At 44.7% G+C, this 288,358-nt stretch overlaps 2 protein-coding genes and 1 long non-coding RNA gene across 12 annotated transcripts in view; 2 read left to right on the top strand and 1 right to left on the bottom strand.

The window, feature by feature from the left end:
• FLI1 (Fli-1 proto-oncogene, ETS transcription factor) overlaps positions 1-60,705 on the bottom strand; it is a 122,394-nt gene extending 61,689 nt beyond the window's left edge. Inside the window, exons 1-2 of one of the 5 annotated variants that reach the window (XM_046686007.1) lie at positions 60,450-60,705; positions 59,172-59,252 (exon numbers count right to left, since the gene is read on the bottom strand). In XM_046686007.1, coding sequence (XP_046541963.1) covers positions 59,172-59,210 — 39 coding nt within the window. In that variant the 5' untranslated portion in view covers positions 59,211-59,252; positions 60,450-60,705. Of the gene's footprint in view, positions 1-50,999; positions 51,441-51,525; positions 51,866-51,953; positions 52,983-53,023; positions 53,139-59,171; positions 59,253-60,449 lie in introns of those variants that run through there. The other 4 variants (XM_046686010.1, XM_046686008.1, XM_046686009.1 and 1 more) reach the window with 4 other exon arrangements.
• Positions 60,706-74,193: 13,488 nt separating this feature from the next.
• On the top strand, positions 74,194-93,802 carry LOC124252122 (uncharacterized). Its single transcript, XR_006891917.1, has 5 exons — positions 74,194-74,349; positions 84,297-84,454; positions 84,559-84,637; positions 84,985-85,177; positions 93,531-93,802. It is a non-coding gene; the product is annotated as an uncharacterized LOC124252122 (long non-coding RNA).
• Positions 93,803-98,213: 4,411 nt separating this feature from the next.
• ETS1 (ETS proto-oncogene 1, transcription factor) lies at positions 98,214-274,136 on the top strand. Of its 6 annotated transcripts, none has more exons than XM_046685277.1 (10): positions 98,214-98,232; positions 162,583-162,664; positions 176,688-176,832; positions 241,637-241,756; positions 243,372-243,572; positions 246,347-246,424; positions 247,408-247,656; positions 251,991-252,251; positions 269,268-269,386; positions 270,330-274,136. In XM_046685277.1, the coding sequence occupies exons 2-10, from the start codon at positions 162,596-162,598 to the stop codon at positions 270,543-270,545; spliced, it is 1,458 nt and encodes a 485-aa protein (XP_046541233.1). In that variant the 5' UTR covers positions 98,214-98,232; positions 162,583-162,595; the 3' UTR covers positions 270,546-274,136. The 6 variants fall into 6 exon arrangements, with proteins under 6 accessions (XP_046541233.1, XP_046541236.1, XP_046541231.1 ...); XM_046685275.1 differs by lacking the exon at positions 98,214-98,232 and adding an exon at positions 149,211-149,286; XM_046685276.1 differs by lacking the exon at positions 98,214-98,232 and adding an exon at positions 149,281-149,295.
• The last annotated feature ends 14,222 nt before the right edge of the window (positions 274,137-288,358 follow it).

Here is a 288,358-nt window from a genome sequence, read left to right as displayed (position 1 = left end):
ACAGTGGGGATAGCAAAACGGTCAACAATGATCTATTGTGTAGGATTCGTTACATTTAACAATCTGTGCCCGAAGGGACAGGGCAGAATGAGGATGGGATGCTGAGGCTCGCTCGCTATGGTTAGGAAGCATCCATGTTCTCTTCTGTGAAATCAAGCCCATATTCTTCAGCCAGTTCTGAGGGCTGGAAGAGTTAAATAAAGCCCTCGCTGGTGTGAAAGGTGATATGGAAACTGTCAGCCATCAAATCAAAACCACAGATGCCATGGGGAAGGTCCCGTCCTGGAAGGTCACCCAGATACTCCAGCAGAAGCAGTTTCCTATTTATTTCACTGCTCATCACTTGCATTGGGACTGTATTCTGCCTGATTTCATCGGGGTGGCTGTACCAGTTATCAAAAATACTGGAGTACTCCCATATGGGTGGCTGGATTGCTCCTTCTCTGAGCCCCTCCTTTCCCTTCTTGGCCTGGGGAAAAGTAAAGGGTCAATGATTGGCACAGCAGGTCCTCTGGGACCCTGCTCCAAGAGAAGGAGTTGGTGCCCTGGCACCCATGCCATATGGGTGGTTATATATTGGAGTGATTTCCCTGACCTGGAGAGCAGTTTTCTGACGGCAGACTTGGTGGCACATCACTGAAGATCTGCGCTGGGAGCAGCCTCTTTCCCACAGAGGGTCCCTGAGCATGAGTGCAGCAGAAGGGGTCAAAAGGTGAAGGGCAAAGGAAGCAAACCACTTCATTGCTCTCTTCACTCGATAGGGTGCTGTTTTGAAATCTGTTCCAATAAAACGCGCTGGCTACCAGCTGGGGCAATGCCGAGTTTTATTGGCTGTGTGACTTTGGGCAAATTATCTAACCTCTTGGTTCCTGGAAAATTTTAACTGTCTTCTACTGAATGTTTAATCCTCTTTGACGATGATGAATGGCCACACTGCCCTGACTACAGAGAGTGGAAAACTTGGAAGAATCATCCTCCATGGGGAGTGGCTGCAGTGTTTCCTCATAGAGTCTGTATGTCACCCACTGCAGGGGTGACAGATGGAACAGCCTGGGAGCCAGGATAAAGTTCCTGTGCTTTCTGATTGCTTGAGAGTAGGGGCTCTAAGAATTTCCTTTGGGGCTTGGTCTTTATGGGTCTGGCCTCATAGCTGGACCAAGAGGATCTCAACTGGTCTGTGGTGACAAGAGAGGACTCTGAGTGACCAAGGGAAGTGGGGGAGTGAAGCAGTTCTGATCTGAAACAATGGATTCCCCCAGGGGGCAGACACTGTCCACCAGGGGTGGAGATGACACCTTCTGCAATTTTTTGTAGGCCTTGGAGAGAGGAGGAAGTGTAGGTGGCCTGTGCCCTTAGGTACTTCTTTGACTCCTGAGGTCATGGGAACGTTCCCATCCTTTTTCTCAAAGATGAGTTCTGCTGCGAGAGGCACCCCAAAGAGAAGAACCACGTCAATCTTCTTCATTGTTTTCATCCCCAGTTGCTTGCACAGTTCCTGGCACCTGGTAGATGTGCAATAACTGTTTTAATGGATAAAAAACCCAGAGCATGACGGAAACACAGACCCTCCCTCCTCCGCCAGTGCCTCTACCAACAGCCAGACTTCCTGTTGTATCTCTCAGCTATGAGCAACTTCCATTAAGCCTTGCACCCCATTAAGGATTGTCCTTTTTTTTTTTAAAGATTGGCACCTGGGCTAACAACTGCTGCCAATCTTTTTTTTTTTTTTTCTGCTTTATCTCCCCAAACCCCCCCTGTACATAGCTGTATATCTTAGTTGCAGGTCCTTCTATTTGTGGGATGTGGGACGCCACCTCAATGTAGCCTGACGAGCGGTGCCATGTCTGCGCCCAGGATCTGAACCCTGGGCCACTGCAGTGGAGCGCGCGAACTTAACCACTGGGCCACGGAGCCGGCCCCTTATCCATTTTTTTTTAACCAGACACACCCAGTGACTATTTCTTGTTCAAATTTAAAAACGAAGCCACTGATGGCTCCCCCTCAACAACCACTTGAGGTCCTATTCCTAGAAGCTATGATCTTATCCGACAATATCCTCATGTGACAGTTTCCACGGCAACCAGTGCCCTCAAAATAACAGGAAGCCCACGAGGAAACATGCACACAGGGGTGCCCTTTGCTCTCTTCTTTCCGCCTATACCCAAGGAGCTCCCTGGCAGGAGGACGAAAGCAAAACCAGCCTCAACAGCAGGTGTCCCATCTCATGTGCACAAATTGGGAAATGTCTGAGCCCCGGCTGGCACCAGCCAGGGAGAATGCCATTTCAGCTCGATGGACAGACAAAGCATAGCATGAAACTCCATTTTATTTCATTTCCTCACAGGGCACTGGGGAAAGAGGAGCCCCTGAACATACTTCCTGGTTCTTAATGGCTGTTTCCTTTCCATGATTCATGCCTGAGGAGCAACACTTGGTGACCTCATGCCCATCTAGTCCTGAGTGTGCAGGATTTCCAACTTTCACATCTGGATGAACCATTCTATCCAAGGTGTTTAGTTCTTTTGTGGCCCCAGGGCATATGGTTACCATATTGTTACAGTGACAGGTGGCAAAAATTTTGAGGATCAGAGTAATGGAAGGAGGTGGGTGCCAGCCATTTTCTGGGCTGGCTCAGTAGCCAGCCCCATCTCTGCCTAACTGTTGTGCTTATTTTATTCTGCTCCTCCATTCCTTTTGCACCCTTCGTTCATTTTTCCCTTCTGCCTTCTTCACTTATTCCTGCATCCTGCTCCCATTCCCTCTCTCTCTCTTACTCCTTCTCCTGCATGTTAATGCTTTTTTTTAAATAGTTTCTCTTCTTGTCATATGAGACCTCCCACCCCTTTCTTACCAGCACTCTTAACCTTTAGACATCTATTTAATACACTTTTCTTGATTGCTCTTTGGGTGTCTGCAAATACCTATGTGAAAATCAGCTTTGTTTTCCCTTTGCTCAATCAAGCTGTCTCTGCATAGAACTGCCTTTCTCATCTCCTCTGCCACATCAAATCTCATTTATTCACCAGACGCTTATGGAGGACCTACTACGTGTCTGGCATTAGGCTCGGCAGAGGGGATATAGGGCAGAGGAAGGCCTCCTGGAAGAGGTGGGGCCGGAAATGGGTGGAAGGGCACCTTCCAGAACACCTCAAGTTCCATGACCTCCTCAGGGGAGGTTCCCTGCCCCCTTCAGCCCACCACAGTCACCTCTCATTCTGCTAAAGTCTGTAGCACTTTCTATCTCCCCCATGGATCCGGCACTTTATTCTAGACTGCCTTGTCACCTTGCTTTTATTTTTATTTGACTCCCGCCTTGTATTGTAGTTTTTCATAGGTTTATGTTCTGTCTCTCCAACTGGATCATAAATCCCTCAAGGATGGATTTTCTTTGTGGTTTGCTGTAGACTTTATTAACACTTCCTAACGGAGCGCCTTGGTTCTCTCATCCGTAAAATGGGCACAACGACGGAACCTACTTCAAAGGGTTAGTGTGAGGACTGAGTGACCATTTGTGAAGAGCCCTCCACTGTGTCCCTGCTCTCAGAGTGTCGTCACCACTGAGATGTTGCTCCTGGAGTCAGACTGCCAGGATCTGAATTTGGTGTTTACCACTCATTTGTTCTGTGACCTTAGGCAAGTTCTTTAATCTCTCTGTGCCATAGTTTCCTTTTCAGTAAAATAGTGATAATAATAGTATTCTAACTCATGTCTGTCACATGGTAAGCCCTCTCTGAGTTTAATCTTCTTACTATAATTCACAAGTTCTAATATAAGAAAAGCACTTCATTTCTCTAGGCCTGTGTCTTTACCTATAACATAAAAGGACTGAACGAGATGACCTGCAAGATCCCTTCCAGTGCTTCAGTCCTAAAATCTGTTAGTGGAGTGATCCTACAGCCCCATTTGCCTGGGACAGTCCCAGTTTATGCCTATTGTTCTAGAAAATGCTTAATTGTGCCTCCTTTCACTCTTAACATTATCCCGGTTTGGAGCATGTATTACATGGTTGCCCTGTCTGTGAGTAAGCGCGGATATCTCAGTGTGCCTAAGGCCCATCAGTTGTCATCCTTGCTCTGCCTTCCAGGAAGAAGTAAGGGGAACCAAGGACAGCCTGGTCTATACACAAGAAGCCAAGCATCGGCTCATCTTGGAGCTCAAACTCCATCTCCGGTACACAGCTGGTCTTTCGGTTGGCAGCCACCCTCAAAGCAGTCGCCCACTGGGTTGGCCTTCATCCTTGTTTGACTTGAATGCCAAACCTAGGCAGTCTGGCACTGAGCCTCCTGTCTCTCGGCATTCATCTATAGGAAAAGCAGATACTTTGTGAACAAGTCCTGCCATGGCCTTCCAATGAAAACACCTCAGTGGGATTACATGGAGATATTTTCTTTGTCAATCTCAGTAAAACTATTTGAACAGAAAACCCAGCTGAAACGCACCGACAGTTCCTAGGGACTTGGGACTGATTTAGTTACTCTAAAAAGGGTACTTAGTGTTCTACTCTTGGAAGCTTCTGGAAGTACCAGCTTTGCCCAGTGGGAGCCACGCCTGTCTGTCTGTCTCAAGGACATGTGCCATGGTGGCAGTGAGGCTTAATCCTTGACATTCCAAAAACTCATGGGAAATGGGAAACTAGTCTCCCAGGTGGGATGTCTTGAGGAGATATCCAAAAACCTCATCAAAAAGCTTGTCAGCTCCTTTTTCCTGCTTAGTTCCCTTTCCTTCAGGATCCACTGTGAAAGGTTGTCAAGTTCTTGTACTGCTGCTTGTGTTTGGGTCTCTGCATGATTGGCACCTCCAGGGTTCATTATGGGCTTGGTGATTTTCATGAGAAGGCCCAAGTCGATGATGTCAAGCTTCCCAACTCTACCCTTCTCGGGAAACTGTGGGGAGCAGTTTGCCCCTGGGGGAACCTTGTGGTCACCTTGCTTCTTCTAATCCTGAACCAAGAAAGGTTTCAGGTCTAACAGCCTGCATGATTTTTAAAAAGTGTTGAGGACTCTGGAAAAGAATAACAAAAGCATTCTCTTCAACATTGTCTTATAATAAAATCAGAATTAAGAAACAAAAGTTTATCTAAACCTATTATTCTTTTACATGGAAAGAAATTGAACTCTTTAATTTGGTTCTCTAGACTACTGCTGTCCAACAGAAATTTCTGTGATAGGAAATGTTCTCAAATCTGCACTGTGCAATGCAGAAGCCACTAGCCACGTGTGGCTATTTAGTGTTTGAAATGTAGCTAGCGTGACTAAAGAACTCAATTTTTCAAATTTAATTTTAGCTAATTTAAACTTAAACAGCCACGTTACTAGTGGTGACCATACTGACCAGTATAAGTTCTAGACACTTGTGCTTGATGGCAAGACTACGTGCTACTCAAACCATGCAAAGGTCACTTTGGATTTCTTTAACCTGCCCTGTCTCATTATGAGATCGTGAAACATATTTGTCACAGAACAAGCATCCATTCATTGATGCATTCATTCATTTAACAATATTTATTGGACATGTGCTATGTACAAGGCACTGTGACAAAAGTCAGGGATATGTCAATGGAAAAATGACCCTACAGAGTTTTAATGGCATTTGCGGATTGTGAATAGGAGGGCACCTCCCAGACAAGCCAGCAGCAGCTCCAGATCTGCTGTGTAATCAGGGCTTCTGCTCGCAGGTTGGAAGGTAATGGAAGGAGAGGGGGGAAGGGAGGAAGAGCCGGAATTCAATACGTTGGGAGTTACGGTACATTGTGAGGATTAAATGAAATGAGAACAAGGTCTGCAAAAGAACTCTGGAAAGTGTAAGACATTGCATTGTTAATATTATTGTGAGCTCATGAAACAATCTGAGGCGATGGCTTCCCCAGCCACCCAGTGTAGCATCTCCTAAAGCAATAAAGCGGCTGACCTATTGCCTCATGAGGAGGTGGCAGGACGTGAAGTAAAGAGAGATGGCACAACCAACTGCCAAGGCAGGGGGATTTCAGACGAGAGGGGAAGGCAGTGAACTGAGCAGGAATGTGGCTGAGGGGCAGGGCGTCAACACTTCATTGACTGTCAACAAATGTACTGCGAGGGACTTTCCTGGTCATAAATAGCCAGCTAGGACCTCAGGTAAACATTTCATCCCATTCTCCAAAGAGCAAACAGCAGGGAGAAGGGGCATCGGCTCACCACCACCACCACTCTCGAAGGCTGATTCCTATGGGATTTGCAAGGGCACTGTCTCTATTCAGTAAAACCTTGTGGCTCCCACTGCAGGTCCTAAAACACTCCTGAGCCTTGAGGGGTCTGGAAAAGCAGCAGTAAGATCCTGCAGTAAGATGCCCCGTATCCTGACTGCCTGGAACTCAAACTGCTTGCTCAGGCCCCAGAGCCCAGGTCTGAGTGGGCAGGGTGACAGCAGTTCAAACCAGAGCTCACAGATCGTGCGTTCTTGGCCCTGTAACACGTCACCGGTGCTTTTCAAACATCCAGCCCTCAGAAGAGGAGCAACTCTGACTCGCACGCACAGCCTGCTGGCTCTGGCGTGCCAACTCCGCCTGGTAGCCCTTCCCTTTTTCCCTCTGGCTTAACAACAACATTTGCATGAAAACAGGATCTTTGCTGCTGCACATTTTCTCCCTCTCTCCGCCTCCCATTCTGTTCACCTTGTCCCGATCCCTCCCAGGCAGTGGCCCAAACATCGTCTAAGCAATCACCCACCAGCCCAACTCTAAGAAGTGGCTAAGAAGTGGCCGTGACCATTAGGACGCTTCAGACTCCCTTACCCCTCTGAAGAGAGGACTATACAATACTAGCCCACTCCAGGCCCCAGCTGTCAACGTTTGATGGTATCATCTAACTGATAAGAATTGGTCTAAAACGCTTACTCTTATAACCCAAAGGGATTACCCACCTGTAGTTTTAGAGGGGTTTCCCCTTCCCTCCCAGCAGGCTAATCTTCCTAATTATTTTTAATTTAGGCTAAGGTTAAAAAATTTGCATTCTCTAAGCACACAGAAAACTAACTGAGGCAAGGAGGGCAGAGGAGGGGGTAAAAGACAGTGGAACCCTGTCAGCCAGCCGAGGAGAACCCCAGTGAACCACATTGATGGGGTCTTGGTCTTTCACAACCCAACATTGTTCAAGGATTTCTCGGACTTAATTTCAGGACTCCTAGTGGGCCATACTCCTGTAAGCACCAAATGTAGATCCAAGGGGAAAAGTGAATAGATGCAAAAGATGTTGTCTTAGATGCCGTAATTTGTTGTGATAACAGGTTTATTCTTTCAGGCCTATGTGGATCCCTCGAGAGCTTTATGGAGCACCCCCTTTCAGTCTGGAGATAATCTGATCACTTTCCCTCCATGTTGTGTGCAGACACATTTTCCAATACTTATTTCAATACACACCTTCTCTTCCAACCCCCACTCTGGGTCAGAGGGTTTCTGGGGAGATTACTCTCTGCACTTATGGAGCACAGACATGCACAGAAGTTGACGGCAAGGAGGCATCTATTTCCTTCTAATATCAGTGCATATGACTCAAGGCCCGTGTATCCCTCACACGTGGGGACAAGAGGCCCAGCCAGAGGGTCTGGCCAGACCTGATGCAGCTCAGACGTGGCCCTTTGCTCCTGCAGCCAGAGGAAAATCCTGTCAAAATGGCTTAACGATCTTCTAATATTTCCATGCAATTAAGGCCACATCTGTCTCCCAGGCCCCCGCACTCTTTGCTAGTGCACAGACATGAACCAAACAGTCTGTCTTGTCGATCTGGAAGGTAACAAAGAGCTCCATTCATGACTCTAGGCACTTTCACCGGTTTTTTTTTTCAAAGTAAAATAGAGTTTTCACTTTGAGAATAACCTGTGTGGCAAGCAAGCGAAGGATTTTTCCCCCCTAATAAATCAAATTCAACAGCCTAATAAAATGCCGGCTCCCCCTCTCTCCCTCCCACCACACTCCCTCCCACTGTCCCACTCTGCCAACAATCTAATAGAGAGTAGTGGGCACACCCAAAGGAGGTAGGGGAAGGTGAGCTGGGAGCAGATGAAGGGAGTGAAAACATCTTTTGAAGCTGCCATGGGCTTGTTTGGCAGATTGAGGACTGGGACGGGTGGAGGTCGGCGGGGGGCGGTGTGCAGTAGGTAGGTGGGTTGTCTGTCTTCCCTTCCCCTACTGTACCTCCTTTCTCAGCCTTTCTGGGCTTGTTTCAAAATACTCCTTTTCTTCTGCTGCTCCCTCTACCCACTACCCATCCCCAAATATTGGGTAAACCTTCTGCTTCCTTCTTTTGCACAGGGAGGAACAAGAGAGCCATATTCCGAAGGATGGAGCAAGGGCTCTTGGGCCACACCTGCAGCTGAAGCCCTGCAGGAGCTTGCCTCTCCTCAGAACCAGGCTGAGAGATCTCCCCCGTCTTTGAAGCCTCCAGAGAGTGAGTTTGCAGGAGATAAGTGCTGATAAAGATCGGGTTTGGTGCTTATCCGCAGCGAACACAATCTTTTGAGGTTCTCTCTGCACTCACAGGCTGTAGAAGCTCTAATCAGAAAACAGAAGGGAAAAATGCAAAACCAAGCAGGATTTGCTGCTGCTTTTTCTTCTTCTTTTTTGTTTTGTTTTGTTTCGGTCTACACACTGGAAAGCCCAACATAGATACTGTGACACACGGGACTCCAGAGCAGAGATGCAACCCTGGGTCTTTGTTTTGTTCAACTTCTTTGTTCTGACATCAATGGAGGAGATATTCTCAGTCCTGGACATAAGAGGATGAGCCAAACATTGATAACAATGACAATCTGCCTATAGCATTTTCTTTTCCAAAGTGATTTTACAGGCATTGCATTATTTAGTCCTCAAGATTACCTTCTAAGGTAGGACAGATGGTTTACAAGTGAAGAAACCGAGCCTGAGTTAGGCTATGTAATTTGTCCAATGTCACACAGCTTGAAGTGGGGGTGCCAGGAGTAAAAGCCAGATTTGCTGCCCATAAAGCTGGGTTCTGCTTGTTCTATCCCATGCAGAGGCTCAGCTGGGAGATACCCAGAAATAAGAATGGGCTTGAACCTGGGTATCCCACCTGGAAGCGTTTGGAAAGCTTGGTGGCAGTGGCTGAATTGGGGTAGCGGGGGGCTCTGAGCTTTGCAGCATGTGAATAATAGAAGAAAGGCAGAGCCTTGGCGGCCCTATATTTCAATGCATTGTTTTCTTAGTATGATATTAGCAAGGTATTATCTTAGTGGATATTAGCAAGAAGCACATGCCGAAGATGTAGCGAGAGTAGAAAGAGCACCGGAACAGGAGATCCAGAGCTGTGTCTGCTCCACCATGACTAGCTCTGAGGTCTTAAGCAAGGATTACTTCTCTGAGTTTCCCTTCTGTAAAATGAGGAGTGAGACAAGATGGCACCTAAGGCAGAAGGGTGGGGAAGAGGAGGGTAGCATGGAGAGTATTTGCTCCTCCACGAACACATTCTCTAAAAATGGTACAACCACAAGGACAGTTTTGGGTAAAATGTTGACATGACTTGTTAAGACTAAGATGAAAAGCACAATGGTAGAACCTGGCTACGCGTATCCCTCCCAGCTCTGAAGTTCTGCGGTGCTGATATGGGAGTCTTCAGCTCAGGGAACTATTGATGGCTATTCATGTCCATAAAGATAATGAGTTATTTCCACACAAATTTTTACTAAGCAATTCTGCTCCTGATTGCCAAGTCCGCAATATTATGGATCATAAAAAGCCTCAAGTGACCATCTGCAGTTGAATAGAAAGGAAACCATCCATAAAAAACCGCACAATTAACAGTACAGCAAAAGTAACTGGAACTCAGCCTAAAAGAGAGTTTCCTGTGGGAAAAGGTGATCTATTGTTCAAATGATCTATCTTAGGAACCTCAATGGTCACTTCTAGGATGGGAAGTGTGAGGCAAGGGGCTCTAACTTTACCTCTATTTGAATTTTTCATAAGAATGTAATGGTGTTATTATTTCATTGAAAATCAATTTTAAAAGATCGGTAAAAAAAGGAACATCTTGTTCATGGCCGAGTTCATGGTTTAGAGACCAGGGTCTGGACGAGATTCACGCCAAGGGTTCATTTGAGTTGCAGAACTTGCTGACCTTGGAGGGAAGCCCCATGCTGCAGACAGCCAGTGCTCAGGGGTGGCGAAGCCATGTGGAGAGATGGTAAACATGCCCCATTTGTGTCTATCATGCAGGTATCTTTCAGGAATACCTTACTTCGTGCTTCGTATTCTGTTGCTTTAGCTCCCATTTAGTGTGGCCCTGAAGATAACCCTGGGAGGTGGGTCAGAGAGGGTACCTTCATTTTATAGCTGAGGGGATGGAGCTGTCCAGCCCCCAGGCCTCCTTTCCTTCTGTCTGTTCTTTAGCAGAAGGCCTTTCTTGGGCTCCCACTGAGGACCCACACCATCATTGCTACATCATCCAGTAGGTAGCCGGATTCAACAAATTCAGTTTGAAAAGGGTCTTCAGAGGTCCCTGTTCATTTAAGAGCCAAACTACTGGAGAAATACGCCCCTTGAACACAGAAAGATAACTACACTCTTTCACATACACTTACAGATCCTTTAGAAAATATTTGCTTGGCATACGGGCAGGAAGGTTCAGAACTATAATCAGGTTGGTATCGTCATTTAGGACACAGACTCGGGGCTGGACTGGTCTGGGTGCTGAGTCAGGCCCTGTTCCCAATGACAAGAGGTCTTAGTCTTTTTCATGGTCCCCCACACACACCTGCACACACACAGATACCCACAAATTACAATGCATTTTGAAAACCACTAAATATTGCACTATAAATATTTCACTTATGCAAATAGAATATAGCAGAAAGTATGCATGTAGACAGTGATAGTTATCTATCTTTTCTAGAATCAGAAAAATAACTGTTTCTTCTACTTTTCTTTTGGACATATATACAGTATTTGCTGAACATTTGCTTTGGAAAGACAGTAAACAACACAGTTTATTGGTATACGATTAGCCATAGGCTTCTGTTTTTAGGTGTTTTAGTAATAGTGGAGATTTTTATCTGTACCTGGCATGTTTTGGGTGTGTCTGAGATGGGTGTGTCTCAAGAAACCTCTCCAGGTTCCTAAATTCTCAATCAAAGTTACTCGAGTGAAGAACAGATTCGGGATATCAAACCAACAATTAGGATTTCAAGTGTGCCAAGCCTGCTACAAGTACATATCTTAAGATTTCAGAAGCCAGAGGGCTAATCCCACCATCAAAAGCTGTAGAGTACTAATTCATATTACCCCTTTCCTTGGACTTTTCCTGAGTGTAAGAATTATTACCAAGTCTTCTTTTTCTAACCGATTGCCCTGCATATATTAAATAGATGTGTACAGCTCATCAGAATGGAAAGCAAAGAACAATGTACTTATGCTGGGTGGAGCGGGGGCTGGGTACCTGGGGGGTGGTTGCACGTTCAGCTCAAGTAGCTTGCATTTCCTGTTTGGTGGGGTTGGGTGAGGGTTTAAGGAGGAAAGTCTCAATGCTAAACCAGATAGGTAGCCTCATTGGTGATGCCTGAGGAACTGAGATTTGTCTTCTGGATACCAGATGGAGGTTTTAGTATTAGGAAACTTAAGGATCAACCACTCCCCAATTCCAGCTGCTTGCTTCCATTGTCCTTTGTCCTATCCCTTCCAAGGTCCCTTTAAAATTGGATTAAACAATTTCTCAGACCAGCACATGAGACGCTTGAAGGAAAATTTAAAAAACATCTTATTCTTAATACTATTTTCTGTTTGCAAGAATCATATGAATTTTCAAGGGGACCTGGCAGATGGGAGCGGGGAAGGCTCAGAAAGGCCTATGAAGTTCATAAGCACTTTACAATCTATTCTCCAAATGCAGCCAAACTCAGACTCTTGATTCACTCCACTACCTAGGAAATCACAATCATACAGATATCATAAAGTTACCTTTTATTTGTCTATTTATCTACAGGCCTAATAAAACTGATAATCACTATGATTATTTCTTTATCATCAAACTGATCTCTCAAGGAATTATACCAACTCCACAGTCACAATATTCTCCTAAATTGGAGGTCAGCCCCCTGAATATTAAAACCAAATGGTACCTTAGGAAGTACGTTATTTTCTCGGATTTCTCCAAATCTTAGAAATGATAAGGTTACCTTAAATCTTTCAATACAAATGATAACCACGATTACCTTTAACTTCTTGTAGAGGAATACAAGCATACAGCGAGGGGCCAGAACAAAGTCCTGAGCTGGTCTAATTCCTGTACTCAGCTCCCTTTCCCCCTGTCTCTTTTTAATGGAAATGGCAGAAGATGCATTTTCTAGACTGATTTTCCTCCAGACTGTTTTTATAGCCATCATAATAACTGAGAGTTTTAGACTGTTTTATAGTTTAAGACATTTATCTTAATAGGAGCCTTCCCACACCTATAATCTTATTTAACCACCACAATAAACTGGACAAGTAGGTAGTATTATTCCCCTCTCCCATTTTGCTGATGGAAAATGGAAGGTTCTGAAAGGCTAAGACCTCATTCCTGGTCACAAAGCTGGTAAGTAGAAGAACAGAGTCTAGCCCTCTGGACTCCAGATACCCGCACTTTCCACGGGGCCACCCTTTCTCTGATGCATTCTATGCCCCCAAACACTGTGGCAGTAAGTACATTTATCTTTTCAGATCGATGCCATTTTTCTTTCCCGTTTGATCTTGCCCCTTGGTTAGATTATAGGCAGTTTTAAGGCGAGATCTTTCTCTGTTAGTTACCACCTTAACTTGCAGTTTGGGATCCAGAGACACTTGCTGATGGATGGCATGCACTGGACATGAGGCTGCTGGCTTTGACATTTTAAAACTGCACACTTCCTTCAGTGACACAGCGTGCCCAAGCAACAGGCCTCACTGCCATTTGCTCAAAACCAGGAAGCGAAACTGGCCACCAAGAGCAAATGACCACCAGCCAGAACATTAGTGCAAACCAAGCAAAACACGCCAAGAGACAGAGCATATGGGTCAGAAGGACAAACACAATCAGCCTGCAGTTATCTGTGAAGAAATGTAACACAGTTCTTCCTCTCACCCCGGTTTGAGTCACAATCATCCCCAACTTTTAAACAGCTTAAATTGTGTACCTATAGATGTGTTCTTCCACAAAAGCCATCCTTAGACCTGCCTTTTGCTAAGATCTTGGTCTCCACACATGCACAAGTACTGCCTTCTCTAAACTGTTTGGTTGAATGTTCTGAGAAGGACAAGGCAGGCTCTTTAATGTGCAGAACACGATTTTTTCTCACATTTTCCTTTCTATACCTCCTCCCTCCCACCTCCTGTCTTTCTTTTAACCAAGTCAAATCTCTGGCAAATGGTATTAAGTTTTTTAGTGTGCGACTGCAAAGGGGTTTTCTGCCTGGGGTGGAGCTGCTTGGAGCTCTGGGAGCCTGCTGTGGCATAGGTAATAGTAATCTGAATTCTTGCATCTTAGCAGCAAGCCCGGTCACGATCATGTGCTCTGTCCCCGCTCTCCTCACTATGCTGATTGCAACCCAGATAGGAGGAGCTTGTGGGAGCTGATGCTGCTCTGAAAAGAGCCAGTTTCTTCAGCCTTTTTCATTCTGATAGGCCATGACAAGAGGGAGAGAAAACAAAAGACACAAACTTCTTTGCACATGAATGCATCAAGATGTGTCTTTCTGCATACCTTTGTTCCATCTGAAAGGAAGGGAGGTAGCCAAAGAGACATGGCCAATTAGACAAAGACAGATGGGCACATCAGAAAAAATTCTGCTGGATCCTATATTTGCACAGCTTCAGGAATTTTCAATGCACAGTATCTTATACCCCACATGATGTTCCTGTCAACTGAGTTCAAATGACAAATGTGGTCTTTGTAGCTCAACATGTGACACCCAACAGATTCTAGACCAAGGTCAGCTTTGCTGTCTATAACTCACTTTGCATATTATTATTATTATTATCATCATCATCACCATCTATGCTGGCCCAATAACTTGGCTGTGCTCACTCAGTATAAGCCAGGTTGGAAGGAATAAGGAGAAGCCAAGAAAACGTGAACGATGGAAATGTGTAGAGCTACTGAGATACCCCTAGGGACACTAGTCCTACTTGTTTTCCTCAAAGTTCCTGGGCTTGCTGCATCAAAATCACTTGAGGTGTTGTAAACACGAAGCTTCCAGGGACCATTACAGGTCTAGTGAGGTTGACTTTCAGGAGCCAGAGCCCATGAGTCAACACTTTTCACACTCCCCGAGTGCGTCTGAGGAGGACAAAGGTTACAGAAGCTATGTTAGATGCTCAGTGAAAAAAATTGTTCCACCATCACATTTGTTGGAAAATGCTACAGGCTATACTGCCCCTGACTTCCCTTGGAGATTCCCGATGTGTATTAGCACGTGCTGGGTTCTGATCAATCCTGAGGCAAAGAGGCCTCTGTAGTCTGTGTAACACAGTGCTTCCCGCACTGATTTGAACACAGAATCCTGTTTACATAAAGCACCTTTGAACCTCCCTCAGACACATTTTGGAAGCAATGAAATGCCCTAATAGAACCTCTATCACAAGTCATTGGAGGACCCAACTCCCTACATCTCACTTTTCTTCTCTTTTCCTGCCATAAACCACCCAAACCATTGTGAGAAGGAGGCGTGGTTCCCTAGGCACAGACAAATGCACACAAGCACAAGAGAGTAACTACACTTTTTGTGTAATTGGTTGCTTCTTATAATCATAACTTGCTTTGGTTATGCCCCGGAAGCAATGTTACGTATTCCTTCCTCCCATCTTCATCATTTACGTGTAAATATCATAGCTTCAGAGGGGCTTTCCTTGAATCCTACAATGGAAACTGTATACAGCCTTAAGCTTTCTCAGAGCACTCTTAACCTTTTCTTCATTCGTACATACCACATTTATAATTATATATTCCTTTGTGCAAATGTGTGACTAATGTTTCTCCCCACTAGACTGAACTCTATGAGGGCAGGGGCTCTGGTCCAGCTTGTTCTCCTGGGGACTCAGGACTTAGCACAGTGCTTGGCAGACTGTAAGCACTCAACAAATATCTGTTGCTTGAGTGAATTACAGAGTTTTAATTTAGCAATTCATGTAGAACATGAGAGTTGACACGATTTAAACTTAGAGTGGTTCTGTCTGCACATCAGGATTTCCTGAAAAGCTTTTTAAAAACGCAAGGTTCTACCCAAGATCTCCTACCTGAGAAGGAGGAGAGGCACGTGTAGGAATAATATGGCAGTCACTGGCTTACTGGATGGAAAAAGGAGGGTACTCGTCCATTTTATTCTAGTCTCTTCTCCCAACTTGCTGTAGGTTTTGGGCAAGTCTCTGCATGTTTTGGTGCCTTAATTTCACTGTTCAGTAAAGTGGGAGTCCCACTTGCCACTCCAAAATTACACCATGAGATGTCTACCTAAGCATTTTGAAATCCTAAAATGAGAGGCGATTCTGAAGTTCGTATCGTGGTTACCATATCTAGCATGGCGGGTTTCTAGCACATGGCTGCAACTCTCGGGCTCTGCCAAATGATTTTTAATATAACTTCAGTAGGGAAGTTTTTTTACTGACACTGCCCCTTTAACAGAAAAAGGACTGCTCAACTTGTTAACCACTCTTTCTTACTTGACCTCTTGTTTTGTGGTGCAAAAGTTACACAAGCAGACCGTTAGACACAGACACGCATGCTGGCCCGTTGGTGTTTTTTGCAGCGACATCTATCTCCAGCTAGGCAACCTGTGCCCAGAGCAGATGAGAGCATGCCTCGCCGACACCCTCAGGCAGGCCTCAGGGGCTCCCTGCCTGGGGCAGCTGCCGCAGCCGTGCTGAACTGGTCCAGCCCAGGTTGTCAGCAGTACAGGAAGCAGAGGGCACGACTAATGTACATGTCACCGTGTGGCTTATGGTCACAGCCTCACCCTACCTTCGAGCCTGCACAAGCTGCAAGAGCAACAGGAAATGGCCAAGGGTATATATAGCCACATTGTGTTTATCCAAAGGTGCTGTTTTGCACAGATTATTATGAACTTTTTCACTGGGAGAGGACATGGCATCTGCCTTTTCCGCAGGGCCTCCTGAGCTGCTTGTAAAATTAATCACTCCACCTGAGAAGGAAGAGGGACATTACGCCTTTTTGGTATCTTCATTTTCAAGGTGAACAGACCAGTGCACTTTCTTTTCCAAAGGATTTCCGGATCCATTCAACCAAGGCTCAGAAAGGATGGGAAACAGCAATGGGAAAATGCAGGATTTCCATGAGCCTCTACATACAATCCATCTGGGAAAATCATTCATTCTGTAGATTGAGTTTCCCTTGAAACTCATTAATTAGGCTTTGCTTCCCCCCATTACATTCTCCTGGCAAATAAATATGTACATCCTTTCATGGCGTATCCGTCCCACAGCCCTGGTCTAGCTCCCCCAAATCCTACCAGAGGCAGAGCCAACAGAAAAGTTATGGGTGTCAATGCTTGCGGGGCCCAGCACCACAGGCCACCTTTGTTCTCAAAGGGGAACAGTCCAGAGCAAAGGAAAAAGGTCTCTCGTTGCAGATCCCCACCTAAGGCAGAGCCCTTCCTCACTGCTTTGAAAGTACTTCCTCGGGGTGCCAGTTTATTTATCAACGTTCTAGACTAAAACACACCTTCCTGAGCGGGGCCATGGCTTTAGCACTTCTGATGGGCCCTTTACCTCGCTCCTCTCCCCTGCTGAAAAACAGGGGAATGAGTATTAGGAACAGCGGAGCTACTGAAATCCTGGTCTCACAAAGGTAGATGTAAACGCTTGGGTCTAATGTGCACACCTGGGTGAGCTTGGGCAAATTAGGAAAGTTCTTTGAGATTCAGGTTTTCATCTGTAAAATGAGGATAATGAGGTTGTGAGGCTTAGATGACAGAATACAAGTAAAGTTTTTAGCACAGAGGCCACACAATCCAACACAATACTTGGTAGAAGTAGTTGGGGTGGTAAGAATATGAAGTTGAAGTGGGACTTTAGAGCAGAAAGAATCCTATGGAGAGTTGACCCTGATTTCAAGATTTTCAACTTTTCTACGTCCTGTAACTTTTTCTACAAACTCAGTTGGCTGGCTCACTCAGCATGGATAAAGTCTATATTCTGAGATAGGACTGCTTAGAAGGCAGGTGTTGGTTCAGTAGAGTTCCTCAGAGCCCTCTCTAATGGAGTGCCACTTAATGAATGTTCTTGGTTATTCCTATTCTGAAAAGACATTAAAGTTATAGATGCATTTTGAAAAAATAGGCGTCCCTTTAGTGCAAACATTCTGAAGAACAATTTAAAAGTTTTCCCAACTTCACAGTCCCACCAGCCAATGCTGGGACATGTTCCTCCAGGCCGGTTCAGAAGAACCCAGCTCAAGAAGCAAGAGGTGACTGCTTCTGGTTTCCATCCTTTGAAAAAAGGTGGCAGATATATGCATCTATTTTGTTTACTTTCTGCTAGGCACAAGGAGGTCAGAGGGAGCAAGGGGACCCAGGTTGTACCGAACCTTGTCTTGGTTCAGGAGCCCACTCAGCAGACCTGCATTTCCCATGGAAAGCCGACATACCTCATGGCTGATCCTTTTCTTTTCCCATCTCTTTAATTGTACTGAATCCCAAACCATTGTTCAGTCTCATTACTGAAAGTTGAGCACAGAGGCCAAAGCCTGCGGCTGTGTGTGCCTGAGATTAAGACTTTTATCTGATCTTTGACAACTTGCAGAGGAAATCCTGTTCCAAAACTCAGAGCCCCCAGCGAAAGGTTGCCAGCAGTTCTTCCCTCCCACCTGTGAGATAAATCAGGACACCTGAAATGCTAACACGGGCTCATTGTTTATAAATATAATAAATTCACTTCCTGTCACTCTATTGATCCCTTCCTACTTTTTTTCTTTTAAACACAGAGCATAACAAAGTCTCTTGGCAGAGCCCGGCTGGGTGTCCTTAGTGTCCTCCTCCACAGCAGGTCACAAAGCAGAGGTGCCTGCCTATCAGAGGACTCTCCCTGCAGGTGAAACTCAAATTGCTGTCCGGGTTCAGGATTAGGAGTCACATGGGAGCCCGGCCAGCGCTGCGTGAACTGCGTCAGGCGAGGGCAGCCCTGTCATCACAATGGAGGCCTGATGCGGTTGGATCAGAGAACACCAGGTAGAAGGGCTGTGCTCTGGCGGTTGGAGCAGAGGCCGTGGAGGGTTGTAGGTTCCTTTCAGTTCCCCCGCCCCACCCGCTAGCCAGGGGGCTAATTGCCTGTGGTTTGTTTTGCCGGGTTTGTGATATCCCGCAGCATGCTGTAGGGCATGCAGGCTCACTTGGTATTCAGGTAAAGGTGGCGATGTCCACGAGGGTGGCGGGGAGTGGAAACCAGATACTCCCTGTAGCTGAAGGAAGGCATCCCAAGACAGAACGTGCTGCCCTGATTCTGCTCCTTTCCCCACCGCTGCTCCTGCTATCACTTCCTTTACCGCAAAACAGGAGCAGATCTCTTTATCAGCTAATCCACAAGGGCTGGGCCAGGTGCCTGCCAGGAATACACGAGAAAGAGAAGGCATAGCACTTGCCTGAGGGAGCTGATCCTCACAGGGGCCGCAGGAGTTACGGAAGAAGTGATGTGAGAAAGATGTGAGAGCGCAGGCAGGTACAGGAGCACCGCCAGCGCAGGCCAGAGGGGAGGTCTCCTCGGGGATCTGCCACAGCCCAGGGGTGTGCTTCAGTACGCCCGCCGCACAGCAAGGGGGCGCACAGACAATTCCTAAGGCCTTTTGGGCTCTGGCATTCCGTTTCTGTGACAGCCCCTGCCAGATAATTCTTAAGGATGAATCCGGACCCTGCCGCCTCCTAAGGGAGACTGGAAGGGCCTGGCCTCATCAGCTCCCTTGTGCCAGGCGCAGCCACTCCGCTTGTGGGGAGACCGAGAGGCGGGCAGCGTTAGCTCCCTGGAAGGAGAGTGGTGGCATCTGGGGCTGCACTGTCAGATTCCTCTCAGAGGAGAGAGCTGCTTTTTGTTTTGTTTTGTTTCAGCCTGTGAGGAAAATGAACTTGCTAGTCAGTATGGAACTGCCCTGAGGGGAAGTGGGTCCTGGAAGGGAACCTTCACTTCTGCCCGGGGCAGGCCAGAGAAGAGAGCAGGGATGGTGCTCTCTCCACGCCTTCAACTCCTTACCGCTCTACTTAAACCAACGAGAAGCAAAACTAGGCCAGGCATGGAAGACAATGCCCATTCTGCTCTGAGATGGCCATGGCCGGCGCCTGTGACAGGGGCTGCTGGATGCAGTGGCATGCTGGAATGGGCTCATCTAGGTTTGTGAGAGCTGACTGCCACGTTCTTCCCTACTCCACAATGAGTGACATCACCTCAGTAGCTTGCAAACGGCCACGTGGGAGTATTTACACCGTGGAAATAGGTGAACGCTACACAAACCTGGAGAGCTGGTTGTTAAACAATCATCAGCACACATGGTTGGATGGACCTTCTTCTTAATCAAATGGGGACTTAAATCCAGATACGGGGCCCTCAGGCTGCAGCAGGCCAGCTTCTGAAGCCCACGTATCAGCTCTCTTCACAGCCACCACCGTATACCTAGCACTTGGATTCACCCAAATCTCGGCTGACTTCATCACACCAAAGGTTGGAACCAGGGCCTGTCCTGCTGAGATTAGCATGCAGGCATCCGAATTCCTTCTACTCTTCCCCTTGGGGACCTAAAGCAGTTTCCTGTGGCTGCTTTTCTAATCTATAAGCTGTAAAATATCTAATATTAGCCACTATCCATTTAGGAGCTACTCATTGCCAGGTACAGAACGAAGCACTTCGTGTGAGTTATCTCATCTAATTTCATTCTCACCATAGCCTTATGAAATAATCTCCTCCTTTTATGGTTTAAAAAGGCGAGGCTTGGGATGTTACCCAGCTTATAAGTGGCAGAGCTAAGAACTGAATTCAGATCTGTCTGATTCCAGTGTGCTCCTTCCAAAGTCCATGCTCTTTCTACTACACAACATGCCTATGGTTAATAACATTATTCTTCCTTCTTGAAAATATATCCAAGTGATATTAACTCTAGATAGGACCTTCAAGTATGGCAGAGTGCCTAGGGCCACGATGCAATCAGTATTACCCTTCCCAAAGATGAGCCACCCTCCCCCACAGAACACACTTCCTCTTCCCCCTGCTCTAACCCAGCCGTTGTCCCTCCCCTCCTTCAACCTCTACTCAGAAGTTACTTCCTCCTTGAAGCTTTCTCTCATTAACCCCACCCAGTTGTGATCACTTCACCAACTTTGCTTCTTCTCAAATACTTACACTTAAATTTACACTAGATTTCTTTTGCCTCATTTTTACAACTGGAGTTCCTTTGGGTCTTCTTCATTAAGCAGTAGTTTATCTCTCTCTTTTGTCCTTCCCACAGGGCCTGGCAATGAATGTTGTCCACAGGGGCCTCTTGGGGTTGGCCTCCTTTGCCTTTGTCTGTGGGTCTATGAATGGCCTGTTCTTCCCATCCACAGCAGGGTGCAACGGCATTCTCCTGATGATCTGGCCAAATGAGTATCCTCCTTGTTCTGACCAAAGACACCATTGGTATGGAGCTTGGGCAGGAGGTCAGGAGAAAAAGCCCAGGCCACTTCTGTGTCACTCAGGGACTCTCCTTTCCAGCCTTAACATTCAATGAAACTTCTGAGAGGACTTCTTTTGTCCAGTCTTGGGCCAGACAAGGACTTGATTCTTTCTAAGAGGGTCTTAAGCTTTCCCATCACGTCCTTCCTACTTCCTGCTCCCTTAGATTGACTTGAAGGTTGAAACTAGCAATGGAGTAGGAGTTTAGGGCTGGGTTTGAGGAGATATCTTTCTCTTTAATCAATGCTGTTCTGAAAGGTGTGAATACATAGGTGACTATGAGTGGGTGTTAGCTGGGCAGGATGGGGCTGAGACAGGAGTTGGGACACAGTTGCACATATTACTAGGTGTTTCGAAAGCTTTCAAGTAGACTTAGAGTAGAGGCTGGACCTTTGGTCTTCTGGAAGAAGATACTAGTAACGTGGTAGAAGCAGCTGGTCTGATTTGCATTTGGGAAGCCAGAGTGTTTCAGACAGCTCAGCTGATGCAGAGAGTCATTCCTAAGAGGGCTTCCCTGGCTGGTTAGGACTTCTCCCTCCTCCCAAACTCCTCTCTGGCCTTGTCCCCTAATCCCCTGTGCCCTGGACGTGCTATACTTCCTCTCCACTATAAAGGCCCAGCTGTGGTCCTCAGACTCCCTGCTTCTGCCCTTCTGATGCGTTAACAGGCTTTCCTCCCGCCTGGCCTACCACTTTTAGACTGGCACACACGGTTTTCACAAGACGGGTTTTTGTGGTTTGGGTTTTTTTCCTTCATAAGTTTGCAGCTGCTAGTTTTGAAACCACCAGCCCTGAGGCAACTCAGTCAAAAAGAGAGCAAGAGAGAAAGAAAAGGAGAGAGAATAAAAGAAAGGGATGACAAGAGGTCTTTCTGTAAATCATGTATTACATTCAAAGGCCTGTGCGGCAGTCTCGCCCTTGCTTTGCCTTCTCTGGAGGCTCCAGTTAGTGCAAGGCTCCCACAAACCGTTAAGGTCGCTGGGCATTTGCCTCAGGTGGATGTGATGAGGTGTGCTCCGAATTCCGGAGCCCCTGGCTGCTGTGCTCACAGGTGAGTTGTGAGGGTTGAGACTTTTGGTTATGATCTGAGGGGGACCTCCAGCTTCCTATACTGCTTGAAGGTGTGTACATGTGTGGATGTACCAACACGTGCATGCTGAGGACAGGGAAGAGGGGAGGGGGAGACACAGGAAGACCCTGATTGCATTGTCAAGTATTATGTAGGGATTGTGTTCAGGCCCATCTATGGGACAATTTTCATATGCAAACACAAGTATTTGGCTGAACACAGACTCGTAACAAGAAGAGGAGCCAGAAACAAACAAATCCAGAAAAAACTCTTCACATTCAGGTGTTCCCTTCCCCCTCCCACATTCACTTGCATTTGTGGCAGCTAATTATAGTTTTTATCTAAACCAAGAGAAGACCTAGCGTCACAGCCTAGAGTCATACCACTGGGCAGAGCACTGAGGCTTGTCAGGAAGGCGAGATGTCAAGTTTATTTTGGGTGGCTTTTGCGTGTCATCTATTTGCTGGCATTCCAACTTGAACCCCAGTTCTCTGTGGGCCTCACAAAAGCACTTTTGCTGGTGGAAGAGGGAGAATCGTGGAAAGAAAATGAGAACTGGTTGGTCCTCCACGTCAGGCCTGCTTTGACCAGAGAGGGCAGGGATCAGTCTGGGCTGTGGGGAATTTCACAGGAATACGAACAAAGGAAAGTTAACTTCTGTTTGTGCCCCTCCTAGAACAATGAACCCATTGCGATCTAATATCAAAGTGATTTGTGGGCATGTTTGCCCTCACCCTTTCTCTCTACTTGCTCCTCCCCAAATTTATTGGGGGTCCCTTGAGCGCTTGAGATATGTTTTCTTTGCATGACCTGTAGAACTACCCAGCACAGTGAGTGCTCTGCATGTAGTAGGTGCTGTATAAATGCTTAGTTAATGCAACTGAACGGAACACTGGTTGTCATACTCTAACAAAAATGTGTACTGATTTTCCTGTCATCTACAACACAAAATCCAAATTCTCTCCAGGCTGGCATAGAGGTTTCTGAGGGTCAGGCCCCAGCCGTTTTCCAGCTCCGCGCCTGCTGTCCCATGCTTGCGGCTCTCTTCCTACCCCGGCACGCCCTTTCCCACGGTCACGCTCTGCCATGCTCTTCGCTCTCCCTGGAGGGAAAATTTGTCAGGCAAATTCCAAGTCACTTTAAAAATTAGCTCCATTGGTACCTGCGCTCCGTGAAGCCATCCCCGACTCCCAGCCCTTTCCAGCACACCGAGTTGTCCCTTCAGTTGGTCTCTTGTGACACTTTGTACAGACTATTGTGAAAGCACTTGCTCTTCTTGAGTGTGAATATTCACTTATGCCTGCTTCCTTCAGGGGACTCTGAATTAATCAAAGCCAGGGTCCAAGTCTTATGCGTAATTGCATCCTCAATGCTGCACACTGCCCAGAACTAGTAGGCGCTCAATGAATGTTTGATGCTTAAATCATGAAAAAAACAATGCGCTCCATTCGTCCATTCCTTAAAGTCTGAGGCAGAGTCTTCCTGTACCTGTCCTCCTTCTTTCCTTCTCTTTCCCACACGTGGCCACCTCCGGGAGCTTAGCACAAACGTGGTGCCAGGAATGCAGTTCTTTTATTTCCATTTCTGGAATGTCTATATTCTTGTGCACAAGTTCCATAAAATGACCCACAGCCACTGCTGCCCACCACGTTTCTAGGTCTCCAACATTTGTAAAGACATTGACTTAGGCCCTTTATCACCCAAAGATTTAGACACCCATGAAGATGAGCTTTCCTAGGTCACAGTGTGCCTCCTCCATGAAGCCTTCCCACACTAGCACAAACCCACAGGGATTTTTCTTCTCATCTCAATTTTTTCGGTGTATCCAGCTTATACTGCCTGATCTCCCACTTGCTCCCTGTTGTCTTTAATTGCTCCACTGCTGTTTTGGACATGTATACAGTTGTCATGGATATTTTTCCTCCTGATTCTTTGGAGACTTCCCCACCCCACGGTTCACAATACTTGATATGTGGTCAGAATGCAAGATGAATGACTGTGTTAGCTGTCCCTGCGCTGACTTTCTGCGCTCTGCGTCACTCCCCAGACTGCGTTTTCCCAAGGGAACTTTACCTCCTCTGACTAGCTCCTGAGCAGGCAATATTAATTAGCAACATCTCAATGACTAGAATTCCTGTTATGGAATAAATCTCCAATAATTTACATGTTTTCCACCCACGTAGTTGCACTTTACTGTGAAAGCCATACTACTTAGGCCCTCGGTTCAAATATTGATAAAGATTGTAAAATTGAGGCCAACGTAGCTAAGTAGGCCAGGTGGTTTTTTGGTGTTTACAATCACCAAATTGGTGTCTCTAGCCTGCTCTTCTCCCCGTCTGAACATCCTCATCCTGCACTCCTGTGGGGGTGCCCTCCCTTCTCTGGGTTGGGCCTCTCTGAGAAGCATCCCTTGACAGCTTCTCCTTTGCCTTCTCGCCTTCCCCTCCCCCACACCCTGTCAAAACTTGACAGGTTTGCCATATGCACAGGACCTTGCTAAGCTAAGCTCTTATAGTAAATGCAGTCACTCAAGTCATCTCGCTGGGTAACTTGCATTTTGACATGAGTCTCCCAGAAGCACAAAGGAATAAGCTCATGGTGACCATTTCAGGCAGATGGGATACTGGTGATGGAGACTTCTGGGGAATGAACCTTTCAGAGCCTCCCACCACGGCTATCTGGGATGTCTACATCTTGGGATGCCTACATCTAAGGTCAGCTGTGGACAGGGGAGCGGTCCCCCATCCCCTCCCTGCTCCAGGATGGTCACAGGGTCTCTGACTCTAAAGCCACTTGGTGGGGAAGGAATGGAGGTCTCCTCAATAAATACCTGGCCTGAGTTATCTGACTTGGAATTCAGGGTGTGGAAAGTCATCCAAATGCCTTCATTCCCCAAACCGAACTTCTAGAGAGTCTGGAGCCGGCAAGTTTCAGATTCATTTGCGTCAACATGTTGTTTGGTTAATGCAGCTGAGCATCTAGGCCCATTTTCTTAGAAACAGGAAATCCCAGTGTGCCAAGAGTAAACAGATCCCAGCCCCCAAAGGTTTGAGTTCATTTAGGAACTCCCTGACCACAAGGGTCTGTGAAGCTGTGTGCTTGAGCCAGGCATGCTCTCCTGCCCATAATTGATTTCGCACAAAGGGATGGTCTTTCTGCAGCTCAGCAGCTGGAAGAGCTGTGAGCCTGAACCATGATCTAGGGAGGCTGGGGATAGGCTAAGGACAGGATCCCAATGTCAGACATAAGATAGAGGAGTATCAGGGGTCTTTTATAACTCAGCAGGCATTTCCCCTGAAATCCCCACCACAGACTCTTCAATTTTGGGTGCTTCCTTTTTCATTCTTTATATCTACCATAAGAGCAGGGATTTTGTCTGTTTTATCCTCCATTCCATCCCCACCATCTACTACAGTGCCTGGAATAGGAGGCATTAAATACATATTAGTAGAATGAATGAATGATTAAGTGGCACCATGTGAGTCAAAGCATTAATGAAGGGCTTGACCATCCCAGTTCTGGGAGACATCATGCAGATGTTGCTGGTCCTGAGGGGCTCACAGAGAATTCTTGCTCACAAACTGGTCAGCACCCACTTGGGAAGGACAGACTCTACTGAAGCTGCCGGGAGGTTCCAACTTCTCAACATTTCGTTTGTTGAGCAGCTAGGTTAGTCGGGGCTGGAGAAGAAGAGATGGTTGGCTGGGTGGAGGGGGAAGTGCAGGGGGTGGCCAGATGGGCTCCTGCTGCAGAGAAGTCCCGCTCCCTGGCCAGACAAAGAGCCCTCAGAAAGCTACCTTCCCAACCTCCGCCACACACGCAGAAGGCGGAGAGGGCCTGGCCTCGTTCTGACGAGGAGCCTGGCTGACCGTGTTGCTGTGAGGGGCAGAGGAGTGGCAGGCAGCTGCCAGACGCGGGAGTCTCTGAGCAGTAACTGCAGAGCCTGACAACGGAAGAAAAGAGGTAACTCTTCTATTATTAGTAGTTGCTTTCCACGTATGTGTAAGCCAAACAGCTTATGAAAGAAGAGGCCTCACGGTAGCAGGAAATTCAGAGTTGTGGGTGTCTCTCTGCTATCAGATCAGGTCCCGGGTTTGCCTGCAATCAATCCAGTGTCGGCTGGGCTTCCCAAGGAGGTGAGCCAAGGCCGCCCCGCCTCCCCGTGCCTCCGGCCTATGGGCCTGACGACTCCAGGGGGACTCTGTGACTTCCTTCACATCTACATCTTGACATTTCACATGGGTTCATTTCTAAAACCTATAAAGATGATTTTATTAAAATAACAAAGAAAGAAGTCTAGGCTTGTTACAAAATGCTATTCCAGGTCCAGAAGTTGGGGAGAACCAAGATGATACAAACTATTCAAAAGCCCAGCATTTACCATTCATTTAATGGTTTACTGTACATCCTTTAGGAGTACAATAACATTTCATGATACAGGAAAATATCCATAATTTAACAGTACGAAAATAAAAGGAGTTCACAAAACAATATGGTTATGGTTATATAAAAATAAGACATCTGTATCTATATATTTTCACTAGGAATACTGGAAGGAAACACACCAAAATATTAAAAGGTTGTTTTCTGGGTTGTGAGCCTATGGGTGCTTTTGCATTTTTCTTTTGTGATTTTTCTGTATTTTCCAAATTTTGTACAAGAGTGACATATTACTTCAGAAATCTTTATTTAAAAAAATACTTAAAAAATAGATAATACACTTAACGAGTAAAAGAAAAATTTAAGCCAAAAAACAGAGAAGGAAAGAAGTAGCAGTATATTTAGCATAGGCTGGCCAAGGAGGCCGATTCTCCCAGCGCTGGATGGATTTGGACATACCTTTCCTTCCCGTCCCTGACTCGCCCTCTCCCCTCCTTTCTCACCCTGACACAGCCCTGCTCATTCAACCGACGACTGTGCAGTGCTCCAGTCGCACCTCGCTTTCCTACAGCACCTGCCTGCCCGGCATTCCTTCCTAGCTTGTCCCAGGAAAGCAAGGGAGGCCCAGGAAGCAAAAGAGATGTGCACAAAGGCGAGGGTAAAGTCTCGGCTTGTCACTCAAAACCACCCGAGTTCTCTCCAGTTCCACAGAGCTCATCCTGTCTGCATCCAGACCCCTCACTGCCTTTGTGTAAAGCATCCTTTGACAGTTAAGTAGGGAGATTCCAGTGACTTCCAAATGCCACAGCTATCTGAAATTGGGTGCCTTAGGCTCCCAGGGGAGTCTACTAATTCAAGGTAAAAATAAATAAATTATAGTACACATACGTACACTCACATACATTTTGTACACATCGATATGTATGCATGTGTGTGCATATATATACACATACACATCATGCACGTATATGTACGAGAAAGGAGGGGAGAGATCAAGTGCACACACACTCCTCCCCCATTTGCCCTCACAACATTATGAAATGGTATATTTTCTTCATCTAACTGATGAGGAAACTAAGAATCTAAGAGGTTAAGTGGCATGGCCGGAAGTGGCAGAGCTAGAATTTGAACACAGTCCCGCCTGTCTCTACAGTCTGGGCTCTTTAGCAGAGAGCCTCTCTCCTTCCAGTGTTGCCATCCCGGCAGCCTGCTGTGATCGCAGTGAGTCCCGAGACTCCATAATTACTGGGTTCGACTTGGCCTCCAGAATAACCATGACAAAATTTGTGGAAATGTTCACAACAGCTCTTTACTTCCAGGTTCTGAGATCAGAAACGGAAGTTTCAAAATACCGAAAGTTCGTTTATGTTGAACATACTGCTTAGGCTAAAAGCAGGAAGTCCAAGAAAGCCTGATCTCATGAGGTTTTTCAGCCCAATTTGGATCCACATCTGCACTTCTGGATTTTCCACTGAGTCCAGCCTCAGCTGCTCAGCAGCTCCTCCCATTTCACTGACTCTCCGCCTCCAGCATGGGGTGCTGATAAATAAGAAAATCTGCTGCTATTAACTAAGATTTACCCCGCGATTGGCCAGTTGCAAGGTGGTGAGCTGAGATAGGCTGTGGGGGGAACAACTGAAATTCGAAAAATATGCAGGTTTCTTTTTGTAAAGCTGAACAAAACCCCAAGCCCAAACAAACAAAAGCTCTAAACAATAAGTCATCCAAACAGCGGCCTCTGTTCTTGTCTCCAGGTGCAGGAAACAAGTGGAAAGGAATCTTGCCACCTACTCCTTCCCTCCTCAGACCTGGTCTCCTATTGGTCAGACTCCAGCCGGGCTGGGAAAGGAAGGGAAGGTGACGGCGCTCAGTGGCCTGCCTTAGAATGCCAGTGTTGGGGGAGCCAAAGAAGGTTGGAGAGAATCATCTCCATATCCTGACTCCCACAGTGTGAGGAATTTTGGAGAGCAAGTCCCTCATGTTGTGGATGAGGAAACTGAGTCTAGCAGAAGTTACAGGATTTGCTTAGGGTCGCACATCTGGTTGACGGCAGGTGCTGGCATTGGAACCCGAGTCTACCGCATCGTGTTGCTTCTGTTTTCAGTTAGAATAGCTGCCCCTCCTATGTCTCAGCAGTCAAATGAGTCAATAGACATGATAGAGGTTTTAAGCGACAAAGTATAAAGTGAATGTTAGCTGGTACAGTTTTACCTATTCCGGTTGGTGGGGTAGACAGTACAGCTGATGCTATCTTTAATTTGAGTCCCTTTCCATTCCAAACATTGGATTATCTGGGGATGCCATTTTCTATGAGGCTTCTCTGCGAGAAGGGTTCAGAGGCTTCCAGGAACACCTCCCCTCCGCCACCATCCCTGGCACCACCTTAGATGTCCCTTTGGGAACAGCTGGAGGACTTTGGATAATAAGAATCCACAATGCATTGCGGTTTGGGCTTCTTTACTCATGGTCTGGAGCATATTCTCTTGAAGCATAATTTTGAATCAGCCACACCCAACTGAAACAACCCAGGAGAGGTAACAGACCGCATCGTAGGGCCCCCCCTTTTCAGTTTGAGGAGCTCAGGCACCCATGGGTTACTGTCTCGCCTTGTAACCCTGCTCAAACTGGGTGCAAAGAGGCCCAGCATGACACGGTTAGTGGCTGTGTGACCTTGAGCCAATTATTTAATCTCGCTGGGCCTCAGTTTCCTCATCATAAAACGGTACTTGCCACGTATACCTCATGGGTTGGGGTGGGAACTAAAAGAGATGTTTATCAAGTGCCCCGTGCACACGTGGATGTGGGCTCCCCCCACCTCCCCTGCAGTCCAACACCACCCCTTAGGGTAAAGCCAAGGACCCAAATGTCTTGGAAGAAGCAGCTCTGAGCCCCAGAAGAACTGCCAGAATCTGGAAGAACAAGTTTTCAAATTTGCAGTACACTTTTTTCTTCCTTCGGAGGAATTTCTTACACTTAGCAATCATTAAATAAATACCACCTTATAGCAAAACCTTAATGAGTCTGCTTTCCTATTAGAGAGGGCCTTCTGGGATTTTCCTCTCTCCTTACACAGGTCCTGTACTGTTTCCTTAGCCACATCACAGGTGCACATTCTTCGCTGGGTACTCTGGCTTGGGGTGCACTTGGAGCAGGGGTGAAGAGGGCAATCTCCCCCATCCCTCGAAGTTGCAGTGGGAGGAAACAGGGCCTTTCATGTGGCGGGGTCAGGCATCCTCCCCAGAGCAGTACGTTCCCCGGAAGCCAAGCCGGTGGGCAGAGGCCGAGGCCGCCGCCGTTTCCTCCCCACCTTGGAAAATTACACAGAGTGCCGCTTTGCCCACTGGCTGCCAGGCAGATGGCCTGCTGCTTTCTGAAACTGTCCTACCTCCTTGGGATGAAAAACAACAATGTGCCATGCCCACAGTAACGAGCTTGCCCTTTCCTCTTCCTCCTCCCTGCACTGGAAAAAGCACAGGATCTGTAAACAAGTCATTAGATTCGAGATCCTGCCCAATTTAGACTCTTTGTCTCAGTTTTCTCCAGAGTAAACTTGTGGACACACCCACCCAAACCAAGCAAAGCCCAGAAGGAATGCAGAGCCCTGTGGCCAAGCTAACCACAGCTGACCCCACGGTGCCCAGGGCTCGGCGCACTCCCTGGGCCGGGAGGGAGAGCAAGGAGCCCAGAGAGCATCAGCTCCATCAGGAGAAGAGCAGTGCGCCCAGACTGGCGACCAGCCAGGACCTCAGTCTCGGGGTTCAATTCCCCAGCACAGTTTTAATTTTGGAAATGCCTCCCCAAAGTATCAAAAATCAAAAGTCCACCTCCTTTGAAGTCTGGCAAGAAAACCCCCAAGATCAGCTTCTCTTTTATTCCTGTACTTCCGGTACAGGCAGGCTTCTAGAAAACAGAGGTTGGAGAAAATGAAAGTCAATGCCAAATACTAACCAGACAGAAGAGTAACTGCTTTTCCCCACGGCCCCCCACCCCCAGCTCTGGCATTATGGGCTGGGGAAGTGGGCCCCTCTCCTGCTGCTGAAGATCTGTTTATTCTGCACTCCATAAAGGGAAACCAGGCCCTTTTCTGACATTTTGGCTTGGAGGGGGTGGGGAGAGAAGGAGGTCTAGAATTTAAACTCAAAACCAGATCAACTTCTCTAAATCTCCTGGTGCTTTTTCTGTGATTCCTCAATGGGCCACATTGTGAGAATCAGGCTTTCAACTCTCCCAACCCGCGTGCCTCCATCTCTAACAGTCTGGCTCCTAACCCCTACGAATGCCATAAACTGCAATGACCCCTTCTTGACTTCCAACCGTGCCAGTACTCCCAAGATGGAATTAGGGACAGATGCGCTCACAAGCAGCTGGGCGGCTCCCCGGTCCCACTGCACCAGCAGGCTCCCTCTGCCTCTCTGGCCCGCCAGCAGGGAATTCTCTGCCTATGCCCGAAACCTTGCTCTCCTGAGTGGACGGTGGCTTCCTTTAAACAATGAAACACGGAATTTCCTCTGTTCTGGAAGTGTTCCGCTTGTCATCCATGTTATCCTTATCAGCAGACCACAATGCAGTGAGGGGAGGCCCCAGTGTGCTCAGGACCCATGGGGTATCATTGCAAAATGTTTTCTTCGCTTTTTCCTCTGCCTTGAATTCAAAGCATGACCTTTCCGAGTGGAATTCAATCAGGTCATCTCTCAGATTCCCCAGTGGGGAAATAGAAGTAGCACAGCAAAGTCTATTGTTTCCATTTCGAGAAGGTAGAAACTCTGTTTTCTCTCTATAGCATCCAACTAAATGAGGTGGGATGAGGGATAGTGGAGGTAATAAAAAGGCCCTTAAGAATTGTTTAAGATCTTGGTAATAAAACACAGCCTGGATCTTGGCATTCCCTCTCTACTTACGTAGCCGGTTCTCAGCAAACGTGATCGACGCCTCAACTTCTTCAATCGCTCAACACGACTTTCACTAGTTTGGATGCAATTCATTTTCTTTTTGGACAAGTTGGAAATAGATTTTTTTTTCCACTTTGAACAACAGGAGAGCAATACAGTTAGGAAAAGGGGAGGCATGTGGGAATACCAGAAGACCAAAGGAACTGCAAAAATAAACTTCTGTTAATGTTAACACTCTTGTATTCCAGGGCAGGAATAATTAACTGTATATGTTTAGTTACTTAGCAACCCCGAGCTCTTATTCTGAAAAGCTCAAAATATTTCACGTATGTAGTGAGTACAGTCTTTGGGATCAGGACAGCTACATAACTTTTGGCAAGTCTCTTGAGTTTTGTCTGCCTCAGTCCCTTTCACTGGTAAGTGTGTCTAATAATGACAGGTTCCATGGGCTGTGGTGGGAATGAGGTGCTAAAATGTATTTAAGTGCTCAGGACAGTGCCTGGCTCATTGGTAACTACTCAGTAAATATTATTATTATTATTATTATTGACATTACTGATACCTCCTGCCAAAGTTGTTGTAAAATAATAATGAAGGAAAGGGCACAGAAATTCCAGAGAAGATCTTGAAAGCCAGTCCCCGTTCTTAACCTCTCTAGAGTCTCAGATCAGAGAACTTTCTCTGAAATTTTGGCAAACACCAGATATAGATAGCATGCCTCTTGTAGGCGTTTTTGTTGATCTTGCAAAATGCTTTTACGGCCATCTTTATTACGTCACTTCAAGGTAACATTATCATTGGCAGAATCTCCTTGTTCTGCAGTGGAGGAAACCAAAGCATGGAGACCCAGGCCTGTGCTTAAGGACAGACAGCACTTCCCCTCAAAGCCAGCAAGCACAGCTCCCAGAGCTCTATTTGGCAAGAGCTGCCTTGCTTTGCCAGTGAGGAGTTATACCAACGGAGACCACGTGATTCCACAGGCTAGGATTTTGAAAGGCAGAAGTAAGCCTTCTAGAACCTTCTTGCCCTTGAAATTTCTGGATGCACTGCACATGAAAAGCATATAAACCAATATATATGTACTGTATGATCTCAGTAAAACACTAGTCTGATAATATCTTCAAAGATAATTGTCCTCTCACAATTACACTTTACTTGCCTTTACTGAAGAAGAGAGAGGCTAAGAAAATGGCTTATGGACCCACCGATAATGCCTGGAGAGACTATGGACAGAATGACTAAGCATGTGACGGTTAATTTAGCAATGCTACGGAACAGCCATGCAGGAAGGCAGCCTTTTCAATCATTCACTCATTCACCAAAGACGTATCAAAGACCTATCCTCTTTCATGCTTATGCCTGTTTATCATTCGGGGGTCAGCCTAAATGTCACTTCCTTAGGGAAGCCTTTGACCTCCGAGCCTAGGTTAGGTCCCCATATTAGACTCCTGTGAAGCACCCTGGACTTCCCTTTTCACAGAGTTCTGCACTTATAATAACTGGCAAAATATCTGTTTTCCCTGCTTGACTATAATTTCTCTCAAAGCAGGAGCCTTGCCCATCTTTTTATACTACTATATCTTAGCCCCTGGCATACAGAAGGTACTCAATAAATACATGAATGTGTGCCAGGTGCTGAGGTCTCAAAGACAAACTGCAGAGTGTCTGACCTCAAGAGCTTACAGCAAACATTAAAAACCCACACTGAATAGACCATTCATATGACCCAGCCATCCCACTACTGGGTATCTACCCAAACAATTTGAAATCAACAATCTAAAGTAACATATGCACCCCTATGTTCATTGCAGCACTATTCACAATAGCCAAGACATGGAAGCAATCCAAGCGCCCATCGACAGATTGGATAAAGAAGATGTGAGATATATATATACAAGGGAGTACTACTCAGCCAGAAAAAAGACAAATTCATCCCATTTGCCATAACATGGAAGGACCTAGAAGGAATTATACTAAGTGAAATAAGCCAGTCTGAGAAAGACAAACATCAGATGATTTCACTCATATGTGGAATATAAACAAGTACTAGGACAAAGAAAATAGTTCAGTGGTATCCAGGGGAAGGTGGATGGGGGGTGGGAACAGGGGGTGAAGGGGAGCACTTATGTGGTGACAGCCAAGAAATAATGTATAACTGAAATCTCACATTGATGTAAACTAATATGAACTCAATAAAAAAAAAACCACACTAAGATGCTTAAGATGATGTCACAGGAGTCACTAAATTACCGTGGTCACAGAACTGTATTCTACACACACTCCCTCGCCTCATTCCACATACAATCTGAAAAGAACGAAGGTGGAAGATTTCAAACTGAAGAGAGATTTTTCTGAAAAATGCGTGGGCCACAGAAATATCAAACTAAAGATGGACTCTACACGTAATCAAGATGGGACTATTAAAAACTCTAACTGGGCATTTCTAGGGCCTGTGGGTTGCTCTGGATTTTACCTTTCTGGAGGGCGAGTGTGAGTGAGAAGCAGGACCATGATGCTTCATCACCCCTAAAACCATTATGGAGAGTTAGACTGCAGGAATCTTTGCCTTATTTTCTCCGTGGCATCCATCCAGCCTGGTCTTAAACAATTCAACTCAGAAATCTATGCCACAGATTCAGTGACAGACACAGGACTGACCTTCACAGTAATATCAACCTGAAGACTTCCGAAATGAAAACCCCCATAGTCTGCTCATTAGAGAGGCCTGGTAACGAGGTCAGACCTCCCTTTGAGAAGGACTAGGGGGTGTATTCCTCACAGTAATTCCAAAGCCACAGCAGGTACAGCTTGTCATATGTTCCTATTATCCATGGGCAATGGCCACTAAGGAAAGAGAGAAATTGCATCATGTCTTGGAGACAACAAACACGTGGACCTGTGTGACAAAATGTACCACAGGACAGTACCAACTGAGGGACCACTCACTGGAGGAAAATTAGGGTTCAAAGACCACCACTCTAGCTAGTTATTTGCTAAATTAAGTTGCTTTGTTCACATTTATACTTAAGGAGAAATCACCCTACAATGAGTTATATGAATCTGGGAACTAGAAAAGCCAACTATCTATTAATATGATGGAGCCCTATGATATAGGAAATAATATTCATGGTGGCATAAGGCATTAGAGCTGAAAATGACCTTACAAAGAACTTAGCATAATGCCAGTATTTTAAAAATGGAGAACCTTAAATCATTACGTTGTATAGGATTCTCTTTGGCCAAGGTCATTTTTCCATGAAAAGGTATCCAGAAAAAGCTCACACCTTTCTTTGACAGTGCAATATAACTTAATCATAATCTGTGAATATCTTTGTGATAAATTCCACATGCCTCCACTTTATAGAAGGGAAAAGAAAGCATTATATTCTTAAACGTCAGTATAGAATTGATAATGAAGCTGGGAGACTAGATGGTAGCCTTAGTTCCAGCTCCAGGCCAACACTGGCCGTACCTGGGTAATGCTGGACATTCACTATCCATTTTGTTTTGCTGTAATGTTAGTCCTAAGAGTAAATGGAAACGTTGGTCTTCATGCAGACAACACATTGCTGACTCAGATAAGAATAATCCGTGTGAATATATCCTCCAACTGAATTCAGATTTTGAGACATTTTTGCCCTGAATTACATAGACTTACACTGTCTGATGTAGGAGCCACTTGCCACATGTGGCTGTTTAAAGTTAGATGAACTAAAATCAAATGAAATAAAATTCCATCTTTGCAGAAAGCCCTGATAAAGATGGTCTTCTACTTTCTTTTGCCTTTAAGATAAGATTAAGAAAGTTGAGAAGTACTTACGAGGTTTCCCAAATCTCTTATCCCAAAAATCATGGAAGAGCCATGTCTCTCATGAAGCTTCCTACTCATCAACGCTTTCAAAAGAGAGATGTTTGAGCCTTCTACAGCCCAAGAAAACATTGTTCCCTTCTACCTAAATCAAATCTAAAACCAGAAATTTAGAATTACTTGAAAAAGATTAGAAAGTGTTACACTGGCTAATTCCAAGTCTGTAAATGTTTAAGCAAGACATAGGGCAGAGTGAAGGCGGAGGGATGCTGAGTTTGTCCAGAACCTTTGTACAACCCAACCTCACAAAGAGACACCACGGTCAAACAAAAAGAGTTTCCTGCAAGGCTGCATGTGCTTCTGTTATGTGAGGCGGTCTTCATAACTTGAAATATATATATTTGAGATGCTAATCTCTTTACCCTCACTCCATGGTTTTGGTGTAGAAAAACACAGAATGCTCCTTTGATGCACCATCAAGATCTTGGTAGTCGTTTGATTTCATGGGGAAAAAAGCAGTAAGCCTGCTCTTAGCCAGGTTGTGGCTCCTAAATTACACAGGTTAGTATCTGAGTAGCTCAATATCCAGCCCCGTGGACTTTAAAATCCCAATTCTGTTGGCTAGGCATAAAACTCTAATCCATAATTCAACACGTTCAGGAAAAAAGACCTAAGGAGAAGCTCTTAATCTCAATCCTAAATGTGTGGATGAGCAATTTAAAATGAAAAGGGTCACTTTATTTTCCTTTCTTTATCTCTTCGTTACTTAGCTACTTCAGTGTGGGTAGAATATGGACAAATGCTCTTCCTCTTCGCTTCACTTCTGGTCACATAATCATATTTGGTTGTGTAGTGCAGCATGGACTACAGATGCAACCTTTCCTAAAATATTGATGATGCATAATGACAACAAAGACTAAACCCGCCTTGTGTAGTCTCATTACATGGGAGAAGAGCTGCCGACTTCAACACTAGCAGAAGACCATCTTCAAGTCAAATTACTTTCTGTTGCCCCTTCACTCACACTGAAGTCAGTTAAACCTGAGAGTAGCTTCAACACAAGACAGACCATCACAGCCCAAACTCACTTACAGTCTTTGATCATGGGAGTTCAGTTCTACAGTCCCTCTTAAGTTGGAAAACTCTTCTTTCTGGAAGGCGATGGTGAAGCAGAGCTTATAGAAGAACTGAAAACTCTATTATCCAGCTTCAGGCCTGGCCCTGTATTCCCTTAACCTATTGCCGCCAGGACACTGAGAAGATAACAGAGGAGATGGCACAGGCGAATGTAGGGGGAGTCAGTGGGCGTTTAGGTGTTAGATAGGTATTTTAAAACTATTCAAAAGGCAATTTTGCAGAAGATATGTGTTTTGTATTCTAGGAGGGCTCTTGACTCTTTAAAAGCAGAGATAATCCTAAAAAAAAACTGAGTAGCTTACATTGGACAGGAGAATTTTGTTTCTCTGGTGTTTTCAATTTCACACAACTCTCTTTATCAGCAGCACAAGCCTGGCATTCCTGAAGCTGCACTCATATCCTGCCATCGGTTTTTACGTAAAACCCCCATTGATTGGGGTGGGAGTTTCATGAGTAGAACAATGGCCGGATATGAGGGAGGGAAAGGAAGAATAGGTGATGTTTGGTCTGTCCTGGTGCACTGGGAGGGGAGAGTGTCTATATGGGCAGAGATGTGAATACACAGCTAATTGACGAATTTAGCCAAATGCCAGTAAGTCTTTGGAATCATTAAAGCCAGAAAAAAGCAACCCAATGAATTCAATTTAAGCAGCATTTATTATCCGTTATGTTCAAACACTGACCTGGATGAGAATAATAACTAAGATAATAATAACTAGCATTTACTCGGCACTTTATAGTTACAAAGTGCTTTCACACCCACACTTCTTTTGATTTTTCTAATTAGTCAGTAAGGCAGGTAAAAAACTTAATATTTCTTATTATTACTATCATTTCTATTCTTATTTTATAGATAGGAAAGGAGAAGATTAGAGAAGTTAATATCTGGCTCAAGATCACACAGCAGGTTTAAACCCAGATTTTCACACTTCGGATTGCACATGGCTTTCATGGAACCAATCTGCCACCATCACGATGACTTGCAAAACACTCCAGCCTTTCACTGCTAGCTTTAGTACGATGTTTGGGTCCCCTGTCTCAGGCAAGAAGCGCCACACAGTACACAGCATTCCCACTTTACATTGTGTGCACACAAAGTTAACACTTTGTAACTCCAGCTGACTGAATATTGCTAACCAGCTCCCAACAATGAAGAGACGAGGGTGATCTCTCCTCAGAAAAAGTCCAAGTGAGGCCCAGAAATGGAAATGTTGCTTGATTTACAGTTGACAACAAGAACAACTGTGTAATGAGCCACCCAATAGTTAGTCATATTGCAATAATTAATTAAAGCTTTTCTCCAAGAAGTTCAAACAACTCTTCATTCCAGACTTTTACCAAATCCATGGGAGAAGAAGACTGTCCTTCCATTAGTCTTAGTCATTTTGGGTGGATGGAGAAGCAGATGTTAAGAAAGGGAGAGTAACTTTCCCAGTGTCACCCAGCTAGCCTAAGAAACCAGGAGCACAACTCAGATTGCCCAAACCCCGTGCCACTTTAGCACTTTAGAGGGACTTATACAGACACAGAATGGGTCCTGTCCCAGGGGAGCATAGGTCTGCTTTGTCAGTGTCTTCTGCATTTAGTGCAGAAGTGTACCCAGGTAGGTTCATCATCAAAGCTTTTTCATGACTATGAGGAAGCAGATGGAGGATGAGGCTTGCCATAACTGCAGACAACTAGCTCCCTCCAGTCAGAGGGGAGGTGAAGGTAGTGTTAGTATCTGTAAAAGGTCATGCCACCGGTTCCATCTCCAATGAGACTGACCGCTCAACTGACAGCTCATTGATGCTGACTGGCTGCATTATGAAGGACACTTATGCTCCATGTAACACTCCCCTGACCCTTCCAGAGGACCTGAGCTCAGAGCCACCCTTCTCTCCTGGTGATGGACACACGAAGGTGCCCACCTTCAGTGATGCCTGATTTTTCCACAGGAGTTCACCTTCACTGAGGCATCCATCTCTTCCTTTCCCCTTGTAAATGTGCTTGTTTTGTGCACACTGGTAAAACATTCTCTCCTGTTTCAAATTATTTTTAACAATTAAGCATGCAAATGTCTACGCAACATTTATTAAACTTCTGTGGACATTTAGGAGTAAAAAGGATGAACCAACAAGAATCCGAATCATCAAAGAGCTCTTACAAAACCAGCATTTTGAGCCTTTAATTGGAAGTGAATCAGAAACAGGCATGTGAAATTTCCCATGAAATACACACAGGGTTTAAAAATCAAAAGAAGGGTGCTCTGGGCAGAGAAGAGTCTGGGTCATACCTCGTCTGAACTCATGGAAGACATGACTGATTCTGATGAGTTCCAAACCCAGCACGTTGCTTGATGGTAGCTTGTCTATAATACCGTCTGGGGGCAACCTCTGGGAAGGCAGGGAGGGATCACCATAGTGTTCCTTTACCACACTACATACCCAGTAAGGATACAGAGATCCACAAATCTCCAGAAGGAAGAGCTTAGAGGCCCTAGTGTTCGGAGCAGCAGATCCTAGGCACCCTGGGAAAATGCTCCACATGCCAGTTTCCTGAAAAGACATTTACAGGAAAGTAGTCTGCTTTCTCCTTTCTCTTTCTAGAAAAGTGCAGAATGTACAGGTACCCCTGAAATCCTTGACCTCTAGGGAAGTCCTATGTTGCACCAAAGACCCTACTTGAGCAAGATTACTTGTGCCTTTGACCCAATATGCTCTTTTTGTGGAGAAGGCGAAGATCACAATATGGTTCTCTACAGACAGCATTATCAGGGCAGGGGGAGTTGTGTGAGGTAACACTTGGATCTCTGCTCTAGGATTCCTGACTAAGCATGGGTGGGTACAGGACTGGTGGCAGAGTACAGTGCCAGGAAAAGCAAGATCTCACGCTCATACATATAAATGTGGTCATGCTAACCTTCTCCCTTGGCATCGCCAGAGCAGGTTCTGTGGGGCTGAGCACCCTAGTCATGCCCACGCCCACCCTCACACACTCCTCTCATGTCATAGTTTCTGAGTTAACTTCTTTGAGAATATCCTTTCAACCTATTTCATTTGGGAGAAATCAGTATGAATTACCCATGATGAATTAGCCCTCTTGTCTTAAAAATACGTCTCTTGTCAGGGGAGCTACATTTCAGCCTCAATTGTTTTCCATTCCGAATCAGTGATCCTTGTAAAGAGAAAAAGCTCCTTTCATAACATTTGGGTGGCTGCATGACTGCTTAGCTGTCTAAGTGGTTCCTATGGAAAATTCCATCTTCGCTTCCCCAGGAGTATTATGACAATGGTCAAGAAATAAGATCAATGCACAAAGAAATCATGAGTACCTGTGGATTTAATAAGTCTTGATATCTTTGCTCCTGGAAACATCCTCATTGTGGATTGTGTTGTCTGGGCATATGAATACCTGAGTTCTGCTTCTAGGGTCTCTTGCCCAGTTCTCTCCTTTAGACATATCACATCTTGAAGCCTCAGTTGTCTCTTCTGTGCAATGGCGTGTTATGTTCTAAGAGTACTGGGAGGAGGGGGGTACTATAAGTTGGCAACTGTGATATTTGCCTTGGGAGATATGACAGATACAAGCAGCTGTCTTAGCAGTGCCCCCTTGTTACCCTGGATTATGCCTAAAGGTCTTTCAGAAATAACGTGTAGGGTGGGTGGTGAGGCCAAGTGGTGATGAGTGATATGGCATACTCCTGACAAAAGAGGAAACCAACACCTTCATCCCAATTTCTGGAATTTCTTCTTCAACTGACATCGATAACACTTTGGATATACTTTGAAGCTTCTTTTCTTACATGTGTGTTTCTAGAGCTACAACCTCAAACACAGATAGGTTGAAATCTCTAAATAAGAGGGTTTCTTTCCTGGCCTGTTATATCGAATTAGGATAACAGAGGAGTAAACCCTACACGGAGAGGTGTTCCAGGTATCTCTTGAAGATGCATGTGGGTATGGCATGGGGGGTGTTCATGTAGTGTTAGTGAGGAGAATGGGTTAATTTTCCCTCTTTGAATGAAATCAAGCTACAAGTAGGATGAGTTCAAGTGGCTCATTGACCCCTGATAATTGCACATGGGGCCCATCATGATGCTGTATAGAATGCTGTGAAAACTGCAAAGGCGGACACTCAGCCCTACGCATTGAGAATGAAAATTTTAAAATAATACGTTCTTCAATACTAAATTATGTTTGCTCCCAAGGATCCTTGGAGCTATGGTTTTCTTTGTTCTGCCAAAGGAAAAAGGAAATACATCAGGAAGCTGGGCCAGTCCACAGGAAGTCTCACTTGGGCTGATAAAAGGAACTAATGTGAGGTGGCTGTGGATGCAGTTATAAGTCAATCAGCCTTGAAATAACAAGAAGTGCTATTCAGGAGAAACGGGAGCCTGAAGTTAGCCTTTCTCGATGATTTCCTTTTAACCTTGCAAAACATTCCCTTCTTTGTGTTTTTTAATAACCCCCCCAACCTGTTTTTATTTTTTTTAACAATGTGTTTAGTTTGTGTGTGTACATGAGTGAAAGAGAATAAAAAAGGGAACAAGAGAGCAAGAGAGAGGGAAAGGTAGGAGAGTAGAGGAGGAAGCATGTCAAGTCAAAGAATACGCTATTCTCTGCTGAGCTGCAAACCGTTTTCTCTTTGTCATCTCATTAGCTCCTTAAAGTAAAACAGAACCTGTTGGTTCCAGCCTTGCTTGCCTGCTCTCCAGTATACCTGCAAACAAAGCTAGGCAGCCTCTCTCACCTAGGAAATACAGCGCTTAGATCCCCCTGCATAAAGGGTGGCAGAGAATTGAGCAACACCATGAATCTGACCAGGGCAGCCTGTGGGTGGGGGTCACTTAGACTAGAGGGAAAAACAAACAACAACAAACCCTAGGTGGTCCTCAATCGATGGGTTAGGTATGAAGCCTAAACTTTATGGATGCGCGTGTCAATCTGGCAAGGTATCACAGTGGCTAAGCTCTATGAACTTGGGAGGCAAACAGGATTAGGTTCAAATCGTTGCTGTTCCACTTTCTACCTGTATGACCTTGGGTAAGTCGCTTCACCTCTCCAAAATGAAAATACCTACATCTTAGCATTGTTATGAGGACCAAACGTGAGTATGTCTATAAAGGTTAAAACAGATACTAGCACATAGTAAGAGCTAGACAAATAACTTACTCTTTTTCTTCTTATAATTGCTCCTTCTCATTGTTACTCCTCCTCAGATGGAAGGTGAATTTCTTGCTCTTAGGTGAGGAGTAGGGAAAGAAAGGCCTTAGCAAGGGCCATTGGGGCTCATGCAAAATGGTGGGCGATAGTTTCAAACTGAATTGGGGCCTTTCAGGGTTGACTGTGCCCATAGCACAGCACCACCACTTCCTGTTTGAAGAAGAAGAAAAAAAGCCTTCCAGAAAACTCATTAAGAGGCTCAAAATTCTTCTTGGACATCAAATAAGTCCTCAAAATATTGTTTTTTTAAGAGTTAAGTGTAAATGAATCAAAACCAGACGAATTCAATTTCCCTTCAATTAAACAGGATTTTTTAAAAGTCCAGGGGAAAGGCGCTTGGGGCCATATGCGTTTTGGGTTTTAAATGAGACCAAATTTTGGAAAAGAGTGTAAGACCCCAAAGCAGAGTCAGGCCCTATTCTTAGTTTGTATTAATGTGAAGGGATTAGCACAGCTCCAGTGTCACTCGGTAATAAAAACAAGCAGCTCACAGAAATTCACAAAGCACCTCCTAAGAGCCCCAGCCTTCAACTGGCCTCAAAGATCACTCCATAACTTGGCCCTGGGATTTCGGGAGAAGAGCCACGTGGGCCCAGATAGAATGTCTATGAGAGGTTCTGTCATCCACACCCTTAAGTAAGAAATGTTTTTAAAACCTACCCAGGATCAGAGTCTTAAGAACATGGGAGCTCAAAGGAAATTTTGAAATCATACCTTCATTTTATACATGAGAAAAAACTTTTCTGTTTTTTAAAGGTTGGCATCTGAGCTAACAACTGTTACCAATCTTCTTTTTTCGTTTCTGCTTTCTCTCCCCAAATCCCCCCAGTATATAGATGTATATTCTAGTTGTGGGTCCTTCTAGTTGTGGCATGTGGGACGCCGCCTCGGTGTGGCCTGACGAGCAGTGCCATGTCCACACCCAGGATCTGAACTAGCGAAACCCTGGGCCGCTGAAGCGGAGCGCGCGAATTTAACCACTTGGCCACGGGGCCGGCCCGAGGAAAACCTTTAACGCAAGAAATTTTACGTAAATATTGAAGGAGTGAAGTGACTTGCCTAAGATCCCATAGCTCATCTGAGGTAGAGCTGGGGCTAGAATTCAGGTCCCCAGATGCTAGGCTGGACTATTTCTCTTTGTACTGACTACAAAACAGGGTCCAAAAGTATCGGAGATCAACTCATTTGGGGTACAATGATGTTGCCCAGCCCAAGTTTTTATAAGTCATCCCTCTTTAATTTTTACATCAGTTTTTTAAATTATAAAAGTAAATATATCTTAGTGATTTAAAAAATCAAATAGTACATAAGTTTGTATGTGAGTGTGAAAAGTAAGAGTCTACTTCTCCCTGCCCAGAGGCAAGCGCTGTTCATATTTTCTTGTATATCCCTCCGGAAACCGTCCATGCATAAATAACCACACGTATGTGTATGTTTTCAGTTTTTTACAGAAATGTAACCACGCATTTTGGAACTTGCTTTTTTCCATGTAATAACATACCTTGGAGATGAGAACTTTCTAAATCAGGGTAAAAAGACAACTGATTTTATTCCATTTAACAGTTGCATTGTCTTTTCTTACGTGAATCTTCCACAATTTATTTATCTAGTCCCCTAGTGATGGATGCTTACACTATTTCCAATTTTTGACATTACAAACAACGCAACAAGAAACATCTTGTACATATATCTTTGGTATCTCAGTGAAGATGTCTGTAGGATAGCTTTTTAGAATTGGAATTATTATGAAATTTGTATAAATATTTAGCATCTCAATAGATGTTTCCAAATTGCCCTTCAGAATGATTGTATCAAGTTATACTCCCACCAGTATAGTAAGAGAGTGACACGCGCCCTTACTCTTTCTAACATGAGGTATTATTATGAAGCTGTTTTAATCCTCGCCATCCTCATAGGTGATATGTTGGAATTTCATTATTTTCATTTGAATATCTTTATGTGTGTGCTTGAGGTTCTTTTCATATATCTATTGGCCATTTACATTTCTTTTTCTAGAATTATCTATTCATAGCATTTTAATCTATTTTCCTGCTAAGTTGTCTATCTTCTTCTTATTGATTGATAAGTAGTCTTTGTTTATTAGGACATTTGCCCTTTGTTTCATGTATGAGAAATACTCTTTCTCAGTTTCTTATCTATGTTTTCACTTTATTGATGCTTTTTCTCCATGTTAATATATAAATAAATAGAAGAAGTAAAGCTGAGAAAGGGAGAGTAAGAAGGAGTCTTCTTGGCTGAAGCCCTGTTTTCCAAAAGTGTCCATACAATGGACTAGTACCACCATGAGTGAAGGGGCCATGGAAACTATAAGCTCGTTGTTACCCTTGGGAAAACGTGCCTAACTTTCCTTAGAATGAAAAGCCACAAATAAAGATTTCCCCAGTGAGTACTGCTTCTTTTGGAATCACCAATAGTCAGAGCTTAAAATCAATCAGAAGACAGAGAAACCTCTACTCTCTAGAGGTCTGGAAGAAATAGGATAGGCATCTTGTTCTTGTTCATCTCTGAGGAGTTCTGCTGAGCACTGTGCCCAGCAGTATCATTCAACTTTGGGCTGAATGAATAGATGAATGCGTATGAATTGAGATAAATGAGTACGGACAAAATGACTCTGCAGGCATGGGAATTTCAATCGAAATGGATGAATTTATATGCAGCAGCACTAACTTAAAGACAACTCGGTAAGATGAATAATTTTATAATACTAACCTGTTTGTTTTCACATTTCTGCTACATGAACAACAGTGCAAAATCATTCACTCTCAGACCCCTTCACACATAAAGTCAATAAATACTCATAGATTCAGACCTCACAACTATGCTACTGGAATGTTAGATTCCAGTAGACATGTGAATCCCACCCATGTCTAGAAACTCAATTACAGGTGCTCCCACGGCCCCTGTAATTCTGACCCCTTGCATGTGTGCACTGAGATGAGATGGGACATAAGGTCTCTCTTTACCTTGGACACAGCACTGTCTGAGTAGTGGGCCTTGCTGTTGGGAAAGCATTTCAGTTTTCAAGCCCACATTCTCTTGGAGTGGCTTGAAAAATTACATACTCTGAGATTTGGACCATGAACTAAATGGCAGGCACATTGCTCCCCCAAGATGGGAACTATCTTCAATATTTCAGGATTTTGGTTCAATTTTGTAGATACAAGCAATTTTGAAGCTGCTGTAAAGTTGATCTGAATTATCTGAAAATGCATCTGGACACTTAATGTCTGATCCTACTTGGAATGATGGTGATAACTGGTAGGTTTTGGTTTATTTGGGTGAAATGTTGGCATTTCTAAGTGAGGTGATGGGCACAGCCAACCTATGAAAGTATGTCAGACCTGTCTGAATTTCCATAGAAATTTGATTTGAATCTCAGGGAAACAACCTTTCCTTTTGTCTCTTCTCAGTTACTCTCTGCTGACTCATTCTCAAAAGGAACTAAAGTTGTAGCCCAGGATAGCTGGCCCAATTGAAAAAACAGCTTGTGGTGAAATCTCCAGAACACTGCGAAAGAAGACACATTTAAAGGAGTGAAAGGATAATCATATTTTTATGAGATCTGGTGAAATAGAGTTTCTTCTCCCTCCCCTGACTCCATGTTTAGTAAACAGGTATCTTTAAAGACAGCCGAAAGCACGGGCAGTTGCCTGAACCTATCCCTGGATGTCTAATCCTGACTGCTACTCACTTCTTTTGGCCTCTGATAAGTGATGGAGCCACTCCCATCTCCACTTCCTAAAGAGCAGGATGAGAATAGGAAGGATCAGTTCCTAGGAGATTTGCACAGCTATGTAGGTCATCCCTCTATTAAAAATGTTGCGGTTCTTCTTTCTATATATTTTATAAAACCCAAATTCTTTGTATGATATTTAAGGTCCTCCAGAATCTAATTCCAACCAATCTCTCCACTCCTACCTTCTCCTTCATATGCATTCCGCCACTAAAGTATTCTACTTTCCTAGAAAGCCCTTACACCGTATCTTCCTGTGTGAGTCCTACCCGTCCCTCAAAGCCAAGGTCCAGCCCACCTACGCCGAGAGGCAGGGAGGCTGGTGTGTGTAGAAAAAGCAAGCATTCTGGAGTCAGAAACACTGGGCTTGAAACTCAATTCTGTCATCTATTAGATGCCATCTTAGGCAAGTTACCTAACCTCTCTGAACTTTGACTTCTCCGATTTAAAACGGAGATGTGATGGTGTTGCCTTGCACAGGGCTGTGGGGAGGATTAAACGCAAGAGTGTATGTGAAAGTGCTTTGTAACCAGAAGGGACTACATAAATGTTATTACTAGGTCTTCTCTGTCTCTCCAGTTGAAACTGCTCCTTCCTCCCTCAAGGCTAGCATGACACTCACTGTGCACACATACACACACATACACACACACACACACACGCGCGCACACAGGCACGCACGCTCGCGCGTGGCTTATCCTCCTGCTCAGTCTCCAGGGCAGCAGCCTTTTTGCCACTGGCATTGTATCTTAACAGCACTTAGTCACCCAGTTCAGTCCCTGCATAACAGTCATGCAAAAGACCTTAGATTTGCATGGTTACTGACTTGCATTCATAAGGCTGGCATCAGTTTATGATGCCAATGGGGCTAAGGGTACAGATTCCCAGAAGGCCAGCTTTTCACAGAAAAGGGTTATTCTATGGATTGTCTAATTCTGTCAAACTTCCAAGGTACTGGCCCTGGGAACGATAATGCAGGGATAGACAAACCCTATTCATTGCCTCTGAGGAAACATCTCTGTACACAGGCTGCTGATGTTGGGTCTGCCAGGTGAGTAGAAGAATTAGAGTGACATCACTTAGTAATACCATGCCACTGGTAAATTAATACATGAATGGGATGAACACTATAGATATAAATCATTGAAGCAACAGAAAATGAAACAGGGTGTAGTCTTCTGCAGAGGAAAAGACACCTGCACAGCTCTGAGATTACTAAAAAAGCTATCACTACTGGCTGAAGATTTTGTGCAATTGTGTGTGTGTGTGTGTGTGTGTACATAGTGACCAATGTCCTTTAGTCTTCTCAATTTGTCACAAAACAACAAGCAAAAGATAGACTTAGAAAGACTGTTTTAAGCACAGGCCAAAAAAAGAAGTCATGTTTTTCAAAACAAAACAAAAACATTATTCTATACCTACATAATGCAGCTGGTTGTCTAAAATGAATGAAAATAGGAGATTTCCCATTCTAATCCTAGATGGTTGGTTCTTAATCTGCAAATCTGTTTATCAAGCTTCAGACAGAATGAGACTTCTCCTAGAGAAGGCTAAGACTTTGCTGATAGCCTGAGTGTTGACTTACAACTTGGGGATGTTTTCTGAAGTTTGAAGTAGGATAAACGCCTCAGTCCATTAGAAATACTGCTCGGTGCTTTGTCATCATAAAAATTTTCCCAACATTTTTTGTCGCTAGGGCAACTCAGTACTAGCGTTAGACTAATGTTCCGTTTCTAGAAAATAGCCTTGGTTTAAATCAATCACTTTCTAAAACCAAAGCCAACTGGTTGACCCCAAACAGAAGGAGATATTGAAATCCTAAATCTTATTCAAGACCTGCTTTCCACAGAGTCTGGAAGGTTGGTCCATAAGATATGTTCTAATGTATTGAATATATTTTATTTAAATAGTCAAATATTCAATTATTAAAAAAATTGAAATAAGAATTCACCCACCTGTCCTGGTCTGTAGAGGGGCCTATTAGCTATTTAAGTAAAATATTGTATTTTTTGTTGCCTCCTGGCAATAAAGACCTTACTTGTCTACAGGAAAAGAAGGATTTATTTTGGAAAACAGTTATGTAAAAATCCTATTCAAAAATTTGGAATTTTTTTAAAGTATGGAAACAATTTAAGATGGTAGTAATACATTTTTCATTAAATAACAGAAGTGTCTTTAGTCCGAAGTACCAGATTCTTCATGATTTTTTGTTTAAAGCCTTCTCGGTCTGTTTCTGTTTCTTTCTCTCTCTCTCTTTCACACACACACACGCACACACATACACGCTGCCTCCAGGATTCTATAATTCATAATAACGTAATGAGAGCAACTAAAATCTTCATGGTATAGTGGAAAGAACACTAGCTTGAGGGCTAGAAGCCTTGAATCTTCACTCTAGCTCTGTCCGTAGCTGGTGTGTGATCTTGGATAATTCACTAAGCAAATCTGGGCCTCAGTGTCCTCAATCATAAAATGAGAATATCAGCTAAATAATCTCTAAAGCACTAAAGTTGCAAACCTGTAAACTTAAATTTGAACAGCAGCAGAAGTGGAAGGCAGCTTTTTTGCAGAAATTATTCACAAACAAACCAGGATTCACCATTTGGTTATTACCTGAGGGGAGCAATTCTATATGGTCAGGGGGACAGATAAACTGATGAGTCTGTCTTGTCTGGAGTTCTCACGAACCGAGGTGATGTGAAGGTTAAAGGTCGGGAGGAAGGGCTGCACTGTTCAAAGTGAAGGCAGCATCCCTTTTTGAGGACAGAAGTCAAGTCTTTGTCCCAAGTATTCCTCACTCTCCTGCTGAGTCCTGGGATACCATCCTAGAGTTTCTGGATGGGACAAGCATGCCCACTCAGTGATAGCCTGTGCTCCTGGCCTATCTGACACACGGCCTGGGCTCTCTGCTGGTTTCCAGAGCCCGGATGTAGCTCAACCGCTCTTTCCCGTTTTGCTCTCCCATCATTTGCTGCTTGGACGGTGCTGCCCTTTTCTGAGGTAAAGGATGAAAACTGATGGTAGTTTTGCTCAGTTGTGACTCTGTTCAAGGTACCCTCCCTGACCATCCTGGCTGATGCAGCTCCACCACTTTCCGCCCCCTAACCTGCTTTACTGTTCTTTGGAAGACGTATCACACCCCGGACATAGAGTCATGTATTTACGTGTCCATCACCTCCACTGGAGTGTAAATTCCAGCAGAATTTTGATCTCTGTTTTATCCTTAAAACATAAAGCAAAGCCTTGGAACATAATAGACACATAATTAATATTTGTTGTATTGATGAAATATGTATTATGGCAAATCCAGACCATGATTTGATTTTTTGACCAATTGATCCCCATAAGCCCTATTCCCAAGGAGAAATTCAATCAATGCGCGTTCAACTAAAGTACCAGACTTTATTTGATCCTTACTGTGACTTAGGGCAAGAAGGTACTTTGGCCTCATTTTATAGATAAGGAAACAGAGACTCAAGGAGCTAAGTGCCTGGCTGCAGAGTATGCAACAACTAAGTAGAAAGCTGAGAATGAACCCAGGTTTTCTGACTCCCAGTCCGCTGTTTATTTTCCTGTTTCCCTATTTCATTCACCATGTCTGCACCCTCTCTGACTGTTTCCCCATCTTTAATGGCACCATGTGTACTGAATCAAGCTCCCATCGATGAAATAATTAGATGCAATTGAAACCCGCCTACAACTAAGACGCAGTTTTTGAAACCAGGTCGTTTCTTAGAGCAACAACCAGTACCACGTGCTTTTCAACACTGATAATATCACTTTTCACTGCTGATAATATCACTGTGGGGTGCAGGGGCAGGGTGGGGCGTAAATATCGCAAGTTAACTTGTCTGTAGCAAAAGAAGAGTGGAATGGCTCCCAGAAACTTTGGTCCTCCCAACGTGATGCTCAGAGGAGACATTCTTGGACAGGAGAAGCAAATGTGATACGGAAGTACTTATCATAACAGGGGCAACGAGATTGAGATTTTGTAGTCACAGAGTTGTGCAAGTTATGCATAAAATAAAGGGCTTCTGCAAAGAAATCCAGACTTGCCTGACATCCTGGACAAAATACCTCCTCAGTGCTGAGACCCATAGGTATTTGGAAATATGGACACGCCTTATATTTGAGGAAGAAATACACAGGTGCACAAAAATCACATCCCAGAATTACTCAAAGATGATTTGTCAAGGCCATTCAAACTGGGAACACACATTCTGGATTTGTGTCTAGAAATTAGATATGGTATACAGTGTCTTCAGATCTCTATCAGTATAGACAGGACTTTGTGGACCTGTAGGTACATGTTCGTGTAAGAGCATATGAGCATGATATTTTAGGAACAAAGAGGATTGGAAAGATACATTGTAGAGGTAATTTAGTCCCCCTGTTTCATTTGTACAACGATTTTGAAGCTTAAACAGGCTTAATGGACTATGCATTCCCACATGGAGACCAGGAGTCAGCTGGCCTCTCCTTGTCCACTGGCCTCTCCTAGCACAGAGGGAGTGGGGTCTGGGAACCCCGAGATCCAAAGGAAACTATAGCTTTCACACAATTTAAATATCAAAGTATACACTAAAGACACACTCCTTCAGAGCTTTGGAGACTGAAGATAGCTTGAAAACCACTGCTCTGAGGCTGAGTCTGCACAGCCAGCTAAGCTGGATGAGAGACAAGGGTGCTCCTGGGGAGAGTCTGGAGGGCCTCACAGGCTCCCGCCACCCAGAGGAGAAAGAAGACCTTTACTCCCATCCTTGGCATGAGGCGCCAGGGGCCTGGTCTAAGCCTGTTCTCACTGCCTCCCATGCCAATCCCTATGTTGTGTATCTAAAGAAGTTAGCACATCCTGGGTACACAGACCACAGCTTCCTCCCTTTGCTGAGGGCCTGTGCTTAGAGGTCTGAGCATCGTGGAGATATTGCTTCACTTCTCCTTAGGGTGTCCACATCAAGACCCTGGAGCCATCTTACCACCCTTCCTGATCAGAGGGGGGCCTTCTAGGTAGGTGGTATGTCCTTACGAGGGGGAGTTTTCTAGAGTGCAGCATCTTATTACTAAGGGAAGAAGACAGAGACATTTGCATGCACGCATCAACACGAAGAGAAACAGGCATAAAATGACCAGTGACCACCCACCCTCACTACAGGAGTCCTCTCTCACCCACTCCTCACCCACACACTCTAAAGTGGAGGAACCCAGACTCACACAGGCTCCGCTCAACCCATTACAATCACTTATCTCATCTCCAGATTTTCAAGTTCCTTTTGCTGGTGCCTTTCACCTAAGTCAGCATATTTCAAACTTTCAGAGAGAGAGAGAGAAAAAACCTTAGAAAATAAAAACCACTACCCCACCCAAATGATAAAAATCTCTTGATTCTCCAAGCCCAACATCTTAGCCCTCTCTTACTCAGCCCAGGGTAAGGCGTCGGTTTCTTTGGGTTCTGGGGAATGGTTGGCTCTGCCGGTCCCCACATCACCAGCCTAATAGTTTTTCCAGACCCACGGTTGCTTGGTGGTGTGCGACAGCCTCGGAGCCCGCTTCTGGCCCCATTCATTCCTCTCAGTCCTCTAAGGCCAGTCACATTAGGGGGTGTCCCTCTTCTCTGCTCCTGGCCCCACTTCCCCCTTCCAGAGGAGTAGGCAGTCAACCCTCCTGAAGTCTGACATGAAACCCAGACCCTCACCCGTCTCTCTGCGCTGCAATTTGCAAACCAGACCCAGGCGTGAGAGCCCATCGGGGGTTGGGGAGTAGGATTTGGCAGGGCAGTCCCGGGGTCTCCGACTCAGAGCCAGCCACCTTAGAAGCGGCTCGGAAGGGCGCGGGACCCTCTTTGAGAAGACCCCGGGAGCCCTTGCCCTGGAGCCAGAGCCCGCCCGGGCGCGCAGTGCGGGAGCCGGGCGCAGAGGAGCGGCGCGGACCGAGGCTGTGGAAGGATATTTCTGCCGGAGAAGCGGCGAGGCCGGCCCGTTAGTCCCGGGGAGCCGGCAGCTCCCGAGCGCCGAAGACCCGGCAACAGAAGTACCAAGAGGAAGGGAAACCAGCCCGCGCTGACATGTAAACAGGGGCTTCCATCTGGAGGAGCAGGCTCACACAGACCCCCAGACATACTCACTTGCACCCCGATCCGCCTGCAACCAATCCACTCGCCCGCCCGGGGGCCCACCAGGCGGGGACCCGAGCTGGCGGCGGCTGTAGCTCTCGCCCCCGCCGCCTTCGGCCTCGGGTGGGAGGAAGCCGGCCGCCAGGCGAATGCCCAGCGCCGGGGCCAGGGCGCCCTGCTTGCCGGGTGGAGGGGTGGACCCGGAGGTCTCCGGCCCCTGGCTTCGATCCACGCCGGGGGTCCCCAGGCTTCACGCCGCCCCCACCCGCAGCCCCGCCGGCAGCGCGGTGGGAGGGGGCCGGGCTCAGCTTTGGGGCAAGAGGGGCGAGGGAGATCGCCTTCGGCGGGGAGCCGGGCGGATCGCCCCCGCGAGTGAGACTCGCCACCGAACGCGGGAGGAGACGGCGCGAAGCCGGGGCGCGGAAGGAAGGGAGAGTGGCCACGTCTTCCGGGACCCCGGCGCCCCGCGCCCAGTCAGCCTGCCTCCTCGCCTCCCTGGCCGGCCCCGCCGCTGCGCGCCCACTGCCCCGTCGCTTACCTTAATAGTCCCGTCCATTTGTCCAAGTCTGCAGCCGAGCCCCCCAATATTCCACACATTGACCCGGTTACAGCCTGACCTCGCAGCCCCTTCGGATTAGCCCGGCGCGGCCTCGCTGGCGCCCTGGGCCCTCCCTGCGTGCCCCCCGCGAGCGCCCTGCCCTCGCTCCCCTGTGCACGTTTGTTGTTGTAGCGGAGCGAAAAAGAGACAGTTAACCGGATGAAACTTTTTTTCAGCTAATTTTGGGAAGTGACTTCACTTTGCGAATCGGGGAGGAAGTCCTATCTCTCTCTCTCTCTCTCTCTTTCTCTCTCTCTCTCTCTGTCTCGCGCTCTCCTCTCTTCTCTCCCCTCTGCTCTCTCTGGTCTTCCCTCCCCCAACACCCCCTCTTCCTCCCCTCGGCTGGTCCTGCTTTTCGCATCACTCACAGTATATAAATATACGTGGAGATGCCCAGATACATTCATGCGGTGCGCACACAGGATGCTTGCTGCTGGGAGATAAGAGCGAGCTGGGAACAATGCCGGGGTCTACGCCCGGCGCCCGCGCCCTGATTCCCGCAGTCTGCACCCCTGGCACCCCCAACACCTTCCCCCCGAAACTCCAAAACCCAACGTCTTTGGCCTCCTTCCTTTTCCCGGGACTGTTGGCTGAAGGTGGCCCTCCTGACTCATTCACTTTCCGTTTCTTCCCACAGATAGGTTCATTAATGCTTTTTCCAGCCGGAGTCAAACTTTTTTGGGGGTTGGAGGGCGGGAGAGATTGCTCGCGCTGGGGATAACCTGGAGCCCGCTGTCCGGGAAGATCCCGACGCAGACCGAAGCAAACCAACCATTAAAGAATGCATCCAATGGGAACTTTTCCACTCAGGCCCACGGCTGCCGAGAGGCGGCCGACTCCCGGAGCGGCTCACTTATCCACGCGGACTCGGGGCGGTTTCGGACGGACTCCGGCCGTCGGGGGCGCAGACTCGGTTCCCAGCGCATTGTTAGCAGAAGGGTGCCCTCGGGGCGGCGCGCCTGGGCCCCTGCTCCTGGAGAGCTCCCGGCGCCCACCGAGGGTGGGGACTGGCGGTACCCTCGGCCACCTATCCCCACCTTCTGGGTCAAACCCCTCGCGCCTACCCGGACCCCACGGCCCAAACCCCGGCACTCAGGCCAGAGCCGCCTATGCAATGCCACCCCTGGCTCCAAGAAGCCTACACTCCAAGCCTGTCAGCAGGTCTCAGGAGCGCAGCATGCAACATCGCGGCACAGACTCGGACTTCTCACCGGGCGAGACCCGGGACCCCTGCTCCGGACCATCACCCCCACCCAGCCGTGAGGCCGTCCTCCCCTCGGCCCGCCTAGCCGGCCCCGCCGCCCGGAGCCGTCCCCGGTGCCCCTGCAGTGCTGCCGCACGCTCCAGTTGAGGCAGCTACAGGAGTCCCGGCGCAGCGAGGCGACTCCCCGGGCGCGCTCAGCCTAACTCCCTTCTCCCCGACTCCCAAACAGGTTACCTTGTCCACGCTCTCCAGACCACGCTTTGGACTTTCTCACTTTTATTTAAGAGTCGACCCGGGGAAGGAGGAAAAAAAATCCACAGGAGATCCGAGTCAATTGGAAAGAAAAAATTTCAAAAGGGTGTCCACGGCGGCGAAAAAGGTGACATTAATTCTTTATTTCTTCAGGAGCAATTGAGCCCAAGAGCTCGCTCGCTTGGCTCCCTCCCTCCCTCCCCCCACCCGCCTCTCGAAATTAGTCTCATCAATTCAGCTCCAATTTTGGGTTTGAATACAGACACGGGTCTGAACGTGACCAGACCTGGAGTGGCGGGTGCAGCCTGCCAGCAATTGAGACTTGGTGTGTGTACGGAGGAGTGGAGTGGGGGTGGGAGAGGGAGGGGGTGGGGTGGGGTGGGGGCCGGGCCGACCCCCCCCCCCCCATCTCCTGTCTGCTTCTCAATCCAGGGGTCTGCTCCGGGGCTCCCCTGGGACCGCCACATCTGGTTACCGCTAGCGGGGTCAGTCCCCCCCTTTGCCTGGGGCCACCAGTTCTGGAGTTCAATTAAAAGAAATCAGGCTTAACCCCTTCCTCCCCTCGGCCCGGCAGCCCGCCTTCTCACTCTTCCCTTCAGCGTTTCCACATGCTTTCCAGAGAGGAAAGAGGTTAAAGGGAAAGGAAGAATGAATTACATCCTTTCAAACCCCAAATTGTTTCCTTTTCAGCCCAGACTCTGCCGACCTTCAAACGACAACAGGGCTTTCAGGAGGGTGCGGGGAGACAGCTTCGCACCCGGACCTGGCCAGAAACCCGGAACCCGCAGCCGCTCTGCCCCTCTTTCAGGCAGAGGGGACTCCGACTTCATCACCGGGAGGCCCCCCGGGTTGCTGGGCAAATCCTGAGCGCGGTGATGGCCACCCCACGCCAGCTGCAGCTCCCCTGTCTGCACACACTCCTCCCAGGGCTTCAGGAGGCACATCTGCGCTGAAACCGTTGGCTGAGTTTCTCTTCCTAACTCCTGTTGCGCCTGGCAAATGCCATTGTCTTCACTGCGTGGATCAGTACAGTCACCCCGACATCCCTAGCACCCCCAACTCCTTTTAGCAGGAGATGCCTCTCCCATTGGGAGTGCTCAATATGAACTAAAATGAGGACCTGTCCTCCTCTTTTAGCTGAGGAACTCAATAGCACTTTCTGTTTCTGCCTGTAAAACCAAAGCTATGCCAATTTCGTAATTTTGAAGATGGTGATGGTGGGGAGGGGCTGGCATAGGCATAACTGTCACCCCCTTGTGACTCACCAGCTGGCAGTGGTGCCATGCCTTTTGCTATTCACCAGCCCCGCCATGAGAAGCTTCTGTCCATTCACAAGGTCCTCTGCCCAGAAAGAAGAACCCCGAAACTCTGAATAGCTCTCTGAGGGAGTATAAGATTGCCTCCATCCGGTGTAGACATGCTGGGGGGCAAGTTTGCCCACTTACGTAACACTGGGTTTAATGCTCAACTCTATGGCTGCTGCTGCTTTTTTTAAATCCCGAAGGGGGAAAAAGCCCTAACCAAACACAACAGTAAACAAGTTTGCCCTGTTTAATGTGGTTACCACCAGACATCTGGAAAGATGGTTTGATCCTGGCAGCTCACATTGTTTTCACGAGCAGCCAAAGAGAATATTTTGAATGTTTGCATTGAGACAAATTGATAGAGAGCTTGTGGTGAGGCCGCTACAAATGAAAACTTTCTTGGAGTTGGTGTGTGTGTGTGCGGGGAGGGTTTCTCCTTCTCTCTCCTCACATTTCTCCCCTTCCTCCCTTTCTCTCTCTCCTCTCCCCTCCTCCCTTCTCCTCTGGCCTAGCTAGGGACTGGTGCCCTGGGCCCACACACTTGCACACACCCTCTTTCCTGGCTCATCAGAGACTGTGCTGCCTCTCCCTTTCCCAGACTGGGCAGGGCTGGTGACCAGGAGCGGGTGCTGGGTACCATCCCTGCCACCAGCCCCACCTGGCTTTCAAGTCAGGGGAAGCTCACAGCCAAGGAAGCTTGCCAGCATTTAAAACAAAAGTTACCCACTGGGAAGTCGAGGAGTGCGGAGCGGGGGCTGGGGCGGGGGGGGGAGGGGGGGGGGAGAGCAACAAAACAGCCCACCTCACATTTCTAAGTCTAGGGTCACTTATGGGAAGCATGCACAAAGGGGCGAATATTCAGCAAACATTTGGATTCGGAGCACTTTCATTGGAACTTTGATGGGATGTCTTGCCTTGCACCATCCGCGCTTGACAATATTTTCAAAGATGCGGAAGTCCTGCTTCCCCCGGGAGTCGAGCGGCGGGGTGAAACGTGTCTTGGCTCGCTCAATGTCAGCCCTTTTGACCCGGTCAAGACTTTCCAGACACGGCTTCCCGGGCTTCTTCGGTCCCAGCCTGGGTTGGGGGTGGGAAAACGCGACAACTGTTGCCCGATCCCTGGGGTGCCTCAGGACCTCGAGACGGTCCTATTGCTTGAAACCCTGAAAGATGCCAGGCCTGGCAGAGCGTCTCGGGTGGATCCTTCCCCCTCGGTCCTCCCTCGTCCCCCGCCCCTCCGGTCCAGCGCGGGCTCGGCGGGTATTCGAGCTGGCAACTGGCGGGTGGGGGGATGGGGGGGGGGGTGAAGGCGGGGGAGAGGCGGGGGCACGGGGGAGGGATGGGCCAGCCAGCGCCAAAACTCCAGACTGCACAACTGCAGCTTCAAGTGTCTGGCCCCTCGCTCGAGGCCATAATTAATTTGAGATTTATTTTTATTGGAGAACTCGAGTCTCGTCTGACCTTAGCCAAACAAGGCAGCTCGAGCCGCCCCTGGATGCGCTTGAATGCCGGGGAATATTTCTGCAGGAAGGCTCTGCAGGCGCGCCTGCTTTGAATTTGTTTCTCAGACTTCATCTACTCACAGATTGAAGGAAGATTTAGAGCCTCTGCTCGCCCTGCCCGCTCCCCACGCTCGTTCTTGCCTTAGCGCCAAGCGGGTTCAAAACGCAACGTGGGAGGCCGCTGCGGCGGGAGGGCCGGGGCCCGGCAGGCTCGGGAGGGGGGCGTCTCCACCCTTCCAGCCCCGGGCGCTCCCGGGCTGGTCCCTAGACCACGCGGCGTCGATGAGGAAACCCCAAGGGAGTCCGAGGCTGACCAGAGAGCGCAGGCTGACAAGAGGTGGAGACCAGCCAGGTGCCAGGACCCTCACCCAGTGGTGGCGCCTAGATGGGGGCCCTGGGGGGAAGGGAGAATTCCAGGCTCTCCGGTCTCCCTCCGGCCTGCCTCCCAGCCATCCGAAACAGCATTCATTCTAAGTACAGACCTATGTCCTTGAAACGCCGCTTAAGGACCTGCCAGCCAGATGCTGGCCCTGGGTCGCATTGCCGTGAACAAGCCCGGGCTACCAGCCTCCTTTCGTCGGGTGGGGGTGTCACCCTCAAATGCAGCATGGGCGGAATCCGCAGGCTGGTTGGTGGGGGAGCAGCGGATGCGGGAGACTCGCAAAGAGGGAAAGTGGAGGACCCTGCCAGCCTCGCGTGGGGCGGGCAGCGGCCTGAAGGGATGTGCTCTGCGCGCTGGGGCTGAAAGTGCTTTGCATGGTGCAGGCACCGCGCAAGTACGTGGTCGGGATTACTCCATTGGGTCTCCTGCGCCCTCCACCTTATATCTGCAAGTGGAGCGTGCTGGTTGACCGTTCCCACTGGGGGACCTGGCGGCTTGGGTTTGAATTCTTGCTCTACACCTAGCAGCTCTGTGGCCTTGGACAAGTCCGTTAACCTCTCTGTGCCTCAGTGTCCTCATCTGTACATTGGCGTTATAATACGACGCACCTCAAAGGACTGTCGTAAAGATGAAATGAACCTTTAGCACTTGCCTGGCAGTCAGTACAACTTTGCCCTTATGATTTGTATCTTGGCCCTGCCCCTTGCAAGCTGCGTTACATTATTCCCTCAATGCCTCACTTCCTCATCTGCAAAATGGACTACCTCCTACGGTTCTTATTAATATTAAAGTCAGTACAAATACAATGCTTAGAACAGGGCCTGGCAAAGGTAAGCATCTTTACGTTACCACCATTGCTCACCTACTGCGTGTCAGTGTCTTAAAGTTGCCGGTGATCCCCCTTTGCCTGTCCCTTGCTCCTTCCAGCCTCACATCCTTCCTGAGCGCTCCCCTCCGTCCCTCCCGCAGCTCTTTGCCGGTCTCAGAACCCAGATCGCTGCCGGGTGGAGGGGGCACCCCTGGCTCCTGAGGACCTGGCTCGGCCGGCTCCTGGGGCCCGGGCGCCTAGGCCCGCGGTGTTTGTCAACAACCTCGGAGCGGGTGCCTGACGCAGAGTGGCAGGGGCTTGGCAGGCGGGGACTGTTTGTGCCCCTCTGGCAAATGGTCGGCGTAGAGAGCCGGCGGAACAGACCCAAGATTGTCCCTGCCACGCAGACCTTTCGCCGTCATCAATGCACCCCTTTGTGCAACAATACAAACTTTGTGGCTGCTGAAAAATCCATTTTTTTCCCCTTGAAAAGAGCTCCTGCGGTGAGTGGCTCCTCTGGAGGCCCACAGCTCCCAGACTGCCGCCTCTCCCCCTCCCCCGCCAGGGCCGGGTCTGCTTTCTCTCTGACCCTTGACCTGGGTCAGGCTTCTGGGCTCCCACTTGCCTCTCTAGGGTTCGTCATCCCCGAGGTTTTGGGTCTCTAGGTGTGTGCAGACCCGGGGGTCCGTGTGGTGGGAGAGAGACTGCAGTTCCCCGCTCCGAGGCCGTCTGCAGCCCCTGGGACAGAGCTATTCGGCTCGGCTCGGAGAGAGTGGGGGTGGGAGGCGTTACAGCTTCCTCAACCTCAACCGGACACAGCGAACCCGAGCGCGCTGCAGTCTGACTGTGTATGCTCTGCCTGGCCCTGGGAGCCATCTGTCCATCCATCCACTCACTGATTATCGTCACATTGATTCACTCATTTTTCATTCATTCATCGCTGATTAAACGCCCTTCCCGGCCGAGACTCCAGGACCTGGCTTCCCCAAAGTGACTAAAGACTCCTTCAGACCTCAGGCGGGGGTAGGGAGGGCGGGAAGATGCTACCATGTGTCAACAAATTTCCCGTTAGAGAAATAGGAGAGAGTTGGAAGCCTAATTGGCGCTCCCTGGATCACATTCGAGAGTCCCCATCCCATCGAGGCGCCCGCGCGCCGGCAGACGGCCCTCCTGGCCCTCGCCTTCGCGGACGCTGGCAGGAGCGGGGCTGGGGCGCGCGGGAGCGATGGGGGCCCACTCGGGGGAGGGGTTTCAGGAAGGAGAGGGCGGGGCCGGGACCTGCGGAAGGTACGGGTAGGTTTGCCGAACCGCCGGGGCCTCCCTCCCCCTGAAACGGGGAAGGTTCAGACAGTCCCCGGCGCTGGGCCGATGCCCGGCCGGAGAGAGGCAGCGCCTGGGCGGCGTGAGGACCTCGCTGACGTCCCTACTCCGGGCAGGGCCGCCAGGTCAGCACCCTCGGCCCCGCCCCGCTGGCGGATTTTCATTAAACGTGTAACCCAGATGTCCTGGCCTTGGTTTGTTTACATTCTTGGGAACTGTTCTGGAAAAAAAAAAAAAAAACCCTTCGATATGATGTCAAACATGGCGATCTGCGCTTTCGAGGCGCGGGTGGGGCCAAGGAAGTTGGGCTTGAGGACGAAGGGGTGTAGAACCAGTAGGAGAAGCGCATCCCCTTCGCACACCCGCTCACACACGCCCACAGGCATACATGCACACACGCGCACATTCGCACTCTCACACGCCCGGACACACAGACCCTTAACTCAGCGAACTTGCTGTGCGCCAGCGGCCGGCGCACGGCCCACCAGGACCCGACGCAGGCTCACGGGTCCAGGGGCTGGCGTCTCGGCTGCCCGGCACAGCCTACACCAGGCTCACTCACGTCCATGCTCCCAAACAGAAGCGGCCAAGAGCGTTACTACTCCACCAAGGGTTCCCGCGGGTCTGCGCCACCCTCTTCTGCTCGGGAGCGCCCCTAGCCTCGGCCCCGTCGGCGGAGCAAGCGGCCTGCCACCCTCCCGCCCCGCTCGTTTCCCGGGGAAAGGGGAAGGCACCGTAGGCGGAGGGGTGGGGCCACGACGACGACAGGGGAACTGGGGGTCATTACCTGTTTAAAGATGCTGTCATGTCTTACCTTGACGTAAGACGGTGTGTCAGGGACTGTCTGAAACATCTTGGTTTGGTGAGGAGGGGTCGGGAAGGCCCAAGAACCAACCTGGATAGGAGAAATCTCAGTCACCCTCGAGTGGAGCAAGGGTGAGATGGCGGGGAGCGGGTAGGGGTGATGGAGGGGGAATGCAAAGGGAGAGGAGGACTCGGGAGCTGGGAGGCTCCATAGCCTGGACCTGCTAGGGAGGGCCGGAGAGGTCAGGTACCAGTCGCCCTCCCTGTGCCTCTGCCCCCAGGCTTCAGCCTAAGGGATGGTGAAGACCAAAAGCCAGCTCAGGCCGTTGGTTCTCTTCCCGCCTGCCTCAGGGCCTGGGTAGTTTCACGCCTGGGTAGTTTCACACCTGGGGACGCCAGGGCCCATCCTGGCCAGAGGAGGAACGCCAACTAGGATAGAGGTAGGTCTCCTCTTCCACACAGCCCCAGGCCACAGGCAACAGATATTTGCAGAGCTGCCAATGCTTGGGCCCTCTGGCCATAGACCTTCTGCCTGACTCCCCCACCAGCCCTAGGACTCAACCAGGGTCCAGCTGTCCGCTCTTCCCTGCTAGGGGACTGCGTGGGGAGGCAGGCTGGCTCAAGGTTCTGGAGGTCTATGGAGGCCCCTTTCCTAGAGCCCCCAGCTTCTGGAAGAAAGCAGGTTTGCGGGCAGAAACCAAGACAATGAATGAGGGACCTCGTTTTTAGTGGCAGGGGAGATGGTGTCTGAGGTCTGAATATTTGGGCTGGACACAGCAAAAACTCTAGGCTGCCAGGTGCCTCTGCGTGAGTCTCTCTGTCTTGCCAAGTCTGGCGTCTGTCTCTCTGTTTCCCCTTCCTTCCTTCTCTTAAAGCATCTTTAACGTGGCCGGGTACAGCTTCTCCAGCAGCCAATGTGTTTCTGATAAACCACTTTTCTCCCTACTAACAAATTCCAGCTTTTTGGCTCCTGAAGGCACAGCAGACACACACTAGTTCAGGGACCAGGTCTGTTTCTCTGGGCTCCTAGTTTCCCATTTACTGCCCCTTCTCCTGCTGCCCTTGCTCCTGAGTCTCCCCCATTTGTTTTGAAAGTCTGAGTGAAATTTGCAAGAAAACAGAGAAGGAGGAAAAAAAGGAGAGGAAAGAACACAGTGGAGAGAATGAGAGAAAGAAAGAGCCCCAGAAAACCTCACATTCCCCAACTGCAGCTAGAGCAGACAGCCGGTGGAAGGAGGCATCGCTGGACCCTGCACCCCCCAGAGATCTCACACAAACGAACACTTACCTTAAGACACCCTTTCCTGCTAAGCCAGCAGGAGCGGAACTCAGGCAGCTCCAGGATGTTCAAGTTGTTGGTGCAGATTCTCTGGGCTGGGATCCCTGGCAGTGCGGAACTAAACCTGCTGGCTGCCTGGAGTCAGTGTGCCTTCCTTTCCAGCGCATCCAGGCAGACAGCCTCAGCCCCTGCGCGTCCTGGGGGCTTTGGGAACACTCAAGTTTGTCTGTGCATCCTGCAGCTTTCTTCTCCGCTGCCTCACTCCAGCTCTCTCCGTCTCACTCCCTCTTCCTTTCTCTTTTCCCGTCTTTTAATTTGATTTCCGTTTTCTTATCAATATTTCAACTGCCATCTGATGAATTGTTCTAATGGACCGCCACCCATCTGCCCCCAGCTGCTTTTCCTGAAACCTCCCTGTGTTACTAGGAAATGTCAAGGGACACTCGAAACCACACACATAAATGTAAAGACCTACAGCTATGTAAAGCCAAGAGGAGACATGGAGACCCAGGCCTTCTGTAAACTGATTATTTAGTTTCAAATCATTGCTCTGCAAATAATCATTCTTTAGACTTAAACAATATGAGTGAAGTTCTCTTTGATTTTTCAAGCCCTTAAGTTTTTTCCTGCTTAAAGGTGACTCCTTCCTCCTGTTTGGTCCTCCCCAGGAAAAACCTCCTTCTGACCCATGTTTTCTAAGCAGCATCTAGAACAGCAAAGTGGATTGCAAATGTTAGAGAAACAACCCTATTATGGGATTTCAATTTAAAGACATACACACATTTTAAAACGCTCTTGCTAAAGGGTCGTTTCTGGGTCCTCAAATTTGTGTTTTGTTGAAATTTGGAATTTTGCTCATTTCTTCACTTCCACTTGTAGACCTGGCCTTAGATGGGGCTCAGATTTCTGAGTCCGTGCTTATATTAGCTCTTTCGGTTGCCCAATCCCAGGGCCATTCTCCATAAAACAGACCCAACCGTGCTGAGGAGTTGCGCCTGTGCTCCCTCCCTGGCGGGGCGGTTTTCACACCCTTGCACATGCCTCTCCTGGGTCTCCCGTAACAAGGAACTGCTCACCAGGCCCCTGCCCAGAACATACTGCAGGGACCAGAGCAGATGAACTTGGAGTGGGGGAGGGAGAAGCAGAGGTGACAGGTAAGAGTAGCGAGGGGAGTGCATCAATTTATAGGAACAAAACTGACAGCTTTGTGCACCTCCGAGTTTGGACGTCAGTTTCTCAAGCTTTCCCTTCCTCTTTCTTTCTTGGGTACCCAGATCCCTGGCTGCTTTGGTTCTGGACACTGAGAACATTTGTTTAATATCTGCTCCCTCTTCTCCTCCATAACCCCTCCCCTCCCCCCTCAAAAGGCTCTGGAAATTTGTGACCAAAAGGCAATTGCTAGGATTCCGTTTCAGGAGAAAGCATACTTATCACCCAGATCTCCCCATGTGGGGGGTATGAGGACTGGCAGCAGGGTTATTCATTATTTCCTTCTCAACAATATCCCGATTTTTCTCTCTGTCCCTCCCCCAAAGCTCAACATATTGAAACATTTTGCTGCTTAATAAGAGCAGCCGGCAGAGCTAGGAGGTGAAAGGCCAGCCTGGGACCGTGACTGGGGCTGCCTGGGCTCCGCGCTGACGTCCAGGCTGCCCCCGCCCAGCACATTCCTGACCATTGCTTAGGAAAACAAGACCGGGCTTGGGGAGGGGAAGGGGCTGAAGTGTAAGAGTCATTGCCCCCATGTTTTTATTTTTGGGATTCTTGAAGAGATCATTTTCCCTCCCAAGGGGAACCAGCGCACCATTCCAAACAGCCACAAATAAAACAGAAGGTGCTCCTACAGCAGATAATATATCTTACACCCACGTCGTGCATTTTAAAGATAGATTCTTTTTAGGAAAGTTGGAGATTAGGAAATGAGGACTTCAGCTATATCAGAGGAGATGAGTACTAAACAAATTGTCTCATTAATCCCTCACCATCCAGGTGAAATATTGCCACCTTCATCCTTCCTTTAATTTTCTCCCCCTTTTCCTCCCTCCTTCCCTTTTTCTTCCTTTCTTTCTCTCTCTTTCCTTCTTTCTTTTTTCTTTCTTTCCCTTTCTTTCTTTTCCTGAAGGGGATTTCTAAGAGATCACCTCCTCTAGATTTGAAACTCATTTTAAAGCACCTCCTCTAGATTTTAAAGCACCCCCTCTAGATTTTAAACTCTTCCTTCTCAATGTTTTCACAGTTGTTAGTACATTCTTATTTGCGGAAATATCTAAGGTTTGTCTCTCTTCATTGGATTGTAAGCTCACTGAAGGCAGGAGTTGAGTTCATCTTGTTCACCGGCTGAATGCCCCACGTCCACACTGAAATTGGCATGCAGACAAGTGGAACAATTATTTAGTTACATCCCTCCTTTCTGACCAATAACTAAAGAAGGGAATACAAAACAAAACATCACATTGTCCTTAAGGAAAAACTGACAGGAGAATTTCACCTGAGTGATACTGATTTGTTCTCTGCTTTGCAGGGTTACACGACATCAGTGCTCACCTGTTGTGTTCATTTTTACACAAACGGTTTAACCAGGGAGCCGGAGATCCTCCCTCTCCCAAGCACCCTGGGTGTGGTCAGCTGGGGGAGGAGTCCTGCCTCCACTTGCTGACCAAACCCTTCAGGGTTGTGTTTGTGTGTGTGTGTGTCTTATTCCTACTCGTCCTGTAATTTTAAAAACCAGAATGGGTATTTATCCAAGGATCATGCAAATAATAAAATCTTAGTGGTCCTGGAAAAACACATGAGCTTCGAATGAAGTGAAGAATAACCTGGAGTCCCTTTCAGATAGGAGCTCAGAGCTGGGCATAAACCTGGAAGCCTGCCTTGTTGGTGCATGTTGGTGGGGTGGGGGGGGGGGGGGGGGGGGATAGGGAGAGTTGTGGATGCCCACTTGAGAAGTGCCTATAGCCCTAACCACCTTGTCTGGGAGCATGGCGGGGTAGGAGTAGGACGTAGGCTCCCATCCTCCAAGAGGATATGGCCAACTCTCTTTGTCACCTGGAGCCTTCATTTTGCCAGAAGAAAATTGTTGAAATTAGTAACGGCTGCCATAAGGAGGAGCAAGAGAGAGGAGGATGGGAGAAAGAGGCAGGGAAGACTCATAAAAGCCAGCTTTTCCCTCCAACTCTTTCCAAGGGGAGAAAGGATGGGAACTTGCTCCATAGTTATTGCTCCCTCACCAGTGTGTACCAAGCTGCTTCCTTGGACCATAAATTTGAAATCCAGAGCTTGGGTAGCAAGTGACCCTGGTGTGGAGTTTCAGAGACCAAGAGATTGGAATCCAAGAAAGGCTCCCAGTAGTGGAGCAGGGGGAAGATATCTGGGTGGTGCCACTCCGACTCATCCCTGTGTTCTATGATTCTAAGCAAGATAATTAGGACTCAGCTTCCTTATTTGGCAAATGAGAGTGCTACAATTAGATCGTCGTGAGATAGCTTCCAATTAGAGCATGCTATAATTCTGTGAGATTATTTAACCTGCAAAAAGAACGTGAGTCAATATTAACGTTCTCGGGTTACAAACTTTGGGTTCTAGTCTTGGTTCTGCTCCTGATGACTGGTGTTAGGGGCTGAATTGTGTCCTCCTGAAATTTATATGTTAAAGCCCTAACTCCCGGGGCTTTACAATGCGACTGTATTTGGAGACAGGGCCTTTAAATAGGTAAATAAGGTAAAATGGGTGGGCTCTAATGCAATATGATTGGTGATTAGGATAGGAGATTAGGATACAGAAATGTGGGAGCCCAGAAGAAAGACCACATGAGGACACAGCAAGAAGGTGGCTAATGACAAGCCAAGGAGAGAGGCCTCGGGAGAAACCAAACCTGCCAACACCTTGATCTTGGACTTCTAGTTTCCAGAACTGTGAGGCCACAAATGTCTGCTGTTCAAGCCATCCAGTCTTCTGTATTTTATTATGGCAGCCCTAGCAAAGTAGTGCAACTGGCGATTAGTATTTTGCCATGATTTGGTTTCTCCAAGCAAGTAAAAGGGAACTGGCAATGTTGACTCACTTTACTCAACTCTTCTAGAACCTGCCATGATGATCAATATCTATTTATTTTGTACACGCAATGTTTTTGACCATGTGTGATCTGTGTATAAACCAGTGTTGCTGTCTTTGGGGTTCTTCATACCCCAAATAAAGTCCAAAGCCACATTGAATTTCAGCTTCCTCTGTGGATTTTCTATTCTTTTTGCCTTTAATGATGGGGAAGGAAGGAAGTTGCTTCCTGCGTTTCCAACAAGCAATTTCAGATTTTAAAGGGTAACCAGCAAGGTGTCACAGCCCTTATCTCTCATTATCAGTGTCCTCTTGTAGCCCTTGACAGGCTGCAAACCTAGATTGAGCTCCTGGAAATTACAAGCAGAGAGGAGTGGGAAATGTGCTCCGGGAGATAAGTCCAGGAAATAGAGGCAGTGAGTAGAACAGAGGCCATGAGAAGAGCGGTCAGACAGGGGGCTCTGTGGATTCCAAGATGTGTGTGACCTGGTCGTCCTTTGACTCTCATCACATACCAACACACACACCCACCCACACACACACACACACACACACACACACACACACACACACGGGCACATTCATATGCATACTCAGTGTAAAAGAGGATCTTAGGATGGGTGGCATGGGGTACACAACAAGGAGCATTCTGAGTGAGGATGGACGACTTCTGGGGCAAGAGATCTGTGATCAAAACCAGTGCAAGAGACAGGCCTCCCCCCGCCCCTCCGCCCCAAAGCTAACAGATTCACCCCTCACCCCCGCCTATAAATACAAAATATATAAAGTTCCCCAGGATTGGAGAGGAGGAGGTAAGGTTACTAGAGAATGTTTCTCCAACTCCCTTAGCAAGTTTTTCTCCTCCTTACATTATCTCTTTGTGGATGTCAATTAATTAATTTTATTTCATTAGATAATCCCTGAGGCCTATTCCAGCTTAAATTTTCATACTTCTAAGGAGCATGTACTAGTCTCATCTTGGTGATACTTTTCCAGGTTAGTGGGAGATGTTTTCCATCCCTGTTCCTCTTTAAAAACTGTAAAATTAATCCTTTGTAATAATTCCAGTATGATTTCAGTTAGGGTGATGCTTTTTCTGGTTAAATGGAATAATTTATTCATTCATCCATTCATTCATTCACTCATTTGCTGGGGGTGAGAGGATGGGTCACTGAAAAGGACCTGAGTGGTGTCACTTTGCTATCTCTGAGAAGGCAAAGGTTTCAAAGACTATGTTATCTTTGCTCTATCAACGTGGCCTTACTCAACCCTAAAAGAGAAGAAAGAGAGCAGAATTAAAAGAAAGCACTAGGTTCAGGACCTCTTGTAGAAAAAGTTGCCATCATAGTTTGAGGGGAAGTGAAATGGTGACTTTAAAGAATTCAAAATTTAATTGCATAGAGTGGGACAACTGGTCCATCCATTGCAAGTGCGAGGTGGAAGATGATTGCATTAATTGGAAAAAAAAAAAAAAAAAACCCCAAACCCTTTGGGACACTGTTGAGAAAAATGTCACAGAAATTAAAGTGTACTTACTCCGGCTACTGAGGATAATAGAAAGCAGTGTTGTCCAAAGCACAGATGCTGTATTCTTTGCCCCCTTCTTTCCTTCATGATCCCAATTAAAAAAAAAAAAAGAGAAGACCCAGACAAAAGTCAAGCTGGGTCAGTGCCAATTATATTTGACATGCGAGTCTATTGGGTGTAGATTTTAGGGCAGGTGGTGGGAGGTGGGTGAGGTGTGGAGACAGTTGAATGAGGAGAGGTATAAATAATACCCCTAATACTAACGCCTGAGGATAGTCTTTCCGAGAACTGAAATGCTTTTGGCCAAGTGCTTCCAACTTCTAGGGGAAAAAGAAGCTATGTAAATACTTGCCTGATCAAACACTGGTCTGATGTGTCATTATTATTATTTTGGTGACCCTCAACTTTGAGAGACAGGGGACAATGGAGTTCCAGAGAGAGCATGGTCTCTCAGTATTACTTGAACACACTTCTCAGCTGAACACAACACAATGTACCCCACTTAATACAATAAACACTGGGGACTTGCCACCTTGCAGGTTCCTCTGAGGGAACCCGGTTTCCCGAGATAAGGGATCAAAAGAGGAGGATATGTTTTCCTTTTCTTGGTGTATGTTTTTAAATCAGACTTTGCGAAGTAAGGGGTCTCCTAGATTTTTGGCTGAGCGAAAGGGAGGCATAGATTTATTCCAGATCCTACTTTCTCTTTTAAAAGATCGGGCTTGTGAGTGACAGATAGATGCACCGAGTATTCGCCTCTGAAATTCTTGTTGCTTCAAAGGACTTGGTACCATAGACACGGACAGAGTAGGGAATTGTATTGCCCTCTCTTCGCAGCCTGCATGCTGCTTCTTGGGGCGACGATTTTGTTCTGTTTTATAAAAGTTGACCAGAAGAGAAAGGGTGAAATGGAGCGGACCTTGAAGAGTTAAGATTCTCCTTCAAGCGTGTAATGCCCCATTCTAGCCCGAATCACTCCCTCGCCCAGGTCCTGACTGGAGAGTGAGTTGGCCCGTGTGCTTGGTTTACACTGAGCTGGTTCCCCACGTCTTTCATGCCTCCTCTAGTCACCCCTGCTGACTGTCTTGCCCTTTTGGAGTCGCTACCCTTTTCATTCTACTCAACTTTTTCTAGAAGCGGCACTGGCAGTGAAAAGTCAGAGCCAGGGATGACTGTTCTCACCAAAGACTTCCTGCATCCCCTGAGACTTCAGCTACCAGCTTGGGGAACCAGATCCCCGATCTCGTTTACTGTGCCCCCAGGTGACTCCAATATGCAGCCAAGGTGGAGGGTGAGATACTCTTAATTTCCTTAGGAATTCCCAAGGCGAGAACACCACTCATGGGGAAAAATCAGCAAGTTGTTTGGAGCGGTTTCCTTGCAAGGACTGACAAGGCTGGATGATCAAATTTTTTAACTGGGCAGTCCTTTCGATTTGGAACCAAACTGAATTTTGTCCTGTGTCTCTAGAGGAGAAACTGGTCATGGCTGTGGGGCCCAGAACCCTGAGAGATGATAAGCATTTGCAATCTTGAGCGCTTATCTCCTCCTGTATCTGGCCTTCTTGCATTTATAAAGTAAATCGGGAAATCTCACCACAACAGGCTTTCCTGTGAGGAGGCTGGCATTTCCTGCCTGCCCCACTGCGGACTGGAGAGGAGGGGACACGTTGCTGATGCGTCACCCTTATTTCAGCTCCTTCAAGACTGCCAGGGCAGGAAAAGTGGGCACCCAGCAAGATCAACAATGGTGTGAGCTAGAGCCAAGGAGGTAGTTGTTTTCCAGACACAGTTTTCATACAGCTTCTTACACATAAAATAAGAAAAAAAAAATCCATAGCTACTTGTTTGAATACACACATGTGCACATATACACATTAAGCATTTTTGTGTGCATGGATACTCACCTGACATTAATTGATGAAGCTGACACGCTTCTTACAAACTACCATTAAATTGGTTATATGAAAATCAGGTCACAGTTTAATGCACTGGGGAAATATTTACATAAATTCCATGGTTTAGCATTTTAAAAATTTTGTAAACAAATAATGCCTTTGTAAAGAGAATTGCCTCTCTCCACCTCTCACATCTGTCTTTAGGTTAAATTTTATTCCAACTTTAATACATGTGCTATTGAAAAGGTCATCTATGCTAATAAAAGATTTGACGTATCGCTTCTGTCAAACAAAGATAAGAATGCATGTAGAAAACCTGCTCTTGATCTACTATTATAACATTTATATGATATATTTTATGTCGCACTTGGAGTCATATATGATTGAAAAAGACTCTAGAAAAATTCATATTCAATTTCCACATGAAGAAACAGACTCTGAAACAGAAATTACTTCTTTTTTCGTGGCAACATTTAAATATGTTATTTTATTAGGTGACATAATTATTGTAATCGCCATCTTTCACTTGGTGAAAACTGCATCACATGTAAGAAACCTGAGTCTCTAGAATCATCTTTTGTACGTTATCTAAGTAATGTGTTTTAGACATTATCTAAGTAATTATACAAGCGATTTGTCAAACTTTGCAGGGTGAGCCACAGGGCTTGGCTAGAACCCAGGTCTTTTAACTTCTCATATTCCCTTGTTGAGTTTCTATCAACATGTCCTGTGGAATAGATTAATTTCCATCTCCTTGAGGTGGCGGTGGGGTTGTTCATTAACAATGCCAATTCACTGATTTCATAACTCCCTTCTCTTTCTATGTTTGGAGGTTCCAATATTGCCTCTATTTCCCTTCCTTTCATTCCAGGAGAAAGAGTTGCAAAGATAGTAGAGATTGTTCATGCACAGCTTTCCCCTGACTTCCCCCAAGGTTACCATATTACATGATACGATTATTAAAACTTAGTATTAGTACAATACTATTAACTAAACTACTGACTATGCAGATTTCAACACTTTTCCTGCAATGTCCTTATTCTGTTCCAGGGTCCAGTCCAGGACGCCACGTTGCGTTTAATTGTCAGGTCTCCTTAGGCTTCTTCCTTCTGTAGTAGCTCCTCAGTCTTTCCTTCTGTTTCAAGACGTTGACATTGCTGAAGAGCATTGGTGAGACATTACATAGACTGTCTCTCATTCGGGTTTGTCTGAAGTTTTCTCATGATTAGTTTGAGGTTATGTATTTTGGGGAAGAATACAGCAGAGGTGCTGTGCCCTTTGCAGTACATCATTCCAGAGGGCATATGCTATTGAGCTGTCTTATTACTGGTGATGTTGACCTTGATCACTTGGCCAAAGTGGTGTTGGCCAAAGTACTCCACTGGAAAGTGACTATTTTTCCCCTCTGCAATCAACAAGAATTTGGGGGAGATGATTTGCAGTTCACAAATATTTTGGAGGGAAATTCTTTGAGACTATGCAAATATTCTGTTTCTCCTTACTCTTCTGCTCACTAAGTTTAGCATTCATTGGTGGATTTCACCTTAAGCAATAATTCCTGTGGTGCTCTAATGGTGATTTCACTCATTCTTCTTATGTTTGTCAATTGGAATTCGTTTGTAAGAAAGAGTTATCACTTCTCTTTCCCCCATCCTCTTTCCCTCCCTCTCCCTCTCTGTCTTCCTTTCTTTCATCATCAGTATGGACATATGGATATTTATTTTATTCTTTGAATTGTAGTACATTGCTATAATTTATTTCATTGCTCAATTGTTCCACTTGGGCCATTGGAAGCTCTTTTGGGTTGACTCCTGCACCCTTTTGACATGCCCCATCCTTTCCGAATTTTTTTCTTTAGCATCTCCTTACTTTCTGTTACCATGTGATGCTCCAGAATTATCTTGCATTTTCTCTGCCCCAGTCCTGAAACCAACTGCTTCTCCAAGGATCTCTGGTTCCTTGTATTGAGAATGGTATTTAGAAACCAAGATTTGGGAATTAGTTGTGCTTCTTGCTACCAGGTGTTACTGCTTCTAGACCCTCTCAGCAGACAGAGCAAGGAAATATATGTACGGACACTAACCTAAATATACACAGATATCTATATTTCTTTCTAAATCTCTTTATGTGTGTCTTAGTCTTCTAGGGCTGCCACAACAAAATACCACAGACAGGATGGCTTAAACATCAGAAATTTATTTCTCACAATTCTGGAGCCTGGAAGGCCAGCATTAAGGTGTTTACTTACTGGGTTAATTTTTTCTGAGGCTTGCAGGCAGCTATCTTCTTGCTGTGTCCTCACATGGACTTTTCTCTGTGCATGCACCTCCCTGGTGTCTCTTTCTCTTCTAATAAGAGCACAAATCATATTGGATTAGGGCCCCACCCTTTTGACCTCATGTAACCTCAATTACCTCCTTAAGGGTTCTATCTCCAAACTCAGTCACATTGCAGGTTAGGGCTTCAACATATGGATTACACAGTCCGAAACTATCTGTATATATGTTTTAAAATGAGTTAATGCTGGTATCTCCAATGCCAATCCAGTTCCACAAGGTTCATTCCAGCATTTCCTCTTTGCTTATTTGTAATTTCTTTCTCCAACAGTGAGAAATCTGCCGTTTATTGTCTACAATATATGTATGTATTTGTTCAACAATAGTATACCTATGAACCTGTTTCAGAATTGCTAATCCATACCCTTGGGAGAAACGAATTCACTCAACTAAAGTACAGTGTTTATGCATGGTTTAATTACGCACGTTTGATTATGCATGCTTCTTTTTGTTTTTAGTCTTGCAGTATCTGGTCAACACACTGTTCCTCAAAGTTGCTTAGGTCATTGTTCCTTCTCAACCCTTCATTGTGGTTATGTCCTTTATTTGTAATGCAGTCAGATTCAGTTGTCATAGTCTGCGTTCCATCTCGGGTTCCCCTGAAATTGGGGTTGAGCTTTAAAATTTACACACAGTAAAATTCCCTCTTTGTGGTGTACAGTTCTATGTTTTTGACAAATGTATAGCATCACCAGAGTACTGGAAACAGTTCCATCAGCCCCCGACTTCTCTTGTGCTGCCCTTCCTCCCTTCCCCCACTCCTGAAAAGCACTGGGATTTGCTTTCCATTCCCAGAATTTTGTCTGTTTCACAATGTCGTGTAAGTGGATTCATATAATATACATATATAATATATAGCCTTTGGGTCTAGCTTCTTTCACTGAACAAAATGCATTTGAGATTCATTCATGTTGTTGTGTGAATGGCCTATTCCTTTTCATTGCTGAGAAGTGTTCAGTTGTTGAGTAGTACTCGTTCTACGGACGTACCACATTTTATCTATCCATTCACCTACTGAAGGACACCCAGGCTGTTTCCAATTTTTGGTGAATGTGAACAAAGCTATAAATATTCATGTACAGGTTTTTGGTAGTATATAAGTTTTCAATTTGCTTGAGTGAATACTTAAAAGTAGAATTTCTGGACTTTATGACAAGCAAATGTTTAGCTTTATAAGAAACTGCCACACTTTTCTGAAGTGACTGTACCATTTTGCATTCCTACCAGGAGGTTTCAGAGTTCCACTTGCTGTTAACACTTACCAGTGCTTGGTTTTAATTTGCATTTCCCTAATGACTAATGATGCTGAACATTTTTTCATATGTGTGCTTGCATCCATATAATTTCTTTGGTGAAGTGTTTTTTCAGATCTTTTTCAATATTTCATTGTTTTTTTTCTCATTGTTGAGTTTTGAGAGTTCTTCATATATTCTGGAAACAAATCCTTTATCAGATTTATGTTTGAGAATATTTTCTTCCATTTTGTGGCTTTTGATTCTTCTGACAATGTCTTTTTCTGAGCAAGTTTTTAAAAAATATTTATTTATTTAATTTATTTTTTGGTAGAGAAGAATGTCCCTGAGCTAACATCTGTTGCCAATCTTCCTTTTTTTGCTTGAGGAAGATTGTCACTGAGCTAACATATGTGCCAGTATTCTTCTATTTTGTATGTGGGATGCCTGCCACAGCATGGCTTGATGAGTGGTGTGTAGGTCCATGCCCTAGGTTCCGAATCTGTGAACACCAGGCCACCAGAGTGGAGCACATGAACTTAACCACTATGCAACTGCGCTGTCCCCAGCAAAAGTTTCAAATTTTGATAAATTTCAATTTATATTTCATCTTTTATAAATCTTGCTTTTGTTGTCGCGTCTAAAATCTCTTTGCCATACCCAAAGTCAGGCAGATATTCTCCTATGTTTTCTTCTAGAAGTTTGATAGCTTTAAATTTTACATTTAAATCTAGGATATATTTTACATTAATTTTTTTATAAGATGTGAGGTACGCGTAGTGGTTCATTATTTAATTACTTAATTTATTTTGCATGTATACATCTAAATGTTCCGAAATCATTTGACGAAAAGATTATCTTTTCTTCATTGAACTGCTTTTGTACCTGTTTCAAAAATCAGTTGACTGTATTTGTATGGGTCTGTTTGTGAGTTCTCTATTCTGTTCCATTGATCTATACGTCTAACTTTTGCCAGCACACACTGTCTGGATTACAGTAGCTTTATAGTCAGTCTTGAAATCAAAGTGCGAGCGGATAGTGTGAGTCCTCCCACCTGTTCTTTTGGATGATTGTTTTAGCTATTCTGGTGCTGTCGTATTTCCACATAAATTTTAGAATTACCTTGTTGAGATCTCAAAAAGCCTCCTGGGGCTGTGATTGTGATTGTGTTGAATCTATATATAAAACTGAAGGAGCTGACATATCAACAACATTGAGAAAAATAAAAATTTGAGTGTATCTTTTTAAGCAGTTATATGTACAAGACTGCTGTTTATTGCTGCATCTGACCATATTGTGCTATTTTGGCTCAACTTTGTCACTAGCAGCTAAGATGAGCCACAAATATCAATATTTAACATCACATAAAGCGTTCAGTGCAGAGATATAAAATATAAACATAAATTTACCCTGGATTATTAAGGGATTAAGGGCAATGTCTCTAGAGGGAGATGTGAACCATCATGCAATGTTATACATACACAAAGACTGATTTGTGCCTATATATATATATATAATTATTTGTTGTTGTTGTTGAGGAAGATTGGCTCTGAGCTAACATCTGTTGCCAATCTTTCTCATATTCCTTGAGGAAGATTGTTGCTGGGCTAACATCTGTGCCAATCTTCGTCTATTTTACATGTGGGACACCACCAAAGCGTAGCTTGATGAGCTGTGTGTAGGTCCGCACCTGGGATTTGAACCTCTGAACCCCACCACCAAAGTGGAGCGCACAAACTGCACCATTACGTCACTGGGCCAGCCTCCTGTGCCTATATCTTGATATTTGTAATTAAAAAGAACCTCCCTCCTTTTTTTCCACTGGAAAACTCCTTGAACAAGGAAGATGTACAGAAATTTGAGTATATATTAAGGGATCAAAAATTTGATCGACTAATAGCTTCAAGAATGATTTAATAATTACTATTAAAGTACCAAGCTACCATCATGAGCAGTACAATGAGGCAACTTAGTGTGGTGATTAAGAACCAGCTTTGTGATGGCTCTGCTATATACTGGCTGAATGACATCGACCGGTTGCTTAACTTTCCTAAGGCTCAGTTTCCCCCTTGTTAAAGTAAGGATAGTAACAGCAAAGGATTCTAATATCTCAAAAGGTTCTAATAAAGATTAAATTCTTTTATGCATTAAAGTACTTAACATAGTGCCTGAAACAATTCTCAATAAATATTAGCTATGTTAATAAATAGCTTTTTATCTTAAATGTTTCAAATATTTTTTATAATATGGATGAAATTTGGTTACAAAAAAATTTAAAGAATCCAGGAGCTATCACTCCCAAAGTGTACCTATTCTGAAATGCAGTGACATCCCCAGGAAAACGTCTAATGAAAAAATTTGCTCAATTATTCCCATTGAAATCAGTCTACATATAAGGGATGTATTCATAAATTGTCATTTATCAGAAAAACCGAAAGTGTAAGTGACTGAATGCTGACTGGTTTTTAGACAGAGCTAGACAGCATGATAATCTAATGGTCTTCTTGAACTAGTGGTTGCTGTAAGCAGACGCTCTCTAGGTTCCACATGCACACACGCACGCACACTGTGGTGGGTTGCACAGTGAGTTGTATTCCTTTAGAAATGCATCTAGCTCAGTTTATAAACGATTCTGTTTAGTTACTTTAAAAAAATCCTTACTGTCTCAATTCTCTTGCACGCCCGCAGGAAAAGCTGCCTTTCTTGAGCCCCAAATCGTCATCATTTAGATGTATGAGTGTCATCCCGAGCTTGTGTATGTTCAGTCAAAGCCAGCACCAGCCACAGAAAAGAACCTTTGAGCGGGAGGTGCCGGTAAACGGTGTCTCCATCACCACCTTCTTCGGACTCTGTCCTTCTCCTTTTAGGTAAGTGAAGCAATTTGCATTCCGAGTTTTTCATTTGGTTAGGAGCAAGGCTGGGACCGCGCCACCCGATTTTCAGCCAAGAGTTTCGTGTGTCACTTGACCCTATTGAGTCTGTTTTCAGGAAGCTCAGGACAGCCCTCAAAGGCGACTGGGCAGCACCGGCCAGTGGGGATCCAGACACAGGTTCACAAGGAGTTCAGGAAATGCAGTGCGCCACCTGAGCCCTAAGGGTTTGTTCAGGTGCAAACCCGGCTGGGGGCTTTGGGACCGGGAATAGGTTGAAGCACCCTGGGCTCTCCATGGTGGGTAAGCTCAAGGCTCTCTTCTCCGATTCCATTTCCTGCCTCTAACTGCCACAGCTTGATCGTTGGGACTTAGCCACCCGTGACTGTTGAGGGAAATAGAGGGAAAATTGAGCTGCTGCATTCATCTCCTCTCCTGGCACAAGGGGCAGGGCCCGAGATAACTGAACCCCAGCCAGAGCCCGTCACTCACTGTCATCCTCTGTTTTGAAACCATTCTCTTAGGATCTGGGCACAGAGATTCTGAGAACCTTGCAGGAGAGCTGCTTCTGCACTTATTTTGAGCTTAATCTTTTTTCTTTGATCTCAGGGATTAGGAACTCAGTTTGTGATAGAGAAAGACAAGAGTAATTAATGCACAATAAAGGGGCAATATTTAATTCTAAGGAGGGAGCCACAAGTGAATATTGAGAAATAGAGATCAGGAATGATGACGTTAGAGTTATCAAGGGGCTGTCCTGCCTCGACATTTGTCCCTGCTCTTTAGTCACTGGGAGCTTATGCAAGTCATTCTCTCCCAGCTGGGCCTCAGTTTCCTCCTCCTTTAAGTGGAGATACTATCCACCTTCGAAAATGAGGTGAGGATAGCCACGGGTAGCAGTGGTCCTAAAAAACACATCCCAGGTCCATGTGCAAAGAACCATGTCTTAAGACTTGGTTCTAAAAATTCACTGATAGCTAAAAATACCCTGTTGACACAGGCCTGTCTGCACCCTCTGATTTTCCATTTTACGTGCAAAAATTTATGTTTTTCCATTTTCTTTGGCCAGGGCTCTGTTATTTGAAGGTAAGGTGTAGGAAGTCCTTCAGAGGTTCAATGGGAGACAGGGAATCGGATATAGTTTTTCTCTCTGGAAGGAACTTTCATCGAGATTTTTTAAAAAAATGTTTGGGCTCTGCTTGCTACTGTAACCTCTAGTCTTCTGCCAAATGGCAGTACAACAAAGGAAGCCTCCTTTTCAAGTTTCTGGTTAATAAAACAGCAAACGCAAGACAAATAAACAGACCCAGAAGGCTTGCACTTGCATAACTTAGTAAGCACACGTGCGGGGCCAGGGATTGCTGGTCTGCTCTGATGGGCATGCGACATCTCCAGTTGACCACCATCCCTCAGACCCGGGCCTGAGCTCTTTGACCCACTCTGCAGGTCCCCAGGCGAGTGAAATGGTGGGCTGGAAAAACCTCACGAAGAAGTGGCTTCCTTTTGTTCTTTTGCACCCCTCCTCTCCCAACTTCCAGTTTTTTGTTCACGGAGACTTGAGTCAGTGACTGAGTTTCTGGAGGTTGTGGCCACAGACATGCTGGTTGAATGGTTCTTAACTTAGTGCTGGAAAGAGTGGATATGACTGGAGGCGTGGCGGTGGAAAGTCATTTGGGAGAGTTTGGGTAGAACTTAATGGGCAGCTGACTTATTTAAACTCTAAGATCAGCCTTCTCAGTCTTCTGTTCTTTCCTCTTAGTGATATTATTTGTTAGGACTCACCTGTGAGTGGGGTGACAGCTTGGGGTCTTGTGTGAGAACAAAGAGGAGGGTGGGTGCTGCAGAGGAGCTGGGTGCACCAGAGGCCGTGGTCTGGGCACCCTGTGGGACCTGGAATACTCACATTGCCCTTGCAGCTGTCTGTTCCCACCCTAGTGTGTGTTCCGGGTGGGGAGTCGGGCATGCTTAGGAAACAGTGTAGCGGCAAAATCCACTTATCCATTCCATGCTTCTCTCTCCTTCTCTTTTCTTCTTCAACCTGTAAGAATGCTATCTCACCTCTGGCTTCCACTGGGTTCTCTCTCCGCCTTCCACTGGGACATGCAGAGCCATGGTTTTTACCACAGGATTGCACATAAGCCCCAAACCCCTGAGGAAAGCATTTCCTAGTAGTCGCCTTCCCTGGGCATGCAGGGAAGGGTTCTCTCAGCTCCTCATCTCTGTTCTCAGGGGAAGTCTTCAGGCCATTGTGAGGCCGTATCTGGGGATCAGCTGCTGCTAAAACCTGAAAACTAAGGGCAAACCCAACGCTTGAAGAACTGCTAAGGATTTATGATGTTTCAGAGGAGAAACTGTTCATAAAAAGCTGACGAGCCAACTTCTCTGCAACGTGTTAAATAACAACCCGAGCGTGTAGCACTGCTCTTCGTTACTTGGAGCAAATTAAATGACAGGAAAGACCATGAAGCAGTTGGTGGGATGTCTGAGTCTTTGGAATTCAGCTATATGGAATTTTCATCTTTTTGAGAATTTCATGCATTTTGTTTCTCTTCATTCAGATTGTTGCTTCTCCTGTTTTTGATAAATGTCTCTAGGAGATCTTCTGGGGTATATGATTCATTCAGTTCTCTCAGAACTCTCCTCAAATCTCACTTCCTTGTTGAGGGCTTTATTAGATTCATCTAAAACTCTTTTTTTTTTTTTTTCATATGATCAGCACAAAGAAAGTAGAAGCTGGGCAATGCCCCCATCAGGAAGTTTTAAATCATCAACACCATAAATGGTTTGATGATTGCCTACTTGGCTTCCCTTCCCTCTTCCTTCCTTCCCGAGAAAATCTTGGCATGGTGTGTACCTCTTTTCTGCTCTGCCTGAGTTTCTCAGGGACGGTTAAGCCATCCTCAGCTCCACGGCTATGATTTGACTACATAAATCAGGGCAAGTCCATCCTTGAACACATTTGATTCAGGAGTGGTTATGTGACCTTATTCTGTTTGAGGCAAAGATTGCAGAGGCTTCTGGGAAACTTCATTCTCACTTTTAAGAGGAGCAGTAAATAGCCATTTTCTCTCTCTCTGCCTCATGCTTCTGCCAGTGGACCTTCTGTGAACATAAGGGAAGCTGCTCTGAGAACAAAGCTGATACTCAAAGGAAGGCAGCTCGAAAGAATCTCCAGGAAATGTATCCAGAGTCCTGATTGTATGTTCTTGGAATTTTCCCAACCTCTGGACATCCAGTTATGTGTGCAAATAAAATCCCTTATTGTTTAGGCCATCCGAGTTGTCTGACATTGTGCTAACTGGTCTAGGGGTATGGACTTTCAGCACCGTGTGGAGTGGGTCTGGGAAAGAGAACTCAGGGAGAAATGTGAGGGCCTAGCCGCCAGGCCTAGGCTACTGTGTGCTCATTGTGTGTCTTGGAGTAAGTCTGGTCAACCCTGCACGCTTGACTCCTGTGTTAAAAGGGTGTAATGGTCACCGTGTTTATGTCACAAGGCTGAGTGAGGATCAGATAAGTCAGAGCTTCAAAATACGTTGTGTAAAATGTTATTAGCATCATTTGTTAGCTCAATCCATTATTCCATTATAATGAAAATAGTAGTGGCTAACTTATTGAGAGATTATTACATGTCAGGCCGTGTGCTAATTGCTTTAATGACTTAGGTCATTTAATCTGCATTGCAATCCTGTAAAGTACATTATTATATCCCCACTGTGAAGATGAAAAAAAGCATTAGAAAAAGTAATACATTTTTTTCAATATTATGCATCTGGTAAGTGGAGAAGCTAATAAGTTTTTGAGAATAATGATAATTACCCATGTGTTCAAGGAATTGTCAATTCCACAAAAATTGCCACCAGTCCCAAAGTTTGTATTAGCCTCGCCCCCATTTTCAGTGTTTCACCCCTCATGCCATCTTCATCCAGCTTCTTCCTATTGTCCTTAAGCAAATATAAATTTCTCCTTCACAATTAACTACTGTACGTATTTACTGCACTTGGAAAAGAAATAGTTTGTGCTGGAGGTGGTTTACACTCCACACCTAAATGTGTGTGTGTGTATGTGTGTTAGGGTGTTAATGGAAGTAGTGGGTGCTTCAAATATTTTGAGACTGTTCACATAAATACACTTGTTGGGATAGTGTCTGAAATCATGGTTTGCTGGTCACAAATTGTAGCTGTAAGTGATCTAACGTCTTGCCCTGGAATACTGAAGGTGGGTACAGATTCAGTGTAGTAAGAAAGGGTTTGCTTACTGTCTAGACCAGTAGTTCTCAGATGGGGACAGTTTTGCACTCCTCAACACCGCAGGGTACTATTGGCAACGTTGTGACATTTTGATTGTGTTAACTATGAGGTGGTGGCGTGCTATTGGCATCTAGTGGATAGAGTCTGGCTGCTAAACGTCGTGCAGTGCACAGGACAGTCTCCACAACAAAGAATTATCCAACCCCCAATGGCAATAGTGCTGAGGTTGGGATCCTGGTCTAGATACACCCAAGGATCAGTGCTGAGCTTTTCTTTTTATACCCTTTCTGCTTGGTTGGGAGTCAGGCAATCCATCCTGTTCTAGGGGGGCTGGAAGAATGTCCTGGAATGTTCACAAGTTGACACCCACACAGAGGCTTAGCAAATCCTGGAGCCTGGCCAGGTGTCCTTCTACTGGAGCAACCACAGGCCTCTTGAGAGAAACCGATGCTGGAAGGCTCTTACTGGAAAGAGTTGAGGTCAGCTGACATGTACTTCTTGAACGGTGCACGATGGTCTTCTGCTGGGTTGCCTAGTGCAGGTGATGTGTGAGGGTCTCTCTGTGGACTCCTCCCTCTGCTCCTTATCCCCCCAGGTTTATCTACTGTCCCAACCCCTGACATGCTCCAAGGTTCTGACCTCAGCACTTTTGCTCCTCTGCTGCCAACCCAGGTTACCATCACCAAATCTCTTTAGGGTTGAGGGTATGATCGTTTTCCTCTCCTTCTAATTCTGTCTCATCTTTGCTCTGGCATACACATCATGTTCCATTACACTTAGGACCTTCCCTTTTGATACCCAGGAGCTTAGGTTAGAACCCTAAAAAGAATAGGATATTAGAATTTCTTTTCTTTTAATCCTCTTGCTATAGAAGTCAAAATTTTCCTCTGAATAACAAGAAAGGAGTCAGGACATACAACAAAGAAATAAAAAATTCGCAAATATATGTCAAGATCTTATTTCACTACATCAGAGATTTCATAAGTTTTCTTCCCCCCTACACTTTGGAGTTAGGAAGGAGGTAGTGGTTGTAGAGGATAGTTTTATGGGTTTAGCCAGATGTTAGGGACATCTGGTGACTGGGTGTTTGTTTTTAAGCATTTCTGAATGTTATGCTCCGAGGACGGGACCTGGGAGTTGCCTGCTTGCTGCTCTAGCCACTCGGATAGACAGTATTTTGCTTTGAGGGAAGAAGTAAGGAGAAGTGGTTTGGGCCTGGAAGAAGGCAACATTTTCTTCTCTGTGCCTCCATTTTTTAATTTCAAGATGAGATTCTACCTATCCCATTATGATATCATGATCATAATGATTCTATCTGTAATTTACAGAATGCTTATTTATATGAAAGGTGCTGCACTGGACTTTTTGCTTATATTTTCCTATTTACATTCAGTTTTCATATACTAGAATCTGTGGTGTTCTGTTGAGATGGTTTCTAACTCTTCTAGAATTTATGTCATTATTTTTTTCCATTATCTGGGTGGATGTCATTCTTTAGACTTATACGGTTCTCGCAGTTCGGAATTTTACTGTTACCAATCCTAGTATAATATTTTTTTATTTGCTTTTTTTCCATGTGGTGTTGATGAGTCATCTTAAGTTATCACATTCACTAGTTTAACTTTCTCGGAGAACTTGCTAGGTTAATGGTATTATTTGTAACTGTGAAAGTTTTTATGTGAGATGAATTTCCCCACCCCCAAGTCAAACTTTGGGACCTTTGTTTCATAAACTCTAGGCTCCAATTAGGTGAATCAATTAGTATCTTTGAAGAGAGGACTAGATTTTCTGGAGGAATATCTCTTGGACTTGCGTCTTGTTCCATCAAAGGCAGCCTCATGAAATAGAGGATTGCATTTGATGCTCAAATTCACCCATCAGGAAAAGAAATGCTGCCATGGGAATATATTGGATGTGTGGATTTGAAGGCTGATGGAAGAAGATTGTGAACAGAATTCTACCTCTTCCCAAACACTTTGGTGAACACTATGGGAGTGTTATCCCAGTGAACTCTAGATGGCTCTTAAAGGGAGATTTTCTAGAGTCAGACAGACGTTGTCAGTGGCAGTAGGGAGGAGGTTCTGAGGTAAATAGGAAAGAAGCAAAGATGGATGATATACATTGAGGGAAACAAAAATCCAGAGAGTCTTTAAAAGAAAAGAGCAGTAGGTTCTACGAGTAGAAGGAAAAATATCAAAGATTCAGGAGGTGAGAAAATATCTTGACTTGGGGGCCAGAGACTAGTGGCCAACCAGGGCCTAGAGTAATCTGGGAGTTGCAGATCCAAAATAAAACCCTGGTCAGTGGTCTGGATCATGCTGGCCTTCCAGATGCTGCTCCCCCATCCCAATTGTTGCAGTGGAGCAGCCATGGAAGGATTCAGTGCAGAATCCCATGTGATTCATGGCAAAAGGCTGGGGAATGGATGATACAAATGAGTGAGCCTGTCCCTTGAGGGCCGTCCTGATTGATATGCTCCAAGAGGATCTGTCCATCATCTGAAGACTAGAGACTCATCACAGCTTAGAGGATTTGCGGGGCATTTGACTGCTGCGTTGGAGTGGGCAGGCTTGCTGTGCTCAGGTGGGCATCCACAGGCAATGGTGTCTTGTTTTCTTAAACTGCTGGGAAGAATGTAACTTGTCAGGAGGGTCCTCAGCTTCAGGGAGTGGGGAGGGTATAGAGTGAGGTGAGTAAGATTTACGGTGGAAGACAGAATGTATTTTGGAAGTTTCCTTGCATAATGATACGTGCATACCGCTCTGCTCTCAGGAAAGGAAGCTGATCTTAAAAACAACCAAACGCTAACAAGGAAAGCTTTAAAGAAGTTTATGAAACAACTGCGAAGACCAAAGAGACCCCAAATCAATCACATTTTACTTCTGCTGTTTTCCCGTGACCCTTGCTTTCAGTGTTGAGCAGCCAGAGATATCAAGAATTGACTATAAACCAGGACCCCTACCCTTTTGTCACATCCTTTAAAGGGGAAAGCTTTTATAAAATTTAGGACCTTAAAAATAAAATGAATAGTTTGTGAATGGATACTTACAATAAACAAAGAAAACAGAATGCCTTCTGTGATATCAAATTTCATATACAGCTTAAATATTCTTACCACTTAGAATCAAGAAAATAGTTTCAAGTCTATAAAGTTTCCATTACTTCGTTTAGCCAGAGAAATCTGCCAGCTAATATTTTACTAAGTCTGAAGAAATTTTAACTAGCCCTTTCCATATCTATCAAGTTCAAAGAAATGACATAGTTCATGTATCAATATTCCATAAAGTTTAGTCCTAGAAATGTGGATTATATTTTCAACATTTATTAAAAAATTTTTTCTTTTTCTGTTGCATGACTTATTTTAGGCCCATGGGTGTGTGCTTTTCTTGCATGGTGGGCTTAATTCATGTGTTCAGTCTGGATGACTATAGCATCTTTCTGTTCATGAAAATCATTTAAGATGAAAGGCATTAAAATCAGGTAGACTTTAGATATCTAAGCATCTGTTTAATACAGTCTCTCTCTCTCTGTCACTTATTTCTGCGGCTGGGCATCAAAGAAAAAAAATGAAAAGTCGGCACTGTTCTCTTAAAAAGACGTCAAGGGCCCCCAACTCTTTAACAACACAGGAAATGTCAAATATTATATGGATATAAATAACTCAGTAAAACAGGGTTACAAGAACATCTGGCTTTGCACAGTTCCACGCACTCGGCTGGCGCGAAGATATTTCAGTAATACTATCCAGTCGTTGGGTTGTGTGAGACTGCGGGGCACAGAAGGGAATTTGAGTGTCGAGTGAAAAATGTGCTTGTAAAAAGGTCTGAGTTGTTATCTGTCTAATCCGTCCTAATCTGTTCAGTCGTTTGCTCTGGGGGCTCTGAAGAGGGAATACTGACCCCCTCTGGAAGCTAGTCTCTTAGACAGATACCCCCCAGAGCCCCAGGGTTAGGGATGGAGGGCAGGAGGTTAACGACCCTCGAGACACAAGCTGCCCTAATGATAACTGGAGGGATCATTTTTAAAAGGGACATCTCAATTTTCTGAGCAACTTGCAGCTTTGTTTCAGTTCTAACACTGCAAACAATCTGAAGGGGTAAATGGTGATATCCATCTCCTTTGCTCTTGCCAGTTTTGCCTTTCATCCTGTTCAGTTCCCCTGTTTGGTTTCTCTCCTCTCTTTACTGTATCACATTCTCTGCAGTAGGTTTTCCTTTTACTTTTAAGATCTGACTTCCATGGATGTTGGGCCAACTACCATTTGGGAAGACAGTTTGTGCTGACTATTTGGTGTTCATCTCACTTACACGTGCTTAAAAGAGAAAGTAAGTAACATCCCTGAAACAAATATGCACCAAAACTTCACACACTCCACTTAAGGTTTATGGTTTTCCTCCGTCTAAATTACAATGATCAGCATTATTAAGAATAAGGAAGAGCAACATCATCTGCATAAAAGGAAGGCAAAGCCAAATATAAATGGTAGGTATATCTTGGATCCTTTTGGGCTCATTCCCCAATAACTCTTTTACTTATTTATTCTGCAAACATTGAGTAACTGCTATGTGCCACACACTGTGGTAGGTAAAAACTCAAGGCCTTTCCTTGCCTTCAAGGAGTTATAGGCTAGTAGAGGAGGGAACACATGAGAATAAACAGTGATAAAACATGCAGTACAGTACAATACAATACAATACATTCTAACATAAAGTGAACATTGAAAGAAAATAAATACCAGGTAAAGATAACTTGCTTAAATATCTCTGACCAACGTTTGGAATGTCTAATTATGTTGGTATCTTTCTGTTCCTTCGCGAGTCTTTTTGGGAAATTGCTTGATCCTGCATTAAAATCAAGTCCAGGTAGGGGAAGTTCAGGTAGCTTGACAGCTGCAGGGCGCTCCTACGCAGCACGGCAACAGGAAGAGGAGGGGAAGCCCAGTGCTCTCTGAAGCACTGGAGGAAATTATTGAGCTGAAAGGAATCCCTTTATTTGGAGTGTGGTCGGTCAGCATGCATGATAACCTGGTTCTTGCAGTGGTTCCTGGAGACTCCAAAGTGATACCCTCATGGCATATTTTTCGTTATTTCTTAAATGACCTTATTCTATTCATTAATTGATTAATTCAATTCCTGTGTATCTATAGAGCCTTTTCTAGGAGTGGAGGCCCACAGGAGATGACAACACTTAGCTTTCAAGGAGCTTAGTCAAGCAGGGAAAGTCATGTGAATAGACAAAACAGTGTGATAAGTGTTAGGGATCCGTGCTAGAGAGAGAAGGAAAGATCTGGTTAGAAAGCAAAACCCCAAGGTGAATGGGTTGGAAGCCATAGAATGGGCTAGAGTAATTCTCACCCTAAATATTCATGTGTTAAATTGCATTTTTCATTCAAAATTATCCTGATTGGCTACACACTTTATTTGCATTAGTTGGATAATTTCCCAATTCCCTTTCACTGTGTTCTCTGTAGACGTGGCTTGCAGGGAATGACCAACTAGTCACTTTAATTAGAGACTCTGCCTAGACTGTGTTTGGTTCCCTAGAGCCTTGAGAGGGAGCCTTCTTAGGTTGATTTGTTGGCGGGCTCTGCACCTCTAGCCCAGTTCTAGATGAACACTGTGGAGCATCACTTGCCAGCCTGCTTTTCTGCTGGTTTCTTGCACTCCCTCTCTGCGTTCTCTTCCCACTCTATTCCAGGGATTTGACGGAACAAACTGCCCCAGACACCACTGAGATCATGACATAGGCCAGCACACTTCCGGAAATTCAAACTGACAGAAACTCCTGCCTCCTGCTATTGCAAAAGTGGCTTGGTGTAGCAAGACGCCAGCTCGGAGCCTGGACCGCAGCTAAAGGTTCTTGACCCTCTCTGCAGAGATGGGAGTGCCTGGGGGGCTGAAAGCTTTGGCAGGGTTGACATAAACACTCAGGTTAAGGCATTTTTCATCTGTTTAACCAGATCTCATTATATTGTCAAACAAGACTGCAGTGCTCACAAGAAACAGCTATGGTATTCTTGTTGAGAGTTGGGACGAGAGGTAAGAATTTATTTTTTCCATGGGGGTTAATTTCCCTGATGCTGTGATTCCAGGCAAAGTTTTCACTGGGATGGAGGTAGGGGACGGAGAGAGCAAGCTCTTGGAGCCTTTGAAGAAACGCCTCATGGCACTACTGCCCCGCCCCACCTGGCGTTGGGGAGGAAAGACGACTTTAGTAACAATCTTGCCCACATCCTGTGTAGAGAACTCCCTTCTCTAGGCCACCTACAGAACCCATCCCAAATCCCCATGTCCCCTTGCTATGTCATTCTCTCACATTTCCCTTCTGTTGACTCCAGGAAAATGCTACTTTAAAAAAAAATAATAACTTCTCTTATCTTTTTCAGGTTGAGTAAAGTTTAACAATTGTTTAGTCCTGATGATGCTCAAAAGTTAGGTAAATTACCACGCTACCCAGCCGTTAGTCCAAGTTGTAAAGAAATCGTGGTGATCCATGTGAAAACATTCACAGTCAGTCCTATAAAGGAGTCTTACTGAGTGAGAATAGCTGTACTTTAGAAAATCCAAAGCAAATGTCTGGTAAGTAAACCCTTTTATTAACCACTGACTTCTATCATAATCCTATTTTACATTGGTGTAGTGCATTTCACACATCTAGCTCATTTTTGTTTTAATTGTAAAACTATGATGTTGCTTGAAAACTTTTAAAGCTATCCTTTCTTATTCAGAAAACATTCATCGAGTTACTAGTTTGTGAGAATCATCTTACTATGTTCGTTTCCCACTTTTGCAACAAGTATTTTAAGCCTTCTCCACTCACCTCGCACCTCCAGTATTCCCACTTCACCTCCTGCCCTGTGGATGATCTTGGGTCCTGCTTCACTCACTGAGAAAATAGAAGCCATGGTGGGGGGGGGGGGGGGGGCAGGGAGGAACTGCTCAAACTTCCTGCCACCAAATCTGCATCTTACATCTGCCTCCATATTACCCTCCTTCATTCCTATGGCAATGGAGAAGGCTCTCTTAGGGAGCTATTTTATAGAGAAGGAAACATGCAGAACGACCTGGAGAAATGTCCAATATCTCATACCTAGTAAAAAGCAGAATTTGAACTCAGGTTTCCTGATTTGGGGTTCAATGTCGTTGTTTTTTCTTTTTCCATTTTTTTAATAGACTTTATTTTTTTAGAGCACTTTTAGGTTCACAATCAAATTGAAAGGAAGGTACAATGATTTCACATCCTGCTCCCACAAATGCATAGCCTTCCCAATTATCAACATCTCTCACTAGAATGGTAGATTTTTTTTTTTTTAACCAAGGATGAACCTTCACTGACACATCATAATTACTCAAAGTTTATAATTTACCTAAGGGTTAATTCTTGGTATTGTACATTTAATCAGTCAGGACGAATGTGTAATGACATATATCCATCATTATAAGACCATACAGAGTATTTTCACTGCCCTAAAAATGCCCTGTGCTCTGCCTTTTCATCCCACTGCTCTCTCCCCAACACCTTCTGGCAACCTCTGATCTTTTTATTGTCTTCATAGTTTTGCCTTTTCCAGGATGTCATATAGTTGGAATCATAGTATGTAGCCTTCTCAAACTGACTTCTTTCACTTAGAAATATGCATCTAAGTTTCCTCCATGTCTTTTCATGGCGTGATAGCTCATTTCTTTTTAACACTGAATAATATTCTGTTGTCTGGATGTACCACAGTTTATTTTTCCACTCACTTACCGAGGGGCATTTTGGTTGCTTCCAAACATGGGAATTATGAACAAAGCTACTATAAACATCTGTGTAGGCTGTTGTGTAGACAGAAGTTTTCAACCCCTTCGGGTAAATATTAAGGAGCACGATTGCTGGATCATATGGTAAGAGTATGTTTGGTTTTATAAGAAACTGCCTGTCTTCCAAAGTACCTGTACCATTTTGCATTCCCAACAGCAATTAGCGAGAGTTCCTGTTTCTCCACGTCCTTTTGAGGATTTGAAGTTGTAATGTTCTGCATTTTGGCCATTCTAATAGGTGCGTAATGGCTCTTCCTGTTGTTTTAATTTGTATTTCCCTTGTGACTTATGGTGTGCAGCATCTCTTCACACGCTTGTCTGCCATCTCTATATCTTCTTTGGTGAGCTGTCTGTTAAGGGTTTTGGTCCGTTTTTTAATCGGGTTGTTTGCTTTCTTATTGTTGAGTTTTAAGAGTTCTTTGTGTATTTTAGATAACAGTCCTTTATCAGATGTGTCTTTTGCAAATATTTTCTCCCAGTCTGTGGCTTGTCTCCTAATTCTTTTGATATTGTCCTTCACAGAGCAGAAGTTTTCAATTTTAATGAAGTCCAGCTTGTCTTTGGTGCTGCATCTAAAAAGGCATCACCATAGCCAGGTCATCTGGGTTTTCTCCTATGTTATCTTCTAGGAATTTTATAGTTTTGCATTTTACATTTAGTTCTAAGAGCCATTTTGAGTTAATTTTTGTGAACAGTGTAAAGCCTGTAACCAGATTCAATTTCTTACATGTAGATGTCCTATTGTCCCAGTACCATTTGTGGAGAAGACTGTCTTTGCTCCATGCTATTGCCTTTGTTCCTTTGTCAAAGATCAGTTGACTGAACTTATGTGAGTCTGTTTCTGGCCTCTCTATTCTGCTTCATTGATCTATTTTCTCTTCTTCTGTCAATACCACACTTTCTTGATTACTGTAGCTTTATAGTAAGTCTTGAGGTCAGGGAGTGTCAGTCCTCCAACTCTGTTCTTCTCCTTCAATATTGTGCTGGCTGTTCTGGGTCTTTGCCTCTCCGCATAAACTTTAGAAACAGTTTGTTGATATCCGTAAAACAGCTTGCTGGGATTCTGATTGGAATTGCACTGAATCTGTAGATGAAGTAGGGAAGGACTAATGTCTTGACAGTATTGCGTCTTCCTGTCCATGAATATCTCTCCATTATTTAGTTCTTCTTTGGACTTTGTTCATGAGAGTTTTGTAGTTTTCCTCAAATAGACCTTGTATATATTTTGTTAGATTTATACCTAAGTATCAAAGTTTTTTGGGTGCCAATGTAAATGGTATTGTGTTTTTAATTTCAAATTCTGCTCGTTCATTGTTGGGATCCAGAAAAGCAATTGATTTTGTATATTAACCTTGTAATTGTAATCTTGCTGTGATCTCTTATTAATTCTGAAAGTTTTTTTCTTGATTCTTTTGGATCTTCTACACAAACAATCATGTAATCTGCGAAAAGACAGCTTTTTGTCCTCCTTCTCAATCTGTATGCCTTTTCTTTCCTTATTGTATTAGCAAGGACTTCTAGTGTGATATTGAAAAGGAGTGGTGAAAGGGGATGTTCTTGTCTTGTACCAATGCCCTTTTCACTCTATCATAGTGCCCTTTAATCTTTTATGTTAGTTAAGCAAGTATTATATTTTAAAATTTTTATGGCAGATCTGTCTGTCGAGAATCCATTCCCTTCTTGCCTATTTCCAATAGCCCTGAATTTCCGTTTGGTGATCCATGTGGCTCTAGGGAATCTGAGTGCACCTCCAGCTCTGGCTATGGAGAAATGATCTAGCATCAGCCCCCAGCCACAGTGATTGGTTCAGAAGTAGGCCTGTGTCCTAAGCTGATCCAATCAGAGTGGCACACAGATAATTTCTCTCCTTCTGTATGGTTGGGAATAAAGATGGGAAGCCTGGAGACATGGCAGCCATTTTGATATTGTGAAGGAAGTCAATCTGGGGATGAAGCTAAGCATAGAAACAGACCAAACACAAGGTATTTTCAAGAAATGAAGCCAGGAACCTAATTAAACCATAACCAAACATTCTTATTATATTAGCCATAAACTCCTGTTATCATTTAAGCCACTTTGAGTTTAGTTTTCTGTAGGCTGTAATGGAAAGCATAATTGACAGATATAACTTTTTTCTGATTAATATATTTTTCCTACAAATAACTTAAAAACTTCTGAAAAATATAAAGAAGAATATTGAAATTATCCATAATTCTACTACCCAGAATAATTGCTGGTAACATTTTTGGAATTCGTTTCCAGTTTTTATTGAGGAGGAAGTAGAAGTCAACATTATATTATACAAAACTTTATATCCTGAGTTTTTCTCCTAACCATTATATTGTGTGAAAATTTACATGTCCCTATATAATCACTGAAAAAGTATTTTTAAATGGCAGCATTTAAACCATTTGTATCTATTTTCAAAGCTGCTGAGATTGAACTTAATGATATTTAGGTTTATGTTTTGTCTATTCCTTTGCAATTTCTTGCAATTTCACTTTTCATCATTTGTGTTATATAAAATAGTTTTTAGATTTAGTTTTCATCAAACAAACATTTATTGAGTACTTGCTACATGCCAGTGATGGGTTCTGGGACTGATAAGTAAACACTGACAGCAGTCCCTGTCCTCAAGGGGCTCACCGTCTGGTGCAGAAGGCAGGCCTTAGTCAGAAACATACAAAACTGAATGCATTATTACACAATATGCTTCTGTTAAAGGACAGGAAATGCACACGATGTTAGGAACGTGTAGAATACATCTAGGCCTGTGCGTGGACAGGAGGGAGGGGAGTAAAGGGAAGGGAAGGGTTCCGTGCAGAAATTGTATTTGAGTGAATTCAGCAAAGGTGAAAAGAAGATAGCTACGGTGAGGGAGGAGCTGTGGGGTAGGGGAGACCATTCTCTGCAGAGGAAAAGGAATGGGCAGAGGAAGTGTGCGGGGAGGTAGCGCCACACATTTGAGGAACTGGAAGGTCACCATGGTTGGAATGCTGGGAGAGAGGGGAGAATGGTGGGGCTGGAGGAGAGTGGTGTGGGTGAAATTGATAGGATGGCAAGGACCAGAGCAGGAAGGACTTTCTCTTTTCTCTTATTTTTTTCTGTTCTGTCTTGAGACAAATGGGAAGTCATCAAAGAGTTTTGGAGGGGGAAGCAGGGAGCTGACAGCATAGATCTGTGGCTGGCAAAGCTCCCTTGAGATGAGCATGGGGGAGACCACGCTGCCAGGAGGCTCCCACGACCATCTAGAGAGACTGCGGCAGCTGGTCTGGATTGACGATTGTGGAGGTAGAGGAGAAGTGAATGGAAAGGAGATGTTCAGGAAATGCTATGAACAGACCTGCATGTACACTGAATGTGGAGAGTGAAAGAAGGAGGTGTCAAGGAGACATCTTGTGCAAATGGATGGAGAGCTGTGCACTAAGAGAGAGGATCACAGTATAGTGTCGGCAGGGAGAGCCTAAGGCGATGGGAGATGTCACCTGGGAGTGGGCTGGATGGGGCTGCAGCTCACAGGAAAGGTCTAGGCTAGAGAAACACATTTGTAAATCACCAAAGACAAGGTGGAAATTACAATCTTGGGCATGGGGAGACTGTCCTTCATGCAGGAGAGCATAAGTGAGATTCCCACTCACCAAAGGGTCCAGGGCGGGTCTTGAGGAGCAGCAGCTTCTAACGGCTGGGCACGGAGGATGAACCTCCAGAATCTACCAAAGGAGCAGCAGAGGAGTCAGAGAAAAAGTGGAACAGTGCGGAGTCTCAGCATCTAAAGGAAGAGAGTTCGTCAAGAAATGCAAGGTCATGACAAGTATCTAGAGCTGTGGAGAGGTCAGCGAAGATGAGGACTGTAAAGTGTCTCTTGGATTTAGCAGCACTGGGCTTTTGGTGACCTTAGCATCAGCTATTTCAGACAAGTGATGGGGGCAGAAACCTGATTGTTGTGGTTTGGGGAGAGTTTAGGAGAAGAGGGAATCAAACAGGTTTTATGAAAACCTTCTAGGAATTTTGCTGAGAAGGGGAGCAGAGAATTAGGACTAACATGGTTCTCAAGCTTGTCTGTACTCTAGAATTATGTGAAGTGCTTTAAAAAATCCCAATGCCAAGGCCACTCTCCAGACCAATTACGCCAGAGTCTCTGGGAGCTGGTCCCAATCTCTGAGATAGTTTCTCAAGCTCTCAGGTGATTCTCATACACCACCAAGACCGACAATCACCGGGGTAGAAGGAGATGTGAGGTTGAAAATATATGCAGATATATTTTGACGTTTGTGGAGACTTGAACATGCTTAATTATTGATGGGAGGGGGCTGGTTGGGAGGCAAGAGGAGGGATGGTTGATGTGTGAAATCCTGAGCTGCAGTGGCAAGAAAGCCCTTAGAAAACTGTGCTTTAGAAGGAATGCAATATGCTTTTAACCACACTATTGGTACACGACATTTGAAACAAATTTTTAATCTACATTTCTTTAATTATCCAAAGTCAAGAATAAAGTTGCTTTCTGAAGCATTTCCCATAGAAGATAATGCAATTCAGCCGTTTTGACTATTCCATAGTCTTTTCCCTTTTCCTGAGTTTTTAATCTAGATGCTGGTTGCAAAATACTTATTTTTTACACTCTATATTTTCTCTTTTAAAACCACTTATGACATTTGCGTTTAGTTTTGTAACCATGGTTTAAAGCAATTATTTACGTTCAACTCTAGACGAAAGTCATTTAAATGCTGCCTGCAGGTATGAGGACACCACGACATCCCATTCTGGGGTTCTGAAATCACTCCCTCATTTGGTATGTGTGTTCAAAAGAGATATACGGTATTATATTTTCTGAATTCTTGAAAAACTGAGACGTTTTCTTGTTATCTTCACAAGTGAAAACAACATCAATGAGCATATAATTCTTTTATTTCAATATTCTCCATAAACACTCTGCCAATCTTATTTTCTGTTCTGCTGTAGGTAACGTGGATTCCTACCTCCATACTTGTAGGGTTATTTCCTGTCATCCTTATGTTTACAGTAAATTTCCAGATTGTGCCTATTTGTTGTTGACTTAGCCTTGGATGTGGTGAACACTTTTAAGGACATTTATTTCCTCCTCAAAAATGTTCTTTAGTTGTGATTCTGACTGTTACTCTGGTTGGAGCCCTTTTGGCTTATTTCTTAGGGACACTCCCATGCTTATACTAGAACTTCTTTCTTTGTCCTCTGTGTCTAGGATCCTTTCTCTATTTTCATTTTGACTGTTTCCTTTGCATTCTGGACAAAACTTTCAAGTTTGTTCTCCAATCACCAGTTGGTTTTTCTGCAATTTCAATTCTACTTTTGCGTGCCTTCAGTGTAATTCTGCTATTGTGTTTTTCATAGCTTATAATTTTCCATGATCTTACTTACCTCCTTTTTATCTTTATTTTTTTCTTTGGGGGAAGATTAGCCCTGAGCTAACATCTTCAGCTAATCTTCCTCTTTTTGCTGAGAAATATTGGCCCTGAGCTAACATCCACGCCCATCTTCCTCTACTTTATATGTGGGATGCCTACCACAGCATGGCCTGACAAACAGTGCGTAGGTCTGCACTCAGGATCCAAACTGGCAAACCCCAGGCAGCTGAAGCGGAACATGCAAACTTAACTGCTGCCCCAGTGGGCTGGCCCCCCTTTTTATCTTTTTTTAATTGTCTTTTTATCACACCCTGTCTCTCTGTAGGCTTTCTGTTACTATTTCAAAGAGGCCGTATCTTTGGGCATCCTATGGAAGTTGCCATTTTAGAGGTCTGATATTTTCCAGAGTCTTTAAGATGGTGGCCCTTTATCATGCTCTGTAATTTTTTTTTCCCATAAGACCCATGGCTAACCAAACAAAATGTTTGCCAATATTCAAAGTGTGTGGATTGCCTGTGTGTACTCTCTGTATCCTTGGGCACGTGTTAAATCCCCCCTTTTTATTTCAATTGGAGTATATATGTCTGGTTAATATACACTCAGGGCTTAGTTAAATTCCCAACGCCTGGCAGTTCTTCACCTAGCTTGCTCTACTGGCGTGAGAGTGTCTCCTCTCCTACCTTTAGTTTACTCTTCTCCGTCAGGCTGAACATGTAGGCTACGTGAAAACCTATAAACTCCAGCAGTGGTGGCAGCGGACGCTCTCGTGGCTTCTGTCATTCTGTGTTCCCTTGTTGAGCTTTCCTTCTGATGCTTATGCCTTGCAGGAGGCAACACATCACTTCAGTCCCCTGCACCCAGCTTCTGTCAGTTTTATTCTTGGACTTGCACTCTCCAGTTAGTTGTGGCAGCAAGTACTGCTGGGAGCGTGAAAGAGTGCTAGAGAAAGGGCACACCTGGGGATGGAGATGCCCAGACTATAGAGGATGGCTGGACGATTTCCCCCACTGGTGCCGTCTGTGGCCATGAAGTAGAGCGGAGCAGAGCGGAGCAGAGAGCAGACTTGCCTTGTTCCCCGCACCGCTGGCAGCTTTTGTCAGTCAAGTTCTACCAGACTTAGAGTCTCTGGGAAGTCTCCTCAGATTCTATCAAGAGTCAATTTTTGGTATTTTGAGTTTTTGTCTTTTTCTATCTTAATAATCCTGTTAATGGGAGGACATAAATTGAGGCCAGATGTCATTTGTTACTTTTATTTTAAAATTTGAGTGTAGTACCATAGGAATAAATCTTAATCAATTAATGTGAAAGCTTTTGGCAAAGATGAGGAAATGGTGAGAACCGGCCCAGGGACAGGCAGCAGTGGTCTGTGCACGTGTAACCCCTGGCATGGGAAAAGCCCTTCTTGTCAAGTTTAATTTTTAAAAAATGTACATATGTGGTGAGTGGTGAGCAGCGCACGATCTTTAGCCAGAGCATTTGGGTTTGAAGCCTGGCTCCACTGCTTATGAAGTGTTGGAATTTAGGTCATGTATGTCATCTCTGAGCCTCGGTTTTCTCATCTGTAAAACGGAAATCACAATAATATTTACCTCAATATGTCCTTGTGGGGATTAAATGAGTTCACACATGAAAACTGCTTAGAGCAGTGCCCTATATATGTTAAGTGCTCAGTAAATATTGGATGCTGGTAGCCACATTTTTGTAAAATTATGGAGCTTCAAAGTAAAGGGGAAAATATTTTGAATTTCCAGGCCAGAAGAACACATTAGATATAAACGAGAAGCAATCAGACTGGCATCTGACTTCTCTGCAACAGTAAAGTTAGGAGATGCTCAGATACCCCAACAACTAATGAATAAACCAAATGGATGAAGAGTGGGTTGTATGGAAATGAACAGTAAGTGCTAAATAACAAGTCTTAAATAACGAGATAGACCAAAGAGACTGGAAGGGAAACTCTAACAATGTTCTGGAATTAAACAATTTCAACAAAACAAGCTAGTGAAGTGGGGAAGGAAAACGCTATAAAGATTCCTTTTGGGATAAAGAGAAGTAGGGAGAAGTAAAGTGTTCTAAATATCTCCTCACATTGGAATATGGAGGGGGTGGGCAAAAGGAGCATCTTAGCAGGAGAAATAGTCGGTATTTTGTTTTTAAGCAAGAGTAGAGAATAACGTATCAGATTAAGGGCAGTTGCAAAAGAACGGTAACAATTAATTTCTCCCTTTTAACTTTCACTTTAATTTAGGGTTTTCATAAAATATATGCAAAATGTTTACACTTTGAGTACAATTACCTTTTTATCTTTAAGTTAGTACTGTCAATAGAACATAAATTACTTAAAAAAATTACTTAAAAATTATAACAATATAATTAATAATTTGACCAAAATGTAGCCATGAGAAATAAAGTTTACGGAATAAATATAAAACAATTTATTATTTACATTTGTCTTTATTTTATTCTCACCCAAACTTTGTTGGGCCTTTAAGAGATCAATCGAGCCTTCAAAATAGTAATGAAATTCAGTCATCTTTGATATTTTGCTAACTTTCAGTACTATAAAGACTGTAGGTCTAAAAGTTTTAAAAAATGTCGTCGTAAAGGTTTGTTTATCAAGTTAGGAGGATAGAACATATTTATTTACCAGTTTGTTAGCTTGCGTTAAACATTTAAGTATTTAAACGTGTGCTATGTTGGCCTCCATTTGTCCTCCTGACTGAGACCCCCAAATGTTAGGGGTGGACCAGTTGCGCGGAAGTAGTTAGTGCTGTCACAGCGGCATCACAGAGAACTTGCTTAACCGGACATTTTACAGTTGGCAATCTACTAGCAGTTGCCATATCACACGGTGGTGATGCATACTCGCATTCCTGAGGCAGTAGCATCCTTTTCTCCTGTAACATGGAGATTAGAGTACTCATTTTTTTCATGTATTAAGAAAATGGAGTTTTCAGCACAAAGTTGGAAAGAGTGGAAACTTAAATAGTGGGAAAAAAATCTGAACAAATTAGGGGGTCTCTGTAGCACTTTATGTCCGCAGAGTCTTCTTGCTAGTGTATTGCAAATCACGCTCTTTCTGGTATTAGAGGAGGCTGGTAGAGAAAACTCAGTGTATGAGTGTTTGGAGCAGCCCCAACCCTGCTTAACACGGGGTGTCCCTGCAGTTCACGAAGGGCGTCATGCTTGCTCATCTTTTACCTCAAGGTCTGGAAGAGTTGATATGGAGTGGATGTTCGTTGAATTGGAAGTTTCTGAAAGTTACACGAGGCAGGGTTGTGTAATGCTGAGAGAATGGGTTCCGGAGCCAGACTGCCTGGATCCACAGCCTGTATGTGATGCTAATATCCTGAGTGTCCTTGGCAAGAACTCCGTCTCTTGGTGTCTCAGTTCTCTTTTTTATAGAATACTAGTACGTATCTTAAAGAGTCACTGTGAAATTAAATGAGTTAATACATTCAAAATACACAGATCGGCAGGCACTAGATACACATTTGCTGTTATTATTAAGAGGGGCCAATATTTGATTCAATTTAACAAATATTAATTGAATACCTGCCTTGTGCCCGCCCCGGTGGTCTAGTGGTTAAGATTCGCTGCTCTCACTGCTGCGATCCAGGTTCATTTCCTGGTCAAGGCACCAGGCCACCCATCTCTCAGTTGTCACACTGTGAAGGCTGAGTGCTGCTGTGATGCTGAAAGCCTTGCCACTGGTATTTCAAATACCAGCAGGGTCGCCCAAGGTGGACAGGTTTTGGCAGAGCTAAGATAGACTAGGAAGAAGGAACTGGCTATCCACTTCTGGAAAAATTGGCCATGAAAACCCTATGAAAAGCAGCAGAGCATTGCCTGATACAGTGCTGGAAGGTGACAGGATCGTGCAAAAAGACCATCCTCTTTGCTGGACACGGGGTCACTAGGAGTCAGGATCACCTCGATGGCACTAACAACAAATCTGTCTTGTGCCAGATTGATAGAGGGCAAATGCATAAGTCTCGTGTGCCAGGCATTGTGCTTAGCTGTGGCTATCAGAGTCAATAGGACCTAGTCTCTGCTTTATTTGCATTTACACAGTAAGGGATTCAGATAAGTAATCAGGTGCCTACAGATCAGTTTATTTGATAACATGGTCCTGGAAGCTGTGGGAGCATGTAGGAGAGGTCCTACCCCAGAGTTGGGCAGTCAGAGGTTACTTCCTAAAATAAGTGGAGTTTACACTGTGATACAGACACTTTATGCTTATAGAGGGTAGTGAGGAATCAAGATCCATTCAGGTTATAATGGCATTCGATTTTGTTCGCCTGAAATGTTAGGTATTTAAGGAGAGAGCAATGGGCGGGGGCTTATGCATCTCAACAATTGTCTCAGTGCTCCTCTCTGTGACAACAGCAGTGGCAGCCACAGAGACCACAGGCTGTGGGGTCCCCCTTCGTGGTGGTCTGCCACACTTTCTGTTTTGAGGATCATTGGGTGTCCTGTTTGTCTTACCTTGTGCCCGACCAAGCACCATCTCTGGGTTTACAGAGTGTTGATTTATCTCCTGAAACACTTCTTCCTCTTCTAGACACTTCCTCACAAGTTTCCTGTTTCCATCAGAACCAACACATCCTGTGAAGACTTTGGGCTCATGGATGGAGCATGTGCAACAGGAGAGTCAGACTGCATTGGACACTCTCCTTTCTTTTCTTGCTTCCTTCCTTCTCTCTTATCTCTCAGCTCCATTCCCCACTTGCCCCAAATGCTCAGACTTCTTCCTCTGTAGATTCAGAGACCCTGAGTTCTTGTGCCTCTATTAGGGCAGGGACCCCCAAGGCCTACTTCACTGTGCCTAAAGCAGTTACTTCGGGGCATGCGTACAAGCAGTATAAAATCTGTAGGTAACTAGAAAGCTCCGAAATCTCCCTTCTGCCCTACAAATATATCTCCCTGGCAGAGGAATCGACATTTCACAACTCTCATTCATTGAGGTTAAGGCAGTGAAGGCTGCTGAAATTTCAAATGTCAAATAAGAGGAGATAAACAGTATTCACTGCCACCACAGTTTGATTAGCTTCTCTGCTACCCCTTCCCTGTCTCCAGGGGTCCTGAAGGCATGGAGACCCCAAACAGGTGATTTTTATAGGAGCGAAGGAATCTGGAGAATGGGGGATGTTACCCGAGGGCAGAGGAGTCCAACACAGTGCAGAGTCCCTGTTGGCATGGGCTTTGAGCATCTGGAAACGGAGGCAGCCCACTTACCTCCTCCCTCCTCTTTCCTCCTTTCCTCTCTTTCTTTCTTCTCTCTATTTCTCCATTCATTCATCTAATCATTTAACGAGAATTGTTGTGAGTGCCCTTCACAGGCAGACGACGCTCTCTCTCCGTTCCGGGATTCTGGATGAAGGCTGCCCACGAGGAGCTCAGTGTAGTGGGAAGGACGGAGCAAACAAATAATCCTACTGTACAGTAAAAAGTGTTATGAGAGCTGGAGAAACACCACACCCTTTCTGGTGGAGTCAGAGCCATTTTCACAGGATATCTGAGCAGGAACTTGAAGGTGAATAAAGATTTTCCAGGTAGACTCGGTGGGGAAGGACTCTGGGGGAAGCAGTGCGAGAGCCTGATGTCATTGGGGAAGGGAAAGCAGCTGTGTGTGCGCAAGAGATGAGGCACCAGGAGGGTCCTGTGCGCCATGCTGAGTCCCGCTGCCGTCCCAGGGTGGCGGAGCCGCTGAGGGGCTAAAGCAGAAAGCTCAGGATGATGTTCTCAGTAAACATTTCCACTGTGTGGAAGTCAGATCAAAGGTCCTCATAGTTCTTTTATAAAATACATGTTTTACAATTTCAGGATGAAAAAATGAAAAGGAAGATGTCCGGCCAAGACTAAAGCAGCCAGTCTGAAGGGAATTGTGGGTTTTCCTCTACGCTGGGCGTCTGGAGAGATTGGAAAGCCTGTTCAGGATCTCCCATTCCAGGATGTCAACACAGTAATCAAACAATGCGAAAATGTGACAAATAGGGAACACACAGTCAATGCGGTAATTAAAACCAAAATCCAATAATTCAGGTTTTATTTTTCTTGGATTTTTCTCTTTGGCTTTTGACAACGATTGAATGAGGTATAATTTGCCAAAGCTCCCTTTCCCTTTGGACTGCCTGTATCAATCCTGGCTCCCTCGGGATGCCTCCTTTTGTAGGAGAGAAAAGAAAAGGAAGCTTAAAGCTTCTCCCCGGCCAGTGTCCAGAGCTGGGGACGGGACGCTGCAGAGGGGACAGAGATTCGTCTGTGGGTGGCCCGTTCTTCTCTGTTCCTTTTTCCTGAGGACACTATGGCCTTTTTACGAGAGACCCTGGAGGGTCTTTCGTGAGCCACATGAAGCGCGGGTGAATACGGTCCAAGTGTGTCCTTTTCCTGAGCGCTCCAGCAGCCCCCGCTTCCCGCGGGTCCTCTGCGCTGCCCCTGTTAGGGATGGAGGTAATGGGAAAATAATCCAGCGGGAATCGGGGGAAGAAGCAAACGTGTTTCTGGTCGGCGGCTCCTGTTGCTTTTGGCAACTCAAGAGGGAGATTTCCAAGCTGCCTGTGGCCGTCTCGGACAGCCAGGCAGGCCAAGGGGACGCTCGGTAGCTCTCAGGTTCTTCGGTAGGTCCTGTTAAGCTTTGTTATTTATTTACTTTTACATTTCAGTGGCTTCTAATTCACGGAAACAGGTGGGGAGAAAGGGAACGTAAGCACAGCGGCCCCGGGGCTTCCAGTCCCTGGCGACAGCCCCCGCGCTGCAGGCCGAGTCCGCGGCCACTAGGCGGCGGCCCTGCGCACCTTCCGCGGTCGCGGCTGCCTTCCTGGCGTCCGGGTCCTGCAAAGGACGCCTAGTGGGCTGCCCCGCGGGGGGGGGACTTGCCGATCTGACAACTTCCAGAAACTGAGAATCCTCGATCTGTGTATGATATCTGGTGCAGGGGAGGTGGTCCGTAAATGCTTGCTGTTGGTGCTAGGAGTAAATTCTAGAGCCCGAGCTGATGGTGGTTCAGGTTCTCACAGCGCCCATCTTTTAGGGACCCTGAAAGCAAAGCACAATTGTGCTGGCTTCGTAACTCCTCTCCCAGCAAAAGCAGGACCTGCTGGTACCATGCTGACTATGTTCAATGTTTGAGAGTTTGTTCAGTTGTCTTTTACGCCTGTTTCTAAAATGTCAGTGTTAGTCTGCAAGTTCCAGCATTGGGCAGCGCTTGTCTTATTCCGTCTGCACCGTGGAGCACCGACGCCCCGAGGATGGTTGTGTTAGCAGGGGGGCAGGCAGCGACGCCCAGAGCTCATATGGCACTAAGAGCGAGTGCTTCTTGTGTCTGCACCCTGGCACCTGGTTTACCTGGTCCTGGCCCCTCACCACTGCTCCCGGCAAGCAGATAGCTCATCTGGGACAGATACGCGGAGATACAGAATGTAGAAAATGGGAGGACATTACCTGAGGGACAGAGCCAGCCGTGACGGACTTTTTGCTTCTCCAAGGCCAAGACTAATTCTGTGTTGGATCCTAGGTCAGTTTTGGCTCCAAAGTAATTTGGACCAAAGCTCAGGTATTTGAGGTCAGTGACATTCAACCGTACAGCTTACCCCTGTGACACCGGGCCATCCCAGGAGGGGCACCCCTCCCCACCACTCCGCCAGTGTTCTTTTCCTTCCTGTCCCCTTGCCCTCCTGCTCCTGCTTCACCCCAGCTCCCCTCACTCTCCTTCACCTCCCCAGCGCTTGCAGTGCACCCTCAGGAGTCCTCAGTCCAGCTTTTCGTTATCCTCTACCATTTTCTAAATATTTAAAAACTACAGTTTTACCACTAAAATTTGTGGGCTCCTAATTCAGCTAGAACTTGGCTGTCTCCTTCCACTCTTCCACCTGTTTCTGGTTGGCTCCGGCCTCCCTGCCCCTCGCTGCCCAGTGCAAACCTTCTCCCCCTACTTCAAGCCCCTGTGACTATTTCAGGGCCTGGTTCTGATGGCTGTTCTTATCCCAGTTCACAGAAAAAGAAAGTGAGTCGATCAGGAACGACCTTTTCCCCGTGTCCACTTGGCTCCTTACATACTTCTCTGTACCTTCCTTCTCCCGTCCTTGCCTGCTCCCCACTCAGCCCTGAGCAGACGGGGACTAGGCTCCTGGAGTGCGGGGCCAAGTCACTGGGCTCCGCCCTGCCTCCAGGTCCACCAGCTCTTTCTGTGTCTTCCAAGAGTCTTAACTTTCTTTTCCTACATCTTAACCTCTCCCACTCTGCTCCCTTCAGCTTATAAATGTGTACAACTTTCTCCCATCCTTAGCTCCTTGCTCTCGACTACACTCTTGCTCCCAGCTGCAGTCAAACCTCTCTTCCTCTTTTCGTGCACATTTCCACAGAGCAGTTGTCATTTGCTGTCTCATTCCCTCACCTGACATTTACTCCTTGACCCAGTTCAAATTATGTCTTACCCCATCAGATACTAGCTTATCCAAGAGCCGCGAAGGGGAAGTTATTGTACAGATGTGCACTGAGGCTCAGGAAGATCATCAATTAGGAAATGGCGAAGCTGGAATTCAGACATAGGTTTTGTTTGTTCCAATTTCTATGCTTTTCCCATGACTTGATGCTGGTGGGAGGGGCTGATGAGGTGCCTACCGTGCCTCAACACCGAATGGCATTTAGACAGGCAGGCCCTTGGGGGAGGGTGGGGGGTGGTTGTGAGAGAAGCAGAAGTTAGAGGAGAATGGTTTGCTGGGTGTTGTAATTCCTGCTCACTTGTCTGCGATACTCGCTCCCCACCCCCCTCAGTAAAACACAGACGCACAGCTACAGAGACCCACACAGGTGTTTACCATTCGTCTCACGTGCTTAGCAGAACACGTTGCAAGCACTCAATGATTGTTTGCTAAATGAATGAAAGACCAGCTAAAGGAAGAGGACAATGCCAGCGATATTTGATCCTGGGTTTGCGAGTGGGGAGGAGGCCCTCCTGGCCCGGTCACCCGCTCTGGCTGGGCAGGAGACCGTTCTTGAGGCACCTGTCCAGGGACTGCTGAGTTGGGTTAGGAGGAGCGTGCCTTTGAGAGGCTACACGCTTGTGCGCAGGCCGCAGGTCATCAGGCCAGGGGCGCAGCCCAGCTCTGCGAGCTCTGCTCTCAGCTAGGCACTTTTCTCACCTGGAAAACGGGCTGCTAGTGGTGTCCACCTCATGGGGCTGCTGGGAGGCTGGAGGCCTGAGAAGCCTTGGGTGCTCCTGTTGCTGCTGCTCTTGTTGTTTTGGTGATGATGGTGATGAAGAAGATGTAATTCTGCTGTCAACTCAGTGCACTCAGTAAACAATGATTGAGCACCTGCTGCATGCTGGACACTGTGCCAGCCAGGGGAAGTGTAGGGATAAACAAGACCCTTGACAGGGAGGAGTCCGGACTTCTTTAAACCTGGGGGTCTCTGTGAAGCTCCCGGTCTCTGTGGCCTGAGTGGCCTGGCTCTTCCTAACAGTAGACATTCCCCACCTGGCAAGGGCCTTGGAGGAGAGAGCCCTTCAAGATCTCAGGGAGCCCCTTTTCCTGCTCCTTCCCAGAAAGAGGAGTGTCAGCGGCTTTTGAGTCTGTCTGCTCCAGCAGCTAGGGTTATGAGAAAGCCACAGGATGGGGAGCCTGGAAGGATCGTGTTACCTGACGTGGAGCCCCGCTTGGTAAGAGGAGCCCGTGAGGCCATCACTGTCCTGGGCTGAGCCGTGGGATAGGGCAGGCGCTCGAGGAGCCGACACGGGTGAGGCTGCAGGCTTTGGGGTAGTCCCTGGGCTCAGGGTCAGGTCAGTGGCTCCAGGGCTCTTTAGGAGAATGGCACTGCTTTCTGCACGAGCAGAGCAAGCCCTCCATTTGGTCCTTTTAGCCAAATGGACTTTTCCCTTCTCTGTACCCAGGAGGCCCAGACGGCGGGAGGTGGAGCCCATAGCCCAGGGCAGCCCCTATGTGTCTGTTGCATGAGCCACCTGCGGCCAGGCTTCACTTGAGCTGGGATTCAGTCTTCTGATTCCTGGTCAGTTATCCATTTGGGTCTTATAGGGACCATTTTATGAGCATTTTAAAAAATTACAGAGATGCTAAAGGTCTGGGCCTCTTGGGACACAAGTCATTTCAGTACTGGCCCAGCTGTCACCTCTTCCATCATATGAGGGTCACCTAGTGTGGCTGGATTGATGTGATTTATCTTCCTTAAAAACCTTACGTGTTCTTGGGCCGGACCCGTGGCTGAGTGGTTAAGTTCGTGCGCTTGGCTTCAGCGGCCTAGGGTTTCACTGGTTCAGATCCTGGGCGCGGACATGGCACTGCTCGTCAGGCCACGTTGAGGTGGCATTCTACTTGCCACAACTAGAAGGACCCACAACTAAAATATACAACTATGTACTGGGGGGATTTGGCAAGAAAAAGCAAAAAAAAGATTGGCAACAGTTGTTAGCTCAGGTGCCAATCTTCAATAAAAACCTCACATGTTCTAATGGTGAATTCAGTAATGCCTTTCTTTCTTAACATGTTTGTTTTCTCATCTCTTGACCCCCGTTCTGTTGCAAATCTCCTCCAGGCTGGATTCTAGCTGCCGCAGGAGTCCCCTGTGGTTTAAGTTAGGAATTGATATGGGCCTCCATCGCCAGCCCCGCTGGTCATAAATGCATTGTATTGTGCTTCGGAAAGATGTGATAAATGACATTTAGACAGAAAAATCAAGGATAAAGGAAGATGTCCCTAGCTCTTTGGGAGGCCACTGCCCTGTCATGTTGTCCCTGTGTCATTTCAAACCCAGGCCAGGTAGGCATCCTGGAGGTTTCCCTTGTAAATCTTCATCATCCTCTGAAAACACTGCCTATAGGACAGATTGCAAACCCTTGGCGCAGCACACAGGGCCCTTCCGTACCCCCGTCCTGTCTTTCCAACTTTGGCTCCCACCGTTTCCTACTGCATACCTGACCTGGGAACGCCCCCGGGGCCTCCCGGGCCTGGTCTCCCTCTCCCAGGCTGCTGCTGCTGCACAGGCTCTTCTCTCTGCCTAACTGCTCTCCCCCCCTTCCACTTGGCAGGCGGTCTGCTCTAACAGCTCCAACAGCTCCTCTCCTGGGAAGGTTCTGTGTGTTCCTCCGGCAGGGCCGTCATCACTGCCCTGCCATGCCCTCTGGCAAACACCCTGGCACCCGGCTCTCTCCTGCAGTGGGCTCTGAGCCTCTCATAGAAAGGGACAGTGCCTTGCACACCTTTGTCCCCAGCGACTCCCAGCACAGTGCCTGGCACCCAGCAGGGGAGCTGGGGAAGAGCTTGCTGAATGACACCGTGGTCCAGGGTGTGCACAACAAGGATGGAGTGGTGCTCTGACCTATCAGGGGCTAGAGGGGGCTCCCCAGGCCCCAGGTGCGTTTTGGCCTCTGTCTGTTTCCCAGGCATCTCGTATGAGATCTCAGCAGTTGGCTGTGTTGCACCACCAGCATTTGAGCAGAAGGGGTCTCTCCAGGCGCAGAACATGAGTTCCCAAGGCTGCAGTCAAGGGAAGCTGAGGAGAGGGGCATCTTCTAGGTAAGGGACGAGAGCAGACTTTCTGGAAAATCCAACTTATGCTCATTAACTGCTATACTGAGAGGATCTCGTACCTCTCCTCTCTCAAAAGAAATGCCCCCCAAATTTGGCCTCCCTCTGGAAGGCATGTTTCAAGACCCCCCTTTCCACAGAAGGCAGCTTCTCACCTCTCTCCTCCTCTCACTAAACGCACCTATTCTTCTCTTTAAATAAAGTGTGCTGAGAAAGAGTTTTCTCTTCATGCGTGTGTGTGTTCGTGTGTGTATGTGTGTAACAGATATAATTGGGAAGTTCTCTCTGAGCTGAATTTTTCTCCTATTGTCATAAGTTAATACCAACAATAAGAATACTAAAAATTTATAGTAAGAGTTAATTGTAATTTATAGTGAGTTAATACTTAATGTTTTTGATGTGGTATGCCAATTGTCCAAATACTTTTCGCTGGATTTTTTACCTATTAATTTGACAGTTTATTTTCATATTATATTTCCCCACAATGAGATATCACCTCACATTTGTCGAGATAGTTATGATCATAAAAACCCACAAAAGACAGCAGATGTTGGCGAGGTTGTGGAGAAATTAGAACCCTTGTACACTTTTGGTGTGAATGTAAAAGGGTAAAAAGACACTGTGGAAAATAATATGGAGGCGCCTCAAAAAATTAAAACTAGAACTGACGTTTGATCCAGCAACTCCTGGATATTTATCCAAAAGAGTTGAAATCAGGATCTTGCAGAGAGATCTGCGCTCCCACGTTCATTGCAGCCCTGTTCACAGTCGTCAGGATGTGGAAACAATGTAAACGTCCATCAGCGGGCGAATGAATAAAGAAAATGTGGTACAAACATATAATGGAATACTATTCAGCCTTACAAGAAGGAAATTCTGCCATACGGGACAATGTAGGTGAACCTAGAGGACGTTATGCTAAGGGAAACAAGCACATTATGCTAAGGGAGACAAGCCAGTCACACAAGAGTTAGTGGAGTTTTAAAATGCAGTGTGTCCTCCTAGTTCTCTCTTTTTACCGATTCTCTGCATGTATGGTAACTTTCATGCTAGGTGCTAAATTTGGATTCTTTGTCCCATCGAAGAGCTGGAAGTAGAGCTCCGCCCCGCTAACTAGACCCCATGGTACACTACGTGCATTCTTCCTTCTTCTGCTACGTCCACGCGAGTGTGGTAGAGAACGTAAACACTGTGTTATAGGGCGGACAAGTGAGCCTGGGAGTTGGGGGGGTGCTCAGAACGCTCGAGAGCCTGCGGACCACCTCTCTGCCTCCAAGCCTGTTCCCTAATCACATTGCAAAGACTCCTAACCAGACTTACTGTACAGAAGGCTCCAGGAACCCTCAGCAAGGGGCAGAGCTGAGGGGAGCCCCTGAGGGTCTCGGCTTTCACGCCTGTGGCCCACCATGTTCTGTGTCTCTTTCAAGGATCAACAGAAGTGGCTTAAATGTCATTGCACCAGAGGTGTCCTGAAGGATCACCAACCACTTCTCTTCATTGATGAGGAAGCGTCCTGAGAGGTGAAGTGATTGATGTGTCTAGTAGATTCTATGAGACCTTTAGGTTAGCATAAAAGATACACTCGAACTTGCCTGAGAGGGTGTTTTCATAGACCCGTTCTCCAGTTGAGGCACAGAGAAGTAACAACGTTTTGCCATGGCCTTGCATGTGGGAGTGGTCAGCCAAGGGTGGGAACTCAATTATAGCCACTATTTATGGAGCATTTATTCTTTGCCAGGCTCAGAGTTAGGCCGCTGACGTTTTCTTCCCGGTCCTCCAGCGGCCCAGCCAGGAAAGTGTGGGAGGCAGTGCGAGGTGCGATTGAGTCCAGGCTCCTGACCACCTCGCCAAGGTTCAAACCCGGTCCTGCCAGTGACCAGCTGTGCAGCTTTCTATCTCCCGTTTCTCCTTTGTACAAAGTGGATAACAATAGTGCATAAATCACAGGGGGTTCTGAGGATTAAATGGGTTAACATGTGCTAAGCACTTAGGACAGAGCCTGACACATAGTAAGCAATCCAAAAATATTACATTGCATTCCATATTACACAGAAAGGGAAACTGAGCTGGAGAGGTTAAGTAACTCATCTTTGCCAGAATTCAGTCCAAGGCCTGCCTTACGCCAAAGCCCACTCTCCTTTCAGCCTCGTGCGCACATGCATAAACAGCTCATTGGGGTCAGAGCTGGGCAGTGATGCAGCTACTCGGTTTTGCTGGCTCTGCCTTTGGGCCTAGAAACTGACTTTTCACTGCTGGTCAGAGGCTCTAGCGTGCTCGCCTTATCCTCTTGTACTGCACCCCTCCGTGTTGGCCTTCAGGGGGCACCATTGAGCTGTAGTCACCGAGTTCCAGGCCAAAGGACCACAGCACAATTTGAAATTGCACACGATGAAAAGAAAAACTCAAAGGCTGAAATTCACACTGCTAAAACTTTTGTCTTTGTGACAAAACAGCTCTTAAGAAGCAACACTGCTCCCCTGAAGGAATTCGAGGACTTTCAGAAGTCAAGGTTATGGCAACGTGTGTTGTTTCTTTTCTTACTCAAAGTACTTAAAAGAGAAAACTATTAAGCTACCTTAACACACACACAGACACACAGACACACAGACACACACACACACACACGACGACTCTGGAGACAGTGTCAGCATCAGACTCTGCAGCCCTAACCTTGTCAGGGATGGTGTTTTATGGCCTGGCTGTCCACCGGCAGAATAAAACAAATGTTTGCCTCTGGTTAATGCTAACAGGAATCTAACACGTCAGAGAGAATGGAAGCCCTGGAAAATAATTGGGACCACTTTTTCCTTTGCTTATTTGCCAAATCCGAGGTCCCAAACTGGGCGGCTTCCCTGGAAGCTTTCAACAGGAAAACCCAAGTGTCCAGATGCTTGGAACATGAGCCGTGCCCGCCTGGGCCATTGCCATGTCCACGTCCCTGCTCTCTGGCCTGACTCTGATGCCAGCCTCTTCCGTCAGCCTCCCTGTGGTCACTGTTTGGGCTCTTGCAGGATTGCCAAAGTGCCCATGGTTAGCTGTGCTTCTGTCCCATAAGGGGTACAAACTCTCGTGGTCTGTCTCTCTCTAGCTCTCCTCTCAGGTGTAAGCCAAGTGAGAAGAGAGCTCCCTGGCTTTAAAAAAATGCTTCCAGGCCCACTGCCTCTGGTAACCATTTGGCAAACACTTTCTAACCATCTCTAAATGGAGGCAACTTCAAGTGCGTTAGCTCATTTTATCGCCACCAACAATCTCCTGATCGTCCCTGTTTCCAGGGTACGGAGGAGGGAGGTGGCTTGAATGTCACACATTTAGAGTGGCTACTAGAGGGGCTTTGTGGAGGTTCTAGCTCTTTTGATTTCAGTCCAGGGGTATTTCACTGACCACATCCTCAACTTTTGCTGAGCAGCTGCCGGGCAATTCACGCAGCTTCATTGGCTGTCTCTCTTGCCCCTGCAGGACTTCCCGGGGTGTGCAGATCGGGCCACCTTTACTCTGCACTCCCCCGTGCCCCTGCCTCCAACTCATGCCTCCCCTCACTCTCCAAAGTTCACCTTTATCGAAAGGGTCCTCACTTCTGGCAGAATGATTAGGACCAATCTGGTGGAGTCTGAGGTGTGCTCAGAAGGCCTCTCCAGATCCCCCCCCGGGCTCCCCTGTGCTGGTGTTAGCCTTCCTGGCTTCATGTGCACCATCCACCTCCTGCAGCCCTGACCTGAATTCTTTCACCATGTGAAATGCAAATGCCTCTATAAGGGATGGCTAATTTAGTCCCTACTGTCTTAACATGATCCAGTTTACAGCTCCTTTCTTCACTAAAAATAATTCGGAGTAGGGAGCAGGAAAAGAAGGGGTGAGGTGCTGCCTTTCAGGGCAGACCGTGGCCCTAGAAAGTGGGTTCTTAGACCACCCCCAATGAAATGAAGTGTGTTCAGATACAGGGTGTTGATACTTGTTTCAAAACAACCACCCTTACCCTCCACACCTACCCATGTACGCAGGTCTCCGCAGAGTGAGGTGGAGGCCCAAGCTGAATATTAACTACCCACCCCACAAGCCTTTGATGGCATCAGTGCGGTCTAACAGTAGGTTCTGTTTTCTGCCCTGCGCTGTGGGTGATCTTGAAACGTGCCTCACTCACACCAAGAGAATCACACTTCATCCAGAAAACCCCCAATTCTGATCTCAGAAGGGTCAGTCGTGGAAACAGAGCTTTCCTTAAAGAGGGCTTTAAAGAAAAAAAATCTAAGCCTTTAATTTATAAAAAACAAGTCAAGCCCATCTGCTTTTTGAAATAAACTGAGATATAGTTAATAGTTTACAGACTTTGGCTGGGGTTTTTCCTCTTTCATTTGTTTATGAAATGTTTTTGCACCTCACCTTTAAGAAGAAATTTCACACCTCCCTTTGAATCTGTCATGACTTTGAGTGCTGAGCTAAACCTTACATTCAACTCTTTCAGGATCTCTCATCAAATGCAATCCTCAGGATTTAATTCCTGGAGAATCTTGAAGCAGGAAATACCTTGCCACCCCATTAGTAACCCTCTTTCAGAAAGCACACCCTCTGAAGGCCACCGAGGCGGGATCGTGTATAAGACATCTGAGCAACGTCCAGGGTCACTGGGCAACCCCGAACACATCCAGCCTGGCCAGAAGTGGACTGCTGTGTTTTTTTTTCCTTAGGCAGGAGGCAGCTGGATTCTAACTTACTACAAACAGGTCAGCTTCAGTGACTTGGAGCACAGAGGAAGCATTACAGTGTCAAGCAGCACTCTCTCCTCATCACTGTCCCTATTTCTTCCCTTAGTGTTCCACCCGGGTGGTCCTGATAAGAGCTGTGTTGCCAACAGAGAGTTCTTTACTTACAGCCTGCTGCAGGGGTGGCTCCTGAGCTCGCTGGGGGGTGCAGGAGCTAGAGGACGCAGATGGAGGTGAATAGGCCCCAGAATGTTATGGGGCAGCCTCCCCATCACTCTACTTCTTTCTCTCCTCCACTCTCCCTTTCCACTGTTCCCACTTGGGTGGCTTTCCTTGTTAATCGCTGTCCCCCACAGGGAACAAGTCCCCTCTACCCCGACTCCTCATGACGTTTTCAGTAAGACTGAAGGACTGGCATGCTCCTTCTAGTGGTCATTCTTCGCAGGACACCAGCGAAGACTGTTACTCAAATTAGCAAAAAGAGCGGCAGTTTCTTTTGATCTCTGGTTTGAGCCCAGTGCTAATTAGGCTGGCCTTCAAGCCCTGGCCCAGCCTCCTCTGGGTCCCAGGCCTTCTCCAGATCCCAGTAGATCTCACTGTGGTGCACCAGCAGCACCAGTTAGGGTGGGGGGAGGTAAACTGTGGGGTGGCGCAGGGGCTGGCAAACTCAAGCCCTCGTTTGTCTTCTGTCGCATCTGCTGGATTAGAGCCTTGGCGACCATTCCCGCCCACCAAACAACAATTAGCAGCATCTCGTTGCTCTTTCTTTTCATTTTATTTAGTAACTGGGTTCAGCCCAGGAAACTCCGGCTTCCAATCCTGGAGTGTTTTGACTCAGGGACCGTAAACTGTCTGATTTCTTGGACAAACACAGTCTTGAGGAATTTTTCTCTTTACACAATAGCCGTGCTATGTGAATGTCATCGTCCCCCATTCAGGCCTTGGTAGTTTTTTCCCCTTCCTACAGACGTCAATCTACTTAAAATAAATATTCCCTTTGGTTTGGGGCTCTTTCCTTTGGATTACTCACCTTTATCGCTGGGATTAGAGAGCAGCTGGGAAGCCCAGATAGTGTTATAGCAGCTCGTGCGGAGCAGGAGAAGCAGGCCACGCTGAGGGGCCCGCCTCACATTTCATGTTTTAGGGACTCTGAAGTCCACGTTCGGCTTCGAAGATGACACTCCTCTACTGTAGGGGCCATCGACCTGTATGGTTTTCCTATTTGGGGCGGCTACTGTCTCCCTGCTCCAGCTTCCCCTCCCCTGGGACCCCCACGCAGCCACCCGAGTCGTCTTTCTCCCCCATCCTCCTGCTGGGACCCTCAGAGGACTCGGAAAGGTCCCACCCCTCAGTCAGTCACACTGAGCCCTGCACATCCTTCTGAGGCTCGCTTCCTATCACTTCTCCTGTGCACCCTGTGATGCAGGCTGCCCAGACACGAGGGCTCTCCCTTCGGCGCCTCGGCATGTGTGATTCCTTCCCCCAAGTTGCCTTTTCCTTCCTTGTTGGACTCTCCCTTGTCCATAAAGACGCATTTCACTCCATGCTGTGTGACGCCTCCCTCCCTCACACAGACCTCCATGCAGGCGTTCGACTTCCATCCATCCAGATGGTGGCCAGCTCACTATTGTCATCATCAGTTCAACCCAAATAGACTGCTAATTGCTTTTAAGTTTTCTTTTTCTCCTTCTTTATCTTTCTCTTCACCTTTATCTCTTCCTCTTCTTTTTTGGTAGCTCATAATATCTTGAAATCTCTGCTGGGCCTTGTCTGGTACCTGACTCTAGCCAAAAAACAAAAGGTTTACATGCTAATTTTTGCATAATCAAAATATCTGCAATGCCTAGATGCCGACCACTGCCTTATGTTTGCTATCTCACCAAATGTCACACCCACCCCGCGAGTCAGATGTTATTTTTCCATTTTCACATGAGATAGACTGAGACTTAGTGAGTTTAAACTACTTTTTCAAGGTCACACTGTTAGCAAATGGGATAGTTCATACTCAGGTCTCTCTGACCCCAAAGCCTGGGCTTTTTTTCCTGCCCCTTAGCTATTGCACAGTGACTCCAGGTGTGAAGTAGGGCTGAGAGGCCCCCGGCCCCGGGTGTGGGTCTGCCGGCAGCTCTGTGTGAGCGCCTGACCTTTCTGCACCTCCACACTCTTGTGTGAGATGGATGTGGAGACCCTCAACGCCATCCTCAGGGTGGCTGCTCTGTGCAGCGGGTTCAAAACAAATCGTCTGTAGTTGTTTGGCATCACAAAAAAGTAAGATAATGAGGACTTTTACATCCTTCCCCGCTCTGATTTCCTGTCCCACCCTGAATTTATTGTGCTTTCCTGATCAAAGAAATTCATCCCTGGGGAAATCAGCTGCAATTAGTCTGGGTTGCAGGTTGAAACCAGGGGTTTTGTGTCTGGTAGATTTGGGTGCGAGAATGCTCAGAGACTGCGTGGAGACCAGGTATCACTGAGTGTTTGGTGGGAAACCTATGGAAACAGAGTGTTGGAGGAAAATGGAAGTCGGTTGGGGTGGGGAATGTGGTGGCAATGTGGCCGCTGTCCACTGGAGCAGGAAAAGCTCCAGGCAGAGGGGTACTGAGCAAGGACCCCAAGTGTGGGGTCTGATGAGGTGGGTGTTCTTGAAAATACTCAGCGTAACCTGCTGTGGGACCTCCCTGCCTCTTGTGTCTTGTTCTTTGTTCCTCTCCTCTCTTCCAGAGATAGACTCTGCTGCAATCGCCAGTGCATGTTTATTAGAGCGCTTACTGTGTGTAAGGCACGGGGGGGCAGGATTGTGAGACAGGCCCCGTTCTGCAGCAGCTTAGGCTGGGAAGGGATAAATAATAGATTCCTACAGGACCCACTCTTTCAGCATTATTTATTGAATGCTTTCGTATGTTTTAGGAATAAGGTGGGAAAAGACGAAGGAACTAACACTATGTCAGGTGGTGATAGCTGCTGTTGTTCAGAAAAAGAATGCAAGGTGGAAGGTAAGCAGGAGCGTGACGGAGCGTGTGCTGATTTTTATGGAGCTGTCAGAGAAGGCCTCACTGAGCGGGGGCATGTCTGGTCCAAAGCTAGCCCGTCCAAGGTTGTCCATGGTTCTGGTGACTGCAGTCCATAGTTGAACTCGGACTTATGGTCTAACAGCGGGGTTCTATTTATGGACACCTTCGGACCAGCAATTTGAAACTGGGTCTTGCCCAGAAACTCCAGTGTGGCTTGTCGCCCTACTGACCTGACAGTGCACTTTAGTCCCATGACACCTGCTCAGGAACCTCCGCACTCCATCAGGTCTTTTCCCGCCATTACATGGAGACTCCGCTGCAGGAAGGCCAGCTCTCAGCAGCAGCAGCTAGCGTGTGTCTCTGAGTCTGTCACCTTCCTTCAGCACTACTTTCTCCGCTTCATGCTGAGAAAAGGTGACTGAAGCTGGTCAGCCGGTAGCTCACTGAATGCCTGTGTCCGCCCTCCTCGGGCCCCAGAGCCGAGCCCCTGGGTGGCCTCCTCGCTCTCCTAAGCACATGGCCTGCTTGTTTTAAAAACCTCTTGTGCTGGGAGTAATTCTCTCTCACGGTACCTGCCCCAGTTTTGCTGAAGTCAGAGGAGGACTGTTTTGTCAGAGTTGACTGGTGCCCAGAACACATCTCTGAGCTGCTACCCACCTCTTTTCTTCAAAAACAGGAAGTCACCTCAGGCCAGTGTAAGTCAGCCCCCACACCCAGGGGTTTAGTGCTCAGAAAGTCGGATTAAGACTTGGCAAGTCAGGTCTCTTCAGGGCCCAGCCATTTTCTTTTTGTCCCCTTCCAGACTTCTAGATTTCTCTTACTGCCCTCACTCTCACCTTGGAGCTGGACTCGGGCTTCTTGGGTGAGACCTTGAAGAAGAGCCCAGCATGGCTCTGGCAAAGACTGCCTGGATTTGGAGAGCGTGTTTGTTCTACGGGTGGGCTCTTGTCTATGGTAGCTGGAATAAAGGAAAAGGACTCAGGTTCTGGAATCCACTGTGGTTTTTACGTTATTTGCTTGGTCCTCCTGCCTCAGAGCCAAAGAGCTGCATTCACATATTTCATCATCAGGAGTGAAAATGCCAATTTTGCTTTTTAGGAGGAATGCTTTCAGCTTTATCCAAAACTGTTGACGTTGTCTCGGGGTAGATCAAAAGCACAGACACAGGGCTCAGGTGGCTGGTGATCAGGGCGGGAAGAAAGGAGTGTGCCCAGGAGTGACCCCTCCAGCACGCTGGCTGTGCTCACGTGGAGATAAGAAGACTCTTTGTAAGGAAGGCACAAAAGCCGGCCTGAGTTAGCTCCCCGAGGGTCACATGATGAAGCGCGTCCAGACATCTAACCAGCATAGCGTTCCTCTCCTCGTCTGCCATGTAGGCCACAGCCACCACTCCTTCCTCTCTTCTCCCAATCTCTATCCACTCTGATCTCTCCCTCTTCTAAATCTGAATTCCTTTCTGTGGAAATAAGAGACCTGTAGTGCTGAGAGATGGAATGAATAATGAATGAATGTGTTCGCTTACTCTGCCATTGACAAGATATCCTTGCCACCAGGGCCCCACTCCCGTTTGACTATCAGCTGCAGAAAAATGTTACAACACTGAAAAGAATCCAAAGATGAAATTAGTTGTTGTGGAAGGAAGGGAGGAATTTAAGCCAAGACTCAACAAATCCAAGAAAGAGATGTTGTGGGAAGGATTCTTGCTGGGTAATCTTTGAGGGCTGCCATCTCAGAGTCTGTGCTTGCTGTCCCTCAGGTTCCTCTCAGAGGCATCCTGGAGAACAGACTTTCTTCTCCCAGCTCTTTGCTGCCACCTCATCTGCCCCATGACCATCTCTGGTATCCAGTGTGGGCCTTCTTGGAAACACATGTGGCACAGATTCTGGACTCCTCCAGGCTCTGAAATGCTTCGTGGCCAGAAGGAAGGTGACAGGTTGGGTCTCAAAGCTCCCTCTGTGAGGGAAGTTGAGAACATTTACAGCTCTGTCTTGGGACATTTGCGAAGTCATGTTTTAAGAGACAAATCACATCTGATGCAACATGACCCCACCACCGAGCTGTGAGATGCATAGGTTCTCAGGCCCTGAGACCCTATGGGAAATTGCCTATAGGGTCCCACGGCCTGGGAAACTGGCCTAGAGGTTGTATAGAGTGACTAATATCCTACAGGGATCGGTTGGGTCTCAGGACTTGCATCAGAGTCAGCAGACCAGCCCCTCTTTGAGCAACACCCCTGGGACTGCTCATGTCCATCTGGAAGAAACTAGTCTCTGAGTTGGATTCAGGCTCTTTCCCACCTCTCACTCGGCCATGTGATTTACACAGCATTTTATATTTTCTGTTGGGAAATCTCAAAGCATCTAAAAGGCAAACAGTGATCCTCAAGTTGCAGCCAAAGGTGTATGTGTGTTGGATTTGGGGAAGGGAGTGCTGCTGAGGAAAGGCGAGAGAGAGAGGGAGGAGAACGTAGAAGCGAAGTGGCCAGGGAGAAGCTTGGTCTCCAAGGTTTAGTATGTAATATTATAAGTAATAATCCTGTCACATTTGACCCCCTATGACAATATTCAATTTAATTCACTTTTTATAGTTTGGACTATAGTATTGGGTGAAACAGTGTCACAGAAACAAAATTTTTTCTCCCCCATTTGGGGGTATTGATAGCAGGGGATGTTTTGTGTTTAACCGGTTGTCCCTGACCTGGGGGCTTGTTCTCCATTGCCCAGCCAAACATGGCACTTGCTGGTTCACTATTGTCCAGAGGGCGAAGGGATGTCCAAATCTCTAATGACTGTGCGCTCCTTAAACCCTTATTTCACACCACCAGCCTGAGGCTTTGGCAAGTGGCTATATTGACAAGACGTGGTTGTTAGTCTTCTGCATTAAGGACAGGTGCAGCTCAGAGCTGGAAGAGGCCCAGGGAAGCAGAGTGATGAAGTGAAAATGCCTGAGACCTGGATGATGCTAAAATGACTTTAAATCCTGACTTGTTATCCGTATGACTCCATTAACCCCTCTGAGATTCAGTTTCTCCCTGGGGTAATGTCTCTGAGGGTCTCATTTGGTGCATTGCGCATGGTAATTGTTCAATAGATAGAAGCCCTTCTTATAATTTAGTATAACTGTCCTGTTTTGCCTACATGAAACTAGAACCCAGACTGGTCCTTTGCATGGAGGAGGGATTCTGTAAGTACTTCTTGGGTAGAATTGACAAGCTACTCAGGGCCCTATAACGCCACATGCAGGGCTCTTCACAATCAGTTTCACCGGGTTCCTTCTCTGAACAGGCTTCTTCTCTGCTTTCAATCATACAGACAGCGGAGGCTCCTGCATGGTCCCTTTTCCCAAAATGGGCTCTGCTGAGAATGTGATGCGGATCCAGTGAGTTTAGCTCAAGTTGCTTTCCTGGGACCAGCAGGAGTGGCTGCTTCTCTGACTAAGAGGCTGAGCTGGGGGTTCCATCCAGAAGAGGAACTGGCAGATTAAGCTCTCTCCCCTGCAGGCCTGGCTAGAGGTTGATAAGCGATCTTCAGAGATGTCGAGGGAGCTGTCTGTGCCTGCTTCCTTGCAAAATCATGACTCAGGAATATTGTTCACATCCTCAGGATGGCACTGAGGCTAAATATAAAACATGACAAAAAAGACCCCGGCAAGGGGGTGGGGTGGGGGTGGTGGGGAGCTTGAGCGAGCCCAGAACAAGGAGACAGGAAATGAAGGGATGCCAGAGGAGAGAAGGAGAGAAAGAGGAGAAAGAGGGAAGGAGAATGTACATTGGACAGGAGACGCACCAAAGGAGAGGGAGAGATGCAGCTAGAGCCTTGACACAGGAGAGAGGAGACGGAGGAAAGAGCCAAGGAGAGAAGACTGCTGCATGCGAACACGAAATTCACAATTTTAAATGGCAAAACAGACAGTCTGGACGCTTGGCTCAAGGTCATTGCTGCTGTCTTTGTCTCTAAGTGAGAGTGTCCCCGCCATTCAGCACTGGACTCTGTCTTCCTTAGAGATGTCGTAAATGTCTTTAGTTATCAGCTCTATGCTGGGGACCCCAAATCTTCCTCTCTGACTCTAATCTCTCAATGAGTTTGGTCTGTATCTCCAAATGCCTATAGCAGTGGGTTTCCAACATTCTTCTGAGGAACCCTCAGAATCTGAGGGGTGGAAAGTGGGGCCCTGAGGGGCTAGGACTCACAGCACGCCTAGTTTTAAACTAATGCATTTCCCTTTTAATCTATTTTATGGGTTAGGTTTCTCCTAAGATTTTGTTTGCTGCTTAAAAACTATTTGGCAACCATTGGCTTTTGGGTTGAAACTGTCTTGGCGAAAATTGAAAATGTCCCCAGTTAGATGCGCCCCTCTCCTATCTGTTCCCCATCCCCCTTCTCTCCCTTCCTTTGGTATTGCAACCATCCTCCCCATCATTCAGACTCCAGATCTAGGAGTACACTCATGAGCATCATTCCCACCTACACAGGAGATCCCATCTGCCGCCTTGGAAATGCCTCTTAGACTTGGCACTTTCTCGTCCCACTTGCGGTGGCCCCTTAATCCTATCCTGTTAGGCTTAGATTGCTGTAGCATCTCACTGGCTTTCTTGTCCTCCCCTCCTGTGCTGCACACCAGTGTCTGATTAAACTTCTTTTTCCACCTACATTATTTTGGTGCTCATCTTTCAAAACTCTTCAGTGTTCCCATGGCCTCTCATCGAATTCAACCAAAATTAAAAAGGTACTCTTGGATCCTCAAAAAATTAAAAATACAGCTGCCGTGTGATCCAGCAATTCCACCTCTGGGAATATATCCAAAGAAAATGAAAACACTAACTTGAAAAGATCTCTGCACCCCATGTTCATAGCAGCATTATTTACAACAGCCAAGATGTGGAAACAACTTAAGTGTCTACTGACGGATGAATGCATAAAGAAATCGTGGTATATATTTACATATACCATGGAATATTATTCAGCCATTAAAAAAAAGAAATCCTACCATTTGTGACAACACGGATGGAACTTGAAGGCATTGTACTAAGTGAAATAAGTCAGACAAAGAAAGACACATACTGTACGATCACACTTGTATGCAGAATCTAAAAAAACCAAACCAAAACAAAACCCAAACTCAGAGAAAAACAGATTAGACTTGTGATTACCAGAGGTGGAGGGTAGGGGAGAGGAAGTTGGAGGAAGTTGGTCAAAAGGCACAAACTTCCAGTTATAAGATAAAGAAGTACTAGGGATGTAATGTACAATGTGATGACTACAGCTAACACTGCTGTGTGATATACAGGACAGTTGTTAAGAGAGTAGATCCTAAGAATTGTCATCACAAGGAGAATTTTTTTTCTTTTCTTTTTATTGTATCTATAGGAGATGATGGATGTTAACTAAACCTATTGTGGAAATTATTTCACAATATATGTAAATTAAACCATCATGCTGTATACCTTAAACTTATACAGCGATGTATGTGAATTCTTTCTCAATAAAACTGGAAAAAACAAAAGGCCCCCCGTGGAGTGTGACCCGTCACTCTCCCCTGTCAGGCTGCCCTCCCACCTCGGTGCAGACCTCCTTCAGTGCTGCTCTTCCTCCCATGCTGGGAATGCTCCTCACTCTTTTTTAACTATCCCAATTTTGCCCATCCTTAGGTTTTCCTCAAATCCAGCTTCTCTCCTTCCTTCTCTGAGACTCCCCTAATTCTTTTCGCCCATCCTCTTTCTGAATCCTTGCCGTCTCCACAGTCTGGAATGCACAGCTTAGTATTTGTTGGCACACAGATTGACCCAACCCCTGGCCCAGGGCATGTCCCCAGCCCTTGCTGCTGCAAATGGTGCTCCCTAGCCACCAGCTGGGAGGCCCTCGGGCCTCTGTCTCTGTGGAGCTTGATTCCCTTTACTGCCTTACCTTTCTTAAGGCACAATGGGCCTCTCAGGCTGACTCACCTTGTCCCTGAGCCACAAGTCTTAGGTGGGAGTAGACCTCAACTTTACGTATTCTGATGTTTACTGCTTTGGATTACTTTCAATGTCTGGTGCATTGACGCTACAAGCCAGAATGTCTTAGTGTGCCCAGCCTTTCTCTTTTCCCATCCTCAGTGGAGCCACGGAGGCACGTTCTTTCTCACTGCACTGTAGCCGTGCTGGCCTCTCTGTCTCCTGGACAGCCCAGGCTACTTCCAACCAGGGCCTTTGCTCTTGACATCCCCTTCCACCATCTTTGACTGGGTTTCTCCTGTCCTGCTTCATGTCCTGGGGAACATGAAAAGGCACTTCGTAGGAGACACTTTCCCTGACTGAGTCAGATTCCCCTGTTATATGCTCTCAGAGCATCCTATGCTTCTCTCTCATGCCATTTATCACAACTGCAATCCTATGGTCAGTTCCGTGTTTCCACGCTTTCTCCAGTGGGCCGCATGCACCCTTTGGCCAGGGACCTGGTCTGTATTCTTCCCTGCTTTGTTCCTAGCACTGAGCATACATAGTGGCTGGCTCAAGCAGAATATATTTGTTGAAAAACTATAGAAGAGTTTTTGGACTTGACTTGGGAGTTAGGGGCCAGTTGGTACAGGACCCGAGGACTCCGCCTGCCAAACACACTGCTGAAGTTGTTTGCCTTTTACTACGTGAGGAGCTGAGGGTCAGCTTGGGGAAGATATCCTTACCCAACTGCATTTTCTCTCATTCCTAGCAGAAAAAATCAGTCTCTGGCTTCAATTCTCACTCCTCCAGCATCCATGGCAGAGCTCGTTCTCCACCCTCCCCAACCCTGGCACAGATCCGAGGCTGGCAGACGACCGAACACAAAAGACAACGCTTCTGCCAATCCTGCCCGTCTCATCTCCGGGCCAGTTTCCTTTCTGTCTCCTGGCTCCACGGGCAGCTTCTCACACTAAGGACGGGGAGAGGCAGAGCTAGAAATCAGGAAGGGGAGAGAAACAGTCACCCCGTAGGAGCGCAGCCCTGGCAAAGGCGGCCCGGAGCCCGGGGGAAGGGGGCTGGAACCTCGGAGAGAGACCTGCGGAGGATCACTCATGTCAGGCGACAAAGCCCCACCACACATTCCTTCATCCTTTCATCCCTCCAGCCAGCGTTTACTGAGTGCCCACCCTCCTTCCTGTCCTCGCTGAGCTCCCAGTCTAGCTGGGGCGTCAGACCTCCACAGGGGTCAACAAACTAGAGATTATAGATGAATCTTAGGGCCAGGAAGGAGCAAACAGGATCCTGGGGTGGGGAACTGTGTGACCCATGCTTTGAACTGAAGGTCAAGCACAGGAACAAGGCTAGGTGACCAGACTCATCTTGCTTCCCCACCTCTATCCTGTGATTGCTCTGTCTTCAGTGACTTCTTTCTTTACTATCTCTGTCCACTCTCATTTGCTCACGTCCCTGTTTTCTGCTTTCCAGGTTCTCTGCCTGCTGGTTCTTGTCTGTTTGGTTTCTATTTATCAAGAGGTTTGAAAACCTAGAAGCTTGCCTTTGCTTTTGCACTTGACTTTTTGCAGTGAAAATCCCAGGTTCTGGGTCATCCTCCCCAAATCACTAGATCTCACAGACTTGGAGGGTGGGAAGGGACCTTAAAAGTAAGCTGCCGAGTCCTTTGATCTCCTGGCTCTCTGGCTCTCTCTCTCCCCCTCGTTCACCACCGCTCCATTCTTTTCTCTTCTCTGGTTCTTTCCTCACCTCCTGGTGTTTCTATCCTGTCTGTCCGGCGGGATGACAAGTGGTCACAAGATAGGAAGGAGAGGCTCTCCTAGGGCGGCGCATCTTCTCCCCAGGCACGTGGAAAAATCTTGTTTCAATGATCGCCTTTTTGATATGGGTCAAGTTGATTTGCTACAGTTCCATGCCTGTCACTTCATCTTTCTCCGCTTTTGTCCTTTGCTTCTTTGTTCTGTCAAACTCATGGGAGAAGGAACCAGGCAATTTACTTGTCTTTTTCTGGAGAAGGGAGAATGCAGGGAGGGGAGGACTCAGGAAGGTCTGCACTGTGCTTTTTGGTATGTGGTACCTAGCATTCTTAAATCCTTTCTCCCTCTCCTTCTGGATATAAGCTACTGCAGGAGTAGGAATACTGCACGTAACGTAAGCCCTGATTATGAAGGAAGCTCGACTCAGCGCCCGCTAAGTTAGCAAGCCTAGGGACACCACGGAGATAGAGTTGGCTGATGTGATCCACTGTGGCCATCTATTAGCTGTGCAACCTTGGGAAAGTTACTTCATCTTTCTGAGCCTCATTTTCTCACTTGTCAAATGGAGACAAAAGAGTGATTAGTTCATAGACTGCATGTGAGGACTGACTCTGTGAAAGTATCCGGAGCACCTGCCTCTGGGCCAGGGGCCTGCTCTGCATTTCAGTTATTAGCACACACTGAACACCTCATGTTCAATTCTGCGAATGGTGCAGAGCCTGGATCATGCCTTTGTGGGGTGCAGAGAAGAGGCACCCAGGATTGCGGAGGTCGGCTTCCAGACACGCTTCCCTCCCCTGCCTGGAGGCTGGGTCTGGGCAGGGGTTGGGAGGGCCCCCAGCCAGGCCCTCGCCCGGAGCCGGGGTGCACATGAAAGCCTGTCATACCTCAGGAACCGACCCGCGCCAGCATCTGGACGTTCTTAGATCTCTGTCTGGATTCCTTCTGCTTGTCTTGTAGAATCACTTATCAGCGGCCAGCAGACCAGGGTTTGGCTTCCCTCTCGCGGCCCAGCCCGCTGCCTTCCTCTCCATAACCCCGCGGGGCGGGGCAGGAAGGCCGCTGCAGGGCCCGCGGACCAGGCCGCTCTGCGCGCTCTCCCTCCCGCCTCCAGACCACAGACGCCGCGGTCTTGATGCTACGGCAGGGCCTCTTTGGTGTCCCGCAGGCTGCCCTTCGCCCCCAACACCTGCAGTTGAGAGGTGCTTAGGGATGGGACGGAAATTTCGAAATCGTTCAGAAAGTGTGACTGTTGAGGGCTGTCTTTAGTCTCGGCTCCCACCATTTCCATCAAAATGCTCCTGCCATGGACCTCCTTCCCTCCGGGTTGGACCTACTCTTCTATTCCTCACATTAATGCACTCGTGACTCCACGCCGAGGGCTGGCTGTGGTTCCTTCGGTGGGGTCCCCTCCGCCCCAGGAGGCGTTCTCGGCGGGAATTTCACGCGGGGGCCTGAGGGGACGCCCAGGAATGGGAATCGGTTTCGGGATGAGGAGTCTGCATACCCCTCCGATCATTTATTCGTAAATAAGAATGCGCATTCTCAGTCCTCTGTAGGTTTTCCAGTCAAACCGTGGGGACACACTCCCCGGACTCTTGCCCTGCTTTCCTGGGGCTTTCAGGATGCCACCCTCTCTTGGTTTCCTCCTACTTCGCCGATGTCTACTCAGCTCCTTTTCTTGGTTCCTCATCTCCTCCTCCACCTCTTAACTTCGGACCGTTGTTGGCTCTCGGTTATTTTTATTCTCTTCTCTGCCTTGATGAACTCAGCTGGTCTCCTGGTTCTAGAAAGCATCTGGGAGCTGGCAATTTCACGTTTATATCTCCAGCCCAAAGTCCCTTCTGACTCCAGGCACACACGTGAAACTCACAGAATAGACTTCCGGAATCCCTCTGGCCTGCCGCAACCAGACCCCTGGGCTCCCCGCACGCCGCCCCCTCACGGCCTTCTCCCCTCCCGTGCTTCCGGGGCCTGAGGCGGGATCCCTGGAGTCAGGCTCGACTCTGTTTCTCACAAGCCCTATCTAGCATGTCGTTAAGCTCCCAAGGCCGGCGCCCTCCACAGAGACCCAGGCCCTCGCCCAGCCTCTGCAGCTGCAAACCAGGCTATGGGGACCCAGATAAAGGACACACGTGGCCAGGGACGAGGCCGGTGTATGCCAGGAGGTAAATGGCCGTCAGGGACTGTGGGTAATTCTGCATCTCTGCGCCCCGCTCCCTCCACACACTGTCTAACCTCGCCACCACGCTGCCTGCCGTATTGTTCCCGAACAATAAAACCCAGCAGATTACAGCGGCTGCAATCAGGCGCAGGAGCCGAGCCCGCTGCTGCCCCAGCAGAGCCGCGGAAAGCGCTCTGTCCGCTGCAGGGCTGGGCAGGCCCCGCTGGAAAGCAAAGGGCAGAGGCAATATATAGATAATTAAAAACCTACTGCTGACAGGCCAGCCAGGTGGCCACAGGTGGCTTCAGGGTGGACCAGCAACGGCTCAGAACGGTCAGCAAGCCTTCTCTCCTGCCCTGCCGGCTATAGCTGAGGGAGAAAAGAGACCTGGGAGACAGGCAGGTGACTCCCCTGAGAGGAATCCGGCTCCAGCCTGGGACTCTGGCTCCATGGTCCCCGGAAGACCTGACCCAGCCCCCATATCTCTGTGTCACGTCTACGCCAGCCACACCTGCTTCACCAGGCCTCTTCCTGCCTCAGGGCCTTTGCACTGGCTGTGCCCGCAACTCTCTTCCCCAGTATCTACACTGCTCCCTCCATTTGGGTCTGTGTGACTCTGTTTCTCACAAGCCCTATCTAGCATGTCGTCAAGTTCTGTTGGCTCTACTTTTAAGCTACATGCAGTACCCAGCTGTTTCATGTCCCCTGCATTGCCACCCTCCCAGCAGAAGCCACCTCACGTCTCAGTGGAGTTCTGCACTGGCTTCCTCTCACCTCTCCCACTCTGCCCTGGCACTCCTGCTGGCTATTTGCCTCCCAGGAGAACCAGAGTGGACAGACTGTGGTTCTCATCCTCCCTCATCTTCCTCGAGTCTTTTCCCAAATGTCACTTCTGCAATCCGGCCTCTTCTGACCATGCTGTATGAAGGAGCAACCCGCCTCTCTGCCGCACTCCTCCCCAGCCCACCCATCCCTATCGCTCCCCCTGTTGTGCTCCCTGGTGCTTACATCATTATTTCCCATGCTCTTTGTTTCCTGTCTCTCTTCCCTCACCAGGTCATCAGCTCCACCAGGGCAGGGACCTCTGTCTTCAAGAGGCTGGTGACACAGCACAGGTGCTCTGTACTGGACAGAGCATTGCTGCATTGGAAGGCTGGCCCCTTCTCACCCTCAGGTCACTGCCAGAATGCTGCTTCCTCAGGGCCCGTCCCAGTAGAGTAGGCTCCTACTGCTCTCCAGTGCTCTCCATCAGGACCCTTCTTCAGAGCTTATTGTCACAGCCTGTAAATACATATTTACTTGTGTACTCACTTTTTTATTGTCTGTGTCCCCCCACAGTAGCCTCACCCAGTGTGTTTGCTTTATTCTCTGTGGTGTTCCTACTACCTGGCACAGGCCTACAGAGGGTGCATGCTTAATATTGGTTGAATAAATGTGAAACATTTTTTATGTGTGTTCTTTGGTGCACACAGCAATCCTGTGAAATAAGTATTATTCTAATACCTATTTGTTTTGGAGGAAGAAACCTGAGGCTCAGGTTTGAGTGACCCATAGACACAGAGTTAGGTGGGGAGCCAACCTTAAAGCCAGGTGTGTTTGAGTGTGTGTCTGTGTGTGTGTGTGAGCGTGTGGGGGTCTGTGTTCTTTCTTCAGTATTGCACTGTGCAAGCAGCTGCCTGCCCTGTACGCAGGGCTGTCCATGCTGCCTTCTCTTGTTACCCTCTCACATTCCGTGCAGCCATACGAGACTCCTCCGCCATTTACGATTCCTGATTCTCAGGAAACCTGCTCTGGGGGCCCCAATGCGCAGCATCCACTGTGAGGTCCCGTGACTGCCAGGCCTACAAAATCCGTGGCTTCTGAGGGAACGAAGGACCCAAAGTCCTGCTTCTTTGGACGCAGAGCACACGGCCTTGGGAGATTTTGAATCCTGCACGGGCGCCTGCGGCCACCCGAGCCGCCTCCAGCTGTAGGACCCATCCTGTCCAGATCCCCCCACCACGCGGGAGCCGGCTGCGCTGGCCTGGCTCGGGAGCGCGCGAGCCGCCGTGGGCCCAGCGGGCGGGGCCAGCATCCCCCGTTCCTTGCCACCCACACAGGTGTCACGCTCACATCTGTACCCCGCAAGGAACACACTGCCCTTTTCTGCGGGAAGGGAGAGGGGGAGGAGGAAGCAAAACAGAGAGCTCTTTAAAAGCAGGTGAGGAGAAGCAGGGCTGCCCTCCGAGTGCGCGGAGAGGGCCCAGAGGCGCTGAGGAGGGACGCGAGGCCGAGCTGCAGACCCTGCGCGCTGGCTCGGCCCACTTGGCTCGGGCCGGCCTCCTGGGGGGCAGTGACGGTGCCCTTGCGCCTCAGGCGAACGGGATAGCCGTGACCGTTGCCTTGCTGCGGCGTGACCGCCTCCCGGCGGCTGGGCAGGAGGGCTGGCCTGTGACAGGCGCCTGGCTTTGGCAGGTGTGGCAAACCCAGGAACCTGTGGGCTATTGCGCAACCTTGCTAATGCGTGGCCTGATTCACGGAAGCTGGCGGCTTATCTTGTGTGTCCCCCGGCAGGCAGGGTGAGAGTAAAATGGCAAATTAAATAGACTCATTTTTGAAAATTATTATCTAGGAAGCTTTTCCACCCCGTTCAGTATTGGACACGACCATTATGACCCATTTGACGAGAGCTCCTTTCCTCTCCCTAGCTGAGCGCACCTTTGCCTCACTGGTAGACACACTGGTCATCGGCATGCTCATCAGCAAGGCTACAGAGGGCCAAGCCCGGGTCCAGGCGGCTGCACGGTGGCTGGGAAGGAGTGAGGTGCAAGCCTTTGAGTGGGGCGGGGACTCAGGAGCTGTGAGCACAGCCCAGCTTATTCGTGATTGCTTCCCAGCTTGGCTCACACACATACACACACACGCACACTTCGTTGGCAATAGGCAATCCCTAAAGCAGCCCATTCAAAGCTGTTGCTATTCTATCAAATAAATATAGATCTATAAATAGACCTCACATTTTGCTTCCATACTGACAAGTGTGCAGAGATGATTTCACGAACAAGCTCAACGTCGGCGAGCTCCGCGTGTCTGCCCGGATGTGCAGGCGCCCCCTGGAGGGTGGGCTTTCCGGCAGATTATGGAGAGTTTATGATTGTGTTGGGATTGTTTCTTTGCCTTCACTGGCTTTTGGCTTCATTGTTTTGGATGAACTATTAATCTGTATCATTTTATTAAACTCTTCCCAGAGAGATACTAATACCAACTGGCATCTACTGGGGGAGAGAGAGACAGAAAAGAAAGAGGGAAAGAGAGAGAGGGGAAGGGAAGAGACAGAGGGAGGGAGTGAGAGAGGAAGGAAGAAGGTAAGAAAAAAAGAAAGGAAGGAAGGAAGGAAGAAAAAAGAGAGAAAGAAAAAAGAAAGAAGGCAAGCAGAAGGAAACAAGTCTTGTGTCTCTTGCGGGGTGCCCATGCCTTGGCTGTGTTCAGGAGAAGCCCACAAACAGTAACCAGGCCATTGGGGCTCCTGCTCCTGGTGGAGGAGGTTGCAGTTCGTCGAGCCAGGCCTCTGTCAGCCTTGCTCTGTTGGCTCTTCTCATCCTCACCTGCCTACACCTGTGCTTACAGGTGGGTCCCAGGGTCCATCTCCATTCTGAGCCAGTCCTGACAATGGCACCAAGTATGCCATGATGTTGGCTCCATCACCCATTTTAAGACAACATTAAGTCTAAAGGCCAAAAGCACGTGCCATGTGAGGCCAGTAGACACATGCCACAGATGAACCCACTGTGCTCTGTAATCTCAGTGTCACACATTTCCCCACCTGTTTTGCCAACTGCTTCTTGGTACCAAGAACTTGCCTTGATCTTTTGCCTAATCCTTAAGTCAGTTGTACAGACTGAAGGCCTGTCCTAGAGACAGAAGGCCTCCTAGGCTTTCTCTTCCCCTGGGGGACACTTCATGTGCCCTGTGCAGCTTCATGTGCCCTGGGCCCCTGAGTGGGTCTTGTACATGTGGTCAGATGTCTCAGCTCCCAGCCCTGCTGGCGATGATTGCTTTGCCCAGTTCTGCCCCTTCACCCACCTCCAGCACTGAGCTGCACGGGTTGCCTGACCGCCTTGCTGCTGGGCAGAGCCAGCCCCGGGCCCTGGGCAGTTTCCCAGACTGCATCACACCAGGTGTGGCCTCCTCCTCCTTTTTCTGCCATCGGCCTTGATTGCAAGGCCCAGTGGTTTTTGCACCAATGCCTGTTCACGTCAGGGCAGCCTGCAACTCACAGGTGCGAAGACAGACAGGGTCAGCGAGGGGAAACGTCTTGACAAGGACCCTTGGTTAGTTGAAAGCATAGTCTAGACAGTACCTACTGAGTCTTTAGATTTGTGTGTCTGTGAGTTTTCCACCTGGACCAACGAACTCCTACATCTGTGCCACATGAACAAGCGGGAGCCCTGAGAATACTCAGACATAGCACACAACCGGGCAAACCACACGGTCAGATACCAGCCACCCCACACTCCGCTCCACAAGTGGCTGTCCTGCCACCCCAGTAGGAGACACATACCGGTCTCTGCACACAGCACACCGGCCTGCAGCTGCAGGTGGTGATTTGCATGGGGTAGTGCAACCTCTCCCATGAGGTTTTGCCTATCGAAGTTTCTTTTCTGCTCTTGTGAGATGAGCAGCCTCTTTAAAAGGAAAGAAAAACAAGACACCGGTAACTCTCTGCTTGGACTCGGGCCTTAAGGTGTTTCAAAGCCTCCAGTGGCTATTTCTGGCCCCATTGTCGTCGGGGTCTGAGAGGAAGGCCTGATGGCAATTCTTTGCTTTAAAGGCAGAAACAGAACATTGTTTCTCCCGGCTTTGATTTAATGGCCAAAAACAGTTATAGGAAACTGTTCAGCAGATGTTTTATGAAACTCAGAAAAGATCGGGTCTTTTAGAAAGGCTATTTTTAGACAAATGCTTCCTCCTATTGGGGGTTTATGCTCACAAAAGGGACAGAAAAAGGGAGAGAGCAGGAGAGAGGCTCGGAGGGAGCTTTGAACATTTTGATGATCACGTTTTACTTTTCCTTCCACTTTCAGCATGAATTAAATGTACCTGGGGATCTACAGCGGGCGGGGGTGTAGAGGTGGCTCCAGGCCGGAGGGGCTCATTTCACAGTTTCTTTTCTAAAATGAAGGTTTTCTGGGTGTGAGGAAAATCTGTATTTTTCATGATTCTCCGTCTCCTGCTTGAAGCTGAAGCGGTTTGGAGGCGCTTTTTTCCTGGCACACTTCATTCTCTGGCCTCCCTTTGCCTGAATCAGCCTTTCCTCCTCTCGCCCCGTACCTGCCCTCCTCTCCTCTGCCTCTTTTACCTCTGTCATTCTAAGCCCTCGTTGACACTCAGATCAGGCACTTCCTCCCCCAGGAAGCCTTTCCTGAACCCTCTAGAATGAACTGTTGTTCCTCCTGTATAATCTGCTGGCAGTATATCAAATGCTGCATTTGCTGCCTTTCTTTACAATCTATTTATGTTTCTGGCTCCTTCCTTAGGCTGTAAACTCAATGAGGTTGGAGGACTCTGTGTTAATTATCTTTTTAGGCTCATCATTTAGCACTGTTTAGTCCAAAAACCCACACAGAACAAATGTTTATTGAGTGAATGGATCAATGGAAGGATAAAAGGAGTGAGCGAATTAGGGAATTTTATCTAGTTGAAAAGGTTTTCCTTCACCTACAGGAGCAGAGATTAATCTTTTTTTGTGTGTCTGCCGTTTAAATCAAACCCAAATCCACTACTACTATAGTAGAACAGAATAATTACTATACTTTGAGATGGTTATTCCTATTTCCATAAAACCGAGGCTTTGAGACAATAAGTTGAAGAGCTAATGTGAGAGCATTCAGATTCAAGTATTTAATTCTGTATCTTTTTGTTATGTCCACTCTACCAGGGAGTGTGGGGCAGAGCGTTTAGAAAGCATCGGGAGCTCAGCTAAGATCCCCTGGTAAGGAAGAGGGCACAGAACAGGGAGGCGGGGAAACTCAAAGCAACTTTTCCCCCTTTGCTGCTTTTCCTGGGGCCACATCCAGCTCGAACAAGAGGACAAGTATGTCTACCCCAGATGAAGACGGACAAATGAGCTTCCATGTTCTCACTTGTCCTACAGCTTCTGGCCAATGTCTCAAATTCTGGTGAACAGAACAAAAGCCAATTATCTCTAACTTTCTGGAAAGTCCTGGAACTCAGTTCAGGAAAATTGAGGTTCTCACTTCATCTGACCCCTCATTCACCATGGTCTCCCCAGTTTCTTAAACCCTCCTTGAGCACTTTCCAGAGAGCACTTTTAATTGACTGATGTTAGGTAAGTTCTGATATCTAGGAAAAGAATCATCATGGCTTGTGTGAGGGCCAGTGGCCACATCACGTCATATAAACGTGTTTCTTTATTATTAAGGACCATTATCTTCTTAGGTCCTAAAAACTGAGTTTTATCCTTACTCTCGTTTTGCAGATGAGGAAACCCAAATGGTTAGAGAGGTTACGTGAACTTGCACAGAGTCACCCAGTGGGTAGTGAAATGTTGGAATTCAAGCTCAGGCTTGGGGGACACCCCAGGACAAGCTCTGAAAGCCTTCGCTATTGGTTTCAATCTCCCGGTGGTTTTTGACGGAGGTCCCTGTGAAGCTCTCTCTCAGTGGAACATTCGTTTCCAATCTTTGCACACTCTCTCAGACAACCTCTCTCTTTTTAACTCTTCCCGAAGTTCTCTGCTCTTTTCTAGGACAATTAGTGGCATTTCTTATTCTATTAGATTCTATAGACAAAGACAGAATCATCCACTGTTAAGGTAGAGTAGCTTCAAAGTGGAAGAAATGCCAAAAGACATGAAATGTCAATGGCTTTGAGTGGTGCTTTTCTAGAAATGGGAACAACAGCACATGAGAGCTAGCAAAATTTTCTCCAGTGGAGGTGGCTTTTGCCCAGGGCATTACCAACCTGATTTATTTCCCTCCTACTTATTTGCTATTTGCTATTAATTGAGCCATTGTACAGAGCTCAGCAAGTATTTGTTGAGGACTTCCATACCAGTCAGGCCTGGCTAGGTTATGCTGTGGTGACAAGTGCCAAACCTCAGGGGCTTGAAGCAACATTTTTTTACTCTTGCTACGTGAACGTCGTGGGTTGGCAGGGGACTTTGTTCCACCGTGTCTGAGTCACTCTGGGCCCCCGGCTGATCAGCAGCTGTCACCTGACACGTGCCAGAGAGAAAAGCAAAATGGTTGAAACTATTTATGGGTTTTCCAAGCTTCTGCCAGAAGTGTTCTAATTTCATCAGCGAAAGCGAGTCCTAAGGCCCCTCCCAATTTTAAGGGTGCCGGGAAGTAGGAGTCTACCACATGCTCAGACTGGGGAAGAACTGCAATATTTGGTGAACAAATGTGATGTGCTTGATATTAGGCTAGGTCTTGTTGAACAAATGAAATGAACAGGAGTCCTGATCCTGCCCTCAGGAGCTTTCCTGTAGTTGGTGAACCAGCACCTACCACACGTCAAATGTTTGAGGAACGTTATGCACTGATATAAAATAGTGTATTCTGCAAACCACAAAGGAAGGAATAGTAGGATTTCAGATACAGAGTTTCAAGCCCTGTGGAGGCAAATTAGGAGAATCTGATCTGCAAAAATTTCCCTAGATAGTGTGATGTTCAAATAGAAAGAGCAATTATACAAATTTTGGTGATAAAAGGATTCTCAGAGATGATCAGATTTACTTTCCATAACTCTTCCCTCATCTAACCCTTTACAAGCCTCCACTAAAAATTCAGATCATCTTACTCCTTGTTCCCCTGATAAACTACGAGCTCTAAGAACAGATCTTACTTTATCTTTTATTTTCATTTCTTATCAAATATCTGGAACACAGACAGGCTTATTACATGTTGTTTGGATGAGTTAATCCTGTTGAGCCCATTTTGTGGCAGGTTTCTTAGAAGAAAGAGAGTTTGAAGACCACCCGTGGAAGGTCCTCAGAGCATCAGCTGGGCTCAGAGGACTCTTTTCTCAGTGAAGGGTCTCAGCATTTCTGTTCTCTCCCCAGCAGACAAGCTCGCTCTCCCTCAGCCCCATGGCGCACCTTCTGTTCCTTGGGCATCTTATCTACACCTCTTGGCTTGGCCATCCCAGGAAGAAGACAGCATGGTTGTCTACAACAATTGTTTAGAACAAATATACTTCCCCTGCTCAGATCAGTCAGCACGGCCAAGAACCCTAAAAGCACTGAGATTTGAACACTGGGGTGCTATGGGGATCCTCTAAGCCACGACTGTTGTTTCCTTTGCAGAAACTGGGGTTTGGAGGGCTTGGGAGACCCTCCCTCCTGGTCCTTCCTAGGATTCATTGGGAGATCCAGACTGGAGTCCAGGTCTTTTAACTCACATTTCACTGCTCTTTATACTGTATGTTTATAGATCATATTTCTGTTTAGATATGTTGATAAACTTTACAATGATACCTAAGACCTTATATTTTCCTTTTATATCAAGATGATGTTTAAAGCAATGCAGGAAAGACTAAAGGAAATGAAAATAACACGGTTTACCTGCAAGGAGAAGAACAATCCTACGCCTGACATGACCATGGGGTTTCATAGAAAACCTCTGCTCACCAGGAAAACGTTACCTACATGAGTGACATCAGTGCTGCACAGAGTGGATCTTGAAATCCTGGACAAGGCAGACCATCTCTTTAGGACGGCATGAAGGGGCAAGCTCTGATGCTCATTAGAGTTTGTCATAGTTTTGTGGAAAAGAGAGATTTGAAACCAGATTTGACTCAAATCCCAACTGTATCTGATTTCTGAGCTTCAGTTTTGTTATCTGTAAAATAGGTTAATAATCTTGCCTGCCTAATTTATATGGATGTCCCACACATCAAATAAGACAATGAGAGTGAAGGTGTTGGATGAACTGCACACAAATATTAGTTGTTCCCAGACCCCGATTCCTGGGAGGTAGCACTCAGATTATTTCCTCTCTTGAGCTGAAGGCAGGGGTGGAAAGAAAGTGGAGTTATCCCAGGTCATTGACCGTGACCAAGCTTCCTAGTACATCCATCATTGAGAGTTTTAATATGAAAGAGGCTAAAAAGAGAAAGTGGCAGAGGAATAATGGAAGACACCGTAAGGGTCAGTTAAGGACGAAAGAGGGTGGGAAAGGAAAACAACAACCTCTCAGATGTGGGGGTAGAGGTAAAATTATCTGATGAATAGCAGCAATGACACCGTCTCTCACTTCTCTTCTCTGAACGCACTGGCTCTCCAAAAATAAACCAAGAGCAGAAAGACAGTATAACATTGTGATCAAGAATATGGGCTTAGGAATCAGACTAATCTGAATTTGAATTCAGATTTACTTGTATGTGATCTTCGGCAAATTATTTAGCTTCATTTTTTCTTTCAGCAAAATGGGAGTAATAATAATACCACCTCCCTTAAGAATTGTTAAATGGGATAATGCCTGTCAAATCAGCTCAGTGCCGGAGGAGTAGAAAATATGCAGTAAGTATTTATACTTTCTCCTTCCGCTCCTCCCTTATAAAGTTAGACTCCTTTTCAATCAGTCTTACTTAATTAATTAAAATTTTATTGAACGTTTCTTAAGTGTTGGCCACAATCAAAGGCATGAGACAATTAATTTACCCATAAAGAGCTCAGTGAATTAGCTCCAATTTAAGAATTTCATAGGGTGATATAATTTTCTTTCTTTCTGGTGGTCCTATGGAATATGAAAGCAGGAATCTGCAGTATTCTCAAGGTCCTATTAGGGTTGTCAATGCTGCACACTTCAGCTCCCTGATGGTAGATGAGGTTTCAACACAGCCTTGTATGGAAGTGCAAGCTTTGCTTCCAGAAATCCTCCACTGCATTGTTCGAACTGGTATCATAATTAACCAAGATGAGACTTTATTTCCTGTTTTTTGAAGCCATGTTTGCTGTAACCTAGGATAAATAAACCCTGAAGCAGTCGTTAGACCAGGAAGCCTTTTTAGGGCCTATATCCTGTCCTGGCCACGGAGATCGGATCAGATGAGCTAATGGGTCTTTCCATGGCTAACTGCTATGACAGCTACCATGTTAATAATGGCAGGAGCATCAAAACGGCAAGCTGTCAAGGGAGAGAAGGCGTGAATTTTAGTTTTCATCAGCACAGGAAAATGAGCTATCAAGGCAGCCATGTTGATTTTGTTCATGTAGGAATTAAAATTAGAACAGGAGATATTTGAACTCACCTGTTTTAGGATGTATACCAGACACGTGACCAGAGGAAATAAGTAACAAAAACCAAAACAGAACATAATGATAATATAAAAATAAACCCATTTGGAATTATGTTTTAGATCTGGAGGGAAAATGTGCAGTTGGACCCCTCCACTGTGTTTGTGGCAGGGCTTCAATGAGCTAGAAGATCTGAATCGCAGTGAGGCGTCATTGAGCTTCTGTCAAAAGGAGAGAGTCATAGCCTGGGGAGGACACGTGAGATCTCCCCCTCTAGCTCTGCATAGGGAAGACAGGCCTCAAATCTCTCCCACTCTAGCAAAGTTCCCCTGAGCCTTAACTTCCAGCCAAGTGGCTAGCATTTCTGCTGTCAAGCATTTGTCTGCTGGTCAGATAATGACATCTACTGGTAATGTGGTTTGGGGAAAAGAACAGAAAAGAAGGCCAAGGAATAGAATGTAGTCTTATCTGTGCAAATTGGCTAGGATCCCAATCAAATCTGAGCTTCGATTCCATTATTTATTAAATGCAGAAAATACAACTTGCCCCACAGATTTATCTGGAGGACAAATGAGTTAAACGTGCAAGCATTTTGAACTTAGATAGGTATCTACACATGTATCATGTGATACATACAAAATGATTTGCCTTCCTGTCTTTCAATCCCACGGTCTTGTCTCCACTCAAATTTTTTACTTGCTTGGACTGTAGAATTTTCTGGCTGCTTTCTCAAGCTACATTTTGGCTGCAGGGTGACTGGAAGGCAGGTTTGGCGTTCAGAGAGAGTATCTAGCCTGTGGATGTGGGTGGCATATAACAGAGCCAGGAGACTGATTACTCTTGTTGGCTCCCTTCCTCTGTTCCCTGGTCCCTTCATGGGAGCATTTTCTCACCTCCTCTCCAGTTTTTTGAGGGGTGCGTAGGCAATGCATAAAGTTTTCTCCTTTCATAAGCTTGACCACAGGAGATCCAGCTGTGTGGTCACCCTTTCTTACTCTTTCTGGCCCGGTGGGAGGAGAATGGGCGTTGGGCACATTTTAAAGCCATTTCTATAAAATTGATGCTGCAAGTCAATGAGAAGCCTGAACTCAGCTTTCCAGGCAGGGTTTGCCACAGAACAAAGATCTAATTCATACTAACTCATTGACCGCCTTATTTGTAATTTCCCCCTTAATATTATAAATGCAGGCAACCAGGAATGCAGACTTCCCCAATGAGGAGTCACACAAATCATTTTTGTTTTCCATTTTCTGTATATTTCCTGTCCTCCCCCATCTCCAACCCAATGCACCCATGGAAACCCCATCGCTCTTGGGAGAGGAACTGGAGGGCCCTTTGTTTAGAAGATAGGAGAGCCATGCATGGGGGGAGAGAGAAGAGTTTTCAAGGTACCTTCCACTGTCCTCTAAGAACCCAATGCAATAAAACGGATGGATACCCAGAGTCTGTTGACAAATGCCTAAAATCCAGGTCTTTGAGATAGGAGGATGACGCTGGCTGCAGGTCTCTGTGAAGAGAGCTTCCCATTCACCACCCCGACCCACCTGTGTGTTTTCGAGGTGTGCTGTGAGCTGTGTGGGTGGCTGGCTGCAGAGTGCTCAGTCAGTCAGTAGCTTCCTCAGAAGATCTTCATGCAGAAATTTGATTCTGCCGCAGGGAACATTGGAGCTGTTGTCTTAGAAACCATACTGAGTAATTTAAACAACATTTGGCACATTCATTTGCATGCTGAAAATTCATAAGAACTGCCCTGCTCTTTTCCACAATTCCTGGTTCATATAGTCTGAAAACAACTCCCGGCAGAGCTTCCAATAGCTTAGGATTTGAACTTCTCATCTCCTTGAGACACTGAATAAAGGACTAAAATATTACGGACAAAAACCCATTGAATGATGGGAAGATGGAAGCACAGAAATTTGCTGAAAGATTTGTTTAAGATTACTATTTCTTTTGATTCCAAATTCTGTAGTCTTACCAAAGGTCTTCGTAGCCTCCTTGTAAACCAAATCAGAAAAATAAAGCCCAATTTTTTTGTTTTGAGGAAGATTAGCCCTGAGCTAACTACTGCCAGTCCTCCTCTTTTTGCTGAGGAAGCCTGGCCCTGAGCTCACATCCGTGCCCATCTTCCTCTACTTTCTATGTGGGATGCCTGTCACAGCATGGCGTGCCAAGCGGTGCCATGTCCGCACCCGGGATCCGAACCGGTGAACCCTGGACCGCCGAGAAGTGGAACATGCGAACTTAACCTCTGCACCACCAGGCCAGCCCAGCCCAATTTTCATTTTTAGAATTTTCTTGGTCAGGTTTATCTCATCCTGATATACCAAATGTCATGAGAGAACGGGTTACAGGCCAGCACTTTCCAACACAAATGGTCTTCTCTTCTAAAAAGCAGAGATTTTCTTTAAGTATAAAAATTATATACTCATGTGATAATGAAAAGTCAAACAGAACAGAATATTATGAAATGAAATGTGAAAGTCGACATTCCCATCCCACAGCCAGTAACACTCCTAAGAGGTAACGACTTAAATTATTTTTAGTTTTAGTTTTTGGTAGTTAATTCAATATTATATATGATGCCCTTCTACTGCTATTTCTTTAAACCATACAAATTGACCATCAATATGAAGCATAAAATATGTAGCTCACTTACACTACACCCAACCCCATCAGTTTCCCAATCTTTAAATGATTTTTTAGTTTTCTTTTGGCTATCATTATAACTTTGAATAATACAGCTCAGTTTTTATTTCTTGATTCATCATCTTTAGACAGCATCTCTGATCTCGTGCCTTGTGAAATGAGGAAATGAGCCCTCCCACATTTCTCTCCACCTTTTTAGGTACTCTCCACTTCCTAATGTCATCAACACTACAGTGTTTGGATTCAATTTTGTAACCATAGTTAAGTCGTTCATGCTTTGTCTATAGATTGATTTTAAAAAATTGAAAGCTCGTTTGTATTGAGATGATTATGTGTTCATATTGGGAGGGATCACCACAGAATCAAGTTGTGCAATTAGACTTTATACAACGAGGTATAATTCTATGTCACTAAATCTGTGTGCCAATGGAAAATATTCTGTTTTAAGATCAAATGAATTCTCTTTCTTACATTCCATGAGTTGGTTAAAATCAAATCATATTCTCTTTTTATCATGTAACTTTCTCACAGAGCTTTTTGTCTTTCCTGATGTTTCTGATTGCTTTCCTTTTTTCTGTTTATGAAAGAAGTTTATGTTTTCACCTTTCATCTAACTTTTTAATAATTATACATTACAAGGGACGCTGCCTTCTTTTAAAGACTTTCTCCTGTCCTGTGTTACTGTTTATACCTCCTGCACATCTGGCTCCTAGATAAGGACCGCTGTTTCTTGGATCTTATTTTCTCTTCTTTCTTTGTTTCTATTGCTAAAGTACATCTTATTTCTTCAGAAAGACTTCATGGAATGTAATCTTTCACATTCTTTGTACGCCTGAAACTGTTTTTATTTTGTTATTGTACTTGATTGATAGTTTAGGTATAGAAATTTAGGTTCACAATACCTTCTTCTTCAACATCTTTTAGGCGTGACAATTATCCGTCAGCATCCAGGGCTGCTAACAATCTTATCCTCATTCTTTTTAAGATAACTTGCCACCTTCTTTCTAAAAGCTGCTTTGTCTTCTCTTATCCTTGGGTGGAACTTCACCTTTACAACTGGTGACTTTCTTTAGCTCTCAAAATTTTCTCCTAATATTTTCTCCCCTTTATTTATAATCTGTCATGTCTTTGGGGAAACCTCATGAGGTGAATGTTGGACATCCTGGATTGATCTTCTGTGTGTCTTACCTTATTTGATATTTTTATCTCTTTACAATTTTGCCCTTTGTTCCAAGAGACTTCTCTGACTTTTGTCAGGCATGTTATTGCATTTTTATCAGGCAATCCTATTTGTTTAAAATTTTCAACAGTTCGTTCATTCATTCTTCGTTCACTTGTTTAGTAAATGCTTTTTGAGTTCTTGTTACATGCCCAGCATTCTTCTATGGGATACGGCATTGAACAAAAGCTACAGAACGTCTTTCCCTTTGATGAGAGAGGAGGCCAATGATAAAAAAATGAACGAGTAGATATGTAGTATGTGAGATGGTGAGCACTCTGGAGGAAATAAAGCAGAGGAAGGTGGCTAGGGAGACCTGAAGGTGGGAATGGTTGATTTTATTTTATATAGGATAGTCAGGCAAGACTGCACTATCAGTTAACATCTTCATGTGACATGTATGAAGTGAGAGAAGGAACTATGTAGCAATGTAGCAGGAAGAGCAAGTGCACAGGCCCTGAGGTAGGAGCTTCCTTGCTCCCTGATCCTTTTCCTCAGTAGCCCAAAAAGTCATTTGGGGAGATTCTTAACTATATCTAAGATTTTAAGGTACTCATGTTTTGTTGCATTAGAGGCTGTCACAGGATCCATTTGCAACTAACCTTCTAGGCTCTAAAATAAATTAAAACCTAGGCATATTTCAACCAAATAAAACTATACTGAGCAGGTCCTAAAGGCCAGGCACCAAGTGAGATGCTGGAGATACAAAGATAAATACGTCATCGTCCTTACCCTGATTGTAAACAAATAACTAAGGCATAAGGCAGCAAATACTTACTGGGTTTATGTATAAGGTGATTGGGGATGTGATTACCTGATCAAAGTGATGCTGATGATGAGAGGGTAAAGTCAGACGGGGAAGATTCAGAGAGGAGACGAGGTGAAGACTGAATAATATTTTGCTATGTGGGCAGGGTGAGGGAGGGCATTCCAAACAGTACTAACCACACACAAAACCCAACCGCAAACAAACTTCCCATCAAGAATTTTTATTCAACTCAAGCTAGTTCCTGGAGGTCTGAGAGTAGCACATTAACTTAATATTTCCCCTTAAGAAAGAGTCTAAGAAAGGAAGGAGTTATAAGGCAGCAGAGCCAGAAGAAGACTCTCTGCAAATGGTCATTACCACATGGCTTTCCTCTGATTTTTAAAATATGGATTTGCCAAGTTTGTGTGGCCTTGGATCTGAGGAGGCATATGGGACAGGGAAGCCAAAACTGGATTAAACGTCAGGAGTTTGTGTCTGGGGGTTAGCTTACTCTTCTAGAGTTATGCCTACACGAGCTTGAAATGATTAATTACATAACATTTCAAGTGTTGGAATATTGTTCCTCTGTTGTAGCAAAGCTCACCTTCCTATAACTTCTATCACCTAGGTCTAGTTTGATGCTTTTGAAATAAAGCACTTCCTCTTCTACATTATAGCCTTTTACGTATTTAAAAATAGGAGTAAAGATCATCATAATAGTGGATTCACAGATTCTTAGAGCTGGATGGAACCTCAGCTGTCATCTGGTCCAATGCAAGAAACTTCTCTACAGCATCCCTGCTGGTTGGTCCTATAGCTCTGTTTCAGCGTATCCAGTGCTTTTCCAGCCACTCATTTCTTTTTTGAATGGCTCCAAATGTTCAAAAGCTCTCTAAATGTTCAAAAGCACTTCATCATTTTGATCTGAAATTTGCTTCCCTGTAATGTTTATCTACTGATCCAAGTTCTGTGACACTTGTCTATTCTGAGGCAATTTCAGTCCAACAGTGAAATATTATAATAGACTGCTGCAATGAGACAAGGCAGGATTCATCTGAGCTATGATAAACAAAATCTCCAATCCCGTTCACATGCAAAGCATTTTACTTTCAAAGCATTTTCTCTCTCTATTATTTCATTTTTTTCAGCATCTCAGTGAGAAAAGACCTGGTAAGAGCATAGGCAACAGTAGGGAGTAGCGCCTAGTTCAATGAATATTATTGTTGTGTTTAGTAACACTGACAAGGGTGGAGAGAAATAATCAAGAAGGCAATGTCTCAGAAGATGCTCAGAGATGTGATGCCATCATTCTTTAGAATCCTGCTTGCTGATATGTGGGGATATCAGCACCTCCTGAGATAATGAAATGTGCCAGGGCTATTCCTCACTCCCCTTCTATTTCACACCAGAATCACAAGTCTCTGGGGTCAATGGAATTCATGATAAAAGCAAAACATCAGAAGCTTCTTCGTATCTTCTCTGTGGATATGCTACAGAAGACTCTGGTGAGATGTTGGCTCTTCTTGACATATGCAAATTGACAGACTCCAGAGATATGCAGAGATAAAATTCAAATCTGTACTTAATCTCTTGATTTTTGTTAGTCTTGGGCCAGTTACATGAGTAGCTTCATTAGACCTGAGGGGGCAAGGAGAGGCGAGGAAGACGGCCTTCCTTTCAGGCAATGGGCATGAAAAACACCTTAAGAACTCAGTTGTCCAAGATCGTATGTGGAAATTTCAGGAAACTTGGCAAATTTCTCTATGAACTATGGTATCAGACCTCAGGAATTCCTTTAAACTCCAAATCATGGGCAAATTGAGTCCTCCATTCATTTTCATAGGCTACAGTGGAAAAACATTGTCTCCTCCTAGCTTCTCTTTGATGTGGAATACAAAACCCTTACTAGCCCCTTTAAAAGAGGAAGAGATTAACGTTTCTGTTTCTGGTCCAAAGAAAATGAATGTGCCTTTTACATTTTCTCATAGTCTCTCTCTGGCTGGAGACTTCTTGAAGACAGAGACTTACTTGAAGCTCCAGGAGTCAATTTTCAACACGAGGGGAATGGAGCTTGGATGAGCCTGGTGGTAGGAACACACGTAGAAGTACCTGCCTTGTGTCTGGGGCTGGAAACAGACCTTGCATTTCACAGCAGGAGAGTGGTGCGAGTTTGCAGAAGCATGGAAGAAGCCAACCACTCATCTTCTGATGAGCAGATCAAAGGCATCAAGTTTCATTGTTTCAAGGGAAAGGAAATGGAAAAATAAAAGGAAAACAAATCAAAAGATGAAGAGAAAGGGGAAATCCCTCTCATACGGAGTGGACATGGTAAGCAAAGTGGAGCAGTTAGAAACTGTGCATTCTATGATTTATGGATCAGAAGTCCTCCTCTTGGACTTTCTAGAAATAAACTATATAATCCTTTACTTCATAGATGAGAAAACCAATTCCCAGAGACCTTGCCCCAAAACATACAACTAGTTAGTAGAACTAGGAACTGAGTCAGGTCTCATGATTCTTTTCAGTACTAGAAAGGTCAGTATGAAATGAGGGCTTGGTTCTATGCTAAATTTCTAGACTTTTTAGGACTACCCGTGAGTAGACCAGGCAGCATTATAAAAAATTCTGTGGAAGACAACCATTTAATGGCATTAAAAGTAGGTTAAGATTTATAACTAAGCAAACATAGGTTGAAATACTATGTGTAATATGATCTATTTTATTTTATATAAAATAGAAAATACCTATCTACAAGGAAAGACTGGAAAGAAATTATCCACTGAAATGTTGTCACTGACTATCTCTGGATGGGGGATTATAGATTAATAGAATCTTCTGTTGTTATTTTTTTCCATATTTCCCAAATTTTAAACAATAAACATGTATTACTTTTGGATTAAAAAAGGATAATAATTATTTGGAAAAAGATATAAAAGACAGAATTGTTCTTGGACTTAAGGTTAAAGTCCTTGAATTTCAATCTTGGAAAATGATTTAAGAGGAAGAGCATAATTTCAATATAAATTCTTCACTCTAAGCTTCCATCACCTTTAACACTGATCTCTACAATCTGGACAAGTACCAGCCCTTCTGTACCTCTGACCCATAAGAGGATTTTGCCCTAGTCTAAGCAAGGAGCAACAGTGCTTTCTTTACTTTTCTCTTTTAGTTTCTTTTGGCCCTTTTTAGAAGTATCTATTATCCAAAATCCCAGAATTTCTAAAAACTCATTTTCAAAATGCCACCAAAATAAAGTAAAAAGTGCTGGACTGTATCATGTTGTGCTTTGGCCAGGGATGGGCTGTGACGCAAGTTGCAAGAGACAGTCCTAACTAGGAGTTCAATTTCCTTAAATAATGAGCCAGATTCTCTCTGGTTGCAAGCCTCTCCCTGGGAGCAAGGTCAGCATCTTTGGCTATTCCAGATGCTTTCTGGTTGTGCAAAGGTTGAGTTCAAGCCTATGCAACTTACTTAGCTGGCTCTTTAAAAAAAAATAGTGCTGTAAGTAACTGGCTTTTATGCTTATTTGGGAGTTAAAATACTGGATTGTACAACCAAAGTGTTTCTTTCCATACTCTATGCTTGTCCCATCCCAAATCAGTCCTGAGATCCCACTTCCGCACACATGTACACTGTGAAAAGTTTTCCGTGGCCAATAGCCATTGATAAAAATGAGTGACATATTTCAGGGTTTTTTCGGACCTGAAACACTTTGAAAACAGACTAGGAGAGAAATAAACTCCAGAAGTCTAGATTTGGCCCAGCAATCACAAGTCAATTGCTTCTATTTTACTTATCCTTAAGGAAAAATAAGATGAGGGGTGTATTGAGGCAACTACTCAGATGGAAAAAGAAAAACACACCAGAGGTAGACTGAATTACCCAGATAACAGACAAATCTGGTGTGAAGTGGTGACTCATTCTGTCTGTTTACACAGCCTGAATTTTCTGGTTAATTGTCAATTCTTCACTTCGTGCTATGTAAAAGATAAATTATTCTCCTGACAGGTTTATTTTTGTGTTGACTGGAAAAAGTTTATTCTGAAACAGATGTGTGATGTGCATTCCAGGGACAGAGTTGGGTGCCAGAATTTGGTATCATGTTTTCTGACAACAGCAGGAATAATGGGAGAAGGATAAAAGATCAAAGAACCAAAGTTAAGAAATTATAAGTAAATTAGATAGTATATAGCCAATATTCAAATATCCATTTGTCCATCTGTCCATCCATCCAACCATCCATCCGTCCATCATCCATCCATCCCGCCATCCACTCCATCCACCTATCAAGTATTTATATAGTCTTTACTTTAGGTTTCAGGGACAATGAGAAGAGTGACAGGAACACTGGTAAACAAGGTTGATCCATTTTTTGCCCCTGTGATTTTACGGTAAACAAAGATGGACTCTATAGAAATAATTAAAATATGATTTTTGCTACAAAAAAGAGAATAGTACGCTATTGAAACACATAACGAGAAGACAATCTAGTGAGAGAAGGGGATGGGGGTGGTCAGAGAAAATCTCCTTGCAATGGTAGAATTCAGGTCAAAACCAGATGTATATAAATGTCTGAGACATCTGGATCTTCTTAGTTTGTCTCCCTAGTCCCTGAGTTCAGGAATCTTCTTGGCTATCTTGAGAAAGAAAGGGAAGTATCCAGGATAAAGATGTCATCAGCAAACCAGGCATTTGGTTGAAATGGTGTTGCAAAAAAGCTCAAAAACAAACCAATTTACTTCTAATCATTCGTCAGCACCAGGCCAAAATAACGAGTACATTAACAACTGATGAACATGGCTCTCTATAAATCTCTCAACACATTTACGGCTGTAGCTGACTGTGGTTACTGGACTTCTGGTCCTAAGCACACTTTGAAACAGCAAAACCCATGATGATCTTTTGTGGTGCAGTGGATTGCTCTTTCCTCTCCCTGGTCTACTGGGGGCTGAGCTATCCACTGAATCCCCAGGCTTTTGGGGTAAAAATGGGAGAATTACTCCATCAACAGTTTAATTAATCTGAATTTTGCTGCTTTAGTGCTGATTACCTTAGCCCCAAACACTGACCCATAGGCTTACTCAAGGTGCTCAATATGCAGCAACAATGGCTCCTACAAACAGGCTAACCACCTAACTTTGAAGAGGTATGGTCAGGTTATTTATTAGCTTTCTCTTAACCAAGAGATTAATCTCTCTGATTCTGTTTTCTTATCTGAAAGGTGATGAGATTGCAGAATCCCTAAAGGTTTTTCCCAGCTCACAAACTCATGGCTTCCAGAATTGTTGGTCATGATGGTCCTGTTCTGGTCAAGATGGGGAGCACATCTTGTCTGAGCAGATGCTCCTGAGTTAGTCCAGGCTTAGGGCACTGTAGGGAAAATGGGTAAGGCCAGAGAGAGTGTGCACTTGGAACTGAGGTGGCGACTTCCTGAGCACCTTGGAGAAAGCAGAGCTCAGCCTGCCTCCCAGAAGCCCTTACAGCCTGCCCTGGAGGAGGGGGAGTTGAGGATCACTTGTCCAGCATAGATCAGGATATAGATTAATAGTCTCAGTGTCCCTCCAATGAAAGTAGTCTGCCTGCTAAATCAGGACTAGAAAACCTGCTTGAGGGAATTCAAAGGGTGGCCCTGTTGTAGTCTAGGGGGAGAGGGCCAGACTCCAGGACTAGGCTCAGTCTGTAATCAGTGGACTGTTTCAAAAGGAAAAATTAATGCAGTCGACATTCCTTGTCACGAGCCACCAAGACACAGCTGCAGCTGTCCTTCTATAAACTCAGCAGGACACCTCCTGTCAGCAAGCATGTCCTAATTACATTATTGGCGCTGCATCAGCCTCTTCTCCTGATCAGCAAACCAGCACTCCAGCCAGGAGGGAGGATCAGCGCCTGGGGTCTCCTCTGAAGATTCCTGGAGCATGGTGGGGTGACCCTGGGTGGGAAACAGAAGCTTTGGGTCCAGTCCTGGCCCTGCCACTGATAACAATTGTTGATATTCATTGAGTGCAAACTCAGTGAGCTAATACTTAGCACTCACTCCCACTTTAATCTTCACAATAATCCCCGAGGTGTATGTATCACGTTCCTCATTTTACACATGAGGAAACTGAAGATCAGAAACCTTAAATAAAATACCCCTGGGGACCTAGAAAGAAGTAGGGCTGGGATTCGAATGGGGCAGTTTCACCTCAGAGTCTGTGTGGTGACACTGGACTTAGTCAGCCCAATAAAGCCACACACACAAAATAAAATTTTGCCTTTTTTCTTAATACAAATGGAGCATGTTATCATATGAAAATCGGAAAACACAAACATATAACCAGAATAACACAACAAAAAATCTCCTATACCATCAGAAATGACTACTTTAATATTTAGGTGATTTGTGCTTTTAGATTTCAAAAAAATGGTGTCGTACTGTACGTGCTATATTTTGAACTGTCAAACCATAACTTTCTATACTCAGCCAGGCCATGTTACCGTGCATTAGGTTCAAGGGCATATGCTGGGAAGGTCCTTTATATGATGTGAAATGTCAAAAGCACAGACCGTGCTCTCCCAGAATCACATTCGAGTTGGGAGATAAGGAGGAAAGACGTGGAAGGAGAGATGAAAACTTCAATAACACGTTGTAACGACATATGAGCCAGAGATGGCTACATGAAAAAGTGCAGGAAGAGGAGACTGCGGTGTTTGGGGAGACACAGAGGAAAAGGACCTGAGCGGGAACTGATGAGCTATGATGGAGAATCATGGCTTGGTTGCCGAAATGAATGGGGTAGCTCTGCCGGGGCTGACATGGGAAGACGACACCAGCAAATGGACTGCTCAGTGCTTGATAGCAGGTGACAGAGCAATACATATAACACAATTTCACGAAAAGGTATAAGAAAAAATCTGGAGGGCTGCATATCAAACTATAAGGAGTAGTTAACTTTTTGGTGTGAGATTTCGTGAAAGGCGGCTGGGTGGTGATTTTCGGTTTTTAATTCATACTCTTCCATATTGTTTGAATATACTACAACCACATATTAATTTTGTAATTAAACATTGAGATTTAAAAATAGCTTTGTAGGAGTTAGATTGACAGAGAGAAAAAGTAAAGGTATTTTGAGGGAGGAGGAGACAGGGGGCAGAGTGACAAAAATACAGAGAAAGCAATAGAATCAAAGAAGGATGTGGTTAGAGATGAGTTTTCAGTGGGCCATGATACACCCACAATCATCCACTCTGGTTCTGTTGGAACTTTTTGAATTTATACAGTCTAAAGGATGTTCAGCAGCCCAAGAGAACCAGGATGGGGAAGCGTCCTTCACAAGCCTTATCTCGGCTACTTTGCAGGGGGTCCATCTGGGGCTCTATCCCCCACCCATTTTACATTGTAGAGAGGGAGGAAACAACAAAAAGTGGGTGCAGGCCACATTGGAGCCACACCCCATGGGGTCCGGGACGACTGTGCCAAGAACTCCAGCTTCTCCCTAGGCTCTCTGGCACACGGAAGGACCAGCACCTGGGTGCCAGATGTACACGCACACGTACGTGTGCCACTGCTGATCCGTCTGTGGCTCAAGACAAAGGCTTGGCTTTTGATCATGGAAAGAAGATAGATTCTTTACAAAGTGCAGGATAAGAAGTTCCAGAGCTGGAGCGTGAATAGACAAAGGTCCTCTGCTCCTTGCCTTCCTTTCATCTTATCTCCTGGGGCCACTTCGATATTTGGTGACGGCTGCACTGGTAACTGTTTCTGGATTTTACTCCCACTCACTTTTGATAATTTGTTTAGAAACTGCTTCCCTGCATATACGGAGTCTTCTGAAGCATCAGAAGTGTTTTCTAAGGGAGATGGAAGGAAAGAAGAGAGAATCTGTGAAATGCAGTAAATGGCTATTCTGCATTGTTTCTCATTAAATTTAATGCCATTGTTCAGTTCAAACTTAACTCTTTTTTGTGCTGAGGGTGGTTTAAAGAATTGTTATAGGTTGCTGTGAAGGGCATTCCTGCATTTTGGGGGCTTGAGGTGGGAGAGAGGGAAGGTCACTGGTGGTTGGGTTCAGAACCCCTGTGAGGCTAAGATTCTGGGAATTCACCTTCTCGGCTTTTCCTCTTAGGAGAGAAACTTGCCATGTAGCTTGTTATGCTAAGACAGGGAAAAAGACTTCACAGTAAGAACAGCAAATAGCTTGGTGGTAATTATTCTAGAGCTTCACTTGGGCCCTATTCCAGCTGTGTCTGAGCGATCTTGACACTGTCACCCTTTAGGCTGGGCTACCGAGACGCTCGTTAGAGAAGCAGCCAACTCTTTGAACACAACTCTTACACACGGCAGCCAAAAGGTGTGCGTGTCTCCTAGGTCACTGGGTTTTAATTGTTTTCTTGAGGCTCTTAAAATATGTAGTCATCTCTGCTGAGGTCCTTGTCTATAGAATTCAATATTGGGATTCAGTATTGGAGAAGAACAACCAGCATTGCCTTTGCAGTTTGCTGTTTACACAATCGTCCAAGTACACAATCATCGCAACCACCTCGTGAAGTTGGCTGTATCATCACCCCTCTGGGACAGAGGGCACAACAGAGGGCTCTGTGTAATGGGGGGAGGTCCGGTGCCCCTCCTAGGAAATCGCAACCTCTTCTTCTGGGGGGTCATTTTCCTTTGCCCCGCACCATCCACGTGGATCAGAAAGCATTCTTTCTGTGGATGGCCTACTTAACCCTAATGGTAGTTATTTTTTTCTTCAGGACAATGTATTTTTTTTATCTTTGTAAAATATACATAACATAAATTTACCATTTTAACCTTTTTTTTTTGGTGAGGAAGATTGGCCCTAAGCTAACATCTGTGCCAATCTTCCTCTATTTTGTACACGGGATGCCGCCACATCATGGCCTGATGAGCAGTGCATAGGTCTGTGCTCGGGGTCTGAACCCATGAACCCTAGGCTGCCAAAGGGGCATGGGTGAACTTAACCACTACACCACCAGGCCAGCCTCATTTTAACCATTTTAAGTGCACAGTTCAGTGGCATTAAGTAGCTATCACGACATCCATCTCCAGAACTGAACCTCTGTTCCCCCGAACACTGACTCCCCATTCCCTGTTCCACCTAGACCTGATAACCTCTATTCTGCTCTCTTTCTATGGAGTTGACTATTTTAGGCAGCTTATATAAGTGGAATCATACAATATGTGTCCTTTTGTGTCTGGCTTATTGCATTTAGTATACTATGTTCAAGGTTCATCCACGTTGTAGCATGTATCAGGATTCAATTCCTTTTTAAGGCTGAATAATATTTCATTGTTTGTATAGACCATATTTTGTTTATCCATTCATCTGTTGATGGACATTTGGGTTGTTTCTACACTTTGGCTATTGTGGATAATGCTGCTGTGAACGTTGGTGTACAAAGACATCTTTGAGTCTCTGCTTTCAATTCTTTTGGGTCTATACCTAGAAGTGAAATTCTGGACCCTGTGGTAATTCTATGTTTAATTTTATGAGGAACCACCATACTGTTTTTCCATAGTGATGGCATCATTTTACATTCTCACCAGCAATGTGGAAGGATTCCAATTTCTCCATTCTCCACGTCTTCACCAACACTTGTTATTTTCTGTTTTGTGTTGTTTTGTCTGGATAATAGCCATCCTAAGAGGTGTGAAACGGTATCTCATTGTGGTTTTGATTGGCATTTTCCTAATGATTAGTGATGTTGACCATCTCTTCATGCGTTCATTGGCCATTTATGTATCTTTATATATATATATATGCATTTAAATGTCTACTCAAGTCCTTTGCACATTTTTAAAAATTTTATTTATTTATTTATTTTATTGAGTTAATGATAGGTTACAGTCTTGTGAAATTTCAGTTGTACATTAATATTTGTCAGTCGTGTTGTAGGTGCACCACTTCACCCTTTGTGCCCACCCCCCACCCCACCTTTTCCCTGGTAGCCACTAAACTGTTCTTAGTCCACATTTTTAAATTCCTCATATGAGTGGAGTCACACACAGATTATCCTTCTCTAGCCAGCTTATTTCACTTAACATAATTCCCTCAAGGTCCATCCATGTTATTGCAAATGGAATGATTTTGTTCTGTTTTGCAGCTGAGTAGTATTCCATTGTATATATGTACCACATCTTCTTTATCCATTCGTCTGTTGATGGGCACTTAGGTTGCTTCCATGTCTTGGCTATTGTAAACAGTGCTGCAATGAACATTGGGGTGCATAGGACTTTTGGGATTGCTGACTTCAAGATCTTTGGATAAATACCCAGTAGTGGGATGGGTGGATCGTATGGTAGTTCTATTTTTAATTTTTTGAGGAATCTCCATACTGTTTTCCATAGTGGCTGCACCAGTTTGCATTCCCACCAGCAGCGTATGAGGGTTCCTTTTTCTCCACAACCTCTCCAACGTTTGTTACTATTAGTTTTAGATATTTTTGTCATTCTAATGGGTGTAAGGTGATATCTTAGTGTAGTTTTGATTTGCATTTCCCTGATGATCAGCGATGATGAGCAACTTTTCATGTGCCTATTGGCCATCGGTATATCTTCTTTGGAGAAATGTCTGTTCATGTCTTCACCCCATCTTTTAATTGGGTTGTTTGATTTTTTGTTGTTGAGTTGTGAGAGTTCTTTATATATTATGGATATTAAGCCTTTGTCAGATATATGACTTGCAAATATTTTTTCCCAGTTAGTGGGTTGTTTTTTTGTTTCAATCCTGTTTTCATTTGCCTTGAAGAAACTCTTTAGTCTGATGAAGTCCCATTTGTTTGTTCTTTCTATTGTTTCCCTTCTCTGAGAAGGCATGGTGTCTGAAAAGATCCTTTTAATACTGATGTCAAAGAGTGTACTGCCTACGTTTTCTTCCAGAAGCCTTATGGTTTCAGGTCTCACCTTTAGGTCTTTGATCCATTTTGAGTTTATTTTGGTGAATGGTGAAAAAGAATGGTCAATTTTCATTCTTTTACTGGCTTTCCAGTTTTCCCAGCACCATTTGTTGAAAAGACTTTCTTTTCTCCATTGTATGCCCTCAGCTCCTTTGTTGAAGATAAGCTGTCCATAGATGTGTGGTTTTATTTCTGGGCTTTCAATTCTGTTCCATTGATCTGTGCACCTGTTTTTGTACCAGTACCATGCTGTTTTGATTACTGTAGCTTTGTAGTATGTTTTGAAGTCAGGGATTGTGATGCCTGCAGCTTTGTTCTTCTTTCTCAGGGTTGCTTTAGCAATTCGGGGTCTTTTATTGTCCCATATGAATTTTAGGATTCTTTGTTCTAATTCTGTAAAGAATGTCATTGGGATTCTGATTGGGATGGCGTCTTTGCACATTTTTTAATCGAGTTATTTAGGTTTTTTGTTGTTGAGTCATAAGAGTTCTTTATACATTCTGAATATTAATCCCTTATCAGGGATTTGCAAACATTTTTTCCCATTCTTTGGGTTGCCTTTTCCCTTTCTTAATAGTGTCCTTTGAAGTACAAAAGTTTTTAATTTTGATAAGGTCCAATTTTTCCATTTTTTCTTTTGTTGCCTGTACTTTTGGCGTCATATCCAAAAACATCATTGCCAAATCCAATGTCATGAAGTTTCCTCCTTTGTTTTCTTTTAAGAATTTTACATGTTTCAGCCCTGATCCATTTTGAGCTAATTTTGTATACAGTGTGAGATAAGGGCCCAAATTCATTCCTTTGCATGTAGATACCCATCTCATGTGATAGTTTTGAAGATACTGTTTACAATACAGCTTACAGCTTTCTGGGGCATTCTCTAGACAATTTACAGCAGTGGAGGCTTATTTTGCACTTTTCAGATGTCTAGCTTCCTTTCTTCCACACCATGCTGGGCAGTGGCAGAGGATGGAGCCAAGGTCCTAAAGGGCTGTTCTACATGAGCTCTCTGTGGATGACTCCCGACTCCAGAGCTCCTCAACCATCACACTGTACTCTCCTGTGGGGCAAGGATCCAAGTCTTCTCTACACTGTTTTTTCCAACTCTCTTGCAAACGTAATGAATACAATTATAATTAGTTGTGATTGGTTTAGTTGACCACGGGCTTTTTCAATGGGGCCTCATGCTGGCTTAAGCTTCTGTAGCTCTCTTCATAGACTTCCCTCATAGCAAGAATTGCACTTTATTGAGATGGTTGTCTTATGTGTCTGTCTCCCCACTACAGTGTGAACTTATTCTTTCCTTAGTGCCTAGCACAGGGCCTGGCAGAGACATTTATTAAACAAAGCTGAACCAACAATCCTCTCTCTTCTTTTCTTCTAAGCCTTGTTAATGTGTCAAGGCAAAAGATGAACAGTAAAATCTTGTTTTAATTACAACACCATCTTAACCTCACTACTAGCTTTATCCAACGAAGGACAATGATGACGTTGCTCTGAGTGATGTTTATTAGATTTTCATAGACTTTCAAAGTTGAGCATTTGTGTTTCCATTAGAAAGGGAAAGGAGTCAACCATGGCAAATTTTAACTCCTGTTTATTCCTCAAAGAAAATGGAATCTTTGAGGATAAAAGCCTTAAATTAAGAAGCCAAATATTGGCTTAAAAAAAAACACTTCTGTAATAAAAAAAACCCTATTCATAGAGATGATCTTACACTGTAGCATTCAGTACCCCAGTTCTGAATATGAGAATATAAGATGCTGTAGGTTTTCACCTAGAACAGATGCGAGATTTTTACGTTTGCATGTTCTCTAAATGAGGAATATATGAATATTTCTGCCTTTTATTCCTGTCCCATGGACCATGAATCAGGGCCACTAAAACTAACTTATTTTAGAGGTCACCTAAAATCAGACTTATATGAAAGGGGTATTTGAGCTTTATTTTTCAGAAATCCCAATTCCTTATTTGGTCAGCTCCCTGCCATATAGTTATATTCTTTTCCTTAGGAAATATCACATTTCACATCAGGTTAATAGAGAGAAACAAGAAGCCTGAGCAGGTGGCTGGGTGGTGGACCCCCTGCTTTCTGATGGCCTTCCCTGCCTGATTCTATGGCAGTCTCCTCCCTCTCCGGACCCCTTGCCCAGGTTAAGCAAGGCTCCATTGAGAGAGTCAAGAAATTCGAATCATGAATATTCACATATTCAGAAGAGTAAATCGAATACATCAGCAAAGGATGAGACTCCCTATTTTCCCAGAGCTGGTTCTCTTTTGCTCATCTCCCTCCCTGTTACTCTCTCCAGGGCTGAGTTTTATTTAACTGAAGGATAATTTGAATGATAGGAATTAAGGTGAGATTTGGTGTTATCTCAGCCAGTGACATTACTTGCTCTTCTATCTAGACCGAAGAGCCTGTTCTAGTGGCTGCGTCCCTGGTGTCAGGGGCCAGCAGGGCATGGCCTTTTTTCCAGCTTTCCCGGGCTTGACCACACCCCCCAATTTAAGGAGGCAGCTCTATTAGAAACATTATGGTCTTTGCATCCTCTTTCGCCACCGAGCAGAGGATTCCCGCAGGTAGTTGGAAAGAGACCACAGACCTTGAGGGAAGCTCACCCAGGACCTGTTCTTCACCCAGTCTCTCCGGCAAAGTAGTAAGTGAGGTGTGAGTCTCTGCCTAAAACTTTGCAGTCCATCTTCCTTTTCCTTGTTTTTTTGCATTCTGTGGAATTATTCGGTAAATTGATGGGGACCCTCAGGATTGAAGCGGTGTTCTCTTTCTCTTTTCACATTTTTGTATATTTTCCACTCAATTGTTTCATAACATTTTTCAAAAACGCTTCCTAACCTGGTTCGAATCGTCTGAAATCAAGACTGTATTTCACTCTTTCCCCGGCTTTACAAAAGCAAAATCATGCACGTTTTAGATACTCGCGGATTATTGTCAGAAACTCTGAATTTTCTTCGCATATTGGAGCAGTTCCAAAGAAATAAAGCTGCAGTTAAACATAGACATTTCTTTCTTTTTTTCTCTTTCACTCCCAGCAAGCCTATTGTTTTACATCTTTTTTTTTTCTTTTTTTTCTCTGGCAGCTTAAGGAACTGCTTTTATAGAGAGGACACTGCTACAGATTTGCAACTTTCTCTGTCTTGTGACCCACAGTTCTCCAAGAGTCTACCTGTCCTTCCAATGGCAGTTGAGATGTGGGGGGATGGTGTCTCGGGGTCGGGGGCATTTCTTCCCTTCACTGCCCAGTGGGCTTCAGGGGCAGGGCTATGGAAAAGCGGGGGTGTGGATGACCAGTCCCCCTCCATTCGGTGGTTTCATCCAGCAACCCCACTTTGTTGGGGGCTTCGCATCTGCTCTTAAAACGTCACCTCCTTTTAAAGTAGCATTTTCTGTGGGCGAACTGTTCAAAAAGGTGCTGGGGTACCGAGAGCAGGGCATTTGACTGTAGGTTTTCATTGTGACCTTCTGGGTAAGTGTTTTTTTCTTCTTCAACTTAAGGCCACTTTTCTTCCTTCTTCATACCATTACTGGGCAACTGAAAAGAGAGATATTTGTTAAACAACAGAAAATACACATTCTAAAATGATAAGCCTGGCAGCTTCATTTGATTTGTAAAGTGATTGACACTTCGACGCTTTCGTTAGTCATCGTTCTGAACGACATCGCCTCATTTTTATCTAAAGAGAAAACCCTTTTTGCCTCTGCAGGCATGGGCTCTGCATGGAGGGTTCCTGGGTGGCCACTACTGCTGCTAAGATTCTTACTTACCTGTTGTTCCTGAATGGAGGGAAGGGAGAGATAATGAGTGAATGTCTGCAAAGTGCTTTGAAGATGAAAAGACCTTTTCATGTGTTCAGCGTTGTAGTTATTAATATTAATATTTGAAGAAGCACGCTGCTTTTAATTGTAAATCAACAACTACCATCCTTGCCAAGTCAGTAGTGAAAAAACAAACAGTGAAGGCAGCCACGCAAGCCTCTTCCGTCCGGGTTCCACTGCTGAGGATGTGGGAAGCCGAGTCTTGTTACAGAGGGGGCATCTTTGCCTTGCACGCTCCTTACACTGGGGTGCTAGTTGGTAGAGGTGCCAGGAGGTCCAAGAGTAAGGCCTGGGGAAGGGGGGTAAAAGGGTGTAATCCTTCCACATCTGGTCATCTGTGACCTTGGAGAATTGAATGAGAGCGTGGACTTGGGCCAGTTGCCTGCCTCGGATTACGATGGAGTTCAAAGGCAAGTAGGGTCAGAACTGGAAGCAGCACTGTATTTGGAGTCTGGAAAGTGGATGTGCTCTTGGGTTCTACTAAAGATAGGCTTGTAACTGAGAACAAGTTATTTAACATGACTATGTCTTATTTTCTTCATCTCCAAAATGTGAGTAATGATTTTTGCACCCCCCCCACCCCCGTATTTCACAAAGATGAGAGAATAGAAGTAAATAGCATAGAGCTTTGAAGAATAAAGTTTTCAGTAAGGTTGAAGGACAGGCTGAAGCAATATTGTAAAATTCGGTGTGTGGGTCAGATCCCCAGCGGAAGGTGAGGCAGAAGGCAAACAAATGCAACAAATGCTATGGAAACAAATAATTGGCACTGACATTTCTCTCTTTGCCCACAGAGCCTCAATGTACTACCGGGTGACTTACTGATAATTCAAGTTCTGCCGTACCTCAGGATTTTGTTTATTGGTGAACAGATCTGTTTTCCACAACAACTCTCCTATTCGAATTACCCATTCGAAATTCCCATTTCTGCACCAAACAGCAGAGAGAATGGTTACATCCCAGGAGCTGGGGCGACCTTTCCTCCTCTCTCCTTCTTCTTCCCCCTCCTGCTTGCCTCCCCCCTTCTTTCTCTCTTTCTTTCTTCTTTATGGAAATTAAAAAATATTTACTATTTGAGCAAGATAAATGCGGTGTGCAGCAACTTGGTAGTATTTGGGGCAAATCTTGTGAATTTCTTCAATCCCAGGGAAACAAGTATGAAGGCAGCTCATTTTTTGCCTTTTCATCTCCTCTGTTCCTGCTGTTCTGAATATGTGGCTTTAGGGATCTCAGTCTTTTAACCTAGATGATTCTCTGGGTATCAAACCTGGTTTTCCCCACTTCACCTGAGGAAGGATAACAACCTCTGTCCTTTATGGATCCCTTAGTGTGTTCCAGGGCCCTTGCTGGGTGCTCAGCATGGACCACTCGACTTAATCTACAAGGAAGTCTTGGAGGGGGCCCTCTTACTCTCCCCATGTAACAGTTGAGGACTCTGAGGCTTGGTAACATGACCAACTTAGTAAATCATGGGACCTGATTAGAACCAAAGGAACGTGAGTCCAGCGCTTTTGGCTGGAGTTCTGTTTCACAGGGACCTTAGTAGCTTTGAGACACTTACACAAATTTAGACTGGATTTTTCTGCTTAGACTGATGATTTGTTTATCTGGGAGAATACTGTGGATTAGGCCTATTTTCCAAAAGAAGAATCTGTGGATTAATTATTCATTGTTAGAAAGATAGTGACTCTGAAGAAAGGCTAGACGGTCTAGTTGACTGGATCACTAAATCTGTCCCTCAGTCTCTCTTGTAACAAATACCGATTGAATTTCTCCTCTGCCCAACCTTGCATTGGGTGCTGTGAGGCATACAGAAGGAGCAATATGTAAGTTCTGTTTTTTAAATTAATGTAATTTATTTTAAGAGGCAAAATCTTACCCGAAAAGAGATTAAAAATGAAAGACAGCATAATTGTTAAGTGATGTGATACTGTCTGTGAGTGCTTTGGGATATCAGATGCAAAAAGACGATATCCAGAGGAGAGAGGCAAGGATGTTTCTGATAAATTTTGTTTCTCAAAGAAGAAGGTAGATTCGACCTTCTGGTTGACCAGGTTCCAGTGCTGTCTCAAAAACTTAGAGGGCACAGTTTGAATAGTATTTACTGGAATGAAAGAAAAGCGGTGAATTTTTAGCACAGATGTCAAGAAAACATTGTCATGGGAGAGAAATAAAATCCATAAATTTTCAGGAGATGTGGAAAAGTAGAAAACCTCAGGATTTTAATGTTTTTTGCATGTAAATTTTTTTTTAACTTTTCATTTTGAAATAATTTCCGATGCCTAAAAATTTGCAAAACATCGTACAAAGAGTTTCCAAAAGATTTAAGTCCCTTAAAATTGTGAAAAATATAATGCAAATTACTCTCCTTAATCATCTTTTGGTGCCTCCAGTGCTCCAAAAGAATTCCTGCCCATGAGGGGGAGGCCGGCGATGCCAGTTTCTTGATGTTAGAGGCCAAGGAACTAAAACCACAGCTACTTAGGAAAGGCAAGAAGCCTTGTCAGATGTAGCCATCATGGCACGTGGCTTGAGAGGCAGGTACAGGTCCTGAGCTGCACATTCACCCTGGCCAGGCTTGTATTGCAGTTAAGATAAAATCAAACTTCTGCTCAGCCTCGGCATAGAGGTCTTCTTGCCTGTTCCTCGGTGGGCTCTGCCTCCCAAACACCTGCCTTGTTATAGCTACTCATGAATTTAACCTGGTTAGTCCAGACATGACCTTGCTACTCAAAGCGAGGTCCTCCGGCCAGCAGCGGGAGCATCACGTGGGTTCTTGTTAGAAATGCAGAGCATCAGGCCTGCCTCAGACCTGCTGACTCAGGCTCTGCATTGTAACGTGATGCCCAGTGATTCCTATGCATATCAGTTTGGGAAGAGCTGCTCTAAAGGAAAAGCAAAAACAAAAAAAGAACACACATAAAAGTCTTTTGCAACATTTTCCGGAGCAGCTTACTACTTCCTTATATCTAGTTGCTAAAGTGTTACTCCACAAAAGATTGACATTTATATCAAAAAGATGTTGGTTTAACCCAGGAAGCTGCAATATTTCCCCATTTGTGCTCTGCAATCTTTCAATGAGTTTGTTCCCCACTCTAAGAAAAACGCTTACTTCTTGGTTTTATGCATAACAATGATACAAACAGACCACCATTCACCAGAAATGATGGCTCTTTTCTCCTGTGAAATTCTTGACTATTGCTACTCAACCTATGATTGCAGAAGGGAATCCTTTTCTGATGATTTAAATGTAAGTCCTTTAGAAAAAGATAGAAGGGATTTAGGCCATGTGGGTTCTAGATCCAATACCTGAAGAAATAACCTCTACCCCTTGGGTGGTAAAAACTATAATTAATAAAAACCGCTTTCCTATTAATTAGTGAATGCTTACTAATTCCAAGTATGTGATAAAATAGTTGTAATAATAACTATTAATTATTGATCACTTTTATCATGTATAAAGCACCCTGCTAAATACTTATTTTATATAATCCTCAATAATCCTGAAAGCGTTGGTGTTATTATCTCCATTTTATAGTTGAAGAAACCAAGACTTTGTGAGGTTAAGACACCTACCCCTGGCTCCACACTCAGTATGGAGGTCCAGGTTCACCCACAGTCTGTGACTCCAGAGCTCTCCATTGCTCTGCTAAACACAACCTCCCTGGGCTCAGTTTATTCAAGTAAACAGTGGACAGATTTGATGAATTTTTTCCCACTCCAAAATTCATTGAATTTGCAACATCCCTGTTTATGTAAGAATGCCAGCAAGCTGTTTAGCATTATATGGAGAAATTTGAACCTTACAGTTTGCGCAATAAAACAAATGGAACTCCACCATGAAAATCACAATCAGACATAGGCCAAGAAATTGTTTGCTGGATTTGAGAGAGATGAGGCAGCTGGTGTCCTTTAGTTCAATTTTAAAAGGGCATTATTAAAACTATCCTGTCCCCTTTCATTGTTCTCTCAATATCTATCTGTATTTATGGTGTCTCTCAGTTTTGTTGAGAGCTTCTTAAGAGCCAGAACCATATCCAAATTCTAGATTATATCTGACATACTCCACACACTGTGAGTTAAAAAGTAATCATTTAAAATTCTGGGCTCTTTAGGGATTTCTTTGGCAGTGATCATTGGGTTAGAGATGACATTTTTAGTTCTGTGGCCCTTCTTTGGGTTTGACTTGGCCAAGAATCTCGTATACCATGACCTCTGCTACATCCGTCACTGTGCAGCAAAGCGTGCTTAACATCCTTCCTCCAGTTGACTCTTTTTTGTTTTCAGTTTCTTAGTAAAAAAACCTTCCTAATTTATTTATTCAGTTATTTATGAAGCACCTACTATGTGCATAGCACTGGAGTACATCTGAAGGCCAACTGTGATCATTTGCTGAATTTTGTGGTTAAGTATAGGATTTGAGGAATAGCATTTGAAGATAAAGCTGTGGCCACTTTTACTTTAAAACAGTTTATTGAATGTTTCCTTTAGTCTTCTAGAAGATGTTCTCACACGAACGCTGACTTACTAGAAAAAGTAGAGTGTTAGTTTCTGACAAGTTTCAGAGACTAGGATGGGCATGGTGCTCATAAAATTCCTGGACATATAAGAATGGGCAGGTTTGAAGGTATTCCCTTGATGTTTATGAGAGGCACCACCATTCTGCCCATTGTTGACAATGCCATTCCAGCAATGTCATGAGGGATTTGTTTCCATAACGAGGAAACATAAAATGGTCTATGAGGTGCTCCTTGTTTCCTAATTGCTGTGGTGCAGCAGACCAAAACCATCTTATATTCTCTCCTCTTCTCAGGAGATATCAGTGACTTACTTCTTGAGGAAGGAAAAAACAATATACTCTTGGACTATAACAACACAAGTCCATTTTTAGTATTCCAAGAAAGATTAGTTGAGCTCTGTCAATTCATACAGAACTTGAAAGTGTTATGCTTAATTAGGAGATGGGGGTTGTTTAGAGAAATAGGAGATGGTTATGAGTCATTTTCAGGCCTCTATTCAAGTAAGAGCTGGGGACTAATTACCAGTGAAGTTGAGAAGAAATAAGACTGAGAGGTTAACTATACTGTAAGTTGTTGCTTTGTGAATTTACTGAGGGCCTGTGAATTTAGTTTAAAACACAGAAGCCAATAGCACATAAATCAGAACATCACCTTTATTGGTGAGTGCTGGCTACTTAAAATAAGACAAAGTGTTTACTACTGTAATGTTGTAATGCTTACTCAAGAAAATGAGGTTCATGGAGATTTAGGTGTGAGACAGAGAAACGATCTTCAATTCTTCTAACCATTTTATTTTCTACTTATTGTAACCACGAAGTTTCCTTGGGGGCGTGAGGAGTATTCAGCTATCTAAATATGCTGCAATTTGAGTTTTTGGGGAATTGGACCTGGTAGCTTTGGTTACACCACCAGATCAGGGGAGGGATCTACTAAAATGATTTGAAAATTACAAATGGACGACTCATGAGAATTAGAAAGAAAATAATGAAAGAGAAGAGACAAACTCATCAGTCTGGTACATCTGTTAATTTAGAGAAAAATACGATCCTGCTTGTAGTCAACATTGAAGAAGTCTGACCTCAGGGTTGCGTGTGGACACTGGTCATCAGAGGTGATGACTTTTTTTCTGACTCGGAGATATCTTCACTCCCTTGGATATACTCAGGCCCTGAGACCTAACACTCACACATACTAACTGTTTCATGTAGAGGTTCTTTCATTCAGTGAACAAACATGTTGCATGTCTGCTATGTGCCGTCTAGAAAGACACAGGCTCGGGGCTGGCCCCGTGGCCGAGTGGTTAAGTTCACTCGCTCCGCTGCAGGCGGCCCAGTGTTTCATTGGTTCGAATCCTGGGCGCGGACATTGCACTGCTCATCAAACCACGCTGAGGTGGCGTCCCACATGCCACAACTAGAAGGACCCACAAGGAAGAATGTACAACTATGTACCAGGGGGCTCTGGGGAGAAAAAGGAAAAAATAAAATCTTAAAAAAAAGAAGAAAGACACAGGCTCTACTCTCAAGCAACTCATGATTCAGGAGCAGAAACAGACGTATGTGCAGGAAATTCTATGAACTTTGACAGGTACATTGTGGAGGAAATCCCGTGGAGGGGGATCAAGGACACCCATCCAACTTCTTGGTGGTCCAGGGAAAGCTTCCTGAAAGAGGCGATACTCAGTCTGAGTCTTCAAACACAGATTTATATGGCATTCAGAAAGAAGAAACTAAAACTCCATCCACTGCAGACTAAAGATACTGCCTCAGTAACGTGGATGACAGTGTCGACTTTAGTTTGGCAAAGGTGCTGTCATTTTGGGCAAGTTTCCTTAAATGCCTAATCCTTTTGGAAGCCAAATTGTTTTTCTCCTGCATTCTGGGTCTAGAGGATATCTTTTTTGTATAAATTGATGGGAATCCTAAATGGTTGATATAAGGAGAAATGCTAATTGCAAATCTATTTATTTTGCGTAGCTTTCAAAAAGGAAAAAAATAGGAAAATGCTACATAATCTACATTGTCTGTCACAGCTTTATTGCACTTCTGTATTCCCCATATACAATCTTCATACTCAGGATGCATTTTAGCCATGATTCCTGACCTATGAAGCTAACATGAAGACTAGAGTGTGTGGTCAAATTTAGAACACGAATGCCTCTGTGGATGGCAGTAGCAGTTTGGCTCCTTTGTTATGGAAGGTAGTTTGTTAATTTGTATTCAAATATAGAACATGCACTTTCTTTGTCCCAACAATACAACCTTTAGGCATTTAATTAGAATACAAAATATTTTAGGAACTTTTATAATGACAAAGAATTGGGAACAAATTAATTTTACAATAATAAGAGAGTCATTAAGAAAAGTATAGTACATACATACAACAGAACACTTGGCAGCCATATACTTTGGAACGTAGAGCCGTATTTATTGACATAGAAAAATTTCCACAGCACTATGTCAAATGCCAATGTGGAAAGCAAATTGCAAAACAGCATGTAGAGAAGAATATCGTAAAGCTCAAATTATGATCATATGTATGTTATATCCATATGTGTATAGACACATTAAAAATATCCAGAGGAATGCTGAACAAAATATTAGTACAATTATTTCTAGATGGTGGGATTTCAGGTGATTTAGGCATTCATTTTAGACTTTTCTGTGTTTTTATTGTATTTTTTTCTCAATAAATATATATTATTTTGGCAAAAGCAATTAATTTTCAAAAGACAAAATTTTTAAAGTATAGTTTACTGGGTTATTTACCTAAAGGTATAGTCTTTCCTTGAAGAGCACACAACCCTAAATGAAAAACCCTTAACTGGTGCCACAGTTATCATCTAGAAATGCAGCTGAGCAGGGCAGAGCTGGTGTGGATTGGATGCAGCCTCCACGAAGGCCTTGTCTCTCTGGAATTTCCTGCTCTGCTGCTGCCCTGGCCTGAAACCCCCTCCAACTCCCCAGGCTCTCTTCATTCTCTGTATCACTCGACCTGTCCCTGGAGAGACCTGGGTGAAAAGAAGTGTCAGCCTGCAGAGCCTGGCCCCATTTCTAGGCTTGCGGAGGGTGGAAAGCTCCAGAAGTGGTCATATGCTTGCTTTATGAAGACTGGAGCTCTCTCCCGAGTCCCACAGAAAACTAGTTCAACGTGCTTTCTAGGATGTGAGACAACCACACACACCAGATTGTTACCTTTTTCTCCTCTGCACAGATTGCCCACTTTTATCCCCCAAATCCAGGCTGCTGAGGATGGAGAAGCATGGGAGCAGGTGGCTGGAGACCCAGCGTCAGGTCTCAGCTTGGCCAGTTAACAGGACTGCTTGAGTCTTTCTCCTTATCTGTGAAAAAAGTGCTTACGTGTGTTAAACGGTGTGTACCAGTTTTCTAACTGACACTCCTGTATTCAACAACGATCTGTGTGCCAGCTACTGACCAACACTGCTCTAGGGTCTAGGGAAACAGAGTGAAGAAACAGACTAAGTCCTTGCCCTGGGGGCCTTACATTCTAATGGGGTGTGAGTGGGGGAGACAATAAACAAGCAGCTAAGTGTCAGAGCAGGGAGCTTTTGATATGGGCTGGTGAGAAAAGCTTCTTTGATAAGGTGACATTAAATAGCTAGAGAGTAAACGGAGAAGTTCTCCCTTAGAAATGGATCATGAAACAAACCTATTATTTCAAGTGGAGTTTTATCCAGATCTGCAGTCCATTCAGATTCTCTGACTTGAGAATCAAATGTGCTTACATCTGATCCACCTCTTACATTTTCAGTCTTGTGAGAACAATTCATTCATTCATTCATTAACTAGTTAAAAAAACTGAATTCTTTTATGCCCCATTGTCCATCTTAAATTCTGGGGATACAAAGATGAAGAAGGCATGGGTCCTAGCTTCAAATCGCTCAGAGTTTAGTGGGAGAGGCAAATGGAAGCAGATGTTTGTAAAACAGTATGTTGTTCACAGAGATAGAAACACACATGTGGAACAAAGAAAACGGGCAGCTAGCCCTGGCTGGGGAGAAGGGTGGCTCAGGAAGGATTCCTGGCAGCCAAAACTTCTGAGATGAGCCTAAAAGCTTGAGAAGGGTTTAGCTTGTCCTAAGGAGTAGGAGGGTAGACAGGCTTTTGTGTCAAGTGACCACATGAGAAGGGCAGGGAAGTGAGAAATCCCACCACGTGCTCAAGGAAGCAGCAGAGGACGGTGGGCGAGGCTTTGGGGAGGTGGGAGCAGGATCTGGAGGCTGAACAGAGCACAGCTGGGAGCTCGGCAGCCTCCTGAGGACAAAGGCACTTCCGACACATTTATTCTGCTGCTCCGGCATTGCAGGTCCCATTTGAGAAAAATGAATTCAGTCAGCTCTTCACAAATCTCTGTTACCAAGTGTTCAAATCCTTTCTACATTTAGGCAAGCCCGTGGATGCTTCTAGGCTGTGGAGTAAATCTTAAATCACACAGTTGTTTTGTATTTAGGTAAGAAACGTTTATAATGCCAAGACAAAAAAGTTGGTCCAGCTGATGTTCAAATAGCTGTCATGTGGGAGGGAATTCTCTTTGGCCAACAAGTCAAAAAAAAAAAAAAGATCACTCCTTTTGCTTTTTCTGAAAGGGTTTACGTCTACAGCAGCTGTTCTGTGTCACAATCTACAAGTGGAAAAGGGGGGGGGGTTCTTTTTTTCTTTCTCCAAAAAATAATAAGGCAGTAATCCATTTCTGTCCCAGAGTTATTTCCTGAGACGAGAGCCCTTGAGAGCCCTGGCAACTCCCTCTTTTCAGCTTCCTCCCTGGGCAAAGGGCTTTTCCCCAAGGGAAGTGTCATTCACATAGCGCGAAGCTCCAAGAATACAGCCCAGCACAGAACGCACCATATGTGGGGCCGCAGGTTTCCTCCCTCACTCTGTCAACTGGAAAGAGAAAACATATTTCCACTGAACCTTTTCCCGAGCTATGTGGAGTGTTGCTATGAGGAGGAGTGCTGTCTGGCCGGCAGATTGAAACTTTTGGTACCTTTGAGCTGGATTTCAGCACAAGGCTGCCAATTGCAAAGGTCCTCTCTCTTACAAATATGTAAGTCAAATTGGAATTCCAAAGCATGAAGGTCTTTTGCTGCTTGTGGAAGTGTAGGGATGATTCATAGGGCCCTGTGTTCACACCTCCCACTGTGCAATCTTCCATGATTCCCCATTCTCCACACCCAGCAGAACTGACTAGTTATTTTTTTTTCCAGATTGTTGGTAAACTACTCATCACACTATATTATAGTTGTGTGTAAGTCTGTCTTCTCCATTGCCTAAAGATAGAGACCCTGTCTTAGTTTTGTCCTGAGTCTGATAGAGTATAAAGTCCATGAGGTCAGGGATCTTTGTTTACCAGTGTGTCTCAGTGCCCAGAACAGTGCCTGGCACGTAGCAGGCGCATAGTAATTATTTACGGAATGAATAAACAAGTTACTAACATAGGAAGCCTTCAACACGCTTGTTGAATAATGACTGAGCTCTGTGATGACTCAGGGGATCCGTGGGGCTTTCTAGAGGAAATCGGAGGGCTGAAAGGCTGCCCAAAGCAGTCCCGCCCCACCCCCCCACCCCGTACCTGAACTTTTGCCAAAGGTGCAGGGCCTGGAGGGATGAGCATCTTGTCCTTAAGGATCTGATCACGTTAATGCCTGCTCAGCATGACACAATCCACGTCGTTAACTTTGAAGTCTTATCCATGACTAGATCAAAAACTCTGAAGTGAGGGCGTGTGGATCAGCGATGATTCATTAGGACCTTAAAATTCAATTTTAAGATTAAAAATAAGGAATGCTTCAGTAGGAAGGCAATCTCTATCTCGTTGAGACTGTCCTTACAATGTACGGTCGGGAGGAGCCCGGGCTCACCGACGTCATGTGCAACTTATGCTTTTTTCCTGCTCAGGGCCCAGCACAGAGTCTGACACACAGGTGACCACTGAGACAGATGTTAGTGTGTCCTTGACTGGAGTCCTTTGATCTTTTTCTACTCTTCAGTCTTACCACCTCAGAGTTCTTCCTAGGGTCCATTTTGCTGCCATGGAGATCAAATCCCTGAAAAACTAAAAAACAAAATCTTGATTAACATGGCCTAGCCACCCTTAGTTATTTTATTTTTAAAAAATTAATATTATTTTGGTTGCATTCTATTTTTGGGAGAAAAGTCATCCTAAAAATGTTAAGTTTTAGTTAAAGACAATAAGCACAGCTCTGGGATAAGTTATGTCTTCAGAAGGTTTGTAACTTACTCCTCTCAGCCATATGCCACTAATCATCCGTGATGGTAGCCACTCGTCAGTATATTTTTATTTGGCTGGGCTTCTTTAACTGTATCATTTACATACACTTCATATGAAAGAATATATGCTCATTGGCTGTGGTGCTGTATCAAGTTGGTGAGCCAAAACTGCAAATTGAACATGTGACATATAGTACTCTTTGTTTTTCTTGAAATGTGTCAGTGGCTTTAAATGTTAGCAAGAATAAAGGAAAAGAACAAACAAATACAAACTGGAAAGCATTAAGTTGAAACTAAAATGTCACTTCCTGGAGTGATAGACCTAGGAATTTAATCTTCTAAACCGTTGAAAAAAGACATTTTTTATTTTTAGTGTATAATACTGAATTTATGAAAGTGTGTGAACTAATGCACTTTAAAAAGTATTTAGATCAACAGAAATGTTTGCTATATGAATGATTTTCCTGATGAGCGACAGCTAGCTGGAAAATCCCTTCAGCCAGAACACGCCTCCAGTGTTCCCGTCATTCGGATTTCCGATGCAGATGATAGCTCTCAGCAGGACTTATTTAATAGTCCTCCCTTGTTCAAGACGAAGGGCATCCAATCCCTTTTTCAGGGCTTCTCTGTTTATCCGTGTCTCAGGGGTCCTGGTTGATATGCCTTTTGGGTAGAGCTTTTTCTATCCTTCTTCTCTCCAACCTTTTCTCTATTTGTTCCTTTATCCACTAATGTTTGCCACAATTGTCTGCTATGGGCCTGGCCTGATTGGAGGTGGAGCGAGGGTGATACATGGATGGGGATGTTACTAGAAAAGACACTCAAGGGGCCGGCCCATTGGTGTAGTGGTTAAGTTCGTGGGCTCCGCTTTGGCAGCCCTGGGTTCCTAGGCCCAGATCTGGGGTGTGGACACGGCACTGCTCATCAAGCAGCACTGTGGCGGTATCCCACATATGAATAGAGGAAGACTGGCGTAGATGTTAGCTCAGGCCAATCTTCCCCCCACACACACATACACACACACACAAAAAGACACTCAAGACCCTGTTCCTGCCCAGAAACCGTACAAAAGGGTCTTTTTGTAGACTCTTACTGCTTATTGTGTGCACCACCAGGAGGTTATCCATGATCCATGCTGCCTTGCAGTCAGGGGACTGGCTCTGTCTGGGGTCTGCCCCACTGTCTATGTGCAGGGAGTCAGTCATTTTGTTTCTCTGAGCTTTAATTTCCGTCTCTGTACACAAAGAAGTGAACTCGATGGTTCCCAAGGAGACTCCCAGTTCTAACCCTCTTGTGGTATCTAGTCCACACCTCGGTGCATCCAGCGGCTCAGTGACGCTTTCTCCCACGCAGGCGGTGAAGCAGGATGAGCTACTTTGTGGATTCCACAGTGAGCGGCCCTGCCCCTTATCCAGCGGCGCATCCTGCGGTGGTGGTAAGTGGGGTCCCTTCCCTGCTTCACCCCTCACCTTGCCCACCCAGCCCTCTCTCCTCCCCTTCCTTCCCGCATGCTGACCTCTCCTAGGCAGAAGAAGCTAGGGATCCAACTCCAAAGTTGGAGTCAACTCCGAATCTTTTGGAGAAGTTAATTGTCTTTTTATCAGCTTATAAAGTGAAAACCCAAGACTGATGGATTTGCTGAGAAAGATTTTTTAGTATGTTTGTGTGTCAGAGAATATGACTCAGACAGGATTAATGGTTAAAGCTGGTGATATTTCCCCGCTTAGGTCATTTGGTCAAGATTTTTCACGTACTGATGTACCTTGGATGTACTCTTATCATAATTTAACTTATTTTGGGCCACATACATAAAAGCTAAATAACACAAGCTTTCTAATCACAGAATTTGAAACTGGAAATGAAATGTGACAATAAGTAATAGGAAAATTACATGACTCCTAGAATAAGAGGGATAAAAGGAACTTAAAATGGGCTGGATGAAGTCTTGTCTTTAGGGAAGAGACTCACACGCAAGCTATATGCCGATCTGCAGAAACGTTTGGATACATTTCTTGTAAATCTGCTGTCTGAGACATCCCATAATGCTGTCCTTGATCAATTTCAATGTTAAATGAACCTTTAATATTAGCAGATGTGTCATTAACGGTTCCCTGTAAATTCCTTATGGTTTTGTACAAAGATGGCCATGACGAACTCTGAATTTTTTAACTCACTCTGGAAGTGTAAGATAAATTTATTGTAACTCTTCCCAGTATGTTTATGGGTCTAAACAGACACCGATTGACCAGAGTTCTTCTCTGACTCCAGTCTTTGACTGTCCTGACTGACGTTCTGTAGAATTTTTGACACTGATATCCATAAGTTAACCATGACCCTTCTCTGTAATTGTAAATTGAAAGATCTGGTGTGTTTGAAATTATTTTCTGCAGTACTGAAAAAATAATTACTCAAAAGCTATTCTATGTTCAAGGGATGATCGACACAGCTCTTTCACTGGCTGTTCTGTAACACGTTTCTTCTTTTTTGTTTTAAAGGGTTTCTGTCTTCATACAAACACCATTCACTATTCTAAAAAATTTAGAATCAGGAAAAAGCTGAGACTACAATTTACGTTAGAAACATGTAAAAAACACACACATACAACCAGTCCAGAGCAGGAGTCACTCGATTTTACTTTGTAGCAATTGCCAAGGGACTTGCCCTTCGAGGTCACACAAGGACTGGAGAAGTTGCCAGGAAGAGACTCCTTCCTCTTGGTTTTTACACAGAGGTTATCACCTAAGGTCAGCACAAATTGCACTAGATTTTTCTTAAAGGTGATATTGTAGCGATTTGTTAAAATAAATAAGGATATTGTGATTTTAGGGCAAAATTTGTCATTGACTTGGAAAAGTAGAGTAAAAAACCAGCCTATGATAATTCTCTTTAAAAGTATTGTAATCAAATTAAGCAAGATTAATAACTTGTCTGAAAAAGCAATGCCATGCAAATTTGTATTCATTTCATTTTATTTTAGATATGGAAATAAAAAATTCTATTGTAAGGATACAAGTTGCAGGTATAATATTAAATTATCCTAGACAGGGTATCTGGAAATTGTATGAGATTAAAAAACCAAAAACCAAATTAAGTGCATATTTTCAACTAAAGGCCCCCTACCCCCAAGTGATACACTGGATATTTTTAATGCATTTTGAATGGTTTCCACTGGTTTCAAAACAAAGAACTCATTTGTCCCCACCCCCAAGAACCATATTTAAGAAGCGTTATCAATAAGTGGGATCCTTTTCACTATGAACTTCAAAGTTGCTTCGGTAAAAGCAGAAGTTTGCATAAGAAAACTGCTAAGTTATTGTTCCAGCACTTTCATTCATAACTTCTCTCTGGGCCTCAGTTTTTCCATCACTGGGGCTAGTTTCAGAACCATAGAGCAAGCATAAATGTCTTTTAGCTTCTTCACACACACTGTCCTTAATAAAAATAAATAAATAAAATTTATTGGCATGAACTCAAGTTCAATACACCAGCTCCTACAGATGACCTCTATCTTTACGCTGGACTATAACAAACAGTCGAAGAATCTGCAAATTGTCTACAGAATAGAACCTTGGGACAGGGGCATTAGAGGATCTAGCAAATGGCACACTCTCAAGCCCAACCTCAGATTCCCTGGAGGTGTGAACACGACTCCATTAACTTTCCCAGACAAGAAAGTCGAAGCCACAGGCACCCTAGTCTTCTCGTTCTGTTGGAGCCTCTCTATCTAGAGCTCAACCAATGGGGCTGAAGCCAACAATCTAAGTCCTCTCGCCTGGTGCCCTGGCTCCTGATTTTGTTAGACTGGGCCACCAAGAGAAGAAACTCTATCCAAGTTATAGGAAGTTTGAGGGTGAAGAGAAAACCATAAGAGCAGTGCATTTTCAATTGGAGCTGATTTTGCCCCCAGAGGATATTTGGTGATATTTTTGTTGTCAATACCTGGGAAGTGGGGATGCTACTGGCATCTAAAGGGTAGAGACCAGGGAGTAGCTAAACATACCATAACACACAGTACAGTCTCCACAGCAAAGAATGATCCAGCCCCAAATGTCAAGAGTGCCTAGGTTGAGAAGCCCTGGCCTAGGGTAGCCGCAAGATCAAGGTGGAAGGCAGGGTGGTACTATGTCTGCAGATTAGTCTAAACAGGTCTTTATAACCTGTAAATTATTGCTTTTGAAAGAGAGGTCTTAAAAAAGGGAAAAAGGAGAATACATTCATGTTATGAGAGGCTCTGCTTAGCACACTGCTTCAGTTGGTCAAGAAAGAATCTTCTAAATCACGATGCGAATATTTTCTAGTCCCTTAAGATTGCTGAGTCTCAGATTTCTTATTTGTAAATTAGAGGTAGCATTAGCATTTTTGATTATTTGCTGTAGCAGAAGAATGCTTAGAATAATCACAGCAACAGTTGTAAAACTGATGCCATCAACAGGTAATAGACATTTTACACAGAATGCACATTATCTGCCTCAGGGTCAGTTTGTCTAAACCCGGACATGTGTTTTCCCCTCTTGTAAGGTCAGCCTTTCAGGAGACTATAATGGATGAAGTGATGTCACAGCTGGGGAGGTAGAGCAACAACACTTTTGGAAGTTGTCTGGCCATTGTGTGGGAGGGGTGACGTTTTCAGGTACTTATATGGGTTGTGTGTCAGGGACCCTTTCATCCAAGGGGAGGAAGCGCTTCTTCCTGTTATGCTACCTCGGCAAGCCTGTTGTGAGCCCTGGAAGTCCCTCTTGGAGCTGATCCCCTGTCCTCTAGTGTGTGCGTCATCTTCTCCTTCATGTCACTGAGCTGGCAGAGCTGGGGGGTGGGGGGCAGGAATGGGAGGGATGAGCTGCTCCTAGTTTTGACCAAACGTGTCCCCGTCCTTGACTACCTTGCAAGCAAGGAGGATGTGTGGGGGAGGTCCTCAGTGATTAATGGCCCCTGGGCTGTGGGAACTTTAGGAAGCACCTTGAACAGTTCAGAGGAAAGGAATAGCACTGCCCACTTACCTACTCTCAGCGTTCAGGCCTTTGGGGATACAGCAGTATGTTGGGGCAAGATTGTAGGCCCAGAGTGCCAGACCACAGGGAAGGCACTGATGCCCAATATATAAAGGGAATATTCCAAAACACTGGAACCTCCAGAATAAGACCCTGGCTTTAGGGAACATCCCTTGTAGTTTGAGGCGGGGTAACCACTTTGAAAACTTTCCACTCTTTCACTCTCTCTAGATCAAATGCACTTCTCTTATAAATATGGTGACTATGTTTTCTGAATGAAAACAGCGTTCAGAAACTGTCCAACAAAAGGCTTTTTTGACTTGTGAATTTATTATAAGAAAGATTTCAAAATTGTGTAAATGGGATAATGTTTATTAGACACTTGATTGCTTTCATTGTGTAGAATAACGTGACACGAAATCAGAGCTATTTCAGACATATGATCACTAAGTAAATAGGGTGACGGAAATCAGCTGGAGTCCATGCTGGATGTCAGCTTGGGAAAGGGCAACAGAGAGGCTGTGAGCCATTGGCTGGTTTTTTGGCATTGGCCTCTCTCCTTCCTTGCTGTTCCTGTGGGACTTGTAGGACTGGCGGGCCTTCTGAATCTCTACTGTGGTGCCGTCAAAGAGGAGTAGCATGGCCGTGGGGCTTAGCTAAGTGCATTGCCAGAGTGAGTTCTATACCACTGCCCTCAGACACAGCTCACCATCACAGAGGCCCTTGAGACTGTGCATCTTGCCAATCACTTCATGGTTTGAGCAAATCCTGTTTTGTACATTTTCTTTCTTCCTTCCGTGATTGATTGATGGATTGATTTTTTGGATATATAACTCTATTTCCAACTTGTGACACTGGTGAGGCAGATGAGGGACCCACCTTGTTCCTGCCTCTTTTACTCCAGACATTAGACAGAGCCTTCGGTCCTGGGCCAGGCAGCTGTGGAATGTGGCCCGGCTGATTATCACAGAAAGCCCTTGGGCTTTGGAGTCAAAAAGACCTGAGTTAAATTCTGGTCTGTTATTCCTTAGCTACGGGACCTTGGGCAAATTACTTACTTTCTCTGAACCTTAGTGTCCTCATCTGTAAAACAGGCAGAGTGCAACTTACCATGTGAGGTCATTATAATGGCCAAGTGAGAAAATCCTTGTTGAGGGCCTGCCACAAAGATGGCCTTGGTTAATTCTCTTTCTCTTATGTTCACCATTTTCCCTGTTTTTCTCTGGACTTCTTGATTGTGTTAGATGGACACATTGGGGGAGGAGTGGAGATGATTCCACCTATTGTCCATACAAGGGTGTGGCCAGAACAAGATGGGGCTCCTTGGGTAAAGAAGGAGACATTCTTATTGAGAAAGCTCCTTGCTTCATCACTACCCTGCACAGAAACAGCTCCCTTGCCACCAGATCAAAGTTTTCTTGTAATGGGCTGGTGGTTTACAACCCCATTGTGTAAACAGACCTGGTTCTCTTATCTTGAGTAATTGTAGTTTAATTGGGCTTTCTTGGGAAGCAATTCCCTTCTTACCCGGGGCTGTTCACACACTCTTCACCTCCACCCCACACGCCTCAGGATTCCAGCCTTTGAAAGTTCACAGAGGAGCCTGTGCTCGCCCTGTGCTTCTTGGGAAGGGCTTGTGCTTGTTACTGTGAAGCCTGGTGCACACGCCTCTCCCTTCTCTTTGGGAAACCTAGAGAGCAATGGACAAGGTATTCGGGATTAGAGAAGTAAAATACAGAAAAAGACATTTGGAATGTAAATGGAAACTGGAAAAGAAATTTTTTTCTTGTTGCTTGGGATGGTGAGTTCTTTACCCCTGGAGAGACTGCTGGAACATAATGTTTAGGGACATTATTTATAGCTATAGCTCTTAGTAGTCAGAAAAATTGAAGGAGAAAAGACTGATTACATATATTTTCCTAGCATCTTAGAAAGAGGGGCTTTTCTAAGATCCCGGGTTCAGTCAGCACAAATTAGAGAATTTCAGTGCCAGACCACAATCTAGAGACCGTCTCCTGACAGCAGAAACTTAAGGTCCTAAGAGATTAAATGAATTGCCCAAGTTTACAAAGCTGGTGGAGTGTGGGCTCCTGACTCCTGACTCAGGGTACTCCTTACTATTGAATTCATCTTAATCAGTTTTTAGCTATGTGGTGAGATATAAGAACTTATAACACACTTTCATTCATGCATCCATGTACCTTATTGATGGTGAATTGGCCTTTCCTGATTTGGGAAAAAAACAAAATTTCATTTTGTAGACTGCTGAGCAAATTAGAATTACTTCCGAGTCTTTTCGCCATGGCAAGTTCTCCTACCCATGTCCCCTAATGAAGTTCTGAGTCAGCTTCACCCTCCATGTCCATGCCAGGGCATGCCTGGAGCTGTCACCCCAGGGAGTCACTGGGAGTCTGTAGGCTTCATGCTAAGTGAGTAGAGGCAGGAGAGGGTCAAGTCCAGGTGCCCAGGATTGTCGCAAGGTTCAGGGCACTTTCCAGCCTCAGGCATCAGGCAGGTCTCATCAGCTGTGAGCGGAGGGGGCTGTGGTCTCAGCCTGGCATGAGGAGCTGCTGTGTTGGTCACATCCCCACTGACTTGGTGTGCCTCCCAGTGCCAGCAGGTATCTGAGGGTAGCCTCTGCTGTGGTCCCCAATGAGGCAAAGCACAGCTTTTCATTAAGAGCAGAACTGGATATTCTCTCTCTGTGCTTCAGGTTTTCTTCTCTCTCAGAAACCTGCCATGTGTTGGGCCTGCCCTTTCACCAAGGCCCAAGCCCATCACTCTTATTGTTTTAAAAAGAATTTCCTGGCCTTGAGTCTAAAATTAAATTGCCCTTTGAGAGTTTCCTATTTTGTCTGTTCCTGCCTCTCCTGGTGGCGGCACCACCCTAACCCCCCTCCTCCTTGATCGGAGTACTCAGGAGAGCGGAGGAGTATTTCTGTTTTGCCTTCTTCCCTTCTGCCTCTCAAGGGAAAAAGACAAATGTGACCTCCTGAAGCAGCTGTGTCCCAGTGTCCCCCTGAGGGCCAGATACACTTAGTACTTCTCCTTGCCATTGCCAAAGAGCTTCTCCGTGACATATTGGACAATCTTTGAAAGGAGGCACTAGCTCGCCTAGCATCTTCTCAGGGAGAGCAAGCCCAGGCTTAACTAGAAGTCTGCAGAGTTGGTCAGCCCAGTGTGGAAGGGCAACTATGTGCAACGAAGTGAAAGGTTGTAAGCTGAGAAATTGTCCATCTATCGCACAAACTTTTATTGAGCACCTTCTACGTGAGAGCCCTGAGAACCGTTCAGTAACCAGTACTTCCTAAGTTCCACGGTTATCTACCGAGAAATGGGGAATGTGGTGATGAACGGTATTTGAGTGTGGTTTTAAGGGAGAATTGAGACAAACAAAATGAAGGCTTTAACACATTTTAAGGGGACATTGTACGAATCCAAATTATGACTGCGACAACTTTTGGTTCTGTAGGCTTGTCCACCCTTGGGTGGTTATTTATCAAACGAAGGTTGTCAGTCACAAGGTCAGGAGAAAGAATGTGGAAGGATCAGAAAAAAGGAGACAACATTGGAGAGGAACTTGGAGATCACTGGGGCCGACCTCCTCAGGAAGCAAAAGCTTAAAGAGGTTAAAAGACAGGCTGGAGGTTACACAGCTCCTTAGGGGCAGAGCAGGAGTGGAATCCAGGTTTCCTGATTTCCAGTCTTCTTTCTTCCTACCAGAGCATACGAACATCCATGACATTCCTAGAATAATATAGAGTTATCCCTGTTGATGGCAAACCCCCGAGCCGACCCATCCAGTGTTAACTCAGCTTTACCTCTGAGTGTGCATTTTTTAAGCAGTAGCATCTAGAAATATCTATTGTGTATTATATGTTTATGGCCCAGTGCTAAGGCTAAACCCTAGGATTCTGAAGTTCATCAAAGACAAGACAGATTTGCTCCCACAGAGTTTGTGCACTGAGTGAATAGTAAGGAGGGATTTAAGAAGCAAGCCCCTGAACATTTAAGGCGGCTTGGCTAAGAGAAACCAACTTGAAGAACCAATCACACATACTCTTACAGACATGCAGACTCCAATCTTTGCAATTTAGTGTTGTGAGAGTGTTCCCCTATTCCCTTTTTCCCAATTTTGAGGGTCCTGATTGGGCAGGGAGAAGGAAGACTATGAGCAGAAGCACTGGCTGGGAGGCTTGGGGGGCTAGGGTGGAGAAAGAGGTAGGTACGTGGGGCAGAGAAGGCAGATAGAGGCCCCTGACAGAAGCATTGAGAAGTGGAGCTAGGGAGAGGTAACAGAACAGACGAGACTCTCACAGGAGGAGGAGTCAGGTGGTCAGCTGTGGCGCTGGCCGTTAGAGCAGGGCAGGGATAAGCCTGTGTCTATTGTTCCAGGGCTTCTTTTCATTCGTTTCCAGGATCAGAAAGGCAAAGCATTTAGGAGATGGGCTCGTGTCTTCTGACAGTTAGTTTCTGAGAGGACAGGGAGAGCAGTGCTGATCCCGAGGCGGCTTGTCACCGTGTGTGTGACAGAGCAGGGCAAGGACGCCTGCTTTCCTGAGATGCCCAGGGGACCCAATCCCCCTAAGCCTGCCTGGCTACCACCCTTTCCTTAGCGGCCACTTGCTAACCACTCCTGGTTCTTGGAGCTCTGCTCTTGGCTTCCCTGACATTGGACACTTTCTTGTTTTTCCTCTGATGTCTTTACCTGGTCCTTCCTTGTTGTGTTCCTCATAATTTCTCCTCCTCACTATTGGCAACTTTGCACGCTGTTTTTGATCCTTTCTCTTTTCATTGTAACTGCTATTTTTCTGGACTCTATACTTTAACTGACCAGCCCTGGTGGTCTAATGGTTAAGATTCAGCGCTCTCACTACTGCTGTCTAGGTTCATTTCCTGGTCAGAGAACTACACCGACCGTCTCTTGGTTGTCACACTGTGGTGGCTCTGTGTTGCTGTGATGCCGAAAGCTCTGCCACCGGTATTTCAAATACCAGCAGGGTCACCCGTGGTGGACAGGTTTCAGCAGAGTTTCCAGAGTAGACAGACTAGGAAGAAGGACCTGGCCACCCACTTCTGAAAAAATTGGCCCTTAGAGCCCCATGAATAGCAGCAGACCGTTGTCTGATACAGCGCCAGAAAGGGAGAGGATGGCGCGAAAAGACCAGGGAGGGTTCTGTTCTGCTGGGCATATGGTCGCCAGGAGTTGGAACTTGATGGCGCTAACAACAAATCCTCTAAATAGATCCTTCATGCTTCTAGATCTAACTTTACCCTCTCCTGTTTTCTACCATGCAGCCACCTTTGGGACCCCTCCACCAAGTTGCTCTACTGTTGCTCCATCTAAACCCAACTGCAAGTGAGATTGTCTTCCACTCTCCTTCTTCATGTTCTTAAGCTCACCATTTGCACTGTTATAAAAGCAAGCAATCCAAGTGTTATCTTGGATTCCCTCCTTCGCTTTATCTCCTATCGTCATGAAGTCATGTTGATTCTTTCTTTGAGACATAGGTTATAGTTCTTGTTTCCTTTTCCCTTCTACCCTCATGACCCTAATCAGCTCTTTCTTCATAACTGGACCGCTCAGTGCTCAGCGCCAGAAATAGGGTGAGATGCGTGAACCCTCAAATGGGGCAAAACTTTCAGGGGTGCCCCCAAACTCAGGAATCAAGCTAACTAATAATGCAATATTTTTAAAAATCAAAATTAATGCAAAAATTATTATAAAAGTAAAATTTTAAATAAATTTAGGATTAGTAGAGTACTGCTTTTTCCTTTTTGCCTCGGTCTCTATTATGGCTCTGCAGGGCACTGATACTGCCTGTGTCAGCTTCCTCACATTCTGCTCCTGCCCAGTCCATCCTGCTGTCAAATGAGTCTTTCGACAACAACTGACTCACCATGTCACTACCTCTAATGCATCCTCCAGTGCTTTTCTCCTGAAGCCACATTCCTGTCTGGTATTCACGGCTCTCAACACTGTGGGTGTACACTGTCCCTCCAGCTGTAATTCTTACTAACTTCCCTCCATTGGGCACCCTCACTGCCCAAGAGAACACCTTTCTCTCGTGCTTCTCACCCCCAAGCCACACAGTCTTTATCTCTCTCTATCGTCTATCCGAGTCTTTCTTATTCTTCCTTACATAGCTGTATATGGTCCTTTTCGCCTTTAGGTGTGTCATCTTTTTCTTTTGCTCTCTAGGCCCTTCACCAAGTATTCTAGGCTAAATCTTACTCAACCTTTCAGTTATTACCTTACTCTGCTTCCTCCAGTAAGTCTTACCTGCTGCCGCACCTCTCCCCTTGCACATCAGAACTCAGCCCTGTCACATCCCCTCACTGTAATTTCCTGTTTACTTGTCTCTATGCTCTGAAGGGTAAAGTTCATTTCTTGCTCATATTGTATTCTTAGCATCTAACGTAATACTTGGTATAGGCCAGGTGCATAGTATAGATTTGTTCCATAAGTGCACATGGCTATAATTCAGCTAGTATCTACCATGAGACAGCAGTCACCCTGCTTGAGCAATCTGTACTCGAGCTACACAGGCTTCATCTTGCACAGGTAGGTGAAAAGGATGTCTGAAATCAAGTCGACCTGAGCTAAAATTCTTCTCCATTATATTATTAGTGGTGTGGCCTTTGGAAATTTACTTGCCCTCTTAAAGCCTCAGTTTGTTCTTCTGTAAAATGGAGATAAAAATACGAACCTTGCATGACTGTGGTGAGGATTAAATGCAACAATTTCTGCACAGTGCTTAGCACAAACAACTGGCCTGGAGCGAATGTGCTGTATACCTTAGTTCCTTTCAGTAATCACCTGTGGAATGAATGAGTGAGGACCTGGCAGAAGGTTTCCTTAGAACAGTGACAGGGACTGAGAGTGTTGCTTGCATCTCATGAACTTACCTCCACTTCCAGCCAGGAAAGGAAGGTGGGACTCGAACTTGTTTTGGGTGGTACCCTTTTAAAGCAATGAGTTTGGTGCTGTGCTGCCCAGATTTCTGACTTGTTAATAACCTGTTTCTTTCTCTCCAACTGATACAGTTTCATAATGAATTGGAACTGGTATGTGGTTATTTTGAGTAAAAACGTCATTTTCATACTCTATGAAATAGGTATTAAGTCAGTTTGTGAAATGTCTAATAAACAGGCAGGTGTCTAGATAACAAGTCATGTTGCTTCCAGGAGCATCTGCCAGCAAAGCCGTTTGTAGTTCATGGCGGACCTGGTACATCATCTCCTTCTCATTCTTAAAAATAGGTCCCTCCTGCTCCTCTGAAGATACCTAAAGATGAAATATGTCTTAAAAATAGTGTTCCACTTATAAAATAATAAATGAATTAGCCCTGACAACAAAGAGCCTGGTTTGGGGGCAGGAGAGACTTTACGAGAAAAGCCAACCATGTAAGCTCAGGCTGCTGCTGTGTGAGGCTGTTACTCATAGGCTGTGAGTTGACTCACTCTAGGGCTATGTGTCATTGCCTAGGTCTGGAACCTCACTGCTTTGTCCCTAACCCACTAACTACTCCTTCTGCCCTCCGTCTCTCCCCTGCACATTACTTCCAGATCGTTTTCCTTCAACACCTGTTTGCACACTACACTTGGTCTTCAATGGCCTTTCCTTAGCAGAGAAAGCCTAAACTTTAAACCTGAAATCAATGTCTCCTCAGCTTCCCACCACCCTAGCAAGGCCTGTAACAAACTACCCACTGCCTAAGAATCCTGCCTTTGCTGCCTACTGCCATCTTACGAGGATCTGGTTCAGGGAAACTATGCACACACTGTCCCAAAAGAAGACAGGGTCGGGCAGCTTAGAGTTCTCCTTTATACCATTTAGAATCAAAACATCCTTGCTCAAGACGTTATTCCTACAGCTCTGATACTTGACATTGAATTTTGAGAAAGACTCTGGAGAAATATGAAAAGCTGGGGCTAGACATTGAGAGCACGCAGCTAGTCTAGGAAATGTGTTTCAGATTGATTCAAAGTATTGTTGAAGACCTACGTATCCTGGAGGATGCAAAAGAAAACCTTAATGTAGTTGCTTCAGGAGCTTACAGTGTTAAAAAACGTCAGCAAAACGGCTCTAAGTCAGAATTCAGGAAACATTTTCAGACTGAAGCTCAATAGAGAGTTCTTGCTGATGATTCCCTAAATCTCAAACACGAGTAGCCAGCAGAATTGCCATCGCCTGTTTGTGTTCTTCTGGTTCTCACCAGGAGGCCAAGGATGTTAGCCTCCGACATACAACTCAAGGCAACTCCATTCAGTCCCAAGGGTGTCATTACATTCTCAGGACCTTTAGCCCAGTTGAGAGATGAACACCCCAAAGTAAACTTCACCCAGCCCTAGTTTGAATGATTTTATGAATATTATGCGAAATTTGGTCCAATTAATGTGCATAAAACCTTCTATATTTTGGGTTTGATTTTCATTTTTCTCTGTGGCAATATACTCTCTTCTGTTATTTTTACTGAGCTTAAGTGAATGGACAACTGCAAAATGGGGAAGAGAGTGTAGATAGTGAATAATTGAATCTAGTGTAACTGTGCTGAGTTCTTGTACTACAGCTCGAGGGGAGAGAAGGCATAAGAGGTTCTCCAATTAGAGGATCTTACTGGGGGTTGGCGAGCTACTCTTTAGGGATGAGAATATTAGCTGAGCAGTGACACTTATTAATTAGCACCTTAACATCAATAGATTTAATCACATCAAATTCTAACAGAGTTTGGTTTTCTTAATTGGGGTTTTTATGAAGGTGGACGGACCATAAGAGAAGAGAGAAAGAATAAAAAAGCAAAAAGAAAGTTGCGGAGGGGTCAGTGTAGATTACACTCCTATTCTCAGGAAATCTTCTTTCCATAAATCTGCTGCTTCTCCTTTTGTTGTGTAATTTTTAACTCTTTTGTCCAATCCCAGGAATGTTAAGGGTCTCTTATATGAAAGTAATACTTCCCTTATATTAGGCTTCACATACACTATTTATTACATGCATTTCATATAATACATAATTTTATTATATGCATTTTATGTTTTATTTTGCTTTCTATATAATTTTCTTACACGTATTATTTCACTGAATCCTCCTACTTTATGAGGTAGGCATTATTATTCCCATCTTACAATTGAGTAAACTGAGGTTTAAATAGAGGAACAGGCCCAGGCCTCCTATTAGTAAGTGGTGGAAGCAGGATTTGAATCCATATATCCTTGGCTTCAAGGAATAAGCCTCCCTATTCCTTGCAAAGCATCACCTCCCACATAGCACATTGGTCTTCCTTGGAGAGTACTGGGTGGATGATATATTTATCGGACTTCATAAAACTGATGAGACAGTGGCACAAGTCCCCAAACGTTGGGGGAAACTGAAAATTCCTGTCTAGCAATCAACATCTTTAAAACCTATGCACACTGATTAACTAAAAATGAGCGATTTTTGCTACATAGGTCCATTCTTTGCTTTTCCTTGGCATTTGTCACCTATCGGTTCTATGATATTGGAATGTCTTCTAAGTATCTCCTTTCATGGTATTTTTACAGAGTAAGATAACATAAAAAACCAAAAGGCAGGATTGTATAAAAGGTGACCAAGATTCAGCCTTGTTGTTAACCATGGATCCTTATTTGAAAATTAGTAAAGGTAGTCCTCAGATGCTTGAAGAAGTGGATGAAAATAAAGTGTATGCGGAGTCTAAGCTGGGGCCCTTCTCATTCCCTGTGTCTTTTTTTTAGAGGGGGGAGGGTGATCAATAGTTGGTCCTATTCTGTTATCATCTATAGATGATCCCTATTTGTATGTGGTTGGATGATATAAAGTCCTTGTTACATTAGGGTTAAAATATAGAGATTTCCCATACACTGCTGGTGGGAATGCAAACTGGTGCAGCCACTATGGAAAACAGTATGGAGATTCCTCAAAAAATTAAAAATAGAACTACCATACGATCCACCCATCCCACTACTGGGTATTTATCCAAAGAGCTTGAAGTCAGCAATCCCAAAAGTCCTATGCACCCCAATGTTTATTGCAGCACTGTTTACAATAGCCAAGACGTGGAAGCAACCTAAGTGCCCATCAACAGACGAATGGATAAAGAAGATGTGGTACATATATACAATGGAATACTACTCAGCTGCAAAACAGAACAAAATCATTCCATTTGCAATAACATGGATGGACCTTGAGAGAATTATGTTAAGTGAAATAAGCCAGCGAGAGAAAGATAATCTGTGTATGACTCCACTCATATGAGGAATGTAAAATTACGGACTAAGAACAGTTTAGTGGATACCAGGGAAAAGGTGGGGTGGGGGGTGGGCACAAAGGGTGAAATGGTGCACCTACAACATGACTGACAAACATTAATGTACAATTGAAATTTCACAAGATTGTAACCTATCAATAACTCAATAAAAAAAATATAGAGATTTCCTTCTTAATAAGTTTTCTTTTTTTTCTGGTCACAGAGGCAGGGACCTATCAACTCTTACGAAGCTCCTCGAATGGCCTGTGATTTCCAGTCCAATTATTACCCGCAAAGAGCTTGCTACCCCTTCTGGGATGAGATGGCCACTCAAGAAGTTCCCACTGGTCTCGAACACTGTGGCTCAGGTAGGAACATAAACAAGGGCTGAGAATGAGGATAGAGTTGAAGGACAATGGAAATTTGATGAGGGCTGCATTCTTTGAAATAACAGCTGCCATGACTTACGTGGGTACGGGATGCTATTGTTCTCTAATGGAAAGTCCCAGACCCTCTCAATAATATTGAGTGACTTTATTCTCCAATGACAGGAAGACTAAACTCTAGGAATGGGCCCAAGAGAGGTTGCTTTAGGTCTTCATTTTCTAAATAGTTCTGTCTACTGTGCATTTCCTGAGACTTATCCACTTCAGCTTGGCTGTTGACTAAGGGCCTAGAAGTTTTACAGTCATAAAGTATGAACTGGATAAACAGAGGATGTGTGAATTAGTCAGCCTTCTTAACAGAACATAATTTCTTTCATTCATCTTTTCTTTCCATTATTCTCTACCTCTCTGTCCATCCATGCCCACCTGCATCTGGCTTCTTTCTCCTCTATCCCCTTTCTCCTGCTCCCCAGCTCTTCTTCACGGAAGCTCCTCTCCTCCTCGCAGCATTCCCTTCACTCTTTGACTTGCTGGTCACAGTGCTGCCCTCTGGTGAACAGGAGTCATAGTCCAGAGAACCCTAATGGATCCACTCTCCTGAGGACCTGAGAAGTTCAAAGTCTTCACCCCCATTCTAATTTGCAGGAGTCACTGTGTTTCTTAGACTTTGTTTACCTGCTAAGCTTTTTGTTTATTTTTAATGCAAAACGTAACGCTTGAATTTGGGGATACTGAAATGATTGATTCAGATATTAAATTCAATTTTTCATGAGACCAGGTTATGATAATACATCGAAATACCAAAAAGCCAGTTAAAAATCTGTGTTTCTTCCCAGAATGAATTCTTAGTATAAGAAATTTCATTACTCTTGCATATGGAAAATATGTAATTCTGAGGAATTATATAGGGAGAAAGCCACTGGAAACTAACTTAAGTGCAATTTTTTTGTTCGGTGTCTCTTTACACCACAAAACTCTGTGATAAAATACTGTTATAATAGTGGAGAAATAAAATAATGTTTGCTTTGTTGTCCATGTTTTCTCTTTGACCAGAAATACACAGACAGACACAGAACAAGATGCTGTGGCCCTTGGTGGGCATTGGGGAGGAAGGCATGGGAGTTGCTTTCCAGTTGCTTGGTTCTTCTACAGGGTAGAATGATATCAATTCCTGTGTTCCATAATCTCTTGACTCAGTAGCCATTGATCTTTGAGGTATCTTTGGCACCACCCTGGATTTCAGACATAATAACATTTGTGCTGTCACTTTCTGCTTGGTATCTCAGTTCCTCCAGCATAAACAGATATGTGTTGGCTGTCTACCCATTTCATGAGGAGGTAGGGAGGACTTTGCACCTGTTCACAGGTTAGACTTAAGGACTTAAAATTTTAAGAGATGAAAAAGGGGATTCTTTAGAATTCTAAACAAAATAGATTTTATTTGTATAAGCAAAAGACAAAAATGGTTACGTCTATTTTGTACAATTCTTGAATCCTATTAATGCTACCAGGCTTAAGTCTTATACCTCCCAATGCCACAGAGATTAAAGCTACCTTGACTTAACACTTCATCTCTGGGTGGTGCTTCTGCTTCCTACAAGTTACATCTTAATAGCTGAGGTCATCTCCACACTCGCCCATCATCTCAAGATCAGAATGGCTCTTCTTCATAGCAAAAAGACATAGTCCTTCTCTTTTTTAGCTGAGAAGTATGTAAATACCCAGGTGAAGATGATCTTTCATTCTCCTCCTTGTCAATGTTCTCAAAAGCAAAAGAGGTTTTACTTCAGGGCCAGTGGGACAGTGTCTGTGAAGAGCCTCTCAGGATGAAGCTGCTTTAATATGCAAGGATGCAAGGATGACGTAGTCTTCTTCCCACAGTGTACTTTATTGTTGCAAGAAGAAGGAAGCTGGGGTCACCCAGACTAGTGGCTTTTAGGTAGGATGGGAAGATGGGGGCATATAATAACCAGTCCTAAAATGACCTAGGTTGCCCTCAACTATAGCTCAGAAATGCTAGAAAGCCTCCATGAGGGAGTGGTGCCTTGGTGGGAAATGTGGTGTCTGTAGTTCCTTCCATCCTAGGCTTCCTCTGATGGAAGTATCCGGCAAGAACCCTGAGCTTTTCCAGCCCCTCCTTCGTCTTTTGGGCTGTCCAGATGAAGGAGTTGCAATGATTATTTCTGGGCTGTGGTCCAGCCTTCCCCAGTGATGGGTGTTCTCTGGAAGGAGATCTTGGGGTTATAGGGAAGGGAGATGAAGACACGGACCAACCAATGATTTCTCCAGCTGCAGCACATTTCCTTGGAGATGTGTTGAGTAAGAAGAAAGAGAGAAAAAAAATACTCTGCATTTTTTTCATCTTCTTTTATCCTATTTATAACTTCAGTTTCCTTCCCGTCCTCCGTCTCATGGCCACTCCCCACCCCCGCTCCCGTCTCACGTTTGTGCTCTCAGAAGGGATGAATGAACTTCTTTTCCAAGGACTACACATCTGTCAGTGACTGGAATACCCAACAGGAGGGGCCTTCGAAGAACCATTAGGCCCATTTGTCTGAATGTTGTTCCTCTTCACAAAGGGGCAGAGGCTGAGACGGAGGAAAGGAGTGGAGGGATGGAGGGGGCAGGAGAGAATAAAGCTGAGAGAAACCATGAATGGAGAGAGCTTTACCAGGTGAGTGGGAGAGAATACTTAGTAACCAAGACAAGTTGAGAATCGGTTGGACAGAAAAGCTGGTGAAAGATGTTCTGAGGAAGAAAGAAGAGATGTTTGGAAATGGATGGGAAATATAAGTGGATCTTAGTAGAGAGGTGGTGAATACCGGGAAGAGAAAATAAAAGATGAATGGGAAGGGAGAAAAAGGGGAGCCCAGTAAAAGACAAGGCAAGAAGCAGAGGGGAAGATGACATGAAAGAGAAAGAGATGAATCTGAGGACATTAACTATACAGCTAAAAAGGGAAGCCACATTTGCATGCAATTGCCTGTGCAGCTGTACATTTCTTCATGACAATCTTGTAGTCATCATTTTCTTTCATTTCTACCTCCTCCTCCCATCCGCCTCTTCCCCCTCCTCCTTATCAGCCTGGAGCCATTAGCGAGAGCCAATGGGGATGGAGAGCTGGTGTTCTGCATGCATGAATGGGCCCTTTCTGTCTTAGCTTCTCGTCATCCCTCTGTCGGGAGCCTTGTGAATCAATGGAGCCCCTTACACAAGACATGGCTGAAATGTCTGTTACTGTTTATAGTCTGACTGGAGTGGAACCCGCTGACCCCGCCTCCTCTTTGTTCCCTTCCTCTATTCTGTCCCCCAACCTCAGCCCTTTCTTTCAATCATCATAGCACGAATCATTTTTTTTATGTCAATCTCTCACTCCGTGTCTCTCAGAACACACTAACACTTCACTGCTATTAACTATTATAACTAGTTCCTACCTACAGCCCCATTGAAGGGATAAAGTAGATGACAAACCGATTTTAGATAGAGGCAGTGAGCTCAGACTGGTGCCCAGACCCAGCTGGAGTCATGCAATGCCTGTTTTCCACTGGCGGCTAGAAAACTGACATCAGAGACCCAACTGTGCACCCAGGCCACAAAACCACAGTCGGTCCTGTCAACTGACAGCTGTTCATATTTGATTTTAACATCATAGTTATGATGATCATGAATGACAATAGTTGTATCAGAAAATATGATGCTTTTTTGACACCCTTTCAGAGTGATATGCTATCAAATTAATTTTCATTTCAGGGATTGATTTGTCTTGAATCAGCCAGACTTAGGGATGTGATGTTGGGACCAAAGTTCACTTTTGCAAAATAGTTCTTAGAGCTGGAAAGCAGTCTGTACCTACAGAACAGAGTAAACTCAACCTAACCTCATGGGAATGAACCTATGGTCCCATTACCATGGTCCTTGATTTGAGAAGCGAGACAATGCTTTTTTCTTGTATAGTGCAATTTGGTATGCTTTTGGTCATTGACCACAGTAAAACCTCATCTGCCTACATTCACAGCTCACCCTCCACTTCTCATTCTTCATGAGAGAGGCGGTTTATGGTACAATGGTAAAGAGTCCAGACTCTGGAACCAGATAGCTTGGGTTTGCACATCAGTTCTTCCTAACTATGCAACTGCAGGCAACTTACTTAATTTCTGTATTTCCTCATCTAAACCACTGGTTCTCAAAGTGTGTCAGAATCACCTGGAGGGCTTGTTAAAATACAGGTTGTGGGGTTCTATCCCCAGGGTTTCTGACTCAGTGAGTCTAGGTTAAGGCTCAAGAATTTGCATTTCCCACAAGTTCTCAGGTGGTGCTGCTGCTGGTCCAGAGATCACACTTTGAGAACCGCTAAGTTAACACAAGTAAAGTTTAAAGCAGTCCCATCACTTAGCAAGCATGATACCAATGTTTGCTATTAGAACTCGTCCTGAAGTGCCCGAGAGTCCAAGAACGAACATCTGGGTGTCATTGAGTCAGAAAGTGACCCGTTGATTGCATGAACACTTTCGGTGGCCAGCACCACATTCTGGAACCAGAGAAGATGTGTGAGAAAGGAGAAGACTCATTCCTTGTCTCTAAGCAGCGTTTATTCAAGTGCGTATGTGGGCTACATTTACTTGATGGAAGAAATGGTTCCAATAAGAAGCATTACACTTACTTATGACATAAATGTTGTCAATGTAAGTGTCTGTCTTCGGATGTCACTATTTAAAATTTCTAAAATAAAGTTACTAGTAAAATGATAAAACTAAAGAATGTCTTTCCCAAATAAACTTTGGAAGTTCAAGTGGGAGATATATTGCGAGTCTGAGTTCACGGTCTCTCCCGGGGCTTTCTCAGACGGCCAGGCGGCTGGGAGAGATCAAACCTGGGCCGCTGTTTGGAAAGGGCCTATTGACAACCAGGTGGGAAGTTTCAGCAGGAAAAACAGATGCCTCCAATTTGGCTTTTAAGTGTTGAGAACATTGAGGGAAAGCCAGACAAACTTGTTAAATGGAGATTCACCTTGCTCTGAAATGTTTATTCTCATAGCAGGTTTGTTCCTTCAACTGACCATCTCAGATGGCCCTGTGGTTTTAAAAAACAGTATTTTAAACTCTATCTGCTGCACATATCTGTTCTTTCCTCATTCAGGGTGTGTTTTCCTTTTCTAGAGGTCCTGTTTCAGGGTCTTTGTTCTTCGAAACAGTTCTGATCCTGTGTGTGTGTGTGTGTGTCTGTTTCTGGGATGTAACGTGGACTGTTCCTTTCAGGGAAAATTTTGACCCTGTCAGATTCTGACTTGGTAGTTGTGGTGCTCGGGAAGGAGGAGGCTGTGATCTTGTCTCAGGTTTTAGCCTTTCACAGAAGGCTGTGGTTGGGGCCCAGCTGCCCTGATAAGCTACTTCCAGGGGACAGCACTGAGGGAAGCTTGATGCAGAGACATCCTCTCCCCACCAGCATCCCATCTCCGGGAGGACCACAGGTTTCAAGGAGGAAACCCTGGAGGAGAGAGCAGCAGATCTGCTTGTCCAAGGAGTATATTAGAAAGAGAATCCATATGCAAAAATCTATTCTACATGCTTGCTAGATCATTTTGTTCTTCTGATAAGTGAAGGATAGTTCTCTAGCTATGGACTGAATTTGCTCCTATTGACCAATGTCACATTACCTCACCCTTTCTATTCCTACCTGCTTCTCCCGTGGTAGCCTTCCAGCCTGTGCTATTTCATATTCAGATTACAGGAACTTTCAGGATAAGTTTTTGAGTATAAGCTGAAAGATATTGAGTCCAAGCAAAGGGTTTAGTGTGGTGTGGTGGGAAGAGCAAGAATTTGCTTGGGATCTTGTGCCCTTACCTTTACCAGGTGGGTGGGATACTCACACTTATTTCAAAGACTTCTTGTGCCCACTAAATGGGGGAGTCTACTTAAAAGGTCATGTCTATAGCAGGTGATCAGTAAACGCCACCTTCCCTGTTTTTCTTTTCAGCATGATGGGAGTGTGAATTTAAGTGAGCCAAAGAAACTAGATGTCCCACCTTTGTCAAAGAGTCCTGCCCACCCTCATCCTGCCCAAGGCTAATTTTCTGACACCTGCCAACTTTACCCTTCACTGTGCTTCGTTCTACCAGGGAAAGGAGAAGGGAGCCTGGTGCGGACCAGAGACCTGTGTCTGTAGTGACTCAAGCAGCCCGGGGCAGTGAGGGTTGTAGAGGCCGGTGCAAACGTAAATCGCCTCTGTAGGTCTTTGGGAAGAAAGGTAACCCAGAGGAAGAATCCGCGGCCACGGATGGCGGAGTTACAATTAGAACGCGAGCATTCTGTTGGCTCTCCTCCGATTCGCTGCTTCTCAAAAATCCTAGGAAGTAACAGCATTGCACTGGAAGTCCCAAGGGCCTGGGGAGAAAAAAGTTCTCCTAACTTTTTCAAACCGCAAATATTCGGTCCGAATTGGGAAAAGGTCCCTGGGGCACCGAGTTCTTGCTCGATTCAGGCAGTTTGACCCCCCTTCTGGCACTCCTAGAGCGGAGCTGGGGACGGGAGATGCAGCGCCTGGCGTCAGCCCCCGCCTGGCTCACCCGCGGCGGGCCAGGCGCTGCTCCACTCTGTGAATGGAAACCTTCGGGCGGGCGGATGGTGTGGGAGCTGGAGTCCGGCGGAGGGGAGGGGGCTGTGTGAGACCGTGCAGGGTGGGGGATGGATGCGCAGAGACAGCCTGTTTTTCTCAGCGTCTGGCCGCCGAGGGACTCTTACTCTCCCTCCAGATGTTCGTTGTGTTTATAGCTGCTGAAGCAGGAGACCCAACTCCCTCATTAATAAGTTTCTTTCTTGCACTGCAGCCAGGGGTCTCAGCCCGGAGCCTGCAGCTGGAAGAGGCTCGGTGGGGGAGGGCCTGAGGGGAGGCGTCTCGCTCCCTCCCCCAGCCTCCGCGTCCCTAACCCCTACCCCGCCTTCCTCCTCTGCAATCCTCCCAAAATACACGAGCACACAAAAAGAAAAACACCAGCAGATTTTTTATTTCAGAGAGTAAACACTTGGGCCATGGGGGTCTGGAGGTTATGGGAAAAGAGGAAACCATCAGGCTAATCAGGCAGGCACACACTTCCCCTGCTGAAATAAAACAGAAATCATTGCTCCGCAGGGCTGGCCGGTTAACCCCGGCGCTGCCAGCAACGCCCGGGGCGCGGGCAGAGCCAGCCCAGAGGGAGGGCGCGCGAGGACGAAAGTTAAATCCAGGTCCACGCCGGGAGGAGACGAGAGAGGAGGGAACTGCCAGGGCCTGAATGCCTCCCATTCAGCCTGTGGTAGCACATCTGCCCCAAGCTGGGCTTTAGAAAGAGACGGTTGGAACAGAAGAGATTCTGGACTTAGATTCTGTTTTGCAAGAGGTTGGCGGGAGTTCTAGATAGGTCGGGGAGATAGAGAGATAGGTAAGGGAGCGTAACGCACTGCCCAGAGCACACGTGTGGGTTGTCACTGTTTAGAAATGAGCAAGAGGGTTTTGTGAGTCTGGTTTGGGCCAAGGTTTTAGCCCTGCCACCTACTAGCTCTGCAACCATGGCCAAATCACTGACCCATTCTGAGCCTCAGTTTCCTGTATGTAATATAATAGCCCACCTCGCAGAATTATGGTGAGGAACAAAATGTGGAAATGGCAAACACCACAGCATGGCTCTCCATTCATGATTTCATAGGTTACTTTAAACAGATCAGGTTCCTCCCTCCTTCCTTCTTTCCTTCCTTCCTTCCTTTCCCTATTAAATGCCTTCAGCTTCCATCTTCACTCTCTTGCCCCCTCGCTGCCTGTCTAGAGAGCATAAATATCTCATGGGCCAAAGGTCATAGGTCAAACATGAGACCTAATTGCACTCTGAGAGAAATTACTTTTTTATTGATGTATAGGGCAACCTTTGGCTGTTTCTGAGGCAGCCAGTGTGAGTGGCCCCATCAACTTTCAGTTCAGAGCCCCATCATCATGTGAGTTGACCATCTCCTCCCCCACATCACTACTTTTTAAATAGGGGTATGCTTTCCCCACTTCATTCTTGAACATCCCAGTCGGAGTCACTGACGACCTCGGAAGAAACACTTGATTCTCCCAGACTTTCTTACTATTTAAGAACGCAGACCTTAGGGAACTCTGCTCATCCTTGCAGGTGGCATTAAAAAACCAAAAAACGAAGTTACCAATTCCTGAAGTTGTTTTCCCAGTCTTTTCCAGGCCTCCTCAGACTTGCTGGAGTGGTGCTTGAGAAACAGAGAGACCAGTGATTTAAATATCCACGGAACCAGGGTTCTAGTGGCCTTTGCAGTTGTCATTTGATTTCTTACCTGCTTCATACTTTTTTTTTTTATCAACCCTGACAACTTTCTGCCAAGTTTTAGACCTGCAGATTCTCATAGAGTGGGGGTGCCTGATCCTGATGAGTTTCAGAAATGTGTGATCCTTCTGAATCTGTGTGCAAGAATCTCTCTAAGGGTCTGTAGCTTTCCTCTGATTCTCAAAGTGGTCTGAGACTCCCAAGAGGTTATGAACTTGCCCCAAGGGGAAAGGTGCCTTTGTACCCCTACAGCACTTAGCGTGTTGTATTTAGAGAGCATGCCAAGCATATTTTGTTAAACTGGATTGAATTCCCTGGTATAAGCTTCCTTCCTATCAATCTCTACTGGCCCCTCTGGCCAGTCTCAAGAGAGTGTATTTAAATCTGCAGGCTGTTTCCATCCCATTGTCTCAGAGACGTTGGGCATTGAAGCTTTCCCTAAAGTCCAGCCACATCTCTCCTTTTCCTTTTCCCACGTCTCTTTTTATTTCATGCTCCTGAGAATGATCTCTCCAAACACCTAGGAAGCTTCTGGACCTGTGGCCTTTCTCCTGTGAGGTGGGGATGGGGCAGAGCCCGTCCCTCTACTTCAGAGCGCCTGGGAGAGTCACGCTGTAACCTGCTTCTCACAGACTTTCCAGTGCGTGATAGATTTTCCCCAGCATTGCTGTCTCATGCAAGGGGGAAAATGAGCGAGAGAAACAGTGCCTCAGAAGGGGACAGAAATCCCCCTCCAAGAATATATACAGAAACAACCATGGCCCAGAAACCTCAGACGCTGCAGACTCCCAGCCAACTGCCTCTGACTTTGGGCCGTTAGCCCTCCTTTCTGATCTTTGGCTTCTCTTAGAACCATTTACTGTTATATCTCCTGCCACAAATTAGCTTAGACAAGTAAAGACCATTTTCAGAAGTCTGAGATCTGGCGAGAGAGATCACCCCACCCTGGGTCAGCTACTTTGAACTGCCCAGTGACGTCCTTGCATTTCCTTCTTTGGTCAGTACAGATGGACGTTCTTAACTGAGCAAGGCTAGCATCCCATTCAACACTCATAGCTTGAATAGTGGGTTTTATAACGAAAGTGGCTGAAATGCCTGTGGGCTGTTCCTGGAGAGTTGAGTAAAGACTGAAATAATAGAAAAGTTGTTGTGTTTGCTTCAACCATACCTGAACTATTCAGGCATTTCATCAGTACCTTGTGCTTTGAAAAATATGAGTTTAAGGTTCCTGAACAACAAACCAACCTATCATGATGCCAAGATTGTTTGACTGTTAGTGGGTTTTCTTCAGCATGGTTCAGACCCCTCAGAATTTCCAGTTAGATATCTGTGCTTGTCTCTATTTCTTGTTGTTTCTTTACTGAGGAATGAAAAAATTAAGAATATAGAGTAAAAATAGTTCATATCCCATTCTTGTTCAATTTTAAATAATCTTATTGTAGAAAGTCAACAGAAAGCTGGCTTTCTTTCTAGAACAGCTTGAGAGGTACAGAAATTGCCATTCATTAAATACTTTTATATGCTAAGGATCACACATATGTGGTCTCTTTTACCCTTACAATATTCCTGTGAGGGTGGTATTATTCCCATTTTACAGATGAGAATAATGAAGCTCGGAGAGGTCAAGTTTCTTCCCCAAAGAAGTCTAAGTCTGATTCTGGGAGGTGGGAGAGGGCCCATTACACTGGGATCTTACCCCTAAACTGATGCTCTTAACTATTAGACAGACTTTGCCTGCCCAAACATTTTTTTGTCTTTGTTGCCTCATCCTTAGTGGCAATGTCCTGCCTCTAGGATAAGAGAATATAAGCTTTCCTAGCTTTCCCACAAACTAGAGACCCATGGAATTCTTACAGAGGTGACATATAGGGGAAATGAGCCTCTGGGCCAACTTGGTCCAACATTGGTTATTCAAGGGTAGGAAGGAGCTCAATATTCTGCAAGGCTGCTTCTGAGATTGGTTTTCCTTTGCTGGGCATTCACTTAGGGTCTGTCACGTAAGTATTGCACTTCCTTTGTGCCCTTACTCCTCTTCCGCTATCTAGCTCTGCGAGCAGACAGTCACTGAGCCAGACTAAACCCGAAGAAGTTTCTGAAAGGTTATACCCTTGAAGCCGTCCACAGTGTACATAGCACGTGCTGAAGTTTACACAGACTTCTCAGACCTCTGAATAGAGAGACTAATTGTGGGGAAGCTGCTTTTCAGCACACAGGATGGGCTGTTCTCTGCGGGTTTTACTATCAAAAGGCTTTTAAAAGTGCAGTGTAGCCATTGTTGAATATTTCACAATGAATTAAATACCATTTCTCTCCTCGCAGCTGTTCCATGTGAGTGAGTCTAGAGTGCTTTTTTTTTTTCCTGGCAGAAGACGTCTGCTGTATAAACCTAAGCACTGGGGTAATGAGATTATTTGTGTGCAAATTCTTTAGGAAAAGCATTTCTTTATTTTAAACTCAATGTGATGCAGGGCTGCTGCTCTGGAGATGGGGGAGGAGAGCCTCGGAAAAGAACGGAGTTGAAATGTCTCTGAGCAGAACTGGGAGAAGGCAGGGGCTCGGGGCTCGGGAGCTAGGCGAAGCCTCGGCACATTTACGCACATTTCCCCAGGGCCGCCTGCCTCGCTCAGCCCTGCTGGCTGGGCTCTGGAGGAGGGAAATTCCATGTATTTTTTTTAGTAAACAATTAATCACTTTTCCATCTGCCCTTTCAAAATTCCTTCCTGATCTGACAAGTTTCTAGTGGGATTGAAGGAACACTTGTTTTGCTTTCTACCTATTTTTATATCAAAAAACACTTAAAACTTTTAAATTCTAAATATACACGGAAGTGTTAGCTTTTTTCTAACATTTAAGGCGTTTTCCATAATTAGGACATGTTCGACCTTACTGGTCCTGTGCTAAGTGTCTGCTCATCTTCCCTGGTGGAATTACTTTTTCTTGTCAAATTTTTCATTGCCTTTTGTAGAAATCAAGCTTCAGGTAAGTGGTGGGTTGGAACTAACTATAAAATCAGTTAAGATTAAATACTAGAGTAGACTCAACTCTTCTTAAAGCATCATTGGGAGTTACCAGCTGTTCTTTAGATCCGTTGAAGACTAAGAAAAAGATGGGACTAAATGGGAAAAAAGGATTTAGATTAGCTATGGTGAAATTTGACTCTGAAATCCATTATTAAGGGAGTCTGTGAATTACCTCTCTCCTCAAATATCTTTCAGGATATTTCAGAAGTAGTTTAAGTAATTTTCTATTGTCCTTCTGCTTCTATCACAGAAGACAAAAATTTCAAAACCTTTTAAGGGAACTTGAAGGGAATGTTTTAGGAAATGATCAAGTGGGAAAGAGCAGGTCAGATATGAAAAGAAAGCTATTGACTTTGGGAATAATCTTTTACTTCTGTTTCGGTGAATGAGGTAAAAAGTGACTCAGGATAGGCCTACTGATATGAGAACTCGACCAGTAAGATTTGGGGCTAAGGAGAGAAGGTTGGAAATGGAATTCTGCACCTCTCTCGTTGTTACTGATCACTTACTCTTTTCACTTCCCAAGTTTCCCAGCATCTGTGAGCGAGTGGGTGGCTAGAAATGAACCATTCTTCCCTCCCTCCAGCAGAAGTGAAAGGTCTGCTGAAAGGCAAGAGAGAATCTATGCTATTTTGGTTGCTTTAAAACACATGATGTTTTCCTTATTTCTGGCTGTGTCCTAGTACTTTGGCACGTGCATATATACCATGTTTTGTTTATTTTTTTGTAATAATCATTATAGAATAATACATCTCATTAAAGAAAATTTGTAAATTAAAGAATAGCTGGGGAGGAAAGGCAGTTTAGTCTCACCACTTATTGGTTAATATGTTGAGGTCTCTTCTGTGGGTCTTTTTCTGTGAGTAGTTCACGTGGCTGTCACACAGATGTCTCAGAGTTAACCTGAGCTTCTCACTGTCCCTCCTGCCTCTGTCACCTAATCTTTACCCTCTGTCCTGTCTCGGTGAATGATACCACCACCTACCAATCACCAGGCTAGAAAACTGGTAGTTATTGTTGACTCTCCTTTTCGCTTTAACTCTTGTGTTGGTTAAGGCTCTTTTCGTTTGCAAGTGGCAGAAACCTGGCTCAACTAGCTTAAATTTAAGAGGGATATTGACGTACAGAACTGAGAAGTCCAGTGGAAGAGCCCACCCGGGGAACTCCAAGAAATCAAATAATCTTGTCAAGTCCCTCTTTTCTCCGCCTCTTCTCCCTTGCCTCCTCCTCCTTCTCCCCCTTTTCTCGCCTCTTCTCTCTGGCTGACATCTTTGCTGTAGTAGAAGACGTAGGAGGGAAGTGGGCGGGGTCCTGCACTAGAAGAAGAGGGAAGAACTCCTGGGAGATAAAAGCAGCAGATGACCACCATAGTCTTATATTTAGTTGGTCACAAGTCTTGTCAACTTTATCTTGTAAATATCTCTTAAATGTATCCAATCTTCTCTATTATTATCATCTATATCTTAGTTCCGGCCCCAGTTGTGTTCCCCTTGTCCCGGTGAGGACCTGTATGGTAGAGATCAGTCACTGGTTTCTGTCTTCCCTGTTAGACTGTGTGTACCTTGAGGGCAGGACTGTGGCCTTGACATGGTCCCTGTACCCAGCAGATGCCTGAATTGTCATAGGCCTTCAATTAAGGTCTGCTGGATAACCAAACCAAGGTTATTAAATTCATGTGTCAGGATGATTGTAAGAACTACCTAGGATTTTATAATCAGTTAACAAATAATGAAATTTAAAAAAAATCAGCAAAAACCCAAAAATCCATCAGAACAAAATCCAAAGATTGTCCCAGAAGGCTCTTTGTGTGCTGGTTCCTTTCTTTCTAAGGCCAAGGGACTTTACCATTTAGGTCTTCATCCCTAGTGCTCAGCCCAGTACTTGGCACAGAGCAGAGGATGTGATCAATATCTGTATCCTGATTGTCCACACTCATCATAGCTAATGGAGGGCTGTTTGGTGTCTCCGTCCTCAGTTGGATCAGAAATAATTCAAGGTTTTTGACTGGTTGAGGCTGTTGGTTACATTAGAGCACCTTTATTCTGTGCCTCATCAATCAATGCATATTTATTGAGCCCTTATTCTGAATGACGTATTGGGGACACAAGGTAGGTGGCACACTTGTCCTCAGGGAGCATCAATGTAATTTTGATGGGGAGCTAAGACAGACGTGAACATGCTGGGCAGTCAGGTGAGCACCACGAGAATGGAATGAATAGGAGAGTATTTCTGCTGCAGACTGGAGGTAAGGAGAGACCACACAACCTGGTTCCCCTGGCGGCCTCTTTCCAAACTGCCTGAAAATGAAGGTGGAGGGAGTTTCCCCTGAGGAGCACTCGTTTGTCCAAACTTGGTCCGCAGAAGGAGGACAGGGAGTTTGATGTGAGAAGGGGCTGCTGTGCTGATGTTTAGAATAGTGGTTGCTCTTGCTCTGCTTTATGTATCCTACTTGCCTGTTATTCTTTCCTTCTTCGCCCTGGGTCGATTTTCACCTCCCTGGCCCTGATCTGGCCCCTCCTGGGCCTTCCTGCCTGCCTTCAGAGATGAGTTTCGACTCTGCTCGTGCCTCCCAACCTGAATGAAATGTTCCATTCGCTAGGTCTGCTGCTCCTCACTTCATTAGCGTTCCTGATGTTTATAAAGCCAGGAGATAATATTTTTAGGTTCCATTCGGAGTTTCCTGGGCAGCCTCTCTCTAAGCCACTTAGGAAGTTTAGAAAAGAAGGTCATGGAAATGTTAGATGTTTTTCCATTGAACTTTGGTTGAGCAAATGGTCTTGGGATGATGTTCACAGACTCCACTGAGCAGACTTTACTGGAGCATAGGAAGTTCTTTCTCTCTCTTTTATTTGTCTTGCCTTCACCTCTGGAAAAGGAGAGTTTTCTTTTATAAACAACTTTGAGATAAGTTTTATTGAGATTTAATTTCCATACTATACAATTCACCGTTTAAAAGTGTACAATTTAAGGGCTTTTAATATATTCACAGGATTGCACAATCATCACCACAATTTAATTCTAGAACATTTTTGTCCCTCCTAAGAGAAATCCCATACCCATTAGCAGTGAGTCCCATTCTCCCTGACCCCTCCTGTTCCCATGCCCTGCTGTCTAATTTTTGTCTTCATAAATTTGCCCATATTGAACTTCTCTTCTTATAAATGGAGTCATACCATAGGTGACCTTCTGTGACTGACTTCTTTCACTATTCTCAAGGTTCATCTATGTTGTAGCATTTATCAGTATATGCTTCATTCCTTTTTATCACCAAATAATATTCCATTACATGGAGATGCCACAATTTTTTTTAAGATTGGCACCTGAGCTAACAACTGTTGCCAATCTTCTTTTTTTTTTTTTATTCTTCTCCCGAAAGCCCCCCAGTACATAATCGTATATTCTAGTTGTGAGTGACTCTGGTTGTGCTATGTGGGACACTGCCTCAGCATGGCCTGATGAGCGGTGCCATGTCCGCGCCCAGGATCTGAACCGGCGAAACCCTGGGCCACTGAAGTAGAGCTCGCGAATTTAAACACTCAGCCATGGGGCCGGGCCAGCCCCCAGATGCCAGATTTTATTTACCCATCATTTGATGGACATTTGGGTTGTTTTCACTTTGTGTCTGTTATAAATAATGCTGCTATGAACATTCATGTATAAGTTTTTTGTGTGAACACATGTTTTCATTTCTCTTGGGTTTAGACCTCGGAGTAGAATTGGTGGGTTGTATGTTAGCTCTATGTTTAACTATTTGTAGAACTGATAAACTGTTTTCCAAAGTGGCTGCACCATTTTACATTTCTACCAGCAATGTCCAAAGGTATCAATTTCTACATAACCTCACCAATACTTGTTATTGTCTATCTGTCTTTTTGACAGCTCTCACAGTGAATGTGAACTGGTATCTCATTGTGGTTTTGATTTGCATTTCCTTAACAATTAATGATCTTGAGTATTTTTTCATATGCTTATTGGCCATCTGTACATCTTTGTTGAGAAATGTCTAGTTAAATCTTTGCTCATTTTTTAATTGGGTTATCTTTTTTCTATTGAGTTCTAAGAGCCCTTTACAAAGTCTGGATTTCCTTATCAAATATATGGTTTGCAAATATTTTCTCCCCTAATATGGGTTGTCTTTTTACTTTCTTGATGTTTGCAGCACAAAAGTTTTTAGTGATGATTAGCCCAATTTATCTATTTTTTTCTTTTGTTTATGGTTCTTTTGGTGTCATATGTAAGAAATCATGGCTTAACGCAAGGTGAGGAAGATTTCTCCTTGTGCTGTCTTGTAAGAATTGTATAGCCTTAGCTCTGCATTTAGGTCTGTGATCCACTTTGAGTTAATTTTTGTGCATAGTGTGGAGAGGCCCACTTTCCTTCTTCTTGCATATGTTTATCTCGTTGTCCCAGCACTTTTGTTAAAAGATTTTTCTTTCTCTATTGTCTTGGCACTCTTGTAAACAGATATTTTTAAATAGATAGGCCACCTATATTTATGAACTGTCTTAATCTATGGCATAAATATTCATCTGTGTTAAGTGGTTCTTCCACAATGCTCATTATGATGAATGAGTACTTATATATAGTAAACTAAATGAATTGAGGATACCTGAGTTCTAAGACTGGTTTGAAATGTGATTTTTTATTTTGAAGCTGAAAAATAAACCCAGTTGGGGCCGGCCCAGTGGCGCAGCGGTTAAGTTCTCATGTTCTGCTTCGGCGGCCTGGGGTTCGCTGCTTCTGAGCCTGGGTGTGGACCTATGCACTGGTTATCAAGCCATGCTGTGGCAGGCATCCCACATATAAAGTAGAGGAAGACGGACATGGATGTTAGCTCAGGGCAAATCTTCTTCAGCAAAAAAAAAAGAGGAGGGTTGGCAGGAGATGTTAGCTCAGGGCTAATCTTCCTCAAAAAATAAAACCCCAAATTGCCATTTATTGTGTATTTTGAGCCAGATACAATAAAATATTTTACATAAATTATCTTATTTAAATGTTACCCCCAAATTTTTTAAGTTAAATTATTAACTTGGTTTTATAGATGAGTTTTGCATAGTTGAAGTAACTCACCAAAAGTTAGACTGTTAGTAAGTTACAGAGAGCTCAGGTTAGCCTGACTCTGTAGCCTGATATTAAACACTGTGCTGGGCCTTGAGCAACTTATGTGAAATAATAGTAAACAGGAAAAGGCAACAGCAAGCAGCCACTATGTGTACAATTTGTGAAGAATGCAAAATCTGAAAATCTAGTTCTGCTAAATGATTATCAATTTCCTCATCTCTAAATATGAACATAACACCTTCCCCTTACCTCCTGTATTACAATTAAACCAAAAAAACCAGTATTTACTTTTTAAGTTACTTCAGTGTATTTTAATTCCAAGAAGGAAAAAGAAAATCAGCAGACTTTTCTAGGAAAATTTCATCATCATCTTTTGAATTCATCGTATAAATTTCATTTAATGCAAGTTTGTTTGCCCAAGACAGTAACATTAGTATTTCTTTTTTACTTCTTTTTTTGTCTCATTTTTGATAGGTGTCAAAGAAAGTCACTAATAGTTTTCTGTCAAACATCCTGAATCAATAGAGTTTGCCTTAAATAAGACTTTTAATTAACTTAATATATTCACTTGGGGCATCTTAAAGGAATAACCACTGTGAATTCAAGGCAATCAGAAATACCTATTACATTGGAGGTGTCAACAGGTATTATACCTGAAGTCAACTCCCCGAGTCCGCTTCCCCATCTCTTTTCTGTTTCTCCGTTTTTTCAGGTGCTCGCTTGGCCTTTGGTGAAGAATTTGGGATATGTGACTTCAGAACAATGGGACGTGTCCCAGACTGTATTGTTTGTGCATTTCTAATGCCACGTCCTCCTTGTCCTGAAGTCTTCATTGGAACATGTTATTATAAAATCCCAATATACATATATAAATGGAAAAAACAACAATTAGAAATTTGTGTTTTGTGACCAGCTGCTCCTATTTCTATTGCTTTCCAATGTTTTCCTGCTGCAGCTGCGAGGGAGATGTGCCGCAGACATTGACATTCTGAGTCCAGGAGTTTACTTCATGTCAGTTTCCCTCGCCCCTTAGTTCCCAGGGGAAGGGAGCTGAGTCTTTCCTCCCCTATCCCTTAATCCCCAGTCCTGATCTCATTCCTCCTCTGGTTCATCCTTGAGCTCAGGCAGATTCATCACTTGGGGTCCTACTCTGTCCGCCTCCCAGTGACAGCTCTGCTTATTCCTATTTTGAGTAGAGATGAGTAGGAATTAATGCATTAATAATCTCTTCTCCACCACACCATGCCCTCCCTCCCTCTCCCTCTAAAAACATTTTCTTGGTGGGAAAATAATGACTCAGATGGTTTATGGTATATAAGTGATAAAAGGTCTAATAAGAAATCCAACAAATGATGACAAAAGACTTGGCAGGAGAAAGCCACATGGAAAGGTCTCCGAGTGGTAGATGAGAGTGATTTGGGGCATATGAATAATTTGAAAGAGAAGAGGAAATCTGCGTCTTCAGTGTTTCGTGCATCAGAGTTGTGCAAAGCATTGGAGGGTTTCTACACCCTGGACGGACACTGCATGCTGAGGGCTGGGATGCTTGCCCTCCTCCTAGACATTTCTCAGAGATGCTGGAAGATGATGTTGATGGAAGTGCTTTGTTACCTTCCAGGCCAGACACGGTGAAGCATTGCTGTTGTTTCTATCAAAGGAAAGGAGCCGTGCTTACTCACATTTAGTTCTGAGGTTTGGCATATAAAGGATTTAAAATGACCCAAACTCGATGAAGATAGTGTGAAATGGATGTTCCCTAATTGCTCTTCTAAGGGATCCCATTTGCAGAATTACACGGCCAGCTTACCCTGATGTCATTGCTTAAATAACCTGCTAACTGGAGTGCATTGACATGAGCTATCAACACGGCTGCTCCTACAGTCAATTCTGAGTCCTTCCTCCTCCTAATGGGAGGTTTCTTGTGTCTCTTGATTTGTCCAAATCATGCCTATTAATATTGCAGAAAACCTCAATTGGATTTAGAAGCAGCTATTTCTATCCCACATAAAGTATGTATTTTCTAAGACCTTAATAATATTGTGTTTACCCAATGTACTTAATTCTGGTACCTGATATCTCTGTGATAGTACTTATGTTTACAATGCACATTTCTTACCTTATGTTCCTACTCTTTGATTAAAGTGCATTGATTATATGCATCTGATATTTTTATTTGATTAATACTATGACATTGACACTTATATTCATTTCCAATAATTCTTCTACCAAACTTTTACCGAGTTTTCTACTTATCTTTGTTGTAACAGTTTCTTTCTGCCATGTAGTTTATTTCGTCTGTCCTTGATAAATTAACAGGTGTGATTTTTACATGCTCAGTGCTCAGTAGCTGCTTTGTATTCATGCCAAGTGGTATCTTGAGAAGATAGATCTATATAAAAATGCCGATCTATTTGTGTTCATTTATTATCCTATTTTCTACCTACCTTAAAGGTCTTCGATGAGCTTTCCTTAAGTTGAGACTGAGAATGGAGGCACACTGTGGTAAAGAGTTTATTGCCAGCCAGAATCTAGTTTTAGAGCTTTTACTCCATTATGGTCATTATGAAGTGGGTATTCCACTTTAGCAAGTAGGAGGCTTGCCAGAACAAAGTGACTGCCAAACGGGTGACAGTGTTTTCTCCCTTAGTCTCAGGTTAGAGAGAGGTTATGAACTTGTTTGCCAAAATGATTACTTATTGCTGCATGATCATGGAATCTTCCTCTGTGACTTTATGCCTTGATTTCTCTTTATATGTGTGAGGTGCATATTATTAGAAATATTAGAAATATACAATATTAGAAAAACACATCTTTTTAAAAGTTGAGATTGTGATGGTAAAATAACAAGAAAAGAACTGACCCCAAATGTCATCATACATAGAAGTGAATTTATACAAGAATCATGAGGCAATGACTTGTGCTCCAAAGCTTTTTGTTTTAGCGATGGGAATCATTCAATGTCTTTGGCTGTTTTTAAATGTTTGGGGATTTGGCAAAGTTCAAATTCTGTTTTGCCAAGTGCTTTAATTTTTCTTTTTTTACTGCAAATTTTGAGGTCCGTGAGTATTTCATAGAAAACTTACATTGTATATGGGATAACTTTATAATTTAGTCATCTCCTCATCGGTATAGGAGGTCCAAGAAGATAGGGAAGTCTTCTTCAAAACACTTGGGCGCCGGCCCCTTGGCTGAGTGGTTAAGTTTGCCCGCTCCGCTTCAGCCCCCCAGGGTTTCGCTGGTTCAGATCCTGGGGGCAGACATGGCACTGCTCATCAGGCCACATTGAGGCAGCGTCCCACTGCCACAACTGGAAGGACCCACGACTAAAAGAATATACAACTACATACTGGGGGGATTTGGGGAGAAAAAGCAGCAAAAGAAAGGAAGATTGGCAACAGTTGTTAGCTCAGGTGCCAATCTTTAAGGAAAAAGAAAACACTTGGAAGGAAAAGTTTTTATACTCTAATGATTAAATGAGCTAGAAACCTCAAAGACTGGAGTTAGTTTGAAAAGTTAAGCTCTGGAACAATTAAACAGATTTAGAAAATGGCTGGCCTGGTCTCCTTCCATTTTATTATTGAAAAAATTCTATCTGAAGAGTGTGTGCATGTGCGTGCATATGTATCAGATGGGACAACTTTAGACAAAGAGAACCATGTCATAAGATAATAATGTCCTTTTCCAAGCACACAAGGCCATCTGTAGTGAAGCTGGAAGTAGGCCTGCTTTTACCATCTCAGATTACGTTTACTATCAAATGGTTGTTTTAGTCATTCATCCATTTATTCATTATTTCATTCACTTATTCATTTATTCAGTTATCTATTCTCTCAACATTTGTTAGGCATTTACTATGTCGCTATGTCCAAGTCACTGTGGTTTAAGCTGGAAAATAAAATTTGAGTACAGTATGGTTCCTGCCCACGAAGGGCTGAGATGATTTTCAGCAACGTTGTAAGTCATCAGTTGGACGGCTGCGTGTGCTGACTTGAAGGCGGTTTGTTGTGGGAGAGCAGAGGAGGAAGTGTCTGATTTTGTCTAGGGAAACTCAGGGAGCCTCATGGAGGGTGTGTTTGCTGCTGTGTCTTGATGGATGAGTGGGACAGGTGGGCTAGGGCTTTCCAGCAAGGGAAAGACCTGTAAGAGTGCACAGAAGGGTGAGGCGCCAGGGCGTGTTCACGGGGTTCCAACACGGGCGTGTTCGTGGGGTTCCAACACGTCCCGCATTGTTGGAGAGCAGGGTTCCTCTGGGGCAAAGAAAGTGAAGCGCGGTTCAAAGGTGGGCAGGGGTCAATTTGGGCTTTTGGGCTAGGCTTGGATTCTACCTGGTTAACAATAAGGAATCTTTGGAGAAACTTGTTATTTCCACATCACATTTAAAAAGTTTGGTTGAAATGTCTTCTCTCATCCCTGCTTTCCTAGAGTACCTTTCCGAGAAGCTCCTGCTTCTCCTTTCGCACAGATCTGAGGATGTCCACGGTGAGTGGCAAGCTGCCTGTGGCCGTCTGGCTGCGTCTTCCCCAGGCTCTGAGACTTTTGTTGAAAACCCTTTACAAACACTTCACTGCAGTGGCAGTGGCGGCACTTTGGGACTGTTATGTGAGTGGATTCCTACCAAAGATTTTACATTGTGACAGAAATTTTGCCTTCCCAAATCATTTATTTTTAAAACAACATAAATTTTGTCTATTCCTTTAAGCTGGAGATGACTAAAGTCTGAGCTATCCATAAATATGGAGCGTGAACAAACTCAACAATATTGATAAGATGGCTTTTCAAAGGCTACCAGTCGGCAGTGGGGAACCTTATGAGAAGTGGAACATTGGCTTGTCTTTCTCTAGGCACTTTGCAGAGGTTTTGGACAGAAGAAAGCTCATCAGGAGACCTGCATGGGGAGAGAGGCGTGTTATTTAATTAGCTTTACAATGGGCTGACTTGAAGGCACGTGGTGGCTTTAATAGAGGGAGATAGATGTCCTTCTTTGCAGGGCTAATTGTTGGGAAAAAGCAGGGTCTTTGTGCAGGCCCAGCATGAGGGCTCTGATCTCTTGGAGCCTAGGGCTGCCCCTGCTTATAATTTTAGACAGAGCTATTCAAGGCTGCTCTGTAGAGACAAGAAGAACAAGAGCAGTATTGTGTATGCAGGATCAGTGCCCAAACCTCCCCAAAGTCACTAAGAAAAAAAAGGAGACTGAGAGGACCCAGCCATGTGCGTTTTAGAGTATTTCCCCATCATTTATTTGCTAGAGTTGTTAGAAAGGGCAAAGCTACACTTTAATCAACTCGGAGCCGAGGTGGGGTGGCTTAACTAAACACCCCCAGAAAACCAATTAAGTCCACTTTCCCGATGATGTGGCATTAATCTTGCCGGAATAGGGCAGGCAACCAGTGAGGAAACTCTGTGTATTCCGTGCTGCCAGCCCTGATGGCCAGGTGCCAGGCACTGGTAGCGCCAGAATACAAATTATGAAGCTGATGCCCGCTAAATAGCAAAATCTGTGATGCTAGAGGGCAGCGCAAGAGCAACGATGGTGCTGGCTGGATGGTGCTGACTGGCAGCAGGAGGGGCAGGGGATATGCCTTTCTGTAGGGTTCTTTGGGCAACTGGTAGGCAGAGGTAGTTGCCACTAGCAAGTAAAACACTTCATCTGAATTCTGAGTAGCAAGTCCAAGCTCAAAGGGAGGGCTACGTGTGTTCAGAATTCTGTAACTAAATGCATGTGTACAGCACAATAAGAGATGGGTGGAGGTTCAGGTTTACAGCACAAGTTAGGTTATTAGAAAACTTTTGGCTATCACAGAGAGATAGGTAGGGAAAACGTAAGATGGGCTAACACAAGAAAAGACTCTCGCGAAGTGAATGCAGTGGTTGGTGTACTGCCCAATGAGGGGATGGTTTGGGGACCGCCCCAAGCAGCACGGTATAGGGCATGTACTGAACAGCGTGCAAGATTCTGCTAAGTTACTGACCAGCTTGAAAGCCAAATGGCGAGGCCATTTGGTTAAGGTCTTATTTTGCTCAGGTTGTATGAAATCAGTGAATGTGTAGCAAACCTACAACCAAGAGCAGGGAAAATCCAATATTGGGAGGAATCTTAGAAGGTGCATTTTCCTTGCTTTGCTGCTAATGTGTAATGTAGCTGTGAACATGTAATTAGAACTTCCATAATTGTATTTCATGTCTATATTATGGGAATCAATCCCCTTTCATCCAAGAGGGATGGTGTCAAGATCTATGTGCTTTGCATACTCAGACCTAAAATTATCTTTATTACTATGTCATGATTTTAATGGCACACACCAAGAGGGACCACCACATCCTAATCTCTTTGTGAGAGTACTATATGCCACAGCTTGGATTAACATCCATGAAAATTTTATGTTCACTAAATCTGAAGTCACAATTACAATTTTTCAAATTAGTAACAGCAGTGAAGTGTCGTTGAGTGCTTATTCTGCAGCAGACACAGTGCAAATCACTTGGTGCAATCCGTTCCACACTCAGTTCAACTCTGAGAACTGGGCAGTATGCTCAGCTCCGTTCTGTAGATGAAGACAAGGAAGCTTTCCGAGGCGAAGGACTGACAACTGCAGAGTGGCCACCCTGAAACTCAACCTCTCGTCTGGCTGCTGCTGGTCCCCGCTCTACTGCACTGCCTCCCCAGTTATTTGAGAGGTTAAGTACATTCTGCGTAGTTAGGAAACCAACGCCTTATAGTCGATTTGGCAAGAAACTGAAGATCTTTCTATGGGCTATTGGGAAGCAGGAACATTTCTTTGGAATTGTCTCCTTACCTCCACACCTCAGTTCATTCAGTTCAATTAAAAACATACTCTCCACAAAAGAGAAATGTTAGCTCACTGACAATGAGGAGTCTGTGTGGGTGCTGGGCCTTTCCTGGATCTGAATGGTTGTTGCCAGCCATCTGGTCTTTCTCCATGCTGTGGAACTCCCTGAAAGAAAAGTCCATAATCTTTTTGATTTTTAAAAATTCTCAACATTATTTAGAAGTTTTAATTCCTGGAAAGGGTTCTCTCCTGGGAACCTGCCACAGGAGAGCTGACTGCCGTTTGTTCTTTCCTCCCACAGTCTGCTGCCAGCGCCCCACCCAGCTGCGCCCCCCTCCTCCCCGCTCAGTGCGTCCCTTGTGGTTCTTCCCACCCAAGGCCTTTTTGTGAGGAAGCCTTTCAAGATGGTTTCCCATTCTGGAGAAAACACATGTTTCTGATCAATCTGATGAAATGTATTTCCATTAAGACGTAATTTCTATATTTTCTACTTTCTTCATTCTGCACTTTACCTATCATTCTGAGTCCTGAATGCTTGAAAGTGCTTCACAGGCCTGACTGATTAAATGGCGCCTTCTTGCACGTCACACATGTCGGATTTGCTTCTCTCCTCTTCACCAACTTGAAGGAAGAAAGGTTTTTATTGTATAGGAGCCAGTTCAGATAGATGAGATGTGAGCTGGGGTCTGTTCCACCTCATGCGTCATCGCCAGGACCATCCACTACATTCCGACTCCTTCACAGGGTGATGCAACTCGCGGAGCGAGCACAGCTGGCTTCTTGTAAATTAAAGAAGGCTTCCTCTCTTTTTGGCCCTTAAGAACAGAGAATTAAATGTGAGCTGTAATCTTAGAGAAGTTGACATATCCCTTCTTGAGGTTGTTTTTCAACTGTCACCTTCATATCAGTGGCATATCTGGTGTTCAGTAAATTCTAAATATGAGTAATTACACCGGACACCCGAGAGTTGTTTTTATGGATTTATGTTCCTGCATATTTATGAAACTCAGATTCTGTGCACATTTTTCAGGATGGTATCCATACAAAAAGAGGTTTGAAACAGCAAAAGAGTTAAAAAAATGTTCTTCATTTCACTTCCTGTTACTAGATTCAGCATTGGCAAAGGTAGGATTTGTATTAATTCATATGACACACTAATGTTGTGCAGTGACAGATGCTAAAAGTAAGATAAGAAGAGATTCCTGAGGAAGATGTTTGTGGATGACTGCAATGACGTACTCAAAAAAATGCTGTATTTACTGGCTGGTTAGATGTTCTCTGTGTGACACATTCAATTGTTTCCTGGGCCTGTTATCGGGACCTCGGTCTGGAGGGAGAGATATAAAATAATGTGTGCTCATGGTCCTCATTATAGCTCAGCGGCAATAGGGGATCCTAACCAAACCCCTTATTTCCTTGGGTTCTGTGGTTTAAGATCCACTTTTCCATTGCAACATCTCCTTTATCCATCAGCAGATATAAGGAATTAAGTGTGGAGAGTAGTAGTCTGCCACAGTCTAGCCAGCAAGAGAGGTTGGAACTTCCTTATGTGTTTTTGTGCCACCCGTTAGCTGGTGGTGGCTCAGTTGACTCTCCCTGCCCTCCTCAGTCCCATCTCTTCTCAACCCACCACCCTCCTCACTCTAGCATGGCCAAAGGATTTAACAAATTCAATGCTTCTAGGGACCTGACTGGTTATAGTAAATTCGAGAAGGTGGAGGAGATTTGCAACAGGCACTGGGCTCCCTATAAAGCATCCAACGGTCTATTCTTCCTCACAGTGATGGAGAAAATTGGGTTCATTTCATGTATTCTCTTATCTTACGAATAGTGGATATAGTGATTGCAGATCGTCCCTTCCTGGTAATCAGTGAACTAAAAGATTGAACTTAAAGTTCAGAAATTCTTGCAGACTGCTTCTGAGCAGTAGTCTGAGAATATGAACAGTATGCTACACAAAAGTTCAGACTGACAACGAAACAACTGGTTTGCTTTGTGGTGAGCCAAATGCCATTTTTCACAAACAATTATGCCTGAATATACTCAGATGAAAAATAAAATGAATATGGCAACCTTAGGCAACATTTTCCTTTAAGGGCATGGGAAGTAAGAGATGAGAGGAGCAGAATAAAACTTTCTAAGACTTTACAGTGACTCTTTTTGGAAAAAAGTCACTTCATTAGCTCTTTAGTCTTAAACTTCGGGCAACTTTGAGTCTCACATTAGACAAAAAGAAAAAAGACTGATATCTGAGCTAAAGATCCATATTTAGGATGTTAGAAAGCTATCTGTTCATTAATTAAAATAAGCAACATAATTCATTGAGTTCCTGCTGTCTTGAGCACTGGAGGTCATAATGATGATTGAAACTAGCCACAGTCTTTAGACAGTGGAGGAGTCAGACACGCATATTCAGATATTCACTAGGGGAGTGCTCAGGCTGCTGAGCATAAAAGGAGCACCTTGTGGGGATGAGGAGGGAAATTCTTTGCATGCTGCAAATGCCCATGTGGGGGAAAGACTGAGAAATATCCTCTGTGCTCGGTGTAGATTCTCAGCTTGACCTTCTCTTGCATCTTCTGTGACCTCCTGAGACCCCTTCACCTCTATTCCATTCTATATCCTTTGCAACTCTGCCAGTCTGAAAACTTCCTATTGGTTTGTTTTATGTCCTTCCATGACTGTTGGCCATGCGAGACAATTAAACTGGCTCTGTGAAGGTACTGGATCCATCACCAGGCCTTAATTTCATTTTGGAATCTTGGGGATTGAAGTTCCAGAATGACAAGGACGTAGAATTACTGTGACTCTACCTCCTCAATGTCCCATCCCGACCCCCCAACTTATCCTTCACGGTTCTCGGAGGAGGTCCCTTCTGCTATGTCCTCCTACACCATCTTCCCTTTTCCTGTCAGGGCTATTTCTTCTTCTTCTAGTGCTATCTGCTTTCTCTGCCTGGCTTCCAGCTTCAAGAACTGGATGGAGAAATTCTCTATCCATCTCTGCTCCTTCATCTCTAGGGTGGTAAATGTTAGTCTTTCGGGGCAAGTGACTTGGCATTTCAAAATGAAAGGGGGAGGGGAAGGGGAAAGAGTCCACAATGAAATTATGTTCATTTAAGATTCAGACTACAACTGCAGAGAACATCTGTTTTGAAGTCTGATGTTGTCTTTGTAACCCAAGAGAAAAGCAGGGTAAGATCAGAGGAAGGCTTTAGCCTTCTACCAGATGAACCACCTGCAGCCTGCGGAGGGGGCTGGAATTCGTTCTCCTGGGGTGTGGAGCTCCTTGCTGTGAGCCTGGTTCCCTGCTTCTGCTATGTTATTAAAGAACATTGGTTCTCCTGCCATATGTGCTAATGCTATCGCCCTTCTACCTCAAGAGGCCAATTTAGGACAACTTAAATTGGAATCCAAGTTACATGATCCTCAAAGTCTCGCAGGGTAGCCTGCATTCTGCATTATCCAGGCCCAAGAGGGAGCAACAATCCCGGGAAATATGCTCAGTCTGCTTTAAGGAGGCAAACTGACTCTGGGTGTGAAGGAAGACTCAGGGCCCTGTAGCCTTGATTGGCAGCTCCTCACTTCTTTCTGTGTGAGCAGAGCCTGATTTGCTGCAAGACAAATACATGATGTCTAAACTGGTGGATTTTAAAATGTCGATTGGTCTGTGGATTAGGCCAATCCATCCCACATTGTTGGGGCTGCAGATGCAGCTGAATGGTTCATAATTACAGTCTAAAGAAACTGCAGACAGCAATAGAGCCAACCCAGACCCTTTTTCTCCTTGCAGTCCATGCCAAGCTGTCTCCCACAGGGGATGCTAGTGTGGTTATCCTACAGTGTGCTTGCCCAAAGACAACACATCCGGTGCAGAGAAGATTGTTAGATTTCTAGAAATTGTCTGATCGTCTATCTGTTCCTGTGTACACTGTACCCTGCTTCATGTCTCAAGAGTGTCCAGTAACAGACCAAGCTGAATGGCAGTAACTTCCCTTGCAAATACGATATCTGTAAATGCAAGGAGATGCCACGGAGAGCACTGCAGTCAGGGATCCTGTCCTAGTACTGATACTGCCCTGTTCAGGCTGTGGGGCCCTGGGTAGAGTGAGTTACTCTCTTAAACTAACTTTTCCCCTCTGGTCAATAGGAAGGCTGGACATGACCGTCTCTAAGAGACTCCCATCTAGCTCTCACAGGTGACGAAGACAAGACTTAAAATGTTATCTCCAAAGGGGCACCACAAATGTGATCTTACTTCTGAAATTCGAACTCCAGCCTTTCTATGACAAACTACAAATAGCTGAAGGGGATTAAGAGGTACAAACTTCCAGTTATAAAATGAATAGGTCTTGAGGATGTAATGTACAGCATAGGGAACATAGTCAATAAGATTGTAATAACTTTGTACGGTGACAGATGGCTACTAGATTTATGATGGTGATCATTTTGTAATATAAAAAATATTGAATCACTATGATGTACACCTGAAACTAGTAGGATATTGTATGTCAATTATACTTCAATAAGAATAATTTACAAATCTCCAGTTTTCTCTTCTAATCAGGGAGTCCTGGAATTTCTCAAGTGAGGTGGAAGTTGGGCAGGTATCCAAGTCAGGAATTGAGGAAGGGGCTTAGAGAGATTTTTAAATTAAACATGATCCTTCTCTCTATTTCTCCCTGGAGACAGTTCAGGTAAATAGAGGGTCCATCTTACCCTGCAAAGGGGACGGCCAGAGAAAAGAGATTTAACATGATTTCTCAAATATTCTGCCTTACACTGGCTCTTACTAGCAGTAACAACGATTAACTTTAATGGAGCACTTTTTCAGACCTAGACGCTGTGCTAACTGCTTTGCATGCGTTATTTCATTTAGTCCTCCAAACAGCCCTACAAAGTGTGTGCTGTTATTATCCTTTCTTTAAACGCGGAGGAACTGAGGCTCAGGATTGTTTAAGTGACTTATGTGTAGTAATTTGGCTGTTAGTTAGTAGAGCTAGAATTTGAACCTAAGTCTTATTCCAGAGCAGACGCTACTCACTCTCATATTGTTTTAGTGTGCAGAGTTCTTCCAGGGCAAACAGGCCCCCAAGCCCTCCCTCTCCCTGCGCCCCCACTCCTCCTGCTCCCCTGCTCCCTGCAACTCCTCTTATCGCTCATTGTTTATTGTACCTTCTAAACAATAGCTAATGAGGCTGTATTACATGGTAGGGAGAGCCAGGGGTGATTTTATTCCCTGAAAACAGAGATGAGGTTGTGACACAAAAAGGTTAAGTGGCTCTGGTGAGGTCACAGAGCCAGCCCGTAGTCAGTGACAACACAGTTCTCAGTCCCCGCCTTGGGTTCTTGAACTGACCCTAAGGCCTTTTGGCATCAGAGTTTAATTAAGAGAGTTATTTTCATTTTCCTTTCGATCTCCAATTTCCCATTTTATTGCTGCTTGATAATGGTAGATATCGAAGCCCCAGGCATTTTTCTTCCCCAGTGTGCTTTTAATGACTCAACTTATCACATAGAAACCACTTGCTGCAGAGTTAAGCTTTTGAAGCCTGTTTCTGTGTGTGACAGGGACTGTTGCCTTTTCTCAGAGAAAAACAACCACAAATGCAACTCAGGTTGTTAATTGAGCACTTTTTAAAAGAAAGAAAATCTTACATTTAAACCAGTAAATCAACATCTGTGAGTCATAAACTTGTTCTGCACCAGCCGTTAGTGGTCTGAATGTTTTTGCACCTACCTCCAATAAAGCATATTTTAGCTTAAAACTCAAAGATTCCTTGGTTTGTTGAAGTTCAAGATTCAGGAAATAGACAACTTACTCTATCACACTTATGGAGAGGGAGAGTGTCTTCTATGGTTGTTTGAAATTAGGTGCATTTTTATATTTCTTTTTTATTGAGTTGAGGTGGGGTGGAGGGAGGAGTATAAAGAGAAAGTATATGTTTTTGTACCTACTCCATGTGTTTGAGGGAATTCTTGTAAAAATGTGACTATTTTCTTAATATCATTAACATCTAGCTCCACACTCCTGTCCCCCAGCTCCTGCAGCCTTTTTTTTGACACTTATTGACAGGATGTTCCTAGTTTAAGGAGTTTCATTACTTGATGGATATAATTCTCTAAGTCTCCAGAATGTTTGAAAATCCAGTTCTACTCTCTCCCAAGTACAGGCGCAGAATGCTGTATTTCAAGCAAAAGTAAAGAAGTATTTCCTTGGTTGATTTTTCTTGAGTGCCTCAAAAATCAGATATAGTCTTGAAACAACTTGCCCAAGTGGATAGAAAGCAAAGCTCGGCTGATCCTGTTTTGCCAGTGGGGAAACTGAGTGAACATGAGTGCTGGGAAATGGAGGTTCTGCTCTGCCACACAGAACAAAGGGCAGACCTATAGGCAGAGTCGCTGACATCTTTTAGTTCATCTTCACAAGCCATAGTGTGAGAAACTTACCTTTGAATTAGAAAGAGTTGGTGGCAAAGTAGAAGACCATAGTGACCAGGAAGTTGATAGTTCATTATTCAATATATATTTACTGAGCATCTGCAATGTGTCAGGCACTGGGCTAGGCACTGTTTTTTAGGATATGGTAAGACAGAAATATCATCTAAGGTTCATAAGAACATTTAGAAAAATCTACTTGGGTCCTAAAGAGAACAAAAATTTCATTTATCAAAATTGGTTAGGTTAATCAAGTGTGATACTTGTTACAGGCCTTATCAGATTATTAATATCCCAAATATGTACAAATATTTAATTTGTCCATATTAGCGTTCCTTGTCCTAAGTGAAGTTTCAACCAGATCCTACGTTAGATGCATAACTTCTGATGACATCAATATTCATAATCAGCTCCATGTTGAAGGAAGTTTTCTGGATGTCTGGGGTGGCCCCTGGCTATCTCCCCAACCCTCTTATTTTACCCAACCCCATTTCTTGATTTGGACGTTCAAACATTTTGAGCTTCTGTGCTTCAACACTGGGTTAGAAGAGTATGATTGACAAGTTGAGTTGTCATTGTTGAAGCATTGAAGGAACAAATTCTCTCATTGTTAGAGTGGAAAGTGTGGTTTAATCAAGGTAGGTTCTTTTAGTGTCTAATTCGGGGGCTGTTGTTAGGAGCAGTGTTTAAGTTAGGCCAGGGAAGAAAGCTGAGGAGCCAACTGGGGAAGACAGAAAGGACTTGCTGTGAGGAAGCTGCATTTGAAAATATAGAAGTACTTACACTTGGATTGAACAATACCAGCATTTTCTTAATACAACGTCAATAAAACAAAATCTTCCAAAGCAACTCTTGATTTGTCTGTTCTTTTGCTGATGTGTTCAAAGTGGGTAAGGCAGGATTGTTTCAAGATCCTTTTCTTTGCTGCTCATTTGGATGTGTAAATGTTCAATTCATTCATCAGCTGTTTCCCCAAGCTTTTCCCAGGATCAGAAGTGTCTGTTCTTGTCATCTGGAGACCAGCATTGTTTTCTCATACCTTTTGGAAACACAGCTGGATTACAACAATTCTTCAAAAATTAGAATTATCACATATAAATATTTTCCTCTGGTCACTGAAGGAGGGGCGTAATCTGAAGTTTGAACCAGGAATCCGAATTTTATTTTCTATTCCTGGCTCCTTCCCTCATTTCCTGTGGGAAACCTGCAAGTTACTAATGCTTCAAGGAGACAAAACTGGGATTAGATGAAGGTAAGCAGTTGTATTAAAAATAATCAGAGGCAGAGGTTACAGTTATAGGCAAGTGGTGGGAGTTCAACATATACTTAGAAATCAGGAAACAGTATTAAAAATAGCTTGCTCTGAGGTTGTTCAGAACAATTTATGTTTAATCTGTTAGTTAATCAAAGATAGACCTCAATGCCTGGCTCTAGCTATACATATGTGTTGTGTGTGTATTATGTACCTTTATATCTACTGATTTATTTGTAAATTAGGACCAACTCTATTTACGATAACCAATGTATCAGTGGAAAATTATTAATTATTTGGGATCATGTTGTGGTATCTGATGTGTCTGGAGTTCCCAAATGAAACAGGGATTTTGTCATGGCTGCAAACGATGTACTCCAGAAATTGCAAACCACATAGCCTTTGCATCACTTTTTTGGTGGTGGTCGCAGTAGGGTTGTCAGCTGTATCTAGTAGAGAAGAGTTTGTGAAAGAAAAGACAAAACTTTGACCAATGGTGGCATAATTACAGGAACAGAATAATAGCTTCCCCTTCCACCCAACCACTGCTGTATGAAAGCCCACGACTGGGTTCTAGTTTGGGGTCCCTGTTTTCCACTTTCTCGATAATACGGAAGAATTTGGGCCTTTGTTTTGGGGTCTCCAGTAGGTTGCCTTGGGCATGATCCGTATCAAGGGCAGCGAAACAAGAATTCTGCCCATGAACTCTGCCTCCGTCTTTTCTTAAGGATTGCACGTGTGGGCTCAGACAAACCGAAGTCTCCTCTAGAAACGCAGCCCCGATCCTGACTCACTAACCGGCTAGAGTCCAATATTCATAAAGCCCTTTGAGGACACTGGCTCAAGAATGCCCTGCTCCTGCTCGCACGCACGCCCCTTCGACCGCATGCCTCACGTCCTGTGTGTCAGTCTTTGTGAATGAATGATGTACACGCACTTGGAAAACTATGCTGCTCCTGGGAGGAGGGCAGGAGCGAGTGACCAAGTCCTCAAGAATGCGTGGAGAATCAAACGGACTTTCCCCAAATGGTCGAGGCAGCCTCTGCACCCAGCCTGCTCGCTTGTTCTGGGCCCTTCCCGCCCGAGGAGCAGGGCCCTGAGGCCCGCCAGCTCCGCGCACCGCTCCTCGGCTGCCGGGCATCAGGGCCTCGCCGGGAGCGGGCGCGGGCGCGGCTGAGCTCCGCCCGGCCTTCCTTTCGTTTTGGGCCACCACCGGCGATTGGTCGCGGGTCCTAGGCCCGGCCCCCGGGCCGCCCCCGCCCCTCGCTGCCCCCGCCCCTCCCTCCCCCCTGCTGAGATCCTGGGGGATGGGGGGGGCGGGGGTGCCGGGCGCGCAGACCCAGCGGCCGAGGCTCGGCGCCGCGAGAAACGCCCTAAAGAGGGGAGGAGAGCGCGCGAGGGAGAGAGGGAGGGAGAGCGGCTCCGGAGAGCGAGACTGAGCTGCAGCAGGCTGCCGGCGGAGAGGAGGGAGCGGGGCGAGGACGAGAAGGAGGGAGCGGGCGAGGCGCAGGCGAGGCTGGGACCCGGGGCGCGCGCACTTTTCCGCAAAGTGCCAACTTCCCCGGAGAGAGTGCCGGGCGCGCACCTTCTGGGCGCGGGGGAAAGTCAGCAGAAATTTGAGATTTTAGGGAACAAAGTCGGATTCCCCCCGTCCCCTGTCCCCCTTTACTAGTCCCCATTAAAAAGAAAAACAACAAGAATAACAGCAAACTTGCTATAATCCTGTCTGTCCCCCACTCCTGGCACCATGAAGGCGGCCGTCGATCTCAAACCGACTCTCACCATCATCAAGACGGAAAAAGTCGATCTGGAGCTTTTCCCCTCCCCGGGTGAGTGGTGACTGTCTAGGCCCCCACCCCAGCTCTCGGCTAGGGGTCCCCTCCACTTCTCCCCTCCTTCGCTGTTCCCTTCCAGGCAGTGCGTTTTCTGCCTGAGCAGGGCGATGCTGGTGGCAGCTGGAGAGAGGTAGAGACAAGGAGGGAGGACTGTTGGTGGCCCAAGACCCGTGTTTGGGGGGTGGTATTTATTTTCACAGCTGTGTTTTTGTGAGTAGTGGGAAAAAGCTTATAGACTGTCCAGCACTCCCATTCCAGCTTTTTTATTTTTCCAAACGAGCGAGAACCCTCTGGCCTTATTCCTTAACGTTAGCGGGGGATGGACGCTGCTCAGAGGACATCATTCCTTGACCCTGCATCCCCCAGCGTTGGAGCTGGATGGAGGGCCCTGGGCAGTGAGAGCCGGAGCAGTGTCTAACTGGCTAGGCTTCAAGCACAGTTTCAAATGTTTTGCCTCCTGAGCTCTCCTGTCACATGTCCCTTTGCTATCCAGCTCCTCTTTTGTGAGTTGGGGGTAAGGAAATGGGAGGAGAACTGAAATTATCATCTTAAGTTGGGGAAATATCCGGATTCTATTCACGCAGGTTACTCACTTTACCCTTCTTTCTAATCTGCCATAAATCTGTCCTCGGGTACCAAAGATCTGTTAGAAGAGGGAGAATTCCTGACGCCAGACCTGACTTTGGGTCTTTGGTTGGTGGTGTCATCCAGTTCTTTGATTTGAAGGATTCGAAGAAGAAAGGGATAGGAAAGAAATTTCATTTTTTTCTTAGACACAGATTTGAGTGTTAAGCAGTTTAGAGGAGTCTGGCTCTTTAGAACTCCTGGAATAAATGCACCTTGAGAGGAAAAGATGCTTTCTTTTAGGATAGGGAACTGCCAGTTATCCTTAGAGATTAGTGATTTGGAGGTAAAGATATAGAAAGATGTAGAGAGAAGGTGATTTCTGGAAAATAATTGCAGTAACATGTTGCTCTGTTGTATCTGATTATCAATAAGTTTAGCTGCTGCTCTCTGTGGTTAATACTTCTTTGCCTCTGGCATAATTAATTGCTTGTTTAACCCTTTCTTAATCTGTTTAAACTTTTGACACAAGCCAAGCTGGTGTTTTGTCATTTGGAGATACTTAAGAAATGTTAATAAAGAGACTTGGTCATGTCCTCTCCTTTTGACGCTCTAACATTCAACCCCAGTACTGCTGTGCACAAAGAAGTCTGAGCTTGTTTGTTGTCACAAGGATGACGATGGTGATGGTCAGAGTGCTGCTGAGATCAGCTAGAATGGTGGAGACAAATCAGGCACTTAGAGCTACAATGCAGAAATGATGTTGCTATGATGGTTGTGTTTGGGGGTTCAAGGAAGCCAGAATAAATTCTGTTAGTCACCGTTGATTTAAACTATATATCAATAAGTGAAAGGATAGGTCCCAGCAAAGATATAAACTCAGCTAATAGGTCCTTTCCCTAAGAATGGCTTGTTTATATGTGTGTTTATGGGGAAGAGATAGATTTGATCATCTGGGAAATATTGTCTCGATACGTCAGTCCACATACCTACAATGGATCTTGTGTGCTGGGAATGAAAAAGATCCCCTGGCAACACATGTTTTAGATCACAGTAAACAGCTGAAGCAATTTTTTTCTGGTAATTCAATATTAAATATTAGAGACTAGTATATGGTGCTGTTATTTCGGTTATTGATAAAAGAAAACCCTGGACAAGTAATTTTCCCATCTATAAAATGGGGACAGTAAGGCCCAATGCTACAGTCACTATCCATTAGAATAAGCACCTTTACAGTACCTGTCTTTTTCAAAAAAGGTTCACTAGCCACTGATCAGGTTTTGTAAGTAACCTTCAATACAACAAAATTTCATTGGGTCAAAGAAATTGGGCAGCCTTTCACTGTTCATTTTGAGATTTGATTTCTGGCACGATCTTGGGGAAAATAAAGAGAGAAACTTGAAAATATGTATAGAATATAATAACTAAGTTTTAGTTAATTTTTTTCTGGATGTTTAGTAGCATATATGTGAATATTATACCCATATCTCAGAGAGTGAAATAGAGGCACAGAGAGGGTAAGTCACTTACCTAAGAATATCTCGAGAGCCAGCGGCTGAAGTAAAATTATTCTGTGTTTCTTACTTCTCAGTATACGTTGCCTTGAGTAATACTGCAAGTTAACCTTTGAAAAGCACAGCAAAGAAACTTCAGTTGAGACAAACTTGCAGGTGCAAGGATGGAAAGAACACTGGCCAGCACTGCCTGCTTTTGACAATGGAAGGAGAAGACACTTGCTAAGTGGGGATTTGCTTTGCCTATCAGCCATATAGGACGTGTGTTTAAAGTTTAACTTCTCACAGCATGGCTTTATGTCCACAGCTGTGACTTAAATATTTGTCAGAATGATTCTGTGGGTTGTTCAGTTTCTTATGTGTGGAGACAACTAGTTTGGGATCTTATCTGGTTTAAATCATTAAACCAGCTCCCCCCACCCCCTCCAACCCCTCCCAACATTTGAGAGCCAAAGAGAGGCAGTAGGGAGGTGTGCATCAAAACAGGGATCCTGGGTGATTTGACTGTCTTATGGCTGGGACCAGATCAGGAACCTTTGTTCCCTTTTATTCGAGATTGAGACCTCACAAGGTTTTTGATAGCTGTAAGAACCAAATTAACATATACTTCGAAATAACACTGGAATTGAATTTTCCTTATAAGTGTAAAATTGGGTATACCATTTTGATTGCAATGTGCGATTGCAAACTTCTCAGATCTTAAATGGGCTAAAACAAACAAAGCCACTGAGTGTCCATGGAGTTCCTTGCTGGTGTGGAGCTTGCTGAGAAGGGGTGGAGGCTGGGTGCCAAAGCAAATACATCCCCAAGCCGCTTAATTTTTCCTCTTCTTCCCCACGCCACCTTCTTGGTGAGGTGAGCACAATGCCCAGAGAGCGGGAGTTCTAACTCTGGATGTTTGCTCTTGTACCAGAATAAAAGGATCCTCCCCGCTCCGACCCCAGCAGAGGATGTCCATCGTCGGAGACCTGTGCTGTCTTTACGGATAGGAAGCAGCTTTGTCCTTCTCCCAGTCCCTTTGCTCAGTCTTTGTATCTTCATCAGTGTAGACAAGAAAGAAGGGCAGAGCTACCCAGGCTATTAGGATCGCTCAGACCCCCTTGTGCTTTCAGACCCCCGTGGACCACACTCCATTAGTGACTAAAGAGCTCAGTGGTTCAGAGTAAGGACTCTGGAGCCGGCCTGTCTGGGTTTGAATCCCAGCTCTGCTACTTGCTAGCTGTGTGACTTTGGACAAACTACTTAATCTCTCTGTGCTCTAGCTCCTGCATCTCTAAAATGACTGTAATAATCATTCTACCTCGTAGGGTTGATATGAGAATTAAATCTGTTAATGTGTGCAAAATCTTAAAACAGTGCTGACCCATAATAAATTGTATTTAACAGTTAACTAGAAAACAAGTCAACAAAAAGTGACCCTGACCAGTGTAGAATTTACAGGGGCCCTTGAAATGTTTGATAGGAGGTACTGTTGTCTTATGCACCTCCCGTCATCTCTTATTTGAGAGGGAAAGAAGAGTAAAGTGAGAGAATGTTTTCACCTGCTTAGCTGAGACCTCATGCCGGCGGAGCTCTGTTCTGTGCTCCAGGCAGCAAACACAGTGAGCCCGGTGACTTGCAGAGTGTCCGAGTAGCTCCAGGTTCAGACTGTCAGAGTTAAAGGCATAGGGATCAGTCATGTACTTTGGGTGATGGAGATTGTCAGTGCTACCTCAGAGCCAGAAGGACACCAAGACTAGGGGCAAGGAGGACATTTGCCGGGTTGATGAAAAAGTAGAGTTTTTCAATTATACAGAGTTGAGAAATGTATCATGTCCAGTTATTATAAAGAATCGCACATTTTATTTATTTATTTGGTTGGCAGAGCTTGCATTCCTGGCATTTTTGGTTAGTTTGTATTGCTGTTTTTTTGTCTGTGTAACTTTTTTCTTTCTTAAAGAGACCAGACCACCCTGTAGGAGGATCACCTCCCTCCAAGAGACAAACCAGCCCGTGGTCAACCTCCCAGAGCCCAGTTTGCTTTGGGCTCCATCAAAATCTCGGCAAAACCCGGAGCTGGTTAGTGTAGGCCAGGATTTTTCAGGAAAGCGAGGCTCCCTATTTCAAAGAGCACAGAGAGCTCTACAATGGCTACAGTGGCTGTGCAATTAAAGATCTCTCTCTGGTTTGCAGAGTGGATAAGCCATGGCTGTGGTGGCATTCCGTGAGCTTGCACCGAAGGTAGATCCTTGCCGTTCGCAAATTATGGGGATATTTCTGAAACATGCATTGAGTGTGCACTATGTGCCAGGCCCTTTCACATAAAATAGCACTTCCACTTCACACTGACTCTGGGGTGTGGAGAGGTATTATTTTATCCATTTTTCAGATGAGGAAAATGGTATTCAGAGAGATGCATGATTTCCCAAGGCCACACGGTTAGAAACTTACACACTGATGAGCTGTTGCGGGCATTTTATCCCTAAAATAGAAGCACCATGTTATTCACAGAAACTCTGGACGTTAAGAGAGGGGCGTATGAGAAGGCAGGGATGGTCGGTGCTTTGGGGGTTGAGGAGGTGCGGGGGCTCCCTGCCATCCTGCAGGACTCCTCTGAGCTTGGGGAAAGGGCCTGTTCCATGGGCTGTCTCCATGTGTGGCAGCCCAGATGTGTTGCTTTAGGAAGATGCTTGGAGGTACGAGCAGCGCTTGCCTCAGATCACCTGGCAGAGCACCAGGGTTCTTGGTTTTTCAACGTCTTCCAGATGTACTTCCTTCTCTCACAGGTGGGGAGGTGATTATGTGACCACTTCCAAGGTCACCTCCTTCCCGGAGCCTCCTATTGTGCTTGGTTTAGCTCTTTCGTTGCAGGCACTGCTCTCCATATAATCTCACTCACAATCTGGGTGACAAGAGACACAGATCAGCAACTGGTTCATTTTCTTAATACAGTTGTAGTTTAATTTTCCTGCAAAGAAGCCATAGGTACCTACATTTGCTGTCTACATAGCAGATAAGTTTTGTTATTATTTTTTTGTCTAAAATTCAGTGTTTTCAAGTGCGTTTCATGGGTCAGGGCGCATTGTTTGTAGTTATTCTGGCACAAAGAGGGAAGGCAAGTCCTGGAGTACGACCTGTGCACCTGCCAGCCCTCCACGGCCCATGGCTCATAGAGAAACAAACAGGCACTCTGGCTACTTGTCTATGGGTAAGGTATTGGCTCCTCTATCACTGCCTTATGGGGGGCGTTTTCTCCAAATAATTGATATCCTTGGGCTCACACAGTCATCACAGACAGGAATTTGTATATTAGCAACGTGGTCTCCGTGTTTTTTTCTGGCTGTTCCAGAATGAAATGTTGGCTCCATTTCCCTGCTTAGATGGAATCTCTGATGGGATTTGCCTCCATGTTCACAGAATTCTAGGTCTACCCTTTGCTTACAGCTGTTAAACTCTTCTTAACTCGGGGTTAGGAATGTCAAGGCAATTCCCAAATCTATCATTTTTACTTGTCATGTGTCCATAGCTACTTTTTGCTTTTTTCAGTTGGTTGAAGATATCTTTTTTTCAAAACATCAGTAGATGTTTTTCAAATTGCGTAAACAGGCTATTTCTACTTGGCTACTTTTCCAAAGCCCCGGATCTATCTGTGTTACCTTTTTCTTTTAATTGTGCAGTTTGTAGTCTCCACTGCAGATACAGAAAGAAACTGGTCTGTAGTGTAGGCTGCAATGGATCCAGTTTCACTGGCAGGGAGCCATGCTTACAGACACACTCAAAACATTGCTGTTCAAGCCATAAATATTTATTGATTATTTGGCCAACTTCATCATATTTACCAGGTGCTTTCCAGTTTCTGGTGCTTGAGTCCTAGCCTGTCACTGGACACTCGAAATGTGGCTTTTTTTTTTTTTATCATCCCATCAGTTTTTTTCAGTTGTCCTTTTCTGTAGCATTTAGGTCTGTCTCTGAGAATTGTAAAATAATGACCCAGATGGTGCTTTAAGATCCAAAGGAGCATTGGAAAGTTTTAAGCTGTTCGATCTGAGTTCTTGATGGTGTATAGACAGGGAGATCACATAATTTACCGTCCCATAGGTGACACTTTTGAGAGTGCACTGTTAATAATTACACCAGAATGATAGACGTAAACTGGGACTCTGCCAGCAAACGAGGGTCACCCTACTTTGACACTGGATTTGGGCGATAATATGCTTTATAATATCTATTCTCAATGTCTAACCTTAGGGTTTAGAGCGTCCAAAGTAAGCTAACAGGACCAGATTAAGAGTTTGAAACAATTCAAGCTCTGTGTGGTTTCCCCCAACCATAAGTTATATTTTTAAATGTGTTTCTGACACATAATGTAATATTTCTCAGTCCCTGAGAAACTAAAAATCAACCTCAAACAAGTTCACTTCAAGCATTTGAAACTTCTCGGTAGCTTTGGATTGGGTGGTTGTGCTAAGCTGTTGATTTTTGCTCTGCAAAGTTCTGGGGAGGAACTGTAAACTTTCTGCGTGTATTGTGTGTGTGAGAAAATGAACTTTGGAGGAGGGGGAAAATGTCATCATTGCACAAGTGAAGACAATTAAAATTTTTTGTTTTGTTTTAATGTTTATCCAAAATGAAAAGTTTTACTGTTGGGATCAAAAGGGGCAAAAAAAAAAAAAAAAACCGAGAGATTTTTTTTTTTTTGTACCATTAAAGTGGGTAAAAGCAAAAACAAAAGTAAAAAGCCAGCCCTCAGTTCTTTAGGAGGGGACGAAGGGAATGGTGGAGATTCAATTGCAGCATCCATTTTGGCTAAAAAAGAAGAGAAAGAACGAATAATGATGACGGGAAAAGAGTCAGAAAGTGTGAAAGAACTAAGGAAAGAACAAAAGGAAATAATGAAAAAAAGGAATGAAGGAATTTAAGTGACATTCATAGACTTTTGGAAGAATCCTCCTGGGGACCAAGCATTGCACTTGGGTCGGATTCCAGTCTCAGGTGTCCAGGTGGGTAATTTTGGGTCTGCCGTCTCCATTCTTTGTCTGTGTAATCGTTTCTGAATACTTTAGGTCCCTCCTGGGTGTGTAGCTGGACAGGATGACTCTCAGATGAAATACTCCCTGTGCTCCAGGTGCTCCCATGGGGAAGAGTGCAGGAGGACTATTGTTTGAATTTATGGAAATGTATGTGGATCCAGGATTATTTATAGTTTCTCTGCCTTTCGGGCCCTTTCTTCCAACAGTTCTAGGCTAAAATAATTTCATGGGTCAGCTTCCAGGAGGACATGGGTATTTCAGAAGCATTTGCAGGAGGCGAAAGAACAGGGAAAGGATTATTTAAGATATAGAGAAGAGCATGGGAAGGATGCTGACAGTTTGGAGTGAAAGAAAGGCTTACATAAATAGGAAGAAAAATACGTGGATTGTGGAAAGGGAAGAGAGAAGGAAGTGTGAGGCCAGGACCTACACGAGAGCATTCTGAATCTCAGGATGAATTTTGCCTCTGAAAGCAGGGAGATTTTAAGGACAGAGCAGTGTTATTGAATAGGCTTATGAGAGAGGTGAGGTTTTTTTTTTGGCTAGCGTTACTTTACCTCCCACGCATACTCTTAGTTGTTAAAACCTCTGTATCAGTTTATCAGAATAAGCGTTAAACCTCAGAGAAGATGACAAAATCAATCAGGTACATATTTTCAAAGTACAAATGGAAAATCAAGCATCTAAGTCAGGCAAGGGACCCTGAACCTGGTGAGTCTTTGTGGACTCCTGGTTTTGGAGTATTTAGGAACTCCTACTATGTGCTGCGTATTGTATCTGCTCTCACTGAGTGACATTTCTGTGCAATTACAGTTTTGTGCCACGGTAATTCATTACTTATTATTCGTGTCAAAATCAGAGTGTGTTATTGAGTCTGATTTTAAAATACTCTTTGGTAGTATCCATCACTGGAAGTTTTCAGTGGAAGAGTTTCCATGTGATGACTTCGAGTACTTCTCGTATTTATACGGTCTTCCTATCTATTTGATATTCCTTGCCTAAGATTTAAGTCAATTCTGCACATCATGCATAGGTGGTCTTATGTCATTGAGATACTAATTAAATGCATGGAATGCAGTGAGGATTCATGCATGATAGGGGCAGACATCAGCGTAGTAGGAATAAGTATTGTGTATAAAATAGGGTGTACACTCTGGGGGGCTCATCACTGGGTGGAGAGTCAGGTGGCCTGGATTCTGGCCATGGCTTTGCAACTGTTTGTCTACGTGACCTTGGACAAGTCATTTCGTTTTTCTGGACCTCATGTTCTTCATTGGTCAAATAAATTAACTAGAGCAGATGACCTATAAGGTTTCTCTTAACACTGACATTTTAGGACTCTACGTAACATTTGAAATAATAAGCCTTGGAGAGAGCATAGAATGTCATTCAAGAAGTAGGAAAAATGGGGATGTTTTTCTTCTGATCCCCAAATTCTGTTAATCACAATTCAATCATTGGGGGAATTTTGGATACATTCGTGAAGGTTAACTTTCAAGGAGAGAGATGTTAGAAATTGTTACCGGCCTTCCTTACAGTTGGAGCAACTGGGTACATTGTCTCAGGGGTGACACTGGACCAGGAGTCACACCTTCCTCTTGGTCTCCCTCCATGAAACAGCTTCCTTTTTCCATAAGCCTTTGCTACAGTTGCAGCGGAAGGCAGCTCCAGTGCGGGGTCTGGTCTGGAGGAAGGAGATGTAACTTAGGGGTCCGGTAGGTGAAGCAGCCAGCCCCAGCTGCATCCTCAGGGCTGAGCATGTGGTCTGAGCCGGGAGCTCACTTCATCTCAGCTGCCCCTTCTCAGTGCACTGCTCTGTGCATAAACAGTCCCCTCCTGCAGCAGGAATGCATTCTGCTGAAAGCCACCTCAGAGCCTCTTCCTGACATCCCCAGAGTCAAGGCCCCTGCCTCCTGTTTGTGCAGAGGGAAGGGCCCAGGCACGCTTGCTCCTGGCTGCTCACGGAATGGCGTCTGCGTGGCAACCAGCTGACCCTTCCACAGGCGCAGGCTGCCTGGCAGAGTTGGGGGGCAGACAAGATACCTCCTGCTCTGGTTTCCTCAGCAGTTCAAAAAGCTACAAGTGTGTGTTGGGGTGTGGTAAGCACAGGCGCTTGCTTTCAAAGGCTGCTTGCGCAGCAGCGCAGGAGCATGGCCTGCACACAGTTGTTATCTGAAAATCATCTTCTTGATGTTATTTCTACATTTTGAGAAAGATCTGTCACAGTTACTCTTTTCTTCCAGAAGCAGAGACCTACGATCAGCCTGCCAGTTTTGGGGAAAAACAAAAAAAAACTGCCATTGATAATAGGGTAGAGTCTGTCTACGGGGACTTATGTAGGCATTTCTCATTGCCATTCGTTTTAACTTTTTATTTTGTTTTCTTTCTCTTCTATTAGTTGTTGTGTGCTAACTTATTAATGTGCTGAGAACCTCATTCTTTTACCCTAATCCCTAATAGCTGAGTATTATTCTCACTTCACAAATGAAGAAACTGAGAGGTTAAACAACTTGCCCAAGGTCACCCGGCTGATAGGGGGAGTCTAGATTCCAACCTAGCTCGAGCTAACTCTCAAGTTCTGTCTGTTGCCTTCAGAATTCTCGGAATTATTTGGATGTTTGTTGAATTTGGGGAAATGCTAGGGTTGGTTTGTGCGTGTCGTTTACCAGTTCACTTAATACTTGGTGATAATCTGGTAGCATTTTACAGTTGGCAGTGTAACTTCACCACACTGAGCCCCAAGGTAATGCTTAGAGTTATGGACATTTGGCACATGGGGAAGCTGCTGAGCAGCGATGCTAAATTTTTTTCCTAAGGGTACATGGTAAGTAAGTGAAGCTAGACTTCTCCAAAGAACCGGTGTTCATTCAGCCATGCACATTTTAAATATTTCTTTGATTTGATGAGTACACGGTGTGCTCACTTTAATAGTAATGATCATAAACATTGGTTTGTGATCAGAAGTGCACACAGGCACCCTCTTCTCTTTTGGTAGAGATAGATTCCACCACATATTTTATATGTGGATGGCGGGTCACGCCCAGCAGGCTAAGTATTGAGCGCTGAGTGGGTTGTACAGATAACTATGACATAGGATCTGGGGAATTTGCACAGCTTTCCGTGATGCCAAGCCACTGGCCAAACTTTAAGTAGGGTGGCAAGTTAGTTCCTTCTCAAGAAGTAAAAAAACGTGAGTTGCCCCACAGGCTACTAGACACATATGCAATTTCCTTCTGGGGTAGATTGATGTTGGACTGTGAGAAATATGTTTCTTTTTTAAATCTAAAGAGTTCTGAAGAGAATTCTTGTCCAACCTGTCTTTTCCTATGTTGAAATATATGGCATATTGCTTTGGTCTTCTGTGCCTCAGATTACCCCTTTTAGCAAATGAGATTCATTTTAATGACTAGCAGAAACTTCAGGTAGTTTCCTGAAGGAACACTTCAGGAAAAAAAATAAAACAAACCCCAAAAACCTTTGAATCTCATACTACATGTTATGGGAAAGAATTGTGCCAAAGAGGCGTCCAGGAGTTAATGACTCTTAGATGCGTGATATTTTTCCCCGGCTAGTTTCCATTTGGGGCAGGGGCGTTTGCTCTGGCACCAGGTATATACACTTGGAGTTTGGCAAAGTTATTTTAGATTATCCTCCTAATACAATGTGTTGCTCCTTAGCCATAAAAATAAGTTCGCTTTCCACTTGTTTTGGTCATTCTGGAAGCCAGAGCATTCCAAGGCCAATGACAGGTTGTTACACTGAGAAATCTCTCCTTGGCACGTTGCTGTTTCCTTGGGAGTGAGTGTAATCCTAAGTAGCCCGCAGTGCCCTTAGGGGCCTCTGGTTTATTGGGGAAGAGTAGGTGGGAATGGAAAGTAGAGGGTGGCACCCCGTTGCAGCAAACATGGAGATAATAGTTTTAAGTTTGACGTTTTGAATCTGGCCACTAACTTTACTGCTTGCCAGGCAGATTTAGTCTTGTAAAGCAAATCTTAGTGGGGCTGCAAGGTGTGTCTTCTACTCAAGCCAGGGTTCAGGCCTGCGGCTTGGTGCCCTCCGCTTGTGAATAGTTTTGGTCAGGCCTAAGGAGTCCTTGGTCTTACCTTTTCCTGGCTTGAACATTTTCTATGCTGACAACTGGGTAGGTCCACCCATGGGTAGTCATCCTTTTACCTTCTGCCTGGTGTGAGACTCCGGATACTTGAGTCTGTTTTTACTCTGAGCTGCCAGATTATAGCCACCTCTCTACATCACCTCTGTGTTCTTCTGGAAGAAGGGTGCTTCTAGTGAGTGGACTGCCTTTCATTGGGAGAGAGTGGCAGAGTTAATGGCTTCACGATTAGAATGTCCTCTGGAGTCATTGGTGATGCAAGGAGTGTGATTAAATTAGGGGCGGTATGATACAGAGTGGCCATACTGAATACTTATGAGTTCTCTAACAGTGAGTCGTGCCTGTGCGCGCGTGCAGGAAATGCTTCCTTGGTTTCACATAAGATCAAGAGTTCAGTCTTACACCTTCCTCACCTCCTGATGGAAGCCAAACGTTCTTCAAAACTGCTAGGTGCCTGTTTTTGGTCTCTATCCATATCCATGCTCCAGTTTGGAGGAGTGAGGGACGTGAAGCTCATATTTATAGACTACCCACTGTGGGCTCCTCAATGCACTTTACACAGGTAATCGCATTCTTCAAACAATTCCATGAGGTTGGTATTTTGTCTCATTTTGAAGATAAGAAATTGAGTCTCAGAAAGGCTGCAATAATTTCCCCAAGCCTGTAGAGCTTTCAAGTCAAATTTGAACTTAGATCTTCTGATTACAAAGTCCTACCAACTATTTCAAATCTGTTTGTAGAGAAATTTTGCTAACGTTCGCATCACAGGCTTTGATTCTTGGAACATCCTTCTGTGCGGTGTGCTCTTTTAGGCTTCTTGTTATTATCAGTGTAAGGAAGAAAACATTCAGTTTGTCTATAAATATCTACCATTGGGATGTGTTATAGAGAGGAAGCCAAAAAAAAAGTTCACATCATTTCCACTGTGCATTTTCAAATTCAAAATGGACAAATGAAAAGTGGCTAACTAAATTTACCAAACTTGCATACAGCACTGGTGCCTTGACCCCCATTTTCCAGATTGGGAAATCGAGGAATGAAGTCAGAGCTCCACCCGTGCTTGAGAATTCTCTAGGGAGGGGATATTCAGAGGCACAAGTCTGGGCCTTGAGGCCACTTGATGCAACAGGAATGTTTGTAGAAAAATAAATACACAGATGGAATGAATCAATGTGTACGTGTGGACCTGGAGTTAACCTCTGACTCAATTGGAGATTTTTTTTGTTGTAATAAAGTGTCTTTTTATTTCTGGATTTCTGAAGGCCTCTCTTAGGGGAGCTTCGTGGCTTCTCCATGCCCTCGCTCATACCCTCTGTGATGGATGGGCTAATGGGAGACATTTGAAATTCCAGTCTGGCTGCAGTGTCTCCAAAGGGTTTTGGGTGCTGGATGAACAAAACAGAGACTTTCTTTTTTAAATGAGATTGGGCCCTGGCGACTTGCTGCTTGCTGGGTTCCTGGGGTGTGATCAGTTGGTGCTACTCACAGGCATGCTGCAGACAGCGAGCAGAGAGCGAAGATGAGTCTAGTCTCCAGTGGCCCCCAACGGCCTTGCTGTGTAAGAAGAGAATATTCTCAGTGTTTTTATGGGTAAACCAATTCCAAGGAATTGATATTGGAACTTTCAAAAGCTGGTGCGAGACACACATTAGGCTCCTCCTACACAAACCAGTCACAAGTTTATTTGTGAATCTTCTCGAATCCTGTTCTAGTGGAGCCTGAATGCAATTCACCTTTTTTAGTAATTGGTATTTGATTCTTCTGTTGGTCAGGTGGATATGTTTATGCCACAAGTTTCTTACTGTAATCTTAAGATAGAGATGGATTCATTTCCCTCTGTGGTAGAGGAGACCTCGAAGTCACAGAGAAGGGATTTCTATTTAGGTTGCTTCATAGAAAGTAATCTTTGTCCCCGAATCGCACAGCCTCTGCTTCATTATGTTTGTAATAATGATGTCCCTCCCTGCAGGTACCCTGGTGTCCTGGAAGGAGCAGGATTTGGAGATGAGACAGCCCTGGCTTTGAATTCAGGCTTTCTGCTTGCTAATTTGTCCTTAGGCAAAGTGTTTAATTTCCCTAAGCCTTCCCTTTCTAGTCCTTACAATGGAGAAAATAATACAGAGCTTTCAGGGCTATTGTAAGGATTTGAGATAATTCCTGTAAAATACTTTTCCGCTGCCACAGGGTCTCAATCAATGGTATTTGATCATTTTCTCCTAGGCCACCAGTTTCTGTACAAGTGTTCTTTGCTGACAGAGCTGTTATTACTTCAGTGGTTGTTAAAACTGTGGTTACTCTTAACCTGGTTACAGAAAATTTTCCACTTGACACCCCCATAACCAAGTGGGCCAGAGCAGTCCCTGTGGCCAGTTACAATATTTTCTTCCTCTCACGCATACTTACCCAACTTGAGTTAAGGCTTTGGTTGCGTTTCCAACTCTGAGGCATTATTTTCAGGCATTGCCCCTTGCCACTCAACAAGGCCGCTTCTCGGAGTTGCTGTTATCAGGATGTAGAATTACTGTAATTGCTGAAGTACTCTCCTCTTTGCCCTGGAATCCTTTCTTTTCTGGGAGTGACCCAGGCATTGAGGTTTACTCCCTGTTAAGAGAGCAAGCCAGGAGTAGAACTTACATTCTCCCAGCTGTCACTTCCTTAGCCAGGCTGCCTTCCCCATAAACGTGCTGTGAAGGTCCACGTCTGTGAATCCATCTGGCGTCCTCCTGAAGAGAACAAGCCTCCAAAATGGAAAAGCCCGCTGTCCTTTCTTTCTTCTCCACACCCCATCCCTTCTGTCCCCCAGCAAATGCCGATTAGACCTTCCCAGTTCTAGCAGACTTTCCCTAAAGTACTTTGTGACTGAAGACGTTTGTAGGATGCCAGTTGCCAATTGCAATGGTTGATTTACAGCCAGAATCTGGCACCTAGAAAAGGGGATCCTGTGTCTTTAAACAGCTGTGCGCCAGTGTGTGTAAATGTGCTTGCTAATCCAGTGACTAATTCAGTATATTATAAAGCAGCAATGAGCAGGCTGCCAAGGCAGGGCTGCATCCCAACTGGAGTGGTGTGTAAGGCTCAGAGAATTATGTCTTGAATTCTGCCACACCACCCGGCTCTGGAATGGACTTGAAATTTCATCTATCATTTCCCTGAACCAGAGTCAGCACTTGCCTTCTCCTGGTTCCCATCCTGCTCTCCGCCTGCCCCCTCTCTTTCCTCCACTCTCCCTCCCTCCGTTCCTTGGGTCAGTTTATTTACTCATCTGAGGGTGGAGCTGTGCTCAGTCTGAGTCAGGGCTGGGGCACCAATCAGAACTGCTCTGGGGCATTCCAGGGGACAAAACTCATGATCCCTCTTGGAAAAGAATTTTCCAGAAGATCTCTTTTGGTCACAGTATTGTGACTGCACCATTCTGCGTTCATGTCCAGTGAGCCTGGCCTGGAGTTTGCCTGAAGCCCTGGCCCTGTTCTACCTGCCCTTCCTTTGTCTCCCCCGAGGAGTTGGGAGAGAAACCTGCAGAAACAGCTGGATCTCCGTGGAAACTTCTTTCCCGTGAAAGCCTTACACATAGAATATAAAATTGTAAATGTCGCTTTAAATGAGTGCTTGGGCAGTGTCTTCTGGGGACATCTTTGGGTTAGGGGAATTGGAGTATTCTGCTTGTCTCCTGAAGTCTGTGGCCCTCCCTCTCAGTCCCCACGTAAGTGGTTCCAGAAGTTGTAGACACCAGGTGTCTGCCTCTGGACATAGATCTTACCCAGCTTCTCCCACGGACTCCCAGTGAGCGGAGCCTATCTGCCATCTCACAAGGCTTGCAGAGGTCCCCCCCTCTCCCGGTCTTCCGTCTCACTAATGCCATCCATCTGTCATTAGAGTTGTCCTTGACACCTTGACCCCTTCCTCTCCCTCCCTACACTTGAGACGTCAGCAGGCTCTTTCCTCCCCCTTCTCCAGTGCTTCTGGAACCCAGCCACATCACTCAGTCTCCATTGCAAAACCTTTTGTCTTAGTCATCATCATAGCGCTCATCACGAGTTGTGTGTGTGTAGCTCTTGTTTGTGTGCTTATGTGGGCTTTGTTGTCTCCACTAGAAGGGAAACTCCAAGTGAAGGGGTCCCCTCTCCCAGTCATCAAGGTATTCCCATTGCTCGGCCCATAGCAGGTGGTTCACTAGCTCTTTTTAAAAAAAACAATTTATTGTTTTTTGTATTGCAATATGATTCACAGAACATGATATTTACCATTTTAAAGTGTACGTTCAGTGGTTTTTAGTACATTCACAGAATTGTGCCACCATCACTGATATCTATTTCCAGTACGTTTTCATCACCCCCAAATGAAACCCTATATCCATTGTAGCAGTTAGGAGCTCTTTTTGGATAAAGGAATGCTGATCAGGCTGTCCAGCAGGGGACGTGAGGAAGTGGACCCATGTTCCCTGACGAGAGCCCCCTCCCATTCTCCCCTGATGCTCCAAGCACATACCTGGGGAAGCTGCCTGCATCTCCCCCGTCTCTAAGGACTTTTTCAACCCCTGCGCCCTCACCAGTGAGGCTCCAGCTTTCTGGTGGCTCCCTTGGTTGGGCTCCACTGTGTAGTGAGCTAGTGCACGTCTGTGCAGAGATAATGAGCGCTTTCACCAGCTGCATGCAGACCGTTCAGTCCGGGAGCTTGGGGCTGTGGTGGCTGCAATTTCCTAATGGCTTCCTGATGAGGCAGAGACATTTATTAGCAGCGGATGAGGGCTGCAAGTCTCAGTCTCTCCCTTTCCCACCTGACGCAGGCAGATGGAGAGTGGCTTCTGCTCCCTCCCTCTTTTGCATTGATCACTTTTTCTCTGCTCTCCACCCATTGGCCTATCTCGCCCATTGATCTGGAAATTGGGTCTGACTGGCGACTTCTAAGCCTCTTGGGTTTGCCACTGGGAGGGGCATCTGATGCTGTCTACTCTGGGCCAGTGTGGGCGAGACTCTGGGGCAGCAGTGGGATTGTCAGAATGCCCAAGTCTGGGTGTTTGGGGCCATTAGGAGAGGCCCATTTTGAAGCGAGAGAAAAAAGCCTGTGGAGGCTCAAAGAGATCACAACTAAGTATATCTTTCCTTGAACCCTTAGTTCTTTGCGCTCTAAATGCATTTGCATTTACAAGTGGAGCTGCTTGTACTGCTTCAGGACATGGCCTTTGTGAGTTAGACATATGGCCTCACTAATTGGATGCATCAGGTTCAGTTTATAGGCTGATGCCCCAGATTTTATGTTCTAGCTTTGTTAGAGGGGTTCGTGTATCCCCTCCACCCTATCACTGTGTCTCCATTACCCTATTGGAATACCAGCAGGACTGGAATGGTGGTGGTGCAGAACCTTTGAATGACACGGTGTGATCTGTTTTCCAGTCAATGCTTTTTAATAAAGGTCAGTAGATCCCTGAAATTTACTGCTCACCTCACTCTTTCTGGATCCAAAGGAAGAGCCCCCTCTAATTTTAGAGCTGTTATACATAGTGGTATCATGCCGTTGACACTGGGTATTGAAGATTGCTTGCTTTATAATCCCAGTATTCAACTGGAATCTCTGATTGAAGGAAACTCTTCTACTGTAGAGCGTGATCATTATTGAAAACTCATAACCTGGAGTCGCAACAGGTAGCATCATGGGTCTGTAAAATCCCACATCATGTTTATCAGATCTTTGGATGGGTTGTTGTTCTGTGGTTCTTAGGAACTTGGGGAGAAGTAGCATTTGTCCAGAATGATGAACCAGGGCTTGATAGAATCAAAGATATGAGGGAGAGCATCTCCCTCCCAATCCACTGCTATAAGTAAACAGTAATGGTGTAGAAAAAAAATACTGGACAGGGAGTCAAGAGTCTAGAATTAGTAACCCTGTGACCAAGGGCAAGTTGATGTCACCTCCCTGAGCTTCATTTTCGCCATCAGTAAAAGAAAGGGTTTGAGCTAGATGACGTCTGAAGTCCCTTCTAATTCTGTGTTCCCGGAATAGTGCAGGACCCCTGCCCGGTGACAGTGCTCAGCTCCTCCCCCTCTCTACCGCAGCTTACTTTTCATTCATCTTATAATTATGTCGAGTTGCCAGGAAGGAGAACATCCCTCCAAGGAGTTGTTAAACTTTTATAGCAAATTCTGTAAATTCCTCTTTCCTGCTTTTTAGCCCTGGATAAGGCTTTATGCATCATATAGCCATAGTGAGGGCAGCCTATAGGAGAGGGACGAGGAAAAGTGTGAACATACGAGGAGAGCGCATGAGGTGACACTTACTGCCCAAGGCCATAAAAAAGGCCAGAGCTGAAGAGATATAGGGGCCAAAATTATAGATTAGGTAGGACTAAACAACCCTTGGCGCAGCCTCAGATGAGAGGGTTAGAAGTGAACCTAATGGTTTAGGGAGAGTAGCCATAACCCTTTGAAGCTCTCTCTCAGGGTCCTCAGTACCTCCTTAGCAGCTCAGGAAACTTGAACTGAGACTCTGAAATTATTACCTAAATCCCTTAAAGCAACAAGATTTCTGCCTCCTCATTAGGGACATGCATTTGGATTTACTGAACTGAGTGGGGCCTTTATTTCATGAGTTGTCGAACATTTAAAGCCTGATACTGTAAACTCCAGATGTTCCACGTTAGGGCAGTGCCATGGGGTTTTGGTGCATTGAGCTGGTGTGCAGGCATTTTTGAAGACTGATAGGTTCAGAGAAGGACTGTCTCAAGTGCTTGCCCAACACACTATGGATGGGAAGTTTTGCTTCTCTCATGTCAGACTCCCTTCAGGGTGGCAATGTGTGTCTCTCTGCCTTCTCCCTACTCCTGCCATGTGGCTCCCACGTGGCTCTTTTGAATTACACTGGGACAATTCAGCAGGGCCCTTGGAGAAGAAGCGAATGCTTAGAGTACTGGGATGGGGGTGGGGGAGAAGTCAATGACGCAGTGTTTGAAAGAGGTATTGGACCAAGTTTGGTGGCCCATTCACCCGCTTAGATCTTCATAGTTTGGTCTATTTTGGGTGGTCAAATGTTCCACCTGGGTTTCAGTCTTCACCATCTGCTTAGAACAAAAGATATATAGGAGCGTTTGCTTGTCACGGCCTTGTACATGTTATCTCAGTTATCATGGTAATTCAAGTTTATTAGACTACCCTACAGATGGTCTGAACCCTGAATGCCTTGACTCCTGCACTTCTGAAGTCAGTGAAGAGAGTAGTGTGTGGGCGGGGAAGGAACACAATGCATCACTTTTAACCATTCATTGATTGCGTTGGGCCCAGTCATGTCCAGCACTTGTCTGCTCTGTGCTTAAACTTTTAAATTATAAAACATTTAAGTGCTTGCCTCTAGTTCCCTTGGAATGTGGTGACGTTACCTGGGATATTCTCAAGGAGACATCTTAAGCTATTTAAATGAAAAGGAGGAAAATGATCATATTTAGGTTCCTTTCTACCTACTTAGCGCTGATTTTCCAGGAGCAAGGAGGGAAGTCGGTGTCAGGAACTTGTAGGCATGAGTGGGAAGCGGAAGTTACTTCTCAGGTGATCTGTGTATTAAGCCCTGAATTTCTTGCCTTGGGAGAGTCCAACTTTGCACTGAGACTGGAAGGCTGAACTGCATCCAGACGGTGCAGTTGCTTACTCTATCGGTTGCCTATTGATGCTGAGGGCTGTCTGTGGAAACTCACAGTGAAGGCCGCCCACAGGAGGACTGCCTGCAGAGCTCATGCCCGGGGGCCCCACCCCTTCTTCCCTGGCCCAGGCTCTGTTCGTTTTCAGTTTGGGGCCTATCACAGGCTTCTGTGACCACTGGTGGCCTCTTTAGTGAGCCTCTAGGAGCATTAAGAATATAAGAGGCATACATATCTGTGAATTTTAGTTCTTGGCTTCTTTGTGCTAGCACCAAAGAAGTGAGGAGGGAACTTTTCTGTGGAAAAGCTCTTTCGCATAAAGTGCCCCTAAACGTGTATAATTAACAGACCTGATGGAACTAGTGTTTCAGGAACCAGAGTTGACCTCCAAATCTACTGGTTAGTCACCCCTCTCCCCCTTCGTTTGACCCCTGTAGAGGGAGGCCTTAATTGCTCTGCGCTGGGCTGAGCTGCAGTTACATTTTCTGACCCACCCCTTCTCAGTGATGGCTGTATTTTGACAGTAGGCAAGCAAACCTCTTCCCTTGGCTAAAGAGATCCTTTAGGCCAAGAAGAAACTATGCGAGCGAGAAAGGAGCCTGTTCCTAAGCAGGCCACATTCTTGGTGACCTCATCTTCCTCCCAACTGGGGTCCAGTTGGAGCTGTGCATACAGGGCAGACTTCCAGTTCCTCCTGTCTGGGACTAAGAGTGGCAGATATAAATAGACCAAGACTTTGTCTGTAGCCATTGTTCTCTAACTGCCCATTGTTTCTGGAAGCAAAGTGGCTGTAGCTCTTGAGCGTTCGGCTCTCTCCCCCGCCCTCCCTCCCTCCCTCCTCCCTTTCTGTCTCTGTTTCTCTGTTTTTCTCTCACTGTCAGAGATCTGAATCCCAGCTCCGCCATTTCCCTCAGCTGCCTTTGCCATTGTCTGGAGCTTAAACTTGAGGGGAGGACGGGCGCCACAACAGGTAGATCAGCTGACTCCAGTGAAGCTTGTGTCCGAGTCTTTCTATGATATATTTGTGGTCAAGATGAGTATATGTGGATGCAATGATAGTAAAGTCGGGAGGATTTGTAACTGGTTGAACAACCGTACCCAAAGGGTCTTGATTAATGTGTCTGTGTCAGAATGATGCATGGTCTCTGGTGTTATGTTATGGGGCTCAGTGCTTGGTCATTGCCTTTCCAACGTTTTTATCAGGGGCTCAGATTAGAGAAGGATGCAGAAAGCGTACTTAGTAAATTGCAGACAGTGCAAAGCTAATAGGATGAGGACAGATTCATGATATAGAAAAGACCGCTACACAAGGAAACATGGATCAGAACAAGGCGAAGCTTAATAGGGATAAATGTAAAGCCCTACATTGAGGTTAATAAGATTCAGTCAACGGATGCAGAGCTGGCTCAACATCAGTTCCTACAGAGAAGGTCTGGCAGTGCGCTTTGAGCGGCTTTTGCAGTGTGGCTGTTAGAAAAATCAGTGTCAGCCTCCACCCACAGAAGTGCATGGAGCAGGCAATCATGTCACGTTCTCATTTTACTCCTGAGAAGCATGGCGTCCACCTGCGAATGCTCAGGATGCTCCTTAGGAACACAGGAATGCAGGGCTGCCTCCGGGTGGAGGGACAGCCAAAACCACGGCATCGTGAGTGGTTGAAGGAACCAAGGAATTTTAAAACCTGGACAGAAGTGATGACAAAGGAGATGAGTGAAGCAGTTGAAAAGCTGATAGATGAGGAAAGATTCAACTTTTGCTGTGCAGCTTCAACCAACAGGACTAGGGTCCATGGACAGGACTCATAGGGAGGCAGACTTTAACGCAATGTGTGTAATCATTTTAAAGTAATTATTGCAGTCCATAAGTGAAACTGAGTGGCTCAAAAAGTTGGAGCTCCTGAATGTCTTAGATGAGGCGTCGCAATGAAGTACCTCTGTGGGGCCTTTCTGGGAAGTGTGATGGTCGCCTCCAGGTCCTGCCCCACTTCTGATTGTTACTGCTCATGGGCAGGTGGCCCTTTGTCGATCTGGAAAGCTTGGGCTGGTTGTGTATGTCTAGCATGTTGCTTCAGTGCCTGCGGTTGGCATGTGGAGAACGTTTGTCCCTGTACTGGGAAAATGGACTTATACATTCTTACTTTTCATTGTGGTTTCCCTGGGCTGAAAACAGTTGCGCTGTGTGAATGTGTATGAGTGTGCTTTTTCCTTCTCTGTCCAGATTTATTTATTAAAAGAAAAACACATCTGCATAAAAAAGCCTTAGAACACAGGAAGAATGTCCACTTTGTTTTCCTTTCTGTAGCACCAAGACTTGTGGGGTTTCAGCTTCCTCTGAGGGGTTTTTGAAGACTGGCTTTCATCTCAAACAAGGCTTTTTCCCACTGGAAAAAACGGTCTTTTTTTGGTTTAAAAATGTATTTATATAATGTATAAATAAATAAGAAAGTTGAGAGAGAATTTCCTTTCAAAATTTCTGGAAAAATGCTGCTTTCTGAACATCATTAATTGGGAGTGAGTTGCTAGCTCTTCCCAACTCGCTTCCACTTTGCCGTCTGTCTCTGTATCTGGTATAAATTTTCCAATTTTCTCTTTTTCTCCTTTCTCCTTTCATTCCCTCTGTTTCCTTCTCTGCTCTCCTTCCTTCTCAGTCTTCACTGCCAGCTCTTCTCCTCCGCCTCCTCTGCCAGCCCCTCCCTGCCTCCTCCCCCAGTGGACCCTGCCCCACTGTCCCCGACGTCTCCCGTCTTGCTCAGCCCCTGGCCCTTCTGCTTTTCCCGGGCTCGCCCTCAGCGCCGGAGCCCTGCCTGGAAGAGGCCTGTCTCTGTGTTTGTTTCCTGCGTGGGAGGGAGAGGCAGGCCTTGAGAAAACAGTTCAAAAGTGCAGAACAACTTTACCTCTTCCAGCCTGAATAAACGGGCTTCACTCCAGTTGTTTGCCCAGATTTTTCCTTTGCCCATGGAGAAAACTCCTCAACCTCCACCTTGACCAGCCTGGCCTTCCTGGTGATCCTTGGGAACCCCCTCCATGCCCATCTTGCCCGCAGACCAAGTGCCAGGTGGGCGCTGAGCTGAGCATCTGTCTCCTCTGGTTCTGGGTCGCCGTGCGGTGGAGCCCGAAGTGCTGGTGCTGCAGCCACTGTCTGCAGAGTCCCAGGGATGGGGACGCTTCCCTTCTCTGGAAAGCACTTTCTCTATAGTGAAAATGATGGAGAAAAAGAAAAGAAATGTTCTTGTGTCCATCATTTCTGCCTCCCTGCCTTTTACCTCTGCTAATTGGTACAGGTAGAAAACACCTGGCTTTAGTGTCTGACGGTCTGGTTTTGAGTGCTGATTATATCACCTGACTGGCTTGATCGTCTTGATTACATCACTTCAGTAACCTTTGGGAGCCTTGGTATCCTCACCTATCTGATGGAGAGAATTCTAAAAACTTGTTTTTTTTCAGGATCATATTAGAATAAGATTTAGAACATTTTCTAAAATGTAAAACTCTATTCAGATAGCAGTCCTGAAAATTATAGATGGGAATCAAGTGAAATTATAATAAGTTGGTTAGCCCAATTAACCAGCGTCTCCAGGATCTCAGAGAGTGACCCATCAAAGACTGATACGTAAACGAGTAGTAGTGGAAGCTGGGATAATAGAAAGAAGTAGGTTGTCAAATATTTTCCGTATTCTTCTTGACTGGGGTTATACTATGCCATGTTGGTACCAAAAGCATGATGACCCTGTCATGAGTGTTTTAGCTGAAGGCAGGGCAGGAGTTTGCCCTCACTCAGAAGTGTAAGATGTGGGAAGAACCAGTAGTAGTCACTGTGGCTGTCTGAAAAGCCTTGGGGTTTAAAGGCTCCAATTCTTGCCTTCCTCCTGAGTGATATGGAGACGGTGGCTGTGTGTTTTTTTGTGATAAAGAAGTCACACTGTTCTGGGCCGTTGAGGACTTGTAAAATGCATGGTGGGAGTCAAGTGTAATCATCTATGTGGGAAATGATTTGAAACATGTGAAGCACTCTGTAAACGGCTTTAAATGATCGCTTAAGAACTTTAAATTCTTCTTTAAAATACTCTACTGAGCTGGGACTTGTATGCTGGGATCCTAATCTCAATAGTTAAGACATTCTTTTAAATTGTGAGCATGTCATTCATTTAAGGGCACCTAGAGGACTAGGGTAGAATGCAGCTTGAGATTTGGCAAATTCCAAACATAGAAAGGAGATTTGAGCACAAAATTGCAATTTTGTTCTACGCCATATTTACTCTAAGATGGTACTCTTAGGAAGTTTTTAAAACCAAAAGGTATCCTGGGTCCACTGGATCCTGTAGCTGTGAGGTGCTGACATGTCCAAACATGTATTTTAGATCTGTTTAAATGATTATTGCTACAAAAAGTTTTCCCCCTTAGCAGATTGGAGCCTACAGAATAGGTAAGAAATTAGTCTGTTCTGTTAAAAGAACCAATTTCAGGGTATGTCGGTTTCCATTTATATCTCAGAATCTGAGTTTTGCTTTCATTTTTCTCATTTTCTCAGTTGCTTAGTTGTACCTGGGGAAATTGCCAGATTCCTTCTCCTTGCTGTCTCTCTCCACACTGGGAAATAAAATTGTGTATTTTTTTTTTTTAGTCTTTATATTTTATAAGACACTTTTGGGTTCAGTTCAAGTCACCAATGATTTATTGAACACCTACTATATATTAGGCTTAGGCAGTTTCGCACATCCTTAATTTAATCCTTACTGCAAAGCAGGTAGAGAATCCTAGAGAACGAGAGAATGCTCCCTGTCACTGGTCTCTGAGACCTGTCTCACGTGCCTTCACGTGCCGAGGCCCAAGGCTGCTGGAGACAAGGCGCAGCTGGGAGGCATTCCAGCGCAGGGCACATTCATTTAAATATTTCCTCTTGCAGGCCATTTGCTCAATGTTTAGGGTGGGAGATTTGAACTGTTCTAAGGAAAAAGAGAGAACACTGAGCTGCAGGACCCAGGGGGCAGTTCTGCTTTCTGGCTCAGGTCCTGGAACGGAAGAGCCTCTCTGGGTTTCCCTGAACACCTGGAATTGATTTGGGTTTTTCTCTGACTTCGAAACATTTGCTGAGGCGGAGGATGGTGGAGGGGGTAGGAAAGAAATAAATCCAGTGATTAAAAATAGCTTTTGCATGTCAGGTGCCTGAACGGATTTGGGAACATGCCTGCAATCCCTTTTGTCTGGCAGGTCTATGGTCGGCGCTGCCGAATTACAACTGCTTTCATTTGTCTTTCCTGCTCCCCTACCATGTAATGGTCAAGGGCTCATTGGAACCATGTGTGAGCCTGGTGAGTCACCAGGTCCTCAGGACTTCAGTGGTAATAATGTGTTAAAACTCCTTTTGGGGGATGGGGCAGGGGGTGGATGAAGGGTAGAAGGGAGAGGACTGAAGTCACTTCCTACAGATGTTCAGTGCGCTCAGCCCTCTGCAGGCTTCTTTCCCAGGCCTGGCTTCAGGACGCAGGCCGGCTTCCCGGAGCCATTTGGAGCATGCCTTGCCTCTCAGAGGGCCACCTCCTTTGTCTCGGGGCAGCTTCCCTCTGAGAAGAGGCGTCTACCTCCGAGTTGGCACGTTGTCCCCAAGCAGTGTGCATTCCCCAGTGGCACTGTGCCTTGGCAGCAGAACCAAGATGCTGTAATTGGAGACTGGCTTGCATTTTTGGTCAGTCAGGTCACTGGGGATTTTCTGTGCAGCTTCTTCCTCCCGTCATTGGAGTAGTTTTTTATTGGCTGGTGACGTCGAGGGGGTTGGATATTAAGAGAAAGGCAGAGGCCCAGTTGTATGTTTCTCTGACTGATAGGAGTCTGCTTTAGGGCTCATGGTGTCCCGTTCTTTGGTGCAGTGCTGGACCGTTTGGTTGGGATGGGTGGCCCAACAAGGGCACGGAGCCATTTCTTGCTTAGTTCTTGCTGGAGCCAGGAGTCCTGCTTGTCCCTCATTGTTCTGTCACATCATTAGGTTTATGAAAGTGGAGCCAAGGGGCTGAGGAGAGTCACTTATTTCCCTTCTTTGCAGAAACCTCAGCCAGAAGCTTTGTGGATTGTACTAGCTCCCTCAGCTAGAAGTCCTGCTGCCAGGTTTCTAGGGCCTCTAACAGGATTTGGAATCAGGAGTTTAGGAGAAAGAGGACCCTTCCGACTCCCTTCATCCCTGGTTCCATTCCAGCCTTCCGTGAATGAGAGACCGGGCAATAGACAGCTGTTGAGAGTCCCTTTCACATTCTTCTGAGATATTAGCATCTTCATTGAGTAAGTCTTCCTCCAGACCAATAACGACTTTCCAGGGACAGTCAGTTTCAGTCAGAGTTATCAGTCACTGGCCGTGGCTACTCTTCTATGAAGGCGTCTTCTCTCCTACTTGTTCTAGGCAGTTTGACAACTGCCCTTTGGGTGCTGGCCGGAATCCGCAGCCTTTCTTTGCACACTTCGAGGTACAGTTGTAGGTCCGTGAGGACGGGACAATGAGGAAGAAATATCCCTGTAGCCTTCTGCTTGTCGGCCGTGGGAGTCCCAGGGACTGGCTCGCCATCCTGGTTTGAAATCCTCCCGCTCTGATCCAACGGCATCACTTTCCAGATCGTGAGAGTGTCGCATTCAGAGAAGCTGTGTGGTTTAAGTGGGCCAATAAATGAACTGTAGGCCTAGATTTAAGCACCACGGAAAGTAATCTGAAGCCTTTTCTTTTTCCATGAATTTCTCCGTCTCCTGTAAGCTTTCGTATTATGATCCTCCTTTATCTCAAAAATATCCTCGTGACAATAAAATAATTTGTGGGTGAAATGACATGTTGCCTGGGACGAGCTTTACAGTTTTCAGTGTGTCGGGGAAGAGAGGAAGTAAAAACTGGCAGTGTTGATAGATTTTGAGTAGGAATTCATTATGCTATTCTCTCTACTTTGGGGTATGTTTGAAAATTGCCATAATAAAAAATTTAAAACTCTGTGAGGGATATAGACACTACCCATTAACAGACTTCTTTTTAGCAATGCATCGATTAAGTGACTGCTAAGTGACAGTGTGATTACATTAGTGGCAAAACTGAGATAAGAACCCATAGATTTTGACCAACAAGCCAAGGCAAGCCCAGTGCATGTCCCCCTGTGTCTTTTTTCCTTGTCTTCAGAGTCCTATTTTTCCATTTGGGATAGTTGCTTTTTTCTCCTTCCCATATGAACCAGAAGGTTTCTTTTTGGTTTCCTTTCACTTTAAGAAACATTTCAATAAGACTTTACGTAACTGATTAACCTTATATTTGTGCTCAGTTGCCCATCAGGGTGACTCAGGGGTGAACACAGACAGCGAAGGAAGCCAGGTTGTCATTTAACCCGTGTCACTTTGTGTGAAAGGAAGGAAGCCTCACTACCCTTGGTCCCAAGAAAAGATTGCAGTCGGTTCTGTAAATGGCTTTTAATTATGTCTTTATGGGGCTAGCCATATAAAATTCTGTATTTCCTCGATCCAGGAAAGGTTTTAAATTTTTAGGTATTTCCTCAAATGAATCTCATTTCCAGACTAAGAAATAAAAGTCCCATTTCTCTCCCTCAGCTGTAGAAATTTTAGTTTTCTTGGATCTCCAATTCCTGTTTGTAGCAGCAGTGGAATAGAGTTGAAAGATCAGGTTCTGGTCCTGGCTGGGCCCTCCCAGCCCTGTGACTTTAGCTAAGCTCTTGATCCCTCAGAGTCCTGGTTTCCTTATCGGTAGAATGGGGATCCTGTAATGCCTTCCCAGCCCCTGGGAAATTCATGATGTCAGGATATTATGGAATAGTATACGTGAAGCGTCTTGGCGGACTGTAAGGCATATTATTTATTCCTGGTGTTTCTGTCATGCTGCTCTTGGTTGGGACAGACCCCACCACACGGGTCTAGTGTCATCGTGGTAATCCGCTAGAGTTTGGCCAGTCTAATGGTCGCACAAGACTGGGCGTGTACCTTGGTTTTCTGCTTCTTGGCTATATCGCTCCTTGCCTAACCTTCAGGTCCCAGATGCTCCAGTCTCTTCTGTCATTTATTTGAGAGTGGTGAGAGGGGGAACATCTCCGGTCAATAAGGCCATAGGTCTTGATCTTCTCCAAGAACAAACACCACTCCAGGCCGAGCTTCTATGTAACATTGTTGATATCAGCCATTCAGTTTCAAACAACTTAAAAGAATGGTATAAAAAGTCACATGAAACGTCTTTGATGGCGTCTTGGACACCGAGCAGCCCTTAACTTCGAGCTACATATAAGAGCATTGAAACCCTTGTTCTGCATTTGGCTTAAAACATCCATGGGGTGTATAAACTTTTGTTCAGAGTTGGGCCACAATGGAAGATGAGCAGATGTTCCCCTACATTCAAAGTGCCGCTGGCTCTTTACGCCCCTGATGATTCAAGGCAAGCTACCTGCTCATTTCCACCTCCACACTGTGCAATCCTGGGGAGATGGAGATTGGGACTGTTATTTATTGACTATCTTCCGCACAATTCTCCTCTCAGAAACTCACGGAGATTCTTATAAATATTAACTCAGATTTAGGGTCCTGAGGAATAATCAGTGGGTAAGAAATCTAATATATTTGTAATATATTTGTGTTTTCAGTTTCTAGTGCACTGTGTTTAGAGTCTCCACTCTATTAGCATAGTATGTCTCCAGGTCAGGTTCTCAGCATTTTGAGACAAATGCGTTATTTGAGTTTAAGAGATTGCAATTACAATTTTTAACACAACGGGAATTTTAGTCCTTGGCCATAAAATACAATTAGTTAATTTCTATGGAGGCATTGATTAATTTCTAGATGCTCTTCCTAAAATTAGAAATATTTGGTACCTAATGCAAAAGCGTTATAGTAGGTAATGAGATAAAGTATGTTAAGAGTTACAGAGACGCCTGCTTGGGCTAAACCACATCTGATTCTCCACCTGTGTAATGATTTCACTAGTGTCATTGATCTGTGTAATTAACAGAACTGCTATGCTGATAAACTAGCAACATAGAGAATTTTTGCTTTCGTATTTACACGATGAGTTTAACATTTTGTATTAATATCCACTTTTGAATGTGATTATTCATCATTTAAATACAATGCATTCCCTACTGAGAAAGACAGTTCTGGCTAATTGTTCCCTCGTTTATAGAGGCGGTTTGATTTTTTTTTTTAACCAAAATTCCACACTTTATAAACATGGTTAAGGCTCTGACTTCCCTGTCTGCATCCTTTGTGTCTGAAGGCAGTCATACGGCTTTTCCTGAGTTCATCAGTCCAAATGCAGGTGTCTCAAGTGTGGGGGCTTGGCTTTCACCAGCTGGGCTGTGAGCACTGAGTCCTCACTGGGGCAGAGGAAGGGGCAGCCCCGGACACTGTGCAGCTGCAGCTGACAGGGTGTGGACCAGGCTTTTGGAGATGGCACTGAGGTGGACAGGCAAAATAATCCCAGCTGCTTGCCTTGGAGAGAACAAGTGAGAACCTGGAAATGCCGGCTCCCTGACAGGAAGCAGAAACCAGAGTGGGGAGCTGTCAGCCCAGCGGTCCTGTCCAGCCCATCCTGCCGGAGTATGTGGAGTTATAGGAAGCAGACTCCAGGAAGCCTCTTTCTCAGACTTTCGGCTGTCGTCCTTGGCCTTCACATCACCCTGGCATCAGACTGCCCAAACTTTCCTGTTTAGAAGATGCCTGGCCCTCGTAGCCAATCTTCTCCTTCAGTTCCAGTGTGCAGCAGAACCACTGCTTGCCCGCTTGGCCTGGCCTGAATTTCCCATATGTGTTGTCCTGGCTAATTTCTGCCATCAGTAAAGTCTTTTTCATTGAGTCATACATCTAATGGAGGGAACAAACACACTAAACAAAACCCACACAGTTCAAGGTCATGAATTTGTGTTGGATGGGAATGAAGGGAAGGAAAGTTGATTCAAATTCGGAAAACATTTAATTTGTTGATTGACTCCTGTGTTTCGCTCTGAACTGGTAGCTGAGGATGCCTCAGCTGTCTCAGTATTGCTTTCAGAAGCAATGCTCTCGGATTCAATAAAGAGTCCCTTTCTCTTAAGTAAACCTGACTTCTGCTTTAAGAGGAGACATTTCTGGACCTGCCACTTAGCTGTTCTTGAACGTATAGAGTGGGGACGAAGGGGGAGCATCCATGTCCTTCTTAGTGACTCATTTGATTACTCCATTGTTTGAAGGGCTAGATGTTATGTAATCAACATTTTATCCCCTCCCCTCATTTTCCCCCCTAGCAATCTGGGATTTTCCATCATTTTGTCAACCTTCCTGGAGGCATGTTGATTTTTCCACTAGATTTTTTTGGGCATGTCCCAGGGCAACCCAAACTCTCCACTCCCTAGAGCTGCAGACTCCCCCTCCGTGGCGGGCCTGGGAGAGCAGCTGTGATGAATCCTCCCGTCCTCCAGGGCGGGGGCCGGACTCTCAGCAGTTTCCTGACAGCATCTCTCAAAGCAAACCGGAGGGAAAGTGCTGTCTGCCCTTCTTTCTTGCAATGCAGTTTCCATTTATTTTGACATTCAGAGGCAATATATTTGCTCCTTTTCCCAGAGGTCACCAATTGTCCTCTTTCCCCTTTGATATTTCCATTTTATTCAGCCAATAACACATTATGACTGTCCAGGGAATTTCTTAACTAGCCAGAGTGTAGAGCTGGTTAGTTGAGAAATTTCTACAGTAGCCACGCCTGGAACACAGCCGTTTCATAAGTCAGTTTCATATGATACACTGAAGATTCATGGTGAGGAAGAAGGCTTCTGGAAATTACTACAGTAAAGTGTGTCACTGCCCAACGGTCACAGGAAGGCTAGTAGGAATTCTTAGGTCATTTCTTTGCTCACTAGGTTTTTGTGAGAAGTGCCTGAGGCGAATTCAGAGGGTGTTTAACTTGAGCCATGTGTATGTATCTGTGTTTTGAACCTGTCTGCAAGTACCAGAGGGATTGGACCTAGCAGAGAGAAAGATACGCATGGGCAGAGTAAAGGACGGCACATTTGCGAATCTGCATCCTTTCATCTTCACCACCTACGTGAATCACATTTTATAGATATTACCTCCTGTATGCCCTTCAAATTTGTCCACTCGTGTTATCTGCATTGCCGCCTTCCTCGTCAAAGCCGCTATCATCTCTCACCGCAGTTAATGCAGTAACATCTTAACAAGTCTTCTCATATCCATTCATAGTTTCTTCCGAAACTATTCTTTACAGAGCAGCTAGGGTGGTCTTTTTTTTCCCGTGTTTTTTTTTTTTATTGTGGTAAAATAAACATAGCATAAAATTTACCGTCTTCAGCATTTTTGAGCGTACAGTTCAGTGGTAGTAAACACATTCATAATGCTGTGCAGCCATCCATCTCCAGCAATCTTCATCTGAGCTGAAACTGTCTACCCATTAAACAGCAGCGCCCCATTCCCTTCTTCCCTCCAGGCCCTGGCACCCAACATTTTACTTTGTTTCTATGGATTTGAGTATTCTAAGTACCTCATATAATTTGTTTTTTTTGTGACTGGCTTATTTCACTTAGCATAATGTGTAGGTTCATCCATGTTGTAGTGTATGTCAGGATTTCCTTCCTTTTTAAGGCTGAATAATCTTCCATTGTATGTATTTTGTATATCTGTTTATCTGTTGATGGACACTTGGGTTGCCTCCACATTTTAGCTGTTGTGAATACTCCTCCTATGAACATGAGTATACAAATAGCTCTTTGAGACTGTGCCTTCAACTCTTTTGGGTATATGGAGAACTAAAACTCAACAACAAAAAACCGAACAACTCTATTAAAAAATGAGCAAAAGGCTTGAATAGACATTTCTCCAAAGAAGATATACAGATGGCCAATAAGCACAAGGAAAGATGCTCAACCTCAGTAATCATTAGGGAAATGCAGATCAAAACTACTACCCAAAAACCAGAAAATAACAAGTGTTGGCAAGGATGTGGAATCCTTGTGCACTGTTGGTGGGAATATAAAATCATGCAGCCACTTTGAGGAAAACAGTATGGTAGTTCCTTGAAAAATTAAAAATAGAATTACCATAAGGTGATCTCAAAACAAAATGTCATGTCATTCCTCTGTGTAAAGCTCTCAATGACTTTCTGTTTTACTTAGGATAAAATTATAAATTCCTTAATGTTCTTCCTACTTACCTCTTCAACCTTGTCTCAGGGAACTGTCCTCCTGATCACTCTGCTCCAGCTGCTTTGATCTTTTTGATGCTAAAACATGGCAAGTCCACCCCCCATCCCCTGCCCCCATCTCATGACCTTCATGCTATTCCCCTTATCTAGGACCGTGGTCTTCTAACTTTAGTGATCATCAGGATCATCAGGTGTTAAAAACACAGACTTCTGGGCTCCACCACCCCAGAGGTCTGGAGGGGGGCCAAAAATTTGCATTTCTCATGATTTCCAGGTGATGCTGATGCAGCTGGTCTGGGGACCACACTTTGAGAACCACTGGTCTAGAATAATTTTCCTTTTTTAAACTTCTCTGCATCTGGTAGATCTCAGGTCAAACATCTCTCTTCTCCTAAGAGAGGCCTTCCCTGATTCCTCCAGACTTACAGGAATTCCTGTTATATGTTAACATTTCATCTTCTCCTTCTCCTTTGAAGCCCTTATTGACATTGTATTTGAACGTTTAACTGTGTAAATAGTTTTTTAATGACTGAATCTCCTGCCAGAATCTGATATCCAACTCCATGGGGGTAGGGATCATTTCTGTCCTGTTCACTGCTGTTTCTCTAAATCCTTGCACATATCAAGAGCCAAATAATTATTTGTTGAATGAGTGGATATTATTTTCTTTTCATAGGTAAGTGGGAGTATGTAGTAACATTAATACTCTAAGTAAGCGTGAAGGATAAGTAGTGAGGGTGAGTTAGTAGATACATACAGAAAGAGTGAACATATTTTGTTTGCCAGGGATGCAGAACATTCTAGGCAGCAATCAGCTTTTTTTTAAAAGGGCCTAGCACACTGTGGAAAGCCCCCCAAATTTTACCTGCCTTGGTGAGGATGCTAGTACAATTATCTCTCAGGTTGCCTTCTTTAGACCATCCATGCCCTGTTATGTGTTATGGGTGGTTAATTACCATTTAGTTTTTTTTTAATTGAGATATAATTGACATATTATATTAGTTTCAGGTGTACAGCATAATGATTGATATTTGTGTATATTTCTAAGTGATTACCACAATAAGTCTTGCTAACATTCGTTACCTGTTTGGTTTTTATTATTCATATGCTATTTTTTCCTTACAGATATGGAATGTGCAGATGTCCCACTATTAACTCCAAGCAGCAAAGAAATGATGTCTCAAGCATTGAAAGCTACTTTCAGTGGTTTCTCTAAAGAGCAGCAACGACTGGGAATTCCAAAAGGTATGTTTTGTAGTTGGAAAAAGAGAGGATGGGATCTCACTTTTAGGTAAGGTCAGTTTTTCTCATCTGTAAGGTCAGATGGATGCTGTTACCAACTACGCTTCAGTCAGCCCACTTCACGTGGTGGTTGTAGTCAACTGCCGGAACAGTCATGGACACATGCTAATGCTTCTCCATGTCCCAGGTTTGTCACTAACATCTTGATCTTAGGGCACTGCTTCCCAAACTTGTTTACACATTAGATTCAAGATCTTCAAAAAATTCCACAGCTCAGGCCGTATCTCAGACCAGTGAAATCACGATTGCTGGTAGCATCAGTATTTTTGAAGGTTTTCAAGTGATTCTAAAGTAGAGACAAGTTTGAAAAACACTTGGAGTCATCCCGGGCCACCATTGGGTGATCAGTGAGTCTCATTTCCTGGAATTTACTGATTGCTCTTTTCTTTTCCATGTACGTTGGTGAAATGTGTTTATACTTGGGTGTACCCATCTGAAAGGGTTTATTCAGGAGTGCAAGGGGACTAGAGATGTCAGAAAGGAGAAATGACTGCAGAACGATTAAGCCTTTGCCAAGCAACATTTCCTGAACAATTGAGAGTAGAAAGAACACTGTTCTATTGAGTAAGAGTCCTATTGAGTAAGAGTAATGCTGTCTTTAGACCAGGCCAGTTTTACTGCTACGTGAGATGCTTCCAGGGCCGTCAGACCCATGCCTTAGAGTCTGTGAATGCGTCTGTACACCTTTTCCCATGTATACTACTTTACCACAAACCTCAGCTGACAGCAGTGCCCAACATCCTTTTAGGATCACAAGGCAGAATAAAGTGAATTCTGACCACTGGGTTGTCCACATCTCATAAAGTGATCTGGGAGGTTGATGGGATAACCTTGAGAGCAAGCGTGATGTGGGCACCACAGCCTGCCGTCATCTGAGCTCTTTGTGTCATTGGCTGGTGTAGCCATGTTAAACCTTGGGCCATGCATGAAGATTATGTATGGTCTGTTCTACAGTGCTACCAAACGCAGAGCCTGTGATATATGTACTTTCCCGGGTATCTGGGTGTGTTACAGCAACCTAGTAATGTTGTTACTACTAAGTACCATTTGAATGACTATTACTAAATGCTATAATTATTACTAACCATAATTAGCAAAGATAAAAATAATTAAGAATAATAGTCTCAAGTATATTATAAGAGTTAAGAGCAGGGAGATGAGTGCAATCTACAGAACACACTTGACTTTGTTATAATTGCTATTAAATAAGTCATTTGTTCCCTGTCCTGGGCTTTAAAAAAACTTCTCATGGAAAAAGGCAGTGAGAGAGAAGACTCATGGAATCCGTAGAATGGAATTCATAGGAAATACTCGTGTGTTACTTTTTCGCTGGTGATGGTGATTTCCTGGCAGGCGAGATAGAGAAGGTGGGGATGTTGAATGTGGGGAGGAGGGTTATGGAAGGAGCCCCGCCACATGAGTTTACAGGTGGTGCTTCCTAATTCTGTGAATCCGAGAACATCGTCAGCTGAGTTCAGGTCCTTTTGTGTCCTCTCTCAGGCTTGGGTAAGAGTGGAAAGCCTGACCTGCCACATTCTCATTTGATGTCTTCCCTCAGACCCCCGGCAGTGGACAGAAACCCACGTTCGGGACTGGGTGATGTGGGCTGTGAACGAGTTCAGCCTGAAGGGTGTGGACTTCCAGAAGTTCTGTATGAACGGAGCAGCCCTCTGTGCACTGGGGAAAGACTGCTTTCTTGAGCTGGCCCCGGACTTCGTTGGGGACATCTTGTGGGAACATCTGGAGATCCTGCAGAAAGGTAACTGTGGGGACAGAGTGAGGTGGACGCTGTGTGGGGTTGCTGTGAGAGTAGGTAGAGGAATATAACCCATGGTGGGACATGGATGCTGTTACCTGTGGGTGTCCTCTAACGGCAGGTATGGTCTACAGAGATGTGTCATGCAGGGCCTGGCAGACAGCAGGTGCTCAAAAATGCTAGTGTCTTTTCTTTCTATGTATTGGAGGTTCATATTTTATCTTTAGCAAGATTGCACCCCTGAAGCTTCTTGGTATCCAAAATTCTGATCCCAACTCTATCCCAGACTCATGCACTATTTGAACAGCAATACCCACAGCCAGCTCCAGGATTTTTCTTTTTGCAATCTTAAAACACATTGCCTTCATCTATGGCACTGTGATACCTGGCCACATTCACATGAAAGCTTAGTTTCTCAGAGCTTCTTAATAAGCCAGGCTTCTCTGCCCACTAACTGGACTGGAATTGTAGTAGTGCAGTGTACCTTTTTCGTCTGGAGCAGAAACTGGGGTTATGTCAGGACGCTGGGTTGCAACCTTGTAATGACATGGCCTCCCCTACCAGCCTCTTCCAACCTTTTTGGACCAAGTGACTCATGTACCACAGTCCTGGCTGAGGATAGAAACAGCAGCAGGCGGCAAACTTGGGTGTTTTGCGCTTATTTTTCTGAATTTCTTCTTAAAATAAATTGCAGTTACCAGCAGTCAGCAGTGCCCTCCAGCTGACTGTAAGCCTAGAAGCCTGTTGCCCTCTCTGACCCAGGCCCACCCTTCCCTGTGGTCACCAGCTCCAGCCCTTGGCGCAGACGCTGGGGGCAGGGAGCAGAGCTCAGGATTAGCACTTTTATCCATATAATACCTTTCTTTGTTTAAGGATATTTTCCTTCTGCAATGCTCAAGGGAGACCCAAATTAGATTCCTCTGGGTACAGGAGTGTTATCTTTTTTCCTTCTCTTCAGCTTCTGCTGAAAAATAAATAAATAAACACAGTCGAGAACTAGGTGATCTTGCCGTGGCTGCCGTTGCCGAGGACTGCCGGGCAGCTGAGCAGGCTTCCCCGAAGCACCAGTATGTTCTCCATGTATCTGCACAAACGCCCACCCGTACGCGTTGACGTGAGCGGCCTGTTTATAGAGGAAAAAGCAGGGCAGGCTCATAACAGATCTGATGTAACCGTCGGCTTTTAAACACAACAGTGGCTTCTAGCAGACCACGTAACCCAAATGTATTCTACTAATGTACTGTGTCCCCCTGTTTATCACCATGGTGCAGCGAGGTGGTCCGGAGTGCCTAGGCCTGCCTCCGATCATAGTTACAATTAATATCTATATAGCATCTCCTGGTTTCCAAAGTACTTTAAAGTACATTTTCTCTTTGGATTCTCAGAACAACCCTGGGAGATGGGAAGGGCGCGTACTGTGAGTATCCTCATCTGTAGAATGAAGACAGGTTAGGTGGTTTTCTCAGTATCACTCATTTCCATAAACCTAGGTGTTTTCAATTGAACTTCCTGTCTTGTGTTCTTTGTATAGTAATATGGACTCATGGGAGAGCTTCTGGGCCCCTGAGACAGGTTTGGCCTACCTTCCCACAAAGGAATAATTTAGGAGACTTAGGAAATAATTGAGTATGTTTGAGAACATAATTGTTTGAGAACAAAAGTCTTGTCCCTCTCACCCATTTTCTGTTGCGAGAGACAGTGAGAATCTTTTGTCTCCAGATCCTTGAAGAGCCGAGCGAGATGTCGTATTGAGGCTACAGCTTTTGTTCTGTAATTAACCTAAAGCAACACAGAACCAAAAGAACATAGCTGTTCAGGGTGGGGTGCAAGGCCAAATGTACAGGGGATGTTTTAATCTGATAAGCAGCTGAAACAAAGTTTAATCGTTGTATCTCAATTGGGAACTGTTTTTTCTGTGCAGGCACAAACTTGTTTTCCCATCAGTCTCTGCTCCCAACGAGCTATCAAATACCTGAGGAAAAACCCAGACCAACACTCTCTTTTTTATGTCTGATTCTTATAGTGAAATATGATCAGACTACTCCATGCAGTGGCCAGAGGCCACACCTTTTGATTCCAGGGTAATTAGAGGAGCCTCTAGCCCTTGCCAGTTCAGTGGAGAGAGAGCCTTTCCATGCTTAGTTTCCTCCCTCCGCATCCTTCCTGATGCCTAGGGAAGCTGGCACCTGGGCAGCAATTCGATTATACTGCTCTTCTCTCTCTTTGCATGAGCCCTGTCGTATTTCACCAGGCACCTTACCAACGTCCTGCTTCCTATCTGGGCCTGAACTTGAAATTTCAGGGCAATGGAAAAAACACAAAACAAAACCCAGACATCTATTAGAAGAAATGGAAGCTATAAAATTTACCTGCTTAAAGGTTTAATATATTTCTGAAAAGTTTTGGAACTGATCAGTTTGAGCTTGGGGACTGAGTTTGGAAACTTCCCAAGATGTCTTCAAGCCTTTGATGATAATGTGGTACACACACGCATCAGAATGAGGGTGGAAATGCCTTCCCAACCCTTAGAGATTACTCACTGATGCTCTTTCCAAGATATTAAATTCCATTTTGCAGCTACTGAAATAATAAACTTAGCCATACTTTTGTGATCTCATCTCTAGACTGGGCCCTAGACAGAGTAGACTCAGTTAATGAACGTACAGACTCTTAGAAGAGGGGCTGAGATCATTGCGGTGCTGGGCTCCAAGATCCTTTTGGGCCAGGCCTTACTTGCTCTTTGACCTCTGTTTCGTTTCCTACCCTGTCTGTTGCAGAAGATGTCAAACCATATCCAGTTAATGGAGTCAACCCCACCTATCCAGAATCCCGTTATACCTCGGATTACTTCATTAGTAAGTTCATCTTCCTCTCTCCTTCCCTCGTTGTGCTCGTTATAATGGGAACTTAGGAAAAGATTCCTGTCCTGGTTGATCTTGGGCTCTTTCATGGTAATTCTACAAAAAATAATATTTTCTTAAGTGTAGACTCTTTATTATTTATTTTGTTGTTCCCACAAAGCACAAGGCTTCAACCTATTTGCATGTTTTATTAACCTCCAAGCTGCTACACACTAGGATCTCTCTCCTATATCTTCAGCATGAAAATCACATAGAGAGAGACTACATCTTGACCTGTAACCTTTGATCTTGCTTGATCTGTGCCCTGTGGCGACCCTCAGAGGTTTGGGTTAGGCATTTGGTCTCGGCCTTTGGTCTTTCCCTTTTACTATTAGATATGATGGCATTCCTCTGAAATCCTTCCTCAGGAGTGTGCTGTGCAGCTGTAAGAGCCGTTATAGAAAATGAAGCCTTCCCCACTCTGGCATGTGATACCTAACCACACTGGAGAGGTGGCTGGAGGAAGAGAGTTAGTGTAGGGCTGTTCTCATCTAATGGCCTTGTAGGCCTTGCTTTCAAAGGAGTCTTAAGCAGGTTTGTTTTCATTTGATCTCTTTACTTTATTATAATTTTTATTCTGACAACAATAGTATTGACTACTATGTAGCAAGGGCTTAGTGTGTGCCAGAAATGTTGGTAGGCATTTTACATATATACTCTCATTTGATCTTCATCACAACACTGAGGAAGATTGCAATCATCCCCATTTTAGAGATGAGCAAATTGAGTCAGAAAAGGGAAGAATCTTGTCAAGGGCCATAGCTATTAAGTAGTGCAGCAAGGTTAAAAACCCAACCCTTCTGACTTAGAATATTTTCCTTTTATTCTCTTAGGTAGTCAGCTTGTCTCACATGCGGGGCTGTTGAAAATGGTGAAGAGCTGCCTGTTTTAGATACAAATCTCTCCTCTCTCCAATTGCTAACCTGCTCTGCTTCCAGGCTATGGGATCGAGCACGCTCAGTGCGTTCCTCCGTCGGAGTTCTCAGAGCCCAGTTTCATCACAGAGTCCTACCAGACACTCCATCCTATCAGCTCGGAGGAACTCCTCTCCCTCAAGTATGAGAACGACTACCCCTCAGTCATCCTCCGGGACCCTCTGCAGACAGACACCTTGCAGACAGACTACTTCGCCATCAAACAAGAAGTTGTAACCCCAGACAACATGTGCATGGGGAGGACCAGTCGTGGTAGGTCAGATTTCTTCTCTAGAAGCTCTTGAGTTTCCAAAAATTACCTAACTTTGTGAGTTTTTCAGCCCCCTGCTCCTTTTTTTTTTTTTCCTCACTATTGGCCCTGTACACTTCTGAATTCCAACCTTTCTATCTTAGAATATTTAGATCTAAGAACTTTCCATCATGGAATTTTAGCCAAGTCCATCATGATGACAGAGACCATGGGTCCCTGGTAAAATTGAAATCTGGCAGGATGACCAATGAAATTTCTTATTTGGGTAAAACATTTTATCAAATAATAACTAGTCAAATGTGGTTGTTTTTTAAGGTATGTTTTATTTTCTTTGAGAAGATTTTGTTTAGGGAGGACACAATCAAATAAAAGTGGTTCGGGTGGCCCTCCTGAAAAGCCCTTAGGTTCACATGTGTCCCGATGTTCCTCCTGGAGTATTCTTGGGTCAGACTGCAAATCCTGCTTGGTATCTGAGTGACCTCTGCTTTCCGGCCTGGGCTCTCTAGCCTCCTGTGACTTCTTTGGTTTGGGAAGATACAAGATGGTTAACCAGCAGTTTATTTGGAACCAGTCATCAGCACTGTGGTGAAAGTGTGTATTTAGCTAGAGGACCAGGGAAAGAGGTGGCCAGAAGCTTCCAAAAGAAGGTATTCTTGTTGACATGACTATTATGACAATGATAAAATATTCACTGACAATGAAGTAAATGTTTCAGAATAGAGCTGGCTGACTTTATAAAGCAAAAAAGGTTAAATACACCCAATTTTTAAGATCAGGAGGTAAACACTGAGAGGCGCAGCCTGCCTAGTAAAGTGTCCAGATTGTTTTGTTTCTGAGAAAAGTGCAGTCGATCGTAAGGAAGGATTTGTTCATCCACTGAGACCTAGGTGATGTCTAAAAAGTTGAAAAAGATGATCTTTCCGATGGATACACCGGAAAGAATTACAGACAGGAAGAGGAACAGGAGAAAGCCCATCTGGGGTGCTCCCAGGGCTTTGGTCCCAGAAGTCAGGCTTAGCTGGCCTCTGAGCGATTTCTGCCCAGTGATGACCCTGCCACCTCGCTGAGGCTCTGAGAGGGGAGCCCAAAGGCGTCTTTACTTTGAAGGCTCATCCTGTAGACATCACGGGCCATACACATTGTCATCTTCTTTGAGTGTTCAGGCTCCGGCTTCCTCCCAGCAGGCCTTAGGATAACCAGCAGGCCCTGCGTAGGGAAAGTCCCTAGCACAATCTGAACCTATAATCTTCCTTCTTAGGGCCCCAGGGTGTTTGTGTTTCAGACTGAAGGGTGGGACCAGTTTTGCCTTCCCCTTTCTGACTCTTATTTTTGGATGCATGTCTATTTAAATACGTACACACATGTGTATGTGTATCTTTTTTCTCAGGCAGGTCAAAGCAGTAGAACAGCTTTCTTTCTCATGAGGCTTTCTGTACATACATGCGAGGAGGCTGAGTCTGTGGCTTGGGGCTCAGCCATATTGTAACTGTTGGTAGATCTGCTGTCACGTTGTGTTTAAAATGCGTCTGGCTTTGCATTTGTGTAATTGTTCCTTCTCCCTCTCCTTCTCTTGGTTCTTGGTTTTGGTCCTTAACATCCCTCTGACCCCAAATTAATGACTGTGGACCCTATAGTGACCCGTTCAAAGGGACATGTGGTATTTCTCTCTGGCCTCATTCTCCCTCCCTCACACCAAGCTTGAGACCATGCAAACTTGAGGGGCAGACTGTTTTCTTCATGGCTGGTTTTTGCACGTTAGAAGTGCTCAACAGGACATATTCCAAGGGCTGACTGAGTGGGACATGGTGTGATTGGTCTAGACTGAAAGCATTCCTGTTAGCTGATTACTATTAATAATAATCTTAGTATTCGTATGCTGCATCGCAGTATACAGAGTGCTCCTCTGTCCCTCTTCTTTGGGCTCTGAGAACTGTCTTTGTGCTGGTTGGTTGCTGTGGGGCTGCCCCATCCACTGTTTTGAGTACTCTGAGGTCTGTTTGGTGGAGTCAGATAGCTTTGGAAGGACCTTGCTGAGATGTTTCTCAGAAAAGCTGGCCAGTGGATGTCTTAGAGGACACGCGCTTCCCTGCATGAACACAGTAGCATAACTGAGTGCCTAATCCAGTTGGATGCAACCCACTTTTGGAGACAATACCCGTAAACGAAGGTTCCCAGCTCCAGGATTGTGAAATAGAACTAAAATGAAAGCAGCCTACTGCTATAAACCACAACTCTCCACAGAGTTTCATTTGGCTCATGTTTGAGTGGCTGCCAGAGAGTGGTTATGGCCTAGTTTAGTGCCCTTGCTTATTGGGACTCCTTGAAAACACAGCTTTCTTGCTCGTGGAAATTTCAGTCTCCATGCCCTCCAGATATAAAAATGACTGATAGAGATAGGATCATTTTGTATATAATATATATAAGTATATAAATACTGCCCAGTTATTGGTGACTTGGCGGGGTGTTCTTCATGAAAATATAAATTCTCTTTCTTAGGCGTTTGTGTGTTTGTTTCACAGAGAAATTGAATGAGCTTCCAGATGGGTGGCTGATATGAGCAAACACCTTTTTATGAGATGCCACAAAATCTCCTGTTCTGTTAAAAAGAGGCTGTTGCATCCTGGTGGTGGGCTGTTTTCCTGAGTCATTTAATGTGAATTTCTGGAAGGGGCACTTTGTTCATTTTTAATAATAATAATGAAGAGTTGCAAATGTGACAGTGGACTGGATAGGCAGGGCTGATGACTCCATGAAGCTCTTCAGTTTGCCTTCTGGAGGTTACCCTCCTTTGAATAGATGAAGGGAGGAAGGAATGAGACAGAGCAGAGCAGAAAGAACTCCCTTTCTGATAAGCAGTGCTGGAGGGGATGAGAGGCTCAGGAAATCTACAGCAGTGGATTGTACAAAAATTACATACTTAGCTGAATACATTTTATCTGGAATATTGTTTTTTTTTTTTTTAATTTTGAGAGCCACATATTTTCTTTCCTGATTACTGTATTTTGAATTTCGGTTTGGGTACCTGTTCATATTTGCATTTCATTGTTTTAACCAGTCCCCACCATTATGAAGGGGAGAATATACCAGAAACACACTAATATTAGGTTGTATAGGCCAACCTTATTCTGGATTTAAAATTTATAGTAGATCAGCCACCCCTGAACAATTGAGAGCTGACATAGCTAGTTCTATGCACACATTTTTCACATCCTTTTCGTCTCTTGACCTGTGCAGAATTGAGGTGGCCATTTAGTCTCCCATGATTAATTTAGATTGCCTGGAAAGCATCTGAAAGTAAAACATAGAAAATATTCCTGTGAGCCTTTTCAGCTCTTAGATGCATTTATTTTCCTCCCAAAAGTTTTTTGTTAGCCTCCTTTTTAATGGCATTTTTGCCAATGGAAATTTCTCTAGGAGCTATTATGCAATCGTAGCAGCTGTTTATAACCTGGTTTGGGAAATTAATGAACTTGCATGATCTTGTGGTCAGTTAAGAATGCCTTAAGCAACTCACAGAGTAAAGGATTTCTGATACTGCTATGGACCTTAACTCTTGAGTCAACTCCTTTGTTTTTATTGCCCACACTTCCCCAGTGAAGTATAAATTTCAAGTACAAAGTTGTACTTGGAGAGGATAAAGAATATGGATTTCTGTTTAGAAGAGTGATGTATTTTTTTTTTTAAATCTCTTGGAAAAAGCACCTTATAACTTCCTTCTCTATTTGAGAAGGCATAGAGGCAGTACATATATTTCATTTTTAAATAGTATTTGGGAAAAAATGCTAAAAAATAACTCTTTAATTCCAAGGTCAAGGAAGGTCAATCTGCTTAGTCTAATGGAATTTTTTTTTCTTATGACCAAAATACTTTGCCAGATTTTGAAATCATCTCATTGGCTTGAATCGGAATAGGGAATTGAGCGTGACACTGCTCTGATTTCTTCATTGTTTCGCTTGATCTAATACGTCAGCCAGACGTCCCATAATAACATGAAGGATTCTTGGCTTTTACATTTCTGGCTGTAGAATTTTTGAGGTCCCAAACACTGCCGTCTGTCTCTGGCAGATGTGAGTGGCATTTGACTCTGACTGTTTGTTCTCGGAGCTGTGAAACAGGACAGTGCGGTGGCAGTGGAATCTCAGACTGTGATCCAGCGCAGCCCCCTTCCCCACTGTGAACCCGTGACCTTTGGAGCTCCCTTCCCACTGCCCTCTCCCCTCTTCTGTGCCTCCTGAGGACCTGATTAGCAATCTGTCCTGGCTAAGAGGGTTTTTACAGTTGTCTTTTCCCAATCCCTCCTCCCCTGCCCTCTTCCTACCTCCTCCTTTACCTCCAGGTAAACTCGGGGGCCAGGACTCTTTTGAGAGCATAGAGAGCTACGATAGTTGTGATCGCCTCACCCAGTCCTGGAGCAGCCAGTCATCTTTCAACAGCCTGCAGCGCGTTCCCTCCTATGACAGCTTCGACTCAGAGGACTATCCAGCCGCCCTGCCCAACCACAAGCCCAAGGGCACCTTCAAGGACTATGTGCGTGACCGTGCTGACCTCAACAAGGACAAGCCTGTCATTCCTGCTGCTGCCCTGGCTGGCTACACAGGTAGGCGCCCTGCCCCTACCTCCGCAGCCTCTGTGTGTGTGTTGTTGTGGGTGGGCTCAGTGGAAGGCACTGTGCGCGTATTCCCAGAGACTGAAGTCAGCCTCTTTCTTTCTTTTTCTGGGTCCGGGGGAGAAGAAGACTCTAAGGGGTCTGGTCAGTCTCTCAAGCCACTCTGCTTGTGAATAGCCATTGATTTTTGGATGCAAACAGTATCATTCTGCCCCAAGGGATCATTTCCAAGAGTGGTAGGAAAAAGTTATATTTTGGACCCTTTTCCATATCTGGGGGAGGGAATTATATTGATTTCGCATTTCTGGAAACTCTGCCTACTGGCCTAACATCAAGGGACTTTTCCTAGCCTGTTCTCTGGAGGTCTTCCTAAACATAAAACCAGAAACAACATCTCTCAAAGGCATCATTGAGCAGCCCACACTCTAGGATCTTCTGTCGTAGGGTACTCACTAGCTTAGCAGTTCAAATGGGAAAAGTATTCTTAGTCACTCAAAACTTTGTCCAGATCCTGGCCTATATAGGAAGGCTTTTTTCTCACTTAGCCTTATTATCAATTTTCTTCCAGGAGTGAAAGTGATGGTAGTGGTGAGTGAAGGAAGATTGTAGAGAAAGGAAGATGCAGGTTGAGAACTTGGGCTTTGATTGAGAATCTGGTGATAGAGAAAAACAATTCATTTTCCTAATGGGTTGTCACGCATATGCTGCCCATCCCTGGAAACATCTGAAGAGTATATCTAAGACATATCCAAGGAGCGTTAATGTGCTAATTCTCAGATCCTTTCTATCAGATTGTGTTGTTTTCAAAGATTAGGAAGTGTGCTGTGAGTGGACTTTATTTTAAGCTTTGATTGCCCAGCTGTGGGCTAGGCCTCTGTTCTCTTATAATTTACTCCACCCTGGACCATGTGGGGACTCTGTGGTGAATGATGACAAACAGCAAAATCTTTGTTTCTTTTGAGGTATCTGACCTTAAGAGTGTGCTAGATCCTTATTCTTGTGTTCAGGGCTGCTGACCTTTGAGAACAACTCAGATACTTAGAAAAGTGACTCCTCCTTCAAAGATCAGGGGTGTGTCTCTATCTTGCCTGCCGCATAGCTCCTAGTGTGGTTCATTGCATGAACAGGTGCTCGGGGATTATGTCTGGTTTTGAGGTAGGACATGGTCTCTATATGGAGTCATGGACCAGGAAAGGAACTTAAAGATCCGGTGTTCTGTTCTTTCTACACTATCCCCCATGGTCTTCACTTGTACATCACTGGTGTGTGGGAACTTGCATTTTTCAAGGGAGTCCTTTCCCATCTCTGACAGCAGACTATTAGAAAGTTTGCCCATTTCCATTGAAGAATGAGGAAAAGTACATTAAGTCTCTTTCAAGATGTACGAGAGTGCTGGCTTCTGTAGTTATAACTCCTAGGTATTTTAAGAACTAGACTGCAGTTGATACACTGATGAAGGAGGGGAGAGGCCCTGCTTAATAAGGAAGAGAAATGAAGGGTCGAGGTTGCTCGAAATGGCTTTGTGGGCTTTGGAGGGGCAGGTGTCTAACTGGTCACACTTGCCTCTGCCCTTGTGGTGCAGGAAAAACTTTGCCCTGTCATTTGCCCAAGTGTAAAGGCCAGCTCTTCTGCAACTTCCACCCTAACTTCCAGTATCAAATCCTCAACTTAGTTTCTCCTTATTAAAGGTATTTCTTTGTTCTCCCTGCCATAATCACCGCTATAACACCGTCAACATCCACAGTCATAATTCTTCTCCCATGACAGCTTTCATCATTCTCTCTTAGCTGGGTCTGAAAATTTCGCTAGTTAGGGCAGTTTTGTGGATAATGAGATTAAATAAATGGACTTTAAGTTCTAAAGTTTGAGTTATGGCCAAAGAAAGCCTCATGATTTAGGTCAGCCTTCATGGGATAAGATTCTGGTAAGGATCCATGGTTACACTGCAGAAAGTCTAGAAGTTTCTAGAAATGGTGAAAGTCTGATCTCCACTTCAAGTGGAAGCTCCTCTGAAAGTGTTACATGTATTAGTTAGTGGATTTTCTATATGGGAGAAACCTGCAGGGCTAATAGTCTATAAGAGTGACTTAAGTGGTTTTGACTAAGGTGATCTTAGTACCTAGACAAGAATTATCTGAGAGTTGGGGATCTTTCCAAGTGTCCTAGTTTCAAGGAGAGAAGGAAAAGGAGGAATTGAAATTTATAAGAAGTAGGAATGAGTGTGAAGTACAAATTAGGGACATGAACTCCCATCAAGAAAGCCAAAGCCAGGATGCTACTGTGAGGCGTCTCTGGCAATTCAGTCTCAGAGCCAAATAGATAAGAGCATCAAAAGCTCTTTTAGCACAAATACAGGTACGTCCTGGAGGTCTGAGTTCTGTTTCATGTCCCCTTTCCTTTGGATAGATTGTTTTTAGTAGTGCCCTGCTTTCCTTCCTTCCTCCTTCCTTCCCTGTTTCCTTCCTTCCTTCCTTCTTTCCTCTTTCTCTCTCTCTCTATAAGGGAATGAAATTTTAGTGGGTGGAAGAAAAGGGAGAGTGACTATCAGTTAAGAGTTGAAAGACTAAAGTAGCCATTTGAATTAAAAAATATTTTTTAAAGCATCTTACTATTCCATTGTTTCTTCTTTATAATTGGGGATTTAACTTTTCATACCATCTCAAATGGTGGTGAGAACAATAGCCCGGAAAACGGAAGTCCTCTGTGCTCCCTCCCATCTCTAACACACTGTGTGATTTTAGGCAAATTTACCTTGTACCCTTTTCTACTTTTAGTGAAGTGGAAGTGCTCATCCTTATCTTGGTACTAGGAGATCTCTGCAAATGTAATTGAACTAAATCAATTAATTAAACAAGTGAGTGCTAGACACTGTGCTAGACATGAAGGGAAAAAAGCTCAATTGTAGCAAATCAATTATTTCAGCAAATGTTTCTGAGCACGTGTTGAGTGCAGATAAGTGCTAGTAACACTTGGGGGTTCACTCTCTTGTCGAATTCAAGATACTGTAATTGTCCTTAGACTGGAACTGGATTTTCTTATTGCTGCGGTGTGAACGAAGGTCAGAATTTGTGAGGCATGTGGGGGCAGCCCAAATTTTCGTGGCTGTTTTCCTGTGCTCAATGCCTGGTGAACATTTCCTGCCCACACTGCAAACTCGCTCTGCCTGGTGGTTCCCTCTCCCTTGCCCCCTCATTGTGGCCCCTTGTATTTCAGATAGCTCCTGGGGAATGGGGGAGGGGATGGAACATACCTGTTCAGCCCCCTCACCACCCGAGGAGCATGCAATAACTGGAGTTCCTATAAATGAGTCTCTGACTTTATGCCCACATTCTGAGATGAGCTGAAGTTTGGAAAAGTACTTTGGAAAGTGGAAATCATTATATAAGGGTTGGCAAAACTTTCTATTGCTTGTAAAAGTCACACCTATTTTCTATCTCAAGTTCTGCCCTCTTTTTTTGTGTGTTCCCTTAAAATTCGATGACTCCCGAGTTTGTGTGGCCACACAGTAGGAGCACTTGTATCTTTATGTCACTGTTACTCAGCCTGAACTATAGGGTGTGTGCCTAGATTCTCCAAGCTGGGGAGAGAATCCATTTTCCTGCCTTTACACAAGGAGCCTAGGGCTGCATCCATATCACCTTCAAAGGAATGGATTTGACTTCTTCATATGATGTCTTAGTTACTGCACTGTAAGTGTGGAAATCAGTTAGAAACTGAATTTTCTCATTCTCTTGCACAGTTACATTCTTCCTCCAAAGATAAGAAAATTGCATCAACCTTCACTGGGCTCCCATGGCAACTTGTTAAATTAGGTCAAGATGTGGGGACAGATAACATGGCTTGAAAGCCTGCCTGTTAGCTGAGTTAAGAATACATCAAATGCAGTGCTGGCTTCCGCCAAGATGTACCTTCCTACCTTACTGTGAACTGCTTACGGTTATCAAACTGATACCATCAGAGAGCTCCATTTTCTCTTGTTCCAAGATACATTATGAACCTCATCTAATTACCAAACAATCAGAGAGAAGTGGCCCAGTGTTTTCTATATATCTGATAGACTTAAGCAAAATGCTTTCCAGATCCTTGAAAAACATAGGCATCTCTGATTTTTTTTTCAATTTCAGTAGGTATAAAATAATATACAGGATTGTCAGTTAGTATTGTCCCTTCCTCACTGTCCCTCCGGCCCTATTTTATGGATGGTGAAACTGAGGCACAAAGAATGACTTACTCAAGGCCGTATCATTGCAGTCTGCACAGAAGGTAGCTCCTGAATTGAATCAAAGTGCCGCATGTCTCACCTGAGTATAAAATCTTTCTCCATGTTAAGAAACCAAAGCATACTCACTGGTTATCTCAGTTGTTTCCATAGAGGAGATTAGGGGCCTTGTCTCCCACTTGCCACTAATTAACACTGGATGTGTGTGGGAGGAGCGGGCAGAGCTAGCCTTTGGCTTCAGTCTAGAGTAACTGGTCTGTAAATCAACTTCATTCCAGATTGCCAGACATTGCTCCAGATAAGGAATCCATTCCTATGGCATTGAGTCAACTTGGTGGTAATGTTCTTGTTGTCAGTGTCTAGGTGTATCCCCCTCCTTTGAGTTGCAGTTGTGAATGAAGTGGCTAGGAGGTCTATTTTTTATCCTGGAGCCTGAAAGAGCTAAGCCCAAAGCCATTCATTAACTGTAACAAAATTATGTTTTATGCTGCTGTGCAGATTTATGAATAGATAGCCTCTCAGTTTCCTTAAGGCTAAATCTGGGACTATGTGGACTTCAACTTCCAAATATTTTGCATGAGACATCACACAAAAAACATACCAGTCTTGTAGGAAAGGTGCCCCGTGCGTTCCCCTGTAGGTCCTCTCAAATTGCTTCTGGCCTGAAATAAATCTTCTTCTTGCCATTTCATAGGTGATACCGGAGCCGGTCTAAAGTCATACAATAAGAAAGTTCCTCAGCTAAGCCCAGAAGAACCTTGGCGTTCTGGCTCATGGTTGAACTTTAGGGCTCAGTAACCCAACACTACTGCTAAAACATGTTTTTGAAAATAAACAACTTTGCTGCAAAAGGAAGTGCTTCAAAGCCCTTCAACTCAGAATGAAACCTGAGATTTGGCAGCATTACCTGAAATCACAGTTTTCTGAAGGAAAGCTGGATTGCAAAATAATCTCGGTGTGCTCACGTATAAACAACTACTGAGGAAACTTTTGGTATGAGCCTAAGTTACTGATAAGGAGAGAGGGGAGGGGTCACCGGAGAAAATTATCAGTTCAGAGTGACTTTGTGCGGAGGAGTCTTAAAATTCTAAACCCAAGTGGATATGTTATTAGGCACAGCGTAGCGCTTTTTAATTTGGAGGGATTATTACCTGAGCCAAGCTCTGGAATATAGTCTTTGTTTAAATACTGTTGGTATAAGACAGAGTGAATTGACTAAAGTTGAGAAGAACCAACTTGTTGACATGAGCACAGAACTCTGGTGTCCATTTTGTGCAGTAGCCTCCTTTTACAGGGCCTTGAGGTTCTTGGGCCAGGCCAAGCTGGAGCTGGCTTGCCGGAAGCCATCAAAGTCTCAATGTCAAGCATCCTTGGGCAGCACCTGGATGGATAGGAAGAAAGGAGCTGGAAAATGAGAAAGGCAGCAACAGAGTGTCTTCCCTTTCTGGCTCAGAGGGCCCTGTGATTATCTGGTTGCAGGAAGCCAGACAGACCCCCTCAGCCTAAAGGGAGCCTTGCTGCCAGCCAGCATCTTAGAAGCTGGGAGGGATTCTAATTGGTTGTTCTGTGTTTTGCTGTAGGTCTAAGGGGAGGGGGTGGAATGGATTTGGGGATCTCCCTGGAGTAATGGGTTAACAGGCTTCTCAGTTATGAGACTGATGGGAAATACTTTGGAGCATGAGGAAGCCCCCTGAAAGATGTGAACTGGATGGAAGCAGAAGCCCCTTTCTATTGCCTGCATAACAGTTTCACTGCTTCTGCCTTCTAGCTGATTCTTATTGTGACAATTTTTCTTAATCATCTGCCACCAGTAGAAAAAGATCACATGGTAGGAGGATTTAGCCTCACTATTAATTTTTTTTGAAATGTCTTTTAAAAGTGTGGAAAGTGGAGGTTCCTTGTTTCCGTCAGTTGCCTTTGAAGGCCATAACTGGCCGAACCACCTCCATGACTTGATTCAGCTACGGTAATACCTTGCAAGCTGTATTTGGGGCAGAAGGGGCTCACTTATACTTTACAAAATAGATCTCAAACCATGGTGCTATTTACAACTCTCTGAGGCCTCGTGGATGCCTGGATTTTGGATGGCAGGTAACTTGCAAATTGACTCAACTTTTCTGGGGACAGCCCCCCGCCTGTTTTAGAGGAGTCTCTGAGTCCCACATTTCTGGGGTCACTTTCTTTAACGAAATCTAACTACAAAGGATGGAATTGGGTGGTGACTGTTCTGGAATTCCACTCTGTCTCCAGTTTGAAACTCCACCTTTTTCTCTTTGAAGTAAAATGTTTCCACTGAGCAGTTCAGCCAGTGTGCTGCGGGGGCATCCACACAGCTCTTGTTGCCTTTAAACAACAGGCCTTGGAAACTGCCCCCAACCTCTGTTGGGAAAGGCTCTGCCAGAGGTCCCAGATATTCCTGCTCTTGCCCCTTGGCATCTCGCTCTTTTCCCGGGAGGGCCTTTGCTGCTCTGGAGAATGAGCAGTGGGCCTCAGTGTAGAGACCTGATCCCAGGGAAGCTGTTCCCCTCTCTGTTCTCCTTAAACTGACTTTCATGGGACGCCTGCAGGTTGGACGGTTCTCACACCTGCTCTGTCACTTGGGGTACGCCTTTAGATTTAAGTCCAGGCTAAACACACGGCGCAGGGCGGGCATCCCGTCTGTTTAACCATTGGTTACGTTTCAGGAGTGTGTCATGTAGGGGCTAAGCGCATGGGCTTGGGACCCAGGCAGCCTGAGTGTGTCCAGGCTTTGCCACTGACCAGCTGTGTCACCTTGTGCAACTCACTTCTCTGTGTCTCAGTTTTCTCATCTGCAAAATGGTAATAATAGTAGTTCCTCTCTGATAGGGTTGTTGTGAGAATTAAATGACTACTTTATGGAAAGCACCCAGAACAGTGCTAGGTACATAGGAAGTACTCTCTAGATGCTGGGTGTTCTTTCATATTATTCTCCAACCCTGTTGTCTTTCAGTATAATTCTACATTTCTTGAGGTCAGGGGACAGTGTATTTTACTTAAAGAATTCCAGTAATTGCTGGCAGTGTCTTGGGGGCACAGCAGATATTTAATAGTGGATTAGGTCACTTCAGCTATTCAGCTCAACCCATGTGTGTGTTAAGCTCCTACTGTGTGCTAGACTCTTTCACAAACGTTATTTTTTTAACCATCACCAACAACCACATGAGGAAGATTCTGTTATTCTCATTGTAAAAATGAGGGAATTGAGGTTCAGAGGGGGAAAGAGGTCTAGCTCCATGTCACATAGCAAACAGCAACAAAGATGCCTTTCAAAATTTTTCACAATGTCAGACAATGAGTAGGAAAATACCCAATACTAGTAGTGTGTTAGTTCGGTTCTGTGAGCAGCAGATGGCAAGACATGATTAGACTTGCAAGAAACTCATTGGAGGGGGGAAACAAACCTCTGTGAAGGACAAAGGGGTAGGAGAGAGCAAGAGAAGGTGGGGGAGCCTTCAGGCCACGCCACAGGTCTGGCCCCAGTAAAAGGAGAGGGAAGGAAGGAGATTTGGCTAGGAGGAGCCTCCAGCTGCAGCTCAGTTCCAAGAAAGGTCTGGCCAGGCTGACGGGGAGTCCTGGAGTCCGGGTTGCCCGGTGGAGGAGCTCTGCGTCTCAGAGGAATGGGCCTCGTGCCCCACCATGCTCAGTCCCTGGCTGGAGCAGACCCCAGGAAGTGTGGCCTTGGTGGGGATGTGGTGGATCCAGTCAGTTATGCCTCCTGCAGCGGGAGATCTGGGCAGCACATTGTCGTGGGCGCCACAGTCACGTGACAGCCACATCAGACCTGACTGCTAAATTTGGGTTGTCAGGCCGGCACAGCTTTTCTGTCTGGCTAGACGTACAGCAGGACTCAAGGCCGTGGTCCCAGTTCTCTTGGTGGCCCACCGTGCATGTTGTTGACTGTAGCTAACCAAACTGCATTGTCTTCCGTGTGACTCACCTCTCCCTGAGAGATAAGAAGAGTGAAAGTTCTCCTCATGTGAGTGAATGTGAAAGTTTAATCTCTGAGACGAGGATGGGACTCGCACTGCTGGAGAGGTGCTCACAGGTCACAGCTATGTGGAGGTGTTTGACATTCAGAGTTGAGGTGCTGTAGTTTCTTGTGAAGGCCCCTCGGGGCTGTGTTCTCAGTCCTTTCTTCTTTAAAGGCGTAGGTAGTGCATTTTCAGCTCATCACATTATAGTGGAACAAACAGGGTTTCTTCTGCCACCTCCATGCTGTTGTTAATATTCTGTTTTGTTATTCAACCCAGTCTGGCAACAATGCCTTACATTGGAGAGATGTTCAGATATCATTTGCTGTATAAATGCTTGAGAAATTTACTGCTCAAATGATCCTTTAGAATGTAGTTCACCTCCCCAAGAATTCTAATATGCTTAACTAGTCATTTCTCTCATCCTTGATATGCAAGGAAACTTTACCCCTGGGATAAAATAGATTCCAGAGACTGCATTAAGAATCTACTGAGAAAACATAGAGGCTTCAGACTTCTCCAGTCTGATAGTCTAATGCTAATCAGCAAACACATCTTTCTTCTTTTTACCTAGATGCTTAGGAAGGCATTTTCTTTAGACTTTATATTGGTTGGAGAAAACATTTCTTTGGTTTCTAACAAAATTCTCACCCCGTACCCTCAAATCCAAACCCAGCCCATTTCTGGTGACTTCTTAAAACAATCAGTTACCTAGAAGACATCAGGAGGAAAAAGCTCTAAAGAAACCACTTCCTGACTTGAGCTTCAGCGGCTCGCTGTCCAAGTTTGCGTCGCAGTGTTATCTTGTACCTGGTTAGACAGAGTTCTTGGGTTTAGAGGAAAGAGGCAGCTGCATTTGAATGTAGGCTGCCCCTTTAAGAGAGGAGCGGTCTCCTTTCTCCTGCAGCCGCCCCCACACACGTGTGCTTGAGCACATGCAGGTGTGAGGAGCCCCAGCAAAAACAAGGGTCTTTCCTCCACACACCGGTGTGTGTCACTGTTTTGTTCTCAGGCCCAAGGCAAACTCACCAGGGAGCCTCACTTATGTCTGTCCCAGGTGAGGCAGCCCGGCCGGCTGTCACCGGCCCACTGGGCAGCCTGCCTTGGACATTGGTGGCTGGAGAGGATTTTCTGCTTTTCCTTTAGTTTAATGCTGATGAGATCCATCCCTTTACACCCAAACTACCTGCCTCTGTGGGGAATTCTGCTGGACTCTCTTTAGGTTGGCCCCACATCGTAGTTAGGTGGAGGGGTAGTTAGGTGGAGGGTGCTTGGTGAGGAGTATGAATAATTAGGGAAAAAAGCGCACTGGGGGAAAGAGGATCTAAGTCTGTCTGTGGCCGAGATTTCCCCAAACCATAAATGTCTGCGATACTTTCACTTGCAAAGTAGCGTGCATCTGCTCTGTCTTTTTGTGTGTACTGCTTTGAATTAGAGCCAGAACTTCACAGAGCTGTCTCTGCATGAAGAATCTTAACTGGCTATTCTCATCTACAATATTTAAAAAATTTTACATGTATATACTTTAACCTTTTTTGTTTTTAGCCTCCAACTTTCTCCTTTTCCAAAGTCGCCATGTAAAAGGCCAAGTCAATTCTCAGAAGAATAATTGAATTTTATCTAGTGCTTTTGCTATGTTCTTTTTTTTGTCGATTCCATCTTTTTTTGTTGTCTTTCTTTGAAAAGTCTGCCTTTAAAAATACATTTTCTGTTGTTTCCTTCTTCTGTTTAGTTCCATTGTTGTATTTTGTATTATTCCCAAACTGCTCTGCGCCATGGTCACCTCTTTGTATAGATATACATATATATTTTTTTCATAATAGGAACTTAATTTACATCTCTCTAAAGTAGAGAGGAGCAGGGATTCCTGTTTCCATTTTATGGATGGGAAAACTAAAGTCCAGAGAGGTTAAGTGAGGTTCATAACATCACAGAATGAATCAGGGAAGAATTTGGATCAAAGTCCTGCCCCTTGGCTCCTCATTTTGGGCTTTCCCATGGGCGTATATATGTATATATGTGTGTATGTGCATATACATATATATTATATATACATAAATGTTATAGCTTACTGTCTGCTGTCATCTCTCAGTTCTCCACTACTTGACACTTTTTAAACATTTTTTTGAAATGCTTCCCTTTTTCTTTTGGTCTAATGTGTCAGAGACATAGACTTGACATCAAAGGCTGGTTTTAATTGATTTGAGAGCTGTTTTCTGACTTGTTTCTATTGTTCAGTACTGGCTATTTCAGCAATAAATAAATGCAAGCTCATGAAGTTATTGCCCTTCATTATATTCGTGAAGTGTGTTTTTCAAGCACCTGTTAGAATGCTCTTTGTGATTATGAGTTGAATTATTAGAACTTATATCCCCAATTGTTGTCCTAGAGTTATTAGCCATTCATACAGGAACATATGTATGGAACGTATTGACTCCACAGTGATTCATTGAACCAAGGCATTGTTGACTAGTTGTAGATGTGCCGTATCTAGATCATGTTAGAGATGACATGAGATTGGGTCAGGGTTGGGGAGCAAAGGAAGGGCATAACTCAGAAGAAATGGGAGAAGGCACCTCTAAGCATAAAGCCAAGCCACAAATATCAAGCATTCCCACTCTTTCTTTTCTTTTGAAAATTTTCCCAGTGCCTTGATTGCCAAACAGTTCAGCAATATCATCTCTTGAATTATTCATCCTCAGGCGGAAGTCTTTGTACAGCTTCAGGTTGAGTTTGGTCCAGAAGGCAAGAAGCAGTCAAGATATCTTCCATTTGATGTGTTATTAAAGTTCATTTCATGAGGACTTAATGGAAATAGAGAGATTTTGGAATCTTTTGTGAATGATAATTTAGAAGGAGATTGACAGGAAGCGGGTGACGCTTAGACTCTGGGGTCACCCACTCCACTCCCAGAGATGGGCTCTCCTACAGTAGTGTGAAAGGAAAATAGGCTTGTGAACAGATGGGTCATTTCTGGATTTGAGTGTTCTGTTTTTGCCATCATCGTTTGGCTGTGGTAGAGACACCTGGGTGGAAGGGAGGGGCCAGTCAAGGCCTGTTCCTCTGTTTTAGGACCACCTGCCAGATGTGTGCTATCAGGGCAGAGTCAGCCCTGTTGCAAGGGTGGCCAACCATGAGAGTTTCATAGGTTAAAATAAATGTAGTGTCTTGCCCACACTGAGGTATTTGATTTGACTTTTAGCATTGAGCTAAAGAGATTAGCTTCTCAAAGTAGCAAATTAATCCCCAAAGGACAGAAGGTGTGGTCATTTTTATTTTGGGGAACATGTTGATGAAACGTAGCCTGGGAGTCACCCATATTGTTTGGTCCCAAATATAGTTTAATAGAGAGAAGCAGTTGGGTCGCTTTTTAAATCCTTACATCTTTCCTCAGAGGAGGATTGTTTACTAAGACAGTTCAGTAAATGTTTATTGAGCACCTGTCAGAGACCAGATACTATACCAGGCACTGAGAAAATAAGGATCAATAAGATAGAGTCCATGCTCTGGGGAGCTAACAACTGGAGTCATTCATTAACAGATGGCGTTTTGATTGTTGGTGTTTGTCGAGGAGGCATCGTTCTAGGCTTGGGATTACAGCAGTGAAAAAACACAGTCCCACCCTTGGGGCATATATTCCGGTGCTGAGAGAAATAGATAGAGCAAACCATCAGGCTTGGTTTTAGTGCAAGCAAACCACAAGGGAGGATGCCTGCGAGAGTGACTGCCCGTGCTGACCTCCGGCTGTATGGAAGTCAACTCTTAAATGCTAGCCTCGCGCTGGGGTACAGATGACAGAGTGAGAACTTGCAGTTGAAATGAAAAGGAAAAACTGAAGTCCCATCCTGAACCCCGTTCACTAGCAGGCAACCCCCGAACCTAGAAGATAAGAAGAAAGATACTGACAGATTGCCAAATGCAAAGGATTATTATCGAGAACATCTTAACTAAAATTTTGTCCAAGCTCATTGCTATATATTTCTTTAAGTTGCTCCCTCTTTAGACTCAGAGGGAGCAAAAAAGCAGGGTATTTTTAACGAACAACCCTCATCGAGATAGATGGTGGGCTTACCAGTTCCTAGACAAGGAGAGGGGACTTAAAATATGATCAAAATGAGTAGGAATTTACTCAGAGCTTTGCCTTTTAAGAAAAAATGAGACTGTAACCTTGGATTTGAAGTGCCTTGAGGGTCCCCTCTGGAGGGAAACATCGTTCTGTGCTTTGCTCTCCTGGCTTGGGGTCCCATCAGGTACCCCACCTGATATGTCTTCTTCTGAGGTTGTATCATGTTCTCCAAATCAGAACTGTCGCTGTTGTACTAGGAATTTTCCTCTTACCCAGAAGCAGAGAAGAACAAAGCAGTCAGAGGAAATCCCCCACTGCAGCCAGTGAGGGAGAGCGAGGGAGCAGACAGCAGGGGGTGTGGAGTTGGGTGTGTGTGTGGTGCCCGCCCCCACTCCCTCCCGCACTGCCTCGGAGAGGGACTTCCTTCTAACAGGGACCCCTCTGTTGTTGTGGCTCAGGGCTTCGAGTTGAGAAGCATAGTTTCCCAGTGATGCCACCGGATTCCTGATGCGTGACACCCCAGGGCAGCATGGTGAAGGACGCCGTTGACTGCCTTGGGGCCCCCAGACAGGGACACCATTGTGAGTCACATTTAGTATGTGAGCTCCCCCTTCCCATGACTGGCACTATTCTTAGTACCATTCTCTGCTCCCTGGGACAAAGGTCACTGAGACCACAGTCCAGTTGGGTGGGTGGAAGGGGCCGGGCCCAGGGGTGAGGGGGGTGCATGGAGAATGGAGAAAGAGGCTTTACAGTTTTAGGATATTTTGGAGCAAGGGCAACGGATGGAGCCCTGCAGCCCTGGGGATTTGGACAGACCTACACTAAGTAATACAGAAGCATCCTCTATGAGAGTTGTAACTGGGGGTGCTAGCCTTATTCAGTGTTTCGAAAAGTCTGGGGCATGAGAACTTCCCACGGGCTTAGACTCGGATGTTGCTGGGAGGTTTGCTGGCAGGTCAGGGTAGCCAGTATGCATTCCAACCCTGAACTCCCTCCTAGCTGTGGGCTTCCCAGTGGCCCTGATTCCCTCTCAAGGACCTGAAGTGAGAGTGACACTCGGTTGTGGAGACAGACTGCTGTGTTAGACCGTCCACCAGTCCAGTCAGGGGACGAGCTCACCCTGAACCCTTCACTTGTGCCCTGACCCAGCATTTATGGCTTTGAGAATAATCCTTGTTCTTACTATTCTTTTGCTCCCCACAACTGAAAGGGCGGAGTAGGAGTCAGCAGAAAGGTACTAGGAGGAATCATGGCTTCCTTTCCTTTGGTTCCACAATGTGGGCTTTCTGAAGGGTGAGCAGCGACTTCCAGAAAACCAGGGTGAGGGCACTGTGGGTTCCCATTATCCTTGAGTGGGCTTGCAGGACTTTTCTTCAAGAATTGGGGGAAGGAGACTTGGGCTGACATCACCACTATTTTGACTTTCCTATTGTGAAGCTAATCAGAGACGCTCCTTCCTGTTCCGGTCCCTTTGCTTTCTTCAGGCATCTGGTTTTCCTATTGGTGTAAATAGAAAAAAGAGTTCGAGAGCACCGCACCTAGGACCTGCGCTCCTGGTTCCTGAATTCCACGGTTTCACATTCCTGTGAACAAAGGAAAACCACAGGGAGAAAAGACAAGGACTCACTCTGCCCCCTGGCCGTCTACACAGACGTCAGGGGTCAAATACTCACAGAGAAAGGGGAGCAGGGCGTACAGAGCCTGCTTCTCTGACTTTTCAGTTCAGAAAATGACACTGGCAGGAGCAACAGCAAGGAAAATTCTGTCTGAAATTCCTTCCTCTGAGAGCTGGTTCTAGCAACAGGCATTGAAGTCCCCTTCTCTGCTTCATGTCCAGTCTCAAGGACAGGAGAATGTAGCGTGCCCTTGGGCCTCCCTCTCAGCGACGTGGGGTGTGCTTGCTGCTCCCTGCCAAGGACCATGACTTGCCTGGCAGAAGAAGCCCCGATGTTTCCTTCCTTTTCCTTGGTATAATTAGCCTCCTTCTCCCCAAAGGGATTTAAAGATAAATAGTGTGAGAGAGGTTTCAGGGTGAATAGTGGGAGGGAGAAATAATGAAGTAACATAGCCTAACCACTGCCACAAGGGGACCGTATAATTGGGCTGGAAATGTCACCTGTGGAGGTGGATGCTGAGGTCACTAGTGGTCAGATGGCCGGGAGAAACATTGGCCATGCAGTGTCCTGGACTGCCATGAGGGGTGGGAAAGACAAGATGATTTTTAAAGCCACGTTCTTTTGTGCGTTGGTTCACTGCAATCAAGCAGGCGGTTTAGATGCCAGCCTCTGAGTTGGTGTTGTGTAGGGGCAATGTAGTGTTGACATGAAGAAGTCGGGAGTCAAACTGCCTAGGTTCCAGTCACGGCCACTCCACTTCTGATCTGAGTGGCCTTGGACAAGTTACATAGCCATGCAGTGTGTCAGTTTTCTGTGCTGTAAAGTGGTGAAAACAAATGCAATAACAATAGCATCTATCCTGTGGAATTACTGTGAGGAGTAAATGAGGTGGCTATAAAGCATCACACAGAGTGTGGCACATAGTAGGTGCACCAGAAATCATAGCTCTTGTACATAGTTTTCTTTGCCTGAGGTCTTAGAGCAACCTGTCTCTCTCTTTTATCTCTGTAGTCTGTGGTCTTGACTCAGGAGAGGACTGTGGACTCCCCGGCTCATGGACATAGTTCGGGGTAGCTGATTTGTCTTTATATGTTTCTCTTCAGGGATCCTGGTGGGTGTAGTCATTTTGCACTTCTTCAGGAAATTTAGTATGTCACAAGCTGTTGCTTTTTCTTACTTTTTTCCACCAGAAATTCCATAGCATTTCTTAATAGAGATTTGTTTTCTTACTCTTGCCCATCAGGATGGTTTCTCATTGGATTCCTCACGTAACCTCACATTTAGTCCTTTGAGCCCAGGCAGAGGGTAGTAGCTGGTAACTTTACTCAGCTCCTAGGAAACTGAAGATGTGTCTGAGTTGTATATTAAATGGTTTTTAACAAGGGATAGCAACAGAGGAGAGTAAGGCTTTACCAGTGTAGCCCTCTGGGGTATGTTAATTTATTTTGTAGGCATTCACTGAATCATTTTGTTCTAGAATATGTGTAAGATATTTCTTGCAAGATAGTTTTAAAGAGCTCAAGATGCATTCTTAGAAGGATGAGGGAGAGATATTTTGTTTTCCATATTTAGCTTGGGGTGTGCCGAGGAGGAGCGCTGGAAACCACCAGTAGGAAGCTATTATTGAAGGAGCACTTCCTCTGGCTGTCCCATGGTCACGCAGTTCAGTCGCTGTTTCCTCATAGGCGCCCGGGCAGGTTGCGCTCGTGCTGGGAGGCTGAAGGCCGGAGCACCAGACCCAGCACCACCATTTTCTAAGTGTTCCTTGGAGCAAAGTCACGTTACTTTTCTGAGCACCCTTTTTGGCACCAATAGGATGGAAACAGTGAGACCACTTGTGCTTGCCTCTGGAGAGGGGTGGGGAGTGGCTTTTAGGAGCAAACAAAATGATGCATATGAACGTGTCTTGTAGAAATATAAGACAGAAGAAGAGATTACCCTTGTGGATCATAAAGGACATTTATCTTTTAGATTGAGAGGGAATCTAAAAGCTTGTTTCCTATCAACTCTATTTACTTTGGATTAGACAAATTTGAAACTCAGGTTAAGGATTAGGGCCTTGAACAGTCAGGTTTTCCTTTACGAGGTAGAGCATCAGGCTTCCTTCTACACAAACTGGGTCTTTCCAAGTCCCACTCTGTCCACACTGTTCCCGAGATGGTGGTATAAGACACACTGTAACATGTAACAGGCAGCACAGACCCTTGAACCCATGTTTGTCTCCCTGGCTACACCCATAAATGAGACAGGGATAACTGGCAGCATTGTCATTTCTGAATAGAAAGTTAGTCCAAAAGGACATCTACGTGGCTTGAATCCTTTAGCATAAGATAAATTGACTGTCAGAGTATGCCAGGCCTTCCAGAGCTAAGATCTTGGCAGTGTGGGTGGCTAAGACAAGAGAATAGTGCATGTGTAAGTTAGAATATGCTGAACCCATGAAGAATTTCTGAGATGGTCCTCACCTGACCTCTGAGGATTTCCTGGGTGGCAGGTTAATCCCTCACAAAGTCATGATGCTTTCCTTTCTTATTGTGGGAGCTTGCCTGGGAGTGGCCTGGGAGGACGGCTCGGTGGTGGAGAAGAGTATTAGGACCAGAAGAGCATCTCACTTCTATGCCCTTGTTAGATCACCTAGGATAGTGATCCTTCCCACTTGCAAGTCAGGGACTCCAGAGGAGTGCTTATGAGCTGTGACTTCTGATTGGAGCTGGCAAAAAATTCCTTAGATAATACCTTTCTTACTTCTTCAGGCAAAAACAATGACAGTTTTTGAAAGCACAAAAGATTATGCTGATATTCTAAAGTTTAGGGTAGACCCAGTATTTTCTCTCTAATTTGCATAGCAATAAAAATTAACTGACCCTTAAGTCAATCAAAGTATGGCAATTGATATATTGTCTTAAATGCTTTTTTTTGGTAAGAAGTTCTTCACCTTTCAGTGTGTTTGAGCTCATAGCACCTCTTCCAACATTTGTTTTATATGTTGTCTTCATTTTCTCCTGGCTGATGGACTGCGAGAGGAGGGAACCGGGAGTGCTGTGTAATGGGATTAGTCCCTGTGAGTGCTGGGCATCTGGTGTAATGATTCACACTGGCTTGTATTTCCAGGCAGTGGACCAATCCAGCTGTGGCAGTTTCTTCTGGAATTACTCACTGATAAATCCTGTCAGTCTTTTATCAGCTGGACAGGAGATGGCTGGGAATTCAAGCTTTCTGATCCAGATGAGGTAAGAAGGGAGGGACTGGAGAGTCACTGAGGGAGGATGAGAGAGAACTCTGGAAAGGGGTTGTGTGTGCCTGGATGACATTTTCTAGGATTTGAATCCCAGATCTGCCACTTGCTACTTATGTGACCTCAAACAAGTTATGTAGCCTGTCTGAGCCTTTGTTTCATCATTTGGAAAATAGAGAAAATATCTGGGTTGCCCATTTGTTTTCCAAGATTAACTGATATGATGCACATAAAGTGCATGGCACATAGTAGGCCCTTTGTAAATAGGAGTTGGCTTCTCTGACTTAGCACTCTTCCTGACCCTGTGGCTCTGTGAATCTGAAAGGGGTCAGACAATTCAGGAGCCCTGGGAAGATGGGTACAATTGGTTCATTAATTCATTCTTTTATTCAACAAATGCTTATTGAGTGGTTGCTCTGTGCCATGCCCAATTCCGAGGCTAAAAGATGATGAATGAGAGAAAGCATCTCTGTTCTGGCAGACATGAGAAGATGTAGTGCCCCAGGACAGAAAAAATGCTTCCTGTTAATGAAAGGCAGGTATGATTGCAGCCCAGCTCTGTTCCACTCCCTCACATTAGATTTTATGCTTTCAAAGCAAGAACATTCTGCTAATAATGTCGGGAAAGAGGAGAGTCCATGGTGTTGCTTTTCTTATTTTTCAATATCAAAGGCTTTAACTCTATTACATAGAAGTTTCGGGCCACTGTGTTTTCATCAACTTAAAGAATCAATTTGACTGCCATCCTTGCCCACTTCTCGAATATTGGAATTCAGAAGAGAGAGGTCTGAAAAGTATCTTCCATGGACATGAATCTCTAACCATCTTACTTGACATCATGGGTCACCAGGAATGGGTATAGGCATATAAACATATATATTTGGATTATCCTATAGATTTTTACCTCTCCTTTTTATTATCATTTTTAAAAATTTCAGGTGGCCAGGAGATGGGGAAAAAGGAAAAACAAACCTAAGATGAATTATGAGAAACTGAGCCGTGGCCTACGCTACTATTATGACAAAAACATCATCCATAAGACAGCGGGTAAACGCTATGTGTACCGTTTTGTGTGCGACCTGCAGAGCCTCCTGGGATACACGCCCGAGGAGCTCCACGCCATGCTGGATGTCAAGCCCGATGCCGATGAGTGATGGACACCAAAGGGGTTGGGGAAACTCTGCTGAGACATTTCAAAGAACAACCACATCGGTTGGACTCTTAATTTTTAACTGTTATTCTATTTTTAATTTTCCAGAACTCATTTTTTACATTCAGGGGTGGGAGCTAAGTGAGCTGCAGCTATAATCAATTGTGTACAGTTGGAAAAGGAGAGCCAGGACCTGTAGGGTGGGTGGGACAAGAAATTCTTGAGTAAATTTTCAGGAGAGAGAGAAAAGGGTCTTCTTAGGAGCTTGAAGAATTTTGCTTAAGGGAGAAAGAAGCTAATGTATCCAGTCATTTTTTAAAATCATCCTTGAAAAAAATGTCTTGAGTGATGGACCTATTAGCAAAAGAAATTGATGCATCAGGAGTCATGAAACCTATGAAAGGCAATTAATTTCCTTTTGTTTTTAGGTGTGGGAGGGCAAAAAAGAGGGAGGTGGGATAAAACATTTTGTTTGGGGATGCACTAAAAACCAAGGACTATTTACTTTTTACTCTACTTTCAAAACGAAGATGGACTTCCGTGGGGTGGGGCCAAAACTGTTTTTGTGTTAAATTTTATTTTATTAAATTTTGTGCCAGTATTTTTTTTCTTAAAAATCGTCTTAAGCTCTAAGGTGGTCTCAGTATTGCGGTATCATGCAAGTTGGTTTTTATTTGCTGGCTGAGGATTCTGTCACAGTGAAAGAAAACTGTTTATATAGACCCCACTGGAAACGCAAAGGGCTGTCACTGAGATCGGGGATCCCAAATTCATGTGACTTATGTATGAAGGAAAAAATAATGCTGATCTGAGTGCAAGGGAACTGTGCATGTGAATTTCATCTATAATTTAAAGAAGTTATCACACCCTCTACTTATTTGCCATTAGTGAATTCTCGGGGTTTGGACTTAACGTTGAGCTAAGAAGCATTAAGTCTTTGAACTGAATGTATTTTGCAGCCCTGGTTTTGGACCACAGAAAATGTAGGAGCTCTGTTGACACCATGGAAAGGAGATCAAAGGAGGAAGATTGACTTGGTTGTTTATTGGTTCTATGCCTATAACATGTATGACTTGGAATAAAGGCTGTGTGCATGGGCATTACCCCTCAGGTCTCAAGAAATAAGTCCTGAATGCATGTCATTCCGAACTAACACTCTACACTTTCTCCTTTATGTTTTATTTCCCCAGTACCCCACATTTATTGCTTTCCCCCCACTCTGTTATTCAGTAGAGAGAAATGTACAGCTTTCTGATTGATGAGTGAAGAGTAATTGCAGACATGAGACCAGTTGAAGTGTCTGATGAAGCCATTTAGACTTACTGGGTTTTAGGAGCAATGGAAATTAAGGTTGCGTATATGTAAAATGTGGGCTTGGCTGTTTTGGGGAGAAGTGCAAGGCTTTCCTTTGAAGAATTGAGGCTAGTTGAGTTGGATGTCAGGTGAGAGTGTGTATGCAAAGTGAATAGTACAGATGCTGTTAGGTCCTTGTGCTTGGATCTATTATCTTGGCACAGGGCAGGGGAAGGCTAATAATTGCAGAAGAAACAATGACTTGAAGGCAAAGGAAACATAAGGAAAGGAGCTTGAGTGAAGAAAATAAGGTGGTCCATGAGTTATTCGCATATTTGTAGTTCCCCCAAAGCTTAACTACAAACGTAATCAACTGAAGCAGTCGTCTTTCTACTGGTTGTAAAGGGTGATCTGAAAATGGGGTTTTGAGGGGGAATCTAATGTCTAACTAGTGAGGAAAAGTGCCTAATACCATTAGAATCCCCCCACTATAAAGATGCCCGATTGAAAAGATGACGACAGAGGGGCGGCTTTACGGACGTCCGTGAGAGAGGTGGAGAAACATTTAAGATGGGCTTCTCAGGGCTAGCCTTTTGGGCTCCAGCTGAGAAACTGGAAGTACTAACTACCTTCTAGCGTATCCTCAAGAAAGTGGATTGTTTACTCCCAGGTCCTCTTGCAGACCCTCAGTTATCAGGAACTTAGCTCTCTGACTCATGAGTTTTCTCATACCGATCAATCGGAGCATCCACTCGGAAAGCAAAGGCAGAATTATCCCAGCTGTGTATTTTGATCTTCTTCTGGATGCAGGTGCCTTAATGAAGCTCTCGAAATATTTTAGGAGCTGCTCAGGGAGTGTTAGGCGGAACTGTTTGGACTACATTGTTTTCTCTTAGATTATGTGATCTTTGTTGGGCACTGACAAAGGTATGTGTGAATGAGCATACGTGTGTGTGCGTGCGTGTGTGTGTGTGTGTGCATGTTTGCAGACGTGCAAAACTGCAGCTGAGATAATACCTGGGTTTTCTAGTTAAGTCTTTCCACATTTCAGTAATGGGCGAGAATAGAACCAAGGCCGGGCATCGGTCGTTGCTTGCTGTTTGCAACCAGGCGTAAAATCACTTTCTCAACTCATCAACCTTTCTCATGAAATTTATGCTGAAAACTCCCCTTGTGTGAGTGTGTCTAACTCCATAGCAGAATAGATGTAAGAAAGTGCCTCCTCATGCTCCTCAGCCCGCTTGTTTGCTAAGATGCCCTTTCTCTCTAGTTCCACCGTTTTCAGTATTTGTAGATAATGTATTAGTTAAGACAGCTTTGTCAATCTGGCCAGATGCTTTTTCTCCTTCTGTCCAAAGGCCAGAGACCATCCCAGGAAGAGTGGTGGGTGGTTTATACACTGGAAATGTAGCAGAATTGTTGCATTTATGCTTTTTAAAAACACATGTTAACTTCAGAGGAAGGATGGGCAAATCTGGTTTAGCTGGGTGAAACCCTTATTTTCCTGGAGATGCCTTACCCCATGGCGGTTTTGGCTGTAGGGTTCAGGGTTACTTTTGTTGCCCTCTCCATTCGGCGGAGGGACTGCCCTACACAGAGCCCTGGTCTTGTGGCTGTGGGGATTGGAGGTAGCATTCAAAGATCAGATGTGCTTTTCCTCACTTTGGAGACAAACACTCTGGGTTTTAGAGCATTAACCTGCCTAATCTTCATGGTGAAAATTACACCTTCTCTATTCTAGTCATGCTGTGCATGCTGCTGTCTCTGTTGGGGTCTATATAAATGTGTTGAAATGGTATCTACATTCCAAAGAAGTTTCAAGGAACCATAAATATATGTATACGTATACATATATAAAATATATATATAAAAATGAAATTATCTCTATCAGGAATACTGCCTCAGTTATTGAACTTTTTTTAAGAATACTTTTTTTTTAAGCTGAGAAGTATAGGGGTGAAAAAGATGTTATATTGTGTTTGACTATTTTCCAACTTGTATTTTCATATAATTTATATTTTTTAAAAGCTGAAAATTTAAAAGCAAGATGAAAAAAGGAAAAGCAGGTGCTTTTTAAAAATCAGAACTGAGGTAGCTTAGAGATGTAGCGATGTAAGTGTCTATGTGTTTTTTTTTAAAAAAATGCAAAAAAATTTCTTATGGGGGAGTTTTTTGTTTGTTTATTTTAGTAGCTGATGCTGGCACATCATTTTGCTGGAGAGTTTTTTATATACTGTAGCCTGATTTCATATTGTATTTTAAACTGTGTGAGATTAAAAACAAAGAAATTCATTCATAACAATGTGGGTTTGACTCGCTTCTTTTCTGTCTGGTTCGTGTGTGAAAGCAGGACAAATAACCAGCCAGAGGCAAGCACAGGAGGGAACACGGTTCAGTCTTGCTGATATCACTAGCTTGGGACCATTTTAGGTAAAGATTTCCAAATAAATTGAGAACTATAATCAGAATATAAGGAAGTATAATCTAATACCCCAGTTATTGAATGTAGGGTGTCATCCTTTGTGGAATGTCCCTGGCCTTGTCATACCTCATTTTGTTCATGTCTGAAGGATTAAGAGCCATGTGAAGAAAATTTTTAATGACTTGGCAGATAAACATTTGATCCCAAACTGGCTGAAGTTCCTGATATTAATAGAGAAAGTTGAACATCTTTAGTCAATATTCTGGACAGGAAAAGTATTCTTGTTTCTTCTTCTGATACTAATTTTGCTCTGTGCCAGTTTGAACCCATCACATCCGTCTCCTTGGCCCCAACTCTTTTACTGGAGCTGAAAATTGGGAAGGATAATATCTGTCAGAACCCCCAGCAGCTCACGTCATGAGTGAAATCATATTCGTAAGTGCTTTGGGGAAGAGTGCTTAGGAACACATCCTGCATGGTGCTTTTCTCTTGTTGTTGAAACTGTAGAAGGTGGATGTTTTTAATTAACACCAGCATTTGCAACACAAATCCCAACTCACAGCTGGAAAGAGAAGTTTTGCTGAATCGTTCACAAAGAGAGCTCTGTTTTTGGAAAATCTGTTTCTTCAGGCCTGGAGCTTGAGGTTTGCTGAGTGCACATTAAATACCGACTGTGTGGTCTAGTGGTCAGGGAGCTGGACTGGCCGCGAGGGGGGTTCTGGGTCCTACATCGCAGTCGAGCCACCACCACTCACTGGGAGACTTGGGGAAGATGGCTTGAGGTCTTTTATTTTTTAGTCTTCAGCTGCAAACCTGGGTAAAGCCACAATTCCTGAGCCAACCTGAAGCCACATCTGCGCTATTCTCCCCCTGAATAAACAGTACACAGAGAATAGGTTTCTGCCTCAGTCAAGGATTTGGTAGGAGAGCTTCCCTTCAGTGCCAAGTTGCTGTTATCCCCCAAACTATCTGATTTAATGCTGACCAGGTAAAAAGTTACAAGATAGGCTTGAATGAAATCAGCTTAGACTGCTGTTTCTCAAACTTGGAGCTAGAGTTTAGCTGGGGAACTCTCAGACAGCTGGGCTTTGGTGATCTCTCTTCATGTTGCTGCTGAGACCACCATATTGCAGCTGTGATGGTGGGAGCTGGGGAGAGGTAGTATCTTCTAAAAGAGCTGCAGGGTTTGAGGGAATGGGTAGGGTGAGGATAGAAGGAGACACAAGGAAAACAGGAGCCGTTCAAAGAAGCTGATGGTCAAAAATCGATAGATGTGACAGGCTTCTGGGAGGTTGTGGGATGAAGTGATTGCCCGAGGCTAGTCTGGCCTACCACCGCTTTGGCTTTGGAGTAAGCTACAGCACCTATGCCCCCACCCAAAACAATTGAGCAACAGAGCTTTCCTGTATAATCAAGTACAACTATTTTAAACTAAAAAGGAGGAGGATTGTGATTTGTGCTTTGGGTAAAATGAGGCAGGCGGTGTAGACTAGAGGTTTCACACGGCTGACTGTGGGCTGCTTCTGTGCCATAGAGATGTTCAGTTTGGCGTTCGCAGTGTTGGGACTCACGTGTGCAGCGCTAGTGAACAATGGGCTGCAGTAGGGTCATGGGGTCTTCGAATTCTGGCATTCCTTTACAGGACACTGAGTAAAAGATGCCCCTCTAGATGAACACGAATCTCCTATTTAGTTTCTAGTAGGTCAGCCCCAACACTTACATTCCTGCCAAGTCTCTGTAGAGTTTGGCTTTGTGACCCCTGTGAAGATATCTCTCCACATTCCATGTTTACTTGGCATGAAACTCTTTTATTCTAGAACCGACAGTGGAAGAAAGTACAAGAGGTCATCAGGTTCATCAGAACCATCTGACTTCTAAGCCGTTGTCTTTTCCGTGATGCCGTGTTGCCACCCGAGAACTCTGAAAGGTCTCCTTTGGTGATGGCTGGTTGATGGCTCACCATCTGCGGGAACCACAGCCCTCGTTACTAAGAGGCACACTTCATTCGCCAAATATAGGACGACAGTCTTCTTTCAGAAGGAAGCTTTTCCACTTCCACAGCTCTTTCCAATCCCTCCTTTCCCCAGTGGCTGCTCTGGGAAGGTGGTTTGTGGTGCAGTTCCAGTTGTACAGAGGCCTTTCTCTAGCTCAAATATAGAGATGCTTGACCCTCCAAGAAGCTAGTGCAAGGACCTGGCCAATGCCATTTTATGGGTATACTGGCTCAGTGTATTGCCGGTGGTTCACTGCTCTTTGGGATCCCTCCGTGCTAGGAGAATCCTCACCTAAGAACAACAAATAACAGAAGAGAAATGCACTTTCCTGGCACAGCTTGCAATGAAGCAGAGATTTAAGGAGTCTGAAAGAAGCAGGTGCTGATCACTTGGTGAATTTAAAAGGCTTAAACTTGAGGAAATAACATTTATTGAGAATTTAGAATTCCAAGTATGGGTAAGCTGGCTCTGGCCTCTCTGCTGCTTGATTGGTGCCATTTCCTGTTTTACTCAATGTTCCAGTCCTTTTCCGTTTTCCATTTTCCTGGAAAAAGCTTCTATCCTGGGAAAGCCAGTTTCATTCAGTCACTGGGTGTATCTCAATGTGCCAATGCCTGAAGTAAAGATAGTGACAATCACCTGCCCATAGTGACACTAGAGAGTCCACAACGACCAGGTCTCATGACACGCTACGCAACACCCAGAGCCCTTTGAGTTTACAGTCCCGTCTCTAATCTCTCGTCCCTGCCCTTCAAGCTCTAGTGGCCTCTCAGCCACAGCATTTTTACAGGGCTTTGATGTCAGGGCCACTCTGGTCGCTCCATGTGATGTGACAGAGAGGAGCAGTGATATTTTCAGCAATCACTTGTGGGAATTACCTAGGATGGAGAGAGAGCCATGACCTTCTCCCTGCCCATTCCACACTGTCGGCATGTGACTTTTCTTATACCCTTTCACTGCTGGGCCCTCACATGTGCCTGGAAATGGTAAGTGACTCGAAGAGATGGCAACAGACTTCGTCAGTCTAGCAAATTGATAATGACAATTGGCTTTGACCTGGGATTGACTTTTTGAAGCCAGAATATTCCAAACGTTAGAGAAGAGGTGACATGAGAACTTCAAAAAGGCTTTGGGAATTGTGTAGTGCTCATATGAACTGGTCGCTGCTCTTACAGATCTCAGGGGAAAGCAAGTTCAAAACGTTAAGAGGGATTGAATTGGGGAAGCCTTTCTGCTAGTCTACTACTCAAGTGGACCAATCTTGTCCACTTGTTCTGGTTTCCATGGTAATAAGAAAGTTTGCAAATATAGTGCAACCAATGTACCTGTAATCTGGGATGTTCACAGAGGAAAGGTAAGGGTGATGGTAGAGACGATGACCAGTGCTTGGAGGGTAATAGATGTCTCATTCAGGTATCTGTTTTCTCTGTGGTCAGTTGTTTATGGCGATAGGATAGAGCTGTGCACTTGAGCCCAAGGGGTTTAAAGTATTTTCTTCAATGACTGATCTCAGGCCACTGGGTGGCGGAAGGTGGGGTGTGGGGGAACTCATCAGGGTGTGGCTGGGAGGCTGTATAAACTCTGGGCTCAGGCTTCTTGTTCAGGAGCAAGTAGGGGAAGCAGGTGGGCCACTTGCATGATGGTGAGGCATGTTAGCTGCTTTTGGGATCCATGTGTGCAGCCTCTTTGAAATCTTAGAACAGATCCCTGATCACAAATTCCAAATAGCTTTCTTTGTGACCACAAGTAACAAGCAAAAACCCGAAGCCCAGCTAACAAAAACTGAATTAAAACAAGGGTGACCATATATTCTGGTGAACCTGAGACAGTCTCAGTGTTCACTCATTGTCCTGGCATGATTATTCATAGCAGTGCCTTCTACTTCCATGACACTTTACGCTGCCTCCTTATAAAACCCATTAACGGCCTAGAAGTTGATGAGTAGAAGAGCAAAGACCATAATTCTAACTTCTTTGTTTTAGAGTCAAAAGAGACTTTAAAGATTATCGAGTTCAACCTCTTCAATTAGGCATGTATGAACTTGAGGTCCAGAGAGGCCAAAGGACTTGCTCAAAGTCACTCCATCAGTGAAAGAACTGGTGCTAGAATATGGACCTGACTCTCCCTGTGTCCTCCCAGCCCCATCCCTCTTCCTCTACTATATTGAATCTCATTCAATTTCCAGGCAAAGCATCCTAGTTTAAAGTTGACCCCAGTTAATTCAGAATTGATTGTGACAATTATTTCTATTAGTTCTGATGGATTCCAACAATCTGCTATATGCTGATGTTCAGGTTGGGAATGGGAGACTAAGAAAGGTGCAAAGTCTCTGAGGTCACAGTTCATGGGACTATAGGATGTTGTAGCTGGAAGGGATCCTACAGGATGACACTAGCAAACAAATTTATTCAGGTAACAAACACTCATTGAACTCTTGCTGTGTGGTTGGCACTGGACTCAATAATAAGGACATCATAAGGGAAGATAGACGTCACTTTTCCTTTACTCTGCTTTTAGTGAGTTAAGGGTTATAGACAAGTAAAGGGAGAATTACTATCCAGTGTAATAATAGTATGATTTGACACCTAGGAGGAGCATCTAACCTGGAGGAATTTATATCCTAAAGGGGAGAAGCAGCTAGCTAGGTGGAAAGGGAAAGAGATTCAGGTGGAAGCCTAGAGGTGAGAAAGTTCACGAACTGATAGAGAGATTGGAGGTAGTTTTGTGAAACCTGAGCACGAGGTGAAACAGAGTCACGGTGGGAAGCGAGGAGGGGGAGAGTGGAAAGGAGATGTCAGGGCTTTGTGGGCCTTGTGAAGAGTAAGGTAGAGCCCTGAGAATCTTCCCACAGGCTAAGTCTGTCTGATGATGATCCAGTCTGTGCTTAGAGAGATCATTCTGGCTGTAGAGCAGAGAAGAGATTAGAGGGGACAAGAATGGAGACAGGAAGACCAGCTGGAGAATGGTCTCATTTGCTCAGAAAAGAAGCCTCCAAAAGAATCAGCAGTAAGCAAATCAGAAAGGTATTTAGGAGGAGGAATCACCAGGATTGGATGATTGGTTGGTGTGGACGGGTGGTGGGCCACTGTGTTAGGTCCAGGACTTGAGGTGGTATGCAAAGATGGCTGTGACAGTTCTTGTCCTTGGTCATAATGTCATCAGAGTATGGATCTTAGATCTGGGAAGAATCTTAGACATAAAGTCCAATCCTGTCATTGTGTGGGTAAGGAGTATAAGGTAAGAGCGTTTTGGTAACTTGTCTGAGATCACATTGCTAACTGGTATCAGAGGCAAAATAGGCTCCTGGGTGTAGTGACTCAAGGCCAATCCTACTATCTGGTGAGGGTCGAGGGTTTGTTCTTCCAAACACAGGCAAGAAATAGTTCATCTCTTCTCTCTCTTCCTTCTGCCTTCCCTCCCTCTCTCCATTATTCCCTCCTTCCCTTCCTTCTTTCCTTCCTCTGGGGACAAGAGCTATTTAGCTTACAAATGGATGTGACAGGCCTCCCTGCATGACTTACAAAGGCTGTCTCTTCTCATCAGGGTGCTAATCTCTCCCTGGAGCCCTGGACACCTGCCTCCACCCCAGGCTGCAATTGGAAGAGAAAGAGAAGGTGCTCATTTCTCTGCTCCAGCTGCCTGCCCCTAGCCTCCCAGAGAGCTGTCTGAGTCCCACTTGCTGAGTGGTCTCTGCACATTATTCCAAGAATCCTACTTGGGGCATGGGAAAGAGCAGGTGTCTGTTTGACCAGTACTGTTATAGCTTCTATTCCCAACTCAGCATTTCTTGCCATCCCTGTCTTGGTCTCGTACCTCTTCTCCCAGACTGACAGCCACCTGCTTTTTTTTTCCCCCCAGTCTTTCTATTATTCCACTCTTTGGTGATTCTTCCTTTCTCTTTCTCATCAATTCCCTTTATTCTCCATCTGAGTTTCCTCTCTTTGTCTCTCATATATTATATCCTAGAAAGGAGACGTGATAGGCTGAAGAGAAGAGGCAGTGACGTTTAAGAGTGCGGACTCTGATGCTAAACAGCATGGTTTTAAATCCTGGCCCTGCCACTTATGAATTGTGTGACCTTGGGAAAGTTATTTAACCTCTCTGTGCCTCAATTTCTTCATCCATAAAATAGGGATAATAGTACCAACGTCGTAGGATTGATATGGTGATTGCCGATTAATATATGCTGGTGCTTGATACACAGTAAGTGTTACGTAAATGGGAGCTATTAGTAAATCTGAAACTATAGCTCAAGAAAGCCTTTTTCTCCCTTCTTTGAGAACCGTTTTTTCTCCTAGATTCCTCAGACAAGGAAAAGACTTCAGCATTCAGGGCCAGGTCTCTAGAGGGCCTGTCTGAAGAGAGAGGAGCGTCTGTTCCCTGCCGCCCCAGCCCTCGGCCAGGACTCTGGGTGCCAGGCCTCCCTGCCTGCTGTGGGCCCTGCTTGCTATTGCAGCTGCAGGTGGGCAGAACGGCTGGCTCAGAGCGTGGAAAGGCGAATGCTGTTCCGGCCAGCTCCAGGACTCAGCATTTTCCACTACTCCTTGCTCTGTTTGTTTTCCTCTTTGGGCTCCCCCCGCTGAGTGGGGATTTCTGAATGATGTCCAACAGCAACGTTGGACCTGCCCAAAGTCCTCTCCCACTGCCGAACTCCCAGCCCTCCTCTTGTCTCCTCCTGTTGGCAGGCAGAAGGAAGTGGGGCCCGGCTGGCCCATGCAGAAAGCTCGCACACAAAGTGCCATTGTACGGGGCTGGTCTGTGGGAGACAAGTGAAAGGGATTTCAAAATCAACGGCAAGTTATTTTTATCCATGGAAGGGCTGAAATGCCTTTATTTTCCATCTTGGAAAACAAACCTTAAGGGATCATTGTGCTGCAGAGTGTGTTTTCATTTACTCTGGTATTCAAGTATTCTGGAGAGAGGCTTCTGACAGACCTGGACTCAGAAAGGATGAAATCTAGAAACCCAGGCTTTTGCAGCTGATGTGGCCCCTCCTCCAGGATGGAGTCTGCTGGGGATGCTCAGAGCCTGTTGCCAGTGCCGTCTTCAAGCCCTAGAGCTTTTCTCCTGTCAGCGATCTGAGCCCCCACTTTGGTCCTCCTGAGTCACCACCTTCTTGGCCCCACCCCTCCGATCCCAAAGGTCTTCACTGGCTGCTGTTCTCATCCAAACCCTCAGCCTTCTGTCTCTGAGCGGGGTCCAGCTCAGGAATATCGTGTCAGCTTTCTTCCAGGGCAGGGGTCTCCCAAGTGGGGAGTGCGCGCTCCAGGGATAGCACAGAATACGAGGTGGGGTATGGGAGGAAAGCAGTAGAACTTGTATTCGTGTTTATTTCTAGTCTAAGAATAGGAAATACGTTTGTTTTTTTACTGATATTAACATGCATATTGACCCTGATGCCTTCAGTCTTTCCGTCATATTCAGAGCCCTGTCGGGAAAGCGGGAATTGCGCAATGCGGAAGGAAGTCTACACTGCTGCTCTTATTTCTCTTTTTGCGTTTAGTACTTTATGGTCTTTTAAGGTCTACATATATACAGTGAGTAGATTTACAAACCAGATTATCTAATTTTAACCAAATAACCCTAGAAAGATGGACAAGTGGCTTACAATGTTTCCTGGAATGAAACTGTGGATTGCGCACAATAGGAACAATTCAGGCTCAAGAAGACAAGAACAAAAGCCAGATTACTTCTTCCACTCCTTGAACAATTTGTCAGCCATACAGGGAGATTAAAATAACAATGTTTAATTAGATTTGGCCAAAAAAAAATTCCAAATTATCAACACTATGTTAAATATAAATTTACATCCATTGTCATTAATGATGATTAGTGCTCTGTGGTATTATGTTGTCAATCAATGCTAATAGATGTTAGCTAGTGCATCTAATTGATAAATAAATATGCCTATATTGGAGGTGGTGCTTAAAAATATTTACTAATGGGGCTGTAGGGTCAGAAAAAACTTTGAAAGGACTGCTCTAAAGGAATGTTTGCTGTGGGCCTAAAGATTTCTGCTTATGGTGGGGAAAGTTCAAGATTTGCAGTCAATTAAAATTGCAGTTTAATTCTAACTCTGTCATTTAATAAACTACATGACTTTTGGAATACATGTAATTTCTCTGAGTCGCAGTTTTTACAAAATCACGATAATAGTTGCCTCACAGGTCTATTTTGAGGATCAATGAAATAATTCATGGTAAGCGATAGAACAGTGCTTAACATGTAGTAAACGCTCCAGAAAGGTTTTGCCTTTCCCATTTTACCTTGCTTTTACTGGGAAACTAGGCAAGATCAGAGGGTTCAAGACGGAGCTCGTTCTCTACAGAATCCCACTATCGATCCTTAGAGAGCTTTCCTTGGTGGCTGAGGCGGTAAGCTTATGTTTCCCGACACTCACTGATTGGCTGGTCTTGGCTCTAAGAGGGGAGAAGGTTTGAGTGTGCATGTGTTTAAAAACCTCTCTGGGTAGGCCTTCCTGGTGGCTCCCTAACAAGTGTACAATAAATGCTTGTGTGTTCATTTTAGTCCAGTTCCCAGCAGACCATTTTTTTGCGTCAGAAGGTATAACACAGTAGTGCCACAATTGACAGTAATTAGCCCCCTATGATGCAACTCAGCCAAAGGTCTCAGAAGTGAATGGGCCATGGAAACAAGGAAGCCCCCATTGGGCCTGGGGCCTGGCCTTTGGAAGAGGATGTTGCACAGCCAAGCTGTGTTATAAAAGAGGCAGTGTGTGTGTTGGGGTGCTGTGGGGAGTGAGGCTCAGTTCTTCTGCTTCCTCTTCCGAGCTCCCATTTTGCACACTAAGATTTGCCATGAAGGATGATGAAGCCATTAAAATGTGAGAGCCATAATTTTCCTCTCTACTAACTCTCATGCATGACTGTTGCTCAAACTAGAATTTAGATTATCTTATCGAAGTCATATGCTACCTTTGAGAGAACATAGACCAACTTGTACACATGGAGGCCGCTCACTTGTCAGACCCCCATTAAACCCTCATAAACAGAGCTTCAGGTCCAAGTCTTAATCCCTTGCCCCCTTGCACTTGGACCTCGGAGAGCTTTTTGGAAGTCAGAGATTCCATTTCAAGCCCTAAGAAAGTGATTAATGAATGTTTCATTCAGAGTTCTAAGCTGGGAGATGCAAGAGACTGCAAATGAGGTTTTGAAACCCCTGCATTCAAAGTATGTTGTCGATATTGAAAGAGACTTGCTTTGCAAAGAAGCAGCCCCCAGGGGAAGGTGGAGTGTGAGCTGGTGTGATCTGAACACAGGTGACAAGGAAACTGCTCTCTGGGTGACCTCACTGGTGTGCTCTCCCACAGCCCATTCCAGACAGGTGACCGACCTGTGAGTCAGGCTCGCCTGGGTAGGAGGTAGCTGATATAGAGACTACACCTATTCCTGTGACCTGACAGCCTTGACCCTTGGCCTCTGAGGGGTTATTCCATCTGGGGACAAAGCAGCCTTTGTCCTTATAAGCTGCCCACAGGTTGTAAGGAAGGAATATATTCCTTTCCTCTCCTACCACCTGCCATGCAGGGTGTAGAGCTCATGGATTTTCTCTAGGCCACCGACTTCTTTTTTTAATCTCAGCTCAGACTTCCTTGAGTTTCAGATTAACTATACCTGGTTCATGACTCTGCTTTCACGAATAATTCACTTTGTCTTTTTCTCTTTCTTTTTTCCTGGTTTTTCTCTCTAAATCCTCCCAGTATATAGCTGTATATTTTAGTTGTGTGTCCTTCTAGTTGTGGCATGTGGGAAGCAGCCTCAGCATGGCCTGATGAGCAGTGCTGTGTCCGAGCCCAAGATCTGACCCAGAGAAACCCGGGGCTGCCAAAGCGGAGCGCATGAACCTAACCACTGGGCCAAGGGGCCAGCCCCTCACTTTGCCTTTTTAAGAGTGAACTCCTAGAGCCCATTGTGACAATTCCTAAGCCGGTAGGCAGTGATATATTTCTGGGGCTTTTTCATCCTGCCAAGTACTCTTTACTCTCTGAACTTCAAAATTCCATCTCAGGGGCTTAATTTTCTTTTTTGAATCCAAACTTGGACTTCAGAAGTAGGCAGACCTAAGGTTGATTTGGAGGACCTTTGAGGCGTAACAACTTGTCTGAACCACCATTCCTCTTTTTCAAATGGGATAATACCTACTTCATAGAGCTGTTACATTGATCAAATGGAATAATGTAATAGAGTGCCTTTTAAAGGACCTGATACATAGCAAATGCTTGATAAGCATTAGTTTCCTTTCTTTGATCTATTCCATAAGGTGGAGAGTCCCCACAAATACTTTAAATTTTTAAAATAATATTAGTTTTATTTATTTTTTGAAAAGTTGTGTATTCACTGAAAATTTAGATAACACTGAAAAATATTCAGAAGATAATAAAAAATCACCTTATATTCTTCACGATTGAAATTTCAGTATAAATTATCTCAGAATTTCTATACATACACATATATTTGACACTAAACATGCTTTTTTATTCAGGTAAAATTTACATACAGCAACATGCACAGATCTTAATTGTTCAATTTGACGAATCTGTGTAAGCAACACCTCAGAAAATTTGCATCTTTACCCCCTGTAGGCAATCACTATTCTTATTTCTAGTACCATAGGCCAGTTTTGCTAGTTCTTGAACTTCATAATTCATGAGGCATTGGGTAGAGTACTGAGAAAGATTTTGCATCAGTCATGGAACAAAATTAGCCCTAGACTAAATACTGTTCTACTCCTGCCTAATGAAGCTTAAAAGCAAGACTCAAAAGGGTCAAACTATTTCCAAGTAACTTCACTCAAGGATATTTTTAGGGATATAAAAATATCCAGCAGGGGCCAGCTCCATAGCCGAGTGGTTAAGTTCGTGTGCTCTGCTTTGGTGGCCCAGGGTTTCACTGGTTCAGATCCTGGCTGTGGACATGGCACCACTCATTAGGCCACACTGAGGTAGTGTCCCACGTGCCACAACTAGAAGGACCCACAACTAAAATATACAACTATGTACTGGGGGGATTTGGGGAGAAAAAGCAGAAAATGAAAAAGAAGATTGGCAACAGTTGTTAGCTCAGGTGCCAATCTTTAAAAAAAACAATCCAGCAAATCCAATGTGTGGCATCCAATAAAAAATTACCAGGCATACCAAAAAGCAGAAAAATATGACCCATAATGAGAGGAAAAAACCAGTTAGTTGAAAATTTCCCAGAAATAACACAGATAATGGAATTAGTACACAAGGATGTTAAAAGAGAGTAACAATTTCACATGTTCAAATATCTCTAGGAAAGAGTGAACATGGTGAGTAGAGATATGGAACATATTAAAAAAAGACCCAAGTCAAACTTCTAGAGTTGAAAGTTATGAATGAGATGAAAGATACACTGGATGGGATTGATGGCAGATTTAACACTGCAGAAGAAAAAATTAGTGAACTTGAAGGCATAGCAATAGAAACTATCCAAAATAAAGAACGTAGAAAAGAAAGACTGAGTGGAAAATGAGCAGAGTGTCAGTGAGCTATGGGACAACTTTGTGTCTGAATAAGCATGTAACTGGAGTCCCCAAAGGGGCAGGAACTGTGATAGAAAAAAATATTAGGAGAATCACTAATGACTGAAATTGTTCCAAATTTGACTAAAAGTATAAACTCACAGATCCAAGTGGTAGAAGCCTAACAAACCCCAAGCCCATGAAACTTGCAAAACAATTTTATGCCAAAGCACATCATAATCAATTGCTCAAAACCAGAAGAAATCTTAAAGGTAACTGGAGAAGAAAGACATTACATATGGAAGACAAAAACTAGGAAAGGCAGCAGATTGCTCATTAGGAACAATGCAAGCAAGAGCACCGTGCACAACATCTTCAAAGTACAGAAAGAAAAACATCAGTTAACCTAGAATTCTATACCCAGTTAAAATATCTTACCAAAAAGCAAAGGCAAAACAAAGACTTTTTCACATACAAAATACTGAAGGATTTTTATCACCAGGAGAGGTGCACAATAAGAAATCATAAAGTATATCCTTCAAGCAGAAGGAAAATGATGCCAGATGGAAATCTGGTTACACACAATAGAATTAAGAGCTTTAGAAATGGCAATTATGTGGGGAAATATAAAAGATTTTTTCCTTATTATTTAAATATCCTTAAAAGAAAATTTATTGTCTAAAATACACATAAAAACAATAAAGTGTGGATCCATTACATATAGAAATAAAATCTATGACAACAGGAGTGCAAAGTTCTGGAGACAGAACGGAAGCATATTGTTGTGATTTTTTTTAATACATGTGAAGTGTATAATGTTACTTGAAGGCTGACTGTAATAAGTTCAAGACATATTCTATAAACCCCAAATCAATCATTAAAATATACAACGAAAGAGACAAAATGAAATAATAAAATATATACAATTAATGTAAAAGAGAGTATAAAGAGAGGGGGAAGGGAACAAAAACAGATGGAACAAACAGAAAAAAATAGCCAGCTGGTAAATTTAAAACCAACCATATACATAACCATATTTTTCTGACAGAGATGTCAGAGTGATGAAAAGAAAGACCAGGGGCTGGCCCGGTGGTGTAGTGGTTAAGTTCGTGCACTCTGCTTCGGTGGCCAGAGTTTCACTGGTTTGGATCCTGGGCACGGACCTACACACCACTCATCAAACTACATTGTGGCAGCATCCCACACACAAAATAGAGGAAGATTAGAACAGATGTTAGCTCAGGGACAATATTCCTCACCAAGGAAAAAAAAAGAAAAGAAAGACTCAACTATATGTTACCTACAACGATGCACTTCAAATATAAAGATACAAATAAGTTAAAGCTAAAGGATAAAAGATGGTATACAATGTTAATACTAGTCAAATTAAAGCCAGAGTGGCTATATTAATATCAAAAAAGGTGGATTTTAGAAGGAAGAATATTACCAGGGATAAAGAGGGTCATTTAATAATGATAAAGTGGTCAATTCACCAAGACGATATAACAATCCTGAGTGTTTACGCACCTAATAACTGAGCTTCACTACACGAGACGAAAACCGATAAACTAAGGGGAGGAACAAGCAAATCCACAGTTACAGTCAAAGATTTCAATCCTTGACAGAAAATATAGACAGAAAGGCAGCAGGTATCTAGAGGTTTGAATGCCACTATTAGTCAAATTGACTTAATTGCCAATCATAAAGCGCTGCACCCAACAACAGCAGAATACACTTTCTGTTCAAGTATCAGGGAAAGATTAAAGATTTACTAAGATAGACCACATGTTGTGTTATAAAACAAATTTAATAAATTTAGAAAGAGTCAAGTCAGAAAATCTGTTGTATAACCACACGGAATTAAAGTAGAAATTGATATCAGAAGATAGCTGAAAAATCTCCAAGTAGTCCCAAGCTAATGTTCATAAATAACTCATGGGTCATAGAATAAAGAGAGAAATTGCAAAGTATTTTGAACTGAATGAAAATGGAAACAACGCTAAAAAAATGTGGATTCAAGTAGTACTTAAGGACACATTTATAGCACAAAAGGCATTATATTAGAAAAGAAAAAAGGCCTTGAATCAGTGAACTCAGCTTCCACCTTAAGAAACTAGGAAAAGAAAAGCAAATGAAACCTAAAAGAAGTCAAAGGAAAAACACAGAAAGATCAGAGCCAAAATCAATGAACTAGAAGATAGAAAAACAATAGAGAAAAATCCATGAAATCAAGAGATGGTTCTTTGAGAAGAGCATTAAATTAAAATCAGTAACCTTCTATTGAGAACTGAGCAGGGAAAAAAAAGATGTGAATTGCTGGTATCAGGAATGAGAAAGCTGGTGTAGCTAGTTTCTAAAGATACTAAAATATAATAAGGAATAACAGAGTATGTACCTTATGATGCTATCTATATAAAACTACAGAAAAAAGCGAATTATTCAATACCGAGAGCAAGCAGATCAGCAGTTGCTGGGGTGAGGGGGAGGGAGGAATGCAAGACAAAGGGGCACAAAGGAGCGTTTAGAGTTGATTAAATATTTGTTGTTTTGATTGTGGTGATGGTCTCGTGAATATATACATATCTCAAAGCAGATCAAATTGTACAC

Source organism: Equus quagga, chromosome 14 (assembly GCF_021613505.1).
Source record: "Equus quagga isolate Etosha38 chromosome 14, UCLA_HA_Equagga_1.0, whole genome shotgun sequence".
Classification (NCBI taxonomy): domain Eukaryota; kingdom Metazoa; phylum Chordata; class Mammalia; order Perissodactyla; family Equidae; genus Equus; species Equus quagga.
The sequence above is the reverse complement of the archived record's forward strand: the minus strand, read 5'-3'. Positions and strand labels throughout refer to the sequence as shown.

What these genes read in the sequence shown, in the direction of transcription:
- ETS1 (XM_046685277.1), top strand. Translation starts at nt 162,596, where the DNA reads ATGAGCTACTTTGTGGATTCCACAGTGAGCGGCCCTGCCCCTTATCCA. An exon ending in CGGCGCATCCTGCGGTGGTG is followed by an intron (nt 162,665 to 176,687) that starts GTAAGTGGGGTC and finishes TTCTGGTCACAG; the next exon opens with AGGCAGGGACCTATCAACTC. An exon ending in AGCTTTCTGATCCAGATGAG is followed by an intron (nt 269,387 to 270,329) that starts GTAAGAAGGGAG and finishes TAAAAATTTCAG; the next exon opens with GTGGCCAGGAGATGGGGAAA.